Raw genomic sequence first — 235,217 nt, 5'->3', positions numbered from 1 at the left:
CCTTTAATTGATTCTTAAAGGACCACTCGCGTAATGGGATGATCGGGCCGATTATCGAGGTGGTTGATGTCTTTCACATTCACTTCATGTAGACTCTTTCTAAGTGTAAGAGGTCAATGATCAAGCCTATGACTTGTCTGCGCATGATACACTAGTATTTGATTAACTAGACTTGGAGACCAGTATTATTTATGGGCGTTATTTATTTCGTTTTTATTTCATTCGTTAATAGCAATAACCTGTACCAATTCTGGCTCAAGTCTCCCCTCCTTTTGTTGACACCGCCTGTGCTTGAATGAGAACGCATGAGGAGCTTTAAATACATATTTAGTATACATTATGCAGATCACAGGCCCATAGTGATATTTCATACAAATCAAGCCATATCCCAAAGGGAATCCTTCGGGCCCGAACCATGCATTATGCCCGAGTTGCCGTGTTACGCATGCGCAATTGGTCAATTAAAGGTCCTTGGCGCATGCGTTCGTCAGCTGTAGTGCTCAGATGTTTCCCAATGGCGGCGGCGAAGAGACTGTGTTGTGCTCCGTCTGGGGTTTATGGACGTGGATTTGACTCAAAATTCAATCTAAAAGATAGGAAAGTATGCGGGAATAAGAATCCAGAGTCCCTGCTTGATATAGCAGCAAAAGTTGTGGCGGAAAATATACCATTTCAGAAAGTAGAGGAGCAATTCGATCGGATCCCGGAGCCCGTACAAAGTCGGATAGTGTTCTGGTCATTTCCACGCAATGAGAGGGACATATGCATGTACTCTAGTTTCACAAACACTCCAAAAGAAGGGAATAACGACAAACAAAAATTGCCATTTCATCAAGGAGTCAAATTATTAGAAAGTGGTGCAGTGGCTGACGCTTTACAAATAGGTAAGGATGCGAATTTGCTTGTTTTCTTTTCAGTCATTTCCGGGTTTAGTTGCTGCAACCCCCTCAAAATGAGAATGGAATCGACCAATGTGCTTTGAGGTCATTTGTATCCAACTATCAGCTGGTTGTGAAAATATCCCATCCCCATCCAAAAAATGCTCACTAAAAGATATGTGTTATGTTCTGTAACCTTAGACACATAATTTACCGTGTATATCTTTTCAGACTATCCACTGAAAGGCTCAAATTTCCTGTAAAATGCAAAACAAAAGAATAATGCTTCGATTTATATTGTCCATTGCATGAGGGCGTATATTTATAGAGCCTGTTTATTCATTTATTGAATGCTTGATATTTTGCCTGGCCTACTATTCATACTGCCGCCACTGTTATGTATTGAATTAATTCTTTTCAGAAAGATCCTGAAGGGGACTTCATAATGTTCCCAGCTTTTGCTATTTACAATCCTGCAGAAATCGAAGATCCGGGATGTGTATACAATGTATCTGCATACATCTCTGGGATGGGAATACACATAATGAAGTAGATAGAAAGCGGACAGGAGGGAGGGCAAATATGGGCAGGGATGGTGTGTCTTTCTTCTAATCTTTAACTTTATCCACGCATAATTACTACTGAATGTAACCGAAAGATGTAATAGAGTTACGCTAGAAAAACTTATTTTAAAGGGAATTACAGCTAAGTTCTATACGGGGGAGGGGCTTATCCACTTTCCAGCGCAGCTTGAGAGAGGGGGCAAAAATATTGTGAGTATATTGAAATATAGTAGAACCTCTATTAAGGACACCCTCGGGACTGACAAATGCTGTCCTTAATAGGGAGGTGTCCTGATTAGATAGGTCAATTCACATTGAATGGAAACAACCAATTTGGGACCAAAACTAGTGTTCTTAATAGAGAGGTTGTCCTTACTAGAGAGGTGTCCGCTAAGGGATGTTTCACTGTACATGTAGGTCTTGTACGTGTACATAAAAGGTGATGAGATACATGTGAGATGAGGACTTACTGAAAATGATTTACAAATAGAATATAACACTTATTATCAAGTTCTTTATTTTGGTCCATGTCTGAGACCTTAAAATTAAATTTTTTAGATTTCACCTTAAATCAAGTTTCAAGGGTTAATTGACCCAACCAATTCAATTCAATTCAATACCTTCTCTGTTCTCTGTTTACATCATCTAAACTTATCCTGCCATTATTCGTTCATAAAAGATATCTGTAAATAAAGATAAATATCTATTGTAAATGAAGAAAGCCAAGGTATTTACATTCAGTGACTGTTGAGGGATAGTCCACTGTCGAGGAAGAAGTGGTCATTATTTGCAACTGTGACTATGACAGAGGGATTGTTCCTCCAGGACAATGTCCAAATGTCTTCTTTCCAAATTGTGTGAAAAGCTAACAATTAAATTGACATTTTTAGGTCCATTTTAAATGGCAATTGAAAGAGAAGATCACCTGAGCCTGGAATAGACTTCCCTTTCAATTTTGGAGAAAGCTGGTTGTGTTGAAAAAGGGGTGTTTGAATGGTTAGATGAAGAGGTAGTGTCATATTGTGGAGGTTCTTTGTGGCATTAGAATTAGATAATTCTGCCAATTGAAATGAACCAGTCCTTTTTGTCTGGCAACCTTTTCTAAAAGGTGTAAATGTGGCCCTCTTTTGTAAACTCTGTGCCATTGTTTCAGGCCTTTTAGTGGTCAGCAGCAGGATGGATACCCTGTTCAAATGCTTGTTATGTCCTTTTGTGAAATAGTCCTGTGTCAGCTTATCAGGGGGTTTGGGGTGGTATTACCTACATGTATACATACATGTTCATAATTGTAAGGATCTCAAAATTCCCAGTATCTTATGACTAAATATACAAATGTATACACGAAACAGGTGTGTTGAATGATGATTAGCCCATTGTTTCACCAACGTTATTAATTATTGGTTCCGTTAAAAGTGACAATTAGATGAAGCATTTTGAAGAGCAGTTGCTAGTTGCTACTACAAGAAAATGCCATGAATGCAGTGGTAAAAGGGCAATGCCTTTTCCAAATATGGAAGCAGCAGATGCTAACATACATTGATAGGCTAATCTATAGTCTGTTTTTATGTAGTAGCAGCTGTGGATCGAGTATTATTCCTGAAATAATGGTGCATGCATATTTCATAGATTTTGCTATGATTCAATATGTGGGCATATTGGTTTACTGATCAATCTATGGGTTGAAAACCCTTCTTGTGCCAGCCTTTATGAATGATGTATTCAATATGGTCCGCAATACCTTTTATTCTCTGTTCGATATGCTGGCTGTGTATTGCACAGCTATGGTTATTGAATGCGGCCGCTATAGCACGAGAAAGCTCCTTTTAATACTTCTACATTGTAAGCAGTATTTTTCTCCTGTAGAGTGTAGATGCATTTCTATAGTTTCAAGGCTGTTACCGAGAGTGAGAGCTCGGCGTTTTTGAAATTCTGCTTAAGAAGATTCAGATAAGGACCTTGTAATGCATAGGTAGTGCAATGTGGAATAACTAAGAAGGCTTTAGTTTTGTTTGGCAATCTGACTAGTTTATGTAAGTTCATTTTAAAGCCATGCAGTTCTTTCCCTTCTGCAGATCTTCACCTGAGGTCCTGCAGAGGGATAGCCCGGCTGAGGATGATGACTTTCTGGGATGGATTGCGTTGTTATTCCCCATTCCACATGGCTTCTCATGCAATCTCAGTTGCTATAAAACTTCATAATCTTCAACATACCCCTAGCTGAGAAACATTAATCTGTGTAGGCTTACACCCACACAAGTCTTGCCAACCTCTTCCTTATGTTATGTAGTTTATATTTTAATAAGGGATCCTTTGTCTTGGTAAAAGCGGAGAGGATGTCATCATGTATTGCCAGCAGCTAGTGCAGTTAGACCATAATCCTAGCTACATGCTAACAGCAATAGAACTGTGCGATTACACCCTTTCCTGCACAATCCCTGGTCCCCTACGCATACTGTGTAGTGTTATTCAGTATAAAACCAGTAACTTAAAAAAGTTGATGGGCTTTTCTCCTTTGTATTGTATGCCCTTACTTCATCTGATCCACCTTTATACCGACTTTGATCTGATATTCTAAGGACTTGGGATAGATATTCATAAATAGAAACTCAGTGGTGTTTGATATACTGAATACTTGGTCATTATGGCCAATAGCTGTTTTCATATCCTTCCTATACATTCATCATGCCTATGCGATATATCAAGAAATATGTAGTATGTCCATAATGACTTAATCATGTTTTATTGAACATAACCAGGCTTTTGATATAGCAAAGTATGTCTTTGAATAGTGATACCATAATCGTTATGAACAAAGTAAGGTCTTGTTTATAACAATGATAGGAATGTCTTAGTAAAGTGAAGTTCATTGTCAGTCAGTAGGCCAATCAAATAGCCTTTAATACACCTATTCTTTCAGAGTTTCTTTTGCCCAGGCATGTGATGTATGCTTTGCTGACACATGAACATGAAAATCTTTCAGATCTTATTGTTTCATATCTTGTGTCACGATATCTCCAAAAAGTTATTTGACTTTGGTTTCCCCTGAGGTTGACAAGGCTTTGAAGGTGACCTTCATGTTGGCAAGGTCATTGCTCAACATTTATCGAGAATCCATAATCATCTATTCAGATCAGTGGCAAATGTAGCAAACATTTGTGGCATTTGTGGTGGAAAGTCTTCCTTGGCTCGAACAAGAAGTCTCTCTGTCATACTCTGGTGTACCAACCTGATAGCTACCATTTTGCAAGATCCGAATGTCAGGCAAGTCCTCTACCAACGTTCGAGTCATTTTTGAGAAGCATCCATATCCAGCACCCATTGAGTAGAAAGGCTTCGTCTCCTTGTCTCGGTGAAGTGGTGCTCGTTCCTCCACCAGTGTGCACTGTATATTCTATATCATGTGTATGTTCTCTCCATCCTCGGCAACTGCATGTATGTCTTGGGGGAAGATTTTCTCTGCATGTCTATTGATCACCAATGCTGGTCGACAGCCAGCCACAGTCTAAAAGCCCGTCTTCCTTTCATCCAATTCCTTTCAGTGATTTAGTTTGCAATTTAGTTTGTAAAAGACAGTGTGACGATGCAAAGAAACATGGCTTCCTTGCTTTGTGGTACTAGTTGCTTCTATTCTTTCACATCTGCAATCACAAGTGATAAAATGTTATCTGTTTCAGATCGACCCATAATCCTTGACAACTGTGTTCTTCAGAGCACATCTAACGAATCCTTGTGTTCCAGTTCGTGCTGCCATTAAGGGATAAATCTGAAAAAGGTTCTTAGCAACTAATGGCTACTAGAGGGCATGTTCTGCAAATATAAAATATGGCTCTGTTCAATTTCTGTCACAGTTCCCCAAGGCTTTGCCAGCTCTGTGCAAAGTAAAACAGTAATAGGAGGGGCTAGGCCATTACAATGTGCATTTGTATGATTATGAGTTATCAAGAATGCTCTTGGTGGTGTCATCAGTGTATTAGAGTATGAAGCTGAGAAAACTGAGATGCTTTGGGGAAAAGGTTCTGATCCTCTCTCGGTAAATGGTGCATTTGGAAATGAACACTGGCAATTGATGCTGATTCATAACAGAATTTGTGCTGTGCTGTAATCATTCCTCCTGATTATATGCATTAAAATTTGTTAGTTTTTTTCAAGAGACGAGCACTTGGACACAATCTGCAAAGTATTACACCATCTGTCGACTGCTAAGTTTCTGAATGATACTTCTGGCCAATGCAAATTCATCTTATTTCATTTGAAGAATATGACGAAAATGGATTTTTCAAGGGTTTGGTAAAGATTTTAAATATCTGAATTCTGTCAACAATCCTTCAGGTCATGCAGATGTTGAATTCCCACAGCTTGTGAGAACTTGAATTTTCATCATTGAGGAGACCTGGGGCATGTTACAAAAAAGTAGAGTGTGCAGATGCATGTAATGAAAGTTATGTGTGGAAATATAAGTCATTTACATTTATCATCACAGAAGTTGGCAGGATTTTTGATTCCATCTTATGTACGGGTGTATGTTAGCCCAACAATACATGTATGGTGGTGTATAAACAATGGTTCGAACAGTACATCGTACTATTGAATGTAATTGAATATCGTGTACCACAATATAGAGACCCTTGTCATGGATGAAAATGATCTGTGCCTGGAGTGATGAAAATCAAATGGTTTCCACATCCATCATTATGCTTATTGAATGGGATCTGAACCTTTTGATAACTTATCCAGTAGACTATTAAACAGTCTGGTAATATCAGCAATATTTAGAAACAGCGGTTGGAAGCTTGTACCACACAAGTTAGTATGGCTTAAAATCACAGGCATAAAATGGGAGACATTTGATTGATGTGAGCGGTATGAGTGTAGCTCATATTGTATGGATAGGTTGATGGTGAATACGAGAATAGCATCTTGCTCTTTTCATTTGAAAGTTATCATATTATTACATTATTTTCCTTGAAACTCAATGAATGAGAAAATGTTTAAGGATCCAAATATGGATGGAGTATGTGAATGTCTCATGTAATCTTGTATGTACCCAGATCATCAAAGCACCCCAGTTTTCCTAGTTCATGTCAGAGTAAAGCATATCTTACATGATGATGCCATTCATCAGTTTGAATTGTGGTTCCCTTGGGGATGTCTCTGAAACTCTTGATTCTCATAGCAATTAGACCTTATGGTCAACATGAGAGCATTTACCATGGCATGTGTACATACTGGTATCCCAGAGCTACATGTACATAGGCTTGTAAGTGGAGACCAATGTCGCTCAGGTTCAATTGTGAATGGTATTTTAGCACTGTATTTTAGCTTGGCCATATGCTAGTGACAACATCTTTCCCAGGTTGCGATTATACTTTGTCTCACAAAATTCAGAAACAAGCAATCCTATATCATGAAATCAATATGCCGATGGCAATTCAAAACTTCATTGATTAGAATAACGGTCATTACAAAAAAATCTCAACTGGAATGACATGTTAATGTGGAATTTCTGAGAATTGATACCTAGTCAATGCCAGTATAGAATACATACAATTTGTACAATTTTACGAATTTTTACGAAGTACTTGCATTTCTACATTGTGATTTTTGAGAAAAAATGACAAAAACTATTCTGATGTATGTCAGCAAAAGCATCAATTTACTAAAAGTGCTGTCATGACTGTGTACTGCATGCTGCATTTTGCTGAAAGGCTGATGTTTGATCGATTTGATATCTGAGGAAGAACTCTGGTCATCAGAATGAAAAGATTTACCACTGTGGCAAAGTTTCTTATCAAATTAGTCTTTCACTCAAAGCTGTGCCTGTTTCAGTTTGCTCTTGCACAGTTGTGACTTGACAAACCAGGTTTCTTTTCACTGTGAAACTCAAGTCGTGTGCAATCAATCCAGGCAGGTTCTCGTGGATTGGCATTGTAACACAATGAACCTCTTGCTGAGGAAAGAAGCCATTCTCTCCAAAATTTACCATCAGTTCATGTCAAGTTGAGGAGAACAAGGGAAAAATTTGATAGAAAGGCAATCGGTTATGTAAATAGTACCGTGATAAGATGTCAGGCTGCAAAGTGGAAATGTCTTCTTTGTTGGGATTTGGTTACAGTACTTCTTCATGATTTCTGCCTCTTTCGTAGGAGAAAGATGGTGAGGGATAGAAGATATAGGAGGGCGATGGGGTAAGTGGTTGGAAGCTGAAGCCTGCGGGTCCGCCAGAACCTGATGATGACAAGTGTGAGTGATGGTGGGGGGCATTTGTCTAGACCCCATATCCTATGTTGAAAGAGCTGATGATGTGTAAGATGATTGTGAGCTTGTGTAGTAGGACTGAGCAGACCAGTTCTGCCTTTAAAGAAACAACTTTAAAAATGGTCAACACTTGATCCTGTGGGGGTGTGATGCACATTGTCTGCCAAACTCCGCCACAATCTTATGCCTATGAGCAGATCTTGTCAGACAGTTCTTTCAAAGGAAGAGTTTAGTTTGTTGTTGCAGTAGTATTTGTGTCTCCTTATTCTCAAGCTTTACCTCCCATTGACCCTGTACGAACCCATACCAGTGCTGTCCATTTAGATATTGACCAACCGTACATGAAATGCACATTGGCTGAAAAACTAGCATACAGATGGCTAGCTCAATAAAGTGAAGTATTACTGGAATAGCGCCCTGAGGCTCTTCCATAGAACAAAGATTCCTAGGAGGCCATAGCAGCTATCAGCCAGTGACGGCTCAATATGTAGTGACATCCAACACAGTATGAGCACACGGAATCGCGCAGAATTGATAGGTGAACTGGATAGATGTAGACACGCATGGAAAATTTAAGAAGGCAAAGGGAAATGGCTAAATTCTGGGATAACTTTAGGGCTTTGTTGCCAAGCAACGCAAAATAAATCTCATTCTTGGAATGAGTTGCTAGACAGCTGTGTTCTAATGGTATTATCTTCATTGATGAGACGTCAGCGTTCCCGCATCCAGTTCAATATTACGATGCGAAGAAAACATAAAACCTGAAAATCGATCATCATTGCTCCACACAGGGTAATTAAACCTGAACTTAATGTCCACTGACAATGGGCTTCTTATTCAAATTCTAGTCTGATGCTAGATAGGCGTCTTTTTGAAATTGGCTTTCATAATTCAGCTCCAGTGCTAGTATATGAAGATGTAGGGAGGCTGCATCGTAGGACATGTCAAGTGACATGCCCAGTAGAACGACTCTTGACCTTGGCCCTATGACCTTGGCTTGTGTGAGTTCCTTGCCTAACGTGACAGATTCTTTAATCTCCTAGGTCAAGGTCAAGGAGTATGAAGATGAGAGGACAGGACTATCTACTTGTCCTGATGAATCGGAACAGCTCAACAGTACAAATGAAGCGAATACACTCACATGTAAAACAAAATCAGGTTTGCCTGTGGTGCACTTTGCGCAAGTCATGCAAACTCTAGTGTTTAAACCTTCAGCGTGGCACATGACCCTCTATTTAGTCAGGGGTCCTCCACAAAACTTTGGGAGGTGCTATGTATTGTTTGGGAGTGAATAGACATCCGCCAGCGTGTGCTTCATTGGTTAGGGGTGTGCCGATTGAAATGTCTGTTGTCGCGTCCACGTGGCGCTGGAGACAGCATGGTGGTCTCGCCTCGGGCAGATAAGGATCCGACTGGAGCAAGTGTAACTGTAAAGCGTGTCTCCATGATTAAATCGAAATGTATCTACATTTTCTTCAGTGATTGGACTGGTATCCTGGTTCTTCTAAAAATGAAAAGGTCATTCCTTTCGTGTCATGCTAAATTGAGCCAAAATGGAAGTGAGTGTAGCCAAGTTTCCTAATGGCTAGACGGTCTCCCCTTTCTCCAGGGTGGCTATCTTCAGTTGCAGCACACACGTTTTAGATCAGTTTTATTGAGAACTCATAGAAGTCTCTTCATCATAAATTGGACCGAAATGCATACATGTAGCTGCGCAGGGGGTGAATAGTTGTACATGTACATGGGAGTAGGTAGTGGGAGATCATCTTATCCATCGCAGAGAAGCTCACAGTGTCTCCGAGCAACAATCAGTCCTTACGTTATATCTTGAAAGGACTTTTGTTATTTCCTTTAGCACATTGTTGTGGAAGATGCTCTTGACTGAGGTTATTGATTTTCACTGCCTGTTTTTTGCCTCAGATTGCACCTGCATCGTGTTTGAGTTACTTTCTCGTTCAGAAAATAAGCTTGCTTCAAACTATTTAGTCAGGTCCTGATCTGTCACTTTTTTAACTGTCTTCCTTTGACCAAGAAAAGGGAACATCTGACATTGTAGGAAAGTATTCATTTCTAAAAGGTTGAACCCAATAGTCACCAATAGCTTTTTTTCGAGTTTTTTTCCACCTTGGCATTAGCAACCCTCCTCGCATTGTTTCTGCGTCGTCACGACCTTCTCTTCTAAAGCATCCATACCTTCTGCGTCGTCTCAATATCAGAAGACGATCTATTTTCTTCCAATCTTGTTATCATCTAAAGGTAGAATAGAAGCCAGTCCCTAAGAAACCTTATAAATTGGCTGTGCCTAAAGAAATAAGTGACAGTGATTACCAATCAGAGGGGCGAATTTTCCTCTAATTATCCGACGCTCGATGATTTTCAGTGGAGAACAGGCGATGTTGAGGGAATAACATTAGGAATCTGCGCCAGAGTAATCTATTCAAGCCAGTGACTGTTTCAGGAACAAAGCTCTGCGCCTCTGGCACCAATTACACACGTTATGAGCCTTTACAAAATGCGCCAGTACCAAGTCTCGAGTCTTCGTGAGAAAAAGGGATCATGGGCTGCCAATAGAATTATCTGTATTTGATTTAGAGGTCTTGTTGTCCACCTGAATAGCTCTGACATCCAGCACTTCTGTCCCAGTGGTTTTGACATCAGAATTATCTTCTGAGAAATCTGTTTCATATTGGAGATGATGCCTCAACAATGTGCTCGGAAAGGCTTCTCTTCTTTCTGGCATTTGTGACATTCTTTCACAAATTGGAAAGAGATTCTTGGCTTCTAATAGCAATATTAAAATCCTTTACCAATATGTGAAAAGGAAGGTTTGAGGTTGTGACTGTCGGTTTTTCGTCATGTTTCACAATATAACGGGTCTCCATCACGGTGCAAAATTCCTCTGTGCATTTGTACATAGAGAAATTCTAAGTGGATTTAAACCCCTTCTCCTAGTCCTAGAGAAATTGGCATGACATTTTGACAGATGAATAAATGATAGGGTAGAATGGGGTAATTGTAGCCCCGGTTTATTTGTAGCCCCTGCAATGTTTGATGCATGGGAATATCAATCAACATCATAGGCAGGGGCTACAACTAAACTGGGGCTACAATTACCCCATTCTACCTTACATTAACTATGGAGTGGTGCGAAAAATTCTTTATGTATTCATAAGTGAATGGTCTTGTAATACATTGCGTGGAGCAGTAGCCAAAGGTACTTGACGTATAATCAGCGTTCACCACAAATTACCAAAAGGGTGTGGTTACTGGAGAATGCATTGGTGTATTAACTTCTTTCAAGGTTGTGCTGGATTCTTTACTTATCAGATCTGTCATGGAAGTCCAATAAGTCTGCTCTATTCGATTTGAATGATTTTCTGAATTTCACATTAAATTCTTCAAATGATTACCTTTAGCTGAAAAGTGACGTCCAACTTGTGTTATCTCATGGCATAACAGCCGTTTCACTCTTAGCACTCTGTGTGGGGGCCGAGGTGTGTAGGTGAGGGGGTTCAGGGGGGGGTCTGCATATGTTTAGGTGTAAATAAGTGATAATATTCGTGAGGGATAATGAGTTCGAAGGTTGGTAAATTGTGATAATTACAGAGAAAGTTGTTCATAAGATGATCTAATGCAATTACTCTTTTTATTGTGAACATCGACAATTTACCATAGTTTACCGGAACAAGCAGGTTCCTGTTTTGAAGCTGAGGATCTATAAAGAATATGAAAATTATACAAATGTTTGCTGTTTAAACTTAAGCACTCCTTTGGTCCTTGATAAACTACATGTAGCCGGATTTAATTTGGCTGTTCTGGCATAATTGCCGCCATCAGAAATTATTTTGTTTTCATAAATTAGTGTAGTCAAACTGCATGATTACTGATCTACAATTTTTAGCTTAGCTGACGAGTAGTGCAATAAGCCTTGTGGCCATGTCACTTTCATATTTCAGATGTCAAATTTCAGCTGAGTGCCAGGTCCTTGGGCCTCTTGTTCCTGACTGCAACCCAGAACCTGTCTATGGGATACTGCCCATATTTATCATTTAATTGGCGTTTATATATATCCCTTTGGCCCTTAACACTGGGACCATCCCCATTCCCATCCTTGACACATGATTATGTTCAGGTTGAACTTATGACAACCTTGCCACGTGTTATTTGTCCCCCACTGAGTTTTCAACACGCATTACAAAAAAAATTAGGTACCATACTATTGTCAAAGTTCTGGTATTGAAAATTGTCTTGAGGATTGTATAACAGTTGCCATGTTTTCTCTTTTTAGGCTTCCATCTTAGTGGAACAGTGACTGAACCTGCCAATCCTATATATTCACAGCCAGAACGGATATTTAGAGTCTCCATTAGTTTTGATAGGTAAGTCTCCTAGTGCAAATTCTGAAGTTTACTTTTGACCAATCCCTCCTTCTTCTGTGTTTGCTATAAAAGCTCGCTGCAGACAAGCAATTTTTGTCTCTACAATCCGCAACAAAAATCGATGGTTCGCCGTTGTCATCGCAGGTGCTCTGACAAGAATTAGTGATCGTTGTAGATAGCAGCAATAAGTCCCTAAATGCAGTTCATTTCGTGTTTAACCTTTAATAAAACTTCGGTAACGTTAGAAATTTAATGTAGTTCAATCATCGTGCCCATTTAACTAATGTATATTACATTTCAACTTTGCCCGCTCCATGGGTATATGCTAGTACATTCAAAGGATGAGGCTGTTGAAAAGTGTCTTGCCCAAGATCACAAACAATGTGTCAGTGTCTGGAATCGAAATCATAATATGCCAGAATGTAATGGTGCAAATTACAAAGGTACTTTAATTCTACCCAGTAATCCATTCACACCAAAATATCAATATGTTTACCGTGCTGCCTTCGTTTGCACTTTACTATGCAGGTCCAGACCCCTTACATCTGATATCTGCTCCAGTTCATAGTGTAGTGGCTCATGAACACCAATAGCAGCCAAATGTTTTGTCGTTTATTCCGCGCAAATGGTTCTGCAAGTCAGCGTTATACACTTGATTAATCATGAATAGCAATAGCTATCCCCCATACGGCCTGGCCTGATACTTGGACCCAAATCCAGCGTTCCCATTCAAACTCAATTGCAGCGTTTTCAGCGATAAAACGCGAACGGTGCCGGCCGGTGTATCCCGTGTGGATGGATGATTAAAATTGATGATGCCCAAGTCACACAAACTGAATAATGCTAAATTCTATTGTTTCGTTGTGAAGCAGTCTATATTGGACGAGTTTACCTGGTCACTGATACAGCGGGACTATGAACGCTAATGTTACAGTGATCGTTCGCGATATATAGCTCTGTCGAGCATATAGCGGAGCTGTGTGACTCAGCTGAATGTGTGTACACTGCTTATACCGAGAGCTATGTACATATTGATGAGTATTGGTGGCTAGAGACTGATCTGTATTGGTGGCTGCAGGCTAGCAGACGACAATCAGTCATTTATGCAAATGGTTCTAGATCCATTCTTTCTTGCCAAATGAATGTCGCTGATCACAGTACTCTGGAGTTAGTGACTGCAAATGAAATATCTCCTTGTCACCCTTGGTGGATGCTGGCGGTATTGCTTTAGGGCAGAGGTCAGCCATTGCCTCCCTTTTTCATTGCTTCAGAAGATTCTCAACAATGTCCAAAATAAGAAAAAGCTTTTTCTCTGATGTCATTCATTTGACTATCAACTGTCGTCATCAACTCGACCATTGTACCCAATACCTTCAAGATATTTTTTTCTTTTTGACCCTCTTTCAAGAAATGTCACGATGTCATGTTAGTTGTATAGTTCATCAACTGTAAGGAGATTCTCATAGGTTACTCCATAACTTGTCAAAAGATGCGGAAAATACTAATAGAAATCCAAACATTATGATGACGACAGTAGCACTACACTCAAAGCTGTCATATATATTCATTGCAAAAAATAATAATAGAGTCAACATAAGCTGTACAATATTTGTATTTCGGAACACACATCTTTTAGAAGTTATTCTGACATCTTTCACAACACTTAAAATATCCAATGGAATTTAAGCTTTTCTTCCTCAAAAGTGAAAATGTGAAATGCATCATGGCTCCCTATCGTCATCCATCGTGAAATCAGTAAGTAAATAAAGTTAGGTGTACTATAAGTTGATGCTTCTTTACCATCTTGCACAATTTTTCCCTCTGTGCCTAGCCTGCCTGTACCCAGGAAGGATGTTTCATACCTGATTCAAGTGCAAAGCAAGCATGTCGGCCTACCTTGCCTGCAAACCCCTTCTCGGTTCCATAGATCAGGTCAAAAAATATTTCATTCGATAGACATGCTGGCACAGGTTTTCTTAATTCTACAGCTTCTTAATCATTTAGCCCTTATATTTGGTCGGCTGTTTTTATCTAGACATCTTGTCGTTAAAGAAGTCGCAGTTTTTCTACAATGTACAAAAGGATATGTTAAGAAAAAACTTGGGTAGAAGACCTCGCCCACCTTATCACATATTTTTCGTGACCCTATGTCCTGAAGGGGTATACTAACACAACTGGGATGGCTTCATCCTATTAGAATGAACTTACCTTCAGAAAGGAGTCAAAAAAATTTGTAATGGAGGGATCAGAGGTTCTTTGTTGTCTCTTGGATGGAAAGGAGAATGTTATTTTAATGCTTTTGCTCAATGCAATGATGGTTGTGATAGTCGTACCATCTAAACATTTCCCTTCAAGCGGGAACGATGAAAAGAAATCTGAGGTATTATGGATGGTACAAGTTCTGTTCTTCCCTGGATCCAAATCAGCCCCCACCATTTAATTTATATTTTTTCAGAAATGTTTGCGAATTGCAAAAATAATAGAGGCGCAAATTTTGTGGTTAGCAGTATAGTTATACGGACATTAGGTAGTAACAACAAGAATATTTCATATCATAAAAACTATAATCGTTATTACTGTTCTAAAGGCATTCTGCATGTATTTGGTTTTTGTTTCGTTTTGCTGGATCAATTGTTAACAGAGTCATAATGATGTAGTTGCCAATATCAAAATACAACACAATTAACTTTGAGAAACACATTGAACAAGATACCTTTGATATTCATCCCCTGGTAGCTTCTTTTTAATATATTCCTGATCAATTTTCATGTGCTAGTCTTTAAACTCTAACATGTCTAACTACACACTACACAGAATCTGTATCGTAAGGAAATCGTGTGACCGATGTATTTATCTGTCTTGCCCAAGGCGTGAAACCCAGTCTCGTTCATCCTGATTGACTATTGTTGTTACCCTGTCCACGCTATAGTCTTCCGGGTGCCTCAAGACATTATGAAAAACAGACTATAGGCATCTTTGTTATGCGAATCATAAGGTTTAGATAATAAACCTTAATTAGAGCGATTATGAACCAAGTTTAGTTGTTGGCTACACCCTTCGGTGAAGAAGCGAAGGTGATCACTGATTCTGCTAACAAGGGGTTGGGGCAGTCTGGGCTCTGACCAGTCTGCTGCGGCTGTATCTGATTACATGTACAGGGTGTGCACGAGATAAAAACATGTCATTTGTTCTTTGTCCACGATCCAGTGTGTGGAATGATTTAGGCATTTTGTCTTTAGGCTTGATAACAGATGTAGGAGAAGGCTTGAAGGACAAATTGACTTAGAACACATCTGGCCGCTACACGTAACTGCTGAATGTCCACTATCGTAGAGGTTTCTACTGAAGAATTGTAGTGCTCAGATGATGTTTTTGGCTTAGAACGCATCAGGCTGCTGTTCACTTCTGGCATGCTAGTACTTCTGGATGTTCACCAAGTAGAGGTTTCTACCGGAGAATCGTATTCCTCAGAAGATGTTTTTGGCTGGAACTCATCTGTGTGCTATGCTCTACCAATGTAATACATGTACTGATGTAGTCCTGTTGACTGTTCACCATAAGCAGTGCTCAGATGATGTTTGTTGTGGAGGTGTCACTTGTTTCCTCTCAAAACATTGTTCTGGTAAAAATATCTCATCTTGACCAGCTTGGAACTAATGCAGCACTATCTGACCGTGATTGCTGCGTTTAAATCTCCATCGTTGATCAGTATCTGTGTTCAAGAAAATAATTGTTACCAATCGTCCCCAGTCCCTCGTGTGTACCTTTTCCCACACAATTGCGTGCACACAAGATGTCCACAGGGTCTTCCTAACCCGAGACTAACCCCACTCATAGTCCACCATTCCCCCTTGTCATACAAATACCTCCTAAATGACGCAGAAGAAAGATATCCGTAGGGTTCTGCCGGTTTTAGACGAAAGCACCAGAGGACATCTTGAGTAATGTTAGTGGGATGGCCCAAGGGAAATCCGTTGAAATTACAACAGGATGGCCCCAAGGTAGACCTCTACTTTGGAGTCTCCTAGGGTGATGCTAGAAGCATCACTCAGGAAAGATCAAATTCAGAGTGCAAGTTGAGTTTGTCAGAACAGTTTCTTGGCGGAGAAATTGTCCGCAGTTCTTGATAGCTGTGTTATTGGTTGGCTGTTAGAGTCCTCATGAGTTTGCCACTGACCCCTTCAGCTCAGGGCCTACTCAGCTTCGGATGGTACTGATGACAATTCAAATGGCCTCATCCTTCCTTTCTGCTTTGGATATCTCGTTTAGACCCACTCGCTGACAGTATTCCGTGGCGAAGGGTTCCAAATTCAACTGGTTTATCACTTCATGTTGTTTGAAAAACGTGAACAGATTTCTTCTCTCTTGCAAGCCAGAAGCATTTGCATGATCCTACCCTTGCGCATATAAAAGGGTCGTAGGCGGACTTTTAAAGAGGGGATTTGCCAAAGGGGCCCGTATTTCCATAGGCCATTCTCTGATTATAACGTACCCCCTAACCGTATTCTACTCCACCCTTGGGCAAGGTGCTAATGTTGTCATAAATCTATTTAGTAAACCTGAAGGGGAATCTTTTATATGTCCTCGGGACAGTTTGCCAAGCTGGTGATTGGGAGAGCTCGTGTTCCACCAGTCATTTGGGGGCCTTGCCACCGGCAGGCTTTGAGTAGTAGCAGCTCATCCGAGCCCAACAGTCACAGTCTACATGAAGACTACATGTAAAGGGAGACTTAGGCAAAAACCAAAAGGATCAGATAAGTTAGAAAATGTCACCATTAGGTGTCTGTACAATCTCATAGTACATTTGCCACTGTTCAGGCTTCTATAAGGAGTATTTTATCACTTGACAAAACATGACTCAGTTCCCTCTACTGTGCATATTGGTAACCTGTAGACCACACATCAGACACCCTAGCTCCTGTCTGCGCCCCTTTACCATGCAGAAGCCACGCCATCTGAATCTGCATATCATATACACTTCCTCGAATTTCAGCCCGATGTGCATAATGCATTTCAAAGGCACCATAATTAGAAGGCAGGATTCAATACATTATGATGTATTTTAAGAAACCATTGATGTCGATATTCATTTCATACACACGCTGATTATCCCCGAGTTTTCCAATTTTCAATCATTCAAATTGAGTGTTTATGTATTCACAGATGGAGCTGGGTGCATATCGATAACATCTATTATGTATATTGGTTGAAAGAGCATAATCAAACAACGTCACATGTAAAGTAAAACGAGATGAAAGATCTATCGTAATAAAGGCAAGATTTCTATGCGTAGAACCTCAGGGTGTCCAAAATAAAAGCGTGAATAAAAGCGTGAAACTAATTACAATATATTTTAATCTCGAAGCAAGACTTTATTCTTTTCAAATTTTCCTATATGCGTTGGAAACCATAGTTTGTACTTATTAAAAGGAATATTGAACGGGCAATATGCCCTGGAGTCTGTTACAGGGACTGGTACCATGGTAAGGCAACAAACAGCATGGTGGCATTATGATCTTTTAAAGAAAGACTCCATCAATATTGCTTATTGTTTAGAGATGTTTGGAGGTGATAGATAGATTTTAGATATCGGAAGGGATGGTGAGCTGTTATGGATGCAACATTGAATGTCACTAGAATCACCATTATATCCGGCATTGGATCCTCAGGTCATTTTCTCTGGCAAGCAACTTTTACCTGGGATCCACTCTCAGGTGCCATTGTCAGGCAAAAATACTGGCATAGGACCAGTGCGAGCACATCCTGAAGGGAAAATGGATTAAAAATTTCATGAAGGTGTCTTATCTGTTCAAGACCAGGATACATGTTGGAGACAACACAGGAAGTTGGTGATTGTGACTTGTGGTTAGGGGGCTCATACTATTGAAAGCATAGACTAAGCGTGGTATGTGACAGATAATGAAAATCCCATGAAATTCTGTTTTTGTATTGTCGGCTTTCTTGAAGCAAAAACAGTGGATTGCCGGCCTTTGCTTGTACTTAGAGATCTTGGAGGCCAATGAACTGTGTACTATGTTGTCTAATAGGTTGTTGCTCTGTAAAAAATAAAAACCTACAAAGCTACCTAGCCAAAGTAAGAAATGAAATGAGTTTGGTGACATTTCAGAATAAAATCAAGATGTCGTGTTTTTCTTGTCTCCATACTGTCACTGTCATGTTCATCCCCTGCTGGTTACACGCCGCTACTGAAGACCAACCCTTCACAATGGTGACAATGCTTGACGCCCATTTTCCCAAAGATAAACTTTTTTTCACCGGGGATCATTCTGTCCAAACATGGATGCAATTCATCACATTGTGTCCCTTTTCATCCATCTGAATTCAAGGATTTATTGTCACCTCACCCAAAGTTACTGCCCTTTATCCCCTTCCTTAGAAATTTGTAAAAAGTGTGCTGGCAAAAGAGATGGAACTGCTAATCCAGGCAGCTTTGTGATCATGCTATGTTTATGGCTGAGGTGAATCCGGGGGCAAGCTGCAGAGGTGTGGCATTGAAGAAACAGGGCAGGGAACATTGTCGTTGCCACTTTGGGTCTGTTTCTTCATCGTCTTAGTTCAGACTGAGAATGAGATCTTTCTCCAGACTGGTTCCATGTAGAGCAATGCTTTCGATTTCAGTCGATAGAGTGCAGTCTGGTGAACAAAATATTACTGAGAAGTCAATTTCACCAAGTGTGAAAAAGTGAAGGTTACCGGTTTCTTCAACACACACCTTTAATGTCTTTGTTGGAGTGATCTATTTACCATTTTGGCTCATAAAGAACGAGGGCTAGTTTCTGTCTCTGCCGATCAGTTGTCTGTGTATCCCTGGATTTATCCTTTTCTTGGCACGATCCTTGTCCTGTGAATTCAAGACGATGCTCTAAAAAACATATCTAATATAATGATATTGGTTTGTCTTTTCAGATGTAAAATTACCTCAGTAAAATGTGCTTGTGGGAACAGGGACATCTTTTGGTGCCAGCATGTTGTGGCGCTCTCTTTGTACAGAATACGCAAACCTGTCAGCGTCCAGCTGCGGGTACCTATATCAGGTAAGTCTGAGGTTGTCTTTGATTTTTAGTAATGAGAGAGACATTATTATTGTTGTGTGGTATCATAAAATGTACCCCTGCTTTAACTTCTCTGAGTTCAACTGGAAGCTTCAAGGTTTTGCACAGTTCCAACATTTTGCAAGCTTCACACAGTTTTGATATGGTCATCACCATGGGAGTAGAAATGAGCTGCATGAATTCTTGATTCTTAACCTATGGCGTGTCTAGATGCTCTTTATGTTACTGGATGGGTTATTTCTCTGACTATAGTGTGAAAATCAGAAATAGTTCCTCAGCGCAAACACAGAACTCTAGTGTTAACCAGGATTGTTGCCCCGTGCCTACAAGCAGTGGCAGAAGATGAAGACGAAGAAGGAAATTCAATAGAGCCTACCTATAGTTAGAAATTTGACCTTACAAAGCAGTGGAAACACTGCACCCGCCCTGTGGCCAAAATGCAGCCATCTTTCATTTCATAATCAATTGCTGCCAAATCTATTTGCAAGTGGCAAATTTGCAGTTCCGTTTATGGCCTGAACAACAATTACCAAATAGGGAGTCTGGTTACACACCAACAAAGATTTGATAAAATTAGGAAGTGTTGAAATATGGTAATGGTTTGTCGGTGAAAAGAGACCAGGCTGACCAACTGTTGACCATCAGACAAAAATGCATTCTCAATGCCCTGTGTGCGTCGGAAATAAACTCGAGATGACTTGGGTTCATTGAAGTGATAGCCAGTGGTGATCATCTCCTTTTGGTTGCTTTGTCTGAAATGCTTGACTTACCCAAGGTGATAGTAGGGGGTAGTCCACCATGAAAGAAATCATGGAACATGGTTGAAAAGTTTGATAGAATTTGGTTAGTCTGACTGTTTCCTGACACACTTTATCACACTTACGAATTTCCATTCTTTAAAGATAGACAGTGGTTCCCTTTATTCCCTTAAACTGCCTGGCAAACAAAATTGAGAAACGGTCAGCTTGAAAAATCTTCGGCAATGGATCAGTAGATAATGTTCCTCATTCCCATCTTCCCATCATTTTAAATGTCAATTTCTGCATTTCAGAAACATTATTACAAATGAGTCGAGAACAGTTACAAAAGTTTGCACAGTACTTGATCGCTGAACACCATACCGATGTATTACCCACGGCACAAAAGTTAGCTGATGAGATTCTGCAAGCACGGTCTGCTATCAATCAACTTCCTGGTAAGTACAAGTTCAAGGTCGTTCTGTTTCATTGTCAAGGTCATTCAATTCCAGGTTCAAGGCCATTCGTTTCCAGGTTCAAGGCCATTGGGCACTCTGGACAGGTTGTTGTCTTTGCTGTTTTCATCAAACTTTGCTTAGATTAGATGGAAGACTTTCGGGTCATCCAAGTTCACCCCAGCTTAATACAGTATTAAGAATATTGATTGTGTAGACAAAGCTTCTTTTATTTCCCAGTGCCTCCCCACGTTCCTTCTTTCTCATCGCAGATCCTTTCATCCGTCTTGCCCAACCTTGTGTTCTGCATTGATGAGGTAACGCTAGCTTGAGCGATCCAATCGACCGCCCTGCTCTCACCATGGCGACTGCATTGTTGTCGCACGTCCTCACCAATCACCTCATTGTCTCATGGAATCGACTCTCTGTCGATGAACGCTTTACATTTTGTTTTATTACCAAGGACTTGTCATATTGATGAGATCGAGATTTGAACCAAGCTATCCCGTACAGCCTTTGTTCCCTAAGCATCAACATTTGCATGACAGGCTACAATTTGTAGCCAGCTAGCTACCTAGCTTTGTTTCTATGACAAAGGCATGTCGCCAGCAGGTATTAATGGACGAGATAAACTGATTGCTGCATTTAGGTGCAGTCAAATATTGCACATCATTTCCTACATGCGCTGGTGAACTTCTCAAATGAGGAAAATTATGATGGATTTGAAACCTTTGGTAACTCCCTGTGGGACTTCGAGGACTGCCCAGTCGTATGCCACGAGCAGTCATCCAGTTCAGTTGGTTATCCGGTTTTGTGCCGGTAAATTTGATGAAGCTTTGGAAAGAATTCTTTCCCGTGGGACTGTATGGTCTTGATCATGGTTAAATAGCTTTAGTTTTATGTCTTGCACGAACAATGGGGATGAAATGTGGCTTATGGCAAAAAATTGATCTTCACTTTTGTGATGGTAAGGAAAAAAAGGTCGGATATGTTCCACTAGAGTACTGGTCTTAGGTCATTCTGAACTCCAGGAGTTGATGATTTGTTGGATTGTCTCAATCCTTATTCCCTCCATGAACTAAGAATCCGCTGGAGGAGTGTATCTCAAATCCAGGGTACAAGATTGCTCTACGCATGTAATTGAGAGTGCCCCCCTGGGCTTGCAACTTAGTTGAATCTGTACTGTAGTGCACTGCCAAGGACAATTCCTGGAGCATGCAACTTTGGTTGATGCTGTCCCCGGCTTACAGTCATTACTCCAGGCTTAACTGGGTCGATAATGGTAGATTGCGTCCACTTGATTCTTTCTCCTGTTACCCGAACCAATCTGGTGAAAGCCACAATAGTTTCCTTAAGGCATTACCATCTGTCTTAAGAATTCCATGACAAAGCTCTATTCTATTGCTATTGTTTATTTCAATGTTGCAGAGTAGCTTCTTTTGACTGCAGTGTCGTGTATTAGCTGCTATATGCAGCATTAGTCAACATTAGCATGCAGTATTCATCCATGCTTTGTAAAAATAGTGTTGTCCACTTCTGATTCTTTCCAGTGCTGAATATGCAGCTTAGCGAAGCTATTGTTGCATGATTTTGCTGAGATTGTCAAGGTTTTGTGCGTATTGCAACGGTTTTCGATATGTTGGTGGGAAGTTAGATCAGTTAGTAGACAACGTGTCCCTGGACTATTAGCGCGGATGGGTCCTGGATAACTGTCCTTGGAGACAGTTCGTCCCGATGGACGTACGTTTCCACTTCAAGTAGGAATCAGAAAGACTAAAAATGAAATACCCAGAATCTTCTTGTAGTTTTAGAATGATTCTTGCTTAGGACAAGGACTCGGGTCACAGTGTTGAAGAAAAACCAGACAGGACAGTTGATACTGACTGCATGACTTTTCAGCTGCCAGGCTTAGATTCTCCAGTCTAGTCCATTCCCACAGTCTGCCAGGATTCACTGTTATTCTTTGTTCCGAATACCATGTTACCTGCCGACTCACATGACATGCAAACTTCAGCATTAGCCTGACAAATGTTCCACGCTTTCCCTAATGGCTGAGACTTGGCCAATTTGTCTTTATCACGGTACAGAAACAAGACAGGTAGACCAGTTTACGGCAGTTAGAATGAAAACAAATGGCAGAGATAGGGCAATATTCTGTCCCAAATCCGCCGTACAATTTATATAGCGATTTCATGCATTAGTGAGAATTCATGGCATGCGCTTTGAGGGTATACTCTTGGTGGTCTCATGAATATTCATGAATCTTACCAACGGCTCTAAAATTATCCGCTGCCTTCGCAGTTCCTTATGACGAAAATTTGTGAGTGTTTTCTTTACCCAAGTGTACACGTCAGCTGCTTGGAGTTATTTATTTTCTGACTCTCCGTGGTCATAGCCCGCAATATCAGCTCAGCGGGCATCGGATTTGGACTCTTTCTGTTATTTCAGCTTTTGGCTATCTGTTCATTGTTCGATAGCAAACACCAAGGGTATTTTTCCCGTTGCCCTGAGAGTTGCGAATAGTCTTCCCTGGAATAAAAATATGTTCCTGTCTGCCAAACCGGTTTCTTGGCTTGGTTTGTCAATATGTTTTGGCCATAGGGAGTAGGATTAATATTTGCTTGAGTTTTATACGATTTTTTATCACTTTATGGAATGAAATAATCAGTTACTTTCAATGAAATTGAAGAATTCGCTGAGAAATTGGTTGTGGCAGGTTTGGACATGACCTGCAGAATGGGACACAACGCAGATTGGGGAGAAAGACCATAGTGCACTGTTTCTGAAGGTCAGGAAATATGACAAATCACAATATGCAAAAGTGTGCAAACTTTTGATACGTTGCTTCTGGAAAGCAATTACTTAGTTATACAGTATAAGGTAATTTTAAAACCTGTTCACTTCAGGTTAATGAAATTGTGCCTTTTCCACATCTAATTCAATATTCTACCCCACTTTCTAAAACAAGTTTCCTTTATGTTCCAGAAGGACCGGTTGAAGATTGTCCATTCTTGGAGAAAGATGGATGTTGTTTTTCTCCTGTGTAGATGCAAAGTAATGAATATTTATTCAATATATTTATAACTTCTGATGGCTCAATCGTAAATAAAATTTACCGTCATTTAAATATTACTCCCATATATTCCTGACTTTATTTCATCCCAGCCTGCCTGGTCATTTTGTCCTCCATCATTTATGCCCGAGCTCACAATCAAGAAATCGAAGCATTTTGCCATACAGAGCTAGACGGAAGGCTAGCCTATCAAAGGTTTACACGTCCTTTCATAACGAGCATTACCATTTGTTAGCACGCAGTCAAGTCGTAAGAAAATTGAATTGATATGAGGTAGCTTTTGAATGCGGAGGAAATCGCAGCATTGGTGATGTAAATGAAACTTCCCTTGGACCACTTAGCGTTCTAAGGTGCCATTTCAGAAGGACTGATGCGGTTTGCTTGATAAGATCATGACATTAGCTCCAGTTTGCTGGACAGAGTTCAATTTATAATCATTCCTGTTTATTTGCAACGTATCTGAAATAGTAAATGTTGCATAAGATCTTAAGTTGACTAGTTGATATTCCTATAGATGGGAGAAAATCGACCACAGTCGTCTCTTTGGAAGGGATAGACAGTTTCATGCTCGCTGCACCCTCAAGGGTGGCTCAGGCAATTGCCAACCTCATCTGTGTTTCAGTGCCTTTGTTGGAAATTATCTCTACTACAATGTATGTTCACAAACTCAAAATAGCTTCTTTTGGCAATGTTTGTCACATTTATTGGTCATTCCCAGAAAGAGCTAGATCATGTATGTGGTAAGTCTGAGTCACATTATCGACAGTCTCTACCACATTGCCTGTACCCTATTCCTGTTCCACTGTGTCACTTGGCAGAGTCATGAGGTGGTTGCATTCATCTGTTGCTCAAGGCATTGATTACATCACTCAGCGGTGTCAGATTTGGATGACGGTGTCAACACGCTAAGTCATGGTGGCTTTTCACGTGCTTCCTTGAGTCACTGAACACTCATCCCCCAAAAAACGTGCCTCCACACTATTTTCCATTTATCAGGGATGCTGGAAGGAATAATTGTTCTTCACCAAATATTGACTTTCTGTTGTGACTCAAGTGAAGAAATACTTGACCGAATCTCTTGCTCCGCATCTCTGGTGCTCTGAGCTGATGGAGATCATCTTTCTCCCACTGGAAACCCAGGCTGGCATGGACTGCTCTCCATACAGCTTACCCCAACAAAACAACCCATTCCTTTGCGCAGTCGGCAGATGTCAAACATTCACATCCATTTCTTTATTTGCTCCTCCATTCTTTACGTCTGCTCTGTGATTTTGTTGAAATCCCCTCCCCGAAGACAGCCTTTGCATCTCACCATATTGGTGTTTGCTCCCTCATTCTTGACGTCTGCCACCAAAGCACTGCCTCGACTCATGGTCGTTCATGTTCACTGTCCTGTTAATAAAACATCGCCATCCTACGGCTGAGTTTTAGAAATTGATTCCTCTCTTTGTTTCCTGCGTACGAATGGCCCAGTGCCTTTGGCGAGCTTTCAGAAACTGAAGGATGCTCTGCGAGGCAGACGCAACTGCCTTGCTTGCAAGAACATCTTATGTTTCTCAGTCATCAATAGAACAGTATGAGTCTGCTACTCTGGCTGTAGTGGGCTAGTAATTACGTCCCTTGGTTGTGGTTGCCTTTGACCATTCACTGCCCATTTTGAGACTTAAGGGTTCCCTCCTATTTGTTTTACCTTCTTTGTCCCAAGTGTGTATTTTGGGAATTGTTCTTGCGATAAGGTCAGGCTGTCATCCCTAATTATTGCAGTAATCAAGTCCAATCGTGTTGAAAGAATGACTCATTTGGTTGAGCCAGGGGTGCAGGAGATGAGGAGTATCATCTTTTGGTGCGTTGCTTTTCTCCCGGCAGGTGCCTACCCCTGAAGGGCACAGGATGAACGTGAGACAATGACAGTTTCTGTCAGGCCATTTGCTCATTATTTCTACAGGACAGATCAAAGCAGTACCTATCTTTCCAGGGATTCGACGAAACCAGATACGCTTTTGATTTGTTGCTCAGCGGCGTTTGAGCTCATGAATGCAACCACAGGACGTTATAAAGAAAATTTGAGGATATGAACATCTCTTTTGTTTTCATCTTTTCTCGTGGAAGAAATTATTGCCAATTGGCGTTCATTACAACGTGATCATAATTTAGTTGAATTTCATTGTAATTGTTACAATTTTCTATGATCATAGCCATTCAACCTGTCAGTCGGGACGTTCCCTCAAGATTGCCGTATTCTATCAGATTTCACGAACGATTGATAATCTTGCTTTAGGCCTTGCAAACTGTTCATCTATTTGAGATGCAGCTTTGCATTTTGAGTGTTAAGGTTAAGTCATTGGTTCCTTTTGGGACAATGCCCGGTAGCTTTCAGAAGTCAGGAATGCAAAGCATTAAGTTGTCTCTCTGGTCCCGTGTGGTGATACATGTAGTTCCTTTAGCTCTTTGGCGAATGGACCCATTGTGAACACACTTCATCCTATTCCCTGTGAAAATCCAGTCTGCTTCTGGTATTGATATCTCTAGTGTTGTAGTGAGAACATATGATGCTGAAGGCACTGCCATCACCATTCATATCCATCTCAAAAGTTCAAATTGGCTATAAATGACATACCAAATTGAGGTTTACATGCAGTCAGATATAATTCAAGCCTTAAAAAATGCGTAGCCAAATTAAATTTGTCACCATATTTCATCATATAAATCCCATTTCTAGAAATCCAATCCAATTTTCATTTCCAGTTGTAATACGGAAAAAATATGGGCCGGGATGTTTGTCAGCTGGTCCCCTGCCTCTTCTGTAATGCCTTCTGTATATTTCTATGTGCTGAATATACATGTATGCTCGCGATTCAGATCTGGAAATTTGATTTTATGGAATTCTTGCGAGGGTGAAGGAGCTGTGTAGCATTGTATTGAAAAATCTTGTCGCATGTTTGAAGGAAACCATCCTTGCCCATTTTCAGAGGAGAAGCCATGTTTTCACGAACATGTAGGCTCACAAAACTTTTAAGTTGTACAGTAGTTTTGAGAATAAACATATCTGTTTGAATTCCCCAAAATGTTGTGAAAAACATAGTTTTCCATCTCGTTTCTAACAAGGGCAGGTTTGTTGTTGGCTACGTTCCCCATGACCTTTATGTTCTTACGTTCTGTGGAACCATTTCTTGTGGAGACCATGCTTCCCAAAAGACCCAGAGAATCCTTAAAAAGCTGATATCGATCTGTCAACATCGGGGCATCAGATTGCATCCCTCATGAATGCTCATCACAATGCGTTTTAATTTCTCTTTGTCCTTATCTCGTCCTGTGATCCGATTCGTTAACACAGTTTGCCGACGCCTAATATGAACTGCACTCGAAGGAGAACAGTCTCGGTGCAGTCGTAAATTACTCCTTACGCTGTGTTAGAAAGTTTACGACAAAGCAACTCTCCGGGCCCAGATCATTGCAGTGATCTCATTGGTGTATGCAGCAAATGCTTCGACGAGAAACTACAGACATCATAATGTGAACAGAGAATTATCCGCTTTACTCGCATTTATTTTTCACTCGTAAGAGAGAACAGATGAAACAACGCAATTTTATTACAAACGCGAATGAAATATTATTGGTTGCATTGTATTACGCTGTCTCATCAATAATCCCAGCTCGATGCTGCACGACAGATTTGGATAAATACGGCGTACTGACAAGCGATGTTGTCGTTGTACGTGTATTTATCTTGCACATGGTAAGAAAGCAAAATAACGAGTCTATGGGTTTTATAGATCGTTCCAGTGTGCGTGCATATTCCTGACACTAGTCTATACTCAATCATTGTAAATGGAGCCCAACCATATATTATACGCCAAGCGAAATGATAAGAGGCCGATTACCCGTCCTGCTTTTCTAAGGGTCTGTCACGGCGCCATAGAAAACTGTTGGGGCATTTTATTTGAATAATATTCTTTACCCATAGGACATGGCTAAGATGATTTTAGTTTTCATTAAATCTGATGTATCGTTTGCAGCGTGGATAAAGAAGCGTTGCTGTGGATACGACCTTGACCTTGTCGTCGATGTGGACCCCGCTGTGAGGACACTTGGATGTCATTCTGTCAAACCACTCTCTGAACAATGCTTGTCAACTTGCATCAATTAACGAATCCTTGATGCTCATTTTCTTCGCTACAGATTTCTGTAATTTGCGAAATGGTGATTTTGTTGCCTGAAAAAGGCTGATTTGGCATGAGTTGCGCGGCACCCTGCTATATTAGGATTTCACATCAAACGATCAAAGCAAGGTAGCATTTTTGTCGTGGACCGTACAATTTGTAAACCGCCGGTTATGGGTATCCCAGCATGCAGTATAATCTTCATTGATAATTCTGTGCCTGGCATTTGATATGATATTTTAAACCGAGCTCAGGGTACCTGAAAGTTCATTGATTATTTTGACAATCAAGCATGCATAAACAATTAGATATTTGATTGTTTCCTCTAATCCACAGTCAGCGATGCGATCCGCCCTTGCCATTGTTCTGGCCGATGGTCTGTTGAGCGAGGCGGGTTGCCAAATTGATCCTATTACTGGGATAACGTTGATTTATGACCTGCATCATCCCCTGATTTAGTGCTAAATCTATTTAACACTTCATGACCCATAATGACCTTGTATTTCGGGACAGTTCCAGGTTTAAACAATCATCCACGTATCAACTGAAATGAGCAAGCAACGAGGAAAAAAGCTAAATTAGGGTAGTCAGTGATAGCATTCCCACGACAAGATTATGCCAATATGAATGGACCAACTTTCAAAAAAAATCAAGCCAGTTTGAATGACCATTTTACTTGACTTTCGGTCCATGACACTGACCCTCAGGTTGGCCGGCATCCACACCCTCAGATTCGACGGGTTCTCTCTATGAAAACAGTTGTCCTGATAATAACTACAGCCCCTTATCTCTGACAGCACCTGAACAATTTCCCTCATATACTCACATGTTCATTTATGGTCATTGTTCTTTCAATCACCATCTCATTTCCATGTTCTACTTATCCCAGTTTGATATACTAGATTGGCGATTATGGTCAAGTTATTGTCCACGGTCGCAATGGTTCCCAAAGCTGATTCAATAGCAGCCACATGTGTGTATGTACATTTAACCATTTTAAGGCAATTTTATGTAGTATATTGAATATCATAAGGCTAATACTGCATACATTTTCCAAAGATTACAGGGTGTATCATGTAAAATGCAATGACAGACGACTTCCTCTTCATTACTCGGGGTTGGGCAGTTTAACATGTAAGGGGAAAGATTAGGGTAAAGTCCTTGCTCAAGATAGATCGAAGCTGGGGTACCTGAGCTGCCCCGATATCTCAACATGCTTATAACAAAAGGGCTCCGTACTAATTCTTGGAGAGCATGCAATTCTGGGGGAAATTCGGATGCAAACCACTGCTTGTCTTGAATCGAGCTACATATACAATAAGGATGGGATCCCAGGTACATCCTGCCCAGACAACGATTTTTGGCTCATGCCAGCTTCGTGAAAAGTCTATTCATATTTGGGTTAATCAAATTCACTATATAGTCCGGAGAACTCTTTTCATTCAGATGTATGAATCTGGAAACTTTCTGAGTGAATCTCAGTATGTTATTTTCTTTTAAACCTTGATAGTTATACGGAAAAAAGCATTATGTTATTGCTGCAAACTGCATATTATGTGCACATATTGTGGCATATTGAACTTAGTCTAGACCCTTTAGCTACATGTATAGGTCAATGACTGCATGGATCAGAAAAAGTAATAGCCAAATACACTGCAGTAACAGCGTTAATGATACAAATAGGCTAATTCGAAATGAAGTTATGGTCCTGGAGCCATGATTGCGTTGAAAAGTCATTACTTGGCTTTTGCTTATTGCTGATTGTTAATAACGAGAGGGCTTCTCGACTAAATCACAGACTGGTCGTCGCACGTTGTGAGCCCTTGTATCCTAATTTGAGGGGAACCTGGTAATTGGCATATTATGCAGAGGTTGGCCAGTTGTGTTATTTGTTATAGTTAACTCAGAAATCTGAAAGAAACTTTGTCTCATTTTGTTGCAGTTCTTGGTAATTTTTATACTACATGTATCTAGCCGAAATCTTTAGCCTTTGAGCCATATTTTATCGCTAGAGAGTCCCATGGTTGAATAGTACATCTTGTAGCAGTTCTGTATTATTAAATAAATTGGATATGTATGAGGAATAAGCATTGTTTAGTTGCAAAAAGTCTTCACTCATTAAAAGCCAAAACTATTGCAACAAAAAAGCGCCTTGTTTTATGATCAAGTTTCAACGGTATGACATCACAGCCTGGCCTTTGTAAGTTTTTTTTCCATTTCAAAGCAATAAAACTTGAGACACCATATCTTGTTTGATATACAAGGATGTAAAGAATGTGTGGAAGTTTTTCCATTCTTTATCAATATTTGACTTGCGATTGTGTTATGAGAGAGAGCCAGGTGACATGAAATTTATATAAAATTGATCATGCTAAGCCAATTGTTGCTGCCTGGTTTTTGGATGGTCAGTTTTTTTGGCTTGGGGGGGAGTAGGGTTGATACAGTATGTCATGAATTGTAGTCTTCAGCAGGCATTACTCTCGATCTCTTCATTATGAGGAAAAATGACCCGCTTTGAGATGGTATTTTGAAATAATAGTCGATTCGCTCATTTCGTCGACCAAACAAAGGTTTCAGATGTCTGTGAACAAGGCTTATACTGGCTGCGCATATTTATTCAATGCTTGATTAGAATATTGTTTCTGTTTGACCGTATGTTCAAATCTAATGAAACTTTAGAATGGTCTGTCAATGAAATATGGCGGCTTTTTCAATATTTGAGTGTTTGCGTATATTCATCATGTGATGGTCAAACAATAACATGTTTGATGGAGGGTGCACAGCTGATACTTGGACCATTCATCAGGTCTTGGGACATTACCCCTATTTTGCAGGGCGTGCAGCTGACATCGGGAATAATTCAAACTTATTTGAATTAGAATTTCGATATAACAATCCCTTCCGTGTTGTGTGCTGATGTGCACAACTGATGATATAAGTTATTGATGGCCGTGGGCAATAACAGCATCCTACACCGGAGGGTGCACCGGCCTTAGGGGAGCCTGTGTGATGATTTCAGGACATGTGGCCAAACCTATGCTAGTTTTTTCCTGTGTTACAGGTATGTGAACCATAACATGTGTTCATCATCTAAAATTGTTGAGCATTGTCCGTATGAAACCGATAATTGCGGTCGTAATTTATGACTAAATTGAAATGTTCGATATGCATATATCATAGACCTATAGTATGCTCTGCCAGAGCAGTAACATGCTGCAGCAATTTCTTGACTTACATCTGTGCAGCTTTATCATCCTAAGGTTGTGTTTTGCTAAGGTTCCAGTCAAGATCCTGTTCCCCATCCTCTTCTGTAGCGTGACTGAAACATTTCAGAAAAACCGTTGAAATTAGGCTACTGGCATCAGTCATCAGAGCAGCAGAGCATCATGATTTAGCACACCCACAGTACCGATTAACGATATACTGATTTAAAGATCGAAATATTTCTTCCTCGGCGATCGAGCCAAATCTTATGCATGATATACCAGACACTAAACCTTGTGTTGAATATTTCATGTCAACCACTGAAGAGCTGTGGGAATGTGTGGCAGTCTGACCTTCAAGAAGATCTGCTTTCAGTCGTTCGGCGGGAAAGCCATGGGACATCAAACCATAATGCTAAAATTCTGAAAAAATGATTCTGTGAAAATTGCATGTCTCGTCTGTTTTGTAAACTCTGTTCGTCATGATTTTGGCACTGAGGTGGATGAACAAAGTTGCTTTCATCATTAGCGTTCGTTCCATGAATATTCGAAGGATCCTTTGGCCACATAAAATGACACAGCAGTTTGTCTTATGTTTGAGACAGCTTATTGGTCTTATGCTAATATATTGTCACCTCCAATACTGATGTGGACTCATCTAGCATCACGTGCTATAGGAATATTGTGCTTTCCAACGGAAAAGTTAAGTCCATTGCCCCATTGCCCTGCAATGAAGCCGTCCTTCTGGTCCTGTGGCGTGAAAGCTAATAAATCCTGTTGTGCGTTTGGCTCGAAAATCCCATTTTCACTGTGTACAGTGTTCGTGCTGATGTACTTCGAGTACCTCTGAGTCAAACCCCTGGCAGCTGTGGCACAATTTCACGGCCTAAAACTTCTGGAAGTAAAGTTTGACCATGTGCAAATCTCCGTCCTGGGTGCACTGCAGAGAATCGTTTGACCGCAGTGTGCCCCGAGTCAGACTCACTCTAATTGTTCCATGTAGGACCTCATGGCTGATTATTTTCCCCCTGCCTACCACTACTCACTTTATCAGAAGCCCCATATTGCTCCGCTGACAGGAGAACTTCTTTGTTTTATTGTTGGATAATGTTGATTGATGAGTACGCCGGCAGGTAGATTGTCTGCAGAGGGTTCCAATTCGTTGTGCGCGCTCGAGATCGTGTGTCGCCGGATGCAGCGCCTTGTTAGCTCCAGATCTACGCTGTTGTTAGCTCTCGATTGCTTATCGAAGGTTATGGATCCTTGTTAGCTCCGGCTCCGTAGATTGTGTACTGATGGCTCAAATCCATTGCTAGCTCTGTACATTGTACGCTGGGGATTTGAATTTGTTGATTTTGTGCGCGGAGCAAAGGATCGGACATCGACTTGAGTTATCGACTGAATTCAAATTAAGCTTTGTATTGTTCTATTTACTTGATGTCGATTTCATGTCATGACGTGGAGCAGAAGATGGATGGGTTGTATATAAAACCGGGATGGAACATTGGGATGTCTGTATGTTTTCAGTTGTCCAACTCTTCTTTTATAGAAGAACAGATCGGCCAGTACATTGTATTTTTCTCTCCATGAAGAGAAACAAGGACAGAAAATGATATAATGAGGAAGGACATGAAGCTGCCGTGGAGCCGGTTGCCCCTGTTATGTAGCGTCATGGTTGCGCTGTCCCTAGACAATAGTCGATTCCGGTGGCTGCTGCTAGCCTTTACCTTGGTGATTTGTATTCTCCGTAGAACAATACACCTGCCAATGTCGACTGTTCTCCATTATGACATACATCACTGAATACGGTCATTATCATAACCAGGCTCGACCATAAATTATACTATGGATGACATCCGAATGCTTTCTCTTAAATCTGCTGCACTAATTTGAAAAGATATGCATTCATCTTTTGAGTGTATTATGGGATATCACGAACACGAATTAGGATTCGCTGATCTGCACTCATTACACTCAGATTGATGATTTGATGAATAGGTTAATAGCATTATGGCCTTTTGCAAGGCACTTCACAATAAGGCATCTCATTGAGCAAGTGTAAATGGCATAAACATCACTGCAAGACTGTGCCCACAGTCCAGGGAGGTGACTTATGGTCAGAGCTGTTCATGACATGTTTGAAACTGTTCGCCCAAGCCCATGCAGTTCAGTTGAGTTGCCAAATCAGTCATGGAGATGATTATTGTCAACTGAAATATTGTTGTAGAAACTTCGATACTCAAATAAAACTTGTTTTGTTGAAAATTCTCAACACCAGATGATATAGAATCCTCTATGTAGGGACCCGTATTATCTGATTATCTGTATCAAATATACCTCCCAATGTTTGATGCTGTATTGATAGAAAAGGCATGTCAGGTTGCATAGGTTTAATGCGCATTGATACCAGATACAACATTTGACAAAAAGAAATCCATATCGGCCCTTGGGGCAGTCATTTTTAACAAAATGACACTAGCCCATGGCTATATGGAACTAAATTTATGCTATTGCCATTGTGTATTGCAATACCAATGGCAGTATTTGAATTTGATGACATAGCTTGGAGTAAGAAGGCATCTTGTGTCACTGCATCAGCTACTTCTAGAAGCCCGTCAGTAGTCCCTGTGTACTCATCATTCTTTGAGACGGAAATTTCATCAAATGTGTGACACTTTAGATGACATCATCTGACCAAAATAGCTGGACGGCTTGTAGGAAATGGAGAAGAAGGACATTGTTCTTGGTTCAACATGAAGGAGGTGCTGTGGTCTGATGTCTTGGATGCTTGGCTAGCGGTCAAGAGGTTCATGCTTCAAACTCGTCCTCAATTGGTGTGAGACTCTCGGCAGTTCTCTAGGCTGAAATTCTCAAATAAGTCTCACTCCATGTGGCCCAAGTAACCCTTCTTCCAAGCCTTCCTGCTATTTTACAAATCACAATGATCACTGATCAACGGTGTCCAATATGCATTGTTAGAAATGCACTGAACGGCTCCGAATTCATCAAACACGGCTATTGTTTCTATCGATGCCATATTGGGACATGTTACATCAATGTAGTGCCCTTGTTTTCCCTCCGTACACAAATCCTTTGAATGCCGACTCCACCGTGGTTATGCTAGATGAATAATGTATCGTGAGCGCGTATGGAACCCCGAGCCTGAAATGTATTCCTGGGAACAAAGACAATTACTATAGCAATCTTTTTATCATCAATCGGTCATCACTTGATGAGGCGGCGACTAAAGGGATACCTTCTTCGTGTTGTGCGCCAGATGCCGTAATTGTCTCCACGAAGACGTACCCTATGTTTTGGCCCATTAGTTACGTGTGAGGGAGCGCTCAGTGTTATCTCATTACCTCGCTTGCATGGAAGTCAGGGTTATTGGATTGCATTCTGTGCAGATCTACTTTAGCATGAACATATTCAGTTGTCCTTGATTGCTTCTCCGATAATGTCGAAAAAAATGTTTGCCAGACTACATTCATTGGTTGCAGCGAGGTAGCATGTGCGCTAGACAGGTTCATGCACACCAAGACCTCGAATTGAAGTATGATAGCATGTACACCAGACAACATGAATGTTCATGTTTATCAATACGGTTGGTCGCGTTGTGGTAGTATGTGAGCTAGACTATATTGATGTATTTCTAGACTGTTGGTCACAGTATTGAGTTGGACTGAATAAAATCATGTATTGACTGATTGAAGGATCCTATATGTAGTCTCTGCTGGCATGCATGTGTAGCTTGTTGGTAGGCTAAACTGAAAGGGAATGAATGTGACCTTGCCTCCCCATGATGATGGAATGGACTGATGGAATGCAGACTGTAGAATATGAGGCTGTTCATGGTATTGATGATTCCCTAAGAAGTGAGGGCACACATCGTTCATAAGCGATAGTGCTGGTGTGGCTCTGGTCCCTCCATGCTCATTGATCAAGAATGGCACTGGATGCAGCATACATGCAAGCATACTGTGGATGACATTATGTTAGTTAGCATACAATACTATGCTATGAATGTGAGTTCAGCCATAACAGCAGACCTGTCAGAGAACTTGAGACATTGGTATGCATGTACTATAGAAGGCTTGCTTGCTTGGGTGGACGGAGAAGTGGATTTGCTGTGAATCATATGTCTTTGTCACTCTGTACCAGACCGGAAGATAAAGAATGATATCCCAGGTGACTGAGAGTGAGACCTAACACCAACCAGACAGGTAGATAGATGCTACAACAAGTCTTTGTAGACATTGTTGGGGCGGTTTGGCTGTCTTTTCGAATCTAGTAGCTCCCAAAAATTGTGTATGAGACACATACGAATCTCCGTTGTACGAAAGTGCCACCTGATAACTATCAAGTGATATACCATACATGGAATCTCTATTCACTAGTGATATGCTGGTACAATCTGGTAGAAACCCACAGGTGCCATGCAACTCTATAGATAAAACTGACAATCACATCCAATAAAGTATAGAAATTTGGGAAAAGGACCTCACGAACTTTTGACATGAGTTCATGAATTGGTACATAGCAAAGACCGGCAAGTGGCTGAATCTGAATGGGGAGTGAAATCCAATAAACCATTTGACCTAGTTGCTTCAAAAGGCCCAATTGCGGATGATTATCCATCTCCTTGGAAAGTTTAGTCATTCCTTTTTGTCAGATTTGACAATCCTCCTTGAGATTTTAAAATACCTCTGGTATTCATTGAAATGAATGGGGTGCTTCCTCTTTTCAAGGAAAGGCATGTGTTTACGAGTTTTGGATGTCACGATTGCCATCATGTGTGCATGGAAACGTGTCCATTCCAGTCCGTCCATGAAACTGAGATAAAACGGAAAGATAATCGTAAAATTTGAACTGAGGAAGTTATCAGAAGTGAAATGACCATGAGAGACAATTGTTGTGAATGCCATGGAAATGGCGATTTTCTCTATAGCAATATCAGGTGTCCTCAAACAGTGACTGTAACTCTGAAAAGATGCAGCTTGTGATAGGACTTTATAGTGACTAAGACAGTTATAAAATTAAAAAGACAACAACTCTAATAGGAATATAGATGTAGCCTAACATCACCCCAAGTCGATGCTCAGCTCCCAACTTAATATATCCACTTTCTACCAAGTGAACCCAGTTTGATCTAGCTTTGGACACATCCTCGTAGACAAAATACGTGGCCTCTTGACCTGTTGTTCCCCTGATTCTATGCAGGGTCACCCTCTAGATCACGTGAGGAAGCAGTTCGATCAGTACTCCCTTGGCAGCTGGTCGATCTGAGCACCGTACTGCTGGGTAGAAAACGATACTTCATAGATCATGGCACATATGCAAGCTTCCATATATGCAAGCTACTGGTATTGGTGTATGCTTCTGCAAGCTTTCATATATGTACTTGAGCTACATTGGTGTGTACTGTCGTGTTACCATTATTAGAGGCACATCCATGCAGAATTATCTATCACCCCTCTAATTTATGGTAACATTGATAGATTACATGCCGGGCATATTTGCGTATATTAGTGTATTATCGATACTAAACACCCTCAGTTTCTTTTATGTCTCGCCCACTGGGTACGGATGTGCCCCATTTGGAGTAATTTCCATACCATACCTCTAAGGTATTACTCTTTATCATTCATTCATGTTCCTCCGAGGTATACACTATAGTCACTATATATCACCCATGTTCTTCTGAATTCAACTAATTATGGCTCCCATTGGAAGTAATTAAATTTACATAAAATATGATGATTTTGGATCAAGATAATATGGTGCTGTACTTTACTTGTCCCATTGAATCTCATTAGCTGTAAATTATCCTCCAGTCTGCCTCACAATAAAATAATTTACGGTCCCTGTGTCATTTCCCTGAATAATTTGTGCTGCTCGTGGGCCTGGAATATTAAAAAAACCCACAATATTATCTAAGACCGTATTGGTCCACGGAGGACTGATAAGGCGTGACATTTGCAACTTGGTCACTTTTATAAATGAGAGGCCTAAAAATGCCAAAGGCTTTTCATCCCAAGACGAGATATATCTGTTTTTTTTGCTATTTTAGGAAAACGTTTTCGATCATAAAACATGTTCTGTTGGCCTGAAAGCTCCGAGTCTGAAATTTGGAGGACAGATGATTCATCAATATATCAGCAATGCCAGCCAGGCTTTACTGACCTTCCACTCAGCAGTCACCCTGGTATAAACATGGCCATTGTTCTTTGACAAGTATTATGTGTATTGTTTACATTATTGGCAGAACACTTGAAAAAACACTGAAAAAATCTGTTTTTGAGTGGAGGGCATTCAGTTGTCCTGAAGTCTAACTGATTTTGCCCATTTTCAATACACCTTGCCAGTTTGTCGATACACTGTAACTTAGATGACAACATTCAATTGCAAAATAAGTAGGTTTTGAATGGTCATTGTCGGTTGGACCAAATTTATCTCGGGATATGATTAGTTCAAATTACCTTGGGTATACGTAGCATGATTTCTATAGGACATATGCTGTTTCAATAGCATGTGCTATTGGGGTGTTAATTTCTGTATACATGTAGATCACAAATATCTGATATTGAAAATTTTTGATATCTGCTTGTGACGAAACGCTTAATTGTTTCTAAATTGAAAAATATACCCGAGGTGCTGTTTGCAACAAACAATGAAAATAATTGATGAAATGTATCATTATCTGATGCAACTTTGACTAATTCCTATCATAATTCATATTCCATTGCATTTGATCAGATATCCAATAAATCAAAGGCCAGCCTCAAATGCCAGTTTACAGCGTGGATGAATTATATATCAATTGTTGGTGTCATATTTGGCTGTGTCAAGGGCCTGGTTTCCTTGAGGCCTGTGTAAATTAACCTTTTACTCAAGTCACACCTCTTTCCTATGTACTGTTGTGTTGCATCTTCTTCCAATAAGTTCGATTTGAACCAGGCACTTCCTAGGGGCCCATCGTGACAAGTCTTGGTCTTATGTTCCACCTCTTTTTAATTTGCCATTTTATATCCTTCCAATGAGTTCAATACTTACAAGGCACTTCCTGCAAGCTTTGATATCAGACAGTTTTTACAAAGAGAAATTGAATGTTGGCAATCTGGTTTATATGACTGCATTGGAAATTATAAAATGAATATGGCTCTTACCACTTCTGTTCAAGGACTGACATAAGGGTTCCAAGTGGCGAAAAAATGTGTTTGCAGGACCAGTAAACTTTTGCGACGTCACAATCAAGGACATCATGCAACTGATGATTGTTACATGCTGGAAGATGATCATCATGAAAATGTGATTTTCGGTTCTGCTTTCTCTGTCTTCAGGCCTTGAAAGAAGGTGGTTAAGAGTGGTTATTCTCATACATGTATTGCAAGCTGAAAATCGAAATGAAAGTGAAAGTTCGATGGCAATGAAGGAGAGGAACATCGGTGATTGAAGGAAATGAAACAAATGTCATGTGGATTCAGGGTGTTCACACTTGGTCCATCAAACCCAGAAGTTTGGACCAGCCTGTGAATCAACCCTCTCTTTGCCATTGGCATTGCGAACCAATATCATCATAGAGACATCAAAATTCTGTAAAATTTCTCAAAAATGTTTTATTCTTGTCTACTTGCAGGTGCCCCTGACCCGACTGCTGGTGCTTCTGTAGATGATGATAATAGTTGGCATTTGGATGAGGAACAAGTTCAAGAACAAGTCAAGTCGTATTTGACTCAGGGAGGGTATTACAACTCATCGAATCAGCTGAATTCCATGTTTGCTAAGGTACGTTTCAAAGGAAGCTCAAGTCCTGGGAACCAAGTCGAGCACTTCCTCTACTCTTGTTTTCCCCTTCTGCACAGAGTGGGGTCAAATGAGTAAGAACGATGACAAAATGAGCAAAAACGTATCTGCGGCCGAAAGTATGGCTGAGAAAATTTCAACCTTGTGAAAACCTTGGTGGGACATAATAGTGAGCCTCTCGATGTGCGCGTGTATCGTAATAATTTGCGTCCAAAAATTCATAATCACAGCTGTTTTAGGCAGTTATAAACAATGACTTGTATTAGCTAATGATATTTTGAATTGAAACTGGCACAGCTGGTCAAGTCATTTACTTTCATTTTAAATATACGGTCCTGGATTGTGTAAATATATTGTATCAAAGTCCTGAAATTTGCTGCAATTTTGTTATGGAAGGACATGTTGTAACATGTGTCACATCTGCATTTAGGAGGATATTGTTTGGAGATAATGCAAAAATATATATCAAATGGCTACTAGATTCCAATACAAAATGCTTGACATGAAAAGATGAAATGATTGTGTGTCTTTCTAAATTCTTTGTCTCTTTGGACACGAACTGATATAATCAGGATGTGGCTTTTTAAAGTTGCTGAGCTTTTATAGGTTGATGAATGCCCAGTTGGCCATACATACTGTAGCATATGGCCCATTCAAGGACAGTCAATCACGACACAAATATCAGAAAGTGTTCATTGATAGCTTTCCAACAAATGGTCATGTTTGTAGGTTTACAGATGGTTCCATCAGAAAGTACTGACTGAAAGCTTTTCAACAAATAGCCCTCTCCATAGGTTTATAACTAATGGTACCATTAGAAAGTGCTCATTGAAAGCTTCTGAACCATTGGTCATGAATAATTCCAAATGGAACCATCAGAAAGTGCTCACTGAGAGCTTTCAATCAAATGGTCATGTCGATTGGTTTACAAATTGTACCATTAGAAAGTCATCATTCAGAGCTTTCTACCAATGTTCATGTAGATAGGTTTTGAGAATTCTGCACTTGGCAATGGTACACCATGCTTTAAGTTTAGTATTTGTTCATTTCTCCTTTAATTTCAAAGATATGCAAATTTGTACCTTCCAGGTGCGAGAGATGCTAAAGGCAAGAGATTCCAATGGTGCTCGGATGTTGACGCTGATTACTGAACAGTTCTTAGCTGATCCTAGACTAGTCTTATGGAAGTCACAGGGAACGCCCATGACAGAGAAATGTAGACAACTCTGGGACGAATTAGGTAGCTAGAGTTGTTCATGAGAAGTTCTGAAAAATTATAATTTTGTGAAATGAATTTCTGTGTATACCTTAGACATATGTAATGGCAGAGTGAGATGTGAAAATGAGATTGTTGCAGAACTGCAAACTAAGCCGTATTGATTGCTTTTGAATAATGAACTTGCCCGACCTGATATCTTTTTGAGTGCTGCAAAATTCAAAGTCTGATGGCCAATATTAAAGACAAAGAAGAAGGCCTGGGCCATAATTGACATCAAATACAAGTTGCAGTGATATCCTACTCGCCATACAAAGCCAAATAAAGAACAAAGCAGAAAATTCAGAGTGATTTGATGATTGATCTCATTTCAGGTGCCCTATGGGTGTGTGTTGTGCTGAATCCAAACTGTACGATGTCAGAGAAAGAGATCTGGCATCATCTCCTGCAGCGGTGGTCAGACATGATCATGTGCCCGTTAGAGGACGCCGACAGCCGGGCGAGTACGAATCATGACAGTCATCACGGGCAGAACAGTGACGACGATAGCTCAGATGAAGACGAGAACGAGCCTGGTAGGTCGCGACACTGTCTGAGAACGGTGCATTTTTAATTTTGGCAGCCCTGATCCTGGAACTGATGAGACTATCAGAGAGGAAGAGGGACAGTTATAGACAGAAATTCTGGCTTAGCTTCCATCACTGATGAGAAGCTTTCTGCTGAACCAAGTTGGGATTATTGCCTTGCTAACTTTGTTACATTTCTATGGGAGTTGAAAAAACCGGAATCTAACTTCCAACTTTACGTGTTGGCGGCCTACTCAACACTATCTTCGAAGTTTTTTTCCCTCTGTTGGTGCCTGGATGAAGTATCGATGTAAAAATACCCAGCCTTTATAGCTCATCATACCAAAAGAGTTTTTTCATCACAAAAGTGCAAATCAATCTCATGAATTCCAGTATGTCAGTCAAGTACTTATGGTGCAGTTGGTTCACTTCTTGTTGTCATATCAATGCATTGTTCGAAAATCATAATTTGTGCTCCCAATTTTCAGCGCCTGGACCCTCAATACCACGCGTCCCTCCCCGGCCTCGAACAATATTCCAAAGGGCATTAGAGGCTAGCCAGCTCACGTGGCAGGACCAACACCTCCAGTTGATACTCAGCGAGGACTGCGGCTACCACGAAGACGAGTGTGATACTGATTGGTTTGATTCTCAGGGACTTCCATTGTGGAATGGTACGTATATACAGCGTGTCCCTTAAAAGACGCCCGATGAATTTGATCAAAGTGCAAATGAGTGCAATAATTGCAACAAAATATGATGTAAATTACACTTCTCCTTTCTTATCACCAAATAGTTTCACCCATTAATGTTTTAGAAATCTTAGAAAGGTGTAAACCTCTGACATCAACAGAGTAGTTTGTGTGATATCTGCTTGGTACCTACATGTACATCCATTTTTACTTGAATGATAATGAGACTTACCATAGCGATAATGCAATGCTCAGAAATTTGACCGTACACTTCTAACTCCAGAACATATTCCAACGTCATGTGCACGCGTGGATGCACTTCGATCTCATGGTTACGTCAAGGAAGGATTACGGTTAGCGTTAGTCATTGTACGCACGATGAAAAGGCAGCAACGAGTTGAACAAGAAAAGTATATGATGGAGCAGGACAGAGGTATGTGGTCGAGTGACCCAGGGCGCTGAGGGTCATGGGTTCAGTTTCCTGGATAGGCTGTTTACCCAAATCTGAAATGGGATTCCATGGCAAAATGCATTGACTGAAGTCTGAAATCCATGTTCGTAGAAACACTGATGTTTTCCAACCATGGATTCTTGTCGGGAGTTTCTAGTTCTTCAAATATATGATGGCGATGTTTTTCATCATTCTCAATGATCTAATTTCTGTATTTCAGGCATGCCCAGCACAAGTAAAGGTATTACTCATTTTCCATTGAGCCCAGCGAACACGGAAGGATGGATCGGTCATCCGTTGGATCCTATCGGATGTTTATTTGATACCTTGTCCGAAGTATCACATCTCCGTGATGATAACAGTATAGTACAAACTGGTAGGTAGCATCTGTACATTTAGGCATGTCTAGCTTTGTTAAAATATGAGTTGCATATATCACATTTGTAAAACATCAGCGTTTGGTTGTTCAAAACAACGTTAGCCTTAACGGAGTCATTATTAAGTCTTACCATGAGCATTTTGATGGGTTTAACTGAAAGATAACGTCCCTTAATGTAACCGTTAGCAAGTATAGACTAATTACATCGACATCTAGTCCATGTAAGTAAAAACTCGAGCTGACCATGTTTTCCTCTCTTTGTAGCTGATCTCCTGTCTAGATCTGGTTCACCCGAGTCTAGCACCCACAACAGCCCACCTCGATATCACCACGTTCCCATTCCAGGCTGCCGCGACCGAAACGAGTCCTACCTCACATCTGCTTTAGAAGTTGCGTTAATAGGTAGGTTGTCAAAGGTCGAGTGGAAGCATTATAAGCTTGAAACTATGCTCTCCAGGAGCTTTCATAGAAAAACAGAGATCCATTCTGATATGAAACTTTCTTCTGTTGATGTGGATGTGGTCATATTTAAAGGTCCTTATCCCCCCATTCAGATATTCCACAAAATTGCATCTATGTGGGCTGAGAAAAATTGTACCTTACAACCTACTGTATCTCTGAATTTTGTTGGGTGGGCAGTACTGCAAGATATGCTCTTTTTTGGTCCACTGTCCTAGTGGGGAAACTTGGCTGAAGTTTACATCGGATTGTTTTGCCTTTCAGGTCTGGGTCAACAGCGTATTATGCCCAGCGGCCTCTACGCACAGGAGAAAGCTTGCAAACAAGAAGAAAAACTTATAGCAAAACTACAAGAGATTCATCTAGATACAACAATGGTAGCAGTGTTGAGGAAACAAGCTATTTTATTATTAGAAGGTAATTGAGTTAAAGTTGTATTTACTTTGTGCAATTTCTGCTTTGACAATGACCATGACTGCGGTGGTACAGTAGATAAGTGTCCCGGCCCCCTGCTCCCAGTCAGATATCTAAGAGGCTGCACGTTCCGTGGTGTGCCGCAAGTCGCTTTTGCCCATTCTTTGGAATGACTGCACAGATTTTATATTACAGGTTTCTTTCTATTTAGGTTGCTTGCCAAGGCGTAGGAGTGCAGCCTCTCCAAAAATCTTACTCAAGGTTGTTTGGCTGTTGATTGTTGCTTTTTCTCAGCCATTTCATAAAAGGTGTCTTGATATTCAATTTTCTGTACTTGGGTTCGTTCCAGGTGGACCAACAAGTGGTCTTGGTAAAGGTATTCACACTGAGAGTATTCCCATGCACACGTTCGCTCGCTATATGTTCAACAGTCTCCTTCCACATGACCCCGACATGGCCTATAGAGTAGGACTTAGAGCAATGAGGTAGGTACACAAAAATGGCGCAGTGCTAATGAGTTTCGTAGATGATTCCCAGGCCGGCCGCCATATAGTTCCGTCGCCAAAGTGATTTGAACTGAGTGGCTGAATTTGACACAAGTTCTCGCCTGTGTGTTGCCATGGCATTAGACCCCACCTTGGGCCCACCACTGTGTTTGACAATAGTCAGTCCTGTTGTTATTCCTCCATTACACCCTGGGAATCATCTATAACCTACCTCATGGCTGTGATTTCAAATGATGGCAGAAATGATGTCATGGGACTTCTGCTGCTTACCTCTTCTCACATTTGAGTTTGTATAAGACTTTTCAAGTTCGAATTTTTGTTGACTGGTCGATAATATAACTTGTTTATTAAATCTACCAAAACTTGATGTTGTTCTTCTGTTCATCCTGCCCTCCCTTACCCCAAATTGTTGTACTCCATGTTGAGATGGTCAGTCAAATGACCAAAAACTCAAGAAAAATGACCCCGGAGTGGCAGGATGCATAAGTTTGCGGTGTCCTCTCATTTCCCATTCAGACCGCCCTCTTTTGTCTACTTCAGATTGCCAGTATTAGAAGATAGCGAGGAGGGTGACGACCCGGTCAATAATGTCGGCTCGGTCGTCCTGAGCCGCTATCCGAGATGGTTCACGCTAGGACACATAGAGTCGCAGCAGTGTGAACTTGCTTCAACAATGCTGAATGCTGCCAAAAGTAAGTTTCAAACTAGTAAGTAACCAAACCAAATTATTCAACTTCTTTGATGGGGAAATTTTAGAATCAAGATATCTTGACCTGATTAGGTACTTTCAGGCGTATTTCAGGATGCGGGTGATCGAGATATGAATTTTACACTGGCCTCATGTGGGGAAATAGTGTCATTTAAGAAGGTTACACAATGATGCGTTGCAAAATCAACCACTGCAAAATGTCCTTCCTGTAAATTTCCAAGAAAAAGTAGCACCTGGCACAGACTCAGTGGGTCTGAGTGTTTGCTGGTGGTTTGTTGAGTGTTTCAGTACCTAGGTAATAGTTCAAGTAACTGAAAAATCCTGGAGCCCACTGAATTCTAATCTGCTGTGATGATATTGGAAAGAGTATTCATGGTGTACAATGTGGCTTACTGGAAAGATGGTAAAAGATTTTCTTCAATTGGATCAATCTTTTTTTTCAGATGACATTATTCGATTACGCACAGTTCTTGACTCTGCTCAAAGAAACATCCACAGTTCTTCTCAACTCTTTAAACTTGCTCAGGATGCCTTCAAGATTGCAACGCCGGTCGATTGTGCTAAACACGTCCCGCTACTAAATGCTGCCTTGCAGTTAGGACTACAGGTAAAAATTGAACTGAAACGGTGCACCTTCTCGCAAGTTACACTCTGAAAATACTGAAGTAGTACCTTAGTGCAGAGAGCTCTGTCAACCTCTTCATTATTTTGCACCATCTAAACAGTTATTGTCGCCCAACCACAACTGCCACCAAAAGGAGGCACAGTGCTTCATACAATGTAAACAGTGCTAGATCGTAACGTCTTTGTTTTAGAATTTTACAGCATTGTTTGTTTATCCGTGCTATTAACAAGGATCAGGGTCGACCCCTCTTTTATAACTACTGAGGGACAATTACAAGAAGTTTGGATTGCTTAATAACACCTTCCTATTTCATTCCTTCAGGTCATGAGAATGACGTTATCAACACTCAACTGGCGCCGGCGGGAGATGGTCGGATGGCTAGTCACATGTGCTACGGAGGTCGGAAAGGAGGCTCTCATGTCAATCATGAGGAACTGGTATCAACTCTTTACGCCAATGGAAGCAACGGGGTCGGTTGCCACGACGATTATGTCTGCGCCGACGATTATTCAACTTAGTATGGATTTTTGTCAGCAGGAGGAGCTGGCGAGTTGTGCCAGGACTCTAGCGCTGCAGTGTGCCACTAAGGACCCCTCAAATTGTGCCTTGTGTGCGCTGACGTTATGCGAGAAGGATCCTGTGGCGTTCGAGACTGCTTATCAGATCGTCGTGGACGCCGCGGCTCATATCATGAACCACACGCAGTTGTTCACCATCGCTCGCTACATGGAGCATCGTGGATACCCTCATCGTGCGTACAAGTTGGCCGTTCTCGCGATGAAGACGCTTCATCTGGCCTACAACCAGGATACTCACCCTGCTATCAACGACATTCATTGGGCGTGCGCCCTCAGTCACTCGTTAGGAAAGTCCGAGTTAACGAACATGATACCTCTACTGGTGAAAAACGTGCAATGTGCCACCGTCTTGTCAGATATCTTACGCCGCTGTACACTAACTGCGCCAGGAATGGCGAGTGCTGATGGAAAGCGGCGATCCATGAAACTTCTCGCTTACGACAAGTCACCGTTACGCCAGTTGCTCGAGGCTGCCATTTGTGCATATATCAACACGACACATTCCCGCTTAGCTCATATCAGTCCGCGTCATTACGGTGACTTTATAGACTTCCTCAGCAAAGCGCGAGAGACGTTTATTCTAGCTCACGACGGTGCGTTACAGTTTGCGCAACTTATAGAAAATATGAAACTTATTTATAAAGGGAAAAAGAAACTGATGCAGTTGATACGGGAACGTTTCGGTTTATGAGGGTTACTCCTCTTCATGGGCAGTCAGAGCAGATCATCTAACCAGTCATACCTCACAAACAGTTTGGGATGTTTGCACTCCTGACGACTGCCGTCTGCCGATGCGGAGACTAGTACCAGATTGGAGCAATGTGTCAGACGTCGGGCGATGCTGCAGATTGATACACCTCAGTGCAATGCGATGTCATGTTTATAACTGCTGCAGGATTGGGTATACATTCCGGAAACCTCTTAATTTCTTATTTCTTACTTGCTTCTGAATATAAAACTTATAGGCAGTTCTTGCTATGTAAACTAGAGTAAATCGACTCGGTCATGTTTTGAGAAAATATCCTCAATCCTGTAAGTGTTATAGTGACGTCAATAATTCAGTTTGACGGAATGTAAAGCAGGGAACTATGCGACCAGAATATTTCAACAATGAGATGATGCGATGTAGAGCAATTAGGCAAGATATGGTGTGCATTAAAAATAATGGCCAATGTTCTAGTAAAGGGGAACTATAGGCAGGAGCCAGGGTGGTCATATAAAGTTATTGGAAGATGTGGTTAGAAGTCTCTTTATTTCACAGTACATCGAAACTATTTATGCTGTATGAAGACTAAAATTGTCAGTGAATGAAACAAAACCTGTTGTCACCTGAAGAAAACAAGTTTGGCCCCCTAGCTCCTTCCTGTTGTCCCCCTTTAAATAAAGTGACGTAGATCATCACTTCTCAGGCCCTGTTGCTGAGCTTCATGTACTAGTCCATAATTACGTACAACAGTAAATGCTATAGAAACTATTGTATTGGAACTGCTGTATTCCATCGCCAACTTCCAAGTAGCAGTTTTTTATTCAGCTGCAGTCGCTAAGCGGAATGGTTTGGGGAAGAATGGAAGAAATATCCATTACTCTTCTGTGGATTTTCTGGTACTGCTATCTAAAGACATTTACTTGGGACTTTTGTAAAGACACCATATGAGAAAAAGAAAAGCAATGAATAAAGTCCCACCCAAATAAGAGGTTTTACGGTACCAATAGTCAATTTCAGCTTTAAAAGTGGGTCAAATATCATAAGATCGCCACAAGTTTTCCACTTTTCCGTAATATGGCACTTGAAATCTGGACATCATCATTGCAAATTTGATTAAAAATGAGGTCTGCTGTCAATGTATATGAATGAATCTGGTTACAAGAAGCAGTCAAACCTATTACTGTATAAGCCGCCACATATTTGAATATATTTGGCAGCTTACAGACTATCATGATAGTGTTGTGGAGTCAAACCATGTTCTAATCTAGTCACTCGCGCCGCTCAAGGCTTCTGCACAATTTATCTTGGAAGTCTGTGGTGGGGCATATCTCGCCCAAGATAAATTTGCAAATATTTCAATGCATTCAGGAAGAGAATACTTTTTTTCAGAGAAATATTTTTTCCTGGAAATATTATATAATCCAGTAATAGTAGGCCTATAAAGTTCCAGAACAACTTTGATAAACTTTCTGGAATTCGAACTTGATTGGTGGTCTTGATGACGTGTGCTTTAAGGGGGTGTATTTTTTCTTGATAATCATATTCACACCTTTAAGTATATTATGTGAGACAGTTATACAAACCTTGTATTGGCGGTCATTAGCACTGGCATGCACTGACCCAGATGCAGATGTCTTACATGAGAAAATTGCAAAAACTGCCTGGTATCAACATTTGCGTCATCTTGCCCTAAAAATTTACACTGTCAGGAATATTCTTATCATTTGGTTGATACTTCCTAACAGTTTTTAAAAGCAGTATCCATCTTCCTATACCTGCAGATGTACTCCAAGTCCACCTGTCAGACAGTCTATGTACATCTTGGTACACCAAGCAGTGCTCACCCGTACTTAATCAAGCACAGACTATTTTCATATCGAACCTGGGAAGAACCAGGTAAATCTGTGTGATACAGTCCTGAACTCATGATCCACAAGGATGTGTGGGGTTATAAGCCAGTTGAATACAGCCTCTATAAACTGCTAATCTTAATCCTTAGACAATAAGTGAATTTAAGGTCTGAGAAGAAGTTTCCATGATAATCTATCTAAAAGTACATGTAAATAGTACGCTACATATTTGAGGTTTTTGCCTCAAATTCTTTCTGAAGATAAGTGTTCTCCTCTGAAAGCATTTACTGTTTATTCAGAGTTTGATCTGCTCTAAAGTTATGCATTACTCCCTGAACCCAACTTGAGATGGTTTCCCTGGGTATCATGCCCAACAGTATGAGGTTGTGTGGTATGTGGTGATGACTACAGTAATATGAATACAAATAAATGACAGTATTATTCAAGGGGTCGATGACTGATTCTATGCGTTTGTGCTTAGACTGGTTCTTTGTCCCTTCACTAGTGCTTCTGATGAATACCCCCTAGTGGAAGGATTTTGAACTAGTCTGATTTGTGCTGCCCAGGTGCGGGCACTATTTTCGTAGAAAAATCACACTTTTGCATTTGAAATTTCCAGTCTGAATTTATGCGTGTGGCAAACGAGTGACCGATTTTCTTCACATGTTGGCCACTTTTCACATATAGTAGATCAGACGCATCATTTTGCAAAATGCTGTTCTTTTTCTTTAGAAAGCCTGTTCAAAGTGAACTTATTTTTGAAGGTGCCATTGGCCAACAGAAGTTGTCGCCATGTTTGTGTTAATTATTATTTATATATTACGGTTTGCAAATACCAAAGATCATCAATATGTCATTTAAGTCTTCTGTTCTGGTGCTGTTCATACTTTTGCTGGTGAAGTGTGGATTCCGAGGACACATGTATCGTGTAGTATGTACTTGTGTATGTCTATTCTAATGCCAGCATTGCCTCAAACTCATCAATCTATCATAGACTGAAGGCAGAAAAAAACCTCTGAAAACTGTGCAATCTGGATAAAGAAAAGTCATTTTTCACAACATTCAAGAATATTGTTTGAATTCACAGATGAGCACCTCTTTTAGTGGACTGGAAGAACTTCGCGCCGGGTTATGGGATCAACATCATATCTGACATAATGTTGGAAACACTAAAGGCAGACCTCTGGTTTCCCCACAACAGTGCTCCCCAGGGTGCTGAGCAAAGAAGAGGCAAAATACCAAGTTGAGACGTGGTGCATTTTGTCTTTAGAAACAAGTATCAAAGAATTTCTAAAGATTTTTTCTTCAGTCTTTGAGAGATAGATGATTTATTTGTCTACAGTGTCTTATTGGTCTAGATTTAGTTTATTTGTCCTAGGTTATGCCTGGTTGTTTCTTGAATTGTTTCCACAGAGGGAAAAACTTGAATGAGCGGTCCGAATTATTGGCCAGTTCTTTTCCAATGAAGTCGTGTTCTGGGTAACTTGGCAATTGCTAATAAGGAAATGGTTATTAGGTCTTGCTGGTATTAGCTGGAATCGAGTTGACCTGAACAGAACTATGCGATGGGTAGGATGAATTAAACCTAGTAAATGCATTTACTGGAAACTTGATGTATATTGACACTAAAGTCTATTTCACAAGAAAATGGCTCTCGGATGTTTGCTGATTTCACACAGAAAATGCAGCAGTTAACATTTCAGTGATATTTCCAGTTCCAGTTTGCACTGGAACGGTTCGGTAATTAGAAAATAAAACACAAATTATTAATTGGTGAAATTCCCACGAAAATATGGGGGGGGGGGGGGGGGGGGTTACAATGTCTGTGGTACACAATGTGTGTTACATGGTACTTAAAATTTCTTGTGTCGATTTCATTTCTTATATTGGTAATATGTACAGTTGTGACTGCTTGCAGTTTGATTGGCATCTGGCCAAAAATTAAAATCCATTGCATTTCCTAAACACATGTTCAATATTGAACTAGACATCTAAGATTTAGACCGTGTTGTCCGTCATCTCATTGAGAAATACTCCACAACGTTATAAAACATTATGCCTTGATGCCGCCAATTTACAAACTACCTCAATACAGAAACAGTAATATCTATAAAGAGAAGTCTAAAAAATGTATGTTTGTGCTAATAAAAGGTACATCAATGTTTGTCATTTTGTTGAGAATGAGCCTAAATTATCAGAGATATTTATGGAAGCAAGAATATTTATTTATAGGTAAATAAAAACAATAGCAATCCTGTTTGATGTATTTGTATATTTTTTTTGCTTATGGCCTTTTCAAAAATCTCCGTACATCATACATAAAATTGTCAGAGATATGAAAGCAGATTTTTTATTGTTAAAAGTATCTGGTCAGAAAAATTCATGATGAACAGTGCCCAAGAAAATTTCTGCATCAATCATGTTGGGCCTGTGGTGTTCCTCTTATCTCAACGTTTTATCTAAAGCACATTTCCACTGCATTGATCTCAGCCAGTTGAATCAAAAGTGACATTTTATGCCCAATATAACCCAAATAATCTATCTTAAATTTGTAGTGTATTTTTCTTGAGCAGTCCATGGGTTGTTGCTGCGTATAGTTCAGATGGGAAACCCAGTTGTGTTCCTTGCTGTTTGATTGAGCCACTATAGTTCCCCTGCTGACCGCTGTCAATATCTTGAAACAATTCCTGTCTTCTCAACAACGGTTTTCAAACGTCGCCACCTTTTTTATTCAGGTTTACACTACATTCATTTGTATTGACGAGATGTTCTTTTCTACTTGCGAAACTTTTTTGTTTGGTAATGTCCAAAGTGTCGTGGAAAACGATAGTCTTTTCTACTGTATGTGAACTATGTGTGTTTATACCGTGTATATTCCCTAATGCACAGAACAGAGTTCGGTGGTGGCTATTTTCATTGCAACAGGCCGGTATCTGTGACTTCGATAATTTTTTCAAGCTGAACATATTAAGTACAAAATTTATTACTTTGTATGATATTTGAATGAACGCTGCAATTTGTCTCCTCTGTACAATTTTGATATTTTGTCAAGAGGGCCTAATGTGTACACATGAGTGTACTTTGTTGTGTCACGCATGTTTTGTAGCTACCTTGTTCCCAAGGGGGTCATCAAAGCGTATGACCCCTTGGGAACAAGGTTAGTGTATAGGTGTTACATTAAGGTCTTGTTTTTCTAATGTATCTGCTGTTGTCACATGTATATGTGGATGTCACTTAGTCAGAAAGATGTGGGCTTTCATCATGAAAACTAGGTGAATGTAAAAAGGTATAGGACGAGGAGCATTTTGACAAAATGTTTGCATGAGGATTGAAAATGTCTTAAGCTGAGAAGAAATAATCTTCAGAAATTTGCAAAAAAAGTTACTCATTAGGGATGAGCCTTAAAGATGTGCTGTAATTTGTAATTAGTGATGTCCTTAGTTTTCAAGATGAAAGTCTTCAGGTCTCATTGCTGATAATCTTCACCCTGGTTTATTAAATTGAATGTGTCGGCTACCAGTGACAATAGACCTGTCGGGTCTTGCTCATGGAAGATGGAATGAAAGGGTGGAAGGAACTGATTTAGTACTTCCTCCCTTTAAAATATCTTAGACGAAGGATTCCAAAACTGGTGCATTCAAGTTGATTGACCATTGTGATCTTCTTGTAAAGGATTATTAGGTTTGGGATGGGCGTGTGGGCCTGGTAGTATCTGGTATGGGTTTTGTAGTGAGTCATCACCGATTCACTTGGTATTTTTAGGTTTGGTTGATTTTCTTATTTTATTTGTTATGTTTATGAGATGTATAGATAAAACGAAAAAGTAATCTTTATGTACTACTACGATGATTTTTTTACTTGGCGGAACTCCCCTTTAATTTCCCATTGCTCGCTGTTCAGTGTTCCAGTATTATTGCCATAGGGCTCAAATTACAGATCACCATCTCAGTGACAATGTGTTTTGTTGAGGTTTCACAATATGTGAAGTTCAACCTGACATGGATGTCTACTTGATGGCAATTTTAACAAATATAAGTTAAAATTAACTGTTAGTATCCCTTTGTATAGTAAACTACATATGTATGTCAATCATGTTGAACATGCATTACTGTAAACCAATAGATTTTCACAGGCAATTTATTTTCACAGGCAATTTTATTTTTGTGGTGAGTGTAGTGGATGAATAAGGAATGTGTTCTGGGTCCTCTGAAATGTTCCAGATTAATTTAATGTGTGTCCCTGCTACTGTGTGCAGTAAGCCCTCAGTTTTTGAAACAAATGTGTGTTGGTCTATGCAACCACAAGGGGGGGGGGCTATTTTTACCGGTACTTGAAATGCGCTATGATGATTTCCTGATTTTGTAGTATTTCCTGAACTGAAGCCGAAGAATCAGTTCTATATTTATTAAAAAAAGAGACAATTATAAATTTGTTTACAATGATTCATTAATTCAGATATAATTATTGTGAAATTTTGATGGTAATAAATGTGATTGTGAAATTGAAGTATTTTTCTCTCTTGTTGGTTCTTGGTTCATGGATAAGGTAATTGAGTTTGAAAAGGTTCTCACTCACTTTGCACCCGAGTATACCTTCAGGAATGTCTTCACTGTTGGCAGCAATTTGCACAGAACACCATCTTTATGCCAACCTACACGCTGCTACACTTGTCCTCACGAGCCTTAAAAAGTTCTTTGAACTGCCATGGGGCGACTGCACCCATCGAGTTCTATTTACGGATCACCATTGGAAAACGTCCTCACTTCTGAATTTCCTCATTCCCCACCCCCTAAAACCACACTGCATGGCATGCTGTATCGCACTTACGCACTCAAAAAATCCACTGGACTCTGTTTCTGATTACACTGGATGGGCCTACCTATGATTATTGAAAATTAATGATAACTGTGTGAGGCAGCTACGGTAGTCAAATGACATCCCACAGCTGCAATCAGTCCTTTCCTACCTACATGTATGATAAGGACTATGAAAATGTGCTCAATTAAAACTAACTCTCCATTGTCTGGCATTGGCTTAAGATACAGCATACTCGGGCTGTCAAGGCCTGATAATTTTCCTAAAAATGCTTTGAAAAATTCAACTTGAAGTTTTTGGCCTATATTCCTAACTTTTCCTTACTTTCTCTTTTGCCAATGGTGATCACGTGTGAGGGATGCTGATGGTGCTCGTTCATGATGCATGCTTGCTTGTGGTACCTGTTGATGACTGACCCCCTTCACCAACTATTTCAATCATGGTGGCATGATAATTTGAAGTCGTGGTCATCAACATTGTCTACTGATGAGCATTTAATATTACAATTATCCAAACGATAAAGCCTCACCAAAATATGCGATCCTTCTTCCAAGTTACACACATTGGCATACCTCTTGACCCTTTTTGAGATATATGGACAGTTTGGATTGCATCAAATCTCCCAGAGCAGTTGTCCTGAGAATTGGTATCTCAAAACGTGGTCACAGAACTAGTTACATACATTGTTATCGCGATCAATGAAGTGGTTTTATTTTACTTTTAGGCAAATGGTTGGTATGGTTGTCACTTGGATATGATAACAGGATGTTACAACGCATGTGAACTTCTTAAAAGGGCGTCGTAGGTCAACAAGTATTGCCCGTCCCATGATCATTGGTAAAGAATCAAAGGAGATAAGTATGAAATACTTCCTTAAATTCCTGTTAAAATAGTACGGAACTGAGTTGACAGCCTGCATACATGAAAAGCCCTTGTTCTAAACAAATTATTGGTATTTCTTAGTGTCTTGGCAGGTTGTTCCAGAGCAGTCTTAAAATCGGTGGGCTGTTCAGATCCCAGACAGCAAGAATCGATGAGACAGGATTGTGACCTTTCTGTGTTGTATCTTATCTCTACTCTTATTTTGGAAGAACACCAGCTCTTTCCAGTTGGATTTGGTCATACTCAGTTGGCCACTGTCCCCTGAGCTTGCCCCTCTCATTTACCATTCAAGACCCACTCATACTTGCCGTCTGACATTCTGGTGGCAGTTGAGGAGTGGGACATGGAGCAATCTTTCAGTCAGTGGTCTTGTCACATTTAGTGGCTGTAGGTGATGAGGACAGGTTGTTCCAGTGCAGTCTTCAGAGGATGGGCTTTTTCAGACCCATCTTTGAAGGACGGGTTTCAAATCAAGGGGAGGGGTAGTCACATTCAGGTGGAGCCATTGATGGGTTAAACAGATTCTACCACCAGAGCTATGCAGTACTGCAGTTATTTACTGTAATCGTTGTGCAGAGGACCGCCACAATACTTCTATCCAGAATAGTGGCAAGACTGAAGTGTATAGTCATTTAGCGAGATCGTCATGGCTTGTTAGGAGTTGAGTGTATACACTGTATCAGCAGTGTATACTCCTTTGAGGCCTATGAATTAACGCCACAGTCGGCAGAAGTTGCATCCAGTTACGCTTGTGCATTGCCAAGTAACCAAGACATAACCAAGGGATTATTATGGATATTTTCTTTATTATAAACACCACCCATGTACCAATGACACATGTAGAGCTGAGACACATCTAAGCACAATGCTGAAGCTACAGTACAATGGCAAATGTGCCACCAGGGAGAAATATATCTAGAGATGAAATCATTGAAGTCCATTTCCTCCCGCAAAACTACACCTGCGGCTTCAGACATTTGATAGGCCCAAAAGCAGCCTTATACATCTGGTACTGTACATGTGCGCCCAAATTGATTTGATTTGACTTAAAAATAATTATTTTACCCATGCAAGCATGAAAAGTTTCAATGTACAACAATAATGCCAATGGAGTGCCTCTGGTTTATACATGTAGTCTCCCTTTAAACTGTCTTTTAGTTGGTTATCAAATGTTCCCACATGTATTCTTTTTCCTCCACAGAATCAATTTTCAAAGTTCTGGCAGTTGTTCACGTGCTCCATGAAGGCAATGATTGATGATGATGATCAGTATGATGCCGAACTCTCAGAACACAATAATGGTTGGTTGCAATCCTTGCTAAACGACAAGACGATACGTGATGTATTTACCGGCAGTTTCACTCGGCCGGGTGATTTTGACAACCTGAAACAGATCAAAGTGTGCAAATTAATTGCAGTTCATGAAATCAGGACACCTCCCTACTAAGGACAGCATTTGTCATTCCCAAAGGTAGTCCCTCAGATTGAATCTGTGTGGGACACAAGTAATGCTCACAAACATCACATCACATCACATCCAGAATACAATGTGGCTGGAAAGACCTGTTGAAACTGAAATACCCACCTGTCCTCTTTTGAGTCCAAAGTATCTGGCAACTGGATCACCCTGCTGTATCCTTGGTAACATGAATTCTCTTAATTTGCTGGGAGAGAGTCAAGGAACAATGGAATTGCTGCACGATTGTATGCTCCATAAATTACTTAACACTTACTTTCTGCAACATTGCAGACTAGGTTGTCATCAGTGTGATCATAACATATTGGATCATGCACTCCATAACAGACATTCCTGGTGCTGTTTAATCTCTACTCGAATAACTTCAATACTTTTTCACTTTGTCAAAGGATACTATCTTATGAGGAGTTCCTTCTTTTCTTCTGGTGTCATCAACACGTGTTCAGGAACCAACTGCAAGGTTGTAAAGATGATACAATCATACAGTAACCAGTTATAGGGATGAAAAATACAGTAACCAGTCATAGGGATGAAAAATACAGTAACCAGTCATAGGGATGTGGACACCTCTTGTGTTTCTACTTGAATGAACTTACCGAATGTTCTGTGATGTTAATCAACAATTCAGCCTCGAGGAACTGTTCTAAGATGTATTTTGGTGCCATGTCAATCAGCGACTGAAACAAATGATTTACATATGCATTGAAATCACCACCAACCAAATAAAGGGAGAGGGTTTTAGGAATCTATTATGTAGTAGTAGTAGTAGAAGTAAAAGAGGCGGATACAAGGCAGAAATTTGGGAGTTTGAAAGCCCTTAATAGGCCTGGTTTTATCCATGAAACCTTGGCTGCGAATGAGTTTTCCAAGCAAACCTGTGGCTAGTGTCAACATAGAATGAGGTTTCCATGAGAACCAGGCCTGTGAAGCCTTCCATGAAAACCTGGGCTGGTATTTGCACAACTAACAGATCCCACTTCTTAATATACTGACCTGTTTAGCAGAGGGTGTCATGCCTGCCTGGACCACAATGATAGCCCGTGTTATATTTTCCTTTTGCATTGTCTGGCAATACGACTTGACTGTTTTTATACCAATCTTGGCCTCTTCTGGGAAGAACACGAACATCTGATCTGAAAACAAGATCATACCAGATTTCTTATTGCAAACTTCAGCATCATAGTTTTCGAATGAAATGAAATAAAGACAGTGCAAGGCAATTACTGGTAGTTGTATTAATAGGAAATGGAATAGAAATGTCCTTCTCATGACATACCTGTTGGATCATCGTTATGAGCAACCAAAACTGTCAGATCGCTTCTGGAGGGACGCATATCACTGAAAGATCAAGACAAACAATTAGATTAGCCATTAGATTTCATGCACATGATAATATGTTTGGTAGTATTGTCATCATCAGATGAGTACTTTCCTTCATTTCTCACAGGGTGCTCTCAACTTTTAAGTATGTTTTAATGAAACAAGATTTAAAAACACTCACCCAGTTCTAACTGAAAACTGTTCCTTGAACTGTGCTATTGTTTGATCCAACTCCTCTTGAGTGACAAGATAGCCTCTGTCATGACAAAGCTGGAAAAATTAAAAATAACATTTTTTAACTTATTCAGTACCACCAGGAACGTCTTCCCCAGAGAGTATTTCTGCATTGATCAGTAATTCTCCTAAAATTACTGAGGCCGTAACCACCATAAGTCATGATTGAAGATGATGAGCTACAACACTTGGTCAACAGCAATCACACCACAACGGCACAACAACATTGTGACCTACTGTCAAGCACAACAATACAAAAGTGACTATAACATTACAAGCAGAGGTCAGTTTAAAATAATCAAACTTCAGCCTAAACTTCTTCAGTATGTATACAACAACGTTTCAACCAATGAATCACTTAAAAGTTGAAAAATGAAAATGCAGAAGTTTTTTTTGGGACAGGCTCCTGGCTGTAGAACAAACAAAGCAAACATGTCCATCATAACACTCGTCTTTTTCGGCGACTATCCATCATTTCTCATCACCTGCATGATTGTTTTCCTGATCCGCCATAACTTCCACGTCTCTGCTTCGTCATCCATGTCTCGAATTGAATTATTTACGGAGAAATCGGCTATTTTGTGAGTTGCATTGGCAAGCAAAATTTTATTTTGCAATCGCACAGCTGATTCTGAACTCCTTCAGTTGAAGAGTAGGACACAGTTTAGTTCCTTCTTCCGACGCTACGCGGCGATGCCCCGAGTGCCCGGGAAATTTGAATTTCCCGCCTGAAATGATCTTGGCTAGAATGTCCGCGGAACAACCTATTGCGCCCAACCTATTGACGGTATATGGCTCTATTGAGCCATATACCATAATAAGTCAGATTGGCCCACTGTTTAGATTTATTTGATAATAACCCAGATTATCTTGGCGTAGGCTAGGCCTATCTATTGCAAAACAATTATCTAATTGACATTGACCCTATTGATTTCGACGAGACCAAGATCAACGGCTAAGATATAAAAGCATAGTTGAAGAGGGCATTTAAATAGATGATAATCAAGTTGGCCGAGGCATACTTTTCTAACATTTTATTTCCTTGCGGACCAATATTTCATACAGCCTGTCCGTTCTGATCTATGTATTTCGTTTTCGACCTCAACTGGACGTTTTTTCATGGATTACCCGGCCCGAAATATGTATGTGCACTAAAAGTGTGAACGGCTATCACTTTCACTTTACGACTTTGACAGAGAAGTTTCTGACACCTGGGAATTAGTCATACCGCGGCACCGAGTCAAGGTTTTTAGTCGGCGGAGCAGTAAGACTACTGATGGGAGAAGATAAGTCCAGAATCTGACGGAATACAAAAAGTGCTAGCACTTGGGGTTAATCTCTTAGCCATGGAAGACGTCACACGACTTTCGTTATTCGCGGCGACAAATGTCTCTCCCATCAGCAACTCGACCATCATCATCACACCTCTGAATTATGCCTACCTAACCCTTACATGTCTCATGTCTACCCTGTCCGCGTTGGGGACTCTCCTCATCATATGGACATATTTCCTGTACCCACAAACACATAACACTTGTCGGAGAATGCTGGTTCATCTGAGTATCGCCGATTTCCTCATGGCCGTTGGGAACTTCTTAGGCGTGCCAGAGGCACTGGACATGACTCGGATATCACTCGGATACCAGACGTCCATAATCTGCGTCATCTCTGGAACTATTGCGACAATCTCGTCCATCAGTTCCTTTCTGTGGACAAGCGTGATAGCTGTGTATCTGTATATTTGCATTGTCCAGTCGAGGAGTCGCCTACTGGGGACGAAGACGCTGGTCGCAACTTACATCACGTGCTGGCTTGTTCCAGGTATGTTACGTTGGAACAAGGTAGGAGCTTGGACTGAGGTGACTGATATGCACAGTTAGATCCTGTCTATGGTATCCCTTTAAAAGAAAAGAGAGGTTCGCACTATCAACGCCCACAGCAACACCAGAGGTAGAAAAGTATTCTCAGTACAGTGCGGATGCAGAAATTTGGGACAGAGCGGGCACAGACCGACCCAGAGAGCACAGAGCGTGCGATCTTGGAAACGAGGGAGGGTCTGTCACTAAACTGTCTCCGGTTGAGACTAGTGCGTTTGAATGTCCTATTAGACGTCACGTCGGGGAAGACAGCCTTGCCGAACTAGAGCATGCCGAAGTATTATACGATGTCCATGTCCGTACACTTATGAAAAGAGATAACCCAAGCTCACTTAATATTTCAATCAAGTTCTAATGATCAACATTATTTTTATCCCCAGTTATAGTCGCCATCCTTGCCAACATCTACCATGTTTTTGGCTACGATCCGTCGCTACACCACATGAGTTCTTGTTGGATATCCAGTGCGGTACCAGATCAGCTCATGTGGCAGTTCCTGACCGGCAAAGCTTGGGAAATTGTCGCCTACTTTGTCACCGGCATCTTTTATGCGTTGGTCAAGTATCATGTCTATAAGGAGGTAGGTTGGGTTCAGTTTTTTTATGAAAAGTACATGTGACGACGTCTAAGAGTCTTTGCGATGTCTTCACTTGGAACACCAAATACGCGTGATAGCACATTCATTAAATAAAACATGTTAGTTTACTATCGGATTTAATCTCTAAATATTTTCCATCTGAGAAGTCTGTAGAAAAAGGAAAGACGCAGTGCCTCCGGTATAGTCTGTATAGTATAGTCGGCATAGGTATATACATATCGGAGTATATATCTTATTTTGTTCTTGTTTGGATTTATTGTACTGCCGAGGTTCTCATTCGTCATACCATAAGTACTTCATTAGGAGTAGAGAGGAGGTCAGTCCACTGCGTCCGGAGTGTATGCAGATACTCAGTACCTCATCGTGGTTGCTCTGTTTCAAAATTTCAGATGAGATATGCATATAATCTCGGATCCCAGAGTATGCAGGCCATTTATCGAGTCAACCGCAAGATGACTTTTGTGCCCCTCGTGTTCATCCTGCTTAGGATCTGGGGGACAATACGCTTCCTCATCGGAGTGGTGGACCACAGTTACGCAAGTTCTCCCGCATCTACTTGGATTGTCGTTATGCAGGTTCGTTCGGGGAAACACTGGACTTGTGATATTTGGGTCATCTACACGTTCCTCTGTCTTGCATTTTACATCAAAGAAAAAGTCGTAGCATGATGGCCGGGACAGTACTTTTCTCGCTCAAGCAACTCTTCCCCCAAACTTGAAAACCTCCTGTGTCCTGATCCGCATTCACAGTAGGCCGTGGTGAGCCCATTAAAACAGCATTGCGTTTCTAAAGTGTTGGCCGGAAATTCAGTGTTATTTGTTAGTAATTTCCATTCATCCCAAATCGGTTTAATGAGGACAAAGTCACAACCAGAAGGCCGGGATAAGATATCTTCAATTCGCTTTCATAAAAAACAACCAAACCAAAATATAATGGCATCTGATTTGGATTGTTGGAGGGTGACATGTTTTAAATGTTGCTGTAATAATCCATCTTCTTTTGACAGGGTTTCGGAGACAGCTCACAGGGATTTGCAAACTGCGTCCTCTTTTGCTTCTGTTCACCCAAACTCCGCCAGCTCATGCTGACATCCTTCAGGAAGTGGACTACAGGTTTTACCTCGAGGAAGGATAGGACAAAGATTACCTCCACTATGGCTTGTTCAGCTAAGACTGTCATCAACACTGGAACAAACGAAAGGGCTCCACTACTCCAGGATAAAAACATTTCGTCATCAAACACCTAGTCATGTGATGTAGGTCACTGGAGATGTTTCTAGCAGGAGTTATCCGTGTGTTTCACTGGTTATGTCCATCATTATAGAGCAATGACTTTATCAATGAAAGTGTCTTCTTATGTGTTTACATTGCCATCCGATGCACCCCTCCCCCCCCCCCCCCGCCCACCCCTGCCCCTACCAGACAACCCGCCATACCACATGAGGAAGTGACATTACTGCAGTGTCTCCAGACAGTTCACCATGATATCACTTTGATATCACCATGATGTCAATTGTCCTTGCGGTCAAACTCCTTGGACTAACATCGACCACATGGAAATCATAAGACGCGAGGTTGTGACATTGCAACAGTGTCTCCAGACAACTCTCAATAATATGAAATGAGGTTGTGACATTGCAACAGTGTCTCCAGACAACTCTCAATAATATGAAATGAGGTTGTGACATCACTAGTGTGTCTTTAGACAACTCCTCACAAGACACACGTTTTTGACATTACTATAGTGTCTCCAGACAACTTTCCCATGATATGGAATGAGGTTGCAACATCACTATTGTGTCTCAATGCGACATGAGGTTGTAACATAAATAGCGCGTTTCCTGAGACACGAGGTTGTGCCGTTACTGTATGTCTCCAGACATTATAGTAATGGCACAACCTGGAGAATTGTCTGCAGACAAATTTCCCAGGTACAACCTCAGTGATGTGTCTCTGCTTGAGTCCTTGGACAACTTGCCATAGTATGCACACGACTCTGCCATGTCCCTGGACAACTCTTCATTTAAACTTACTTACTTCGTCCTCTTCGTGCTCAGAGGACACATAAGGCTTCAATCTTCAGTCTCCACCCAGTTTGGTCGGCAGCCTGTCTGTGGAGGTTTCCCGAAGCCAGATCAAGCTGCTTCAGCTGCTTCACCTCCTTTCTACTATTTGGCACCAGGTCTCTCTAGGACAGTCTCACTTTTTCGTTCCAATGGACTGCTCTATTTGGTAGAGCACCTAGTGGCATTTGGCACAGCATTTGTACCTGCTGTACCTTGGTTCTTGTACTGAGTATCCTTGACTCGGACAGATTGGTTTAGCATACCAAATGCTGGGTTAGCCTGTGTTATCCTTTCCATAACATCTTCTGAATGTCCATCTGCTGTGGGTAAACATCTGCTTAGGTAGACAAATGTACTCATTTCCTCTATGGGTGTCGTATATCAATGTTGATGGGTTCGTCGTTGCGACGGTTTTTCATCATCTTTGTCTTTGGTACATGGTCAGCCTAAGGGTAGTGCCTTTCTCAACAAGTGTGTTAGTCATCTCTTGCATGTCCTGGTGACGAATAGAAAGCAGGTTGATGTCATCAGTGTAATCAATTTATATTCAGGTTGTAACTGTGCCACTGACCCCAGTCAATTCTCCAGTTGTGACTCAACTGCACCTCCATATATCCTCCCTTTTAATCAAGGTTGTCGCAACCAGATAACTAAGGTGATGCGAGTGTTATAATCAATTGGAGGAATTCTGCAGCCATCAGTCATGACCCATTGTTGAACGAATTGGGCACAGCCAGGTCAAGACATACTGTTCACGATCCCCAACTTTCTCCCTGAGCTAGACTCATGGGCAGTCAATTTCATCATTCTATTCATGCTGTCTCATAGGGGAAGGGACGAGTGAACAGACGAGGCCGGTCCACTGCATTCGGAGTGTTACCTAGGCCGGTTCCCAACCAAAGTTATGGGAGAATATCAGAAATCAGGGACAATGGCACAATCTGTATATCATTTTGGAAGAGCCTTGCATTTTGGTTTAGAAAGCTCGATTCTAAAAAAGATGTACAACAAACTGAGTCACCAAGAGAATCAACTGTTAAAACTGCGCTCGCAGAGAGCTGAGCAGCTGTGAAACAACTTGAACCATCTCAATATTGAGACGGATTTGAAGACAGGTCAATAGCTGGATACATTTAGTTCTTCATTCAGCCGTGGGCTAGCGCTGTGATCGAATTGTCAGCTGGCGCATATATTGATTACCGTCTGCTTGTTAGACTTTCAGACGTGGCTTCCTTCTCAGTTATAACCGACTTGACTCATCAACGATGCCTCTCAAGCTGTCTGCTAATCTCAACATGCTTTTTAAGGAAGCAGGGAGCCTAGTTGAGAGGTTCCAAGCGGCAAAAACGGCTGGATTCTCGGCTGTTGAAGTGTCGTTTCCTTATGAGTTTTCTGTCGAGAAAGTGGCGTCTGCCAAGAAAGAGGCTGATGTTGATATCGTTCTAATCAATGGACATCCTGGTAAAGGCTGGGAGCCTGGTCAGTATTGAATGTTTTATTCGTAGTTAGCACCTCGGGATGGGAGACAATGACATAATTTTAGAGAACAAGCCAATATTTTTGACACAATAAGTGGTCAATTAAGCTTCTATTTTGTGGTGTCTCCTCCAGGGTTGTGACTGTCTTTGGAGTGGTTGTGACTATACCACCCCCTGTTCCAGTTGGTAACTGTCTCCTAACGAGACAAAAGGAACACTCACTCCAAGATTGTGACTTTCTCCAAAAAGGACGTGTTAATACATGACAGTCTGATGATGGTTGGGAACAGGTAAGGCGCTTGCCACTTGTGCATAGCCGTGGGGAGAACTTTGTCAATCCATGCAGTCTGAATGGTGATAACAACCATAGCACCTGCTCTGTGACATGGTCTTGTAATTCTTCTTTTTTTAATTTTACAGCCAAAATGCCGACCTGTGATATGGGTATAGCAGCCATTCCACACAGAGTCAGTGAGTTTTCTGAAAAGTTGGAACTCTCCATTAAGTATGCTAAAGCATTGGGATGCCCAAGGTACATCTTTTACCGTTATATGTACTAAAAATATCACCACTGTTTCATCTGTGTCCTTGAAGAAGGCACTTAACCCAACTTGCTTCTCTACCCTGTAGTTAGAGGTGGCAAAGTATGAATGCCAGTCCTATGAGCTGAGTAGCAAAGAGAGTTAAGCTTGAGTCACAAATGTACAGGCCAGTAGCCAAGATTAGCACTTGGAGCGATTAAACAGCATTGGATTTTGGGCTGAAGAAATCTCATCATTGGGTCTTGAGTAAAGAAAAGTTGGCTGTAGTTATATTGTTCTACATTCAGGATTCATATCATGTCGGGGTGCAGGCCTGCCCGCATCATTGATACAGGGATGGAGGACTGCTACATAGAGAACCTAACACTTGCTGCAGACAGACTCCAGCAGGTAATAATGATGACAGGTCTTAATTCCCTTACTAGTTCAAGGTTGGTCACACCTTACAGAACTGCTTTTGATTCAGTGAAGACTTAGTATCACCAGCTATTTCAAAATGAACCTTTTCCTGAGCCAAGTTGGTATCTAGCTGCCCAGTATGCCAGTTTTGGGCCAGAGGTACCAAAAATTGTCAAAACCCTGCGGTACGGTAGTGAAAGAGTTAATGTTGCTTACTATATACTTTCAGGAGGGGATCATGTGTCTGATAGAACCCATCAATCCATATTCCATTCCAACATACTTCATGAACTCTCCCTCACATGGTAAGTTGCCACTGCACAGGGACAGTGGAGCTAAATTCTTGTGCACGTGCAAACACATTTCAGTCATTAGACTAGCAGAAAACCGATGTACGATCACATTACTTTCAAAGGTCGATTTTTACAGTGTAAATATCCTTAATTTTCTCTTCCAGCCTTAAAAATTATCAAGAAGATCAACCATCCAAATTTGAAAATGCAGTTGGTAGGTATCTTTTGAATATTCTTGTAAGATATGTAGGGTCAAATTGTATTTCTAAAAAGGGTACTCACCCCCCTCATTCTAATTTAATGGCCATTAGCATCTGCTGAACCCAATAAGTAGTTGGTTTGCCAAATTAATTATCTTTTTATTGCAGGACCTTTATCATCTACAAATGATAGAAGGATGTCTTACAAAGCGTATTGATGAGTACCTCCCTTACACTGGTCACATCCAGATCGCTCAAGCTCCCGATCGCCACGAACCAGATACTTACGGCGAGGTGAATTATAAGTATGTCGTGGAGCACCTAGAGAAGGCTGGCTATGACGGATATGTTGGTTTGGAGTATGTTCCCAAAGGTGAGATGAGATGAGTTCTTTAGACGACTGGGTATTGCGACCACAGTCACGATCGAGGAGGTGAAATCAAATGCATTGCTCAGATTATTGACATACCCTGTTCTTAAATTAAAAGCCTTAATTTAACTGGCCGGTCACTGGACTGCACCTATCAGACTGAGTCTGACAATTGTGATCAGGCTTGGGAAAAGTTACATATGTATGTCATCAGGTTTGCATTGCCATGGAGGATTTCGAAGAAGTTTAATTGGGCGTTGACCAGTCATCAATTCACCTGGAACATAGGGTCACAGTGGCCCATGTCTGAAGTTGGCTTAGGCCTTCTGCTGTGTTCTGAGTGTGCGCATTTCTTTTGTTTGGGCTCTGGTTTTGCGTTGACAAAATGGTCCATTGATTAGACCGTATCCCAGGAGTATTCACTCGTGTTGTTAATCACATTTTCTCCCTTGATTTATAGGTAACACCGTAGATGGCCTCAAATGGATCAATGAGATGGGTTTATCCTTAAAGTAGTTGTCAAAGCTAGTCCAGGCCAACTAAACTCTACATTACTTATCGGAGCAATTATGGACTTATATTAAGACATATTACTCAGTTCTTATGAGAACTATTCTGGGCTGTAGTATGTGGAGAATTATCTATGCTTGTGGTGCTGAGGGCTCAGTGCTTGTGAAATAAATTGATTGCGGACGAGAGCATTTATATCTTGAATGATTACCGTTAATTGTCTTGTCATTGTAATGGATATTGGGACAATTTTAATCGTGATTAGGACATACATTGGAGAATGTCAGTTATGTCTCGATGTGACCGAGATATCAGGACTGCCATCTTGTTTGATGTACATGTACATATATGAAATTCATACAATAAAAACTTCATCATGATACATGATATTTTTGATCTCTTACTTCCACAAAGACAAGGACACTTGTAGGGTATCCCCAAGTTCAGGCCATACCCTTGTTGATAAACAAATTCTCCTCTCCAGGAAAACATTCAATTGTCCGGGAGCTGAGCGACTTTTATTTAACATGCAAGCTACAAAAGATTTCTCATTCAGAGAGACCATGTTTCTATCTGTTGGTAATACATTTGTAGGGTGTAAATCCAGCCGTTCAAGATTTACGTGTACATTGATGCTTGTGCTCCTGTACAGACCTCCCATTCGTGGTCCAATGATAAAGCCATAACTAAAATTCTAACCCCTCTGTCTCCCTCATCCACCACTGGAAAAACTTAAGAATTGGGTTTCTATGGTCAGGTATAGGCGTACTCTATCCCTCAAGACCTTCAAATCATTTGTAGCTTGCATGTTAAATAAAAGTGCGCAGCTTAGGACTACAGGACTCCAGGGGCAGCGGTAGCGCAGTGGAAGAGAGTCGGCCTCATGATCAGGAGGTCGTGGGTTCGACTCCCGGCCGAGTCACTCCTTGGTTCCCCGACTGGTCAAGTTCAAGTGAGCGCCTTCTGGTTGCTCCTTGAAACCCCCGATTGATTTCTGTGGAGACCGGGGTAATAATTTGATATCCCACAGCGCTTTAACAGTTCTGTTATTGAGGAGTACTATATAAATGCGTGACATTATTATAATATATACATGTTGTTATTACACATCTGCATGTACCTGAAGAGGAGTCTTTGTTTGTATATAAGGGTATGTCATGATGTGACCCAGATACCAGACTGGTATCATCTTTGTTAGATGTAAATGTAGATGAAATTCGTACAATAAAAACTTCATCATCAGACATATTTTTGCTCTCTTACTTACACAAAGACAAGGAGACTTCAGGGATTCAGTTGGTATTCCCAAGTTTAGGCCACCCCTGTTGATAAACAAATTCTCGTCTCCATCTAAACATTCAATCTCATGAACATATTGCTCAATATGGACTCGGATGTTTCACATGCATACTATTATAGGTCAATTTCAAACAGGCCTGCATGGTGTCCAGGTAGGAAATGAAATTCAACCATGCCATGTTTTAAATCAAAACATCACCAAAAGCATTCAAAATAGTCAAATATCAATTGAAAGGCATGGACAACTTGAAGTAAATTGCTTGAATAAGCTTGTATATTTTTACTTTTATGCAATGGCCGTGAACAAACGTTGCCCGTGAAAAGGATCGTTTAAAATGGCTGAAATTTATTTTCGCAGGATGTCTATATTAGGGGCAAGTGTAAAGCGGTGCATGAACATACCCCTGCTTGCTTTCTCTCCTGCATATTGATTCAGTCAGTAGCCATGGTTTTGTCTTTCAACTTTATTACTGCACGCTCCTGCCTGTACATGACATCGACTTTGGAGTGCAAGAGGAGCTCCATCCTCCCGCTCTGCTTGTACCTATCCCTACTTAAAGTATATAGGCCTGTATCTTGTGGCAAAAGGGCCTTAGACAATGAAGTGTGCAGCCTTATAATAGGCCTTTGACTCATCCCAAGACAAACAAGTGCTGTGACCTCATTTCTTCTGTAGCCTATACCACATGTCCAATCAATTGACGAGTGGGAACAGACCCCCTATCTCTCTTGTGGTTGGTGAAATTGAGGGGTGTAAAGGGTGTGCTCTATCTCTCTGTAATTATTTTGAGAAAAGTTTGGGAGGTCATTGTGTCCTCAAGCAAGATGCCTTACGTTGCTACCAAGCCAAGGAGCAATTTGATGGAATTTTCAAGTTAAAAAGAACATCTTAAAACATATTCCTCACAAGTTCAGCCTGGACTGCCCCGAATGCCAGAATGTATACAGCTGCATCTGGCATACTGACGGTCAAAGCAGATTTGCTGGAAAGTATAGTGCCGTTCGTCAGTCCCGAAGAGCAGCAGTCACAGCTGACATTAATGTCAATGTGTTAAGAAATATCATTGATGTCAGCGGTGACTGCTGCTCTTCGGGACTGACGAACGCCAACGTGATTTCCACAAAAACAAAGACAAAGACGAGTATAGTTGTTATTATATGCAAATTTTAATTGCTGCAACAAGCAAACTGAAATTCCATGACATTAAACCGAGTGCAGGGCACTATATCTGAGAGTTCAGTGACATTAAAGTATTACAGTTATATTGGAAATCACCAATTAGCCAGGGTGTTACTTCATCAGAACATTATAGTCACTTTGCATGTTGCTAAAATTCCTCTCTTCACCAAATCCAAGAAACGACTACACAATGAATGGAATTGGCAAGATTTAAAAAGAAAGTTTGATAGTGTTTGATAGTTTCAGTTTTCCTTTTTTTAAAGGTAATGTTGGGGTTTATATTCCGATATGGGTTTTAATATATGGCAAAGGTTATCATCTGATTTATCATTTTAGACTTAAATTGATTCTGATGAAGTAAAATGACCTCTTCAGTCCAAATTTCACTATGTTAGAAGAACTATTACAGTGATAATTCATAATTAAAGTCTATATCTATGAGTTCAGAACCAAATTCTATTCGTGCCAGATATAGAGTTACATTTTGAATAAATAAATGGATTTGAATCAGGGCAAGTATCCTATCAAAAATGCCAAGAACGTGAATATGAATTTCATTTATGATTAGGAAATTGCCATGCAACTATATGACTGTATAAAATGTTCAGCAAAGTTTCTTAGTTATGAATCCATTATTCAATGAAATATTGGCTGTTAATTGTGACCTCAAAATCATATAGTTCAGCACTCACACATATCTCATTGTCTATAATGCTTTTCGGATGAAATTTAAACAAGAAAAGAGGTGCGTCATCGTAAAATCACTTCTGTCTGCAGATATTTCATTGGCTTGTTCTTAAACTGTACATTTCAACATACATGTACATGAACAATTACATCTTAAGGAATAACTTGACTCGGTTTTTAACTGTCATGAGTTTGCAGTTGCAACAAAAGTGATTTTACACAGTTAATCAATGAATGACCTGGCTATTTGGTGTCACTATGCAAAAGAGCACAAAGCTTGAAAATTTAGATAGACGGGTTGGTCGGGAGGACGAAAAGAATCCTTGGACACCTCTCGACCCTTGAAGCAAGTCTCGTAACAGATCCTGTTCATATCACAGGAGAATCTTAACGAGAGAAAGACGTACCGTGAAACATAGGCACGAGGTTAGAAAGTAACAAAGGGCAAAGTGGCTAAAAAACCAGGACGCTACCCGCTGCAGTGTAGCAATGCAACTTCATAGCCACCTAAAATACCTTATCATCCAAATCAAATATTTTACAACTTTCTTTACAAAACAATTGGTAAACACATACGTGACCTTGACTAAAGGGCAAGTACGTTTCAGTGTCGTATTAAATTAATACAAACAAAATTATCTAGCCCATGATTTGAATAGAAAATAATAACCAGCTACATTTATACAACAGTTGAGGATAATCACCTCTTAAATATATGAACACTAAATCTACTGTTATTCATGGTTATCTACAGGACATCTCATGTGGAACAATACTGTAGTTTTCTAACTATAAGTACAAATGGATTGGACTGTTTTCTCTTAGTAACCATAGTAACAGTTACTATAGTGCCATAGCAACCAGAGTGGTCACCATAGCAACAATGAATGCTTTCAGATTCCCATGAAACAGGTCCCCGCTGTTGAATAGGAATCAGTAAAGTTCTTGGTTTGTCCATTCTCAGTACGTTCACGATTATATGAATTAAATACCTCCCCGATCACTCCACACATGATTTATAAATTGCATCGCATAACAAATAAAGAATAGCCTCCTTTCACCTTGAAAAAATGGTCGAAATTGGAATAACATGCACTCGTTCTGAATATTTAATCATACATGGCTTGGATTTAGGAGCAACGTTCGGTTACTAATCAAACACTTACATGTAACTTAATTCATGATTATACAATCACCAATGAAGACGGAAAAGAAAAAAGAACCTCGTCCCCCGAAGTTCTTTATCAATTTCCAATCAAAATCCATGTATAAATACATACATACAAACATCAAGCAATTTAAATCCATATGGCATTTTCTCAATTTCTTTTCAAACTGAAAATCTTTTTTCATGAAAATCCTTTGCTCCACTTTCCCTACACATAGTAAACAGCAATAATACAAGCAGTGGAATGTATTCCAGGAATTGGTACAAATGATATGCAACTTGTGATATCTTCATTTGAATCCAACCATTCATTTGTTTCATTAGTTACCATGGCAACATCAGAGCTGCCACATAGCAACCAAACAGTTGCCAAAGCATCTGGTTGGTTGCTATGTGAACTGATGGTCATTTATGGCAATGATTAGGTATGCCAAGATCTGCGGCTATTCTATAAATTTTGCTCTATAATCTATATATTTTATACACCTCTTGTGATAAATTTTTTTATACCTTAATTTAGATTTAAATAGTCATGGTTTACATAGAGAAAAGGTGCATTTTACTTTTGTAATTCAGGTTTTCATCACATGAATGCAAGCCAAAACACAGCAGATGAATACAATCTTTTTACAAGCATTCATGGGTGGCTTGAAAAATTAGTTGTCTGTCTTTCTCTCTCTCACATTATGCATCACTATAGCAATGTCAGATGTCACCAAGGTAACAACATAGGTTGCCATGGCATTCCATGTCATTACCAAAGCGGTCATATCTGCAAAATAATCAGTGACACATCTGCCTTTCATTTCCTCAAGCGACAACTATTAATCAAACTTCGAACTGAAGTGGCAGTATTTTGTTTTTAATGGTGCTTTCAAGTCATGAATAAATAATTGAATCTACTTCTATTTCCTTGTACCCTTAGTTATAAAATGTCATAATCAGTATCAGTATCATTCACGAGTACGTAATGCATCACACTTGTGCACTCCTGTGCATTACTGTACACACTCAACAACAGTGTATATATTTTCATTCAGGCACAGCACAAAATAATTTCATGTTTGAATATTTCATCTCACAGCTTTGCTTTGAAAATATGAGAACTGTTCCTTGGATGTTGGGTGTTATTTTCTCTTTGTTGTGCTGGCTGTGGAAGCAGTTGATGCGGTTGATGAAGCAGATGAGTTATTAGATCGTCTGATTGATGGTATCCGTGTGAACGCTTGCCTCGGGGCGGTTTTCGACGCAGATCCAGAAGCAGGTTGTTGAGTCCGAGATGTGGCTCCGGGTGCTTTCGATGAAACGGACGATCCGGCTGCACCAGTGGACCCAGCTCCCGGTGACTTTGTGGCTAATGACGTGGGTTTCTTGGGTGACGGCCGTGGGAGTGGAATGCGAGACTCAGACTCGCCGTCAGAGGAAAATTCGCTCCCAGCACGACTTGGTGGACGGCTATTTTGACGACTTCCTGGACGACTATTTTGACGACTTCCTGGACGACTGCTTGGTCGGCTACCTCCTTGACCTGAAAAAACAAGTGAGGAAAACATCAAGAATCATTCTACTACAACCTTAGATTTGCCAAGTGTGGGTGTAAAAAAGGTCCCTGAAGAAAAGTCATAAGGTCTCAATCAGCATTTTCGAATCTCATGGTGCCATTTGAGTCATGACTCGTGGTATCAATGGGCGACTAGTACATATACAGAAATGTTCTCAAAAACAGGCCCAGTCCATTGAGAGATCACCTGAGGATACAGAAATACTGAAGAGAACGAAGACTATCACTTACTGCCCATAGGTTTGGGTATCTTGGTGCCAGCATCAAATGGGTCGCCAATGCTGCGATCCCGACGAGATGAGCTTCCACTTCTCTCACGACTTCGCGCGCCACCAAGCGCCACATCACTATCCGGGCTCGCCCTTGATCTTGGGGTTGGTTGACGCCATGGATGACCCCACTGTGTCTTTTCTCTTATCTGGAAGAAAACATGGCATTGATTGGTTTTGGTATGAGCCCTTAATGGCGATACAGTATATCAGCTTGGACTGCACTTCCCTGTCCAAGGTCGACAGGTATTTTGCCTCGAGTAAATGATGACAGATAGACAATGGCAACTGACAGTGCAGTATCGAAAAAGGTTACCACAGGTGAGACGAAAAATGAAATTCTTATGACCAGTTTCTGACGAAGTTTTAAACCTTTTTGCCTTTCCTAACCTTAGTAATAGGACCACTTGCAGAACTTGCTGTCCTAGTACTGGCGTAAGAGTTTGTTGAATAACTGCTAACACTACTATTTCCAGAGTGGGATCCTCCAGGGCTGCGGGGCACAAACGTCGCCATTGACTGAGAAACGCCCTGGGCAAGGATGAACTGTTCTCGTAATTCAAGGTTGGTGCGGCCTTTGGCTGGAAAGAAAGGAGATTGGAAGTTTCCATAAGTGTACGTGAAACTTCTTTTTCGTGGAAGGAAGGGTTGGGTCGGAGGTTGAAAATTGTCATATATCTCCTCAGAGCTGTTTTCAATGTTGTCGCTGATCGCTGCTAATGATCAAATCTGTGTGCAATATTACTTTCAGTTTGTGATGTTACAGAGTGAATTGGTGCAATGTTGTTTTACAAAATTGTTATGATTTATATTTTGTTATTGGTCACAAAGTTATTTGTTACCATTGCTTTGTTTGATATCTCTTGGCTAAACTTTTGATAAACCCGCAAATGAAGAATAGTTTGTTTGGTAACAGGACCTGACTGACAGGATGAAAGGGGCCATTAAGTTCCACAGAACACTGCACCCTTTAAAGTATCAACTTCTACCACCCAGCATGCACTTTTAAGCTACACATAAGAAAGTCCATCAACCAAATGTTACTCTTATAATCTGAAAAAGTTTATTTAGATATTTATGGATTTTATCACAAACAAAGAGGATGCATTCAAGAAATATGGGTTGCGTTGCGAACAGAAGCATTCCGTAAACTAGTTGCAATCTTTGAAGGATTCTACAGCCTAGTTGCAGGGGTTTCAATCAGCTGAAAAGTTGGGTTTGTGATCAATTAGAGGGATTTTCAGAGCTGCCAATTCTCCATCTATCAGGAATCGTTCCAAAAATTTCACCTTCTTCAGTATTATTAACCAAAAGATTTGTACACGTCAATATTTTTTCAACTCATAAGGAAAGAAAATGTTGGTGGCTTTCAGTTCTGATTTACAAATTGTCACCAATTTCAGGACTGAATACTGAAAGTACTGATGGGTTGGCAGCCCCGAAGAGTGCAAGCATGGGATACATCTGGGTAAAAGCACACATTGAACGGCAGATGATGGATGATGGTGTTGATTTTCTTGCTCTGAAAAAGTTTTCCAGAGGACTACTGGAGGAATTTGTACCAAAAGCACTTCTGCTGTTCTACTGGTATAAAAGGCCATTCAAACATTTTTGACTGTTTCAAGTATTATCTGGTGATCATGTGCAAAATTTCGTCAGCTACTTTTCACCCAGTGGCAGCCGCTTTTGGAGATTGCGTTTTTTGGTAATTTTTCTGTATATACTCAACTGGATTTAGTAAACTGGTGGAAATTCCAAGTGCTAAATAACACCGAATGTTTTCTGTACAATACATGCATTTCAGGAATCAGCATCCCATTCATCTACATGTAACTACTAAGATGCAAAGCAACATTCCCAATTTCATTCCATGGATTATTTTACATTATTAGTATTGAACAGCTAATTGGCCAGGACTGATGGTGATCTCACCAAAATCTATGCACAATTGTGAACCTTTATCACAAATCTTGTCAATGTGCCATACTAGTGTATTCTATCACAAATTATAAAACAGCAAAATGCAAAACTTGGTCAATCTTCATGAAATCACCATCAGTCCTTTATTAGTGTTAAACAGTGCTTTCTGGGTAGCACAAAGCTCATTTTAGGAAGAACCGTCATCTGAAAGTATACCATTGTTAGCCCCATATGTTTGGCAAAGGTACCTCAACCTTTCAAGATCAATTTAACCCAAAAAACATATGTCCTTATAAATTTTGATATGCATGTCAGATGAGACTGTCTAGGATATACTGGCAGTTGACACAAGCAAAATGGTGCTCCCTTTTAGATGTTATGTTATAGATGCAAGTAGGGAAGATGCACAATTCATTCAAAAACTCCTAGAAAAAAAGACAAATTCTATTAATTGATGCATTTTTTTCATGCCGATTTCGCATTCTCAAAAAGTACCAGACACCTACTGCGAGCGGCAAAAAGTCGACGTCGTATTAGATGGTAACGGCAACGTCGCCATACACCAACTGCGGAGGTAAGAAAGACGTAAATTAGCAAACGACACCTTCTGTATTGTACTTAGACTAGAAAAACAAAACTTAGTGCTGAAAAAAATTGTGAACTCCTAGCTTGAAAGTGTGCATCATTCAGGAGAGCTATTCAGTTAAAAATCGTAAATAATTAAAGCTGGAATAAATAAAAACTTGGAAATTAATGATTGATAATCTAGTCAATGTCAAGGTCATGAACATTCAAAGATGCCCAGTCCTGCATCTACTAACGACCGATTCGTTGTCAATGCCAGGACGTATTATTTTGTAACCTCCGCAACAGGGGCACTGTGGTTGACATTTGGCTTCAGACAGCAGCGATCCCTGTCAACATGCCTGCAGAAAAGCCAAGAAAAGTAGACTTATCATCTGCACCGCACTCATGCGTAGCCAATGAACTAAAAATTTGCAGCAATGTTGAGATGAGTTGCTGCCAATCAAGAACCAAACTGCAACCGCGGTACCCCTCGGGCAAACAATCTAAGAGATATTTCTTTGTTGTTGTTGTTGTTGTTGTTGTGCCAAGTGTGAGTGTAAACATGACGACAAATGGATGTGAACGACATCGATGACACATAGAGCCAGATTCAGGTTTTCAAAATATACCCACAGTTTATCAATCATTCGAAAGAGCGACACATTTTCAGACAGGGCTGCAAATAATCTGCCGAATATGCGGCAATTATCCTTTTGCTCATCTCATGAAAGAGGATAGTATATCGGCATCCCAATAGGTGGTGCTAATTTTCACTAAGGTGTGCGTCAAAATGACGTCAAGACTCTGACAAAATCGTCATCATGACATAGCGATAGACATAGTTTGGCCGATACCCTATTGACACGATGCCGGGCAGATTACTTTGCAGTCCTGTATCTTAAAAGCCAAGCTCAGAATTTTATAAATCTAACCTGGGTGCTATGTTAGTGTGGAAGATTTTTCTCCGCGTTCTGAGTTTTCTCCCTATATAGGAATAGAACACCCAGGATTAAATAATGATATAATTTGCTGATAGTACTAGCTCATATACATTGCTGCCAACCCTAAATTCAGTCCAATTGTATTTCTCCAAAATTAGTTGATTTGTCTGTATATTCCGGTGGTCATACCGAATAATCGAACAGAAACTTGCCTGTACCTCACCTGCAGTTAATGTCTTTCTATCACTGACAAATAAATCTGCAGTGTTGTCTAGAATATCTTTCTTATATCAAAGTTGCTTTTGAGCAAGTATATTTGCCGACTTTAATAAAGTTTTGTGCCATGTGTTTGGTGAAAAAGAATTGCTGCATACAATTTTGAAGCTTGCACAGCATCATATGGAAGACACATTATGATAAGTACAGCACAAATAATCATGCAGCTTGGTAATTGTTAAGCATAGTGGAGTCTTGCATAGGCATTTTTCTCTCCACAACTTTCGTTTTAGCTCGCATAACCGTAAGGTCTTATGAAGGGGTCGAAACCGAAAACCTGCAGACAATCCATAGTGGTTGGCAGCTATGCATACACACAGAACAACATCAAAAGTAATTGATGGAGAGTATGAAATGATGCTTTTGATGACTATGGTGCTTGAGGGGTACATTTTGAAGGACAGAACCATACACTTGCACATGACACAACAACATCAAAACACGACAGTGTGCAAGAGGTGAATAAGATCATTGTCACATATTTAGCACAGCGCAGTTATGCTTTTTCCAACGTCAACGACATCACGTTTGATTTGCGCTTACGTCAGTTACATCATTTCCGATTCACTCGTACATTGGTGGCGAAGTTTTGACGTAACGTGATGTGAAAATACAACAGTCAACAAGAAGAACCAACAACAGACACCAGTTCTACCACACACTACGGTATAGCAAGGCACCACATATACTATGACTCAGTGCAGTGTTTTAGTGCATTACATGTATCTTAACTTTTGTGCATGGTCAAACTTTTCATGCTAGAATCAAGAAGTCTACCATTGGCACCTTTCACCTCGAGGTTGCTGGTTTGATTCCCGGTATACTCATGAGACAGAGGTGGCTACACCCGGTGGCCGAGTTTCCCAATATTAAGCAAAGTTTGTTTACACGCTCAATATTTGAAAACAATAGAGAGGTTCAACAGTAGCGGTAGTTTGAAACAGAAAGCATTTGTGTTGGGAGCTCTCCTCTATCTAACACTGCTAGTGAAAGATAAGTTGTGATATAGGAGTACCACTAGAAGATGGTAATACACAAACAGTATTATACCACTAGCAGTTCCGCCACCAGCTGGTCGACCCAGGCTTTTCTCTTAATAATCCATAGCCCTGACCACCTGATGTCTCTTCCATATTTCCTGAAAATAGACTGTATTCCTCCATTATTAAGAGTGCAGCTCCTGATGGGGTCAAAAGACATCATGTCCTGTCCTGTATCTGCATTTCAGGATAGTGATGCCCGACGTCCTGACTGAAGGTGTGTTATGTCACAAGTGTTAAAAGTTGGTCGACCCCATCAAGTGCTGCACTCCCACGGATGAATATATCCATGGCTCTCAAAAAATATTTTGAAAGCAGGATTTTCCTCTACACATCAAAAGCAACACCATGGTAATGGTTGTATGACGGTACGAAGGAATATGTCTACATTTTCATTATCTTTATAGGATTGTGAAGTTGACATCATGGCCAGAGCTGGGAAATTGGCAATATGATGATGACTATGATATGGCAGCAACAACAGACAGATTATTAACGCTTCAACATCTGGCGCAATTGGTGGAAAGTGCATGATGGTATTTTGAATTAAGTAACGCCATCAAAAAGGTGAACATTGAACAACATCTCCACTATTCTTATTGAGCCAGGAAAGGATTGAATACGTTCGAAACAACTGAAGGATTTTCATGACCAATTCGAATGTAAATCAATCACTAAGCTGTCTTCCTGATGGAAAGTTAAGCTCATGACTTTGCAGCAAACTTTTTCAATCCTTTCAAGGTCAAAGGCATGCCAATGTCAGGGTCAAGGTCAATTCCTGCAGTAAAGTCAAGGTGACTTGGTTTACCCTTCTTACCCCATTGCATGCAGAAATTACATCTAGCAGGTAATCTGGAATTGTACTGCCTTTTCTCATGACACACCTTTGATAAACGGTGTCATACAGGAGGTGTCATACAGGAAGTGTCCTTTGACCTTTGGCACCCTGAAGGTCAAACATCCAACATCGAGAAGAGTATAGCAATATGAATACTAACGCCAGTGTAATCTACAGACTACTCTACCTAGACCTCCAGGAAGGGGGACAAACCGTTCTATGTGAGCAAAAAAGAAAACAGGCACTAGCAGATTACCAGACAGCACAGAAAGGAACAATGTGCTCACAGTTACCATGGTAACGATGAGGCTGGACCATTGGGACAGAGGATCAACAAAATATGTCGACACCTTTATCAGAAAATTCTGCCCAGGAACAAAAATTGAATTATCCTTTCGAATGTTACCCTACTCATAAGCTTAAGCAAATTATTGAAATTAAAACTCGATAAATTCTTAAAATAAGAGCCAGGTGTTAAATTGACCCATCTTGCAGAATAATTTTTGCAGAAGTTTGACCAAAGTTGATATTAAGACGTCTCACATACTTCAAGTACAAAAAATATCAAAGCAATGCTGAAAAAAAGGGCAATAGACAACGTAATTGCAACACTCAGTTGTTTTTGCCAACAGACTTGGACGAAAATGAAGTGAAAAACTAAAAGAAAAGAAAGCAAAATAAAAAATTGACAAAAATTGACAAAAATTCAATGGAAGGAAAAATGTTGAAGCAATTACTGGATTTCATTTGAATCATCAGGCCAAAATTTTGAGTCAGAATTGTTTCAATAAAGGTGCATACGTGTAATGACTGTCGGAGGGTTAATTTGGTTATTCAAATCGAGGAAACATGCTCAAAATCTGAAATCATGGTCATGGAATGGTAGTAGATAATACATACACATATGAAATCCTTTTTGGGAAGAAGAAATGTTGTTGAGACTTGAGAAAAGGTTTAATACCTTATAATCTATACAATTCCAAGTAGATCCAGAGGAGATGAGCTGGGTTGGGTGAATGAGACAGTGCGACAGGTTAAAACTTGACATTAATAATACAGCACTAGAGAATTAGAAAATATTTTTTGAATTCTCAATACAAACGGAGATTTTGACCATGCTAATCAACCCAAGTCATGATGTGCATTAAAGTTCTTTGTGGAAACTGTCGACAAGATACGCGATGGAAAAATGAAGAAAACTTAAAATATATTGTTAAGTAATTTGTCGCATACATGTATCTACATGTACATGTACACCATGCAACTAGAGTCAGCATCTTCCAACTTCCAAAACATTTCCAAAAATTGCAAACGAAACATTGTTCAAAATCAATCCTCCATGAATTCAAGCGAACTTAAAAGCATGCTAATATCACCATAGTAACTGGGCAATGATGTGAAGACAAGTGCATTCAACTGTTCAACAGAGAGATCAATCTGGAGTGAGTTTTAAGAGATTTGACCAATTTTCAAGATTGGTGTATTCTTATTAGTGCTTTGCAAGGACAAAATCACATTATCAAATCAATTTTAACTCATTCCTCCTCAACTATTGAAGTCTTCGACCTCTGTTTACCAGTACAATATCTCACGTCATATAACAGTACAATACAAGTGAAAATGAAACCTGAAATTGAATTGTGCAGATGAATCTTGTCGTGGAAGCTCTTAGTTTCTTGACTGAAACTTAACAAGAACTAAAAAGATGAACAACAGAACATGTACAATAAGTGTAGTGCATTGAAACAACAAATTACATGAACAAAGTCAAGTAACATTAACAAAAGCAGACACAAGCATCAAATCAAAACATAGGGAGATGTAACACCGTCCCGAAAAGCAAGAGGAAGCTTGTAATGCTTGAACGCTTGGATCCTGCCACCACGAGATTTTCTAAAAGTCACCTCGAAAAATCAAAAACTTTTCTATTAGCCTCATTGCATACATTTAGATTAATGAAAAAAATCTGCACCAAAAGTGGATGAAAACTTCCACCTCCCAGGCGAATAGATTAAGCTTAATTACAGGAGTAAGTGTTATCAGTTAAAATACCGGCTAGTGGTGGGGTCATGCGTGGTGGCGTTATCATCATCGGTGGCGCCCCCAGCATTTTGTGTCCCTCTGTAAACAACGTCAAGTCAGATAATACATGAGCAGAGGAAACAAAGTAGTAACGACAACAAATTAAGATGCATATTTTTCTTTAGGAGATAGTTCGTCTCAATATTTATGAATATTGAATGCAGAAATTAAAGGTACGACATCAAAGCAGATTGAGCCATTAAGATACCTAGATATAGTCGATCAGCAACTTAATACACATATGTAGAGCTTTCTTGTTGAATATTTTAACGAATGACAGAACTATAAATTGATGCTGAATGTTCTCGTCGCTAGGCGAGAGCGCCACCTACCTCGGCATGGGTCATTCTTGACGAGGAACTCATCGAGCGCCACCCATCCTCCGCCCACTCGCACCATGACAGTACTGCGCAGGATTCGTACCAGGCGCAGTTTCTGAGATTCACCAAACTGTAAAGAGAGAACGTAAACTGACTTTTCTATTCTATACATTTTTCTACTTGAAATATGACAAACTTTGTGTTGAAGGGAGTTGAAAGGCAGAACACAGGTTGGTCAAGTTAAATTACACAAAACTGCCAACAGGAGTCTCCCCTGTCTGCCATTCCCACTGGAACACAGGAATCAAGCTTCTGTAATGTCATTTTCAATATGTCAGTACTCAAGACGTGAATGTGAAAAACATATTAACTTCATGCAAAATGAAAGAAAGGTGTGTGTGATGGCTGATTGACTTGTAGCATTATTGACCATGGCTTGCAAAGACAATTCATCACTTTGACGAAATCATCAGACGACCCTGATACATGATCTTCCATCTGCCTTCGATCTATCGAGCTATAGATGAGAACTATGGCTCAGATTTTATATCAGCAGTGATTTTTGCACATGAAATGTGATGTTGGTTTGTGGACATGCAGATTAAATCGTTGAGGAAAGTGCCAGACAGGAATTGTTCTGAATTGTTTGGAGTGTCAGACTTTGGCCGTATCATGGCATTATAGGTGGCTTCGTACCTTTAACTCGTTATTTTGAGGGGCACTGATATAGTGGTTCTGGAAAGGTAACATTGTCATTCAATACACGGGGTGGGAATGGAACGACTTTTCTCACATAACAGGGATCGAGAATTATCTGATAAAATAGTCAAACTACTATAAAACGTCCTTGATTCGAACGAAAGAGCTGGTAGGATATATTGTTTATGATAGAAACAACAAACATATCTGGAACTCAAAAGTGACAATGAAATAGACCTGATGAGTAAGACTTGCACATCAACTGATGAACTCCATCAACTCACCCTGTATTTGCCCTCTCCGATCTTGTGAATGCGGAACTGGCGCTGGCAGGTACACTTTGAGCATTGTGCTTTGACTTCATCGAGGATACGTTGTGACTCGGTGCCGCGGCGTGATGACTGAAATGGAAAGTATCAAGAGTTAATATAGCAGTCATTTGTATCTCAGATAAAGTTTGAGTTATGGGCTAATTTTTATAAAGACTAGTAAATGCTTTTACTTCAGTTTTCTACAGAGATGGCTAGTGTAAATGTACATGAAGTTTAAAGTAAAAGCATTTACTAGTCTTTTATAAATATCAGCCATTGGTTAAGCCCTAAGATTGAAATGAATTAGAACTCCAATGATCTCAGATAACCAGATTATTAAATGCTGCTTATCCAAGTCACATCTCGTCAATACACATTCGTAAGATAAACCCTGGGTCTTACCTCTCGTTCTGGCCGCAGCGCTGAGACAAATTCCTTATAGTCGATGAAACCATCACCATCACGATCGAAGATGTTAGCAACTGCTTGCATCTCCATTCGAGTGGTAGGGAATTCTGAAAGAGAAAGCTTCGTGGTTATTCCCTGTTAACGTCAAAGAAAAGTCTTGAAAGGTTAAGAGTCAATGGCAGACACTAGACCTTGGTTAGACAGGCACCAATCACACCCTGCCCGACATCTTTTAACTGCAAACCAAGTATCAGGTAAGGTGTTGGACATTATGTCAGGCACCACAAAATATGCTCATATTACTTTAAAGCTTATTCTGCCCTTATGCTCAACTCCACAACCCACCCTCCCTAACTCTTACCCACCCACCCACCCACCCACTCATCTCTGATGGTGGCAAACAAACAATAATACGCTAATAAACAAATCTTTACAACTGACAATTTTTAACCCTTTACATTATAGTTTGTCTGAGTTATGTTCTGATGACCAAAATCTACACTCTACTCTTTCCAACTATTCAAATAATTTCCTAACATACTACAAGACAAAAATGAAACTCTCACCAAATCACCCAAACCAGATTCACTGAAAACGCCCATCATAAGATGAAAATGACTGAAAAGTTATGTTAACAAAGAGCCAAAATTTTTAACAAACTACAGTATTCTATTCAAGCCACCTCACCAGGACTCTTTACCCCCTCCAATATAAAGCTAAATATGCAAAAAAAATCTATCAAGCCTGAAAGCATCCATAAACCTCACAAAAAATACATCAATTGAAAGTATTTTAATGCTTGAATGCTGTGATAAAGCAAATGTACATAAAAGTTGCAAACACGATTTGAACCACAACCAATGATAACATTCTACCTTTGAAATGAATGTATTCCCTAGTAGTCATTCCTCTACTGATTCCTGCAGAAATGCACATGATACAGTCACAAAATGACCAGACATAATGAGTGAAATGAAAATGACTGTACGTTGAAAGTAATTGAAAGACATGCACTTGCAACAACACCAGTGTTGTTCTTATACTTTTGATTTTTGTTCGTTGAAAGCAATATGGGACTTGCAGCTTTCTTTCAAGGCCTGACGACAGGCCTCGCAGTGCTGAGAAATCTTTAAGCGAGTTCACATGTGACTTTTCGGCACTGTGTACGATGTCATTCGGCTTTGAACGAAAGCCACAAGGGCCGTATTTAAAAACATGCACTGCAACAACACTGAGAGAAAATTAAACGTTGAACGTGATCGTAACTTTTTCCCCACTTCATTATTATCTCAAGACAGGATACGTTATGTCCTATGCAGTCGGAACATGCATGGATGGTAAGCAGTGTATGGCCATGGCAAGGGAACTTTCCTTCTTGAAAATCATTCAATTGTCAAAGCAAGGGCATGGGTTATTTCAGTCTACGGTTGCAGTACATGACTGTGAAACGACATAATTATGATTTGGGTGGGGAAGGGTCATAAAAATCGAGGGAACTCCACCAACTCATTTAACCAGGAAATGATAAAGCAGGGATCCACTCCAAGCTTTAAATGGAGAATGGCGTACTTTGTCAGGCCAAATTTTCAAGTTGTACGTTACCGATGCCAAAGTTGATACAAGTCATAATCATAAATGCAACCGAATCTCAGATGACTGCATGGACACATATTCCTTCAACCTCAGGCACCAAAATCAAGCTTTAAAGGGTTAAAGATTTATTGGCAGGGACACATTTCCAGATGCAGGTGAAACTGAAAAGCAGTCAGATACCACTTTTAGATGAAATGTTAGTATCAAAGAGGCTGAATACACCTCGTTTTTTAGTGGGAGTACCACAGACAAGTTATCACGAGTGAAGGATTTGAATTCATTGTATTGGTCATAAAGGTTTTAGAGTTAAGATTACCAGTATTTCCCAGGAAAGGTTTCATGAATGGTAATGAGGATGATGTTAAAAGACCGGCGCTTAAGATGCCATATGTCACCAGATGCACATGCAGCCTTGAATTCTTTGGTTACTTCTCTGAGCCAACCCCTGCTGTTTGAATTCCTCGCAGAGAAGACTTCTCTTGTCACAGTTTGTCACGGCTTTAACAAGTTTAAAGGTTCCACTTTGGCTATGAGAAACATCCAAAGAACTCAGCCCAATGCAGCCCATTGTTTCAAAGCATGGAGGAAACGACTGGAGTCAAAAGAACTCTACAGCACTGCCACTGAAGTAACACAATAACAATATTCAGAAAACTTTTTTCATTGAAGACAGGACAGCCAGAAAAAGAGTTGTTTTCATGACTTGAAAGTCGAATTTGTTTCATTTTGAATATCAATCTGTCAATAATCTTCAAGATTAACATAGTTACCATGGTGCTATTTATTCCACGGTAACTATGAATATCACCATGGTAACCAATATGTAAATCATTAATCACCATGTCAACATCTTCCTCTCCACAGTTACAATTGGCACCATGGCAACCTTCACCATGGCAACTGTCAGCATGCTTTGAAACAATGAATTTTAGAAATATTCTTGAAATAATCATATTAAAGGTGACATATTATGAAAGGGAAGATGCACTATATACTATATGTATTACACCCACAACAAGAAGATGTAACCTAACAGCGAGGATGCAGTTAATAGCAAGTCTTACTTCTCGATCTAATCCCATCGTGTCGAGCGCCTGAACGGAACATCGGAGAGAAACGGTTAATTATATCAAGCAGAAAGCACGACGTCTAATCAAGCATTGTTAGTTCGGAAAGGAGCATCTATGCATGAATTTGAAAATATCTGATCATGCGCACTCAAGGCAAACATCACAAACCACTTCAGTACTGGACGTCCCTCGACATTATTCAGTTGGCTGTGGCTTTCTACGGTGTCATTCACAATGGCATAACATCTCGATGAGGACAATCAGTCTTGAACAAGACAGCATCAAACAAAACAAACACAAAGACCACAAGAACTTACTTGATTTAAGTATTCCTTGGATGAACTCGTCTCGCGTGATCTTCCCGTCGTGATCGCGATCTTGCTTGCGGAAGAAATCCATAACGCGGGACTTATTGTGGTTCATCCAAGACATGTAGCGGCGGCGCCACTCATCGAAATCGAAATTCTTCATGCGCTCGAGCTGAAAAAGGTGAAATCACACAATAAAATTTTGACGACTTACATGTATCTCGAGGATCCGATCGCTGTCATGCACTGACTTGCTATGCTGCTCCGAGACACCTAATGTAAGGCGGTACAACTACAGGCTTGGTACAATTATAGCATCAATGTGCATAGTTGTGTACTACCAGCTCTTTTCAATGTACAGGGCTATAATTGTCACACTTTACCTTAGTTTAACATTTCATTGGATCTCAAAATTCAACTGCAAATATTCCCGAGTTCTACCAAGAATTCTTGGTTCTACTGATATCATCATGTTGGTGAATTCTAAGATAACATTTAATGAAATTCGAACTTGTAGCTTTTTTATACTGCACATTGCCATAGGTTAATTATTAGAACAATTTTCAAACATTGCCATCAAAACGAGTTTGAAATATTTGTAGAATATATCTAGAAAACAATAGTTTAAATATATTATTGAAAGAAAATCGAATGTTAATGTGAAAATCATGTAAAAAGAAAAGTAATTTAGATTTAGGGAAATGAACACGTAAGGATAATTGGACAGAAAATAATTCTAAATGACATACTATGTAATCATCTGTGCTTGTCTATTTTGAAATAAGATAAAGATTTACTTTTGTTCCCAAAGCACGGAGCTTCGAGATTTTGTCAAAGGTACAGAGACTAATATTTTGATTGGGTGATTGGTAAAAAGAGTTTTTGTACAAGATGGTTTGGAGTGGAATTTCAATCAGGTTTTTTTCGGGATCACCTAGCTGACACTGTATACTCACAACAAGCAACACAGAATACTGAGGGGAGTGTCTCAGTTTTAAGAAGAAGGAAGCTTACTAAATTCTCGTGGGCAAGAGAGTCTTTGTTCCTTTGAATTGGAGAGTATGGCTGACCTAAGGATCATCTGATGATAGGGGGAGTATGTTATATAAGTTACGGGCAGGGACCGTTTCTCTTTTGAGGGATAGATCAGAAGACGAATTTCCCGTTCCACCAAATTTGACATCTCTTCCAAGCGTTAAATATAGGTGTGTTCAGCGCCGAGATGTTCTCCCATTAATGTTAAGTGGTTTAGGCACAGGACCCAGTCACACCAAGAATGTTATCGAGACCATTACATGCCCTGTGGACCTCTTACCCGTTCTGCCTCGGGATCGGGAATATTTAGTAAAAGCTGAAATAAACAAACAGCGGGGCCCACATGTAATATATAAAGCTATCTTGAAACTGATACAACAGAAAGACTACAAATGAATGAGGTGTGTTGACAAAAGATTGATCAATATAGACTGACAACTGACAAAACTGCACTTAAACTCAAAAATATTCGGAATGTTTATCTTGTATGGTCATTTTGAATTTGTATGGCAACTCTAACTGTATGATAAGACAAATCACACTTCTTCCATTTTTTGGCCAGTTTCGTCAGTGATGTTAGTCCACAGAATTATTGTAAACATTCATAATTAGATGACTGAGTAAACAAAAATATGACCATGCATGGTTGCGATACAGTGGCATTTAGTATACCCACCATTACTGGCCTATACGGCGTGTTCCAAAAGTAATCCTGAATGTGGATTATGTGAGGGATAGATGAAATGTATATTGTTAGCGTGTGGTTTATGATGGTTGTGTATACTGATGATGTCGGGACCACAACTGGTGAATACCTTTGGAAGACACGCTCGAGGAAATATGCACAATACTTTTTCACAAAATTTCACTTTACATAAGCAAAGCAGGATGAATGTATCATAGTGTATCTACACATTGCTGGATAACTCACAAGGATATAAAACATAAAACACTTATATCCCAGAAATATCTCAAGTAGTTTGAAAAAAATTTCAAAAGATTCAGAAACACTGCACAATCAAAGCAACAGAGAACTCTTTTGTGATTCCGATGATCAATTAGAGTACAGAGAGCCTTGCCCAAAGTCACAATCACAACTTGAGATATTTCTATCGGATTGGTATGCAGACATTTAGATGTTAGTGAGTTAATCCACTACAAACCTGGTTATAGAAGGGGGCGGCATGGACAGGGCAGTATCCATGCCGTAACGGATAATCGAAAAAGTCAAACGTATCCTTCAAGATAAACAGAACAAGTGTGGAGATAGAGAGGCATACCACAACCATGGGAGGAAGTCACAGAAAGACACGTTGTAGAATTGTTAGGCTACTCTAATATATATAAGAAATCTTTCAATTTCTACATGTATTTCATTGGACCAAGTTATACTGCTACCCTAAACCTTAATCAGAATAGTTAACTCTAATCTACTGGTGAAGTAGCCACAAGACAATTATGGGGTGGTTTTTTATGCTATTATAATTCATATCGGAAAACTGATTCTTGACACTAGGACCTGTAGATACCAGAGATGAGCAAAAGACAAAACAGTTACTGCCCTTACTTACAAAATATGCATCTAAAATGCTTTTTTTCTCCTGAATTTCAATATTCAAAGTTCTACAGAGAGCCCAGGTATAGCTTTTTCCATTGTTGCTGTCAAATTGGAATTGTAACATCTCTCAGTAACCGCTTGAGTTTTTCAGTTCAAAGTCATGTCTGGAATCAGCTTTTAAATTGGTCTAAACCCTGATGAACGTCCCCACGAGCGAGAATTGGTTATCTGAAGTAAGGTTCACTATTCCACCACCATGCTTTGATCACTACTACATGTAAGATGATTCACAGGGAATGCAACAGCCAGCACCATGTTTTGATCAAGTTGATTAGTGAATGCAAGAGCCAGCACCATGTTCTGACCAAGTTGGATTAGTGAATGCAAGAACCAGCACCATGTTCTGACGAAGTTGATTAGTGAATACAAGAGCCAGCACCATGAAATATGAGACCTGATGATGTGCATTGCGGAGTGATGACAACCAGTCTTGTCAATTCAAACCGACTCAAATCAGCATACATTATGTACAGAATATCTCCCAAATTCAAAGTGTGCAGCTCAAAATTGTACACACATTAACCCGAAATAGAAACTAATTATCCTTACCTCGTTTTGATGGTCGATTGCGTCCTGCAGTTTCTGTCGCCGTTCCATTGCCATGAGCCACACGTGCCGCCACGTGTTAAACAAGGTACCAACGCGCGGGTTCTTGAATTTCATTTCTGGAGACTTCTTCTCTTTTTTACTGAAGAGACAAAGAAACTTTTCATGTGGGGAAAACGTCATCTTCTTCAAAAGCGTTATCATTCTTCAAAACCTTTTGAGCTTTTACTGCCTGTTGGAATGCTCTCGATGAGCACTTTCTAGTGTATCATTTGTGTCTTGAAGTCAGAGCATTACTTTTGGGAAACCATCGAGTACTGAGAAGGCTGGCATTCAAATTACAAAGGAAAAGAACACTTACGCTGACCCAAGCCTGTTCCTTGGTAGGTACCTCGAGGCTGCGGGGGCCTTGTCATGGCCTGGTGGCTCTGTGTGGTGTTTCTTGTTACTTTTGATGATTTTGTCATAGTCAGGTTGTCGCTTGGTCATCTCTCCTTCAAATTCCTGAAATAGAACAAAATTGACTTAAAAGGAAATACAGAACTTTGAAATTGGTGTGGACCAAGTCCAATTAAGGTAGGGGACAGGCAATTGCAGCTTTTTCGCAGTAAAGGTGGAGGCAACTGCCAATGACTGCAGGAAGGGAGACAGTAATTAGTGCTCCAGTCAGGGCTTAAAGGTGTAAGTTAGTAATTCGGCTAAACGCTAAACTGGAGTGTCTACCCTTACCTGATGGTCTTTGAGCATCATTTCAATTGGTGGTATCTCATTTGGTAGTGTTTCACTGTCCAGTGCAGTCAATGTTGCCTCGGCACCGATGAGCCAGCTCATGAGTTCATTGAGCATCGCTTCGTTGTTACGCATGCTTTCAAGGCCTTCCTTCAGACGTTGGTCTCGCTGCTTGGACCATGCCGTGACCTCATCCCACCGTGATTGCATGGTGGCAATGAAGTGTTTGACTGTGTGGATGGCGTCAGGATGGCAGTGTTTGAGAATCTCGTTCCCAAGGCTGATCGCCTCCTTGAGGTCGCCTTCATGGCTCTCCAACTCTTCATGGAAGTTCTTGTGTTCGTCAATCTGTTTGATAAGGGCAGGCTCGTCATCGGGAAGTGGGCCCTGTGTTCTCAGGTGTCTCTCTGCCTCTGCTAGGGAGTCCATTACCGCGTGTGTCTTCTGGTTGAAGTGTGTGGCCTAGAGAAAGACAAGTTTGTTAATAAACAGAACAGGCTCAGACCCCAGCAATATCCACGGCAGACGTCATCATTTGAGGACGGCTCCCCATCACAAACCGCAATGAATGCACTGATCATCTACTTCTGCCTTCTACAGCCACAGCACATTGACTCCCACAAATCAAAAGCACTTTCTTTACCATAATGAATAAATACATCCCCTGGCCCTGGTGACCTGGACCCTGCCACCCCTTGCATCATCCAAGTCCAGACGAAACAGAATCTGAGCGTACCTGTACGAGGGCCTCCTCAATCCTGGCCTGTTTCCCGTGACTCAGCTTGGTGACTCTGTCCCACTTGTTACTCAGGTCGAACACTTGCGATGAGAGCTCAGATGCGTCCTCGTCAGACTTGTCAATCAAATCGTTAGCTGCCTTTTGCACGAAGGCTACACTCTTTGCCCGCTTCTTCAGCTCCTTCTGGAAACCCTGAAAAGAAAATAGAAAAGTTCAAATCAAGTTCAGTCTACTTCCAACTGAGTTAAGCAAAATCAGATGTAGGTTTTATAAATGAAAAGGAAAAAACGGTCTTTAACTTACGTTGTGTTCTTCTTGGAACATCTGGACTGAGTCCAGGTCGCCGTTGACTGGGATGTCTTCTGCCAGCGATGGTTCAACCTTGTACAACCAGTCAAGCAAGGCTCCCAGGGCGTCGTTAAACTGACCCGAGAAGAGTAACGCCTCTTCAAGGTTCCTTTGCCTATCGACTGACATGTTACAGACTGAATTCCATTTCGCCTTCAGTTCTGCCTGCATCTGAGCCAATAATGTATGATCTTCCTTTGGTGATTTCTCCTTGAGGTAGCGACCGAATCGACGTGTATTATCATAGAGTGGCTGCTTGGCACCGAGAGCCCGCTGGAATTCCTTGTGTTTGATGATCTGCTGTTTGATCTTGTCCGGATCATTGCCAGCGGCTTGGCCTTCATCCAGCTGGCGAACACCCTCCTCCAGCCAGTTCATCAGTTCGTTCCAGGCATCGTTGAACTGGAGAAAAAAGGCAACTATGTCAAAATTCATTTCTTTCATTCCCCGATTTCAATAAGACCAAAACCAGTAGACTACAGACACTTGTTGATATACAAGGGAAGACATTGAGGCCTTTTGGAAATCCAAAGCGATATACAGTGGAACAGAGTCCTCTGTTGGCAGGACTTGTCTCAATAAGGGGTTTGAGCCCAAATTGGTAGTTTCTCAACAATTTGACCTCTGTAATCAGGACACCTCCCTATTAAGTATTTGTCAGTCCCAAGGATGTCCCTAATAGAGAGGTTCTACTGTACCTTCTTAGCCTCCTTGTATCCATGGTCAAGCAACTTTGTCCTATCGGCCGACTTCGACACGATCTTCTCCCAGCGATGATGGGTGCTAACGAGCAGATTCTTGATGAGAATGACGTCTTGTTTCTGACTGAAGTACTTGAGGTGGGTGCCTGTCTTTTCTAGGGCAGTCACTGCCTCGCGGTGGGCGCTGATTTCCTTCTGAAGTAACTGGAAGGAAGATATAGAGTTTATGGCATCCGATTCAAAAGCATTGGCGTCACTATCCTAAAATGTGAGGACGTGACATCGTATCTTTTGACCCCATCAGGTTCTGCAATCTAATGGGTGAATGAAGTCTATTACAATGGGAATACATTGCTGATGATTGATAAGCTTCATATCTACCTTGTGAGCTTCAATCTGTTCCGTAACAGTGTCGAGGATGCGACTGACTGGGGTCATCTGAGCAAACAACCTCTCCATGCCTGTCAGCCACGTGATGAACGAGTTGAGATCGTCGTGGAACTTAGCTGCAAGAGCTTCTGCATCTTCCAGTTTGAGCTGAAACGACCAAAGAGAGAGTTAGTGACAACTTTGTTGTGAACAATTGGGCCCAGGTCTTCAGGCCTTTTATGAGAAGGCCTCACAAACTTCTATTTCTTCTGGGTACTTGATATCTAGTTGATGGCCTCACAAACTACATTCCAGGCAAATATCATACTGTCATCGTAAGAAGAAGTTACAGGTATTGAATGCTTGAAGAACAGCTAAAGTAAATACCTTTCTTTCCTTGGCCCTGGACTTGATGTTGTCCCACCTCGTCTTGAGCGTCTGTAGCCCAAGAGCCAGGGCGCTCACTGCGGTATCTGGTGTCTTCTCCATCAGCTCATCACCAGCTGCTAACACCTCATGCACCTTGGGTTCCAGGGAGTCAAGCTCCACATACATGTCCTGCAAAGACAAAGGAAACTTCAGTTATTTTCAACTGACACCCAGCAGTCAAATTCAACAGACTAAAAGGAATAGACAGCTTCAGTGCTACTAAGAACAACATGACTGTACATCATCTTGGCAAGCGTCAAATATGGCCCAACATAACGCAGGTGCGGATCCAGAGGGGGGGGGGGGGGGGCACCAAGACGCCACCCTAATTCATGAAAAATCTTCACCATGAAAAAATCCTCACCATGAATTTAGCCAGCTGGTCCTTAGCAGTGTCTGGTAGACCTCCCAGTGGTTTAGATGTGACGAGCACTGCATCGATCTCACCAAGTCGGTGGAGAAGATCCTGAAGATCGCCGTGGAACGACTTGGCCTCTCTCAGAGCGCCCTCTAACTGTAGCTGCTTGTCCCTCAGCTTGGACAGGATATCCTCCCAGAGAACGTTCATGCGGTTGAGCTTCTTGCGTGTCTCCTGAGCTTCTGCACCTCCCTCACTGGAGATCACATCTCGTGCCGCCTCGCTGACAACAGTGACACTGGATTGATGAGCTTGGACATCGTTTTGTAGAACCTGAATCGAATTGAATGAAACTTTATAGGTTCCAGACATCACATTTGAATATGGCAAACGTACAAAAGGTCGATAAATTTCAACATGGTTGTTTGTAATACTAGCATGTTTTAAGTTCATAAAGAACAGGAAATTCTGGCAAATTTGTGGAACATTGAATAATCTAGTCAATGATTACAACAGAGAAGTGTAATGTAGTTACAGTTGATTCTTATTGTGTATCAAAAGAGTACTATTTCAGTAGCCAAAGTTTGAAATCGCTCCAGTCAGATGCGATTTTGGTCTCAACTGGAAACCATTCATCATCACAGAGCATCGATGTATTCACTTCATGACAACAGGAAGAGTTTAAAATACCGTTGACCATCAGAGAACCATCTTCCCCAACACAGAAAAGGTACTCATTTTACAGAGACTAAGATAGCAGAAGGAGCAGCTATACCTAACATCAATTTCAAAGTGCTACGTAATGCAGAAATGAACTATTCTCTAAAAGCAGTCCCTTCTTAAACATGTAATACATTGACAGATGAGAACCAAAAAACCAAATAGCTGTTTTTGAAAAAAACGAGGACCTGCTCTCAAGAGCTTCACAGAGGTAGACACTGTTTTATGATAACAAGACAAAACCACATTTTTAAGATCAACATGTAACCTGAATGTAGCCTCTGCTGATGGGAAGCGGCTGTCAGCAGTAAAAAGGTTCAAATAGCAGGATTAAAACGCACTCTTCCACAAACCTGATAAGACTTGCAAAGTGTACAAAGCCAGTTTCAGGTATCTTGACTAATCAAAGGTTAACATTCACGAATTGAGGAGCACATTAGAATAGCGTGAATTTTAACCCTTTATGCTTCAATATGGGTTCAGGTAAAGCAGGAAGAAACTTGAAACATTTTTGGATTGTGCAGAAATTTAGGAAAGGTTTCGCACAATAGAATTTGAAAATACTCTGCAGAAATGTATGAAAACTTAGCAACGAAACACTCCATAGTGTTTCTAGATATGCAGTGGTTGGAAAATGGATATTGGCGTTGGAACAAACAAACAGAGGTGGGTAGAAGCCCCGAACCTTTGCCGGAGAATCCTAAACCAAACTTACCCTTAACCTCGCCAGCTGAGGTAGCAATCATATAATTGTTAAATTGTATCATTAAAGAGATCGTTAAAAATCAATTAAAAGGTAATCAAAATGAGGAATAAACTAAAATTGATAAACCAAGTAGAAAGAAGCAATAATCAAACATACTGAACAGGTGACACAGAACACCTCTTCGGCGTCTGTCCACACCAGAAAAGTGCCCGAGTCTTCGATCCAGGCCTTCACATGCAGTACTACTTTATCCAAAAGTTTTTGACACCGATTAAAAAGGGGTACATGCAGAACTCATTCTTCCATGCAAAGGCCGAGATAGGTAGGGATGGGTTTAGTTAACCCAATGAGAAGGCATATGTTACTAGGAGGATCAATAATCACAGTTTAAACCTAGTATTGGATTGTGACAGGAAAGGTGAGGAGAGGAGGCCAGTCAGGCTACCATGCACCTTTTCATATGAACTTGATAACTTATAGTGCATGAAAGAAAGATGGTACATGGAGGTAATGCCCCGTCTCTGAAAAATGAACTTATTTGAAAGGTTGGGGAGAGAGTGCTTGGTACACCATGCAAACTATTCCAAGTTGGAACCACAGGGTGGGTCCTCTGACTGATCGTGCTTGACAGAGTGGTAAGTATTATGGAATGATTTCACAGACTTCTGGATAACATGCAGATGACTTTTGAAGACGAGTTGTGCAGACTTTGATAGGAACTTCTCAGACACTGCCAGGCAATTTTGACCAGATCACAGATCAGATCATCTCCATATGGGTCGACAAATGACAAGGTCACCTACTTGAACGACTGACTATTCATCTAACTTGCCTGACAGTGCCCATGATTGTAAACCAGGATGGTGCAAGATGAAGCTTTTGAAGGCTTATCTTCAAGAACCACGCAAGAACTACCCACTTCCCAGATATAAAGGAATTCGTGCAAAGTAACTAAAACTGAAAACATAGCAGCAACCTTTGGGGCAGCCTCTTGCAGGGAGCATAAACTAACGCTGTGGAAATTAGCGTCGTATTTCAATCTCTGTGCAAAGAAAAAAACAGTGCAAGGTGAAACACACCGTACGTAAATCACAAAATGTTTAACCCAGACCAGACCAATCTGAAGACGTGGCGGCTATTTTGAACTTGACCTTTTCCGAAGATTTTTGTGATTTGAAGTATTCTTTATGTGACAATTAGTTTGAACAGTTATCACGATTTCTTCAGCAGCCAAAACATGGTCACGAATGGGTTAACATATTTTGCATTAAAGAGTGTTGGATTCTATATGAACTGTAAGTCGATTTCTTCTTCAGGACGTGGTTCCCAAGAAGCATCCGACCAACCGCACAAGCATGAAGTCTACCAAAAGCACTAGTCATAAGATCTAATTCCAAACCACACAAAAGAATTGACAACAAAAAACTAACTGAACATAAAAGAAGGAATTTACAGTCATGCACAATTCAGGGTAAATTTTGCAGAGAATAAACGAAATACACAAAACTTAAATTTTAAAACAGAACTTTATCAAATGAAAAGTCATGCAGTGTTTCTTTGAATTGTCAATAGCCAATGCGATACTTATGTTTTATACAAGGTCACAAACAAGACAGGAACTGAAACAGCATGACAGCACTTCAAACAAGATTATAAACTCCAAACAAATCGCACCGCACAATTGAATCGTCACTCAGTTTGCCATCACCCACCTTGTGTTTTGAGAGTTCGATTTCGATCGCTTTGGGGTCGCCGTGAACTTCCTCGATTTTGTCCAGCGCTTCATTTGTGTGCTCCATCCATGAGAGCAATTCTTCCATGGCGTGTTGGAACTGGCCGAGACTCAGCAGAGCATTCTGTAACTTTTGCTGAAAAGACGAAATATCAATTATGAAGCAGTTTTCAACAATTACATTGGCATTCTTTTGTGATAATTTTGGCCCAATTTTGAAGCACAAGGATCCTTCTCATGGAAATATCAAAGTCTGAACCTTCGCATTGCATAGCCATAGGATGATAAGTTGAAGCAAAGTGAACAGTCAATGGTCAAAGACTAAAGAAATGTTTGCATAACTTCCCTACAATATCTCATATCCAAGACTAGAAAGGCAATTACTCAATAATGTTGTTATCGTCCGTCGTGTGAGCATAGCTTTAGGAACATATATTTTCCGAATGAAACCGAGGAGTCACCCTCTAAATGAAACTGAAGTTACTTAAGTTAACTGAAGTAAATTATGTTAACCTTTCTTTCAGAAATGCCACCCATCAAGTGATCCCAGCGCTTGTTGACCTCTGCAACTGGTTCAAGGATGGACCTGGTCTGGTCTGTTGGGCTGTCTTGGGTGATTTCACCAGCATTCTGGTTCAGGTGTTCGATATCAAGGTGTTTCGGGTCGAACTTCAACTTCAAGTTCTGAAGAGGAAAAGAAGAGAAAGTTAGATTGAAATTGTGGCTTGCTACAAGTAGAGGTGCTTTGGTGTATTTACCTATCATGACACGGCTTGCCCAAGGTCACAAGAGAAAGTTTAAGAATTCAATCTGAGACCTTCCACTATCGACCAGTTCAAGGACAGAAAGCCAAAACAACCTTTGAACCTATTTTGAAGTCAAAGTTTTGGATTTACTCTCTGATATCAACTATGATAGAGACACATTTCAGTAGACCCCAGATGAGCATTTCTGACTGTTTCCATTCATTCACCCGGGTGGAGTGAAGTAAGTTAGACAAAAGACCTGACAAGAGCCTCACCACGACTGTGGGGTTCAAGCAGGGACCAAGTCCGAGCCACCCAGACCACAGCGTCCCCAACTTACCTTCAGATCAGCCAACTGCTCTTTGACAGTATCTGTGTCCACACCAATAGGTCCAAGCTCCGAGACCTTCTCCTCAGCTCCCTGCAGCCAGATCAGTATCCTCATCAGCTCAGACTGGAATGCTGTCGCCTTTCTTAGAGCTTCATCCAACTGCTTCTGTCTTTCGAGCCACTGCGCCTGGACGCTATCGAAGTTTGTGTCGAGTTCGTCAATGTTCTTTGAGACCTCTGGTTTTTCAGGCTCGCCACAGAGCTGCATCAGGCCATCACCAATGGTGCGTGTCTGGTCTATGTCAGCCTTGGATGCTTCAATGTCTTCTCTTACAGCCTGAAAGGGGGTGTTGAAATTATAAGAGTTGCAGTCCACATAATCTATAACATAAAAGGTAAGAAATGACCAGGCATATCAGATGTAGAGTAAAATGGACAGACTGGTTGACCAGATTAAAAGATTACACACCCAGCATCAACAAATTGGTTGGAAAGGAAAACATACACCCTGAAGGATTCCCTTTATGTCCAGATTGAAACTATGCAACCTACTGAAGCTGTAGTAGCATTCCCTATTGATAATACAGTGCAAGGGGTGTCTGAGAACGAATTGAGGTTGGGCACACCACAGGAACCAAGTTCCAGCCTCTGAAGCTGCTGGCTAACCTGACCCCACCTTACAGTATCAGCGAGCTGGAAGGCAAGAGAATCATTCAGTTTACCTCCAAGACGTCTCTCTGCTCCTTGATCGTCTCTGGATCAACGCCAGGTGGGTCAGCGGCATAGAGCGTCTCTTGAAGATCTTTTATTGTCGAAGTCAACCCATTGATGTCATCCCAGAAACGCTCCGAGAGTTCAAGTGTGTCCTCTAGTTGTTTGTTTCGCTGCAAGGTGGCAGCACGGAGATTCGTCCACATCTTCATCAGATCATCGACCTTGTGCTTCACGGCTGCAATAACAGACGAAAATGTTATTTCATTTTCAGAAAGAGTAACTTCATTTTCACACAAAATTAAGTCAATGTTCATCCTCACCACAGTTGTCAGCTACAAGCTATTTAAAATTAAAAGCATCTGTTTAGTTCATCTCACCGACTTATCATTAACACCCTCATCAAATCAGCTTCATGTCCCATGACTGGACCTTTGCCTATTTCCTACTTTTAAATAGTACACTTGGTCCTCTATTATGAAAAGTGAAAGCCAACGTTTTCTAGTTTGTTCAGAATCTTACCTCTGGCCTCCTCATCGTCCTCCTTACTCTTGGCCTGAGCGAGCAGCAGGTCAGCAGACGCCTTCACAGCCTCCAATGCAGCCAGACGCTTGTCCAATTCATCAATAAGTGACTGAAGACATGATTAAAATAAACAATCAACTAGAGGGCACAGTCCCACTTTAGCAGATTTTGGATTAACCTGGTGAATCTCATTGGATATGTCAGCAATAGACCAGAATACACACCAAGGAGTACTTCACATCAAACTTGGAGATTCTAGGTCTTAATTTCAAGTTTTTAATGATTAACGCCGACGTACCCTGTTGTCTGTCAGCTGGTCCCTCAGCTTGTCAGGATGAGCAGAGACAGGCTCGGCCTTCTCAACTTGTTCAGCAGTCGTCTGCATTGTATCAATCATCACCTCAAGTTTTTCAGAGAACTGGAAAATCAAAAAATTTAAAATAATGATTACCAAGTGACAAATTTGCTATATCAATTCACGATAATTATGTTTTGGGACACGAGGCCCAGCTAAGTTCGAACAAAAGGTAATGAAAAGTACTACACCAAATAGAGGTCAATATTTCAAATATATTGAGTCCTTTTGATACTTTGAAGAGAAAACTTACCTCAGCACTGTTGTTAAGGGCTTCTTCCAGCGTGTTACTCCTGTCCTTGAGGAATTCCTTCATCTTCTGGTAGCGCGTGTTGTCGGCTGCCATAGCATCGGTGATCTGTCCGGCTTCGTCATCGCTAACCAGTCTAGCCAAGGCTGCACCGGTCTTGTTAAGTTTCTCAAGCTGGGGCTTGTGGTCTGCGAGCTCCTGCTTCATCAACTGTGGCAGAGAGAAGGTCAAAAGGTTGATTAGAGAAGGGTTGAATCCGGTCATTTGGCAAATCCCAGATGCCGAGCGTAATTCTATGGCCGGGAGACAATACTAGGACACAAAATTCCTCTTTTTTTCAGGAACTTAGCCATAGAAGGTAATAAGCAAGTAGGCAAAGATGTGCTTTAATTATAACGAGCTTAAAACAGATGGATATGCCTTGTATCGACAAACAACAAATATGTGCTTTTTTATCACGTTGGTGAAATAAAGCTTCTGAGACATTTTCAAATGATGTATTTTCCAGCAATTGAGACACCTGCAAGGGAAACATGACTATATATGGTACATGTGGTTCATTGATGACAATGACTATGTTATTGAGAACTTCCAATATCATTCAACTCTGTAACCAACACGGCCCTCACCAAAGTCATTCAAAGCTATCACCATTACTCTTGAATTTATGAACTTTCTTGACAAAGCAAACGATAAGTTGAAACAAATAGGCTAAACCACCTGCGTTTATTGACTGGTCAACAACCTTCATTCAAACTATGCAAAAACAAACCCGTACAAAGGCTTTCTGAAAAAGAGTTGCATTTGTGAGACAGTTTTACTGAAGAGCAAACGTCAACTACCCTGGTTTCTGGATCCAGAAACTTTTACTTCCAGAATTTACACATTGGTTCGAATATTCAAACAAGGCTGACTGTGTTGTATGGAACACCTTCTGTAACTGGGAGGTTTAGTAATCATAAAGTTATCTCCTGAGGTTATTTGAACAAGAGTGGCTATACAAAGCACACTTTTTCATCTACCCAACTCCACATGTCCCAAGCAGACGTCACTTCATACATACCGCCACTTTCTCCTGTTGTGCTTTCAGCTGATCTGGATTGACCGCCGTGATCCCTTCCTTCTCGACCTCGGGTTCCATTTCGTCTAACCACGTCAACAGCTCGTCGTGCGTGTCATGGAAGTGATGAGCCAATGGCAGCGCTTGTTCCAAACTGTTCAAGCGATCACCTGAGAGCTTTGTGACGGACTCCGACTGTTTTTTCAGCGTATCAATCTTTCCCTTGATGTCATCTTCATCATCTGAGAGGGCTTCACGGAGCAGTTTTTTCGCAGTGGAGATGGCGTCACGAGCCTTTGTCTTCTGTTCTTTGATTTCTGAATGCAGGTCCTGGAATGAAAACAAATGACTATTGTAATGTCATTCATGATTATAATCATGTGCAAAGATAGCATATACTTGAGCCAGCTAGAATTCTGGTTAAAAAATTTGGCAAAGACTTTGCACATGCTAAAGATTTGGAGGAAACAGTTTGCAGTCGACATGAGTCGTAGAAAAACGCAGTCATTCTTACGAAAAGAAAGGTCATATTGGCCAACACAGCAAACAACAATCGAGCATGATTTGCCACGCCTACCTTGTGTTCCTGTAGGTGTGCCTCAAGGACTGCTGGGTCGCCGCTGAGGCCCTCATCCTCCTTCAGCTGTCCCTCCTTATCCTCAAAGTATTCGCTCAACTCGTCCACATCGCCGAGCACCTCCACGGACTTCTGACGAGACAGTTTCAACTTCTCCGCCTTGACCTTGATCTGGTCGCGTAGGGATTCGAATTTCTCGTTGTCCTTGGCAACCATGTCGCCTAACTTTGCAGCGCCCTCTTTGGTTGAGAGTACAGACAGCTGTGGTGCTTCCTTGTTGATTGTTGCGACGAGTGGCTTGACCGTTTCAAGGTCATCCAGAAGTTTCTGGAAAACAGAACGTCCGTTTATCATAAATGTCAACTGCACAGTTCAAATTTATCATTCTAAGCACAACTGGTCAACCTTCACCATTTTTCGATTCATCTTTTAGCTGAGGTGCAACAAAGATAACAATATTACCAAAAGATGGTTCACTGAAAGGATACAAGTGTTCTGCATATTCTAAGGTTGGGTGGCATTTGCATGTTGGGCTTTGTCATTTTAAACAAGAAGTGAGGCCTCTCAGGAGAATTTCATTACCAGAATGGCTTGCTCTTGGCTCTCTCCCTTCTCTCTGATGGATGGTTCCGCGACCATCATCCAGTTCTGAAGCTTGTTGTGCGCATCTTGGAACTTGAGGGCCATCGGTAGTGCATCCTCCATCGTGGAGAGGTTCTCCGCGCTCTGACTGTTCAAGTCGTTGAAACGTTCCTTGATCGCGTCAAGTTTTTCTTTGATGTGCTTGGCATCTTCTCCTACAGGGTGAACAGAAAAAACAACAATCAGCAGATTTCTCAAGAGTACAACTTTACATCATTAGTAGGACTTAGCAAGGAAACCATGTACATTACTGATGATGTGGATGTCTTCAGGGATGTTACTTTACGAATTTTGGTGACTAGGATCAAGTTAGAATCTTTTAGGCCAAGTTCAGTCACTGTCTCGCACGCGGATTGTGTTTTTTTACTTGCCTTTGGTGTGACGGAGCAACTCCTGGCCATGTTGGTCAAGGTCATCAATCTCCGGCCTGTGTTCCAAGATGGCGGCATTGAGATTCTGGAATGAAGTGAACGATTTATGAAAGTGAACAGAATTTGACACAGCAGCATGTGATGTACGAATATCAAAGCAAAGAAAGTTAAGGGCGATTTTGAGTCCTTGAATCACTCGTCAAATCCAGGAAATAGGACATTGAAGCCTTTCACACTCAACACTTTTAACAAGCCTCAACATGCTCAATGTAATAAGATATTGGTACCACATTTATCAACTTTTATTCAAACTGAGAGAACAACAAAATCCTGGAGTGAAAGACATGTCAGTCATATATCATATGACATATTGTCAGTCTGGAATTATTACTCTGGAGAGCCAAATATGCCTGCTCTGCCCTCACCACCCCTCCGTGACCAAAAAGTTAAACAGTTCTGGTGATCTAATTAATGAGTGACATGAAGATGGTTATGTAGATAGAATAAAACAAAAAAGATGTTGAACAAAAACTCTATAGATACTGCCTATCTGATGGAAGGCCACCATGGAAGTAACAATAAGGATGTTAGTGAAACAAACTCGTTAGCGGTAAACATTTTCATGTTAATATACATGTTTCTGTATTAGTGATGAATGTGTAGGAGAAACACATGATCACAATACACCCACATTCATACATTTTAGAGTTGGACATTGACAGTTTTAGAAAAATTTAGTTTAAGTCAGGACACTAAGTTATGGGAAATATTGCACTGCTACCACACCGCAACCCGTAGGACAATTTGTTATGAAGGGACTAGAATGTATACCATAAGCTCTGCCATCTTTTGCGTGATTCTCTTAATCTGGGTAGGACTTATATCATCAATATCTACTCCCAGTTCATGCGTATCTAGCCAGGCCTCTCCCTCTTCAATACGTTCATTGAAGTCGAGCAGACTATCCCTGATGTCAACAATGTCCTGCAGCTCATTCCGGACATCTTTACAAATGTGACCAAAACGATCTTTCAGAGCGTTAACTTCATCCTTGATGCCCCGAGCATCATACACCCCGACCTTTTCCCCCAACTGCTCGCCGAGGTTTTCTGACTGGGAGAGAAGAGAAGCCTGGCCTGCCATTTGTTCCACTAAAGCCTGCAAATTTCGTAAAGAAAATGTGTCTTTCTTAACTAAAATCAAAGACTCTCAAAGGAAGTTGTATAGAAGCATATGTCAAAGGAGAAGAGGGTCAATTTGGACGTCTGCTGAAAACTACAGGATGTAAACAAGAGTCAAGCAGGCCGTTGTCATAGCCGTCTGCATCACTGCAACTCTCTCCTCAATGGCCCATTTGGAAATTTAACAGCAGCTTTTCTTTGGATAGAACTAATGGCATTTTCATGCAGATGCCCAAACAAAATAAACGAACTGAAATGTGGGGGAGAGGGATAAATGCAAATGAATATAAAAGTGGTAAAATAAAAGTGCTGGAATTATGAAAATTCTATAACTTCAAGAAATTTTAAAAGTGATGCAAGGAGCAAACTGTATGAAACTATTTGACGCACCGACACCTTTGCTGTTGGAGACAACATATATTATCTTGCACTTAACCACCCTAATGGGGTAACATGATTTTGCATGGTGATTTGAACAGTCCATCACAGTTCATCTTGGAGTGGAAGATCAGTGATTGCACTGAAAACTTCAAACCACAGTCCATTGAATCGGGATCTTTCAATAAAAAGTCTGGTCATATATGATTCAATATCAAAGCCACCACCTGTTTAACTGAAAGATTCTGCTCGAGTATTCTTACAAACCCCCCACGGAAATTATACATAGGCTTTTGCATCAAATAGTCTCTGTACAGACACCACCAAACATAAATATTTTAATCTAAATGTGTCCTACATGCAAATGCTGTGCCTCAGCAACGCGCTCCACCAGCATGTACTGTGTGCAGATGGGAGAGAGGAGCATGATAAGGTATCGCCCATAAAGGGGGCACCACAGCCATGTGAGGTTTTTGATACATAAAAAGATAAGACGAAGAAGTTTCAGCTCAACTCTTGCTGTAATCGAGCAAACTTTTCATATCGTTTAAACAGAGGTTACAGCCTTTGAATGATTAACTTCACATGACTGTAGTGGCAGGAGAAACACCCATATCTCTACACAGAATAGCACAACGTCAGATTAAAGATGTCCATATCCAAGCCCTGGATACACCACAACAAAATCTTACCAGTTTCTATTCGAGGGCAAAGGAACGAAAATTCAAATTTATAATGAATTTTACGTTTTTGACACAGATATTTTTTTACCTGAACTGTTGCAAGGTTATATATCTTTCCAGTGCCCATTTCCAAATGATATAAGACATTATCATTTTCAAGTACCACCTTAAACTACATATACAACCCTTTTTTCATCTGCATTCAGAAATAACTTGGTAACTGGTTTCCCCCTCAACCTAAATTTGATTAGATTCTGATACATGCCAAATGTGCATCATAAAGGAATTCACTTTGTACTAGAAGGTGCATTTTATAATCTAAAATGGATTTGATGTTTGCAAATTATCCTTTTTAGTACTAAGTTCATACTAAAAATAACTTATTACAGTGCCAAGCAAACAGGAGATTTAATCACTGCAGCCTGCGATTGCATGCGATGAAAATTGCTATTGGTGCAGCAACCAGTAATCAATATCAAACACAACGATGACAGGTTTCACCCGCAGACGTGAAATTGTTTTGTCTCACAAAGCAGCTATTATAATTGCAGTTTACGCCAATTAAAATGGCTCCCTTTGGCGGAGCTAAGACTGACCTTGTGTTCCTCAATTTGTTGTCGCAGTTGTTCGGGGTCTGTGCTGATGGAATCCATCCCGGAGACGAGCTTCTCCGTCTTATCTAACCATTCCATAATTGGCTGAATCTTCTCGCGGAACTCCTTGGCGATACCGGAGATATCGGTCAACTCCTTTTGGCGTTGTTCTGCGGCTTCGTTCAGTTTCTCCCAGCGTTCTTCCAAATCGGAAATTTGCGATGAGATCATCTCCTTTTCTTGATCGTCCTCTGATGAACCAATGACCTGATCGGCAAGCGAGTGCAGTGATTCGACACTTGGTGTGCGGTCCGTTAGCATACGTTGAAGGAACTGGAAGATAGAGGGCAAATAAATAAATAATTGATCCCGTATTACCAAAAGAAGAAGTTGCGACACAGGGCTCGAGCTACACTATTGAGATAAGGAGTCTAAGCCATGTTTTATGCTTCAAAAGACACTTTCGGCAGTTATCTTGAGCCCTGTCCAGGTGTAAACCAAATCATGTTCAAATGAAGGCAGAAGAAATTTAGTATGAATGCAGAGAAGCTTTTAGAGGCCAGAACAGGTATGACTATTTTGTTGATGAAGCTTCATCATCAATAAAATGAAATATTTGAGAAGTCTGGCTTCTTGCCATCTCATACAAAACTTTATGTACCTTCTGCTCCTGCATCTGTGCTTTGATGACCTGGGTGTCAGCAGATGGCTCTCTCTGATTGGCCATCATTTCCTCTGTCTCTCCAACCCAATCCAACATGGACTCCAACGCATCCTTGAACTTCCCTGACTTGAGGAGTGCCGAATCTAGCTTGACGTCTCTCTCTCCGACCTTCCTATTGAGGTCGGCCCACTTGCTATTCATGGTGTCAAGGTCAGCCTCAAGGTCAGATGTGTTGACCCCAAAGCCTGCACTCTGGATGAGGTCATTGCCGAGTTGCCTGGTTTGGTCGACTTCTCGCAGGATTGGTTCGATCTCTTTTTGGAATGCCTGGAATATAAGAACATAAGAAATATTAGCAGGTTGAGGGAAGGGAGAATTCTATTAGCATAAACAAAGTCTCAGCGCTGGATTTCACATTTTCTCACACTACAGAAGTGAGAAAGGTCGCTTAGAAAGATTCTGCAAAGTAAAAAAAACAACTGATCTTGGCTGCACCACTCACCTTGAATTCCTTCTGGTGTTGCTTGACCTTGTTTTCATCACCGCCAATTGGTGGCATTTGTTTCATTGTGTCATCAGCTTTGTCAATGGCATTGTTGAGTTCATCGATCTTCTTCATGAAATCCTCCAACTTGCCGAGGGTGTTCTCAATTTCGTCTTTTCGGTGTTGATTCTGGTCAATCAGTTTGTCACACTGGAGTTGGAGGGTCTCAAGCTGATTGGTAAAGTTGGTTGGATCAGCCACCACGCCTTCACTCTGGAGGTCATGCAATTTATTATTTTGATCTTCGATGGCCTGATTCTTGTTCTGAAGGTCCTCCAACAACTTCTCCACATCATCAAGCTGCTTCTTCAGTGTTTCAGGATCTCTCGCAATGCCCGGTTTGGAATTGGCTTCTTCCTCTATCACGTTGAGCATTCCAGATAACTTGCGCATATCCCGCTGATAGTCTCCTAAAATGGCAGATCCAGTCTCGAATTCGGTGATCAAGGCGTCTATATCGGCGTTCAGGGCGTTGTAGCGCTTCGCCATCCTGTCGGTCTCGTTTTCGACGTGTGATGAATCGCATCCTTCAGGGGCGCTAGCGACGAGGAGATCAGCCTGCTCACGGAGGTCGGTCACCTGGGGTTTCAGGTTCTGGACATCCTCCTGCAGCATCTATTAGAAAAGAGGGAAGTTGTAAGCAGGGAACAATAGATGTGTTAGCTCTGGGCCATCACATGTATCACTGCAATTTATAATATACACCAATGTTGGCCAAGCAAAGTATCTTTAATATTCAATTCATGATACAGGGCAAGGAATGGTGTAGTAAACCTGCTTACTCTGACCTAGATCCCGGCCACACGACAGGCCTCTTTCTAACTTTTTAAGAAAGTTGCACAATATTATGAACACTTCAACCCTGGACTATAATTTCCCAACAGTTGACTGCACTGCAAGACTCAGCTAGTAGCCAACTGCCAAGTTATAAAACAGTGCCTACCTTGACTTTGTCCAGGTGTTTTGAATCTTTGGACGTAGCCGCAGCATCCCTGTACGAGTTGAGCTTCTCCTCGCTGGTCTTGAGCGCATGCTGCACATCCCTGGCCGCATCGTTGTAGTCCTGGATCTGCTGACTCGTCTCCTCCAGCTGCTTGACCCGCTCACCGGCAGCTTCATTGAGACTGTCCCACCTGGCAGTGATGTCCTCCAGATCGTTCTTGACCCTGCTGTGGTCAGCCTCCGTGGCCTGCAGCAGATTCTGGCCAGCGTCTTTCAGGGAGTTGAAGTCAGCAGTCTTCCAGACGATTTCATTCTGGAATGCCTGAAAAAGAGATACCTCAAATGTAGTGTCTGACAGAACAATGGTCACCTTGATTTTTGGTGTTACAAGTCTATCACTACAGTTTCATGTATATTCTTTGAGCATTTAAACCTTATGAGTATTCACCTTACCTTGGACTGACACTTAGAACCAGGTCTTACCTGTGCTTCCTTGAGTTGCTTGGCAATATCCCCCTTCTTCAGAACCACATCGGGGACGTTGGCCAACTGATCCTCCTTGAATTTCAACCAGGCAGACACCCCTTCCAAGTTGTCCTGGAATCGCTTGGCATGGTCGAGACAAGTTTTAAGATTTTCATGATGGTCGGCAGCATCTTTCTTCAGATTCTTCAATTCGCCTTCCAATTTCTCCACTTCTTTTTCTATTTCAGCTTTCTCTTCGGGACTGGCGGCCGACAGAGACATACGTCTGCCCATTTCAAGTGTCTTCTTGGTTTCGTATTCCAGGTCTTCAAGCTTGCCCTGGAGATTCTGAAACATATATTTAGTATTAAAATCAGTTCATTCTTGCGGAATTTTCAAATGTGTATTATCATCTCACCAAAAAAGTTGTCATGGTATCAAATGAAATTGCTGACCATTGTGGATCTACCCTCAAGCATCTACAAACTAATATTTTGCGACCCAAATTGCAAAATCCCTACCTCTGTGTCGTCTAATTCATGCTTGATCTGGTCCTTGTCACATGACAGAGGAGGCAGGCGCTCCAACAGATGATGCATTCCAGCCAACACTTGTAGTTGCTCATCCAGTTTCACCCTGAACTCCTGACCTTCTTGTTCTGCGTCGGCCATCTTTGTCTTGTACAAATCTAGAAGAGATGATACAAACATTTCAAATAACTATACAATTAGAGTCTTATACCTTATGAGACATATGAAGTCTCTCGCGCCCAAGACAGATTTAACTTAGTTACAGTCAGGGGAGGCGATTGCGAACCAAACGAACCCATAAATATTGACCCGAATTCCGACAATTATATGGTCTCATAGATTCCTTCAGTTAGATTCTAGTTATTCTCTCTCATCACAGCATTCTTCAGACTCTTTTGCTAATTTCAGGAGTTTTGAAATAGGGTGGGTGAATTTTTCAAAAAAATTCATAGCTGAATACTTACCATATTTCTTCATGAGGTCATTGAACGGGCGCTCAACATTGGCCAGCTTGTTGTTCAGGTCAAATTTGACTGACGACTGCTTGGTCGAGTCACACAGGGCATCGCATTGTCCTCGTGCTTTGTCTAGCAAGTCCTTGTAGGTAGCAACCTCGACATCAATGTGCTGGAAATAATTTGGAAAGAAATAAGTTTCGAATGCATACTGCTCGTAACATATTGTGGAATGTTGATCCTCCAAGAATTCTGTCTTGTCTATAATGGCCCCAAAACAACTGGAATATGTACGAAATGGGCAAGAAACTTTGCGTTGTTTTTCTAAAATTTCCTATAGAAAAAATCTACCTTCATCTGCTTTTTCTGCTCCTTAATAACGTCAGCTTTCGACGAGATCGGAGGCAGTTCCGCCATCTTGTCCACCAACGTCGGCAACATATTATTCAACTGGTGGAGTGTGTCATAATACTCTGAAGCCGGGCCGAGCAGACTCTTCAAACTTTCCTCACGGTCCTTCAACTGGTTCTGGAGTTTCTCCCAACCATTGACAACCTCGGCCAACTCGGCGCTGATTTTCTTGGCATGTTCAGAGCCTGGCTCGCATTTTTCCAGGATTGTGTTGCCGGACTGGACGAACTGATTATAAGTATCGTTCATGCTGTTGAACTCGTCTTGGAGGACCTGAAGGAGATAATCATTCTGAAATTAGACTACACATCATTTGAAATCAGGAATTTCAGGTGTCATCAGCATTCTTTACTTCTTTTTCTGACATGATCAACAACCTTACTACATGTACAACGAGACTTATTTCTTGAGAAAGACTTTCAAAAAAAAATTTGCACCACAGATCGGGGTTTAATTTTTTTTCCTTTACTGCTGTTGAGCTGAGCAGACACTCCTCAAAACATCAAAGCATTCAGAGACACTCATCGACATGATATCTTCCCTGGAGTCCAACAGAGGTTACACAGGTATTGGAGTGGCAAAGGTGTCAGGGGCGGTGGTGGCAAAGCCAAATACAGCAATATTTCAAAGGATTGGAGGCATGACAAATCTTTTAACACCTGCAGACTATCACTGAAAGAGTGTCTGGGAAGTGAATATGGCACAAATTTGATTGCCAACAAGGTATCCTTTTAGGTGATGATGTCATCTGAAATGCTCGACAAGGCAGGCCTGTAGCTTGCTTTTGGTCGTTGGGTGGGGTGGGGATGGGGAGACAAAACACCTCTCTGGTTCTTATGTCAAGTGCAAAAATCAGCACAATTGCATGAAAAACACATTTTTGGTAACCATTGGGGGCATTTGCCAGTCGCTTTTCCCAATAGCTACACCTGCAAGGGGTGTGACAGCATGCACACCACGGTACAGACTTTTCACTTTGTCATCATGCCCAGCAAGCGATTGCATGTACATTCACGGCATTGTTTAGTTGATACATCACAAATTATTATTTCCACATGCTAAGCAATTCACTGTATTCCTCCATCAGAGTGCAGCACCTGATGCTGTCAAAAAGATTTAGGATATGACGCTGATGCGAAGATATCATTTGCCTTCGGGTAAAGTTAACATTGTCAAGTGCTATACTCAGCAGAGGAATATTGGCTATTCATAACAGCCAGTGGCAGCAGACACTCTGCATGTTGACGTAATTCAGCAGACGCAGTATATATTCATCAAAATAATGTACAGTTGGGTGGACAGTACAACTTTGAATAGCGTAGGCCTAGGAGAAATGGCGCAAATGATCATTATGCACACACAAGGTTATGCGCAGGCTGGAAGAATATACAGATTACTTGTTTGAGGACTGGTGGCTCTTTTAGGATGGTTTTGAGGAGTTGAGAGTTATTGCAATTTCTACTTGTACCACCTCTGTGCTGTGAACAGAAGTATCGAAGACTTTCAACAGAAGTCATGTACTTTTTTTCTTTCTTGTTACAAGGAAAACTTCTGCAAGCAGCCACCAGTCTTCAAGTTCAACCCTTCCATTTCTCAAAGCCATCATATTGCAATCCAGTTCCACGCATTTTGTACACGAGCCTGGTGCATTCATGGCAATTAGGAGAGAAGGGGTTAAACCAATCTTGGGAAAAGAAATGGCAAATAAGGCGCTTGGCTTTTCAATTCTGGGATGCAGAGGAGCATTCGGATTAACTCATTCAACAGCTACAACATACTAGTACAGTGAAACCTCCCTTAGCGGACACATCTCTAATAAGGACACCCTCTCTACAGTCCAAAATTGGTTGTTTCCATTCAATTTGACCTCTCTAATCAGGACACCTTCCTTTAGGTCGGTACTAGTCAGTCCCAAAGTGTCCCTGATAGAGAGGTTCTACTTTACTTTAGATAGTGAGTTGTGTACACCTAGGCCTACACAGTATTAACCAGGTTTTCTAGAAGACATCATTTTGAGAGCACCTTCAACGTTCACTAAATCCTAAATATATATATTCCTAAAGCTGTTTTTTAAACAAAGTTGACGAATAGTTGAAGTTCTTGAAAGAAACAAGGGTGACCCCTATATTTATATCATAAACTACGGCTCAATACTTCGCAAATCCCCCCCAAAGTATCTTCATATACTTATACTTAAGTGCTCTCTTTAAGTTGAACGTAAAAATGATTTCAAGATTTGAAGTATTTGAGGTGTGGTATCCTAATTATTTGTCGTCTGCCGACGTTTTGTTGTTGTTGTTGTTGCTGAATGAGTTAATGATAATATTCATTCCTGTCTTACCTTCACCTCCTGGTACTCCTGGTACTGCGCACGGGAGGGAAAGTTAGAGTCGATTATTATGTGGCCATAAAAGGGCGACACTTGAGCTAATCCATGCACCTAGCGTCATCTCACTACAGAGGATGCACGAAAACCAAACCAAACCGTACCAGACAAACCAACCTTGGCCTCGTCATCTTTGCACCTGTACAACACTCTGCATTATAGATTCTCAAGAACACAACTTGTGAAAATTCCCCCCTCTGAATATTCCTCTTATTTCCACTTTTTTTTTCTGGGCGGAACCCCAAACCTTTCTCTTACAAAGATCATATCATCAGTACTGTGCCAGGGAGTCAAGAGAAGGAGCAAAGATGTCCAAGGACAATGTTGTAGGACCATGCCAAAATTGGCATTAAGGGGTCCTCTATGATATATCACTGCGCCAAAGCAAAGATAAAATGTGCCTTTAATCATAAAGAACCATCCTTAGATGGCAAAATCAATGAATAAAACCAAAACCCTGAAAATAGATAAACTAACCCAAACAGTACACCTACCTAGTAAAACCATATAAACCTTAGATCTTATAAGATTAACTTGGACTTCGCAATGTGACACACACACAACACAGATAAGCACATCTCTGATTAGGGGAAAACTCAGAGCAGCACCAGTGTTTTTCTTGACAAGGCATTGACCGAATGGAAACAGATTATAACCGCCAAGTTAATCTTACCAGAACTTTACATATTGGTGTTGTTGCATCTAAAGTGCCAAAATTGGTAAACAAAGTCTCCCTGACCCATTCTACATCTACCTGATAGTGACTTAGCTATTGAGCATCCCTCCCACAGTTCCCAGTCTCCCTAACCAGACAAAAACAACAACTTTCACCACATGCACATGTACAATGTAGCATGAAAACATCATGAAATATGTGATAACTGTATTTGTTTATTGTTTTCAAATGAAATCGATGTACATGTACCTGCAACCAGCAATGCTCTGTGTTCAGTAGGCATCATAATATCATGGAAACTTATTCAATACATGCAACATGTTTCTGCTAAGAATTCTCCATTTGTTGAAGCACTTCCAGTGCATATGATGCTGCCTGACACCATTTAAAAGAACCTATCCTGTTTGATAGAATTTTTTGTAAGTGTGAAGAGTAAATTTTTGAAAAAAATCTCCCTCCAAAATGCAAACAAGTATATTGAAACTTGGAAGAGTGGTTTGAATATGTAGAGAAGGAGACGACTCTCACCTGGACTTGTTGTAGTTGTGTGTTAGCCATGCTTGGCTCCGAGGCAACGGGTCCCAACACGGACAACATCTTTTCCTTCTGGTCTAACCACTTGACAAGCTGGTCATGGCCATCACGGAATCCCTTCAGATCGTTCACCAGGGCACTGAGAGACTTTCGGCGTCCGTCCGAGGTGGATTTCAGGGCGTCCCATCGGTCTTCTGCAGAAGAATGATAAAGGAACATGAGACATGAAGAGAGACATTGAGACAAGATGAGGGTTCAGCCAGGTAAATAACAAATTACGACACTTTAATATCGTATCAGTATATCTCCAAGCAAGTAAACAGACACTATCAGAAGACGAACACTCGCATCAGATACCAGATACAAGGAACCTCTGTTTTAACTTTTGCAAACTTTGCGAACATTCAATAGTTTAAAGTATCGGCAGCATACAAGATGTGGTATCATCACTCACCGAGCTGCTCAAGCAGTTGTTGTATGTCGCTGATACCGGGCACGTGTCCCTTGTTCTTCATCAACTGGCCTGCCTTCTGACGAATGCTATCCACAAGCTCTTCCTTGCTGAGCAACTCGCCGTGGAATTTCTCGTGCTCCTTAAGCTTCTTTGTCGCTTCCTCCACGCTACTCGGCAGCTTTGCGTCCGGTACGATGCCTTGTTCTTTCTCGTCCAACCAGGTCAGAATGCTCTGGATGTCCTGCAGGTACGATTTGACCTTCTCCAAGGTCGTGCTGAGTTCGTTCTGTCTGTCAGCAAGGCGATCGCCGACAATGTCATATCGTCCGTTGACTTCCAAGAGTTGTTGTTGGGCTTCGGACAGATCTGGAGAAAAAAAGTTCTAATTTTGATTTCCTGCAACATTTGATTAACCAATCAATCAACATAGATTTTGGGTTTTCGAAAATAATAAGAATGAAGAGATGGGTAGATAATGGTCTACCATATCCATGGTGATTACTCAGAGCATGCTCTTTTAATAAGGGGAATGGCACGAGACATGTTGGACACGGATAAAGGGACACACATCATTTTTCGAATTAATACTGAGACAGGGTATACATTTGATGGCATGCTGTACGAGAAATGAATAGCGAAAAATATTGGTGACTGTATACAAATCTACTGGACATTCAACTGTAATTCTATGTCAGATCATGAGCATGATAAAATCAAGAAATCCTCTACTGAAAACAACGTGCTTTTACCATCAAATCCGAGCAAGTTGTCCGTGGAACTCTTCCTGCTGCTGATGCCGCTCGACTCGCTGGAAAGTGGACTGACCACAGAGGATGGGGAGGTGACTGGACCGGTCCTGATAGGAGATGTTGGGACTCGCATGCCCAGACGCGAACCAGACTCTACAAAGTGATGAGGGTAATGAGAGAAACTATGCTAAACAGACAACATAGGCTAACATTCTCCATGTTCAGGCTAAATTAAGAAAGGATGGATGTTGGAAAAATCTACAATACCAACTAAGGACTACTTGAGAATACATAAACAGTAACACAGAGATTTTTTCTTACCAATATCAATTCTGCAGATAAGTCAGTGCACACTACTTCACATGAAATTACTCATAAAAACCTATCAAGTGCAAACAATTCACTGTATTTTGTTTGTCTGTTAAATCATGATTGATAAATACAAATAGTGAAGTTTTCTACATGTGCAGCGAACTGTCAGATCCAAAGCTCAACATATCTTGTCGAAAAGAGATGATTTAACATTTCAACTGAAATGAAAATACTTACTTCTCCTGACTGGACTGCCCGTCTCACCATCACCATGCTGAAGTGACTCCAGTGTATTGTTGATGTCATTCACCTCATCCATCTTAGGGGAGAAGTCCTCGTAGCTCTTCAACAGTGGCTGCAATTCCTCAATCTGCTTCTCAATGGCCTCGATGTCAATGGCGACCGGCTCAAGAGCATCAATACGACCTTCCACATCTCCCAACCATTGCAAAACCTCCTCCCTGGCAAGCTCGTACTTCTGGGCCATTTCAAGCCGGAACTGAGCTTCCTGTTGGCGCTGTTTGAGTAGATCTGAAAGATGGCCCCAGTTGGATTCGACACCCTGGAGTGTATCTTTGATACTGGTGTTATCCCCAACGCCAGGGCTTGTCATGAGATCTCTAGCAAGATGTTGCAGACTTTCCAGGTCGACAGCTTTGGCATCCTTTTCTGAAGTAATCTCATTGACTTTGTTGCTGAACCCAGGATTGTCAAGTTTTGTCATCTCTTTCGATTCTAATTTATGCACAACCGATCCAATCCAGTCATTAAGTGCTTTGGTATCTGCTTGGAACTCGGCTAACTTATCTTGGACACTGTCAATGTTATCCCTACGAGCATTGCACTTCTCCACAACATCTGCATACATTTTGTTCAGTTGGTCCAAGTCTGCTTTCATACGTTGACCGGTGGCAGGGTCACTCGTTTTTATCAACTCCATGGCAGCGTTATTGATACCCTCGATACTAGCTTGGCGGCTCGCGATGTCTGCTTCAACCATCTTCAACTGCTGATCCTGATCCTTGAGGAGGTCACGGCTCAAACCGATGGGGCGCATATTGTCCAGCGCAATATCAATGTCCTGCAGCCATTTGAGAGTATTTTCCATACCAACCTGTACGCCCTGTGACTGCACCAATGCAGACTGAAGAGAATTTGCACGGTCCTGGGCAGCAGACGTCAATTCAGTCAACTTGGCTTCACAACCGTCAACATAATCCTTCACATCGTGCAGCTGGCTGTCGTCTGCTTCCAAATCCGACAAAGCGTCTGCTAAATCTTGAGCCTTTTTCTTCAAATCATCCAAAGTTTTCCCCTGAGAGATAGCAACAGCATTGAACGACTTGACACCTTCTAGTTGCTGTTGTAATTCCCTTGGCTTCGAACTGACTGGCTCGCTCTTCAGGCTTGCAAGCTGATTGTCAGCAGACGCCTCCCAGCTTTGGAGTCTCTGTAGATTGTCTTTGAACGTCTTGTGTTTCTCTGAGGTGGAGCTGAGCCTATTGATCATGTCCATGGTGTCTTCTTGTAAAGCTTGGTACCTGTCATTGGCAGTCTTTAGTTTATCTCTGATGCTCTCTGGTTCTGTGATGTCACTTGGTGACGGTCGAATCTTCGAATCTTGAACCTGAGCTCTAAATGCTTGTTGGTCTTTCTGGCTTTGCTGTAAAGGGAAAGAGTACACTCAGAATTGCAAACTTACAAAATCATTTCAATCAAATTTTGTTAACAATAATCAGGGAAAGCGGTTTTCAAGGAAGTCCATGGCCCTGCCAGTGTAAGAAGAACAACAATACTCACTTTTGCCAAGCTTGCATACTTCTGTGCCGTCATGTTGATGAACCTGAGGTCCGCCTGGTGGGCGACAACTTCACTGCTCAGGGCCTGTAAGAGAGGGGGCAGAACTAATTTAGTAGGATGTGCAGATTCGTAAAGAGATCTGGTTGATAAAGGATTTAGCAAGTGGAAGTTACCTCATACCGAAAGGAATTTGATGTAAGTGTCCGCAGTAACATGATTTTCATGCCTTTGGAATAACTCTCTCCTACTCACCCTGGCTACATCAAGATGTTCTTTGACCTTGTCAAGGTCACCACTGTTGTTCTGAAGGTTGTGCAGTCTGTCTTCTGCTTGGTCCTCCCAGTTCTTGAAGCGGTTGAAGTCATCTTCAAACTTGGAAAGTTCCTCACTCGCTGCTGATAGGAGTTTGAGTCGTCCTTCTGTCTCTTTGGAGAGCTGCAGAAATCACAAATCAATACAATGATGAATGATAAGTGGCAGGTCCCAGGTTCAAGTTCTTTACATCGGTTGGATGGAACAGTATGAGCCCATGGTTCAATGTATCTGGTGTCTATGCTTGGGAAACTAATACTCCTGCATGACAAACAGCAGCCCATAGTGGACTTGCCTTTCTATATGCGCAGGCCAACAGGCTAAATACCCTTGATCATAACTGATAGTAACCATACCTATGACACACAAGTAGAAACCGAGTTTCAGAGGATATCACAACCGATTTGTACAACATTTACTGATTCTGAACTGCACAAGAAAACCAACCATAAGTCCAGGCTAGAAGTTTGACACTGCTGTGTTGGAACAGGTTCAGACATTTGCAACTGCAACTTTTAAGGATGCACACGATCATGTATTGACTCATAGAAGAGTTCATAAAACGTCACTCACATTGTCTAATCGGTTCTTGAGGTCTGTTGTGAGCGAGTTGAGTTTGTTGATCTCGTTTGGACTAAGTGCATCCTTGGAACTGTCCCGTACTTGTTCGGCTTGGTAGATGAGGGCCAAGAGGGGCTGTTTGTGGGTTCCGATGTCTTCAGCAATAGCCTGCAATGAAGGAGAAGGACTTGATTGAATGATCATCTTTCGAAACAAAACAAAACGCAGGCACACTTCCCCTGAAATGTCAGAAACATGTTTTCTTTGAAGGTCGCACATCAACAAACAAAACAACTCTCCCTTATACCTTGTTTTCTTCATACTGGTTCCTCAGTTCATTCTCATCCTCACAGACTGGTTGGTGTTTGCACAACTCCTGTTCTACAGACGTCAGCCATTCATCCTCCACCTCAAGATCCTTCATTAGCCCTTGGTACACCAATGGTAGCTCCTCCTATGGATAGAATGGGAAATTATTAGTACCGCTCTTGGGCAATGTTGGTGACTGTTTGTGCAGTAAAATCACTAAGATTTCAAGACATTTGCAAAGAAAGAGCCAATTAAAAACATTTTTGAACTGTAAACCATGAAACCGGCCCACAAAATTAGAGGGATTTACAGTAACTTTTCACAGGTCGTCATGGACTTGGCTGTTAATGGGAACCTGTGGTGCAAATGTATCGAAAACAAAAACACAGTTTAGAAAAGAATGACATGTATGGATGGGGTGTGTCAGTGAAATAAAACATGAACTTTCAACTGGGCTCTCGCAAGAACGACTGGAAAAGACAAACAGCTCATTTGAACTTCTGACTTCCCGGCCTACTGGAGCAAATATCACCAAACAGTTTCCTGAATATGGTAAGAATCTTTGTTCAAATCGTTCCTGCTAGAACCCTGTTTCATGAAATAAGGAAAAGGTGGTGGGGATGAGCCAAATCTGTGACAAATTTCTATTTCAACAATCACGCATGAAACTTTGTTACCTTAAAATGAGTACCATCACCAATATTTCACCAGCCAATTATTTCCTGATTGTGATCAGTTTACCGGTATACAATTTTTGCCAGTTTCAGTTTCAATCTTCAAAATTCACAAGAACGCCAACTTCCCCTCATTGTCAAAACATCCCAATAGTATCAAGTTTTAAGGCAAAATTATCAGTATCAGTGAAAGGTGAGGATCCTATAAGCTACATGTACCGATACCAGTAGTTAGTAAAAGTTAGAGATGTATCTAATTTTTCCAAGCCACAATGACTGTGACTTCTCCCAACACCAGATCTATGTGGACTGAAAGTTGATTGCACACAAGCAACCAAATTGAGGCAACTTCCTTGTGACTGCTGCAGCAACTGGCAATAAGCGACAAAGACTTGCTTAACTGCTGGGAAGTCAACCAGGAGTAGAGGTTGGGTGCAAAAAACTGGTTTAGGTGATTTGATAGAGGTACAAATGCGAAGTTGGAGGGCCACGATAGTAAGACCCAAGCTCCATCTAAGTAAGGTAAGGTTGTACAATTATACCCCTGGTACAATTATAGCCTATGTGTGCATTTCTGGGTACTGCCAGCTCTATTCTACACTGTAGAGGCTATAATTGTACTGAGGCTATAATTTTATCACTTTACTTTACAAGTTGATTAACTGCACTTGTAGATTTACCAAACTCCAACAACCAAAAACGTTTGTGTCAATCGGTCAAACTTCAACCAAGTGTAAGTTAAAGTGTAAGAAGAACCCGAACACCAATGTTATCAATATCGTCTATTAGAGAACTCACGCTCAGGTTCTTAGCAAGCCAGGGGCTGTACTTATAAGGCTGTTGAGAAAGAAGTTAAATAATATTGTGAATTTAGGCCGGTATTAAGATCTTTTAGCAAATGATACAAAATTATCGACAAAAGCTAGCTGAAGTTTGTAGTTATTACTGCTGATAGCAAGCGGGTAATTCCAAAGTTACGATACTATTCAGCACCAAATGTAATTCAATTTGGTGATGACAATATGAAGAATTCATGTCAAAGATCAAGCTCAGCTATTGTAGAATTTATCAAGTACAAGTTCTGAAAACTCCAACGTACATGCATGTACATGTATGTGTTATTATAGCCAATTTTATTCAATTCCAAAGCCAATTTAAAGCAACTACTGAATTAGATGGATTAAGTCAAACAAAACTTTCTTGAGATCTCTCGAACTAATTTTGAAGATGGTCAACAAATTAATTAGGCCTATTCTTAATCAAAACTTGTGTCATACTTTCAACAAATTCAACAACTGTTTGTATCACCTCATGATTGACAGTCATTTACTAATTAGCAAATGTTTACATTTTGCAATTAACCTGTAATTAAAACACTAATTAGTACTGGCTCCCATTTAAACGTTTGAAAAGAACACCCCACCACATATGGATTATGAAGAACACAAAGGCAGACATGGAAAGTAATGATAGAAAGATGTTGAAGGAAATGGGAATAAAAATAAAATGAAATATATGATTAATGCATGTATGTTTGAATATAAGTACGAAATGATCTACAGGGTGTAACAGAAAGAATTGATATAATTCTGCAGACAGATTATTTTAGAACTTTCATGATGTTTTTGGAGTAGGACATATATTGTACATCTTTTCATGGCTTCTACAAGACGATGCCAATTTTTTCTTGCACACCCTGTATACAGAAGTATAAACTGAAATCAAATCAAATCATCTATTAGTGTGATTAGAAGAACATAAACTGAAATAAAATGAAGCAAAATTATTCTAAGCTTATCAAAACATTTAAGTGTATATTGGGTAAAAAACAATGGGGAAAGTATGGATATGGAGAGTGTAAACGTTGAAACGTACTTACTGCGGTATCGTAAAGGAACAATGTTTTTGATTCCTTTACGACAATATCATTATGATAAATATTACAACATGCATCACAGAAAATGGAAGTAAGGAATGCAATTCACAATAATGACAAGAATACATTGAAAGATCATAAATGAAAAATCTTGGAACCATAAATAAATATATCGATTGAGACCCAAGTCTATTTTTTAGTTTTAATAGCACTTCCAAAATTGAAATGACTTATTCTGATGCTTTGACTTGAATAGAAAATCTTACATGCGCTGAGAACTATCAATCAGAGAGTCATTCAGAAGAGTAGCATGCCACAAAAATGACTCACAACATGCTATGCAAAGACTGAATCAAAACTTTGCACAAACATGCAAAAATCTGACTTAACTTCCAAACATGACGTCCATGGAGGAGACAGTTCGGAGGAGGAGACCAAAATACATTTTCCTTTCATTTCAGAATATGAAATACATGTAAATCTTTTCATTGTCAATTCTTCTGTTTTAGGATAAATTGTGTCGGTCATGGTTTGAAAGATCATAAAAAGATCAAAATAAATGTTTACAAAGCTAAACCGTTTAGTTACTTGGTCCCTTTGTACAATCATTGAATGCTCAGATGTGGGATGCTTTGCCAAGGGAAGTCAGGGAAGGGGGTTAACTTTAACCCTTAAGGAGCTAAAAGCTGTTGTGAGGGGTGTTAATTGACCTTTTAGGACCTCAATGCGACATATGTCTGGTCCTAAATCCAATTTGACTCGATGGTAAAAACCTGGAAGTCAATCTGGAGGAAACGTTCAGTGGGTCAACTCTTTCTTTTAGGCTAAAACTTCTTCTGAGATGAAAATTTCCCCTCCTGAATTCCTCTGGCAAATAGCACCTACATTTCAGGACCATTACAATGATAATGCACAATTTTCCAGTTGGGAGACCAGCAACTCTGTAAGCTACTGCATGAAACTGCTTTCTGGAAAATTGTGAATTATTTGAACTCAAGAAAGTAGGAGGCAAATTGCAGGTATCTGAGGTCAAAGGTCATGCAGCAGTCGTTAAGCTCACTCCCAATAACTTGTGGAAGGTAAGCTATATACATATGCAATTGCTGCCAAAGCTGGACAAACATGTCCAAACATGTCAGCGGTTTTAGCCGATTGAAATGATTATGAAAATAAGCAAAGAAATCAAACAATTTGAAGGAAAAGCTGCATTTGTAATGAAAGAAGCTGGCATTTATTTTCTGCACTGACGACGCATAAAGCCTGGATTGATTTTAGAAAGCTTTTTATTTTGGCAGTTGTGTGCAATTTTTTCGCTTGTTCTTTTAATTACAAAGGCAATCAGTGGGGGTCTGAGTCCATATTCTCCAATCTGACTGGTATGCATGAGCCAAGTCATGATGGAACTTGCCACTTTTCCAGAGAACAAATGCATACAGATTCTAGAACACACTATAATGCATTCAAAATGTTAGAAAGTTTCCAAGCATTACTGAATATACATGCAGCGTAATGCAGCTGAAACCCAAACAGCTCACTAAAGGCAATGCAAGAATGGCCAATTAATCAAAAAATTTAAATTGTATTGGATTAGGATATTTTTTTGCCAAGTTATGCAATCATTGATATTCTCCAAGTTTTTAAAATTTTCAAGGCAGCAGTACATAATTTTGAATTAAACCCTGCAATTTGGTCCTCAATTTCTAGAGTTTTACAATGGAAAATATGCTGGTTTATTGGTACCAGCTAAACTCAGGGGAATGCGGCACGCAAAGCATATACTGACTACAAGCAGCAAGGCAAAGAAAAAGGGAACTTCGATGATTATATACACAATTGAAATAAAAAATAATCAAGATTTGAATAAAAATTACAAGAAAATCAACCATGTACTTCATCACAAAATGATACCTGGTATGGTCTGATTACCAGGTCGAAAAAAATTGCCAAGGACATTATAACCTGCATCATACGCCTGGTTCAATCAGATGCTAACAAGCCTAAAATCTCACAGAAAAATTTGATGAAATAACACGCTAGGAGATTTACTAGTATCACATGCCGTGCTCAAACTTAACACTTTCAGCGCCATCTGACGTAATTTTACGTCTTGCAAGTTCACACGGTTGAGCCATCCGACGTAATATTACGTCGCGTTTTTAAATTTCCCGCTTTGTCTTCGAGGCGACTAGCAGCGCAGTATAGGGGAAAACAATTTAACTATACAGCGCTTGAAGTGATAGTATGATGTTCAGCCAATGTGCTATTTATAGCCAAGATTGTCTGCATTCGAATAGGCGCAATGGCGGGTCGAAGATTGATGACGGGGGCAGATGTAGCCGAGAGTATGCCAAAAAGTGGGTATTCGGAAAGACACCAGATATTACTGTTCTATGTGTGGGGTACCATTGTGCAAAATCAAGTGCTTTGCTGACTATCATTCCAAATTAGCATTGTAAAGAGATCTAACAAAGAAGAACCAACACAGAAAATTTCATGTAATTATCTTTATTCCTTCTATTGTTTTCATAATTTTGAAAAAGGGTAAAAAGGGGCGTAACCTTGGCCCCTGGGGGAAGTACGCTAAATATGGCTGGGCGCTGAAAGTGTTAATGTATCAACTTGTTTATGCCAGCAGAGGGATACCTGTTAAACAGGCCCTATTTTTGCTGTGATGGGCATGTAGGTAAGACTCCACGTGAACGACATAAACACGTCGACACAGTTATAGGAAGGGTACAGGATAACACACAGGGTCAAAATGCTTGGGAACTTTAGAAAGAAGGCAACACACTAGCACATGAGCATGCTTTACACTGAAGCAGAGAAAAATGTACCCCAGAAGAGATGATATTCAAAATGGAATCGCAAAAATTATTTGAACTCAAATCTGAAAACGATGTCTTAGAAATATGGGGTCAACAGTACTTTCAGGAGTTTTCACGGATTAAGCTATGACTCGATCTTCCAATGCAATGTCGATAATCATTTTGAATGTCTCTTCTCGGGGATGAACATGAAATCACATTGAAATAATCCTAAAACAACTCAGTTTTTTAAATGTTGGCATTATAAATCATCGTACTCACATTTAGCATATTTGTGATATCTTCAATCAACTATATTTCACAATGATTTCATGTCCATTAAGTGGAATAGGTAGATACATATACACAAAAACTTTCGATACAATCATAACTTGAACAAAGTCATAACAACGAATCTTGTTCCCTTATGCCAGCATTTACCGTAAACCGCTAAAACTTTATGAGCTTCATATTTTTGCGATTGGTGAAAATTCTGTAAAATTTTCATTTTACACAATTCTCGTTTTGGCAGTACAACATTTCTATCAGTTCTTCTGTCAAAATTGTTTTTCTGATTTTATTTTTTTCGTGGATCTCCATATTTCATGAAACCCGCAAAAATAAAATGCCCACAAAAATTTGGCAGTTTACCTAATGTACCATGCAGGCATCTACAATTGGCGTCTACCCATTCCAAAGCCACCTGGTTATTTCACTTCAATACTAAGACAAATTTTTGTATTTTGGGAAAAAATACACCACCAGACCAATAGAGAAAATGTGTAGGATACTAAGTAAAGAGCACTTCTCTTTTTCTGTTTTGAAATAAATTTCAGGTGGCTTAAGCGCAATACAGACAAACATTTTATCATAGCAACATGTGATCATCATTGCTGCAATGAGCGATGAAAAGGTTGCTAGTCTGCTAGTAAAATTGCTCATGATTGTGATCAGCATTTCTTGTTGTAGGGACCTGTGATGACCCCTGCAGACTAAAGATTTTTGTCAAATGTGACAAATATCACATGTCGCTGCAATAAAAATTGCTTGTCTAAGAACGATAGCAGCAAAACAAGCATGGTTTTGGGGTCGGAAAATCAATCAAAGCAGGCAATTTACATCAGCATCGCATTCAAAGAAACTAATACATCAGAAAGAATTTCAATAACAACATCAAGAAGTTTTCCTAGCCGAAACAGAGAATTGAGATTTCTAGTCATGGCACAGCCTCTATAGGCTATCATTGGCACAAAGAAAGTGAATCTTGATTCTCTGAGGACCAGTAAATAAGGTCACAACATTTAATTCAAAGCATCAGATATATGAGAACGTCAGGCAATGTACTGCTGCTATATTGTAACTCAATTCGAGTCCATTCAATTAGATTAAAAGTAAAATCAAAGAAGTACAGATATTTTTCAAAAAACGTAACTGAATACAGCTATTCTAAACACAATATTTGCTGAATGTACAGGATACTCCCATCATACTTTTAGGCCCAGAATCTCAACAGTTGCAGAGGAGTGCACAGTGTTCGAACAAAAAGATGTGGTGCTGCTTGGTGAGGGTCCGAATCCTTAATATTTGGTGCAGGATTCAGTCCCAACTCTTTTTTTTGATTAGTGCAATAACTCAAGAACGGGATATCGAGCATGTGTTCAGTGTTTAAGGAGACAGACACAATGTCCAATGCTTGTTTTCAGATAGATAGGATGCCTTACATTTTTGGGTAAGGATCCTTTAGTAGGAATCAAGTGTATTTCGTGAAAAGACATTCTTTCTTAGCTTGTACAATTTAACACATTTTGTGCTTGTGATGGATTTGCAAAAGCAGGGAAGCTGAATATATCATTATTTACAGCCACATCAGGAGTTATTTTCAATTACAAGGAACTATGTGTAAGACTTCAATGGCTCAAGCAGCAGTGAGAATTTTAGCACTCGGTGCATTACAATGTACACAAGCTGGCAAGAATGGGCTGGGTGGTGGATGGTATCCAGTATATAGGGGCATACCTTAGACGGTGCCTCCTGAGTGGATCCAAGACCCTTTTCAAACTTGAAGCCGACGTCTTGCTGCTTTTGTAGATCCTCAGCGCCGAATGAGATTCCTGGTTTCATTGCGTCTGCTCCTTGTCTTGTGATGTCTGCTCCTATCCTTGTGTCGTCTGCTTCCTGTCCTGCATCCACAACATCTTCTCCGAGTTCAGTTGATAATTCACGTTCATCCTCTTTGAAGGATGGAGAAGGCTTAGCTATTTTTTCTGATTTTGTTATACTATCCTTTGGTGAAATTGCTTCTGTAGTTTCCGCAGTTCCTCCTTGTTCCAAATATGAGAGGGGCTTTCCTGTGGTGGCATCAGTCCTGAGAGGTTTGTCTAAGTCTGCAGGTTCTCTAAACGATTGCCCAGCGGGTAAATCTGCCAGGATTGTTCCCGTCACCTCCTGTGGCTTCGCACCAATTTCTGAGGGTTTTGCACCCACCATCGTAGCCTGTTCTTCCGAATCTACTGCCTCTGCTTTAGATGGTGACATAGCTTTGCCAGCACTGACATCAGTTTTCATTGATTTACTGCTATCAACAGTTGCTCCAAATACCACCCCTGTGGGTAGATCTGCTGGTCTAAATTTGGCTTTCTCGTCTTCCAAAGGTTTCTCACCAAGATCTTCAGACCTTCTCCTGACTGCTTCCTCCACTGTGGCAGCTTCAGAAGGAGACGTTGGTCTACCGACTGATGGCTGTGTTTTGAGCTGTTTGGTAGTATCCACGGGTGCTCCAAATACCTGCCCTGCTGGAAGGTCTGCTGGTCTGACGTCAGCTTTTTCCTCCTCCATAGGCTTCTCACCATCATCATCAGACCTTCCACCAACTGCTTTTTCCACTTCTTTGGTGTCCAATGAGGCAACTTCAGTCGGCGACATTGGTTTGCCTTCTGATGCCTGTGTTCTCAACTGTTTGGTGGAATCGACAGGTTCTCCAAACACCTGACCTGCTGGAAGGTCTGGTTCAGCGACAGTTGGTAACATCGCTGTTCCAAGTGCAGAATCGGCCTTCAATGGCTGACTTACATCAGCTGATTGATCGAGATCATTTCCTGCTGGTAGATCTACTGGTCTAGCAGCAATTCTATCAGCATCAGGTGTTCCACTGGCACTTGGTTTCTGGTCATCACTCTCCACCTTTCCTTTGGCAATTTCTGATGGTAACATAGCCTTGCCAAGCACAGCATCTGTTTCAAGATGTCTGCTGACACCAGTTGTTTCTCCAAAGACTTGACCCACTGGTAGATCTGCTGGCCTGACTCCAACAGCCTTCTTTGTATTATCTGGTGCTGCCATTTCACCTTGAGTTGCAAGCACTTCAGGTGCCCGAGCAGCATCTGATCCCACTTTCGTTGGAGAAATGGGTTTTTCAGTTTTTGTTGGGGATATAGTTCTTTCCGTTTTTGTTGGAGACATAGCTTTATCTGCTTTGGTTGGAGACATAGCTTTCCTAGTTTTTGTTGGAGACATAGCTTTATCTGATTTTGTTGGAGACCCAGCTTTCCCAGTTTTAGTTGGAGATACAGCTCTGCTATCTTTTGTAGGGGACATAACTTTTCCTGTCTTACTTGGAGAGATAGCTTTTTCATCCTTTGTCGGGGACATGTCCTTCCTTGTTTTAATTGGAGACATGGCTTTACCAAATTTTGTTGGAGACATAGCTTTGCCAACTTTGGAATCAGTTTGGAGAGGCTTGCTGACATTCTTGGTCTCACTGAAAACTTGACCAGTGGGCAGATCAACAGGCCTGGCAGCAGGGCTGTCTGCTTTACGATCCTCTGAAGGGGTGGCCTTTTCACCAGGTGCACCTTTGCTCACCTTTGCTGGAGATACAGCTTTTCCAGTTTTAGCTGGAGACATAGATTTTTCATCTTTTGTTGGGGATATAGCTTTTTCTGTTTTAGTAGGAGACATAGCTTTACTAGATTTTGCTGGAGACATAGCTTTGCCAAGTTTGGAATCAGTTCGCATAGGCTTGCTGACATCCTTGGCCTCACTGAAAACCTGACCTGCTGGCAGATCAGCAGGGCTGTCTGCTTTACGATCCTCCGAAGGGGTGGCAGTTTCACCCGGTGCAACTTTGCTTGCCTTTGTTGGAGATTCAGCTTTTCTAGTTTTAGCTGGAGACATGGCTTTTTCACCTTTGGTCGGGGACATAGCTTTTCCTGTTTTAGTTGGAGACATAGGTTTTCCAATTTTAGTTGGAGACACAGCTTTGCCAAGTTTTGAATCAGTTTGGAGTGGCTTGCTGACATCCTTGGCCTCACTGAAAACCTGACCAATTGGTAGATCGGCAGGTCTGGCACCGGGGGTAGTTTCAACAGGGGCAACTTTGCTGGCTTTTGTGGGAGTCATTGCCTTTCCGAGAGCCGCATCGGCCTGCAGAGGTCTGCTAGCATCTGCTGTCACACTGAACTCATGTCCAGCTGGTAGATCAGCCGATCTCACCTCAGGGTCACTAGGTTTCTCTTGTTCCGGTGTTGTGGCTAAATCTGCATGGGTTGGAGACATGGCTTTTCCAAGTGCAGCTTCGGTTTGTAGTGGCTTTGTTACATCCCCAGCCTCACTGAAGAATTGCCCGGCAGGTAGATCAGCTAGCTCAGCTCCAGGAATACTTGGTTTTCTCCTGTCAGAAGGCATCACACCTTCCTCTGGTATGCCCCGCTCCCTCTCTTCTTGAGGTATTGCTTGTGTTGGTGACATGGCCTTTCCGAGTTCAGCGTCAGTTTGCAACGGTTGAGTGACATCTCCAATCACACTGAAGACTTGCTCGACTGGAAGATCAGCTGTTCTAGCTTCACCAGGGACAACTGGTTTGCCATCAACCAGTTCTGCTGATAATTCTCCCGGAGCTCTGATTACCTGGGCTGTTGGAACTCCACTAGCTAAAGTAGTACCTTGGGGTCCAGCAGCCTCTCTTAGTGCTCTTGCAAGTGCTTCACCTTCCTCATCTGTGGCAGAGATATCTCCAGACTTTTTGGCTTTGTGGGTTGCTGGGACACCTCCAGCACTGCTGGTGTCATGGGGCCCAGCTGTCTCTCTGAGAGCTTTCGCCAGTGCTTCACCATCCTCCATTTCTGCTGAGAGTTCTTCCACTCTTTCAACTTTCTCGGTAGCTGGGGCATCTCCAGGATGGGCATGGTCATGTGGGCCAGCTGCCTCACCCGATGCTGGAGACATAGCTTTTCCAAGTGAAGCCTCAGCCTCGAGACCCTTACTGTTATCAGTTTGTTCGCTAAAGACCTGTCCCGCAGGAAGGTCAAATGGCCTTGGTGTCATGGCTACATTTTCAACAGTAGCTTGTGACTGCATCCCCCGACTTGTTGCCGGTGCTGCCTCAGATGGCAAAACTTTGCCAGCAATCATCTGTGCTTCAGCAACCTTGTTTGCATCAAATGGTTCTCTGGAGACCTGGCCCATAGGAGGTGTTTCTTGCCGAACTGTTGTTTGTGCGGGTAAGGACCTCGTTGGTGACATGGCTTCACCTGTTACTGCTTCAGTTGAGAGGGGTTTGTTGACTTCAGCTTCCCCAAATACATGGCCTGCTGGGAGATCAGCTAAAACAGAGTCAGCAGGTTTCCAAGGTAAAGTTTCATCGACACTAGGTGCAGTTGTTTTCTGTACAGTTGGCTGTGCCATATCTCCTACTATTCCCTCAGAAGGTGATAATGCCGTTCCAAGCATACTGTCAGCCCTCAGTGGCTGCTGGACATCTGACTCTTCAAATGTCTTGCCACTTGGTAGATCAATAGCATCTGAAGGTGATCTCTCAGCTGCTGCTGCTGCTAATTCCATTGCAGAGCCTTCATCAAAAGAGGGCTGTCTCTGAACATCATCATGAGCACTACCTTGTGTTACACTGGGCTCAGTTGGGCTTGGTTCTTTCTGGGTCAGCACATCAGTCGTAGTAGGTGACATGGCTTTTCCTCTTGTGACATCTGCCTTTACAGGTTTATTGGCATCAACAGCCTCACCAAACACCTGACCTGCTGGAAGTTCTGTTGGCCTAGTTTCTGGCGTAGTCCTCTCCGTCAACATCTCAGCCTCTTCTGGATGTTTGGTGTCGATTGCTGGTTTCGGGGCATCTGACAGAGGTGCAGCATCTTCTTTGGAACCTTTTTTAGGTGACATGGCCTTTCCTACGGTGGTTTTTGTGTCAAGTGGCTTCTTTACATCAGTAGATTCATCAAAGATTTGGCCAACAGGAAGATCCGCAGGTCTAGTGTCTGATGGGGCTATTCTCTCCTTTGACTGTTCTGGTGCAGTGAATTCATCCTCAAATGTCAAGGCTTCTTTGATGTGAGCAGCCTTGTCTACCTCAAATGTGACACTGTCAGGAGAAAGTGGCTTGCCTGTAGTCGAATATGCCTTCAGTGGTGAACTTGCATCGACTGGTTCACCAAACACCTGTCCAGAAGGAAAATCAGCTGGCTCTACATCCATTGCCGTTTCTTCCCTAGTTGCCTCATAAGGAGCAACTGACTTTGCTTTCGCCTGTTCTTCCTCTGAAAGAACCTTCTGATCACGTGCTGAAGGTTCAACATGCTTTGATGCAGCAACACCTGGTGCAGTTTCAGAAGGTGACATAGCTTTTCCTTCCACTGACTCTGCTATTATTGGTTTTTTAGCATCAGCGGTTGCTCCAAACACCTGACCAGGAGGCAACTCAACTGGCTTAGTTGGCTGTACCATTCTTTCTGATGGTTCCATCGACATAGCTCTCTGGTCAGCAGGCATAGAATCCATAGATATTCCAGAGTCATCTAACAGCGTGACATCAGATGGAGTTACGGCCCTAGGTGGCACCGCAGTGGGAACCTCCTCAGCCATTCTTTCTTCGGTGGCTGGAACTTCAGATGGTGACATTGCTTTTCCAACAGTAGCGCCTGTTTCTAATGGCTGACTTACACCAGATTCATCAAAGACCTGGCCAGCGGCAAGCACAGTAGGCACGCCAGATGATGTGTCTCCTTGCATTGGGAGCTCTGATAAAGATTCAGTTGGCTCAACAGGAATCTTCCTCTGTGGTACAGCAAGAGACATTTCACCGTCATCACGTGACTTCTTTCTGAGGTCAAGGCCAATCTTGAAACTGGGCTTGACTGACCATTCCTCACCAGGGATTTCTCCCTCTTCAAAAGTTGTTTTCATCCCTTCCCCAGGTTTGTATGGTACATGACCTGCCTTGGCAGTGTCGACCTTCCAGGATAGTTTTGGCTTTTGGTGCTCAGGAGTAATCAGACCCTTTGCCTTTGCTTCTTGGAGGCTCACCTCTTCACCAGTTCTTGGATCTTTCATTTTGCCTGTTTGTTTATCAACTAGTCCATTTTCCAATGCTTGATTCAATGTGATTAGTTTGCCTGTTTCAGGATCAGTGATCTGAGGTTTGTCACCATTGATGAGTCCCTGTGCCACAGCTTCCTCAAGCGTATAGGTCTTCCCAGTGAGGAAATCAGTGAACAATCCACTCGTGGAATCAATCAAACCTTTAGCAATGGCATCATCAATTGTCATTTCTGGCAGTTCCGTCCTCTTCTGTGGAGGCAGAATGAAACCCAGTTTGAGAGCCTGATCTAGGCTCATGCGCTGCCCAGTCACAGGGTGCATAAACATACCAGCATCTGGGTCAATAAGCTCTTTTGAAATAGCTTCTCCTAGGTTGACTTCCTCTTTGGTTGAGGGATCAAGGACTGCACTCCTCAGACTGCTAATGAGGCCACAGTCACATGCCTCTTGCAGGGTAGCATATAAACTGTTGCTCGGGTCAGTGAAGTGTCCCGTAGAGGAGTTGTACAAACCCACTTCAAGTGATTCGAACAATGTCATTCCATAATCAAAATCTTTGCGCTTTCGTTTGATGATATCCGGCATATCTTCAGTTGGTGTTGTGGCACTGACTCGCCGTTCTCCGCCAGGTGAAACCCGTCGTTCTCTGCCTGGAGAAGTCCACCGATCACCACCAGGGGAGACCTTCCTCTCTGGTGTCATGTCTCCTTCTAAGGTAGCCGGTGAAACCATGTCTGCTCTTGATGGTGGAGCTTGGATCCAACCAACAGATAAAGCATCATACAAATCCATAGACTCTTTGGTAGCAGGGTTGACATACCTGCCCTTTTGACCATCTATGACTCCTTCCTCTACTGCTTGTTGTAGCGTGATCAACTCCCCAGTGAACGGGTCCATGATATCAGGTACACTGCACAGGAGTAGGCCACGGTCAATAGCTTCCGCAACTGTAATCATATCTCCTGTAGTAGTATCTCTGAACTTTCCAGTGTCTGGGTCAATGAGACCTGATGCTATAGCTTTGGCCAGACTGACTGACCCACGAGAGAGTTTCCTTGATGCTTTTCTCTTGGGGGTTTCTTTAGGTTTCTCCTTTTCATCTGGAGACTTTTCTTTTTTCGTAACATTGGTAGCGGTTGCTTGTTCTTGCTGGATTTTGATTTCAGATTTTTCTGGTTTCATATCCTCAATGGCTGCTGTGTACATTAGTTTCTCTTCAAACTTGATCTTCTTGGGGCTAAGTTCATGTGCAGTCCAACCAACTATCAAACCAAGAGAGAATGCTTGATCAAGTGTCATTGTTTCACCTTCTTGGTTGAACATTCCACTGGCCATATCTATAATTCCAGCCTCTGTTGCCTGCTTCAAACTCATAATTTCACCAGACATAGGATTCTTAACTGTGCTGTTGTCAGCATCTATGATGCCGGCCTTGACTGCCTCGGACAATGTCATTTTGTCTCCAGTGTCAGGATCTGTCACAGACCCACTTTCCTTGTTGTAGAGACCTTTAGAGATCATTTCACCCAAAGTCAATGGTTTGGTGATCTTGACTTTTGGCTCGTCTTGACCAGAGTCAACTAAACCTTCGATCATGGCATCCGTCAATGACATTCTTTTGCCTGTCCTTGGTTCAGTGACAACACCAGACCGTGGGTCAATTGTGCCATTCTTTATTGCCTCCTCGATAGAGACAGATGTGTCAGTCTCTGGGTCTTTGATTATAGAAGAATCCTTGTCAACCAAGCCTTTGTTAATGGCATATAACAGTGGCATCTGCTTCCCTGTAGTTGGGTCTTTGACTAGACCTGTGTTGACATCATACACGCCCTTTGCAATAGCTTCCTGGATGCTCATCTTGGGTTTAGACTGATCGAAGATCAACCCACGGCTGACAGCATCACTGAATACCATGGAGCTCTCTGACGCTGGGTCCTTAATGATGCCACTGCCGAGGTCCATTAAACCACTGGATATGGCATCATCAAGAGGAATGAGAGTCCCGGTATTTGAGTCTTTGACAACAGTATTCGAGGTATCAATCAAGCCAAGACTGAAGGCATCCTGTAAAGCTATCTTCTTGTGTGATTTAGGATCTATCAGGACTCCTGTGGTAAGGTCCAGCATGCCATTTTCTAAGGCATCAAAGAATGCTACAGGTGATCGATTGGAAACATCAACCAATACATTCTTCTCCAGTGCAAGTTTTAGCTTCAATCTGTCTTCAGTTGTTGAGTCCGTGACTTGGTTCCCGTCAAAGACATTTAGGCCCTGTTTGTTAGCCTCTGCATAGGGTAGCAGACATGAACCAGTCTTATCTTGCACAAGTAGTTTATCCAAATTGACCAAGCCAGATTTCATGGCCTCATCCAAGTTAATTTCTTTGCCAGTTTGTGGGTCTACTGCCTTCCCTGTCTCAGGATTTACAATGCCACTCCTGACGGCCTCCACCAGGCCCATTGGTTTAGATGCATCGACAACAAGACCTCGTTGCAGTGCAACCTGTAGTGGAACCTCCTTTCCTGTGCTAGGATCTGCAAATGTATTCCTTGCCAAATCAATTATACCTGTCTTTGCTGCTTCCTCTAGAGTGATCAAGTTGCCTGTAGTTGGGTCCTTGACTAATGTCCGTTCGGTGTCCAATTCAACTGATTTTGGTTTCTCGCCCTTTTGGCCATTGGGCTCCTCCTCTCCCTCCTCAATCGTGCTCAGGGTCGACATATATGCAGGCCTGTCATCTCTGGATGCCGCCTCTGTCAGTAAGCCTCTGTCAATGGCTTCTATGAGAGACAGAACTTCGTCCGTTTGAGTGTCAACAAAACATGCCGAGACTGGATCGACGACATTGGCATCGATAGCATCAAATAACGTAAGGAGGTCACCAGTCTGTGTGTCCACAACATCGTGTTTACCTGGGTCGATAAGGCCACACTCAATAGCACCAAGTAGCTCATACTTCTCACCAGTTTTTTGGTCAACAAAATGAGTGGTATCAGGATCAAACACGCCCCTCTCGACAGCTTGTACCAGACTGAGTCCATGAACTGTGGGTGGTTTTCTGGGTCTCTTGTCTCCCAGAGCTTCAGACAATGGCATAGACTTTCCAGTTGAGAAATCCACTACCATTCCCTTCTCCAAATTGACAAAACCTGCATTGATTGCTTCTTCAAGGGAGATCATCTTTCCAGTCTCCGGATCCCGGATTCTGCTCCTAACTGCATCGATAAGCCCACATTCAATCGCTTCTTTCAGCGTTCGTTGAGTTCCAGTCCGAGGGTCGGTGAACTGTCCTGTCACTCGATCGTATAAACCATACTGTATGGCCTCATCCAGAGTCATGTCTGGTTTAGACAGGGCAACAACTAAGTCATTTTCAATTGCATCATGAAGAGACATTCTCCTTCCAGTAGATGTGTCCACAACAGTGCATGTTTGTGCATTGAATATTCTAGCTTCTATTGCTTCATTCAGCGGCATCAAATCACCAGATTGTCCGTCTCGGACAAATGTGTTATCAGCATCAATGACACCATGATCTATAGCATCCTTGAGCGTTTTCTGTTCACCATTTGATGAGTCTGCAATGGTGCTTGAATCTGAATCAAAAAGTCCGTTCTTGACAATATCCACCAACGTTGGTGGTTTGGCTACCAAGATTGACTCAGGTAACTTTTGGATAGGCTTGCTGAAGTCAGTGACAATGCCAGTGTCGAAGGCCTCAGGTAGTGATATGAAATCTCCTTTACTGGCATCCCAGACATCGAACTGGTTTGTGTCGATTAGTCCACAATCCATGGCATCCTTGAGTGGCATGTAGCTTTCACTTTCACCATCCTTCACCATGACACCATCAGCATTTACCAGTCCCTTATCAATAGCTTCCTTCAGGTTCATCGACTCACCAGTGTTAGGATCGGAAAACTGCCCAGTGGTGGGATCAAACAGCTTCAACTTCACAGCATCGGCTAAACTCACTGGTCTGAGTGGACTAAGGCTTTCTGGTGATACATCTGATGACATCTCTTCAAGCTCAGGTTTGGTGTCTGGTCGCTCGTACTTGTCCTCGGCACTCTTCAACGGGCTTGTTAAAGGACTGATCTCGGCTGAGGTATCTGGTGATCTTGACCCTGAGATTGGACCCTTTGATAGCGTCAGGGTCTTGATTGTGTCCATCTTTGTTGCTAGATCCCTTTCACGATCTGATGATGATCCTTCGCTGGGTTCCGACTCCTCCTCCGCACCTTCAACAACCATTTTAACATCTCCCAAGTCAACATCATCTCGTTCAGGCTGATTGCTTTCAATTACAAGACCTCGTCCAAGTGCTTCAGTTAGAGAAACATCTTTTCCCAACTCGACATCAGCAATGTGGCCTGTTGTCGGGTCGACGATGCCAGAGCTGAGGGCCTCCTCAACAGAGACATATATGTCCCTCTCTGTGTCCTTGATCAAGGTCCCCTTTGTGTCTATCGTGCCAGTTTCCACAGCATCCTTGAAGGTCTGTATCTCTCCGGTCTTAACATCCTTGACGCCACCAGATTTTCTGTCAATGATTCCCTTCTTTACAGCAGCAGCAATACCTACAGCAGCTAAAGCAGGCAGGGCGATTGTTCCAGCCAAACCTATGCCAGCGATCTTTGCTGCTTTGAGTGCCTTTTCTCCTATCTTGCTTTTAGTTTTCTCCTTCTCCTCTTGTTTTACAGTAGGAACCTGTCTTTCTCGAGGTTTAGCAACAGTTTTCATCGATTTTGCAACATCCTGCTTAAATGTCACAGGCTCCCTACCCTCAGCACTTTCTTGCCATTCCATTGCAGAGTCTGGCGACATGTCAATAATCCTTCCTGAATCTACAGCCACATCCAAGGCAACCGGTCGACCAGAAGCTGGATCAATGAGTTTTCCAGTCTTTCCATCAACTAATCCAGCCTTGATCCCTGTCTCAAGGTCAACATACTGCCCAGCGCCATCCTTGATTAAGCTCTGCTTGCCATTGATAATTCCTTGCGCAATGGCCTCCTCCAGTGTCATTTTCCGCCCGGAGTTTGGATCAGTGATCAGGCCAGTTCTTGGGTTGTAGAGCCCTTTCTCAATTGCTTCGTTCAGCGACAACTCTGGGTGTTTCTGATCTGCAATGAGTCCTTCATTTACTGCTTCCTCTAGTGACACCACTGCTCCAGTAGACGAGTCCTTGATGTTTCCAGTCTGGGGATCAACTATGCCAGACTTGATTGCCTCAGACAGGGGGACGTACGCCCCACTAGCGTCTCTGATAACTGATTTTTCACCATCAATCAAGCCTCTTTCAATGGCTGCCTGTAAAGAGTTTTCCTCTCCAGTGTTTGGATCAATGAACTTTCCTGTTTCAGCATCATACACATCCCCACTGATAGCATCAAAGAGTGTCATGGGTTTCGTACTTTCAACAATCAAGTTCCTTCCGAGAGCTTCTTGGAGTTTGACAGCTTGACCAGAGGCTGGGTCAATAGCTTGACCGGTCTTCCCATCAATCAGCTTGGATTTGATTCCTTCCTCGAGGCTAACAAGTTGACCATACTGTCCTTTGACCATGGAATTTTCACCATCGATTAAGCCTTCATCAATTGCCTCCTGTAAGGTCATTTGTTTTCCTGAGTGTGGATCTGTGAATTTCTCAGTCTTTGGATCAAAGTAGCCATGTTGTAAGGCTTCCGTCAAAGTGACACCTGGCTTTTCTGAAATTGTTCCTAGATCTCGCCTGACGGCTTCATCTAACCTGACTTCCCTTCCTGTTTCTGAGTCCAGGACTTTTCCTGTTTGTTTGTCGACGAGGCCAGAATCTATTGCCTCCTGTAGTGATATTTCCTCTCCGTTGTGGTCTTTGATCGTGGAATGTTCCGCATCTATCAAACCGCAGTTGATCGCTTGTTGTAGTGTTATATGTTGATTAGTAACTGGGTCAATGAAAGTGTTGGTTCTTTCATCAAACAACCCTTCCTCAATAGCGTCCGCCAGAGACAAAGATGGTTTGTCATCAGTAACAATAACATCCTCAGTGATAGCAACTTGTAAGCTCATGGTCTTGCCAGTGAATGTATCAATGATTTCTCCACTTGTTTTGTCAACAAGGCCCTTATCAATTGCCTCCTGTAGTTTCAGTGGTTCTCCCTTGTGGTCCTTTATAAGCGGTTTATCCCCATCAATCAGGCCACTGTCAATGGCTTGCTGGAGAGACATATGCCTTCCTGTTTTTGGGTCCTGGAACGTGTGAGTTTCCCCATCAAAGAGACCTTGTGCGACCGCATCTTTAAGGGTCATGCCGGCATTGACTATGATATTTTTGGCAACTGCTTGACCTATTGACATGGTGGTGCTATTAGAAGCATCAATGATGCAGCCCGACTGTGGATCGATGAGACCTGAATTTATTCCCTCCTTGAGAGTGATAGGATGGCCGTCCTTATCCAACAACTTTGACTTCTCTGTATCAATGACACTCGTAGAGATTGCCTCTTCAAGCGTAAGAAGCTGGCCTGTCTTGGGATCAATGATTTTGTTATTGACTGCGTCATAAAGCCCCCTGTTGACAGCATCAGCTAATGTTAAGCCTGAAACCTTCATATCTGTGATAAGATCAGTTTTTACCGCCTCCTCAAATGAAACGCCACGGCCAGATTTGGGATCTGTGACAAGGCCAGATTTCGAATCAACCCTGCCACTAGCTACTGCTTCCGCTAGTGTGATTTCTTTTCCATTCTCTCCTTTAACAACGGATGCCTTGTCATCAATGAAGCCAGATTTTATAGCTTCTTCCAATGTCATTTGTGCTTCAGTCAGTGGATGGGTGAAGGTTCCAGTTTCAGCATCAGAGAGCCCTTCTTTGACTGCATCTGCGACAGTCCTTGGTGGCTGTTTACTGTCTACTAGTATATCCTGTTTCAACGCCTGTTCAAGAGACACCATACTTCCTGTAGTAGGATCTAAGACTTCTCCAGTAAGTGTATTCAGCACTCCGGTCCTTATTGCCTCATCCAAGGGCACACAGTTACCCGACTCATCCTTAACGATGGAATCATTGGCACTGATTAGACCAGTATCTAGTGCTTCCTGTAGTGACAGAGTATCCCCAGTCTGAGGGTCTGTGAGTTGTCCTGTGTTTGGATCAAAGCAACCAGTCTCTATAGCTTCCTGCAGAGTCATTTCTGGCTTCCTCACCTCAATAACCAACTCGCCTGCAACTGCTTGCCCAATTGAAAATTTCTTGCCAGTAGCAAGGTTGACAACTGTACCTTTCTTGCCATCAACAATTCCAGTCCTAATACCTTCAGATAACGGTATGAGATTCCCATCCTGATCTTTTACCTTCGAGTCCTCTCCGTCAATGATGTTTTCATCAACTGCCTCCTCAAGGGACATTTGGCGCCCTGACTCGGGATCTCTGAGTGTGTTTGTCATAGAGTCGTACATTCCCCTGCTCAAGGCTTCAGTTAACGTTGGTGCCTTTTCATCACAGATAATACCTGCCTTTACTGCCTCTTCGAGTGACATCATCTGCTTGGTCTGTGGATCCATAACTCTGTTGGTGCTAGGGTCAACAAGGCCATCCTTCATAGCATCTTTGAGTGCAAGAAGGTCTCCTTCCCGGTCCATTTTGATAAAAGACTCACTCGGATCTAGGAGCCCGACAAGGATAGCCTCTTCAAGGGTAAGTTGCTCTCCAGTTTTAGGGTTCTGGAATGTTCTTGTCTTAGGATTGTACAGACCCTCCTCCACAGCTCTCTTCAGTGACATTTTAGGCATGCTTACATCAACCACCAAGTCAGATCTCACTGCTTCAACGAGAGAAATCATATCCCCTGTGCTGGGGTCAACAATCCGTCCGGTAGTGCCGTCAACTGCTCCAGCATGCAGGGCATCTGTGAGTGACATGTCCTGATCATGAGTTCTGATGACAGATTTCTTTGCATCAATGACACCTGCTTTGATGGCATCTTCTAGCGACATCTGTTGGCCAGTACTTGGATTGATGAAAGTTCCCTTTGCAGCATCAAACAGGCCTTTGTCCACTGCTTCGCTCAAGGTCATGGCTGGTTTCTCAGAAATGACAATGAGTTCTTTTCTGATCGCTTGGTCCAGTGTTATTGCAGTTCCGGACTCCTGGTCTATAATCTGGCCAGCCTGATCAATGATACCATCGTCTAAGGCTTTAGTTAGCGTGACAGGTTTGCCATCACCATCCTTGATCTTTGATGATCTCCCATCTATGAGTCCACTCTCAATTGCCTCCAGTAGTGACACGGAGCGACCAGAGACGGGGCTTGTGAGTGTCCCGGTCTCGGGGTCATAGATGCCTTTGTGGATGGCATCACTGAGAGTCATACCAGCTTTGCTGTCTACCAATACTCCAGTCTGTAAAGCTTGACCAATAGCCTTTGCAGTTCCTGTTTCCACATCAAAGATTTGACCAGATTTCAGATTAACAAGGCCAGTTTGGATAGCCTCATCCAGTGGTATCATTTTGCCTTCGCTGTTACTAACCACAGAGGATTTCCCATCTATGAGACCCATTCCAACTGCTTGATCAAGGCTTAGTTCTGTCCCTGTTGAAGGATCAGTCAATGAGTTAGACTGGGGATCATAGAGTCCCTTATTAATTGCCTCCTGGAGAGTCAACCCAGGCTGATGGGCATCCACTAAAATGTCCTTTGCGACAGCCTGCGTGATTGTAACGGTTTTCCCAGTAAATGGATCCACCACCTGCCCTGAGAGGCTGTCCACCATTCCCGTGGCCAGTGCATCATTCAGTGTTATCATATTGCCATCGCTGTCTCTCAGTCGTGATTCCTGCCCATCTATCATACCAGTCTCAATGGCTTCTGTGAGAGTCAGATGCTTGCCAGTTGATGGTTCCACAAATGTATTAGACTTGTTATCGAATAGACCTCTACTGACTGCATCAGTAAGGGACATGGCAGATTTATCATCCGAGACTAGTAGCCCTTGTTCTAATGCAGCATCAAAGGAGAGTTTCTTTTGATCTGTGTCTACTAGTTCTCCAGTTTTGCCATCAACCATGCCTGCGTCTATGGCTTCTTTTAGTGTCTTTTCACCTTCTGGAGTTGAGAGGCGTGATTTCTTACCATCTAAGAGACCTACAGAAATCGCTTCATCAACTGTGAGTTCTTTTCCAGTGTTGGGGTCCTTTATTTTCCCTGATGTACTATCGTAGAGTCCTTGGCTGATGGCCTCATTTAGTGAGAGCATGGGGCGTTTTCCTTCAACAACAAGCCCCCTTTCCACAGCAAGATCCAGGGTGACAACATGGCCAGTTGCAGGGTCAAGCATGCTTCCACTTTTTCTATCAACTTGACCAACCTCCATTGCCTCCTGCAGTGAGACAGAGCCCGAGGGGCTCTCAACATGGACTGATTCTGCATCAATTAGACCAGCATCTATAGCTTGTTGGAGTGTCATGTGTTGTCCTGTGACTGGTTCAATGATAGTTCCTGTTTCCTTGTCATACAGTCCACGGTCCAGGGCCTCGGAGAGGGTCATTTCCGCTTCCTTCATGGAGAAGAAGAGTCCCTTGCTGAGAGCATCCTCAAAAGACACTGCCTCGCCACTAGGAGTTTTAGTTAGGATCCCTCTTTGGCCATCAACGAGCCCGGTGCTCATAGCATCTTCAAGAGAGACAGTATCACCCGTTGGAGTTTTCACCCGACTTGCTTGGTCATCAATCAAGCCTTGTTTTATTGCCTCCTCAAGGGTATAACTCTCATCAGAACTTGTGTCCTGAATCAAACCAGTTTCACAGTTGTATAACCCTTTCTTGACTGCTTGATCAATAGTCATCTTTGGCTGTTCTGAACTGACTATCAATCCTTTGAAGACTGCCTCCTCGATCCTTATAGACTGGCCAGTAGTTGTGTCAATCAGTTCACCAGTTGTGATGTTAACAACACCAGAGGCAACAGCATTCTCAAGTGTGACATGATCTCCATCCGAGGTGGCAACTTGGGATCGCTTGGCATCAATGACTCCATTTTCAATAGCCTCTTCCAAGGTCATTTCTTGGTGAGTGGTTGAAACCACTAAGATACCCCTGTCATTATCATATCCTCCTTCCTCAATGACCTCTTGGAGGGTCAGTCCAGGTTTTTCATCACTGATGACCAGGCCTTTATGTAGGGCAGTTTCGAAATCTGTCATTTGGCCTGACTCTGGATCAACAACTCGTCCTGTGCGAGCATCAACTTGACCAGTCCTGATTGCTTCTGCTAGTGAGATTTTTCCGGTTGCGCTCATGATCTTTGATGATTTGGGATCAATGAGTCCACTTGCTATAGCTTGGTGCAAGGTCATCTGCCGGCCAGTGGATGGATCCATCAACATTCCGGATTCAGCATTGTAAAGATCGCCGGTTATCGCATCTCCTAGTGTCATTGGCTGAGCTTTATCACTTATCATTCCTCTATCCACTGCCTCATGGATATCCAACATCTGGCCCGATGATGGATCTAGAACCTGGCCAGTCCTGGCGTCGACCTGCCCCGACTGAATGGCTTCAGCTAGTGACACATTCCCTGAGGGACTATCAACTTTCGAGTGATCAGCATCAATAAGACCGACCATGACTGCTTGTTGTAACGTCATATGCTGTCCAGTCTTTGGATCTATGAAGGTGTTTGTTTCTGCTGAGTAGAGTTCTTTTTCCACAGCATCGTTGAGAGTCATCATGGACTGCTCATGCGATGTAATGCCCCTCTCCATGGCTTCTTCCATCGAGATGATGGTGCCCGTTGCATTATCAGTTATTGTTCCAGTCTCTGCATCAAATGATACTTTCAATGACACCGTATCTGTTGTCTCTACAGTACTGATGATACTGACCTCTCCAGCGATGAGACCATTCTTAATCGCATCCGCTAACGACAAAGTCTCACCACTTAGCTCATCATAGACATCGCCAGTGTCCTCATCGTAGAGGCCTCTATCCATTACTTCTTCTAGTGTCATAGGTTTAGAGTCACTGACAACCAGTCCATCTTGCACGGCCTGTTTAATTGTGACGGCCATTCCGCTACCAAGATCTTGTACGTCACCAGTCTCACCATCAATGACACCCATCCTCACAGCATCCTCGAGTGTTGCCATTTCGCCTGCAGGAGAATGGATACGCGTTGACTTGCCATCGATAAGTCCTTTATTAATAGCCTCCTCCAGTGAGAACCTCCTCCCAGACTTTGGATCAGTAAATTTGTTTGAGCTTTCATCAAAAAGGCCACAGTCTAATGCTTCCTGTAATGACATGGACCTGGTTTCAGTGACTACTAATCCCAACTCTATACTCTCCTTGATGTCAATGGCTCTGCCTGTAGAGGGGTCGATCATTTCCCCAGTCCGACTGTCAACTAAGCCAGCCTCCAATGCTTCATTCAGAGAGACGACCCCAGATGCTGTCTTGACCTTTGAATCATCTGTTTCTATCAATCCACTTGAAATTGCCTGTCTGAAGCTCAAATGCTTGCCTGTTGCTGGATCTTGGAATGTTCCGGATTGTTGGTTGTAAATATCTGATTCAACCGCATCAACTAGAGACATGCGACGTGACACTGAAGCAATGAGACCCAGAGACATACCCTCTGCTAATGTTACCATCTGTCCACTGGATGTATCCACCATCATTCCATTTTGCGCATCAACTTGGCCAGACTGAATGGCATCTGCTAACGATAGGTCTCCCATGGGGCTATGTATTTGGGAAATCTCTGGGTCGATCAGGCCCGCTCCGATGGCCTCCTCTAAAGTAAAATGTTTGCCTGTCTCAGGGTCTGTGAAGTGCCCAGTGTTCACATCATACATGCCCTCAGTGATGGCATCTGCTAGAGTAATGCAGCGCCGCTTGCGTTCATCAATGAAATCTCGTTTCAGTGCCTCAGTCAGTGTTATTGTTGAGCCTGTTCTGGTGTCGATAACAACCTTTCCATTAAAGCCATCAACTATCCCTTGTTCCAATGCCTCCTCTAACGTAATCCACTCTCCCTTCTGGTTCTTGACTAGTGTCTTGTTTGGACAAATCAGTTTCGTTTCTACAGCTTGCTGCAGTGTCATGTGTTGTTTAGTAACAGGATGAATCACAGTGTTGGTCCTCTTATCAAACAGTTTCTGTCGTTCAGCTTCTTTTAAAGACAAGTTGGGTTTGTGCGAGCTTACGACCAAACCATGTTCAACAGCAACCTGCATTGGTACAGGTTTCAATGTTTCTGGGCTGATAACATGGCCACTTGTTTTGTCGACTAATTTGGCAGTGATAGCCTCACTCAAGGTGATAATTTTGTCATCAGGAGTTTTCACTAGGGTATTGTCCGAATCAACAAGACCAGATTTGACAGCCTCCTCAAAGGAAAGCTGTTTTCCAATTTTCCGATCAACAAATGTTGCGCTTGGTACATCATAGACTCCACTCGCCACAGCTTCCGAGAGTGTGATACCCTTCGTTGGCGATGGTGTGACCATTCCCCTATCCAAAGCTTCTCCAATGGTCATCCTTTTCCCAGTAGTTGTGTTAATGATCAAGTCGCCTTGGATTTCAACACTTCCTTGTGCAACAGCATCTTCCAGGGTGAGGCTCTCACCTCTTGGGCCTAGACTCAGTGTCAGAGACTTTGTATCAACCAAACCACTATCAACAGCTTCCTTTAATGTTATATCTTTACCCGACTTGTCATCCTTGAATTTTCCAGTTGCCTTATCATACAGGTGTTTCTCCAGGGCTTCAGCCATGCTTAGACCCTTGGTAGGCGACTCCATGACTCCTTTCGATACCGACTTAGCAATAGTATCCTCCTTTCCAGTGACTGGGTCCCTGACTTTACCAGTCTTTGGATTCACCAGCCCTTTCTTCATCGCTTCATCCAATGAAATCAGGTCCCCAGCTTTACTGCGAATCTGTGGCATTGAGGGATCAATGTATCCCTTCTGAATAGCTTGGCGTAGAGTAAGTTCCTGCCCACTCCTGGGGTCGATAAATTTGCCAGCCTCTTGATTGAAAAGGCCCTTTTCAACAGCCTCTGCAACCGACATACCGATATCCTTACTGTCCAGGACAATGCCCTTCTGTAAAGCTTGTGTAATACTCAGAGGGATACCAGTAGCTGTGTCTCGAACTTTGCCAGTCTTTGAATCAACAACGCCACTTTTCAAAGCCTTGTCCAAATTGACAAGTTCTCCAGATGCGGTCATGACTTTGCTCTTGGCGCCATCTATGAGTCCTGCTGCAACCGCATCAGTGAGTCTCATCTTTTTTCCAGTTGCTCTGTCTGTGACCAAACCCTGTGGATCACACATGCCTTCCTTGATGACATCAGACAAGGTCAAAGCAGGTTTAGATTCTGAGATGATCCCCAAATCCAGTGCCTGCCCAATCTGTATCATATGACCAGAGGCAACGTCCAATACCTTCCCTGTTGTTCTGTCCACAATACCCAGCGACATTGCTTCACGTAATGTTACGAAGTTCCCACTTCTGTCCTTGACTAAAGTCTCCTCTGTGTCAATGATTCCACAGTTTATGGCCTCATGGAGTGACAACTGCTTCCCTGATTTGGGATCAATGAACTTACTGCTTGCTTCATCATAAACACCTTTGTTCCTGGCAGCAACTAACGTCATGGGCGGTGGCCTGGCATCGACAACCAGATTCTTTGTGATACCTAGTACAAGCGTAATCTTCTTACCCGATCCTGGATCAACCATGCCACCAGTGTACTTGTCAATGACACCAGCTTGGATTGCATCTAACAGTGGTATGAGTTTCCCATCATATTTCCTCACGAGGGTCTTTTCTGGATCAAGAAGCCCATTGTGTAGAGCTTCCTCCATTGTTATCACAACACCAGTTCTCGGGTCTGTGAATTTGCCATTTCTGGGATCAATGAGACCCTGACTTAGAGCTTCCTTCAGTGACAGATTCAGAGGCCTTTCATCAACAATTAACCCTCTCCTCAAAGCCTGATCAAGATTCAAGACATCCCCTGTTTTCTGGTCCTTGAGCTTACCAGTTTTTCCATCAACGATGCCCATAGCCAATGCCTCATCTAGCGCCATTGTGGAATCATCACTGTCGCGTATCAAAGCATTTTCAGCATCAATAATACCTGCATCCACTGCCTCCTGTAGTGTGAGACGACGTGAGGAATTCGGATCGGAAACTTTACCAGTCTTCACATCAATCATTCCAGTGCGTATTGCCTGGACCAACTGTACTCCAGGCCTTTTGACTGCCTTTTTCTCTGGCAATGCCTCCTTGACTTTTTCGGCTTCTTCCTCTTTTGGTGATGCTGTTCTTTTCAGTGATTTCTCACTGACAGGTGATGGTAGCTTACTCGATTTACCACTAACAGTAGCAGGAGATGGCAATTTGCTGGACTTTTCGCTCGAAGGTGATGGGGTTTTTGATGACTTCTTGTCAGTCGGCAGTGATAGCGTTTTCTTCTCCGGCGCCTTTTGGCCTTCAGACAATGACTTCACTAACTTTACGTCAGCAGGCAATGGAGTTGGTTTCTGATCAACTGATGCAGATTTTTCCAGTTTCTGACCAGGTGGGGCAAATTTGGACGGTCTTTCTGCTACTGGAGGTGGCTTGACAGGCTTTTCCTCAACAGACACTGTCTTGTCCTCAGAGCCAGGTTTAGACCAAGGTTTCTTTGGACTAGTTGGTACCTTCTTGGGGCTAGCAGGACCTTTTGAAGACTTATCTACAACACCAGACTCAGTAGGCTTCACTTTTTCCGGAGATGGTTCCCTGACATCAAGTGATGCAGCCTTTTGCCAAGGCTGTTTCTTTGGACTAAGTTGCTCCTCTGGTTTGGTTGTCTTGTCATCTGTAGATGCTGCTTTGGACCAAGGTTTCTTGGGACTGGAGGGTATTTTCTTGGGAGCAGCAGTTTCTGATTCTTTCTCACTAGTAGCAGATTTTTCTGGTGATGGAGATTTCGAAAACGATTTCCTGGGACTAGATGGTATTTTCGATGGAGCTGCAATTTCTGCTTCTTTAGAACCAGGAGCGGGCTTTTCAGGAGAAGGGGATTTAGAAAAGGATTTCTGCTGACTAGTTGGCAGTTTTGATTTCACTACCGCTTCTTTCTCATCTTTTCCTTTAGCATCTGTGGAGGCTGCTTTTGACAATGGTTTCTTTGGACTAGTTGGGACTTTTGTAACTCTTTCCGGGGATGGACTTTCTCTTGGTTTCTCACCAGTGGCTGCTGTTCTTTCAGATGATGTAACCTTTTGCGATGGTTGCTTCTTTGGGGTGGCTTTTTCATCGGTGGTAGGCTTGCTGGCCTTATCATCATGAGATGCATCCTTTGACCATGGCTTCTTTGGACTAGACGGTATCTTTGACTGCACAGCTGCAGCTTGTAGTTTTACTTCTGCGGGTGCAGGAGCAGATTTGGCATCTGCAGAGACTGATTTCACAAGCTTACTTTCCTGTGGTTCAGCTTTTTGTTCCATAGCTGACTTTGAACGCTTCACACCTGCCATCTTCTTTCTCTCAGGTGAGATAGATGGCGAATCCTCCTTCTTTGGAGGTGACCACACTTTCTTTGGTTTTTGACCTTCAGACAATGACTTGGTCATCTTCTCCTCCTTGACAGTAGGTTTCTGTTCTGATGCAGATGATGTGATTTTCTTCCCACCTGGGATGGCAGGTCTAACTGAAGCAGCAGCTGTATCAGACTTCGCCTCCTTTGCCAGTTGCTCAGCAGATGGTTTGACAATCCTAGCTTTCCCAGGTTTCTGCGATCCCTCTGATAATGACTTGGCGAGTTTCTCTTCAGTGACATGGATCTTTGAAGGTCGGTCATCAGCTGACATGGATTTTGACTTGCCAGGTTTTTTGTCCTTTACGCCTTGGAATTTTTGCAAAGATGAAGAAAATGTTGCGGCTTCATCAGTTTCCATTGGTTCTTCCTCAGTCATTTCCTTCAGCTGAGGTCGGTATGGACTAGCTGGTCGCAGGCCCTTCTTGATGTCAGCGGTATGACCATTCAACGGCTTAGCTTCCTCCTCAGACGGTGATACAATGATTCCTCTGTCAAGTGCATCAACAAGTGACATGGTGTCTCCTTCATCCTCTGAGTACATGGTACCCGTGTCTGAATCAATAACATTCAGATCAATTGCCTCAGCAACGGAGATGAATTTACCACGTGATGGGAAGAATACTTCCTGAGCTTCTGAATCAATCAAGCCTTTTTCAATAGCCTCCTTGATGGTGATTTCATCCCCGGTGAAAGGATCAATGATTTTTCCTGTCTCTGGGTTGTACGCACCTGACTGGATCAGTTCAAATAGTGAGAACGCATGTTTGAATTGTTTCCTGCCAGGTCTAGGTGACGTCTGCACAGTCATTTCGTACATGGCATGTTTGACAGTATCAGTCAGACTTATCATTTCTCCAGTTTTGGGATCAACTATCATGCTACTCGAATCGACATATTTCTTCTTCAAAGCCATCAAACCAACATCCTTCTTTTCCGACAACACCTCAACACCAGTATCTGTGTCGCGATATGCTCGAGTGTCAGACATAATGATGCCAACTCCTACTGCCTCTTTGAAAGAGACAGTTCTGCCAGTGCTAAAGTCCTGGACTGTTCCAGTGATGGGATGAACGACTCCCTGCTCCAAGGCCTCCCGGAAGGAAATCCGCTCACCAGAACTTGGATCCTTTACCGTCACCCGATCCTGATCAATGACATTCAAATCAATTGCCTGCAGCAAGGTCATGTTACGTCCAGTTTGGGAATCTACAAACTTCCACCTTGTCGTGTCCCAATGTTCCTCAACCAATTGCTTAATATACATTGGAGCAATTGCCGGTGCCACAAGGACAGTTAATATTCCCGTTTTGACGGCTTCTGAGAAAGTGATCAGTTCTCCACTAAGTTCATCAGGTACACATCCAGATTCTGAATCAATGATACCTTGACGGCAGGCATCCTGGACACTGAGAACCTGGTTCGATTTCCTGTCTAAGATTTTCATGGTTTTTGTGTCGATTATACCTTTTTCAACAGCAGTGAGAAAGTCTACCTTCTTGCATGTTTCAGGGTCGAAGAATAATCCAGTACTTTGATCATGTACTCCTTGTTCCAGAAGCTCTATCAAAGATGGCCGCCTCGCCTGCTTGATACAACCTTGCCTGATGGCTTCTTGCAAATCCATGTATTTCTCAGTTCCTAAAACCTGGATGTCTCCTGTTTTTGGATCTAAGTAGCCCTTTAAGATTGCCTCACTCAGGGTGACAGTATCTCTTGTACCCGGCATGACAATTTCTGTACTGCTTCCATCAACTAGCCCCTTTGCAAGAGCCTGATCAAGAGGAACCTCACTCTTGTCTTTGGGATCAATATACATTCCAGTCTCTGCATTGACCAACCCTCTTTCAATCGCTTCCATCAAGGTTAAAGCCTCTCTGTAGTAAAGGTCACCTCTCAGTCGTGGAGTTTCTCCCACATGTTGTGTAAACTTTTCATCACGCAACGTCGAGTCAGGTACAATACGACCTTGGATGCGACCAAGTTCTGGATCGACAACACCCAAAAGGATAGCTTCTCTCAAAGTCAAGATTCTTCCAGTTTGCTCATCGCAAATTTCTTTCGCATTCAAGTCAACCAATTCCTGGTTTATGGCCCCCTGTAAAGTCATCTCCTGACCCGTTTCTATGTCGGTAAACTTTCCTGTGTTTGGATTAAATGCGCCGACTTTCATACAGTCAAACAAACAACCGTAGTTCTTCTTCTTCGACGTGTCTTGGAAAACCATATCTTCAGAGTAGGTGCCATCGTGGATCTTTTCAAACTCGACGACAGTGCGATCAACACGATCAGTTAGGGTTATGACCTTTCCTGTTCTTGGATCGACCACCTGGGTATCAGATTCGACTGACATTTTCTTTATAGCTTTGAGACCCTGTAACCTCGACTGGAAGACCATACTACGTTCATAGTCTGCTTCTGTGCCTTCAGTGTATGTCTGATGGGAGGCCATGATGATTCCTATACCAACCGCTTCCTTGAATGAGATATCCTTTCCGGTACTGTGATCGATTACCACACCAGTGACTGGGTGTACCACACGCTGATACAAAGCCTCCTTGAAGGACATTCGTTCACCAGAACTGGGATCTTTCACTGTTACTCTGTCTTGGTCAATAACTCCAAGATCGATAGACTGGAGTAGTGTCATCCTACGGCCACCTTTGGGATCAACAAATTTGTAGCGATAAGGATCCCAGCATTCTTCCACGAGCTGTTTCAAAAACATTGGCATGACTGCAGGAGCTGCAACAACTGTCAACCATCCAGCCTTCACAGCCTCTTCAAAGCTCACAACCTCACCCGTTTGGGCTTTGGTAACTCGCCCAGTCTTCTTGTCAATGAATCCTCTCTCAGATGCCTCATCCATTGTCAGCACCTCACCAGTGTGCGTGTCCCTGACTTTCATCAATTTGGTGTCAAGGATGTTCCGCTCGACCGCTTCTCCATATGCAACCTTTCTGAAGGTCGTGGGGTCGTAGAAAAGACCAGTAGTTTCATCATGGATACCCTGTTCTAATAGCTCTAAAATGGTTGGGCGCAGGGAATCGCAGACTACACCTGATTTTATGGCATCTGAGACATTCATGTGATATCCACTCGTAGTGTCGACGATGTCCCCAGTGCGAACGTCAACGACACCTCTGTCAATAGCTTCTTTGAGTGTGAGGGATTCCTTGGTAGCAGGACTCTTGATTTCTGTTCTTGCAGCATCGATGTAGCCCCTCTCAATTGCCTGCTCCAATGTGAACTGTTCTCCAGTAGTTTCATCGACGAACTTTGCTGTCTCGTGGTCATATTTTCCAAGGTCGACTGCATCAACCAGCGAAAGTGGGCGCTGTTTCCTAAGACGCCGCGGTAACAAAGTTGCTGGAAAAATAGCTAAGCCTTTCTCCATGCCTTCTTTGAAGGACATTTTCTTTCCAGACCTTGAGTCAGTGATACTTCCTGTATTGGCGTCAATGAGTCCTTTTTCAACAGCGTCAGCAAATGTCATGATGCCTTTGGATTTGGCATCTTTGATGAGTAGTGTACTGACATCAACGTCATCAAAAGAAACCACCTGTAATACAAGCTGGTTGAGAGACATATCAAAATTGACAGAATCCATTACCAAATGAGGAGATATGCATGAGACAGAATGGCAAAAATTGAAAAAATCTATATCACCCGGACAATTAAACCTAAGACTAGAAAGCTGTAATGAATTAGCAGAAATTAATTGACTTACCTTCTCAGCCAGTTGACTAGGTTGACTTAGTTCTGGAATGGACTCCTCTCTCTGGGCTTCCACTTTGATGATCCCTTCCTCGACAGCTCTTTGGATGGGTATCTTGTGACCAGCAGCATCCGCAACCATTCCACTTGGACTGATGTGGTAGCCAGGCTCTGTTTTGTAAACAGTAGCTTCCTGTGTTGTAACCCCTGGAAGATCTGACGGACGACGCGCTCGTAGGTATCCCTTCGCCAATGCTTCATCTTGAGACATTTTCTGACCAGTGACTGGATGTACATATTCACCAGTTTCTTCGTTTAGTAGTCCGCGAGCAATGGCTTCATCAACTGACATGGGTCTGCTCAGATCGGCAAGTTGTAGTTTCCCTGACCTAACAGCTTCATCCAAGGTCATCCGATCCCCTGTCTTTGGATCGACAAACTCCTTTGTCTTGATGTCATACAACCCATCCTTCAGGGCAACACTGAACTGTATGCCTTCCTCTTCACCCATGGGCTTCAGCAGGCCTTTCAGGATAGCAGTATCGATGCCCATGCTCTCACCAGTTACAGGATTTGTGAAGTCACTGGTATCTGGATTAATCAAGCCACGCACAGCAGCTTCCTCAACACTCATACCTTTGCCGTTCTCCGTGAGTTTTACCTTGCCACGTCTGATAGCATCTTCAAGACTCATTTTCTTTTTCGTTTTTGGATCGGTGAAAGTGTCGGTTTCAGCATCGTACAACCCTCGCTCTACAGCTTCGTCAAATGGAATGCCATCTTTGGACGATACCTTGAGGTAGCCTTCCATGAGAGCCTCGCTGACTAACATCTCCTCCCCAGTGTGTGGATTGATAAAGACGCGACCGCCCTTATCAAATAACCCCCTGGCTTCGGCTTCCTCCATGCTCATTGTGTGACCCGGTTCAGTGAGGCGTAGCTTGCCCTGCAAGACAGCTTCCACAAGAGGCATGACTTGTCCAGTGACTGGATCCTTAAACTGATGGTTCTTCAGGTCAACTAAGCCCTTAGTCAAAGCTTCTTCAAAGGTAAGACTGTTCTCATCTGGCTTTGGTTTCAGCAAGCCTCTCATCACAGCATCTTCCAAGGTCATGGAATCATTTGTTACTGGATCTGTGTACTGATTCTTGCTCAAGTCTAGCAAGCCACGGGCAATGGCTTCTTCTGGGTTCATAGCAAGACCAGGTTGGGTTAGTGTCACTTTACCAAGTTTCACAGCATCTTCCAACTTCATTCTCTTCTTGGTTTTCGGGTCAATAAATTCACCAGTTGCAGCATCAATTAGGCCATTTTCTAGAGCAGTTTCGAATGTAAGACTTGACTTGTCCGGCTTTGCTCCCAAGTATCCTCTCATGAGCGCTTCATCAAGTGACATGACTTCCTCAGTATCTGGATGAGTGAACTGTTCAGTTTCTGTGTCAATCAATCCTCTTGCTTGGGCTTCCTCAACCATCATGGCTTTTCCACTGTCAGTCAGCTTGACCAGTCCCATCTCGGCCGCCTCGGACAAGTTCATTTGTTCACCAGTTTTAGGATCGGTGAAGACACCGAATACAGGATCCAACATGCCCTTGGCAACAGCTTCTTCTATCGTCATGGGCTGCTCTTGTGCAACTGGTTTCAGCAAGCCACGCTTCTCAGCTTCAGCTATTGTCATCTTGTCACTGGTCTGCGGATCGACAAATGCATTATTTCTTTCATCCAAGAGACCAAGGACTTGAGCCTCCTCGTGAGACAATACCTGACCTTGGTCTGAGAGTTTGAGCTTACCAGATGCAAGTGCTTCCTTAATTGGAATTCGCCTGCCAGTGGTTGGATCTGCGAATGTTTTGTTATCTGCATCGATGAGATCCCTGTTAAGGGCTACATTGAATGAGATTGAACCCTCCTGTTCACTTGGCTGTAGAAGCCCACACTGGATTGCTTTGTCTACTGGCATTGACTGACCAGTTCTTGGGTCCACGAAGGTTTGGGAACCTTCATCTAGGTAACCTAATCTCCTTGCCTCAGTGATGGTCATGGGGCGAGGCTTTGCAATGCGTTCTTCCTGGAGTAGACCTCGTTCAATGGCTTCAGCAACTGACATCTTTTCTCCGGTAATGGGGTGTGTGAATTCATTGGTAGGAGAGTCAACCAGGCCTCGTGCCATAGCTTCAGTAATGGTAATGGGTTTGTCAGCATCGGATAGGATCAGTTTCCCAGCTTTCACTGCTTCCTCCACCGTCATTCGGTCTCCAGTAGCTGGGTCAACAAATTCATTGGTGGCTGGATCGTACAAGCCCCTGTGCAGTGCTTGGCTAAATGTCATGGCTTGTTCGGCGGGTTTTGGTTTCAAGTGTCCCTTCAGGATTGCCTCGTCTATGTCCATAGATTCACCAGTGACTGGGTTGGTGAACTTGCCAGTTTTCGGATCAATGAACCCTCGGACCTGAGCTTCCTCTGTTCCCATTGCCTTGTCAATATCAGTCAGAGCAATGGTTCCAGCTTTGATTGCATCGTTCAAGCTCATTGTCTGTCCAGTGCTTGGGTCCATGACAGCACCTGTCTTCGGATCATAGAGACCTTTTTCTATCGCCTCTTGAAGTGTCATGGCATTTTCATCCAAAGCTTTCAGATGTCCTCTCATCAGAGCCTCTTCCAGTAGCATCTCTTTTCCAGTAACAGGATCAAAGAACACTTTGCCTGACTTATCAAGAAGCCCTCTTGCTTGCGCTTCTTCCACACACATACCCTCTCCTTTCTCAGACAAGACAACTTTACCACTCAGGATTGCTTCCTCAATGGACACAGGCTTGCCGGTTGCCTTGTCAAAGAACTGACCCTTCTCCATATCAACGAGACCTCGCTCCAATGCTTCCTCAAAGTCCATGCCTTTCTTTGCAGGCTTAGGTCTGAGGAACCCTCTCATGACTGCTTCATTTAATGGCATGGATTGGTTTGTCACAGGATCTGTGAAGATATTAGCATTAGGGTCCAGCAGACCCCTGGCAACTGCTTCCTCGGGGGCCATAGCCAGCCCAGGCTGAGTGAGTCTAAGCTTTCCTGCCTTGACTGCCTCTTCAATAGGCATTACTTCACCAGTGACAGGATCTTTGAATGTATCTTGCTGGATATCCACTAAACCTTTCGCCAGTGCACTCTCAAAGGTCAGACTCCTCTTCTCTGGAGTGACCTCTAAGTGACCTTTCATGATGGCATCATCAATTGACATCTTCTGCTTGGTGTCGGGATGTACAAATGTACCCTTGGTGAGATCCAGGAGACCTCTGGCCTGAGCTTCCTCTGCAGATAACGGCTTTCCTGACTCTGCAGCTTGGAGTTTTCCCTGTCTGATAGCTTCCTCAATAGGCATAGTCTTCTTGGTTTTTGGATCCCGGTACAGCCCTTGCTTGGCATCGATCAAGCCCATTGACAGAGCCTCTTCAAATGTGAATCCTTTGACATCTTTGGGTTTCAGGAGGCCAGCTTTCTCGGCATCTTCAATTTTCATCTTCTTGCCAGTTTTTGGGTTGACAAAAGTGTCTTTTGTTTCATCAAGGAGACCAAGAACCGAAGCTTCAGCTCTTGACAGAGGCTGACCAGGTTCAGTAAGCTTCAGTTTGCCCATGTTGACAGCATCTTGCAATGGCATCACGTGGCCATTGATAGGGTCTGTATAGGTCTTCTTGTCAACATCAATCAACCCTCGTTTCAGAGCAGCATTGAAGCTCATAGCACCATCTGATGGTGGCTGCAGCAATCCGCGCTGGACAGCCTCTCCAATACTCATGGTCTCGCCTGTTTGTGGATTTACAAATTCTCCTTTTGCTGAATTGACCCATCCCTCTGCAATTGCCTGGGAAACTGTCATTGGCCCGCTTGGACGACCAGTATCCATTTCCTCGTCAGTTGACTCACCAATGTCAAGGACGTAATGATCAACAGGTTGATCCATCATCCCCGGCAAGTGCTTGAGTTTTTTTGCTTTGACTTTCCCAGCGGTTATGGCTTCTTCGATCCCCATCTGTTCTCCAGTCACAGCATCGATGTACTTCCCAGCTCTAAGATCTATCAGGCCTTTCTTTATTGCATCCCTGATGGGCAGCTTCTCCCCAGTGGACGAATCAACGACCGACTTGACATCATAGCCAGTGATATCTTGCGTAGCACATTCTACAGTCACCTTTCCATCTTCTGACAGTGCAACCAAAGTTGCATTCAGCAAGCCCTTATCGATGGCTTCTTGGATGGTGATCTCCTTGCCATTTGATGGGTCCACAAATGTCCCCTGATCAAGATTAAAGCACTCGGCCAAGGCAGCAATAGGGACCTCTTCACCAGTTCTTAGATCGTTGACTGAATGGATAATCAGGCTCTTCTCTCCAGGAGCTAGGTCAAGATCACGCATGCTTGGTAACCCAGTCCTGTCAATGAGTCCTCTGTCCGCTGCTTCCGACAACGATATAGCTTGGCCAGTTTTCGGGTCAATGTACTCCCCTTTCTTGAGGTCGATGATACCTCTTGCAATGGCTTCAGCAGCACTCAACGGTTCACCAGTATGTGGATCAGTAACTTTCTGGATCTCTTTCACTGTTTTGATAGGTGTGCCCGACTTGTCAATGAAACCTTGGTTGACTGCATCTTGGATTGGCATAGCCTGCCCAGTGCTGGGATCAACATACAGGCCTCTTTCAACATCAATGATGCCCCTGGCAATGGCTTCATCAGTACTGATGGTCTCCCCTGTTCTTGGGTCCTTGACTGCTTTGATTTCTGACAGTGTTCTGATTGGTGCGTCGACCTTCTTTACAAGGCCTCGTGTGACCGCCTCCTTCAAGGGAATGGACTTCCCAGTTGTAGGATCAGTGTAAGTGCCCTTCTTGAAGTCAACGATACCCCTAGCGACTGCCTCTTCAGGAGTAATGACTTCTCCTGTCCTTGGGTCTGTGACCTCTTTCAAGTCTCTGGTGTCTCTCACTGGTTCGTCAGCTTTCTCCAACAATCCCCTCTCTACAGCTTCCTCGATCGATATAGCTTGTCCCGATTGTGGGTCAATGTATTTGCCAGCATCCAAATCAATGATACCTTTCTCTATGGCTTCAGCTGGGCTTATGTACTCCCCAGTCATGGGATCTTTGACCTGTTTGATGTCCATGGCCGACTTAATTGGTGCCTTTTCTTCCTCCACCAATCCCTTAGCAATGGCTTCATCTAATGAAATTGATCGACCTGAAATGGGATCAATGTATCTTCCTTTCTTAATATCAATAAGTCCTTTTGCAACAGCTTGAGCAGGTGTTAAAAGTTGCCCAGTTTTGGGATCGCGGATGTTTTTGAGATCAGCCAGTGTTCTTTTGGGTTTATCTGCTTTGTCCACCAGACCTCTTCTCACAGCTTCTTGCAGAGAAATTGGGTGGCGAGTAACTGGATCTATGTATTTTCCCTTCTTCAGGTCAATAAGGCCTCTTGCTGCGGCCTCTTGAGGAGTTAGAACCTCACCAGTTCTCAAATCTCTGACAGATTTTATGTCTTCTGGGCTCTTGATACCTGAGTCCAGTTCATGGACTAGACCTCTATTTACTGCTTCTTGGATTGAGATGCCCTCACCAGTGACAGGATCAACATACTTCCCACTGCCGACATCCAGTATTCCACGTTTGATGGCTTCAGCGGTGCTAAGGGATTCTCCTGTCCTTGGATCAGTGACCCCAGCAATGTCAACAGCCGACCATACTGGGACTTCAGTTTTGTCAACAAGGCCTTTCTCGACAGCATCCTCAATGCTCATGGCCTTTCCTGTTATTGGGTCAATGTATTTTCCCGTTTCAAGGTTCAAGATTCCCCTGGAAACTGCTTCAGCTGGAGTGAGTGCCTCATAGGTTCTTGGATCCTTAACGGTTCTGATGTCAGCAATAGTTCTCAGTGGTGCCTCAACTCTCTCAATCAAACCCTTGCTAATGGCATCCTGCATGGAGACGGCCTTTCCTGAGTTGGGGTCAACATATTTACCAGTAGCAAAATCGATGATACCACGGGCGACAGCTTCAGTTGGACTTAACACCTCACCAGTGAGCGGATCAATGACATGTTTGATATCTGTAATGCTTTTCACCGGTTCATCAATCTTTTCAATGAAGCCTCTCTGCACAGCCTCTTCAATTGGCATGGACTTGCCAGTGGACGGATCAATATAGCTGCCTTTCTCAAAGTCGAGAATGCCTTGTGCTACCGCCTCAGCAGCTGTGAGAGACTTTCCTGTCCGTGGATCCTTTACATCTTTGATGTCCATGGCAGTGGTGAGGGGCATCTTAGCCTTGTCCACAAGTCCTTTACTGACAGCCTCTTGGAGCGACATTGACTGGCCAGTCGTGGGGTCAATATATCTTCCAGTGTCCTTATCAATGATTCCCTTGGCAATAGCTTCTGCTGCAGTGAGTTTCTCGCCAGTGCGGGGATCTTTCACGTGTATGATTTCAGCTACACCTGGGACAGGGATGTGGGCTTTATCGATGTAGCCTTTGTCTGCTGCCTCTTGTAGAGAGATGGACTTCCCAGATGATGGATCAATGTATTTACCCTTGTCAAGGTCAATAATACCCTTAGCGATAGCTTCAGCTGAACTTAATGTCTCACCCGTACGTGGATCCTTGACAGACTCAATATCTAGAGCAGATTTGATTGGTGCCTCTGCTTTGGCAATGTAATTTCGATCAATGGCTTCTTCAATCGTCATAGACTGACCGCTGACTGGATTGACATATTTTCCCTTCTCCAAGTCAATGATACCTTTTGCAATGGCTTCAGCGGGACTGAGTGACTGCCCAGTTCTTGGGTCGACAATCTCTCGGAGATCAGCAGCACTTAGTTTTTCACCTTCCTTGACGGGCACTGGAGTTACTCTCAATGCCTTGGTGTCCAAGACATCACCTTCTGGAGTTATGATGATCGGTTCTTTTGCATCAGGTGATCCAGCTTCCAAAGACACCAGGCCCTTCTTCACAGCATCTGACAAAGACATTGTAGCACCAGTTTGAGGGTTAATGTACAAACCATGTTTTCCATCGATGGTGCCACCCAGAACAGCAGATTTAGCCTTGATAATCCCTTTCTCCAGAGCTTCAGCAAGGGACACAGCTTCCCCAGTCTTAGGATCCGTGCAAGTCAGGTTGCCCAGGTCAACAACAGCAGGAGCACCAGAACTTACAGGTTCAAACCTTACTAATCCTTGCTTCGCAGCCTCTTCCATTGTCATTTCTTCTTTCGTCAAAGGATTAACGTACATCTTGGCATCTTTGTCAATGATATTCAACTTGATGGCTTCATCAATGGAAATCTCCTGTCCAGTTCTTGGGTCCATGATGCCAGTCAACTTTTCCTCCTGAGGGACGCCAAAGAGAACTTTAGAACCTGCTTCGACGACAAGGTTACCTTCAGCATCTTTCACATACTCCTCAACAGACGACCTTCGTTCAAGGACGCGGCCTTTGATTAAGCCGTTCTCCACAGCAATATCAACGGGCATTGTCTCGCCAGTATCCGGGTTTACATACAGGCCGCGTGAGATGTTGATGATACCTTGTTTGACTGCATCATTCAGAGATAACGAGGAACCGTTCCTTGGATCAACAACAGCGTCGACATGGAATTTGACGTTCTCCTTTTCGACGACAATTTTCTTGACATTTGGTTCTGTGTTCACAGCCTCGACGATGTAACCTCTACTGATTGCCTCCTTCATTGTAAGTCTGCGGCCCGTAACTGGTTCAAGACACCCACCAGTCGGATCAACCAATCCCTTCTTGATGGCTTCACTGAGTGATACCTTGGACTTTGTCCTCGGCTCGATGAAGTTGGCAGACGTTGGATCAAGAAGACCTTCCCTGATGGCATAGTCAAGTGAAATAGCTTTCTTACGTTTTGGCGCTTTAAACATTCCAGTTTTTGGGTCTAACCATCCACGCTTGATTGCTTCGAATACTGGCATACCCTTGGGTTTGCGTTCTTCTTCAGTTGTATAAGTGTGGATTGTTGTCCATTCCATCGTCTCAGGATCGATGACTTTCGCCAAGATACCTTGTTGATATGTGACTGAACTCTCTGGTGCAACTGCTAGAGCTGGAGAAAGGTTAGTCGGTACCTTCCTATCCTTTGGTTTCACACGTCTGATTCGCTTCTGGCCAGTCTGTGTTGCCTCCGTAACAGACATAGCTCCTGGGGATGGTGGCCCAACAATTGCTAACAGGCCAAGCTTTGCAGCATACTTTATTGACATCTTCTTGCCAGTTTTCAGATCGATGAATTTACCAGAACTACCGTCAATTTTGCCAGCGCCGATGGCTTCCTGTAATGTCATGAGCTTGCCACTTCCTGTGTCGTACAAAGTGGAAGCGCTGTCAATTAGACCGGCATCTAATGCCTGCTGCAGCTTCATCCTACGACCAGTCTTCTTGTCTGTGAAGATTCCGGACTCTTCGTTGAACAACCCTCTCTGTATGGCATCAGCTAATGTCATTGGTGCAACATCTCCTGGTGAAGCTAGCAGATTCTTCTGTAATGCTTCAGCAACCGACATCTTTTCACCAGTAAAGGGATCCGTGTATGTATTACTTCTTGGATCAACCAATCCCTGGTCAATTGCTTCCTTCAATGTTGGTTTCTGGGCACCATTCTGTGTTGTCTTTGATGCGGATGGAATGCAACCATGAAGTGCTGCTTCTGCAAAGCTTATAGAGCTTCCGGTTGTAGGATCTTTGAATGCTCCACTGTGAGGGTTAAATACCCCTTTTTGGATTGCATCAGCAAGTGTCATGGCTTCTCCAGTCTTGGGATTGAGTATGGTAGAGTTATTGGGGTCAAGGATTCCAAGGTCGATGGCCTCTTCAACAGTCATGTGCTTCCCGGTCGATGGGTCTTTAATCCTGCCAATAGGTGCTAGCACAAGGCCTTGATCCATGAGTTCATTGAGAGTCCATTTATCCTTACTTGGAGGAGCAGCAGGTGGAGTTGATTCGATCAGCTGAGCAATCTGCGAGTCGATCAAACCTCGCCTCAAAGCTTCTTCAGCAGTCAGTTTCTCACCAGTAGACGCATCAGTAATCTCCTTGGTTTGCCAATTGATATCCGCATCCATACTCTGAAGTTGACCACTGATGGCATCCCGCTCCATTTCACTTTGTCTTCGTTGTTTTGGGGGTAGAGGCGGAGCCATTTCCACATCTTCATCTTGTGGTGACCTCAACGCATCAGCAATATCGGCCGATAAGAGACCCTGTTCTACTGCTGCATTAAGTGAGTACCTCCTGCCAGTATCTTTATCAACTATCAACCCACTCTCCTCATCAATGAGGACATTCGATGGCAACTCCGGTGCTGTTTCTCCCATTCTTGTCCAAACTTTGCCTGGTTTCTTGGGCTTATCTTTCTTGCTCTTGACGGCATCATACACAGCCATCCCTGCTAGTACTGGAGCACCAACAACAGCCAGAAGTCCCAACTTGGCAGCATCCTTGATAGTTATCTTCTTTCCAGTTTCTTTGTCGGTATAGGTTCCTTTAGTCTTATCAATTATCCCCTTCTTCTTTGCTTGATCCAAGGAGATGTGCTTTCCAGTCTTAGGGTCATAGACTTGCACCTTGTCATCGATAGTGCCAGCCTGCAGTGCCTCAGTGATGCTGAGCTTGCGACCTGATTCAAGGTCAAGCACGTCGCCGGTTGTCGGATCAAAGGTACTTTGTACCAGTCCAGACTCTAAGGCATCATCAAGAGACAGTAGACTCTGACCAGTTGCACTGTCGCAGACCTGGCCCGTCTTGCCATCAACGACACCAGCAGCTATCGCATCATCCAAGTACATTCTCTTCCCGGTGCTCATGTCCGTGATGGAAATCGACTTGCCATCAACCAAGTTATCCTTAATTGCATCTTCGAGTGTCAGTTTCTGACCAGTTGAAGGGTCAGTGAACTCACCCGTTTTCGCATCTAGTAAGCCACATTTCACAGCATCTTCAAAATTCAATGGCTTCCTTTCGGTCACTTCCGCTATATTGAGGCCCAATGATTTGGCTTTGAATTTGTTCAGGCGGCCTGTTTTGGGGTCGATAAGTTTTCTGTTAATGGCCTCTTCCAGTGGTATTTTCCTGCCCGAGTTAAGATCGTGAAGAGCAGGTGCTTGCATGTCAATCAAACCTTGGCTGATGGCATCTGCTAGTGGTATAGTCTCGCCTGTGTTCGGATCACGGAACGTTCCAGAATCTGTATCAATAAGGCCTAACTTCATGGCATCTTCAAATGAGATCTTGCTTGGAGCCTTTGTTGGTTGGACTTGTATTCTCTTGACGAGCCCTAATGCAGCAGCCTGATCTATAGTCATTGTTTTGCCTGTGATGGGGTTCCTGTAGAGTCCCGCATCCTCGTCAATGATTCCAGCCTTCTTGGCCGTCTCCAAACTGATCATTTTCCCAGTTCTCGGGTCCTTCACTGAAATGATCTTATCCCTACGGACAGGCGTTTTCTTGATTAGACCTTGAGCGTGAGCTTCATCTATGGACATGGTTTTCCCAGTGATAGGATTTCGGTACTGCGTGGCTCGTTCGTCAATTATGCCAGCTTTTTTGGCAGTCTCAAGGCTAACAAACTTCCCAGTTCTAGGGTCTTTGACACCTGTTATCTCCTCCTCGAAAACCTCATCATCAGTTGATGATCTGGGTGACTTAATTTTAGCTTCAACACTAAAGATGCCCTTATCTATGGTCATGCTTGACTTCTTGCCTTGTATGAGGCCTTTGTTAAATGCATCAGACACTGACATCTGTTCTCCGGTTTGTGGACTGGTGTATGTGCCCTGTTCAGGGTCAACTAAACCTCTTGCTATGGCTTCAGGTAAGCTGACCATCTCCATAGTTGTGGGGTCAAGGACACCAGTGATGTCAAATTTCTTTGATTTGGAATGTAATACTGAGCCTTCGATGTCTCCAAAGTCATCTGACGTCCTGAAGGCCTGCATACTGACGTCTGCTGTTACTCGGTCAACATCTGCCTCTGCTTTCACCAGACCCTGGTCGATTGCTTCACTGATTGACATGATGCGCCCAGTGACAGGGTTAGTGTACTGACCGGTTTGTTGGTCCAAGAGTCCTTCCCTTATGGCATCAGATACAGAGATGTCTTGACCTGTCCTAGGGTCAACAACACCTGTCACCGTCATTGAAGTGTCATTTGATGTCACGATGGTGTTCATCGGGATCTCAAGATCACCTGGTCCCCTATCTTTGGTCACTTCGGCATTTACCAAGCCGCGTTTCACCGCATCTGTTATCAGCATCTTCTCGCCAGTGATTGGATGGACATAGACCCCGCGTGATTGGTCAATCAAGCCTTTCTTTACAGCCTCGGCCACAGAAATGTCTTGCTTTAATACAGGATCATAGACACTCTTCACAGACAGTGTCTTGGTTGCTTGAGTGATACCAGGTTTGGCATGTGCTCCAGCAGGGGCCTGGGAAGCAATGACAAGGCCTTTACTAATGGCTTCATCTAAGGGTATCTTAATCTTCTTCCCTGTCTTGTCCTTGGTGACGTAGTGGCCAGTTCTCTGGTCCAGGACTCCATCCTTGATAGCTTGGCTGATGTTGATCTCTTCACCTGTTTTAGGGTCGATGACACCAGTGATGGTAAAAGCTTTGGTCTCTTTGACGCAAGTGGTGTCCGGCCTGCCATCGATGCTTGCATCCACCTCCTCCACCTTTATCAGGCCACGATCGACCCCATCACTTATTGACAGCACTTCTCCCGTTCTTGGATCCCTGCATGTACCTGCGACAGTGTCCACAAGGCCCCTCGCCTCTGCCTCATGGAGTGGGATTTCTCGACCTGATTTTGGGTCATTGAAGGCTGTCACTTCCATTCGTTTGGTTCCTATGACACGAGACTCTTCCGGAATAGCACCAGGCCTAATTGGTGTGATTACTCCCTTTTCTAGTGCTTCTTGTAGCGAAGTCCGGGTAGCTTTTACTGGTGATGTGACCTGGCCTGTAGCGCCTAATAAACCCTTGTCAATCGCATCCTGAAGGTCCATAGGTTCCCCAGTGTTTGGATCAATCACCATGGCAGACTCGGGGTTGATGTGACCGTGTGTGATGGCTTCCTCCAGCGAGATTCGCCTAGCACCAATTTTGACAGGATCTCGGTAGCAGCCAGTCGACTCACTCAGTAATCCCTGTTGTAGGGCATCTTCAAGACTTATGCCACCTTTCTCATCAGGTTTCTTGGTGGGTTTTGTGAGTTTACGGAGTGAGAACTCATCTACACCATTCTCTCCACTGTTCTGCCTTGCAGCCCATTCTGGCTGAAGAAGACCTTGTCGTACTGCACTGTCGATTGGCATACTCTTACCAGTCTTCGGATCTTTGAAAAGGCCTGTTGACAAGTCGACCAATCCAGCTTTCTGGGCTGCGGGGAAAGGCATACCTTCTGTTACTAATTTTGATACTCCCATCTCTGCCCTTGCCTGTTCAAGCACCTGAGCTGTTGGTTTGATTTGAGTTGTAATAGTTGTCGTGGCAATCATGGGGCTGGTCAGCTCCATCAGCATTTCCGCCTTCTCACCTGATATGTAATTAGAAGCGGCTGCTTCCTGTATTGTCATGGCACGTCCAGAATCTGGGTCACTGATACGCCCAGTTTCTGGATCGAGGTATCCTTTGGTGATAGCATCCATCACGGACACAGCATCACCATAGCTATCCCTCAAACCAGAATCGCCAAGCAGTTTCTGACCAAATTTAGCACCAATAAATCCCTTTTTCATCGCTTCGTCAATGGTCATCTTTCGACCAGACTTGTTGTTGAAGTAAACTCCGGTCATGGGATCAATTAGACCTCTCTGAATGGCCTCGGGTAGTGTGAGCTTCTCACCAGAAGTAAGATCAGAAATGCCAGTCTCTCCAAATGACACATCTTTGCTAACCAACTTCAACTGACCATCAGTGACAGCATCATGGAGCGACATCCTTGCACCTGTTTTGGGATCGACAAATTTACCCGTAATGTCAATGAGACCCCTCTGTATAGCTTCAATTAATGAGAGTACCTCACCAGTCTTGGCATCTATGATACACTTGGCATCTGTGTCCAAAATACCTCGACTGATGGCCTCCTGGAGAGTATACTTCTTCCCTGTTTTAGTAGGACGAACTGTCCCATGGACATCCATAATGCCTTCAGTCAGAGCTTCAGGAAGTGAGGTCGGTTTTGATATCAAGTTTTCCCTAAAAGCATCCTCCAAGTCCATTTTCTCTCTTGTCTTTTTGTTAATGTATTCACCAGTGTTTGGGTCAATGACTCCCTTACCTACAGCATCCTCTAAGGAGATCTTCTGTCCTGTTACCGGATGGACAATGTCCTTGGAAGTAGGATCAATCAGTCCTCGCTGCACAGCTTGCTGAAGAGTCAGTTTTTCCTTTGATATGGGGTCGATGAACTTTTTAGTTTTCTTGTCATAAAGTCCTTTGGATATCACATCGCTAAGTGGGAGATATGGCTGTGTGTCCTGAGCGCTGGTGGCCCCGTAGACTGCCTGGCTTTCGGTGGTGGAGGACACAGTGGTGACAGGTGGCGCTAGTTTAGCAGCAGCGGCAGGAGAGATCAGCCCCTTCTGGGCAGCCTCCTCCACTGTGCTTGTCTGTTTTGTGCGTGGATCAGTAATGGTACCTGTGACAGGATTATACAGTCCCTTTTGGATTGTTTCCAAAAGAGTCAAAGACTTTCCGGTTTTGGGATCCTTCAAGCCAATATCCTGGTTTAGTTCCTCCATCAGTTGAGGGTCTATGTAACCCAACTTCACAGCCTCTGCTAAAGGAATGTATCTTCCACTATGAGGATCATGATACTGCTCGTTCTGAATATCTAAGAAACCACTCTGGAGGGCCTGAACGAGGCTCATCTTTTTGCCCGTAGAGGGCTGTATCACAGGAATTGCTTGTACAGATCCTTTAGGTCCCGATGTGGCGTCCTCAGAAGACGTAACGATCGTCTGCAGAGAGCCCTGTCTTGGAATGGTGCGAGATGTGGGGGAATTGGAAGACCGTGCGTCTGCTCGCGAGAACAGCTCGGACGCCGTACTTACAACATTAGCAGAATTTAACAACTGTGAATGATCGGAAGTAGGTACGCCATTTGCCGCATCGACAAAAGTTGTATAACTTTCACTTCGATGTCGATGCGTTCGGCTTTCATATGACGGACTAAGAGTCTTTCCCATTTGTGGTGCCATTGCTTGGGATTGCAAGCTATCCGTGTAATCTATTTCGCTATCAAATACATTACTACCAGATGTATCCATATCAGAGAATACTGCGTCATCATCTCCCAGGAGTCTTGAATCGAGTAGTTGGCGGTACGTGCAGATCTCTGGCACTTCGCCTTCCTGGAGAATTGGTGGAATCTGAAGTTGGAATAATAAAGTATAAACAAACTAGGAGAACAAGTAAACTTGCTGGAAAGAAGATCTCAGTATTAAGAACTTGCAACTACATAAGATCTTTAATTCTAGGCTGTACATGTTTAATGTGTATTTGATGTATGAAAAATTTTTTTGGAATTCTGTCCCATTTGCGAAATTGTCAACTCACCAACACAATCTTTCCTGTCTTCTCCAACAGAGCTGTAATCATCTTCACCCGGTCGCTGACAACAGTGATCAAGTTCATGTACTGCCGATTCAACCCATCCAAATCGCTCTCCACCTGCTCGATCGGGGTATGGTATTTGGCACGTTTCGTCGACGGCATCGTCTCTGCAGTCTGCGGTACGACGTCTCCCATGGCGTTTTTGTATTTCTCCAGGTGCCTGTTGTAACACTGCGCCTCCTGTACGAACCTGCCGCCACATTCATTGACCTTCTCAATGGGTGACTTGTGATCGTGGAGTGTGCTGTATAGTTGCTGGATAGAGAGGACAGGACGGGTTGTTAGGAAGAGAGGAGTGTTAGAGAAGAGGAAAGACCGTCAAGAAACATGTATAGAGATTCCTTTTACCTGTAGTTATCTAAGTACGTGAACACTTTCAACATCAATGCTAGTTTCCTTTAGAGCAATTATGGATTAATGGTCTCTTTTTCTTGATATATGATTGAGAATTCACATGAGAATTCCAAAACATCAATCCCGTCTTTTTCAGTTTTAGGATTTTCTTAAATTTATACTTCATAAAAGATTTCGAAACACATGATTCAGTAGCTGCCCAAAAAATCATGTTGTTTTCAAAAAAGAAGAGAACTTTTACAACAATTATTTTCTCCAAGAAACGAGCATCAGTATGAAAGTGTCAAAAGGACAAACGATTATCTATTGACTGATTTTAATCAATCCTATTACGATTACTAATTAGACAAACAGGTTTTTAGACAAAAGGAATTCAATTTACCACACCACCAAAGGAAAGGACAAATTCGAAGAAATCTTTCTTCTTATTGAGGACAAACTCGGTGAGAACAACCAGTGGAACCAAACACACTAATTAAACATTTAAACAAAGCGTGATGACTCGGTACATGAAACAGTCATTGCTGAAAACAGATGGCAGTAAACTTCATCAGTTATGAAATGAATAGGCAACATGTTCATTAAAGGCGCTATTGTTGCTAACCGACAAGAACTGGAAATTTACCGATATCAATTTTACAGCGTAACTGCACCTTCCAACCCAAACCCACAAGGCTGTAACAGTGTAAGGTGATTAGGAAGACACACAGACAAAATGGACGACTTACCAGGGTTGCTTCTAACATCCGGTTGAGATCAGGGCTTGGGAGATCGTCCTTTACCCTCGGTTGTGTGAAGACTTTGTTCTCCATGCTGGCGACCCATTTCTTCTCTGCTCGGATGCCGTTGTGGTATGGGGACAGTACCTCATCGGCAGCCTCAGCTATATGTAACCTGGAAGGAGTGACATAGAAATATGTCGCTTGCCCCTTTAAAAATGTCGCGCAAAGTAACAAATACAAGATCAAGGATTCTCAAATCAACTCTTTTGTGGATATACCGAAATTTGTGATTCAGATTCCACAGGGCAAATGCCTTTTACTACAAAATAAGCACAATTCAAATAGTTTAAAATTGAAAATTGAAATAACTAAATAATGACTTTATTATTAGAATTTTTTTAATGTCTGGGATCTTGTTTTTTTAACCCTCAACATATTTCATGAGTATCAAGCATGTTTTCAAACCTTGATATATGGCCTTTAAGTCATGATTTTGCAAAAAACAAACATGATTCAAGGGGTCATTCAAATCAAATCCACTATTCAAACAATCTGAAAAATCGTAACTATGAGACTTACCTTTCAGAAATGGCATGGACAAGTCTCTGGTATCTCTGACAGATTCTCTGCGTGTCTTTGGTGAACTTGTCAATGTCTGGATGACTTGTGACACCTGGACGACCATGTTCCACAAATTTCCTCAACGCCACAAGATCATCACCGAGCTGTTCGAACAAATTCTGGTGTTCTTGAGCAGCTGCGAGAGTGTCCTTGAGTTCTTGTATGACGAGTACGAGTACAGCCCGATCGGAGGACATCTTGTCTTGTGAGAGGAGAATCGTTTCGAAATCAATAAGCACCCGGTCGGCCTCCTCTAGGCCGTTCAGCAGAATCTCTGTGGCTTTTAACCTTTCGACGTAAAGATGTGACATGGACCAAAGTCTATCCCATCTCTCTGTAGCTTGCTGGTACCTCATATCTGATTGGGGACTTTGTACTTGCAGGCTACGATAAGCTCTCTGGATAGAATCTATAAGCGGTTCATGGTTCTGGAGTTGTGTTTCAAAATCCTAAAGGAAAAAAAGGTCAAACTGCTGTAGACACTAGGGGCGAAATTGTGTCTATAGAAACTACTCGGTTCAAACAGGGACTACTGATTCTCAAAAGTGAACTTAAAAAGTGTCAGAAATTTCTACTGCTACGCATTTACCAGTAAATTTCAGCAGCAAACTTAATATTTAGTCTACCGCCAATGAAACATTAGCAAATTCTACAACTTTTATCGCATTTCACAGTTAACAATATTTTGATTGTTGTAGAGGTATCTTTGATGAATGCCAAATCAATTAGCAACCCAAGAATGATAATTATAACTTTTGGGTAAAACAAATTTCAGCGACCTCAACAACTTGAACCTGTAGTAAAAGTGTTCAGACTGCGAACGCTAACCTTGTGTTGATGGACCAGACTTTGTAGCATATCCATGTCTCGCGGGACAGCATCACGCTGGCGGTTTGCGAGCTGCTGCTCCAGACCTTCAAGAATCTGTCGGAGCTGGTCAATCTGTTCGATCATTTGGCGCGAGGGGGACTTCGCCATGTGACCTTCCTTTCCTGACCGATCCGACAAATCTTTGAATATTTTGTTACACTCTGCCATTTCTTGCCGCAATTTCGCAGCATCCTGTGGCGAGATGTCACTCTCTGACAGCAGTTTATCCGTATCTTGATTCAATGCCTTGAAAATGGCCTCTCTTTGGGATGGACCGAGTGCCATGAATGTTGGAAGATCCCAATTCTTGACGACGTCGATGGTGGCAAAAATCATGTTCTTCCGGAGTTGACCTTGGCGTTGGCGCCATATTGAGATGAGACTATCGAACCGCTTCTTTAACCTGGAATCAAAATCAACATCATATAGACTGCCTTTTTTTCATTTATTGGTCGCATTTTTGATATTGAGACTTAGGCAGGGACCCGACCCGTCTAAGTGAATAGAGAGTACAAACAAATTTGCCAACCTACCTGTTTGCTGTGTCTATGGCCTCTTGATTTGGTGGTGGAATGAGTAAACAGACTGCCGGCACGAGGCCCTCCTGACCCGAGGCATTCCGCACCTTCCACTTCACCTGCTGGCTGTTGTCTAAGAGTAAGCAGTCTTCATTCTTGGAGATGCTCATCTGAATGGAGAAAGTGACATTTAGCAAGGACAGTTGGTGGTATTACCACACACAACTAACACATTGAAAAGGTTGTATTACTCCCCTCAACTATCACATGCTGAATCACACAACGCTTCTAAGATGAAATGGCCAGGGCCATTGTGCTCACCTCATGTGGAGGAAAGATGGATAAAGAGCATGGTATTGTGTCATGTAGTGTTAGGTTTGATGTAGGTCCAAGCAATTACAATTTCCCCAAAATGGCCAATTTACATAACATTCGACCTCTGTGACCTTGAAAAGTAGGTCAAATCAAAGAAGACCCGGGTGACACATTGAATGGTTGTTAGAATTAGATGTACCTATGATATAAAATTGGTGCCAATCGGGCAAGTCATTACTAGGAATAATGGCACTTTGAAGAATTTAGGATTTGGCCCCCTCCCTGGAGGCCAAACGGCAAATCAGATCGCACCAAACTTCGGTACCTGAGATCACCTGACCAAGGGGTACATGTGTACTTAATTTGTGATCAATAGTCATTGCAGTTAAGAAACGTGCCATAGTTACGGCCTGACGGCGAATTTACGCCATTTGACCTCTGTGACCTTGACAAGAAGGTCAAATTAAAAACCTGTGTGACATATACTGTATGGTGGTTAGATGTACCCATGATATCAAATTGGTGGCAATCGGGCAAGAAGTTAAGGAATAATCACATTTTTAAGGTTTTTGGATTTTGCCCCCTGGTGGTCAAGTGGTGAATCATATTGGACCAAACTTCGGTCCCTGAGATCACCTGACTAAGGGGTAAATGTGTACCAAATTTGGTATCAATAGTCATTGCAGTTTAGAAACGTGCCATCGTTACATCCTAACGGCCAATTTACACCATTTGACCTCTGTGACCTTGAAAAGGAGGTCAAATCAAAAACCCGGAGGATATATGATGCACCTTTGCTAGAAGTACCTACCATATTTTTTTCAAAATTTCCCGACTACTATTAAGGGAGATATTGCATATTTTCACTTTTAACGTTTGGCCCCCTGGTGGCCAAACCATGAAACGAATCGGACCGAAACTTGGTCTCCAAGGTGTCATTACATAAGGGTACATGTGTACCAAGTTTCAACTCAATAGCTCTAACAGTTACGAAACGTGCCCTGCTAACGGACGACGGACGACGACGACGACGACGACGACGACGACGACGTCGACGACGACGACGACGACGGACGACGGACGCCACGGTATGGGATAAGCTCACCTCTGCTAAGAGGTGAGCTAAAAATGCCAGCAAGGTTTCAGATTTACAAATGATAATGGGATGCCGGTGGTCAGACAGATAATACTTTTCCCCCCTCATATCAGCCCCAAAAGAATCGCCCGACTTACATTCAGTTGCTTATATGAGCAGAGTGCAGTAGTTTTGATAGGGGAAGACATTTGCTTTCTTCTCAACTTGAGTGGAATAATTTCGGTACTTTTCTCATTGAGGGTGTCCACTAAGGCCTTGTACTCATTCAACATTTCTCGAAGTTCCTGCAAAGAAGCGTAAAGATGGTTTAGGAAGTCACAGATATGAGAATTGAAGAAGACAGACCTTGTTTCATATGACCCATCACAAATGACAGTTAACCTCCAACAAGAGAATGGATTTCGCCTTTGATTTTGGCCAGTAGACTGGAAACTGACAGCCCAACTTAGAGGGAACAAGAGTCGAAACTGATTGTCAAGTTCATCAACCAAACAAGTCTTTGAATCTACTGTCAAAATTAAAAAGAGAGATTGAATTTAAGAAGAACACATAGATTTGTTCTCTAGGAACACCAAGTTCGCTTTTTGTAATTTCTTCCAACGTACCTGCATTTCCCGCATCAGTTTCTCACCCTCGTCAAGGTTGACATCATCGCGTGCGAAATGAATACTTAATACATCCTCTTGCCTCAGCATCCAATTCTCACAGTTACGGCAATCTTCAAAGAACTGCAAACAAAACAACGAGTGAAAACTAAGCTTGTTTAACTCTTCCTCATTACTGATAGCAAACTGGAGATGTCAGACTTCTTCACGGGTGGTGTTACCAGCCAACTGGAGAGGTTTGCTGCCGAAAACTGCATTACGACGGCAAGGTAGGCTGACCAGATACACTCAGCATAGTAGGGTGGTTTTGGCCCCGATAGGGTGTCACCTCCTTAAGCCCAGGGAGTGTCTTTTACCTAACTCCTCATTAGCATGTCATTTGTCATGGCCGCACTTACCTGGTAGTATGAAGATGCATATTTGAGATGAGTTTCTAAGCACATGGTCAGCTGTAACAGCCAAGACCATTGTGTTTGCATAGCTTGCATATAAGCCTGAAATGATAAACATGAACATTTTACAAAAAGAAACAATCGCTCCAGTTGCTGCAACAGGATTAGTCATTACATGTATTACTTTTTTCTTGCTGAAAACCCGAGTTGACTTGGAATTGTATAATACATCATGATCATTCTGAGATGCCCATTGGGGAGCTTGCCATCTAGTATCAGGATCGAGACCAACCACCGATCCAAGGCCGGCCTTTTGTTAGCCACCAGCCATAGAGGACAAAATTAGTATAGTGCCTCCTCAGCCAAAGCTGCCTGGCCCTTTCATTTACAGAAATCCTGACCATCAGGATTGGACTCCAAAGTATGTTGGTATCTACTTACCACACTCGAGCATAAACTAGTCTAATACTACTTTGCTTCAATACTGAAAGATATCTAATATCGACACATTATTCATCATGCCCATGTTAATCGGTTCAATCCATCCCTCATTCAAAAAAAAGTTCCAATCCCAACCTCAAGCCTTCAAAGATAAAGGGTGATGCAAAAAGTATCAAGGCATCGTGATAATTTGACGCATATTTTGAAGCTTCTGCAGGGAAAGGATTCTCGAAAACTTAACTCGATAACAAAATTTGCCAAAATTGCCGTCGAGTCAAATTAGCAATCACCAGTTCCTCCTGCAATGTTTTAAAATCACCCTCAATCCACGAAGTGTTCAAACCTCACCCAAATTGAATTTCAATTTGACCCGAACCTGCCCTGAACCTTCCCAACCTGCGGCTGGGATTGGGATGCTGTTGCTGAGAGAAGCGCACGTACCTCTATCGTCTTGGATGCTGGATGTCTGTCTAGTACCAAGGCCTCACCCTTGTCTTGCACCTTGTTGAACTGGGATTCACGATTCTCGAGTTCGCTCATTAGAGCCTGGAAATCGATTGTGACAAGATAGTTGAGAAGGAGGAAGGGTGCATCTAGGGAAACCAATCAAGGGCCATTTTGAATGATGAGTATGATGAGTAACGCTGTGAATTGCTGATAAGTGTGACGGGATCCCAAAACCAAAATTGAAATCCTGTATTCAGATATGAGTGATCTTCATTACCTGATCCATTAAAGACTTCCTGCTTACTACAGACCTGGACATTGGTGACCAGCTTTTTGCAATCTGGTAGGCAATTTGGTAGCAATTCCAAGTTTATCTGGTGAAACATGTTCAGATCAAACACTTTGAACTGTACACTCTATCTAAAGATGCAGGACATAAACTCAAGATGCAACAGTTTTGCTTGTTAGTATCGCAAAAATTATATTAAAAATTTTAAAAGATGACATGAAAAGCCGACAGTCTACAAACAAAAAGAACGTGAGATCATTCTGACATTGATGAAGCTTTATTGCTGTGCAGACGAGCAATTTTGGTTGCTGCGACCTATGATGCAGCCAAGACAACATGACGATTATGGTAGGAATCCGGCTGCTGACCGGTTCAATTGTAATCACTTGTCACATTCTCATGGCTGCATCGCAGAAATTAAAATTGGGGCTTTTCACTCAGGGTGACGAGACAATGGATTTGAAAGAAATTTTGGAAAAAACTTATATAAATCTTGAATAGAAAGCATGGACATAATAAGGGCCAAAATCACACAAACGAATTTCAGTCTAAACAGTCATCATATACTGAACACTGGCTGGGAGCCTGCATGTAGATCTTTGCTAGATCACCCTATTCAGTACATGAATGCTGCTCAGGGAACAACTGCTTGCATGACTTCAGTTTTTATGTTAGTTTGCAAATAGAAGGCAGAAATCCCATTAGAAAATCTGAAAATGGACATGTGCTGAAAAGTTTAATGCGTAGAAACTATCTATCAACTTAGCTAAACAACATTCAAGGCGGGGTATAAGGTGTATTATTGATCAAACCATGCAACCTTTTCGAGACATCGATATGTATTTCAAGGAACGCACAATCCAAAAGTAGATGCAATCATCAGATACAAATGGAAACGCCATTCTAAATAAAGAGGGACACAGGCGATTTACATTTAGTTTAGACACAATGCCGGTCGCAAAAAAGGAGCAGACTGACCGATCACACCAAAGAATTTTCCATCGCTCTTACTGTCCCTTTTGTTTTTATAGCACTCTGATGTCACGTTTAAGGGCAGCAAATAAGACAAGAGCAATTATAATGGAAAATAAAATTGTTTTATACAAAAGTGATGAACATTACAATAGAAACGACAAGAGGAGCTCAACAACATATCACAGACAACAACATGCAAAGTACCAGACTAAACACCATAAGGTGCCCACCTTAAATTGAGAATACCCGATCTGTTGAGCAAAAAGGCAAAGAGAAAACAGTTGATTTGAGAATTATGTCATAAAAATTAAAAGAAAAATATCTTTAAGGAGGATGTACAGTTGATTCTTAAAGTCATTCAGCCCAAAAAATTACTTTTTAAAGATGTCAGATTGAATTTTGACAGAGTTCATTCAAAGCTTTTGAAGAATGTAAAAAATTTGAAACTCCAGGTTGTTTTATTTGATTAGAGTATCACAGCTGTAAGTGCAGTTACAATGGCAGTTGTGGATGTCACATGTCAAGACGACCATGTTTTAATGTATGTTTAAGGTGCTGAACCAGTCAAGACCAGTGCGTCAACAACGTCTGCCTGAGGTCCTTGTAGATTCAGTCAAGACCATTGTGTTAACAATGTCTGTATGAGGTCTTGGGAGAATCAGTCAAGACCATGGTGTTTACAATGTCTGTATGAGGTCTTGTTCAATTCAGTCAAGACCATTGTGTTAACAATGTCTGTATGAGGTCTTGGGAGAATCAGTCAAGACCATGGTGTTTACAATGTCTGTACGAGATCTTGTTCAATTCAGTCAAGACCATTGTGTTTACAATGTCTGTATGAGGTCTTGGGAGAATCAGTCAAGACCATGGTGATTACAGTGTCTGTATGAGGTCTTGTTCAATTCAGTCAAGACCATTGTGTTTACAATGTCAGTATGAGGTCTTGGGAGAATCAGTCAAGACCATGGTGATTACAGTGTCTGTATGAGGTCTTGTTCAATTCAGTCAAGACCATTGTGTTAACAATGTCTGTATGAGGTCTTGGGAGAATCAGTCAAGACCATGGTGTTTACAATGTCTGTAAGAGGTCTTGGGAGAATCAGTCAAGACCATGGTGATTACAGTGTCTGTATGAGGTCTTGTTCAATTCAGTCAAGACCATTGTGTTTACAATGTCTGTTTGAGGTCTTGACATGTCCTGGTGCAATCACTGATCCTACGACAGAACCAAACCCGTGACACAACCAGCCACTTAGCAACTGACAGCCGTACGAAACAAAGCTGCAGGAGGAACGCCCATGAAAGATGAATCAAAAATGGCCAACACCACCTAACATACCTCATAGTACTGTTCCGTTTCGCCCATCTGTAGCGCTTGTGAGCTCCAGTCGCGTGAAATCTCAATCTCTTCTTTCTCGTTCAACCACATGAGTTCCTGTGTAGCTGCACGGATGAATTCTTGTAATGACTGGAGACTCCTTAGTCTTCCACTTGAAGATGTCTGAAAGGACGAACGCAGAAACATTTCACATGCTTATGTATAAAAGCACGCATCAAGTCAAGATTACCCCAGAAGCTCTGTGCCGAAAATTTCACAGAATTGATGTTCTTTTACTTCCAATCACATTTTAACAACCAAACACATGGCATTCTTGGCTTAATAACACAATCCATCCTAGAAGTTAGTTTCGGTGGTCATGCGTTTTTTGGGGGCTATATATAACATCAGAGATCTTCACCAACAAGACAAAATGAGGAGGAGAAGTTAGGAAGCCCTTTTATTTGACGTTTACCACATCGGAACATGACACATCTGTACACAGAGGATTCCCTCAGCTCTACCAGTAACTTCCGCGTCAAGCGAAACAAGCAAGTCTACTTACAGTTAGATTCGAATATGCAGTTTCTAGCTTGTTGAGCATGTCAGTGTATAGTTTCTGTTCTTCTGGTGACAACGTACGCTGAAATGAACAAAAGAAATTTTCGCTAATTAAAAGATATGTCAAAAAATGAGATTGATAAATCTCTTGTACCAAAAGCTACAGTTGATGCTACTTCTTATTCTTCTGCGTTTGCTGTGCAATTGCCACGCGGGACCAAACTAGTTGTCATTAATAGAGAAGATGTCCTTAATAGAGAGGTGTCTGCTAATCGAGGTTCCACTGTACCTTGTCAGCCATGCACTTCTCCATCCTGGGCTGGAACTCCATGATCTCTCTGTGAACAGGTTGATGTCGTGTGATCGCCTCTTGCACGGACTGTAGGTCAGATCCGTAATCAGTTTTGTCAACAACATTCTGAAACGGATGAGGCAATGAAATTGACAGTGGAAAGAGAATTCCGACGATTCATGTCTTGCTAATTTATGAGGGCGTTTCCCAAATGATTTCCTTGATCTGTCTGATAAAACCTTCCTTTGAAATGAGCTCTTCTATTTGCTTCTTCTAAATGTGACAAATCCTTAAGTGGTATACTTCCCAGTTTTAAGACATAGCTGGCCCTGAAATGCTCCTAAATGTCCCAAAATCTGCAATACCAACTATTCATCATACCAGTTTGTCTTGTATCCAATCCAAGCACTGCTGTAGTTTCTTGAACACCTCATTCGTCTCGACGAGTCTGACTTCCGTTATCACCTCTTTTCGTCTCGTGATCGTTTTGCCTTCCTGAACGTACGTCCTGGCCGTGAGTTTTTGGTAGATGTCATTTTGTAACTTGGTCCATAGGCTTAGCCACCGCTGGTGCAACTCAAAAATCCTGTAACAGTAAAGAAAGCACTGTAGATAAGAACAGTCTGACCACCTAACCTGATGCTCCAAGTGGAGCATAGTTTCCGCACAGGTTTCCTCCACACCCTCCGGTCTGGACAGATTTCTCATTTGGTATCAAGGGCTTCTCATGTGACCACTGTGTCCCTCTGACAGCCCAATGCTCTCAGACGGATTTCAATTAAGAATTCAGTCATTCAGATGGATTCTGATTAAGAATCTGGTCATTTAGACAGATTCTGATAAGGAATCTGGTCATTTAAACAAATTCTGATTCAAAATCCGCTCATTCAGACATAATCATGATTAAGAATCTGGTCATTTAGACAGATTCTGATAAGGAATCTGGTCATTTAAACAAATTCTGATTCAAAATCCGCTCATTCAGACATAATCATGATTAAGAATCTGGTCATTCAGACAGATTCTGATTAAGAATCTGGTCATTTAGACAAATTCTGATTCAAAATCCGCTCATTCAGACATAATCATGATTAAGAATCTGGTCATTCAGACAGATTCTGATTAAGAATCTGGTCATTTAGACAAATTCTGATTCAGAATCGGCTCATTCAGACATGATCATGATTAAGAATATGATCATTCAGACGGATTCTGATTCCTACCTTTTGTATAGATCGTCAGCTTGGTGGTATCTGCCATTCTTTAGCGTCTGAACATCACTGAACATGTTCCTGAGCGTGGTCTCCTCCACTCTCAGGGAATGGTCAATTGCATCACAGGTGTGCTTAGCGTCTACTGGGTGGAGCCGTTCCAGACGGCCTTCCTCCTGAAACCCAAAAAAAATCAAAATTCAGGAAATTCTGAATAGATATCATAAAGCAACAACCTGAACTTGTTATATGCGGGGAGACTCCTCACACGCTCTCTCCCCACCTGCACCCAAGCCAGTATTGGAATCTTCAGGCGGAATTAACAGTTGACAGTTAACAGACATATCACACCAAAACCAGGCGTATGTCGTTCTGAGCTTGGTAGGTTGAGACAGACTGGTTGTTCATTTCACTGTTGTTCGCCTTTTGTTATTCTGAGCATATATCAACATCTGCCATTTTCTCCTGATGTCATTAAGGCTCATCTTCTGCGCGACTTGCACCTTCTTGAAAATTGGCTTCCAGATAGCAAATTTGAAACAAATTTGACTGGCATTAAAATATTTTGTAGCAAGATGCTTTTATAATTACAAATCTTTTTCAATGTGATACAGGAATGTCAACTCTTTTTGTGAGGCTATGTACTGCAAATCTAGTTCAGTGCCCCGATGCTAAAAAATATGTTGACCACCACCTCAAATGCTAACATATGAGATGAAGCAGGATAACTTGGATAATCAGTAGATTATTATAGGACTTGTTAGAGCTAGGGTAAGCCAACCTTGGTGGTTGAATTTCATTGGACTAAACCCCAAGTGATCAAAACTGGTACTGTATAAAACAATCATCAATGGTTTCTTATCAAACCACACACTTTGCTTCCGATGGTCTACTTTGGTCTTTAGTGCCCTTTTCGACGACATGAAAGATAACTGTTAGTCTCTCTACATGTAGCTATTTCAATGTTTTCATCATTTGTGCCTATCTGAAACCCCATCACCCAAGGCGAAAATGTACAAGGAATGTATGATTGTAAAACCAGTGGAAATACAAAGCAAGCAAGAGATTGTGACAGAACTACATGTACCAATGAACTAGTCTGTGCATGGATTTGCAGGGAATCAACGGCCACTGACTTCTAGACTAGAGCCAACTACACCTGCATGGCATTTACTTTTCAGTTAGATTTTAGAACTGAGAAACCACACTGTTACACCAGAAAGACCCTCAAATCTTTACCGTTATCATAACAATCTCCCCACAATTTGCAATAATTATAGCGATTGGAGAGATTTAAGGATAAGACTCGCCTTTTACAGAAGCATGAAAATGATCGCAAAGGAAACAGGTCCATACAACTTTAGCAGGAACGAAATAATAAACAGGCTAGTCAGTTTTGATTTGATAAATTCAGACTGGCAACCAGATTAAGCAGAAATCTAGTTTGTTATTAGAATCAACCTTTCCACCAAATGTTTACCTTTGCAATAACCTAATAAAGAAAAGTAAGATTGTTGAAGTATAAAACGAGCAAAAGATGGCCGAGGACAAACACGCAACAAGATTACTGACCACCGTTGCAGAACAGTAGGTGTTTTTTCAAAGAAAGTATCACTCTAATTTTTCTCTTTGGAAGGTGCTTTATGAGCAATACTGAAATCTTTCCAGTGGACACACCCCTGCTCTCAATTCTCGAATGCCCATCTACACCGGTCATTCTCGGTTTGGACGTACCTCCGTGAGTTTCCGTTCTATATCACCGAGTCGATCCTCACTACCCTTGGCATCACGTATCAGCTTCTCAGCCAGTCGTTGTAACCTTTCCAACCTGTAATAAACACAAAGGAAAGACGTTTACATTTACATGTAGATAGCAACGGTTTAATTGCTTGGAACCTAACGGCCAATTTGGTTAGCCATCTATAGACCAATATTCTCCTTCTGTATTACACTCAGAAATGTGACTCATGGCGCCTTTGAGGGTCAAATAGTCCCAACTATTTGGACGATATCAACCAAATTCTTAAACTCACCTTGTTATTTCAGCTTGGATGGCCATTTCTTTTTCTTGTTGAGCTAAAGTGAATCTATCCCACAGTCTGCCTATGTTATCTAAGTGGAGCGACGTCTCTAAAAAGTCACTGTTTTCAGCACCTAGCGACTCCAGCCCGTTAAAAAGATCCTTAATTTTGCGCATTTGCTGAAGTCGTGGCGGGACTTCTTCCACTCTATATCTATTGAAATCTTTAAGGTATCTCTGAAAAGACGGAAAAGAAAGAGTAAGGAAGATAGAGAGATCAGATGTTTTAAAGTCGAAGCTAAATTTGGCCAGGATGTGCCTGGTGTTCCAACTAGCTTTTACTCCAGACTCAACAACAAATGTCGAAAGTTTCCAATTCAGAAGCAAAATTCCCATGAGATTCCAAAACAATGCCGGATCAATTCATGAAACTGTGCATCAAAATTGATCAGCTTGTGAAGTGGGCTTGAAATATCAAGTGAGGGGCTATTGAAGTATTGATTAGCTATTGTAACTAGTCATCACATTCTTCAACTACAACATCCAAAGGGTTGACATTAACACAGTCTGGTAAGAATTTGAGCCTTAGTATTACAAATAATGAATTTTGATGCAAAGTAATATATGTTCCTGCATTCAATTCTTATGCATTTTCACTAGATTTCAGCAGTAAACACAATAAACAGTCACCCGCCAATTCAAAATAAGCAAATTCGCCAACGTTTTACAAACTTTTCACGATTTACCCTCTAACAAATAGACATTAGGCAGGTACGTAGCCAACAGTGTAAAATTCTAATCAGCAATATTGCAGCAATGTCAACTAATCTGGCAGCACAACAATGTTAACATGTTATGCCCATCAGGAACTTAATACTCGTTGCCACAGCAACAGACCAGATAAACACAACACATGAAAAATATCCTGATACTATTTTTGTGATAAGCCAGGAGAACCATTAGCACAAATTTTCTTTTGGCAAACTATTTCCTTTTTACAACTGTTAATGCATCCATTTCTTCGGTCATAGTGTGAAAAATTGGAACAAATTTATAATCTCTCCGAGACTATGCACTTTCCATTTAATGACTACATTTCCTGGCCAGGGCCTCTCACTGCGTGGGAGATTATCTTAAAAGTGAACTGGTCCAGCTCACCTGGGACAGCTCATCGCCATGCGCAGTCATGCTTCGTGTGGGACTGGTTGTTAGTTTAAACCCCACCTTTATTAGTTTTCCTATCATTTCTTTATTGATTCATCCAGCACACTAGATGAGTAGTGGTACTGTAGCAGCAATTCATGACAAATGCGGCTACAGTGATTTATAGTTAACCCCTACAGGAAATCTCTGATAATAAATGAGCAGTATCATTTGAAAAGGAAGTTATTTTCACTTTGGTCACTTTCAGCGGTTTTGCTCTAAACTACGCTAGAGATAGGGACCCCTTTAATCTTTATTTGATTTTGAAGGCAATTCCAGAGAAATATCGCACTCAGTCATTGTTGAGACAGCCCCCATTCAAATTAAGGTGTTAGTGTCAACATCAGCATATGTAATTGCATCAAGTCAGTTTCACCGTTTATGATATCTGGATCTCCATACTCCAGAACTGAACAACCTATTGTACCACCTCCTCCTAGACATCTGAAACATCCTCCTGAAATATTTGCTGACCCTTTTGACCTACCTTCCTAACTATGTGAATACTTCCACACAGAAAATATGGCAATGTCAACCAAAACTCTCATGTTTTTGAATAATCATAATTTCACAATATCGTAAATTTCTAGGCCTACAAAGGATAATACACTGTGGTACATTGAGTGAACGCATGAAAAATCAATAGCTGATTCAGACAGCTTATGTTGCATTATTAGTCAGGCCCTGGGTATATTGAAATGGGAGGTGGTACAACAGATGGTGTGTACATTGCTCTGTACATTTGATGTGTAAAAATGGGCGGCAGTAACTTTAGCCCAGAACTTTGTCATCGATTTAAGATCAGAAGCTGCTGGCCATATTAATCACGAAAAAATTCATGTGGCAAATTCTACTTAAGTCCCAATTGAACATGAATTCACACTGTAGGCCATACTAAGTGCAAATACCAGTAATTCTCTCTGAGCCATTTTTAAATATGAAGGATACATGAGCAGATATCAAACTTTTCATCGATATGTCAATATATTCTCATACCTCTCTCCATAACTGAAGGCTGAGCTCATTAGCGGTCTCGAAACTACAATGTACCCAGCCAGCCAGGATTTAGGATCAAATCCAAAACTGACACTGATCATTCAAAATATTCATTGCCAACTTGAAAATAAAGATCATCGTTACCGCTCGCCATAATTGTGGTAGGAATCAATCAATCATTATCAATTTCTGCAGTATTCAAATTGAACAATAGATAAACACCACTGATCTAAATATACATCTCAAATAATCGAAACATCTGCAGATTATACTGAACACGCAAAGTTCTGCGACAGGTGTGAAAATACAATCAATCGACAAGCCTTTTTTGTTAAAAATGCACAAGGTTAAAAATTCACAACTCGATCGCAACGCCCCTGGAGCTGAGGTTGTTTCCACCAGCGCATCACTTACTCTAAGTTCCACTAACGTCTGAGGAAAGTTTCTATTTAACATGATGGCTGTAGCATCTTTGATCCAGTTGAGTAAAGACGAGGCAAGATCACGATATTCATCCAGCTTCAGTTGTCTCTCCTGAAAGAAGAAATTCACATATCAAACTGAAAGATAATAAGGTACTTGGAGAGAATTACCTGAGATAACATTTTTTGCCAATGGCGGAGTTCAAGAAAACTTATATTACTTATTATAACTTACAGTACATCATCTGACTATTTGTAGAAATCCTGCACAATTCAAGACATAGTGCAAAGTTGAGGGAGATGAGGTATATCTGGTATTAACTGCGCCATATCTGGTAACAAGAGGTCCAAGGGTCAAGCGCTCAGCTGATTAGTGGAGAGGGGTAGACCAGTCCCTTTTTTTAATACTCCGGCCCAGTAACCCCAACTCCATCACTTACGTTGTCCCTGACTGACTGTTCCACGCTGGGGACAACTGGGAACACATCATACAGGGAGGACACATACGTCAAGAGAGACCGTTCATCTGGTTCGGGAACATCAACATCTGAAGAAACAGAGACAGCATGTTAAAATACAGCACTTTTCAGCAAAAATGTTTGTAACTTTTCAACATCTGCTTGAAAAGAGCGAGCATGAGTTAATTTTTATACCGATGGATCAAAATTCAAGCAGGTACTCTTGTAACAAAATGACCCTGCTTTTGGCTACTTCACGACATCTGTATAACATTATTATAGTACACTGGTCCAAGCGGAACTCTATTATGAAGGCTACAGAAGTCATCATTATCATTATAAATGTACCTTCAGGATCTAAGAGTTTCGTGACTCCCAGTTCGTTTTCTGCAATGTCAAATGCCATGTCGAGGTTTTCACGAGGCGTCTGTGCCCGTACTGCTCGGAGGTCAACGAGGTCTGGCCTGGAAGGAGGATGACAGGATTACAAGGCAATCAGGGAGACATAAGCTAAGAGACAAGAGGGCAAAGGACCACACGCTCGGCTGATAGTAGCGCCATATAAGCCAATTCAACCTCTGATGGAAGATTTGACAGATGCACCCCAGACCTAAAGGGTTAATGCAACGACACACATTCAAAACTATTAAGCGGTTTGAATATTCATTCACATACATCATCCAAGTTAAGTCCCACCTGGCCCAAAAAAATTCAAATCCTCAACAACTGGTTTGTATGATAGGCCTACACTAATAGTTCCGAGGATACTGACTTCTGAATGTTTATGTATTTTCTATTCATCAGCAATGTCATGTCGATTTGCCTTGTTAGAGAATAGATCATCATCATTTCTCACAATATTTCTTGTGCAAGCATAGTCTTAATAGTTTAATTGCCTATATTTTGTCTTAATGAAGCTTATTTCCTCATAACCATTAGGATGAGGAGGATATTGTCCACACCAAAGCAGTCCTTGCCACTTGTCTATTTATTTAGTCATATACATGTACATGTAATTGATTTACCAAACATCTCACCTGTGTCTGTGTATAATGGAAAGGAATGCTCTGCCGTCTCTCCAACTACGAGAGAAATCTTTGATTTTGAGATTTGGGTAGCCTTCGACCGTCCTCCTGCTCCAGAGCAAGAGGGCTTCCTTGGCTGTGGTGGGATCTGCTTGTCCTGGCACCACCACATCAGAGATCTATATCGACAAAAGAGAGAGGAAATAAACTTGAGCCGTGATAAAAAGTAGGATTTGGGGTCAAACATTGTGGGAGGAGCATCATTCGAGGTAGTTTTCCTTCCACTCCAAGTCAAGCCGAGGGGATATCGTTGAATGAAAAGGTAGGCAGGGCATATGAAGGCACTGAGGGGCATCCACTCTACTGGCCGTTTTGCCTCCTTTCCTCTCTTATGCCTGCAGCAACATTTCTCATTGATCTTGTCACCTCATTCACATCCAAGATCTAAAAAAAACTGAGAAAACTAATTAGAATTAGAATGTACTCATGAATAGTGTGGATCACTAATTGTAGAAGATAAATATTAATCATCTTCTTGACCTTCATTTGTTTTCTTAATGACTCATCGTCTGGAGGAATCAAATCTTGACACAAAAATAACATTGATCGACTCATCTATGATATGAATATTCTGTAAAGAGTTGATAAGACTGAATTAAAGCGCAGTTGGTAAATTGGAATTCTAATTGAAGTGAGAGTCAATGCTGCATCCCCCCCCCCCCCTGAGCAAATTTAAGGAGCGCCAGTTCCCAAACTGACCCCGACAGTTTTGAATGAAAAGTTAGCGCATTACACTTCCTATGTCCCTATAACACGTCGGCAGTCATGGTCTCTTTAGAACCATATACCATCATACGTCAGCATTCAATAGGCCAGGCACTTTTTCCAGGGGGACATTTTCTACTACTACACCATCACACAATATTTCAAGTAAAATAACAATGGTATGGCCAAACAATACATGTGGTTACTGAGCCTTGACTGCTGCCTGAAATTAATCCACCATTGTTCTAACTTTATAATGCTAGCAAGCCTGTCAACAGCAGGCAGTCCTCCATGGCCTAGTGGTAGAGTAGGTGAGAAAAACTGGGGGTCAGAGCTGGACCAACCTCAGGGTAGACCAGCTGGGGTACAGAAAGGAGGAAAACTTTTTCTCATCCTTTTTTTCATCAAATTTTTTTTGATGGATAGCAAGATGTATAAATACATCTCGCTATCTGTAGAAAAGTATTGTTTCTCAAGATTCAGGGAATCCTTCAAATATCATACTAAAAAGTTCAGACTAAATTTCGAGTTCGACTTGGTCAAGTATGTTACCTTTTTGTCCAATTGATCTAAAATACTTCACATCAAGGACAGAAGGGGACCAAGACATCAAATGAGATCCATTACAGGTCATCACCTATAAAGTCATTGAGCATTGAAATCATCTTAAGAATTGCCAAAATTAACCCATGCTAAGTCCAAGTCATCACCTTTAAAGTCATTGAGCATTGAAATCATCTTAAGAATTGTCTAAATTAATCCATGCTAAGTCCAAGTCATCACCTACACAGGTACACCACAAAAGACTTCTGAATTATTGGTGACATTCATGGCCTCTAAAGAACCACATACCATCATCCATCAGCATACAATAATATAGCCAGGCACTTTTTCCAGGGGGACATTTTCTACTACTACACCATCACACACTATTTCAAGTAAAATAACAATGGTATGGCCGAACAATACATGTGGTTACTGAGCCTCGACTGCTGCCTGAAATTAATCCACCATTGTTCTAACTTTATAATGCTAGCAAGCCTACCAACAGTAAGCAGTCCCCCATGGCCTAGTGGTAGAGTAGGTGACAAAAACTGGGGGTCATAGCTAGATCACCCCTAGGGTAGACCAGCTGGGGTACAGAAAGAATGTAGAGACACCTTTTCCAAATTTTTTTCACAATCGAAATTTTTTTTTATGGATAGCAAGATGTATAAATACATCTCGCTATCCAGGAAATTACATTCTTATTGTGTCAAAGAATCTTAAGAAGTCTGCAGAGAACTATTGGATTGCATGTAATCTCAGACTTTTTTCCAAAACTCAGCAGATGGTATTTTTAAGGTGTAAATGTACATGTACTCCCCATCAATTTACAAGCTAAATCAATCGCAAAGAGGCCAAATGCAATAACAAAATAGTTCATACATTTCAAATGGGACTTGACTATCTATTACATGATCTAATAAATATACTTCACATCAAGGACAGAAGGCGACCCAGACATCAAATGCGCATTTGAGAGTTCCAATAGGTCATCATCCACAAGTCATTGAACATTGAAATCAACTGAAAGAATTCTAAATTAACCCATGCCAAGTCCAAGTCATCACCAACTGCCCCTCCCCCCCAACTACTTTCCAGTAAATTGGACATGGCAGTGAAATAGATTGGCATCACTTCATCAAAGTCCAGCCCTACACACATGATATTTTCACTTTCGAAGGTCACAACCGATTAACTATAGCATTCTGATTACTTTCACACCACAAATTATGAATGACTACTGGTAATTGATATCTTTTTCAAGATTTCCTCAATTCAAGTTTGGTCGAGGCAATCACTTGAAAGCCTCAAGTGTTACCAAGAGTAAAGCACTCAAGTACAACTCAAATCTAGTGGTCTCCAGTGGATCTTGTATATGCACAGTCTTTTCTGTTCTGAGACCAGGACTGTTGACCCCAGAGTAAAAATTAAGTTTTTTCTCGGTTACTTCAAGCTCAAGATTCTAGGTGCATTTTATCACTAGACATCCTCACCTTTAACAGTACTGGTAGTGATTCAGAAATTTATCTGGTTTTAGTTTCAGCCAAGGGCAATTGTGACTAATTATCAAACCTGCCAATAGTTTACACCACAGATTGAGAATTCTCCAGAGTTGAAATGATTCTGTTTGAAGTTGAAATCTACAACAGATTAGAAACTTCAACCTTTTTATGGCATTGATCACTCTGCTCGCCGCTGCATCTGGAACACTTGGATTTGCTGCTGAACATGCAAGGTTTCTTTTGAACAGAACAGTATCATAAGGAAAATCAACCATGTTGAGAAAGTCATTTGTAGATTTGCACGAAGAATTGGTCAACACAGCAAAATGGCACAAGACTTTATAATCTGTGAAAATAGCAGTAGTCTAACAGAAAACATTGCTTTGCTTGTTTTTGCCGGATCCATTAACAAAACATTGACAGCACAACAAGTCATATTTTAGTACACTACATGTAACTGTTCTTGCAATAATTGTTGAACTTCGAGACTTGTTTGTATTTGCCTGCAAATGCCTAGGGTCAACTCTCCCAACTGTTTTAATTCCACCCAATGTACCATAAAACATGGGAAGTTTATATATACGCTGAGCATTCACACTTCATAAATTTTCACTTCTCGTTATCAACGTCCATGTAGGAAACTCATAAATAAAATAAATATGCAATAAATATGTAGATTATTACATACGAGGCCTGCTGTTTAGCACCACTTTCATATGCAGTATATCAAAGGAAAAAGTTAACAATTTGGCTTTTAGTATTTTGGTATTACCTGGGTATCAGTTGAAGTCGAAGACGTCAAACTTGGCTCGGCTATTTCATCATAATCCGGATCCTCTGGTAATTTCCTCTCAAATGCTGGGCGACATTTCTGATCTATAACTGGAACAGGCCTCAACGGATCCATAACCAGAAATGGCTTATCCCCAAAAGCCGAGTCGAGCATTTGGTCAGAAATCTCAAAAGGCTTCTCCGCGTTCCGATTCCTCACTTCCTCGACGCAAAAAGATTCCTCTAGAGAAGTATCGACTAACCGTTCATACACTGGGAAAGATGTATCTAAAGATGACAAATCTATCCCATCGAACAAGAAGGGCCTATCCTGCGGTGATATATTGACTTCTTTACTGTTGAGAGAAAAACCTTTCATTTCCATAGGTGCATGGAGACTATTAGCTGGAACAGATCCCTTCATGGATTCCGCCACCCCTTGCTCATGTAGTGGAAAATGCCTCTCCTGGTATGATGGCCGGGCGTCTCGTTTCTGTACCAAACCACTGTCCACCTTCCCATCAAAACTATCATTGCCATACTGGGCAAACGTAGGTAGATTGCTAATGGATGGACTAGAGGTGTCATGGAGACTGGCTTGGTCGGATGCAGCAATACGGTGCAGATATTCCAAACTCTCTGCCACAAGTTTGTCAGAGAGAATATCCTCGACAGATCTTTCGTCAAGGAGATGCGAGTTGCTTCCATCACGTTCCACATCTTTCTGAAAATTTGCATTTTCCGCTGTGGCGTACTGTTGGGATGGAAAATGCCTTTCACGAATCTGGCGTTCGTCAACTGGAGTCTTAACCAGGAAGCTCCTGCCTGAGGAGGAGTCTTGAATGGGCGTCACACTTTCTGTCACGGCCCTTCCATTACCAACAGTTCGGGGCTTACCCTTTGAGATTTCGTGCTTTTTTGGATCCTTTTCATCCACATCTGTACCTGGTCCCTCGTGACCGTCATCACCAGGTATCACCTCTCCAAAGCCTTTACCATGTTTGCTGGTGAACTCCAAAAAAGCCCTCTTCTCAGGAATGGCAGTCTTACGAATCAGTTGAGCATCTTCGTCCTCCTCTGGTGCAGATTTGTCCCCTGGTTCGCCGTAGTAAGAGGAGTGGGGACGTTTGGACTTTGAATGCTTGGACTTGATGCCACATCCACAAAGATTCTTCAGTTTCGGCATTTTGATTCTTGAGTCAGTGCTCAAATAGTGTTCATAAACAAAGAAACGTCTTTATAACTTAAAGCTCTTACAAATAATCTATTCTACTTCTCCACGTTTCTAAAATTTATGACGGAAATGTTACCTGAATTTTATCCTACACGTAGGTGATGGAAATAGTCATATCCTCAAAGGAAAGTGTAAACTGACATAATATCCAAGTTAGTGGAATCAAAAAGAAGACACTTCATTATCCATTGAAATGGTACAGTCACCTGAAAATGAGTATATCCTGTAAGATTAACATTATCCCTTCACTGAATGGTAGCCCTATCCAGATATATATTTGATGGACTGAATGATAACTTCACCCCAAAAAACGGTCACTGCATGCCTGCAGATAGGACACTCACATAGAAGTGGCCTATTCAAAATCAGACCCTTATTTTAAACCACCGAATCCGTCACCGAATCAATATTTTCAAATTGTATCATCAAAGTCTCCAGAGAATACAAAGCCTATAGTTCAAGAGATCAACGAAAGTACATGGCAGTGTATATACTTAAGGTGAAATGCCAAACATTGGTAAACAAGAGCAGTACAATGTGTGTCAAGGCCTGTTAATCCCCTAGACCTAGGTAGAGCAAGGTAACAGAGAGACCATCTGGTTGGTTGCAATCCTGGGCAGTGCACCGAAGCATCTGTCAGTATAAAGGTACTGTCATCCAGTGATGTACAAGTCTTGTGCCGAACACTGACTCAGCGCTGCCATGTGCAAACTCATGCTAATAAAGTCAATGAGTTCTTCATACAGGTATTGCAATCTAAATATTGGATCTGTGGTAAGATATCTATGTCACAACATATAGTCCTGATATCACTGGATACATATGTATCAACGTTTAAAAGAGCAAACATTGAAGAAAATCTTCAGATCCACTTGGAACTATATAGTAAGTGCCATGATATATCCTTTGTAGAAATGACTGAGTACAATCAAAACTTTGGAGAAGAATTCCTGGGGAACCAGGCAAGAAATGGTAATATTCACATTGCTATAACAACACTTATAATCCCATTAGTCAAAGCAAGGAAAGTTCAACACAAAAATCCAAATCAAAGCATCCTCGATCACTTAAATGCCATAGAAACCTGCATTACAATAATGTCATTAGTCAAAGACTCGCCTCAGCCATCCCCAGGGGTGTCCCTTGTGGGAAAAGGGTCTAGGCAAGGACAATACTTGGGGTATCAAGAGGCCGGAAAGAAACCAGGGAGGGCCCAGCTGACCTCAATGCTTCGTTAAGCCACAACAAGGCAGAAAGGACAATCCGGCATTTTAAGTAATAATCCATGGTAAAAACAGCAGAAAATTGCCAGGGATATAATCATTATATGCCAATGTGTGCATAAAAAGGTGCACGTGAATATTCAAGAGACCAAAGACACCATCAGGCTGCACTAAAATGTGTCATAAACTTTTCCAACAAACCAAAACAACAACATACAGGGTATATCTTAAAACCTGGCCCACAGAATCCAAGTAGGTTTGACTTCGGGATTTCGGGAGATCGGTTCCTGAAGGATCCCAATAAACGCTTGATTCAAATTGGTCTTCAGATAGATAATCTAGACTTGCACATGTGCCTTGCTTCCCAAAACAATCAACCTGGATTTGTAGTAACTGTTTTGTCTATATTTTTTGAATAAATCAACTTTATGTCAAAAAAACATTGGAAAAGCAACGATTTTAATCACAACTTTGCACCTGTCACAACTCAAATTGACATGGACTGTGCAAATAATAAGCCTAGGAATCGTTTTCCTCCCAGGGTTGCAGTTTCCTTTGAACATGTGGTCGGCCTAGTGTAAATATCAATCATGAATCCACCCAGTAGAGATAATACATGTACAATATCAATATGATGATTGTTCTGCATGCTGCAAAAGGGAGCAGCACTTCGCATATCGCTGTCCTTCTTAGTCAACTCGAAATTGTTACTTCAAAAGAGATCAAAAGCACTGAACTATCATGAACAAGAAAGAGTATTCAGGTTATGAAGGCCACTGAAAAAGAACGCATTTCTTCTTATTTCCCCTTACCCCCTCCCAAAAGGCCCAAACCACCTTAGAGGCAATTCGTACAGATCTTTTGAGCTCAGCTGCATGAGACAACAACCTCCTTACATGAGGTTTGGTGCCACGAAGAAGCAGACTTATCATAACTAGCATTGTGAAGAGGAACCTACCCTGTGTGATGACAAATCAGGATTCTGGAACTCCTTTGGCCATGTTGGTTGTATTGGTTGTTGTGTTGGTACCTCGCTGGAGGTTTGAACCTGCGTTGATATGGAGGAATCTGCGCTCTCGGTTGTAATATCATCACGCAAGAATAGCGTTGGCGAGGTCAATGAGGTCCCTTCTTGAATCCTAGCATATTGTGTTATAACAGGTTCACCGGTCTGGTGAAGCTGCATAGCTGTAGAGCTGTCTATTCTCTCAGTTCTAACATCTTGACTCCGGGATAGTTTTGGTGAGGTCGATGAGGTTCCTTCTTGTATACCAGCATATTGTGTTATAACAGGCGCACTGGTCTTATGAAGCTGCACGGATGTGGAGGCCTCTACCTTCTCAGATGACACATCATCACTCCGGGATAGCTTTGGTGAAGTGAGTGGGGTTCCTTCTTGTATCCTTGCATATTGCGTTATAACAGGTTCACTGGTCTTGTGAAGCTGCATTGATGAGGAAGCATCTGCCTCTTTAGATGACATATCATCATTCCGGAATAGTTTTGGTGAGGTCAATGAGGTCTCTTCTTGTATCCTAGCATCGTGCGTTATAACAGGTTCACAAGTTTTGTGAAGCTGCATGATTGTGGTGGCATCTACCTTCTCAGATGACACATCATCATTCTGGGATACATGTAGCTCTGATGAGGTCAAAGACATCCCCTCTTGGGATATATCATGACTCTGCTTGATCAACTTTGGTTGCTTCAATGAATTCCTTTCCAGCAAACGTTTCTCCAGTGGCTGTCCACCCTCTATCTGGCCACTGGACAGGTGAGACGGCATGGATGAGGAGTGTATCCTCTCAGTCGCCTCATCATGATCCCGAAACTCCTCCGGCCATTTTACTGAGCTCCTTTCCTGTATCCTTTCATATAGATGCTTCCACGCCTCTACCTGCTCACTGGACATCTGAGAATGCATGGGGATAGAGTCTACAATCTCGGTCGAGTCATCATGTTCCAGAAACTCCTTTGGCCACTTTACTGAGCTCTTTTCCAGTATCCTTTCATACAGTGGCTTCAGCGGCTCTTTCTTCCCATTGAACTTGCGAGGCGGAGTAGATGAGGTCCCAACCCTTTCCGATGCAACATAAGGATTCTGCTGGAACACTGTTGGCTGTGTTGTAGAGCTCCTTTCATAATGCGTCTTGGCAGGTTTTACCCTCTTGTTGGACCTGTGAGGCAGCGCTGATGCAGAGTCCACCCTCTCAGTTGCCACATCGTGATCCTGAAACTGCTTTGGCCATTCTGTTGAGCTCTTTTCCTGCACCCTTTCATACAGTGTCTTCACAGGCTCTACCGGCTCACTGGTCTCCTGAGGCTGCATGGCAAAGGCAGAGTCTAAAATGTCGGAGTAGACATCAGGATGCTCAGTCACCTTTGGCCTCTTTTCATGTGTCCTTTCATACAGTGTCTCAACATGCTCACCAGATTTGTAAGGCTGCTTCAGTGAGGAAGAAATCCTGCTTGAAGACTCATATGAACTCCGCACAGTTTTTGACCATGTTGTGATAGTTCTCTCATTATACATTTGCTGAAGAGGCCCAATGCGTTCGCTGGACTTGTGAGGTTGCTTGTACGAGGACTCCACTCTGTCCGAGGATGTGTCAGAACTATGGGAAACCCTGAGTCGTGTTGGTGGAGTGCTCTCACTTGATTGAAATGTAGCAAGGCCCTCCATACCATCACTTGACTCCTCTGGCAGCACTGAGGACACATTGGCCCGATCTGATGATGAATCAAAACTCGAAACTACCTTTTGCAAAATTGGTTCAGACTTTCCATGCTGTGGTGTAACTGCTTCTATGTCAGTAGTGGACTCGAGATGATGAATGGATAACATTGTTTCTAAACTTTCAGACGATGCATGAGAACCCGACCATGCCCCAGGTGTCTCATATGATGGCGTAACCCATTCCATTCCGTCTGTGCCCTTAAGATGCTCCAAGGTGAAGGGTTCTTCCACATCAGATGTCGCATATAGTTTAGGGGTAATCTTAGTCGGTACTGGTTCAGTTGTTGGATACAGAGTCATGAGAGGTTCAACCTGTCCACTGGCCTCATATGGGTGCTTTAACAAAACCGCTTCTTCTCTCTCTGATGACGGATACGGACTAGGGGCGACTTTTGTCCACTCTGGTTCAGACCTAAACAGTGTCGTGAGAGCGTCAATCTGCTTTCCACTGGACCTATGACGCAGCAAGGAGGCTTCTTCTCTTTCTGATGATGCGTACGGACTCGGAGTGATCTTGGTCAATGCTGGTTTGGACGTTTCAAACACTGTCACAACAGGGTCTAACTGTTCGTCTGACTTGCACAGTGGCAAGGCATCTACCCTATCTTCTGATCCATTAGGAAATACCTGTGGCCATGTTAAATGAGTCTTCTCATATGGTGGTGTATTTTGCTCCACCCCATCCATTGGCTGGTGAGACCGCATAGATAAGGAATCATCTCCCATGTCTGATGGTGCACGCTGACTTTGTGACCCGACTGGCCATGTTGGAGGTGGCCGTTCATATGGTGGTGTCTGTGGCTTTTTTCCATCCTTAAACTTTTGAGGTTTCTTCGCCACCCCACACAAAAACTTCTTCAACTTGAGCTTCGGCATTATATAATCCAATCAGATGTTAATCCAAGAAGTAGAACTTCCAACATAGTGTTGGAATATCCGAGAACATTGCTGACCTAAATGAACAACACAAGGAGACGGGTCTTTAGTTTATAGGTCACGAACTGAATAGATAGTTACCATTTCAACCATCAACATATTTGAAATTGGTGCATAATCAGATAAGACTTGAAATGTGTGTTACATATCTCTGAAAGTGATTACACAAAAACAAGATTCTGTCATATCATGACTTGCAACATATGACGCAGTCATGAAGGCCATCTCAATAGTTGCAGAAAGTATCAATGTTTGCCAGGATCATTCCCACGATTTCTCATCCATACATCAATGAGCGTCAAATCAAATAAGGGAGCCATCATAGTTTTTTTTTGTGCGACCAGTACATGCAACTGTAAGTGGATATCTTAGTTGTTGAGGGAGATCAATCTGGTCATGTTCCGATGAGGTGAGGGTCATATCTGCAGTATCTTGAAATAGAGATTATTCTTGGATGAGATGTCGATCCATTCCAAGAACTTGTCATTTGACAAGTGTCAAACTATCAAGGTCATCCTTTCAGGGAATGCTGATAAGGCTGTCAAGTTCTGGTGCCCACAAAAACTTGTGTGTGTTAAACACCCTTTGCCATGTGTGCATGCAGTATCACGATCGCCTACAAATGTAAGTCCCTCGGTGCCACATCAAAAACATTACGTCAATCAATTTACATAGTTGTGACATTATGATATTTGAATAAGCTGATTAACAGATTGATGAACTGAAAACTAGCTGAATGAGAACTTCTTTACTGAACTAGTCCTCCAGAAGAACCTCTCTAATAAGGACGCCATTGAAAAATGCTGTCTATGATGGAGAGGTCTCCCGAGTACAGAGGTCATATTGAATAGAATCAATGTTAGCTTCTCTGCCATTTGATACCAGTAGACCAGCCTGTCCTCAAGTGCTGTCACAAGGTTTAGACTAGAGGAGATAAGCCCACTATAGTTACTGCCTTAGGAAACTTGAAACCATAATTTTATGAGATGCTGGTACCTGGCTACTGGTTCCGAATAGGTTTATGCAAGCTTACGGTTATTATAATCCAGTCAGCACAATAGAAGATACTTTCTGCCGTTGCACCCCGCAGAGTCTGGGGAAGCATCTGCAAAACTCCCATTATCAATTCAGTCCCTGACAATGGGAGGAGTCATGCACACATGATAAAACAGTTTCCTTTGCATTTCACATAGGTTTTCAGCTGTTATGTATTGTTCATGCGGCCAACAAGCGTTCATTATCATATGCCTTTATAATGACATGAGACGTTGCTACAAGTGAACTCTACATGAATTTCCTACACTCCAACATGAAATTAAGAAATCAATAATGTAAAACTGATTATGGAGGCGACAATATGTTTATGAAGCATTCAAACCTACTACCACTATTTTATAAGCGTTAGACGTATTGGGAACAACAAGTGGCTGATGATGCTCTTGGGCGTGAGAAGTGGAATCTATATATATACAGGAGCATGACTCATGGGCGTTTGTATTGAACCTAAGGTTGAGAATGAGCACTGGCTTCATGACTCCTTTGAAGGAACTTGCAATGAGATTGTGATCAGGTGATATGCCCAAGGTCACCAGCAACTGGGTCTGGTAGGAATTGACGCAAAAAAATTCCAAACACAAAACAGAGACCATAACCATAGGAAACTAAGGCATAAGATATAAGATATAGAGATAAACTAAGAGAGAGATATAAGCAACTAAGGAGGGAACAAGCCTTACACATATTGGACAAGAGCACTGCAAACTCATAGATACAGGAAGCACATCCAATACCACTTTTCTGATATTACTTCTAAAGCGTAAGGCAGAGACATTCCACGGGGGGACTGAAGCAGCATCATTTGCCAGAACAGACCTCTCCCACTAAACTAATATGAGACAAAACCACCACACACACTAATCTATTGGAGGAGTTTGACGAGAGGTTTTACTTCCTCACCTCATCTTCGTCAGGCTCGTGTTTGAAACTCTCATTGTCAGCGGCATTGAGCGGCGGCTGGCCATAGTACGAGTCTGTCGACCCCCTCCGCTTTGCCTTCCCACAACCACATTGTCCACACAGGAGAGGACGCTTCCTATTCTTGGAACTCATGTCGATTTCCTTGATTGTGCTAAGAATGATCCTTTAGTTTGGTTTCCATAGAGATCAGTTAGTTTGCCGAGACTTCTGTGGTCACACCCACAAGCAAATTGCCAAGGAACACTTTGAATGGAGATAAAAGTGACATATAATACCACTGAGTCAAATGTAGTGTAAAATGATTGAAATGATCCTCAATACTCAACGCTGCTTTGGAAATCAGGTTTAAGAAATTGATATTCTAGATATGATTAGAATTCAATGTTCGAAAGTGAAGCAATTATTCCTTCTGTACTCTATCTATATCACAAAACGTGTAGTGCCACTAGAATGACACTGACGGAAATGAGGTACAGCACAACTATTTGGCCGAGACTTGAACTAGATACGGCCGTCACTAATCCCTCGACGGCTAACGAAGCTACGCTGATCGACAAGTATCCCAGTACTTGAAGCAGAAGTTTTCTCCACGATTTCTGTGGAGAAACGAAACACACCATATGGAGAGGCGGGAAAATGGCCAAGATACCAGGTACTTGCAGCATCAATATGTGCGCGTAGAAAAAAGATGACTTCCAAATGTATCCAATAGAATATGAATGTTAGCCAACAGTTAGAGTCACTACATGAACAACCAGTCACCACCACTAAAATCCCTCCACACCTTGCACATAGATCACTTGCAATCGATTGCAAGTGTTTCCTTCAAACCGAAATCAATCCAAACTTAATACACTTTACGGGTTCCTCTATAAAAGTCCTATTACATTCAGAAACTACGATGTCACTCTCCTCCAACTTGTCTCACATTCAAAGTCTTTCTGATCTCTAAACGAAACAGCTCATCGAAAGACAATAGATGGCTGATGAGCACCGGCAGGCCCAGACCTTGTTCTACGTGGATTAATTAATGAACAGATTTGCACTGCTTGTCTGGTATTATCTCTCCGCCCAGGCCGCAGTACATCACACAATGAGACAGCTGCTCAACCAACACAATATCGACGGACATACAGCCCCAGTCTCTGCCAACCTATGTGCCATACGAGACCAGACCGACTGCCCTGTTGTGCAAATCTCTTTTTTCCATGCTGAGCTGTCAATTCTATCCACGGCAGTTCTGTAGGAGACTAGGCCTATTGATGGATACCTCGTGTGTGTGTGTACAACCATCCAGGCTCTCGTGACAGTCATATCGATAGGAGGAGGCGGGCGTTGCCACGATGATCAGATGACATCACCTTGTACAGCATCACCACGCAAGTGGTATACTGTAAAGCTCTTTATTTTTACAAGCCTAATATTTTTGCAATTTATGCAAGAGAGGCTTCAATCGCAAACTTTGACAGAGCAAAACTTTTTAACTTTATTGATGATTATCATTGGAATTCATCGTGTGTGGGGAGGCTCACCTCTAACCCAAATAATCCAATCCCCACCTTAACAGTCTTGGATAGAGCTCACTCATCTCAAAGCCTTGTGTGTCAAGATGGGAGACCGCCCTTTGACTTCTGAGTAGGCCCTACCAGTGTCTGTCCTCCCGAGTGCCAATTTACTGGCACCGGTTCATCCTGAGCCAAAGATCTGACAACCTAACTCTCCCCACTCCTCTGCAACACCTTGAGGTCACGGCCACTGCCCTGACAAGGACAGTGAATGCATGACTGCATCGCACAAAATGCTTGATTGTTCTGAAGAAGCTTGGCCTCAAAAGCCCTAAACTGCACTCGAAATAGCAGTGCTCTTCATTCATAATAAGGTCAGATATGAAAAGGCGGCATATGTCAAAATGATGGCGTGAAACATGCCGACGATCGGAGTAGCAAAACCAGAAGCTACTATAATTCTCAGTTCAAAACAAACATCAAAGAGTGTGTCTCGAATATCTCTATTGGGAACTCAACCACTTTTATGTCAATCCACATTTTGGAACTAGATCAGGATTTTTGATAAAGATATCTGACAATTTATAGGGTGTACACATCATAATGACAGATTTCAGGAGAAGGTGCAAATGACCTCGTCCTGACCTGGCACAGTTCATGGGTGGTTACTCTCAAGAGCCCAACAATAAAGTAAGCAAGATTTGATATCACTGAACTATAAATAGTTATACCACATAAGATACAGTAGCCTGATATAGCCTTTTGAAAACACATAAAGATAAGATTTTGAAAAACTGAATAGCTACAGGACTTAATTCCAGGCTGGCCAAGTTGCCAAATGATGGAGTAGTCTTTTTCTATTTCTGGTAGTATGTTCGTAGGTCGGCTCGATGCAGTACATGGAATTCTAAAATCACACAATTTACATTTTATTAGGCTGATGTTTTCAGATTATGAATCATTTCTATCATTAAGCCTAATGTGTAGATACAAAATAAGGCCACAGAGTTCCTATAGATGAGTCAGTATTGACTACTATGACTACTGTATGACTTTGTATGAAGTACTTCGACAGGCACTACAAAAAACAGTCCGGGCATGCAGTGACCTGGAAGATAACCCCAATTGAAAACCTCAATCGAGCTGTTGAAAAGGCTACCATTCACACAGAGATAAGACCAAAAAATGGACAAAATAAATGATCTGCAAATAAATGGCCTATCCTGCGCACTTAAGTTTACCCCATCCTGTCCTGGAAATAATGGTACCATCTATGTATTCCAGAGGCACTGGTTTCCTCCTACATTTCATAAGAGAGCACAGAAATTCACAGAGAATACGAAAGTTACATCCAAATTGTTGAACACGAGATTCTAATCTTCAAGAAGAAGAAGCACTAAGTATCCAGATTTCAGAAAAGATGTTCCCATCAAGGGTTGCATATGGAAAGGAAGATGGGAATAGCAGCGAGCTATCAATATTCACTGATCAAGACTAAAAGAAATCCATCTGAAATCTGCAGCAGAAGATGAATGAATCCATGGTGTTGCAACTTGGCACTGTATGTTCCCTCATTCTATCTGCCTCAGCTGACTATACTGACAGAGCTGCGACCTTAAAATTGGGCCACACACAATATGTGGTGAGAGAGTAGCCCAAATTACTCCAAATAAGAATAAAGACCCATTTCAGAGCAATTTTATACCAACAAGTTCCATACGAATTCACAAATACAGACCAAGCAATTTATCACCCAGATGAAAAAGAAATGAAATAGAATTTCTGACTTCCTGTTCACAGGCAGTTCACACCAGTGAAAAGGTTTTAAAAGACCTGAATATGAAACATATTTCATTTATGAATATCTATGCCTGTCGTTTAATATCATGAGATGCATTTAACATTAAACCAACAGCTGACAGCCTAATTATCTTTCAAAGATTTGCATAATAAACATGAGTAAAAACTTGATACACGTTATTTAGGGGGTACTGGGTATATCATTTTCAGATGGGATTTGATGGGATTATATTGGACACTGCAAAGATGACCAGAGTATCAGGTTTGTGCCCCCACCCCTCCTCCTGAATCCTCACCTGCTCTGGTACCTGGAAAGTGCTACATAAAAACAATCATTATTACTAACCCTTAGACTAACAGAACACGCCATTAATCAACAATATCGAAATCAATACTCGAGAAATAAATCAACAAGGTGGACTTGTTGTTGCAGGTGCCCGGCAAGATTCATCATCAGGCAATTGGCTTGATGATGAATCTCCTGATAAAGAGTGCACCCACTAAGTCAGAGAAAGGCTAGTAGTATCTTGCTGAAGATCAAAGGTGGACTATATTGGACTATTGTGGAGATATGAGGTCCAGACCTGAGGTTATCGGATAAATTGTAATGAATTTGATACCTCCAACCGCCACTCAGGGGTTAATATAGCCTGTGACAATGACAAACATTCTTGTTGTTTCACCTGTCCGATCATAGGTCCATATCTCTTCCCCGGGCCTGCAAAATGATTTTATAATCAAAATTGATTATATTTCTAGTGATGAGTTGAATTCTGCTGGGAATTGTGGTGTTGCTACTCAAAGATTCATCATCAGAAAATGAGGCAGAAACTACCAGATTATCACTATGGCCCATTAAGGGTTAACGGGCGTTGGAAGATTAAAGTATCATGACACGAGTTTTGTCAGAATCATCAAAAAACTTCCAAAAAAATAGTGACTCATTCTATTGTAGGCTACACACAGTACATATACTAGGAAATAAGTTATTTTCAGCACAATCTGTCACCAAAAGCAATTGGTTGAAGGTGTTGCACTATGATTCACAACTCAGCATCATATGACAATATCGAACTATCAAATGAAGTTTCCAAGATAAGACTAAAGGTGGCAGCAGTGATCGATGTTCTCATCCTATCATGCGTAGCTGCCATCTGTTGTTCTTTGAACGAGACACAAAATTAATGAAGGAGGCAATGAAGTACGGCGGTCATTAAACCTGACTTCGTCAGGGGAGCAATCATATACATATGGTATGACAGTTAAGGGTCCATCCCAAAGTTTCAACTTACTTGAAGGCATCTTTCATCACACAGCTAACGCGTGCCAACTACTGCACTGATTTTAGTAGCTCTATCCTTGGTTGCAGATCAATACCGTTATCACACAGTTGATGTACAAAATGTAAGTCAAGTCACATGTAGTTCATCCCCAAGTCAGAGAGCTCACATGGAGCAAATAGAGTTTTAGAATGACAGGCACAAGAGGAAAATATTACCTGATGTCGCGCTAAGTCACTAAATCCTTCATAGCTCTGCCTTTACCGTAGAAGTACACCCAAAAGGTGACTGTATGTAGCATAAGCAGCTTCGAATCTGATAAGATACCACAACCATGGTAACTAACATAAGGTTAATAATGTTGACGATCACTTTGTGTCTGCATCACGTGTCACCGGACACTTGACTTGACTTGACAATGGGGTGGTTCAACCATCACTATCCATTCACTGCTCAAAACGACATTTGCTTAATTTGAGATTTCAAGCCCTTGGATGACCCTGACTCATTTGTCATAGCAGGTAAGTATTTAGGCCATGTGTCCACATGGCTGAATTGTCCCTAAACCATAACTTGTCAATACAAAACAATTTAGAGGAATTCCTTTCAAGTTCATAAATTGTCAAATTGTTGTCGATATGTCTCGAGTTTTTGGAAATGTAGTACATAATGTGGACACTATAAGGCGAATTCTGTTGAGTCGTCCTTCGATCAGCCAATATCACTTCATCACATCAACCAGGCATAATTTGAATCCTCAAACACAGACCTACCACACTGGTGAATTTCCAACCGTTGCAGCTAATTTTCTGAACACAAACAAGGAATGACATAAGGCTACAATGAATATTCTTACCTGGAAGTGTAGGATGATTGTCCAGATTAGACCTAACGTTAACTTTGGGTTTCCATCCACAATCTCATCTGCTCGAATATTTACAATTTTGATCTGAAAATAAAGAAACGTATCCATAAAATCACGCTCTTCCCAATGCAAAACAATGTCTGACAGTAGCATCAAATATCATGAAAACTTTTTCTCTAGTTTGTGTAACTATTCCCTATAGTCTTTGCCTTCGCGATCAAAGTATTTCTGGTTCCTGTAGCCCATAAATTTGTGATCGATCCAAGGTTAGGAATTCAAACTGACTGCCAACCAAAAAACTAATCTTAAACCAGGGCCGATAGTAGTTCCTACCAAGTTATGACTCATTCAAGCAGCCTTCTAATGCATAGTGGAAGCACTACCTGATGCACTATGAGAACCTCTCCCTGTGGTTTTCAAGGAGTGAATGACAGGTGTTCCATGCACAGCCTCCTATTATAGTATTAGGCCCAGTACACACATACAACTGTAGCTTTTTGACAGATCTGATCGACTAAAGTTAGCCAAATCAATTCCTTTAGTGTGATTTCTATTTGATTTTTTTTTAGGTTGATATTATTCATTCAGGATGCACATGTTACCTGAGAGCAGAACGGCAACAGACAACCACACTCGTACATCAAGACAGATCAATTAAAGTTTCACCGAATCAATCAAGTCACAGTTTGAATATTGGCTGGGTTTTGCAATCAATTCATATCCGCTTTAATAAATCTATTCTGAATACAGTCAAGTTATCACAAAAGCATACATACAGTCACTCTGATAAATTGCAAACATTATGCTATTTTAGTTCCAAAGCTTTTCAAGTGAACACAAAAACACTTGTGCGGGATTTGACCCACAGGTCTAAAACCAATGTACAACTCCATTCTAAGTGTCAATTCTACAGAGAAGAATAAAATTGGATGGAATTGGTTAATTTTATTAGCAAACGGGAAGCATATCTTGCTCTTGTAGACTGGTTTATTTTCAAAGCATGTCATGAATGGACTGGACCCCCATGGTCCCAATTTCAGTTCAATAACTCATTAAACGACTAATTTTGAATTGATGCAAGGTATGGGCTTGGTCAACTTTGAATCATATTTGACCCGCTCCCCCAAACCACTTAAGATGCAGCTCATAATGCATTCTAAAACATTTGGGTTGCAATGATAGTAATGTGAGACCCTTCTCATTCCAGTATTGATAGTCTCTGCAGAAGGATTCTACCATTGCTCAATTGATTAAGGAGCAACGTGACAACCCACTGCATGCCATCTCCCAAAATGGTCCTCTGTGTGGCAAAATAAGAGGACCTTAACAATAGACCAAACAACAAAATGGCAGTGACTTCTTCAGTCAGGCCATGATGAACCTACCGTAAATGCAAGACTGAACACCTATGGCCTGCCGGGCTCAATATCAGGCGTAGAACTTTCTCAAAAAAACTTCTACATAAATTGAAACGGAACTCCTCAAAATGAAACCATCTTAGTATTCCAATCTCCAGAACACTCGCAAATAACCCCAATCTGCACCCCTAACTCATATCATATATAGACTTTAAATCCATATATCGTTGGCCTATTTTCATCTCGCAAATTAAATGCACGATTTTGCTAAATGACACCAGCAACAGGTTTTCTTTCAAGATTTCACGAAGTGTTTATTAAAGATCAGGTGGATCTTTGACGATTCAATAAAACCCCTGGGCCGTTTGAGAGCACCGCTGAGTATATATAGACAGTTGGACATCTGAAAGGCCTAGCATTATCTTGAAAGCTTGACTGCTGTATTGATGAAGAGCACTGAACCATTTATGCCTTATTTAACCCAACTTCATTCCACCTAGGAGGCAGCACCTCAGGGTCAATCAATCTGGATTAGTAATCAATACTCCACGCAGACAGGAGATGATCAAGTTGATCATTTTGAGTGAGAATTCGACAGTTCTTTTTCAGCGTTCCCTGAGCACTGGGAGGAGTCGTTCTCCTACCAGAGAGCGTTCCTCTTCCAGCCACAATACATGCCATTTGAGTGCCACTACCATTCTACACCTACTTATACCACCATTTTTCTTATACCTACCCCTCGAAACCGCAAGTAATCTAAGACTATCTGTACATTTTGTAATCGGTGGAATCGCATCCGACCTCTTTCTCTTGGCTGCAATAAGACAAGAACAGCGTTAGAAACAGCTAAATACAACGAAATGTCGTGTTGAGTAATTTGAGCTAAGTCAATAACTGTGCATCAACCACGCGTTACACATCTGGCAGCCAGGCTGCAGCACCATACAGAGTGGCTGCAGCAGAATTGGCAAATGATGGATAATCCCTCTGAACATCCGAGCTGTCCCAAGAGTCGCATTACATCTCCATGCGTTTATAGATTGGAATTCAATTCTCTTGTTGCATTGATGTTTTCCACAGTGGAACTAGTGGAAAAACAGCAATGTTGCCATGCTTGAAGCGATTTTCGAAACGCTGAGAAAGTATTAAAGCTGTTCGCACTTTCCGAGTTAAGCTATACCAGACAAGGTGGAATTTAGTGTTAAATGGCTAAAACTGATGATCTTGTACCCAGAACTTCTAGGCTTGTCATTAAACTCACTATCAGGGTGTGCTTTTAAAACAGGACAGGGTCAAGAGAAATTAATAAGGAGGTAATAAGTAACCGGTAATAGGTTATTGCTGTACGTATGACAAGAGGTGTTTCACTTCTAACTGGTGACAGGTTTTTGCTACATGTAGTAGGTAAGACAAGATGTTTCACTTCTGACTGGTTACTGTACTTTACTGTAACTGCAAGTCCTAAACTTTCACCTTATTTTGGCAAAATACAGCAGAATTATGTCACAAAATTTAAGAGATGTTTATAAAACTTACAAAAGTTTCTCCAGACAGCACCTCCAGCAGTGAGATCAAGTTATGTCCATCGCGCAGATCTTCAAATAGGTCATGGATTCGCAGGCCTCTCTGCAATGAAAAAAGTATGGAGAATCGTCATGTACTGTCAGAATGACAACAAATTATACCTTATTTTAAAGCATGGCAAGTGATCTGTAAGCGTAAAGTAACGTTATACATCAGTGATCTTACTGGTTTTAAAGATTTACAAAGGTTAGATGGTGACACTGAGGGGAGGTTATTGGCGAGAGACAGGCATATTTATTATTAATTTTCAATTTCGCTGATCAAAATCGTAACAGTATACTTAGTACCATAATGATAAGTGTGACCTGGCTTCTTGTTAAACGGTCTTCATCCCCTGATGCGAATATGCCACTATTGCACTTGCGTAGGAAAATGTACCAAACTACTTTCTGTTACTTCAGCATATCATTGCTGAGTTGCACGGAAATGGATTCGATGGCGTTTAATCATAAGTTCCATTTGCCACAACACTAGTCTTTTGAGGACAAAGTCACAACCAGCGACCAGGTGCTTTAAAGGACAACGAATGCACAACCTCCACAACAAGGGGTGGCATATTCTTATGACTGTTTATTCAACAATTGTGTTTTATATGGGTTTTTTCAACAAAGCAATCAAGAAAATATTTTTCAATCTGGATTCCAAAATTCCAGAAATCCAAATAAATGTGGAGAATACTTATCGATGAGATACATCGGGTTTTGGCAAACTACGACCATTAGCCCTGGATGATTTAAATGCCACCTGAGACATGAGCTATTGATCTGTAGATATTGGCCATAAAGAAGATATATTGGTGATTATCCCGTCAAGTATTGGCCGGCATATCATCGGCATTCAGCAGCGGAACGGGTGGGGCTGATGCCACACATAAAATATCCTACGCGTCCGAGCCAGATTCGTGTAATCTTGAGATATGAGGCTTGTGCATGCAATGTGCGAGACTTTTATGCTTGACTGACACTAACTAATACCAAAACGCAATCAGTTGTACGTGCCATACGGACGACACAAAATTCACTTTCGATTCTGATTCACCAAATACACAAGGTGTTCATTTTCATGCAGTGATATCATGCAATATGCGACAAAGTGTGTCCAAAACAAAAATAATGGATTTTAAGTATGCAAAATGTACAAGCAGGAAATGAATAAAAATTGCAGGAAATGAATAAAAATTGTAGTAAAGAATAGAATCAAATATACATGAGGACGACGTTCTTCTTTTTCTTGTTTAGTATTTGAGAAATAGGGTGAAGTATTCATGCAAGGACGATGTTCAGTAAAATCTTAAGACATCAAAATTAAAATAAAAAATAAAATACAACTATTTATCAGGATATATCTTCTAAACATGCCATTTCTCAACTCAAAAACTAAAAATTTTCAATGTAATTCATCAGAATGTTGTTTATCAAGAACGTGGAAGTAATCTACTTCCAATGAGATAAATCTATCTTTATCCCTTCCACATCACCCGAACCACATCTCATGAAGACCTCATAAAGCAAGAATAGATCTGACATCATTCAGTTCCATGTCTCAAAACCAGGTGTCAGCACGAGATGCTTACAAGTCTGCACGGTCCGTCTGCACAGCTTTTTTATAGATTTTTAGGCCTATCAAAAGGCAGTATATTCTGGTGTTTTACTTTTACGTGAATGAAATCAACTCGATTTTATCATGGTAAGAAGTTTTACGGTTTTCCAATGAGCTCAATTTATCCTCAACAAAACGAAAGTACCACTATGATAGCACGATTCCTATAACTGATTCTGCGAATCATGAACTATGAACTATTGACAATGAACTAAAAAACAAACCTAAACCGTCTTTTTTTAAACTTTTACATAAAACGGAGTGAATTGGAATAGGATGATATACAAAACAGGGATGAAATGAAAAGGTGGACATATATTTAAGGGTTTGAATTGTTACAGGGATACAAACCTGAAACCTCCAATGCTGCAGGAAAAAAGTAAAGAGGGATTTTAGTCAAGTTTCTCGGCACAACAGACCATTTAGTATTTATTAGAATATTAATCAAACAAACATATAACAACTGTAAAAGGGAAATATTTAATAAGAGGAATTGAAGTCCAAATCATAAAGTTTTGGCAAAGAAACCATAATGATAATGATGACAGTAATATGCCAACAGTTTGCTGTCAAAATGCCATTCAGGTCCATTCCTTCTTATAGTCAAGGCTCCAGGTGCCCAAAATTAAATTTGCTGCACCCCCTTTGATTTCCGGCCACCAGTCCCCTTGCGAGTGGCATTCTTGTTCCCAATCAGCAGGAGAAGAAGAGGTTCAAGCTGATACTTCAAAGCTATAATCCTTCACCAATTAAATCAAGACCGATGGCCGCATTTTCAATCTGACTTGCTAATAATTGGTTAAATGGACCAGAAATACGACCGTAGCCATGGTGATGATGAGATATAATTTGATAATCTGTTGCTCAAGGTCACAGACTCTAAAGGTTATGCAGACTGTTTTTATTTCAATAGCTAGGGATGTTGATCGGAATAAGATAGTGAAAGCAAGACCAAGCTGAGGGTATTTATGCAATTGTGTCTACATGATACATACTGTCATAAAAGCAGAAATTGAAACTGCGACTGTCTGATATCTCAAGATGAAAATCGGAATCATTAAGTTCGACAGAATGGATCCTTTTCCCCATTATCGGAATATACCATTGCACCTGTTTACATTGCTTATTCATTTCCCTAGACAAACTACCAGATCTGCAGAGCGATTCACATGGCACAATTGCTCGCTCATCTGGCCCCTCCGCAAACAGTCATTTGAGCTGCGATCAATTTTTTAATCGAATAGGCGGATCAATTCAAGTGTGTGCACCCCCTAAATGATTTCGTTTATCAACAGTCCTAAGCTTTACCAATATTTTCAGGGCTAATTTAAGGTTGAACCAGAAGACGGGTCAAGAACAAGGATATTGGCTTCGAAGAATGGTGTCAAGTCACACGGAAGGAAATAGGAAAGGGGAAACCTTTTAAACTACAATATATTTTAAATAAGTACTGGACTGAACTGCTGATAGCTCAAGTGGCAAAATGAAAATTCCAAGGAGAAGATCTGAATGTAAGAAGAGGAGTTGACAACAGTCGTATATCAAAGTCTTTTTATGTGTCATAACTTTCGATTAGTACACCATGGGTCAGAAAGGGTGATTACTATAAAAGGGAACAGGAAGAGGTTGGTACATTTCCACGGAGCATGGCGGGAGAAGGCCACTTTAATCCAATCATCTGTAGCCAGCCAGCCTACACCCTTATATTGCCATCAAGAACATCTTCAATACGCCAAAGTTCTGCGTAATTTGGGATCGTATCGTATGACGAGCACTTATCAGTTCTGCTGAATCTTCATACAAAAGTGCTATACTGACGTTCTATGCGATCATCTGTTTCTAAACATGCTTTTCCAGACACATGAACATCAGACTTGTTTTCAGTTGTTGACATGTTAAACATGTTACCAGGATCTTGCAGGCATTTGCCAAGACGGTACTACTATCACCAGTCATGATTCATCCTTCCCTGTTCAATTGCAAAACGAAAACTGTTTCCAGTTATCTTCCTTGCAAAAATGCACGATTCTAGTTGTCCAAGTGTGAACAGCAGTTGGCGATACCTACCTTGCCAGCCGACAGTTAGAGTAACTGCATTTACTGGGGGGGGGGGGGGGGGTATTTGTATGAGGGACGCCCCCCAACCCACACGATTCACAGCTTCTTAACAATCTTTTAGGCCCTCAAAACTGCCCGACTCCTACAAGTGGTACCACTGTGTTCTGAATGATGAATTAGTGTAAGGAATAGTTCTGTAACCAAGAATCCACAGGAAGCTGGCAAATGGCCACATACCACTGGCATAATCTGCCTTTATTACCGACAGTCAAGGGAAGTTACATGCGCTCTGACGAGACATGGAATTTCCTATGCACAGGAACAACAGTAGCTGTAGGCAAAGGTGGTGAGATGAGTACTTTAAGTCTGATTCTAATTGGAATTGTAGAAAAACGAATAAATTTGAATTGAAATTGAATGGTCTGCAGTGTTCCACTAGTCAATGCATAACTAGTTGCATTGGGAATGGTGGAATGTTTAATTAAGTGTCTAGACAACACACCACACAACATCTGTAAAGTTGAGTTTATCATATCAGGAAAGAGCTAAACTGTGCGGCTTTTACAGGTAATTAAAATGTATTTTGATGCAAGTTATTGCTTCAGCAGTGGTAACAGACCACAGATCCTGCAAAAGTGGCAAAATGGCAATGGCAACTTTATCCAGACATGAACATATATGCAGCATCTTCTGGGTCAATATTGTAAGGTGACGTTTCTTGTGATCTGTACTGGTTCTGTAGTTTTTCACCATCATCACTGAGGTATAAAGCACAACTGCCATTCACTGCAGTAGCCACAGTCTCCATGGACATTCATATCTGCTGACAATATCTCGGACTAATTGTACACGCTTGTACAATATTTCAGCGCTTGATTATTCATAACATAATAAATGTCGATTAAAATCAGTGTCGGGACGGCTAGCTATTTATGTATCTTTCCAAATAAGGGTATTTGAGTGTCAGGAATAAGTCAAGGATGATGGGATCACTTTTAAAAGAACGAGTATGGCAGGGTTCGTTAAGATACGGGTTGTTGGAGTCATCAGTGCCTGTCACCTGAGGTACTTTGTTCGATTCCCAGTTCCGGTAAACTTGATAGAGAAGGTGACTCCCCCATGAGGGAGGATTTAGCTGTTGTGGTCATAAAACCAGAGCATGACTCGAACTATTGCACCATTGTAGAGACAATCTCATAGGAATACTAAAAAATACATTCAGTTGTATAGTCAACATTCGTTGCTGGTCTCCAAGCTGCAGGAAACAAATGTGCGTACATCAATACTCGCTGACAGACACTCTGTGGTGTATTACCATAGCAAATCAATGCATTGCCAGTCTGCTAGCTGTTGCTAGTGGAGGTGAAGGTCGTTAGCTTCTGCGATATGCGACAGAGAAAGCGTGCTATCACTGTCTGCACATTTATAGCATATCTTCGATGCTGAGTGCCTATGATATATATATCATGAGAGGTGTCGAACTTGGAGGTGAGCTTCAAACTTGCCAAGAATTTGCTGTATCATCATATCATATCATATCATTACCGGCGTCGTAACCCTATTGGATTTTTGCCGGAGGTATGGAGTCCACTATAGGCTACTGTCCACCTATGTAGGATCTTTTACTTGCCCTGGCATAGACACTCAGGTACAAGGGACCACGGCTTTTAGTCTCATCCGACAGACCCTCGAGTATTTCATACGTTAATGTACGTATTGTGAAGAGCCAGGAATTTTAGTTCCTTGAAAGCCACGCCGGTTCATCCAGAAATACAATCCTGGGTTCTCCCCGGGATCGAACCCGGGCCCTATTTCGTGGTAGCCAGCAGTGTTAACCACTAGGCTATGAGGCTCTACAGGCTATGAGGCTCTATAACACCCTGTAAGACACGGAAACATGCTTCTGCTCAGCTAACTGTTCATATTCATAGTTTGATACAGAGAGCAGCTCTGCAGAAAACCTTAACGCAGATCATAAGTTAACATACTTTTTTAACTGCCCAACTACAACAACAGCACAGCAGTACCAACCCTCGTCACAACAGGCATCTTGATACATATTCCCAAAATATGGATTACCGGATTAGCAATACATTTACATTAGCGATGTGGATTAGCAAAAGTATGATGGATGGGTTGTCGACGGATTAATATTTTTACTATTGATTATGAAACATATTTGCCTGTTCTATGCTATCAAAAATGCATAAGCAAGTTGTCTAATCCCTTTTTGATGATCTACGATTAACAATCTTCACTTTTCCGGGGCCCATATTTGACCTATGTTGGATGAAATCATCAAGTCAGAGATGGCGCATATTCCGCCATCACAGACCCGTCCCAGCACCATGTGTGAATGTCACACATAAATCCTGGCTATGGTACCCTGTTCTTTTGAAAGTTTCCAGTAGTCCACTCCGAGGACAGGTTAGTACATTTGTTAGTGAACTTGTGGGAGATCAAGTAAAGGACAAGACAAGATGAACTGACCGATTTTGAAATAGTCGCCAGCCGCAGACATTGGTGATTAATCAAAATACCAGTCTCGATCAATAGATGGCACAGAGGGAGGGTCGTTTTGATATCGATCATTCAATCTGATGATCGATTGATTGGTAAATAATGAGTGACGGGTGCCTATTATCAATTATTCTTATGAAGATTCATCAATATTGGATTACAGCCCAACATGAACCCCAGATTAAACAGTCCACAGACAATTGATTTTGCATTCTTAAATTCTTGAAGTCTTAAATTCATCGGTCGGTTTTTGTAAGCAGCATTTACTATTTGTTGTCTCACCGCACTTGGTAAATGCATATCTCTGCATCATTCAGAGTTTTAAGAGGAAGTCATCAAGCAAAGGAAACAAAGCAAGTCGTTTTGCAAAAGTCAGTAGTGTTAACTGGAAAAGAGCCATTTTCTAGCATTTACCACTGTAACATAAAATAAACACTCTGAGCATGAACGAGTTTAGTTCACTGCATTAGGAATGGGCCGCAATTAAACTGATCAATTCTCAAGAGACTGGGATGTCTGTTTGGGAAGCAATTTCAGTAGAAGAGTGAGGGATTGATAAAAGATTGCTGCTCTTATCCAACGGCAGAGATGGCGAGCAGGCATGCAGCTTCTGCACAAACTCCCCAATCATCTTTTTTTCTGCAGGCTTTGATGATAAGGCGTTAACTGCCATCCATCAGCTTTTAAAATGCAAGAAAGTTTGCAACATGCAACCGGTGATCACCCCATAAAAGATAAAGTTTATGCGAAAGGATCTTCAAGAAGAAGCAGCTCCAGGGAAGATGGGAGCAATTTACATTTAGGGCACCATCTTCAAGAAGAAGCAGCTCCAGGGAAGATGGGAGCAATTTACATTTAGGGCCCCCTTATATATCACTCCACAAAATCATTTCACATTCAGCCTATGCTGCATTGAGTTTACTTAGATGAATGACAAATGATATATGGCACAATGGTTGGCCAGGCACGCAATGTACACACAGCCCCATTGCATGTCTGCGGCATAAGGTGATCAATTCTAAATACTGCAAAATAGGAAGCCTATAGGATTCACCGAAGAAGCTGATTTTGTTTCCCACAGACTCCGAAACAGTTCAGATGAAAACTACATGTGGATGTACCTTTACCAAGCAAGTGAAATGATTCACTGTTCCTCCAAGTTTCTCAAACCGGCAACGTAAAATGTGGTGCAGCAAGCAATGTTAATTTAGACCAGTACAGACAGACAAAGCCAGCTTTCTGGCATTGTTCATCAGCATCATGCGATTATGAGATCAGCCTGATGAATTAGCCACAAAAACGTTAGAAAATGGCACGATACATGTATGCTTAGACTGTTGAATGACTCACCCCAACCCAATGCCCTTGGGTCCACAAGAAATTTTATGGAATTAGGTGTACTGGAGCCTACCAGTGGGTTTGGATAGAAGACTATGATAGAGCAGTTCTTTTGCACAAGATGTTGCAGACCCTGAATTTAAAGATACAGTGGCCGGAAGCAGAGCTCTTCATTTTTGAAATATGTTGAACTACTAATTCTGGGGAAAGTGTTTGGCCAATGTCCTGAGCTGTTAGGTATGAGGATTTTCGGTTAAGATGTAAGATGGTTCTACGGTACCAAAATCGAAGATGCGCACTCCTAAAGACACTGTTTTGACAAAAGTGTCTCAAATAGAATCTGATGAAAAGACTTAGAAGAGTTAAAACACTGCAGACTAATAAATAATCTTTATAATTAAGTATGAATAACCGTCAGACGGATTTAGACTAAATGACAAAGGTGCAGTCTATATAATGATGATATCTTGACTGAGATCAGCCAATCACTAGATAGATTGCTATCGAATTTAATCGCGTGGAAGGAATCATCAGGAGTGGCCCGGTGCAGAATAGAATATAGCGCCAGTTATTACAGAGCCGTCTGCAAAACCTTGGGGTAACAAATCGTCATACGACAAAACATTGGTTAGAGTTTTACCATTATGGTTCCTTTCTTAAGCCTTGTATTGAAAGTTACATCAAATAGCTACAAGCGACATTTTGAGCTTCATGATGAAATCAGGGGTTCCCCCAGCCCTCTCTTCATTCACTAAGTACAGACATATATGCAATACCCAAAGTCAAATGTCCTTGGCCGTTTACATAAAGCTGGACATCCGGTCCAAATGATATTACGATTCGTATTTTGAACAAAATTCTGCAGTTTATGACATGCATCAGATTGAGGCATGGGGTAAAGTGATTTTGTTACCCTCCATTGCAGTTGGGCAATTATCATATGCAATGAAATTCCAAAACAAATTGATTAGGACTTCATGTAGAGCTTACATACCATCTGCTTCACCAATCAGTATAGTCTAGAGCATATCAGTGGTATTTTGAATAAAGCATTTACACGATCACACTGTTTACGGAACAACCACAATATTTTTTTAATCTTCAGGCAGTGATAGTATATCAATATTTTCATACATTAGTAAACACAAGCAGAAAATAGGCAATTCAGTGTTCTTTTTGTGATAAAATCTGTTTTACCAAATTATATCTGAGCTGAAAACACATTAATGCAGATGTCAAGCAAATTCCTTGTTAAATTGTTCATTCTAATCAAAAAATGGTGCAATTTAAAGACGAGCCCCATTTGCCCAAGATTTACCAAGCATAACCTTAATTCAAATCAAACCTAGTGCAATTTACAAAGAATCGATATCAATAACAAATCAACCAAAAAGAAACTTCTTCCTTTAATCTGACTGTAACCAGCAAACTTAACTGTCCCCGAGGTGACATTAATTGCAGTGTTCCACCTCATTTGATGCCTCTTTGAAGCAAGGCCAAGATGCAGAATTACAGATGATGTAACAAAGATCCTCGTTAAAAAGGACAATATCATCAGCCACTGTTTTAAGGGATACTTGAGATTAGTTTGTGTCATGGCGCTTTCACCCATACTCTCTACACATAGTTACACCCACAATTTCATCCCGAACAGTTTTTATGACCAGTTGTGGACCTTTTACAGGCAGTGAGCAAAGGTGATGTTGGTAAAAGAGTGCTCAAATTACTGAGTGCTGTATGTGAACTCAGTTCAAGGGCTCTTATCTAACATAGCAACAGGTGTCCAGAACTTTAGCAAGCCAATATCAAATCCATACCGTTGTTGTTACATGTATCTCACTACAATAAAACATCTGACGTGACGTCATTTGAAACTAACAACACCAGACGACTCGTCATGGTGTTGATGCTCCAATTTTGGCACGGGCCTTGAAATGGTACATGACTTCTGCGTAAGGATTTATCAAAAGGCCATTTCATAATGCTGGCAGAATTTGGCACAGTTGCTATAGATACAAATGCCACTCAGTCAAAGGGTTAAATGCCATTAAGGCAAACTGCGATGTATATATCAATCTCATTCATTTGACACATGAATCAATGACTCAGACAAGAAATCAAATACATCAATATCATCACATCACACCGATAGTGACAAGATGCTCCAGGAAAGGAATGCATAGCTATACCATAGCTTTGTTTAGCTACGTTAGCTGTTTATCATACAGATGGATGAATAGTAACCTTGCATATTTTATTGACTGGATAAATGTATGAAACCAACTCGACCAGAATGGCAGAACACAAATCAATACACATGCACATGCAGTAGAAAACCAGTTTTTTTGTAATTGTTATTGAATTGATTGGTGTAATAATAGTAATTTAGGATTTTTCCTGTGAAAGTGTGATATTTTGATCAGCCGCTAATCGAATGTTGCAATAGTGCAACACATTTGTTGGTAGAACACTTTTATTGGACCACCTCCATCAATAGCATTTTCTCTTTCCAGCCCACAACAGATGCCCCCACCCCCCTCCCCCTCATCATCAACCTCACTCACCATGTCTTTGAACCCATTTCATTTCAAAGAACTTCAGCCTCAACCCATTGCTCTTAGCTCACGATTACTACAACCTCTCTCGATCACTGCAACCTCTCTCGATCACTGTAACCTCTTTCGATCACTGTAACCTCTCTTGATCACTCTGACCAGTGTTATCCACAGGGTTTTTTCTCAAGGCAGGGTGATAACCTTGATTTTCAAGACGTTTTACCAGTGTGCAACACAAGGTAGGGTGGCCAGCAATTTTAGGTAGGGTGGCCCTATAGGAACCCTCTACAAAGTTCTAGAGCAAGGTAGGGTGGCTCTTCCAAGGTAGGGTGGTAAGCTGCCAAGGTTGGGTGGGCCACCCTGACAAATAGTCTTGTGTAGAACACTGCTAACCTCTCATGGATGCAAATATACATGTCAGCGCTAGCCTCATCCATTAAGTCCTTCAATAGTCTGTACTTCCCTCCCTCGACATGTATCACAGCCATACAAAGACCAACAGAAGGTAAACTGTTGCTCCATCATTATTGATCAGATTCAGAGCTAGTGTGTGTCTTCCGCTAACCATATCTGACAGACATTTACTCAATTCTCCAATAAAAACCTCAAGGAGGACTTGCCTTAAAAGTTTAGCAAACAACTCGCATGAGATGCACAGAGCTTCGCTCATTGGGTTTGGGTAAACTGCAACAGAGCACTTTTAAGTGGCTGAAACTCATCTCTGTCAGCTTTTCATTTGATGTATTGCCATCATCTCGAAACCATTTGGGCATTTCTTGAATGATGTCGGAAGTATTCAGGACTTTCCATGATGACAAAAATAATGGCTTGATCGTATGATGGATACCGGTATGCCATCATATCAAAATAGTTTGTCATATTATTCAAGTTTTGATGACAAAGGGATTGTCCTGATAAATGCCTGGTGAACCTATTGGGTCATGCACCACGAAAAGACAATGGGTGATATGAATAAAGACTAGCAAATGCTTTTACTCCGGTTTTGTACAGAAAGGCCTAGTGTAAATGTACATGGAGATTTAGATAAAAGCATTTGCTTGTCTTTATTCATATCACCCATTGTATGAGCCTGATATTTCCTTCCAGTTTTCATGAAAAGACAGTTCATTCTATTCAAATTAATCGACTTTTCACGAGATCGTATAAACTTTCATGACGGTTGATTCTATTGCAGAAAATAGAGCAAAAATGTTACATTTTTAACCAGTTTGTGCATTCAGTGTCACAGGAAAATCAACATATTCGCAAAAAGCCCGTCTAGGCCCACACTGGCTTGGACTGGCTTATGACTTCTAACTCTAATGTAATACTGGTACCAATATATATATTCACTGATGAATCATTCCCCACAGTATATCTTGTGGGAACCCACTCAACATTCTCCGACAGGCTCTCATGTCTTCAAAAGATGTTTTCAAGCATTAGAGTAGTTCTCAAGGGCCAACACACTACAAATACATGTTCATCACATACATTGTAAAGAAAAGTTGAACCTTAAGGAGATGCAATGTGAATAAAGTGCCTTGCCTAATATGGACAATGTTTTGCTTTCTGTACAGTATGAACATGTAACTGTTAGATAGACACAGTTTTGGAGGTCAACATTATTTGACCTTTTTCAACAGCGGGGACAATGATTTCACAACAATCTGACAAAGTTACATGAATAAAAGTAAGAGATAAACTATAGACAGAGATAAGTCAAAATACAGTAACTCGATACTAATTCGTAGATTAAGATTTTCATAATGTCACTGTCTACAAAATACATTATAGGCCCCAGGTCGAATTTTGTTCGACCAGTTTTTTGCCATGAAAATGTAGCTTCTTATGTCCTATCACAGAAGAAAACTCAGTAAGTGTAAAGATTCAGTCAGCTGAACTTGTGAACAAGTGCTCTATTCAGAAATTCGTGTTCTGGATTCGTCCAAAACGATTTCAACATTCAAATGTCATCCATCATCAGCTTTGAATAGAAAAATAAGAACTAGGAATCTGCCACAAATGTTATCAAGTCATTCAATCTTTTAGGAAGATCAAAGTTCAAACCAAAAATGCAGCGCCATTCACGTACAAGATATAACTTCATTTTAACAAAGTAAACATATTTGTGCAAGTGAAAATGCTCTATTTTTGGCACCATGACGTAAATATGTTTAGAGACTTTTGAAAAGTTGAACCACACTATGAAGTTGCCGAGGTGAGGTGAATACGAAGTGTGCACCTCAGACAAAATCACAACCCCAATCTGAAACATGACCTATTTTCACTTTGAAAAGATCTGCCACATTTTGCTCCACAAAGGTCTATAGCAATAGCAGTAGAATTTACTAGAAATATTTGGGTCCCTCAAGAATGCATTCATGTTAAAATATTCTTTTTTTGTACAGCTTGCAACTTAACTGAGCGGTGACCCTATTTTGGGCAGGTAATACATTGAAGATGGTAACAAGATTGGGAAGCAAATGGTTCCGTGATTGATACATGACTACAAATTACTTTCTGCGTGACTAAAAATTACTTCAATTAACCAAATTGTCCTGTTTGATCAGTATATAGGCCCACTTATGACAAGTATTGAATAGGTAATAATTATATTCAATAGAGGAGTTTTATAGGTTATTGGCAGAATCTGGTGTCCCGAAAAATCAATGGATTTGATGAGAAATGATTCACCTGTATTGATTCAATGAATCCACGTGTCTGAATTGACAGACGATGACACATGGTCTACATCACAGGTCGCCATAGCCATGTGATTTTACACTGAACCAGTACAGATCGTTGTGAATGTGTAAGACACAAATTCCACACAATAACCCCCCTGCAGGGTTTCCTGGCCCTTTGTCTGTGGGGACTATTTTGGAACTTATTCCATGAAATGAGTTCCAAACAAGGCCATGTGCTTGAAATCCCTGCGTCCCGCAAAACTCATCTCTGATTTATTTGCTTACGCAAATCAAATCAGTTTATAACGATTTCAGTTAATATTTCAATAAATCAACATAAAACGTCAATATGAATTCAAAATTGAATATTCAATTTGCCGAATGTCAGCTGGACATTGATTATCCATGTTCTGGGCAACCAATGGCTAGTTCCGCCCCTTTTTCCTTTATGCAGAAACTGTGCTATTTATTGATCCGGCACAGGTAAATTTGCATATCAATCAATACCGCCTATGGCTCGAAATTAAAAACATTGTGTAAAGGGGGCTCCACCAGTTGACGGTGATCTGGACTCGTTGGATATGACATTATTTGTTTACTTGTACTGTTTTATCGGAGATTTTAATTTGTAAGTACTATTCTGGTGATCTTCGAATATAAGATAAGAATAAGCTCTGGTTCATATACATCAGCAGTTTCAAGATCACCAGAATAGTACTTAAAATAACTTTATTTTTGTCCAATGACTAGCCTCATCGGTTCCTCTTATCTGTAACAATAACTGCCATCCCTCTTAGAGACAGCAGTTGACGGTTTAAAAGCTCAATGGAAAATTCAAATAGTTAACCAGCCAGCTTGACTCCACAAAAAGTCCCGACAAAGAATCCATATCAAAAATCCCTGTAATTTTGAGATAAGTTAATTCAATTACAAATAAAAGGACAGGCATTCAAGAAGCGTATAGCAAAATTGTGATAACAATATTTTAAGTATTTGTCATTTTAGGAGACCTATAACCAGCAACTGAAATGGCATAAGTTCTTTTTTAAAATAAATTTTGAGCACAGACCCAATCTATTGGAATCACTTATTAGGCCTATTCAGTTTAACCACTGAATGACCCACAACAGTAAACAGAACTTCAAAGCCACTCAACAAGTGGATTAACCTTCAAAGAATACAAGTCTGACCTGTTTCAAACACTTGGAAATTGGGACAAAATATCATCGATTTTTATTTGTGTGATGTTCATAAGTGCATACAACATTAAATTCATTTAATTTAATTGTTAACCATACAGGAATCAAACCTGATCACACTGGTCCTAAAATGCCTCAAAGTCTAATTTTAGGATTACTTTAAGTAATCCTAAAATTAGACTTTGAATGATATATACAATGTGCTTGTTAATAACAAGCACATTGTATATATCATTGTGCTTGTTAATAACAAGCACATTGTATATATCATTCAACACCATGCCAAAATGCAACTACTCCTTTCTAAATACAGAGGATTTGCATACAGTTATGACCCCACTATGTCAGACTTCTGATTCCCATCTGACCTATTGCTGTGTGACCTTGGGTGAGACACTTAACTCAAGAACAGACTTGACAAAAGAAATGACCTAAACTAACCAATCAACAAAGTGAAAGTAGAGAAACTTTCATGATTAGAGCTGTAAAAAGTTGCATTGGTATTTCGACACTGCATTGATACACGCTATTGTAACCATTTGCTCCAACTGTGCAATAGGTCACCGTAAATGTCCTCTCCCACTCGTCACATTACTGATCGGCAGTGGATTGTGACACTGAATGACCTTATCTGACCACTCGGTAAGGACACAGGACGATAACTTCAGTGAGACTTGAATGGACTTTGAATCCTGGAGTCACAGTACACCAAGCGCGACATCGTAAAATGAAAATTTGGTGCATATCTTGAACCACAGAAAGAAGGTTTTGTAGAAAGCTTCGATGGCTTCGGATCCCTCAATGACCCTTGTTTGTTGGTCTTTTCTAGTAGTCAGCTGGTTTGTTTTCTCTCACCATACAGACATATTGTTGGTACAGGACACTATAAGGATTAGGCATACATACAATATATTCATCGGCTTTCTTAACAAATATCCACAAGGCACCCGGCCCACGGATTTTCAAAACCATTCACTGTATTTTCATTTCGGTTCAGGATATCAACGACTCTATTCATATTTCAAATAAGTGCATTTCTATGGTGTTTAGATCGTGATGAAAATAGGTCTGGATTCACATTTATTGAAATAGATCATACATTTATACTTTGTATAAATAATTGTATCGGATCACCTATTTTTTGAGAAAATATAAGAGATGAGAATTCAAATCCAAAGATGCATTGTTGTATTGAAATACAATTGACTGATTACAGTGAGAAGATCTATTTCGGATATGAATTTTTTAACACATTTTGAGATGTTCATGAGATCTTGAACCAGAACCCTTTAAGATCACGAAGTCTCTATAGATGACTTGCTAGATGTCAAGGCAGACTACACCAGAAAACGTAATTACTTGTGCAATTCTGTCTTCTGCAATGACATCTATCTTCTGCCACTGTCATCTATTGGGACTGCCTGGGGTCGAAATTATCGGGGAAAAATGGGTCAAGCAACGAATATAGTATTATCTGTAATACTACCATGCTGAATATTTACCACTTCTTGATTTGATGCTTTTAAAAAATAAATGGTGACCCCACTGAATCTCAAGCAATGATTATGCTATTGGCTTTTAATGCTGTCAAGCTATGCGCCCATAGCAACAAGTACACAGTCTCTGCATAGAGAAAATCCACCATCTTAAAATCCAATCAGAGCCATATTGAGAAAAGACGGATCAATAGTGGGGCAAACCACGCTGATGCCGAAGAGGAGCAATTCATTACCAAAGCCCAATTAGATAGAAAGCGGCGGAATTAAAGAATGTCAACTCTGAAACGATTCAACAATAACTCTTGGCAAATATTGGTAATTGCATACAGTGTCTTTTTGTATTACTTGAAGTAGTTTATATTCCCATCTGGCTTCACTAGTCTACTATGCAAACTGCCAGGAAATGGTATGATGTTCGAATGGTTGGCTTTTAGTTATAATTATATCAACTTCTCACTGGTGGTCTCCCATTGATTTCTCCAATTTACATGTATCGATCATTATCAAAGATTTTGTTTTCTTATTCTTTGGAGGTTTCTGCCCACCTCCATCATTCCTAATATCATGTTATGGTAATCCATCCAGTCTCCTTTTGGAAACTGAAGCCACAGGCATTCAATTATTGGTGCGACATTGTAAACTCATGCCTATCAATATCCTGGTAACCATTAATGTCAACATAACCAGCGCTGGCCATTGAATTGGAACTTGTAATTTGAATAATGACATTTACAAGGGAACCTCTTGCTTTCTGCAGTTATCGTTTTCCCTATAAAAGCCATTTTGTCACAGAAACCTAAAACTGCTGCATTTGCAAAAATAAGGAATGAATGTTCAAATCCCCAGTAAAAATAGCAATCTTGTAAAAATGCTAGGATGTAGTCTACATTTATCGAGAAGGCACTCACAGTTTTGGGCAATTTTTTACAAACCACCACAAGTAGTTTTTGAGGACACTGGTTATAGAGCTGTGTTAAAAGTGTGATCAACGCCACAGATATGAGGAAGTTATCACAAGTGTACTGTAATAATATTGCAATACCATCATATTGATATTGTGGTACATGTAGTAACACTTTAGTAGTATACATTGTAGGACCGTGAATAATGATAAATTAATATGCCGGTATTTTGTAAGGCCAATTTCACATATTCTCCTTATTATGAGTTAGACCTTAGCAAAGCACACTCATATTGTTAGATTTCAGTACACATTTTCATTACACATTTCAACTAAAGAAAAGTTTGTATCACCAAAAACCTTAATTCAAAATTGGTTTCTGGCATCACATATGACACTCTACTTTTGGTAATCCTTGGTTGACTCTATAAAGGCCCAACATGTCAAAAATATAATGCTAATATTTGATTGATAACCTTATACGTCTTTGCTGGTCACGGGTATATTTCAAAAAAAGGTCAAGTTTTGGCATTAGACACACGTATGAATGACTTATGGAAAACCAGCTAAGAACCAGACTGCTTGGTAAAGGTGTTGAATATGATTGATATAATTCCTCGACCACCACTAGTCAACAGTGGTGCAAGGGTGCAACGATGTAAACAAGACTAAATTCGAAAACAGCAACAACGTCAAAGTTGAAATCAAAAGTACAGATGAAGTTATTCGAAAAGCATATTTGGAATAGGTGCAAACTTTCCAAATAATGTAGTTGGTATTATATGCTAAGTGCCTTCAGTTTTCCATACGAAATGAGATTATCGGGGGCATAATCGCTTTAGAAGAATGCTTTATGAATATCAATTTCAACCCAGGGCACGATCTAACACCCCAACAAACCATGGATGTAAATAGACACAGAAATGGAAATACGCCTCTTGGCGAACATTTGTTCTTGTGCACATAGATCTCAAATTGCGACATAATGCATTTTTGTTGAAACACTGTGCTGGGCGCAGCACATGGCAATTAGAGCAATTTTGTTTCGAAATATAAATTTGAACCATGGTATAATGTATAGGTCTATCAATTCTGATGACTTGGTATGGTCTTGGAGGTCTTCACAATGATGTCTTGCTAGTTTTTATTCCCACATAAATGATGTAATACATGGCTAATGGGTGATAATACTGTTGACTTACATAGGTTTTTAAAATTCCAAAGTTGAAAAGGGTAAAATGAAGGCAGTAGGCTACTTACTATTTGCAAAGCCTAATCAGTAAAGTTAGCTTAAGATTCATAATATCAATATCAATGTAAATAAACCCCCAAAAGTCAACAACTAGCCATACATCCAGCAAAATTCCAATATAATAGGGTTACCACACCAGTAGTAACGATGGTCTAATAATGATAATAACCTTCTAAATGACTGTACGCTTAACCTTGGTTATCCTTTTTTTCGAAATCAGTGACCCACTATAAGGAGCAGGGTCTATTCTTATGGAAGACAGGTCAACAAAAGACCCGAACCAATTAAAATAAATAGGCCTAAAAGCCTTAAAACTGGTCTATCCTTGTGTGGAGAGACCAGTCTATACCAATTTGTATTTCCTTCTAATGGTGACTGATATATAGCCATAAATCAAGCGAAACCAACACCAGTGATATGAGTGGGCGACACGAAAGGAATAAGCCTAATTTTAGGCCGAATGATGGCTACTATTACTAAAGCATGGGTTAAGAGGTTGAAGCCAGCCAAACAAATACTGTAGATGATGATCACTTCATAGATCACTGTGATGAAAGTGACCAGATCTACAGGGCGCATGGCACATGCATCCATCTAAGCCTTCAAACATTCAAGGTGCAGATTGCGGCCAAGTTTTCGTACATGTATAAGCCTCTTCTCAAATTGCAGAACAGGGTGTTCAAAGCAGCAACATGCAGAGATGTTGGACTGACAGTTCACCCTTAAAAGCTGCTTGTAATAGGGCCTGTGGCAAGGTGCATGCTGTTCAAGTGATATTCTGGCCCTCTTGAAATTCTACCACAAAGGGTCTATTGATTTTACTTTCTGGAAATGTACAGCATGGAAATCATTTACATTGATGTATAGTTTTAACTGGGATCACTTTGATGCAGTAAACTTTTTAGCCATATGAGCCATCCAAACTTTTCAGCCATATTACATTACCAGCCATTGTCATCAATCTGGTCATGTAGGCAAATAATTCAAACAATCTTATTTCAAACTCCATAAAATTACTTTTTTCTATTGTTTGACTCACATCAGTATGCAGAATTTTCAATCTGTGCATTCCTAAACACCAAGCCTGCAGTGTAATAAAACATTAAAATTCCGTGCAACCAGAGCTGAACTAACAAACTTTGTAAGCTTTTTTGAGCTAAAGTCAGGTACAGCCCATTAGGCCCATGAATAATAAGTGGAAATGCCTCATATTTATTCATGTCTGCATATATGCGTCACTTGAAAGACGTCACAACCACCAAATAGTCCAAGTACAGAAAGAAAGGAAACGAGAGAAAAAGCAATATAAGACTATCATAGCCACAGTTGATGACGGCTAAATATGATTAGCGATTTTCTTGATAATTAACTTTAAAAGTGGCTTCTATGATGTATGGTGACAGGAACTGGTAAAGCTCTCCGATGTACTGAAATAAGTCTTTCAAGATCACAAAAAAATTATATAGGACTTTTTATAAAGACCTCAGCAATATGATCCCGCAGAGACTTCTACGATGAACCTCATCTGTGAGTTCCTGGTACAGGATGTACCTTCAAGTAGACTTTTTTCAATGAATGCACTGGACCTTTCTCGAGATCATCATTCAGAACCTCCCGAGACACACCTACATATAAAACTGTCTACCAAGAGCCCAGAATACCGACCTCCTACACATAGGTGTTCAAAATATGATAACACATCACAGGAGAGCAACTGGTACTGATCGCCATGGAAACAAGTGTACTTGTCATCCTTCAGCAAAAAGCCCCAAGTTAGTAGTAATCACCTTCCACTCAATAACCTTTGTAATGGGGTCTGCCTGCAAGCAGCCTGACCCATGACTTGATAGCCAAGAAATCCATTGTTGCTTTTGGCTCCGAAAATTTGATTTTCCCCTAAAATGTTCTAAACTACACAATGGCTAATATTTGTAAAGACTTGTAAATGCTTTTACTACAGTTTTCTACAGAGATGGCTAGTGTAAATGTACATAAAGTTTAAAGTAAAAGCATTTACTAGTCTTTTATAAATATCAGCCAATGCCGCAATTATATGCTTGATACAGGTCTAAACGTCCATGTTTGAAATGCCAGAACACACTTTTTTCGAGCGCTGCACTTCTACCACCAAAACTATTGGACTTCAATTTCTCTTCAGATATTTTAAAACAAATACTGTTTTAAAAACAGTAAAAGGGTGTGCCAGCAGTGCACAAATTATTCAGAAATTTTACCAAAATGTTTTTCGTGACACATCCAGTACATAAAGACTTATGATCAGAACTATAATTTAATATAAAACAATATCTTTGCTTACCTTAGACAGATGTTTGTTTATCCATTTGGTAAAGGTCTTCCTCTGCACAGCATCTCTTTCATCTGAAAGTATATATGTAACAACAAAGTGAGCAGACTATTCTGATGATTTTTTTAACAACTTTTTTTTCTTCCTCTAGGTGCAAATTTCGAAATCGATTCCAGCAGGCAGTCGGCACTGTTAAATTCGTCTCATCTTGGTTACCACTGACTTGCATGTGACAGAGCCTGCTCAATTTGGATTTTTCACACTTTGAACAGGGGCGTACGCAATGTGAATTTAAAGCTTCACCCCAACTGGAAAAGATGCTCGCATTCTTAGTATAGATGCAAATGTATGCTATTTCTGGTCTGCATCTGTGTCCGCGGGTGCAAATCAACTACGCTATTAGGTCTTTGTCTTAAGCCCTTGACAAATAAATTCAGTTTCTTTTTTACAGGTCAGACCCCATCATGCCATGCATGGCACATACATTTTATATTCTATGATAAATAAATCATGCCAATATTGGAAAGGTATCTGGCTGGCTGTAGCATGATTTCATAGCTAAGTTAAGATATATGCCACCGTTAGCGGTAGCGATATTAGCGGCTTATCAATAAAATAGTGCATATGGAGGATTTTCTATGACTCAGTCATTTGGGGCTTGTTTGTCTGGCCGGCAGCCATGTCGGATGAGAACATTATGCTGACCATGACGTGTGGCTTCGATCACGGCCATGTTATAATCTCAGACTGGTTCCAAAAATACTTTTCCGGTCCATTAAGGATTTTTTAAATGCCAAAAGATCATGGTAGGCGTTTAACAGCAAGATTTCAATTCAAGCAATCTCAAATGCAGGATGTAAAGACGAAGCTCAGCTTATGGACTCCAATAAAAATGAAAAGTACAGAAGACGGAATTCCAATCCAGACTAACCATAGAAGCAGGGTTCATGGATCGATAAATTTCCATGGCTGGGGAATCAAAGAATCCATGACTGGCTCATCATAGAATACATGATGGCATGTATACATGTATGATGGCATCAGATAGTAAATTGGTTTGTAATAATCATCATAGATCCATTCATTGGCCCATCAATGATTCTATGATGAAAACTTCAGCCTGCATATCAGGACCATATCACTTCAGGCGCATTCACGCTGTCCAGTATGTGAATTTTTTTCCCCCAGTCAGACATTGCTTCATTCATGTCATTCACAAGTGAGGTGTTTCCTTGTCCGGAGACAATGTCTCTGGGACATCTGTTACCTAACATCAAATGTGGACAAGACAGGCAGCACAATGGAATCCGAGGAAAGGTCTCGTCCTCAGATCAGGACAGCATTTGTTGCCAATAGGGCGATGTCCATGGTCTGTGATTTACACCAGAATCTTTGGCATTGGTTTTACTTTGAAGACAGTACCAGCCAGAATCATGAGAATTACTTGTGTAGTGATACTTGTGTAGTGTTATTCAAGCACTGATTTTGCAGATGAATCATGGACAAGAGGAGAAGACTCACTTTATAACATGATACCTATAATCAGCATCCCCAACAGCTAAACTAAGCAACTGGATCAGTCTACAAGGTCAAAAACAAGTGGGAGGTTTAGTACAACCTGCAAACCCTTTACATGAATGCTCTTGCCCTGGACTGACCTGAAGTCACCTTGGGAAGGTCACTGCTTTTGACCATGGGTCATCTGGGGAGGTCACTGCTTTTGACCTGGACTGACCTCAAGCCACCTTAGAAATGTCACTGCTTTTGACCACAGGTCACTTTGGGAAGGTCACTGCTATTGACCTGGACTGACCTCAATTGCAAGCTTGGAAGGTCACTGCTTTTAACCTGGACTGACCACAGATAAGATTTGACAGTTAGTCCCCGGACAATTAATCCCCAGACATTTTGTCACCGTACATTTCGTCCCTAAGACTTTTCATTACCAGACATTTCGTCCCCGGACAATTTGTCCCTTAGACTTTTCGTCACCGTACATTTCATCCCTGGTCAATTCATCCCTAAGACTTTTTGTTACCGTACATTTCGTCCCCGTACAATTTGTCCCTAAGACTTTTTGTCACCGTACATTTCGTCCCCGGACAATTTGTCCCTAAGACTTTCCGTCACCGGACATTTCATCCCCGGACAAGACTTTTCGTCACAGGACATTTCGTCCCTGGATAATTCGTCCCTAGGACCTTTCGACAGGACCTGGGGCGAAAGATCCTAGGGACAAATTGTCCAGGGACGAAATGTCCGGGGACTAAAAGTCTTAGGGATGAAAAAGTCCCAGGGACCAATTGTCTGGGGACTAACTGTCCGGGGACGAAATGTCCTAGGGACCAATTGTCCGGGGACTAACTGTCTGGGGATGAATTGTCCCAGAACCATCCATATCGCACCCTCCAAGAGCATGAAGAGCTAACACAGTCACTCGTGCTCCATCACCTTCTACAGTTATGGCAACTTGCGGCATCATCACCATTTGCCTTTCCTGGCCTGGGCGTCATCAATTTGGAACTTTCACCCTGTCATCAGTGCAGAAGTGAAAGGATTGACTAGCAGTCAAAGTTGTGGACAGGATGTCTGTTTTGTTTTTATCCAGAGAAAAGAGGCTTTGATACAACAGATGGTCTCACAAAAACTTACCGGTCTCTCGTCTCCTATTATCCTCATAAAATTGGAAGGGGTTTTGATCAGGGTCATCCGGTTCTGGCAGAAGTGAATCCACTGCAGACCACTGGAATCTATCCATTATGACTTCTGTCCTAATAATTCCTATGATCTCTCATTGCCGTATGTACAGTGAATATACACCCCTATCACACACATGAATACTTCTTCAGGTTTTCAAGCATAATTCTGACATGCACTGCTCTTCACGTTTAACTGATCTACCTTTCTAATCGAACTACTGTAGACACATCAAAATCTGCAAATGCTTATCACCTATTGATCACCTTGAGGTCCTTAGGGGAGATATTTTTGATAGAGAAGATAGATCCACTGGAGCTCTCTGGTGTCACTAAGAAGTGTCCTGGGTTGCCGAAGACGTCCACTCTACATACATGTAAGGCCACATGCTGAGTTCTTGATGTGCGGAATTATTTGTCCACAGCAATGCAATGGAACAGGTTTACAAGCCGGCTACTGTTATGTTAATCTCCATGACCCAACGACCCTTAAAAACTTATCTAAATATGTAAAGCCAGCCATTTAAGGGACTTCTATGCGACTTTTCAAATGAAAACACAGCCATTTGCTGACTGCACATTGAACACAAAAGATTGCACTGCACACGGAGTGTCACTTAAGATGCCATTCATAGTAAAGAAGGAGACAAATCTAATACAGAGGAAAGATTCTGTGACCTTAGATTCTCTTTTACCTTAGTCAAGCATTTGTAAATTGAATTATCTCAGGCTGTGGATAACATAAAAGCCGGAAAATTTGATAATAGAACACATCCCGACCTGATTATCATGAGCAGCCGATGAATCACAGTGCATTTGATGTCAAGGTGATTTCTATCCAAGGCATGAGAGACAGCGAAGCACTTCCGGTTGGGACTTCAATCATGGTTATTCACACTTTACTGTATTTGGTGTACAGTAGAACTTCTCTTAGCGGACACCTCTCTAAAAAGGACAACCTCTCTATTAAGGACACTAGTTTTGGTCCCAAATTGGTTGTTTCCATTCAATTTGACCTCTCTAATAAGGACACCTCTCTATTAAGGACAACCTCTCTATAAAGGGACAACCTCTCTATAAGGACACTAGTTTAGGTCCCAAATTGGTTGTTTCCATTCAATTTGACCTCTCTAATAAGGACACCTCTCTATTAAGGACACCTCTCTATTAAGGACAACCTCTCTATAAGGACACTAGTTTTGGTCCCAAATTGGTTGATTCCATTCAATTTGACCTCTCTAATACGGACACCTCTCTATTAAGGACAGCATTTGTCAGTCCTGAGAGTGTCCTTATAGAGAGGTTCTACTGTACTTATTTATCATAACAATAACAAGGGCTATTCAGAGAGAATCAATCAATAAAGCATACACCTTATGATGATATAGGCCAACTGCAAAATTTGTGTAAAGCCTTGGTTAATCAGCTGTTTGTAACCACATTTTGTTACACACCTAAAGTTATAAGTGGATCACTTAAAAGTATTTTTAGTACACACTGCATGTCAGGTAAAAGCTTTTTAAAGGTGCTTGTGGATTGTCAGGAATTCTGGAGTTGAAGTAGATCAGATATAGAAATACGTTTTATTTTGCAATTTATTCTTCACAAACGACATATAACATAACAATTCATACATCACTGTTACACCCTCAATTCCTGCTAAAAAATGTAAGAAACAAACACATCAAGTTTTCAAATAACAAGTTGCAGTTAAAACCGACTATGACTTAGTGACAAAAACCAACCACGTGCCGCCGAAGAAGTTGTCATTTCCTAGACCCAAGCGAGTCTCCTGTCAATCAACAGGGCAATTAACCTACTTCCTACACCTTTTTCCTCGCAGCCCGAAACAAGTATAATCAGTGTCAATTAACTTACCGGCTATCCTGAGGACTGCTCTGTCCGCTGGGTCCAGTTGCAGGATACTGAGGGGCATCTGTAGCTCCAACAGGTCCTGCTGAAGGTGTTTATAAGCATACTCGGCATCGTACATGCGAGCCATTTCGACATATCCCGAAAACAGCCACGAAAAACGTATGAAAATCCGATGTGAAGACTAAGTAAAATAGGTATCCTCACTATATATCCTTTCTACTGCCTCAGAGTGGTACTACATGGTTATTGTCTAGAGTCCCTACTATCTGAGTAATCCTTCTTTTGATCGTTTAAACTGAACATGAAGCATTTTCAGGTATGGAAAGAGAAGTATTGCAGAATCATGGCTGACATGCAAGTAAGGCGCGACAATGAGGTAATTGAACAGCCCCCCGCTGCGCAGTCAGCTGACTAAAAGGACCAGCCGCAGAAAAATAAATTACTCACCTGACAGTCGTCCAACTCTGTCGTGGTAAAGATGTAAGAGAGTTTGAGTTGATTCCATCACAGTTTCATCGAAAGAAGACATTCTTTTACTTCTATTGTCGATGACAGCTACCAGATGTCTTCCAAGCTGAGGGGGTGAATGCACTCGATGGAATGAACCAATTTGCCGATGAAGCTGATCAGCCAACATCCAGTTGTAAGCTCGATTTTCATTGGTTTCCTTTACACTCTACCTTCACTTTAAATCAAGATAGGGCCCACAAAGTTCTTGAGATGAGAGAAAATCACCCTTAAACTATTGATAAATACATAAAATAGGAGTTTTCCAAGCGAAAGCAAGCTAAGTCTTAATTTGGGAATATGAAAACGACCTTGTGAGTTGCGCGCATAACCTAACCCCTGGATAGACCAGAGGAGCAAGCGCGAGTTAAAGAGTCTGAGCATCACTAAGAGAGGATTATCTTTATAGAAGCCAGTTGGGACCAATAAGGCATCGTATTAAGCAGTATAACTTAGCCGAAGCTAGTATGCAGCACAAGGAATTTAAGTAGAAATTTAATGCGCTTATGAAAACATCCTATTGGATATTTGGCAATAAAGTTAATCTCAAATTCAGTATTCCTAATAGGAAACTCCCTTTAGTCTCTCTAGCTGGTCCATATCCAACAGACACCCAACAGAACTAATCTGTCTTCACAAGATTCCAAATTTTATCATAAGATTCTTACATCCCGCATGGCCATCAACATCAATGAAAGATTATAAAGCTGATGTTGTCCGCAAGTGGAATACCAGTATTATCTCATACATACAGGAAGGCAAGATCTCTGATTTGCCTTGAGTAAGGACAGAATTCAGAGTGCAGTTGTCTCATAAGTCCATTAAAATAGGCTTCGATCCGCTACGCTAAGGGGCCAGGCCGGTACTGCCTCATCGGCAAAAGTCATTTAATACAACATGGTTCATGTGAGTGTGTTTGAACCACTCTGCTCAGACCCACCAAACACTAAAGTTATCACACACAAGGTACAACGAAACGTTCACAGTTTGACAGGCTTGGATATATCTATCTGGCTGTGAAAGCGTTCCTAGCCTCGCTGATTAAGTCTGGGGAAAAGTTATGAGCTTGTAGAAAGCACCATTTTAAAGGGAAAACGGCTTAAATCTTTTTTACAGGTAGGTAGCCCCCAAGAAAAAGGATCAGGGTGGCTGTTTCACGATGAAGAAAACAAAATTGTTGGATTGTGTGATTGTCTTTGAAGAGTATGTACTAAGAACTAACAGACATTTAGTCGGTCAATTTGACAAATACAAGAACTGAAGGATCGCCGCCGTTTTGTCTTTGGTGTCCTTAATTGAGCTAGACACTCAACCCTATGGTGCTTTGTCTTTAAAATAAGATGTAGGAGGCCCTGTATCCTTTCCAACTTCAAACGATAAACAGGCTTCATTATTGATGTGTCGGCCGATTACTGTTCTACTAGTGTCACATCCTCACAACCGGTCACGATTTCATTTTGTCTTCACAGTTCAATTTCTAGCCACCATGATACTCGTGGCAGCACCTGATTGCTCGCATTCAAAATGGAGGTCATGAACAAAGTTTTGTGTGTTTTGTTGTGACAAAACTCTAATTTTCACTACTACTTTGTTCTTCAAGTCCTATCTTCTACTCAGGTGACATTCTCCAAGTTTTGTGCAGCAAATAGGCCTTAGTTTGATGTACAGATATGTGTACTGGCGGAGTTCTCTGTCGTCGAACTGCTAAATTCCTGTCCTTGATTTCAGCAGGTCAATTTCATTTTCGATATCTGCACACACCACCGACACTGTCCCCGCTCCCCAGATCAAGATTAGGCCTGTCAAGCTTTCTTAGGTCCTCACCTCGGACTGGAAAACATGCTGTCACTCTCTCAAGGTTATTGAACACAACTACGGTTTCGGGATCGGAACGCAGGAGCGATGACGGAAATGCCAAAAGTACCGACTTGCCGGTATTTAATCCAAAGAAGGTTGCAGTACTCACTAAGATGACAAGATATGATTATGAGAAAAGGCTCCACTGCTACTGGACAGAGGAAGAGTTGGAGTCCTATGTAAGTTGATAAAATAGGAGTCTTCGCATGTGCATGGGTTGATTGTGGCACGCAAACTCAAATGTTGGTCTAAGAATAGGACTGTCCTTCAACATAACAAGGGGCCAAATAAGAAAAGACTAAGTGACATAAGATAGCCACAACAAAACTGATTGATGGGCTCAAACAGCTTATACTATAGATGAGGACTGTCCACAATCACAACCACAGGATCAGCTATTTGAAATGTTTTCATCTTGTCTTCTAGCTGACAGAGCGAGGCTCCGACTATGCTGGTCTGAAACGCATGCACGATGCTCACCATGGGAAAGTGAGGGAAGTCATTAATGCTTTAAGGTATGTTAATCTTTAACACTTGCCAGAGACAAATCAGCTGTAGGCCTATCTGTGGCACTGCCCTTGGCCTTGACATCCACTGGCACAGCTAATGTCGCATACCGAATATGCCAGGGTATGGAGCAATGATTTGTCACCCTTCCATGGATTGAAATAATAGGCAAATATTGTACTGGTAATTGAATAATTGAACACACTTTCTGTTGAGTAAGGTCAAAAATCTTAAAAGTTGTTCCTATATTAATATTTTTGTGTTATTAATAAGGTTATAAAGTTACGATATTGCATCTTTCAGGGAACGAGGCATCGAAGTTCGACTGGTAGAAAGATTCCAGTACACTCCCAGTCTGATAAAATGGGCGGACGCCATCATAACTGCTGGGGGGGACGGCACATATCTCTTGGGAGCAAGCAAGATTCAGACGACGGACATACCTTTTTTAGGTGTCAACACAGACCTTCTTAGGTAAGCTTGAAGGGTGATTGCATCATGGCTCCTGATTTGTTTTTGAAATGAAGCTAGGGGAAGTTTGATAAACCAGCCTATTATCATATTCTTATGTGTCCACGAACATTGAGTAGACTTTCAGATGTCAGCATTGGACTGTGTGATGTTATTGCCATAAATAGTAGAGGAAATCTGTAAGAACTATTCATACATATTTACTGTTTTCCAGATCGGAGGGTTACCTCTGTCTCCCAAGATACTACTCACAACATTTCACCGAGGCCCTGGACCGTTTGCTCTCAGGACAGTTCAAGTGAGTTGTCTATATTACTACTGATATGACAGGTTTTGAAGGAGGCTTGTATTGCACTCCTTGCATGCATTGAGAAGTTAATAGCCATAAGCATTGCATTGCATTGTGGCAATTTAAATAAACTTTCTGTAGGGTTACATTGCAAGAGGTGCAATTGTTTTATACCTTGGGTAATTCATAAAATATATCTGTATAGTTGTTGAATATCTTTTTCAGGTGGGTCTACCGACAAAGAATACGCATTACTATGCGAGGGAAACATCAGAACGACCAAGGCATCGAACTCCATGACGAGCCACTTCTCAGTCCGGAGCATCGATTCTGTGAACACATCCGAGAACATGAGCAGACGTACGTCAATGTCGACGAGAATCAACCAGATAGAGTACTCCCCATTCTGGCCCTCAATGAGGTCTTTTTGGGTGAATCATTATCTGCAAGGTGAGTGAACATATGAGCAGACGTATGTCAATGTTGATGAGAATCAATCAGAAAGAGTGCATGGCAGCAGTGTCACCATTATGGCTCCTGACCACATTTACAGTAAATTTTTATGTATTGCAGGGTGTCATATTATGAAATATCAGTTGACGGCTCACCAAGGGAAAAACAGAAAAGTTCTGGGGTGACTGTGTGTACTGGCACAGGATCAAGTTCATGGTACTTCAACATCAATCACCTTCACAAAAATAGCATAAGAAAATTATTACAAATAGGTGAGTCGGTTCTACTCCTAAGGAATTGATTAATTTTTCCCTCCCAGATTAAGCTGAAGTGTGATCTTTGTGTAGTGGTGGCATCATTCCTACTAGCCCAGGCTAGTGGGAAATTCCCTTTAGCTCAGTCGGTAGAGTGATGGCCTTATAAGCGAGAGGTCCCGGGTTCAATCCCCGGTTGGACCTTGATGTTTTTCCTCTGTTACATTTGGCGCCCAACGTGGTAAAAGGGTACTAATAATTTGTTTAGATGCTGGTGTGTCTTTGGATAATGAATTAACCCTTTGTATCATGGAAGAACCCGTTTGTGAGGACACAACTTTCCCGAACAGGGGGAGTATGTAGTGGTGGCATCATTCCTACTAGCCCAGGCTAGAGGGGAAATTCCCTTTAGCTCAGTCGGTAGAGTGATGGCCTTATAAGCGAGAGGTCCCGGGTTCAATCCCCGGTTGGACCTTGATGTTTTTCCTCTGTTACATTTGGCGCCCAACGTGGTAAAAGGGTACTAATAATTTGTTTAGATGCTGGTGTCTTTGGATAATGAATTAACCCTTTGTATCACGGAAGAACCCGGTTGTGAGGACACAACTTTCCCGAACAGGGGGAGTATGTAGTGGTGGCATCATTCCTACTAGCCCAGGCTAGTGGGAAATTCCCTTTAGCTCAGTCGGTAGAGTGATGGCCTTATAAGCGAGAGGTCCCGGGTTCAATCCCCGGTTGGACCTTGATGTTTTTCCTCTGTTACATTTGCACCCCTAAAGTGCCTCTGTGTATATCTACAGCAGTTGCACTTGTCAGAAAGTGCTTTAGGATAAACCCAAGTCAGACTCTCGACTATCTCAGAGACGAATGGATTCCTACATCAATAATAATGAATCTCTTTCAATTTTCAGCCAACGAAGTTGGGGATCTTAAAATCCCAGATGATGATGAAGGGTTTGTAAAGAGAGTCACGAAGCTGTATAATAGGCATCTGAGATTTGATGCCGGCCTTCCTCAGGTAGCCTACACCGTCAGGGATCCAGTGGTTAATGGTACGTATCGAGGGCAAGGAATGCATGGATAAAGGATTTTTTTTCTTCATGATTTGATTTAGTTCAGCGAAAGCATTTTTAAACAGGTGGAGTTATTAGCTTGATGAATTATCTTTAGTTTTAATATTTTTCAATTCATTTGTTTCCAGGTATATTTCAGGTGTCAAATCCACACGGCCTTGCAAAGAGGTTAGTATTTGCTTACCCATCTTTTCTAAAGAAGATGGTCGAATTGTTAACAATGTTCTTGTTGAAGGAATATGTATCTGCCATCCTGTTTGAAAAGGACCACAGATAGTCATAGTACTTTGTAGTACATGCAGAACCTATAGGTAACTGGAGTTTACCTCAAATATAAGTAATTAAAAACGATATTAGTAATCACTGATCTATTAGTAATATAATTTTCTCTTATCAGGGTGCTGATAAAGTCTCGGATGTGGGATGCAAAACTCGTCGTGGATGGAGGCGTGTCGTTCCGGTTCAATGATGGAGCGATTGCGTCACTGGAAATCTTCAAAGAAGATGCCCTACGGACTGTTGACTTTGATGACACGCCCGCTTATGAGGCTGATCATATTCTAGATCCTGACTTATAAGCCATAACTTGAACCTAATGAAGGGTATTCTTGATTTTAACTTGACTTTGACCCTTACGAAGGGTATTGGAAGAAAGCTCCCGAGGTTTTTTGATGTGCATGTACATGTATTGCTTTAGTTATGCAGCTTTACCCTCATTGTATTCAATGTAATTTAGGATTATGTCATATGTCGTCCATGACACCAAAGAAGCATTAAGTCACCAGATCTGAGTAATTACTGACAATATCAAATTAAGTCAGTTTGGTGGTGGTGGGGGATTTATACATTGACAATTATTGGTTGGAGTAATTTCATGGACACCCTAAATCTAGGATTTAAAAGTCTGTCGTACGGAGTCATGGATATATTTTTGTATATAATTATGTATTGAAAGTCCCTACATTATTTTGATGTATTATTCTCTCCTTCATGGAGTTGTACAATGTACGCTGTATATAAAGGAGCACTTGCATTTTCATTTGTTCTTGGTTTCATTTCTTTCAAACAAGTTTGGCCTACATAACGGAATCGGGATCTATTCTGTGGCCATTTTCTTCCTGACCACATCCGTTTTTGCACATATGCAAGAGCATTGGCCTTGTTACTATGGTTACCACTTCTTCCTGCTTTTCGACTCTAAGGAAGTGGGTTGGTTACGTCAGTGATTCATCTCAACATAACAGGAGTGTCGTTTGAATTCCCCCAGTCGGACATATGTTCCTCGAATCAAATTTGTCCTTTTTTGGACCACATGCTCCAGGCAGACATATATACTGAAGGTAAACGATGAAGGAGTTGTGGTTTGCCGACATCAACTCTTTCACTGCCGAACATGCAAGCATGTATGGGTACTTTAGGCCCTGCAGACATCGGGGGGGGGGGGGGGGATTTATCATCTTTCAAATGGAACGGTATACTACATTTTGTATGGTGAAATGCACCCCAAAATACACCATGCATCACAACAGCAGACATTCCTAGGTCCAGGACACATATTACGCATGCCATAAATTGAAACTGATTAATGTGATGCCCTGTACCAGTCGACACAGTGCAGACAGTCGAGGGACAGACAGCAAACATTTACCCGAAGGGACAACAATCACCGCGCAAGTCTTTTTTGGACAAAATGCTTTTATTCCATGTCGTTCTTTTCTCCAAATGCATTATGCATCTTTATACATTAACAACTTAAGGTACCTTTGTACATTTTACCTCAGGCATTCACATCATAGTCAGTTATGTAAAGAGGTTCACATTTCTTGGGGATATTCTTGCCTACTTGTAGTCGTTCCAATAACTAAATGAAATGGCCAGGGCCATTGTGCTCACCTCATGTGGAGGAAAGATGGATAAAGAGCATGGTATTGTGTCATGTAGTGTTAGGTTTGATGTAGGTCCAAGCAATTACAATTTCCCCAAAATGGCCAATTTACAGTACATTCGACCTCTGTGACCTTGAAAAGTAGGTCAATCAAAGAAGACCCGGGTGACACATTGAATGGTTGTTAGAATTAGATGTACCTATGATATAAAATTGGTGCCAATCGGGCAAGTCATTGCTATGAATAATGGCATTTTGAAGAATTTAGGATTTGGCCCCCTCCCTGGAGGCCAAACGGCAAATCAGATCGCACCAAACTTCGGTACCTGAGATCACCTGACCAAGGGGTACATGTGTACTTAATTTGTGATCAATAGTCATTGCAGTTAAGAAATGTGCCATAGTTACGGCCTGACGGCGAATTTACGCCATTTGACCTCTGTGACCTTGACAAGAAGGTCAAATTAAAAACCTGTGTGACATATACTGTATGGTGGTTAGATGTACCCATGATATCAAATTGGTGGCAATCGGGCAAGAAGTTAAGGAATAATCACATTTTTAAGGTTTTTGGATTTTGCCCCCTGGTGGTCAAGTGGTGAATCATATTGGACCAAACTTCGGTCCCTGAGATCACCTGACTAAGGGGTAAATGTGTACCAAATTTGGTATCAATAGTCATTGCAGTTTAGAAATGTGCCATCGTTACATCCTAACGGCCAATTTACACCATTTGACCTCTGTGACCTTGAAAAGGAGGTCAAATCAAAAACCCGGAGGATATATGATGCACCTTTGCTAGAAGTACCTACCATATTTTTTTCAAAATTTCCCGACTACTATTAAGGGAGATATTGCATATTTTCACTTTTAACGTTTGGCCCCCTGGTGGCCAAACCATGAAACGAATCGGACCGAAACGTGGTCTCCAAGGTGTCATTACATAAGGGTACATGTGTACCAAGTTTCAACTCAATAGCTCTAACAGTTACGAAACGTGCCCTGCTAACGGACGACGGACGACGACGACGACGACGACGACGACGACGACGACGACGACGACGACGACGACGACAACGACGACGACGACGACGACGGACGACGGACGCCACGGTATGGGATAAGCTCACCTCTGCTAAGAGGTGAGCTAAAAAGCAACAGCAGACAACATGTTTACGTTTCTCCCGCAGTGATTATGATATGCAAATTTATATTTTCCCCTCTTCACATTTTGTACCTTTTGTACCATTTTGCCTATAGACTTGAAATCTATGGCCCACAATCCTCTCTGATAATTGTCTGCTGTAATTGGTGAGTTTGATATCGCCTTGTAAGTTAGCTTGTTGGCAGGGCAATTAAAGGGAACTGGAACCGCCGAGCGATTTATTCAACTTTTCGTCTTTCACCGCCCGAAAAAGCCAAACTTCCAACTTCCTATTCGAGTTCAGATTTGTAGCTCCGCCCCCAGTGCCCGAGCATGCGCAGTTCAATTTGTTATTATTGAGAATCATGTGAGAATCACGTGAGTCATGCGATCTTTCATTCATGAGTTTTCGTAGTAAATTCCATAGTAGTCACGTCACTCAATGATTGACAGCTAGGCGCCATGTTTCATTCATGCCTCGTTCTGATCACCCCACACGCGGGAAATGAAAACGAGGTCATACGAACTGGCTTGGCGGTTTCAGTTCCCTTTAAGATATTAGCTATGGTCCCGTTGCTGGAGACCACCTAATTTAAGGCAGTCAACTTCTTTCAGTCCTGTCAGGTTAGATATTTTGCCTTTACGTACCTGAAAATACATAGAGGACTAATGCAACCACTGGCGGGTGAAGGAGGTCAAGCAGCCCAACTTAGCAGGTTGCCCAATTGGCAATTAAATCTGGAAGAGACCTCCAGTCTAGCCTTGAAATTCTATTGCATGATCCCCTAATTTGCTTTCAATTCTCATATAATCCCCAATTAAGGAAGTGTACTGAAAAACCTACACTTGCTTTTCCCCTAGTGCATCAGTTAAAACAGTACTAATACAGTATCTAGCATCAGTTTTAATGGAACAGAAAACCAACTAGGAAAACATCACGCATTTAAATATTACCATAACTTAAAAGTGTCAACAATTGTAAACAATAAGACAACAGGAAAAAATAAATATGCACTCGCACTTGTAAAATTCTTTTCATTCCAAGGCATTATTGATGAGTGTACTGAAACCCTTTTGGCCACATGACGCAGAGGCCAGAGGAAAGTATAACTTCTTCCCTGCAGGTTGCAGTATGTATTCAAGGATACCAGTGGCTAACATGATCATAGCCCCTTATCCATTACAAAATACTATATAACGTTTTTTTCTATAATACAAATAATGAAAACTGCCAACCCATCTGAAGTAATTTTAGTTTTTTCACCCTTTTTTCTCTTCACTTTTCTTTGAGACTTATGATATCATATATAAGACTTCCATTCCAATGAGAACACAGGCTGTGAAATGAGCAAATAAACGATAATACAATCGATTCATGCTGTACACTTCATTGTTTTTTTGCCATGCTTTCAAAAAAAATTGAGTTCAAGTTTTAGGTTGATATCATTTGTCACGGTTTTTCTGCTTTGTTGAAACATCTGAAGCTCAGTTAGATAACATTAACAATGCCAACGGCCAGATAGAGAGCCAGCACCGCGTGACAACCAAAATTACTAAAACATAATATCTACTGGAATATATAAACAACAATTGTGTCGAGTATCTTAAAGTTTAAAGCCCAACGGCTGTACAATACTATCACCTTTAAAGTACGGACAAAAACAGGCATCAAACCAGGATGGGATTAACTCCAAAAAAACAAAACACGTACAATTTCAATATACATGTTCATTAACATTATTAGTAGCAGAAGACTTTCCACATTAATTGTAGTAGAAGATTTTCCACTCATAAAAAAATAATTTAATCCCTTTATTTCTTGGATGACAAAAGTCATGATCAGTAAAATACATTTTCTAAATGATGAAATCATTCGCAAGAGAATCATCCTCTTCTACATACAGCTATTGTTCTAAATTCTCCCTTCACTATGAAATAATGACCACAACTCAGGTAAAAGTGGCCTACCGTAATTGTGCTATGGTCACTTAATAACAATAGCCACTCCCATTACTAAAACAACCAGTCCTTGCCTGATCTAGGACAGTCCTCGTAATAGTCATTGTTAGACGTATTACCCCAAAAACAATAATGGTAGGTAATTCATGGTAGGCAAATATTTTTGACAGTAAAATAATTTCTTCAAGAAACTCAAAATACCCCCCCCCCCCCACCCAAAAAAGTATTCTATTTATGATAACAATATGGAGAAAAAAAATCAGAATCCAATTTTTAATCTAGTTCTCCTAAAGGTTGTCTACATTACATTAAACAATTTTTTTAAAGGGTGGCTTTAGCCTTCCTCACTACCACCATCACTACTATTATCATGTGGATCAGTATGAACGACTTCACAATTCTTGAAAGCACCCTCGAGGATCTTCAACTCATTCTCAGTCAGCTGATTCCCTGCAACACTCAGGTACGCAAGATTCAACTTGGCCAGGCCCCGGAATCCCTCAAATGTCACCTTATGACAATGGGCCAGATTCAGCCATCTTAAATTTTTTAATCCCTCCGACATGCAATGAATACCCGCATCAGTCACCTGGCGAGACTGGGCCATATGCAGATGTCGGAGATTTGTCAATTTCCGGCACATTTGATGCAACATAGTATCAGACACTGATGTTTCCGCTATCTCCAGTATGACAAGATTCGGGAAATTGTCAAACAAGTTCTCATATAGGGAACCAGTCAATCGATAGCAGCCATTTAACCTCAACACTTTCAGGTTGTCCCTTGGGCCAAATGCTGTGAGCGTGTGAACATTTACAGCAGAGGAATTACTGAAGTCCAATTCCTGTAGTTCTGGGAGTAAAGATCCCTCTTTTCCTCCGCTCAGCCATGTCATGCAGCACGGAACCTGGCTGTGTTGGATTTTCAACACTTTCAATTTGGGTGGGAATCGTTTGGACTCAACACCTTTACTTGTATTCAGGTTTGTGTGACTGAGACAGAGTTCTGTGATGTTTGGGCAACGTTCCCTCAGTTCATCCAGCATTGCATTTGATATTGTAGCACGCTTCCACTTTGTTGCACATCCTGCAAAGAAAATCATACTATAAAGTTAGAAACTGCCAAAAAGCAAGCCATACCCTCACTATTAGTACAAAATTACAAATAGGGGGCACCCCTTATCACCAGGACAATGCAAGTTAGGTATGAGAACTGTACAACAAGAAAGCTGGCCTTTCAATGTGCCTGTGGACACCTCTGCAGCTGCCAGACTGACACCTCCAGCATACACTTTTTTTAGCATAGAAGTTTGTTACCTGAACAAAATCTCTGGCATAATTTTCACAGCCGTGGATTTAAGACAATAACTTACCTATTGCTAAAAAACCACTGAGTCTAAGGGTCTGAAGAACGTCAGAGAAATGGGCTCGAATCACCCTCCACATCTTGGCAAGAGGCAATGGGTAGTCCATCATGTCAACATGTCGCCACAGCTTGTTGTCATTGGCAATGCGCCTCCAAGTACAGCAAACCCTTAGTGTAAAAGATGCAAAGACTTCTTTATCTTGAACTCGTAAATCACACACCGATTGTCAGTCATTGTTTCAGGCTAATGGCCTTTTTTTGGGAAATGACAGTGAATTGTTTTGGCACTGACCAGTCATGCGTTTCACCTTGAACAAAAGATCGCCGTGTCTCTAGGCATTGTCCGAAGTTGGCTTAGGCCTTCTGGCGTGTTCTGAGTGTGTGCATATGACTTTTTTGGCACTGATTCGTCTTCTTCACATCCCCCAGTTTAGACCATACCCTTCTTGATATCATAATCATATAAAACAATGTATAAACTAAACAAATGCTTGTCTCCGGGTCAACATTCAATCTAATAATATACACTTGTACTGGGAGTGCCCGATTGGCTGATAAAGTGAGGCCTTGTGTCCAGGCCATGAAGTGAAATTCGACCATGCCAAGCAATGTACATTTCATTACACTTCCACCTGGAACCAAGAATTTGTTTATCAACAAGCGGCTAAGGGCATGAAGGTACCCATGACGGGTAGGCTATGGCATGCATGTAGGCCTGGCCCATGGGTGATCATGGCCTAAACTGGGGGATTCGTCTAGGCCTATCATTATCAACCAGTCCACCTACTTACCATGCTTACACCTTCATCAGAACTTACCGGCATGCGATGCATAGCTCCTTCTTGGTCAGATAACTAAATATTTCTAACAGAATGTTTTCTGGGAGAACGAAAATCGAGTCTTTTTCAATACTTTGAAGAGACAATTTTCGACGTTTCCTTGTTTTGGTCGCCATGTTGTTTGAGTGCAATTTGGTACATCTTCGATGTACACATCGAGGGATGTTCACGCCAACATTAGTTCATAACGCGGGAAATACGAATGCGCACGCCACCCTGTAGTCCATGAACTTTTCACCCTGTTCAAAGACACCGGAGCGAAGGTGAAAAATTTCGGTTTTCCCCCGCAACGGGCCTGTGTATTTTACCGTCGCTTTATATTGTTATGACTTTCGGCCAATGAGACAGCATGCAGCAGTGGGGCCAGT

General features: G+C 41.6%; 7 protein-coding genes across 26 annotated transcripts; 4 read left to right on the top strand and 3 right to left on the bottom strand.

Annotated features, from left to right (window-relative positions):
- The first annotated feature begins 505 nt into the window (after positions 1–505).
- LOC135486085 (zinc finger SWIM domain-containing protein 4-like) lies at positions 506–49,533 on the top strand. 2 transcript variants are annotated; one of them, XM_064768593.1, is made up of 16 exons: positions 506–884; positions 11,985–12,075; positions 19,003–19,130; positions 20,200–20,343; positions 38,413–38,561; positions 39,669–39,819; positions 40,170–40,370; positions 40,850–41,035; positions 41,337–41,486; positions 41,725–41,880; positions 42,148–42,285; positions 42,607–42,759; positions 43,106–43,241; positions 43,803–43,954; positions 44,415–44,578; positions 44,918–49,533. In XM_064768593.1, exons 1-16 carry the CDS (start codon positions 515–517, stop codon positions 45,863–45,865), a joined length of 3,417 nt encoding a protein of 1,138 aa, XP_064624663.1. In that variant the 5' UTR covers positions 506–514; the 3' UTR covers positions 45,866–49,533. The 2 variants fall into 2 exon arrangements, with proteins under 2 accessions (XP_064624663.1, XP_064624662.1); XM_064768592.1 differs by having other exon boundaries at positions 43,803–43,969.
- A 4,690-nt stretch (positions 49,534–54,223) lies between these two features.
- LOC135486144 (DNA-directed RNA polymerases I, II, and III subunit RPABC1-like) lies at positions 54,224–57,185 on the bottom strand. The gene is made up of 8 exons (XM_064768689.1): positions 56,944–57,185; positions 56,406–56,494; positions 56,181–56,242; positions 55,898–56,037; positions 55,501–55,581; positions 55,299–55,357; positions 55,013–55,091; positions 54,224–54,811 (listed from the first exon to the last, which is right to left on the bottom strand). Exons 1-8 carry the CDS (start codon positions 56,998–57,000, stop codon positions 54,746–54,748), a joined length of 633 nt encoding a protein of 210 aa, XP_064624759.1. The 5' UTR covers positions 57,001–57,185; the 3' UTR covers positions 54,224–54,745.
- A 289-nt stretch (positions 57,186–57,474) lies between these two features.
- Positions 57,475–60,252, top strand: LOC135486625 (G-protein coupled receptor 157-like). The gene is made up of 4 exons (XM_064769567.1): positions 57,475–58,279; positions 58,716–58,915; positions 59,323–59,508; positions 59,940–60,252. Exons 1-4 carry the CDS (start codon positions 57,805–57,807, stop codon positions 60,177–60,179), a joined length of 1,101 nt encoding a protein of 366 aa, XP_064625637.1. The 5' UTR covers positions 57,475–57,804; the 3' UTR covers positions 60,180–60,252.
- Positions 60,253–62,171: 1,919 nt separating this feature from the next.
- Positions 62,172–65,820, top strand: LOC135486355 (putative hydroxypyruvate isomerase). Its single transcript, XM_064769080.1, has 7 exons — positions 62,172–62,477; positions 62,897–63,008; positions 63,306–63,408; positions 63,647–63,722; positions 63,875–63,924; positions 64,079–64,283; positions 64,741–65,820. The coding sequence occupies exons 1-7, from the start codon at positions 62,264–62,266 to the stop codon at positions 64,794–64,796; spliced, it is 816 nt and encodes a 271-aa protein (XP_064625150.1). The 5' UTR covers positions 62,172–62,263; the 3' UTR covers positions 64,797–65,820.
- A 1,414-nt stretch (positions 65,821–67,234) lies between these two features.
- LOC135487134 (uncharacterized) lies at positions 67,235–222,556 on the bottom strand. 19 transcript variants are annotated; one of them, XM_064770550.1, is made up of 79 exons: positions 222,250–222,556; positions 217,688–217,749; positions 197,712–197,801; positions 196,912–196,989; positions 194,809–194,901; positions 177,689–177,855; positions 177,000–177,115; positions 176,634–176,740; positions 176,186–176,305; positions 173,586–173,809; positions 173,287–173,380; positions 173,033–173,044; positions 171,565–171,728; positions 170,723–170,927; positions 170,339–170,467; positions 170,054–170,131; positions 169,510–169,671; positions 168,401–168,421; positions 166,901–167,005; positions 166,025–166,120; positions 165,627–165,749; positions 165,159–165,305; positions 163,626–163,780; positions 163,051–163,495; positions 162,181–162,671; positions 161,608–161,773; positions 160,469–160,780; positions 145,855–160,281; positions 121,234–145,686; positions 115,336–115,374; positions 113,862–114,008; positions 113,567–113,722; positions 112,934–113,116; positions 112,682–112,765; positions 111,119–112,544; positions 110,570–110,722; positions 109,821–110,186; positions 109,361–109,560; positions 108,112–108,135; positions 105,711–106,043; positions 105,369–105,531; positions 104,896–105,062; positions 104,393–104,722; positions 103,911–104,231; positions 102,926–103,582; positions 102,421–102,750; positions 101,763–102,092; positions 98,925–99,009; positions 98,494–98,708; positions 97,912–98,238; positions 97,338–97,664; positions 96,278–96,484; positions 95,968–96,087; positions 95,667–95,778; positions 95,156–95,382; positions 94,444–94,770; positions 93,871–94,041; positions 93,338–93,493; positions 92,602–92,667; positions 90,206–90,532; positions 89,800–89,970; positions 89,425–89,580; positions 89,041–89,247; positions 88,298–88,744; positions 87,992–88,186; positions 87,256–87,717; positions 86,888–87,030; positions 86,530–86,668; positions 85,526–85,600; positions 83,337–83,499; positions 83,014–83,043; positions 81,232–81,276; positions 80,351–80,463; positions 79,922–80,038; positions 78,951–79,068; positions 78,562–78,657; positions 71,345–71,535; positions 70,917–71,103; positions 67,235–70,652 (listed from the first exon to the last, which is right to left on the bottom strand). In XM_064770550.1, the coding sequence occupies exons 1-79, from the start codon at positions 222,371–222,373 to the stop codon at positions 70,252–70,254; spliced, it is 54,498 nt and encodes an 18,165-aa protein (XP_064626620.1). In that variant the 5' UTR covers positions 222,374–222,556; the 3' UTR covers positions 67,235–70,251. The 19 variants fall into 19 exon arrangements, with proteins under 19 accessions (XP_064626620.1, XP_064626603.1, XP_064626622.1 ...); XM_064770533.1 differs by lacking the exons at positions 194,809–194,901; positions 196,912–196,989; positions 197,712–197,801; positions 217,688–217,749; positions 222,250–222,556 and adding exons at positions 181,262–182,700; positions 192,578–192,593; XM_064770552.1 differs by lacking the exons at positions 194,809–194,901; positions 196,912–196,989; positions 197,712–197,801; positions 217,688–217,749; positions 222,250–222,556 and adding an exon at positions 189,347–189,747.
- A 1,715-nt stretch (positions 222,557–224,271) lies between these two features.
- On the top strand, positions 224,272–228,847 carry LOC135486186 (NAD kinase 2, mitochondrial-like). Its single transcript, XM_064768825.1, has 9 exons — positions 224,272–224,789; positions 225,037–225,125; positions 225,421–225,591; positions 225,803–225,886; positions 226,103–226,327; positions 226,451–226,602; positions 227,496–227,636; positions 227,786–227,825; positions 228,055–228,847. The coding sequence occupies exons 1-9, from the start codon at positions 224,424–224,426 to the stop codon at positions 228,233–228,235; spliced, it is 1,449 nt and encodes a 482-aa protein (XP_064624895.1). The 5' UTR covers positions 224,272–224,423; the 3' UTR covers positions 228,236–228,847.
- Positions 228,848–232,856: 4,009 nt separating this feature from the next.
- Positions 232,857–234,958, bottom strand: LOC135486911 (F-box/LRR-repeat protein 12-like). The gene is made up of 3 exons (XM_064770079.1): positions 234,829–234,958; positions 234,018–234,178; positions 232,857–233,731 (listed from the first exon to the last, which is right to left on the bottom strand). Exons 2-3 carry the CDS (start codon positions 234,118–234,120, stop codon positions 232,980–232,982), a joined length of 855 nt encoding a protein of 284 aa, XP_064626149.1. The 5' UTR covers positions 234,121–234,178; positions 234,829–234,958; the 3' UTR covers positions 232,857–232,979.
- Between the last annotated feature and the right edge of the window lie 259 nt (positions 234,959–235,217).

This window comes from Lineus longissimus, chromosome 4 (genome assembly GCF_910592395.1).
Source record: "Lineus longissimus chromosome 4, tnLinLong1.2, whole genome shotgun sequence".
Taxonomy (NCBI): Eukaryota; Metazoa; Nemertea; class Pilidiophora; order Heteronemertea; family Lineidae; genus Lineus; species Lineus longissimus.
Note: the sequence above shows the minus strand (reverse complement) of the source record. Positions and strands in the feature narration are given on the sequence as shown.

What these genes read in the sequence shown, in the direction of transcription:
- LOC135486911 (XM_064770079.1), bottom strand. Translation starts at nt 234,120, where the DNA reads ATGATGGACTACCCATTGCCTCTTGCCAAGATGTGGAGGGTGATTCGA. An exon ending in CAGTGGTTTTTTAGCAATAG is followed by an intron (nt 233,732 to 234,017) that starts GTAAGTTATTGT and finishes TTTTCTTTGCAG; the next exon opens with GATGTGCAACAAAGTGGAAG.
- LOC135486355 (XM_064769080.1), top strand. Translation starts at nt 62,264, where the DNA reads ATGCCTCTCAAGCTGTCTGCTAATCTCAACATGCTTTTTAAGGAAGCA. An exon ending in CATGAACTCTCCCTCACATG is followed by an intron (nt 63,723 to 63,874) that starts GTAAGTTGCCAC and finishes TTTCTCTTCCAG; the next exon opens with CCTTAAAAATTATCAAGAAG. An exon ending in TTTGGAGTATGTTCCCAAAG is followed by an intron (nt 64,284 to 64,740) that starts GTGAGATGAGAT and finishes CTTGATTTATAG; the next exon opens with GTAACACCGTAGATGGCCTC.
- LOC135486144 (XM_064768689.1), bottom strand. Translation starts at nt 57,000, where the DNA reads ATGGATGACGAAGCAGAGACGTGGAAGTTATGGCGGATCAGGAAAACA. An exon ending in CAGTTTTCAGTTAGAACTGG is followed by an intron (nt 56,243 to 56,405) that starts GTGAGTGTTTTT and finishes TTGATCTTTCAG; the next exon opens with TGATATGCGTCCCTCCAGAA. An exon ending in TGACACCCTCTGCTAAACAG is followed by an intron (nt 55,582 to 55,897) that starts GTCAGTATATTA and finishes CATTTGTTTCAG; the next exon opens with TCGCTGATTGACATGGCACC.
- LOC135486625 (XM_064769567.1), top strand. Translation starts at nt 57,805, where the DNA reads ATGGAAGACGTCACACGACTTTCGTTATTCGCGGCGACAAATGTCTCT. An exon ending in CACGTGCTGGCTTGTTCCAG is followed by an intron (nt 58,280 to 58,715) that starts GTATGTTACGTT and finishes TTTTATCCCCAG; the next exon opens with TTATAGTCGCCATCCTTGCC. An exon ending in CTTGGATTGTCGTTATGCAG is followed by an intron (nt 59,509 to 59,939) that starts GTTCGTTCGGGG and finishes TTCTTTTGACAG; the next exon opens with GGTTTCGGAGACAGCTCACA.
- LOC135487134 (XM_064770533.1), bottom strand. Translation starts at nt 182,446, where the DNA reads ATGCCGAAACTGAAGAATCTTTGTGGATGTGGCATCAAGTCCAAGCAT. An exon ending in CTAGTCAACTGGCTGAGAAG is followed by an intron (nt 145,687 to 145,854) that starts GTAAGTCAATTA and finishes CTTGTATTACAG; the next exon opens with GTGGTTTCTTTTGATGACGT. An exon ending in GTGGCATTTCTGAAAGAAAG is followed by an intron (nt 93,494 to 93,870) that starts GTTAACATAATT and finishes TCGTCTTTTCAG; the next exon opens with CAAAAGTTACAGAATGCTCT.
- LOC135486085 (XM_064768592.1), top strand. Translation starts at nt 515, where the DNA reads ATGGCGGCGGCGAAGAGACTGTGTTGTGCTCCGTCTGGGGTTTATGGA. An exon ending in GGCTGACGCTTTACAAATAG is followed by an intron (nt 885 to 11,984) that starts GTAAGGATGCGA and finishes TTCTCTTTTTAG; the next exon opens with GCTTCCATCTTAGTGGAACA. An exon ending in ACAACTCTGGGACGAATTAG is followed by an intron (nt 39,820 to 40,169) that starts GTAGCTAGAGTT and finishes ATCTCATTTCAG; the next exon opens with GTGCCCTATGGGTGTGTGTT.
- LOC135486186 (XM_064768825.1), top strand. Translation starts at nt 224,424, where the DNA reads ATGTGTACTGGCGGAGTTCTCTGTCGTCGAACTGCTAAATTCCTGTCC. An exon ending in AGGAAGAGTTGGAGTCCTAT is followed by an intron (nt 224,790 to 225,036) that starts GTAAGTTGATAA and finishes CTTGTCTTCTAG; the next exon opens with CTGACAGAGCGAGGCTCCGA. An exon ending in CAGGGATCCAGTGGTTAATG is followed by an intron (nt 227,637 to 227,785) that starts GTACGTATCGAG and finishes ATTTGTTTCCAG; the next exon opens with GTATATTTCAGGTGTCAAAT.